The sequence below is a fragment of the Bradysia coprophila genome, unplaced genomic scaffold, assembly GCF_014529535.1.
Source record: "Bradysia coprophila strain Holo2 unplaced genomic scaffold, BU_Bcop_v1 contig_232, whole genome shotgun sequence".
Classification (NCBI taxonomy): Eukaryota; Metazoa; Arthropoda; class Insecta; order Diptera; family Sciaridae; genus Bradysia; species Bradysia coprophila.
This window is the reverse complement of record NW_023503493.1, coordinates 11,164,771-11,449,855: the sequence shown is the minus strand read 5'-3', so window position 1 is coordinate 11,449,855 and position 285,085 is coordinate 11,164,771. Positions and strand designations below refer to the sequence as shown.

General features: G+C 36.6%; 20 protein-coding genes, 2 long non-coding RNA genes and 1 other non-coding gene across 39 annotated transcripts; 11 read left to right on the top strand and 12 right to left on the bottom strand.

Annotated features, from left to right (window-relative positions):
- The first annotated feature begins 13,641 nt into the window (after positions 1-13,641).
- On the top strand, positions 13,642-39,133 carry LOC119076620 (GATA-binding factor A). Its single transcript, XM_037183484.1, has 4 exons — positions 13,642-14,544; positions 36,209-36,698; positions 37,425-37,665; positions 37,750-39,133. Exons 2-4 carry the CDS (start codon positions 36,222-36,224, stop codon positions 38,259-38,261), a joined length of 1,230 nt encoding a protein of 409 aa, XP_037039379.1. The 5' UTR covers positions 13,642-14,544; positions 36,209-36,221; the 3' UTR covers positions 38,262-39,133.
- On the bottom strand, positions 20,327-21,911 carry LOC119076622 (probable uridine nucleosidase 2). Its single transcript, XM_037183487.1, has 4 exons — positions 21,652-21,911; positions 21,376-21,577; positions 20,734-21,174; positions 20,327-20,676 (listed from the first exon to the last, which is right to left on the bottom strand). Exons 1-4 carry the CDS (start codon positions 21,717-21,719, stop codon positions 20,365-20,367), a joined length of 1,023 nt encoding a protein of 340 aa, XP_037039382.1. The 5' UTR covers positions 21,720-21,911; the 3' UTR covers positions 20,327-20,364.
- A 1,889-nt stretch (positions 39,134-41,022) lies between the features above and the next one.
- LOC119077210 (nuclear receptor subfamily 2 group E member 1) lies at positions 41,023-42,490 on the top strand. Its single transcript, XM_037184392.1, has 6 exons — positions 41,023-41,080; positions 41,143-41,217; positions 41,275-41,370; positions 41,560-41,872; positions 41,949-42,052; positions 42,122-42,490. Exons 1-6 carry the CDS (start codon positions 41,023-41,025, stop codon positions 42,331-42,333), a joined length of 858 nt encoding a protein of 285 aa, XP_037040287.1. The 3' UTR covers positions 42,334-42,490.
- A 6,702-nt stretch (positions 42,491-49,192) lies between these two features.
- On the bottom strand, positions 49,193-70,750 carry LOC119076613. Its single transcript, XM_037183472.1, has 4 exons — positions 70,211-70,750; positions 59,600-62,402; positions 51,303-57,339; positions 49,193-51,241 (listed from the first exon to the last, which is right to left on the bottom strand). The coding sequence occupies exons 2-4, from the start codon at positions 62,394-62,396 to the stop codon at positions 49,372-49,374; spliced, it is 10,704 nt and encodes a 3,567-aa protein (XP_037039367.1). The 5' UTR covers positions 62,397-62,402; positions 70,211-70,750; the 3' UTR covers positions 49,193-49,371.
- Positions 70,751-72,773: 2,023 nt separating this feature from the next.
- LOC119076612 (facilitated trehalose transporter Tret1-like) lies at positions 72,774-81,353 on the top strand. 6 transcript variants are annotated; one of them, XR_005087663.1, is made up of 8 exons: positions 72,774-72,913; positions 72,974-73,206; positions 73,265-73,392; positions 73,450-73,642; positions 74,505-74,649; positions 74,715-75,048; positions 75,105-75,193; positions 75,397-75,449. XR_005087663.1 is itself a non-coding variant. In XM_037183469.1 (8 exons), exons 1-8 carry the CDS (start codon positions 72,847-72,849, stop codon positions 81,338-81,340), a joined length of 1,383 nt encoding a protein of 460 aa, XP_037039364.1. In that variant the 5' UTR covers positions 72,774-72,846; the 3' UTR covers positions 81,341-81,353. The 6 variants fall into 6 exon arrangements, 4 of the variants coding, with proteins under 4 accessions (XP_037039364.1, XP_037039363.1, XP_037039362.1 ...); XM_037183469.1 differs by lacking the exon at positions 75,397-75,449 and adding an exon at positions 81,140-81,353 and having other exon boundaries at positions 75,112-75,193; XM_037183468.1 differs by having other exon boundaries at positions 75,112-75,193; positions 75,397-75,636.
- A 4,501-nt stretch (positions 81,354-85,854) lies between these two features.
- LOC119076610 lies at positions 85,855-176,995 on the bottom strand. Its single transcript, XM_037183466.1, has 7 exons — positions 176,589-176,995; positions 101,622-102,120; positions 90,646-90,794; positions 90,352-90,590; positions 90,045-90,260; positions 89,346-89,982; positions 85,855-87,361 (listed from the first exon to the last, which is right to left on the bottom strand). The coding sequence occupies exons 2-7, from the start codon at positions 102,047-102,049 to the stop codon at positions 87,204-87,206; spliced, it is 1,827 nt and encodes a 608-aa protein (XP_037039361.1). The 5' UTR covers positions 102,050-102,120; positions 176,589-176,995; the 3' UTR covers positions 85,855-87,203.
- Positions 176,996-179,862: 2,867 nt separating this feature from the next.
- Positions 179,863-182,224, top strand: LOC119076609 (probable inactive purple acid phosphatase 16). Its single transcript, XM_037183465.1, has 7 exons — positions 179,863-180,093; positions 180,208-180,408; positions 180,465-180,812; positions 181,116-181,177; positions 181,239-181,334; positions 181,396-181,458; positions 181,895-182,224. The coding sequence occupies exons 1-7, from the start codon at positions 179,927-179,929 to the stop codon at positions 182,140-182,142; spliced, it is 1,185 nt and encodes a 394-aa protein (XP_037039360.1). The 5' UTR covers positions 179,863-179,926; the 3' UTR covers positions 182,143-182,224.
- A 5,595-nt stretch (positions 182,225-187,819) lies between these two features.
- Positions 187,820-188,897, bottom strand: LOC119076608 (adipokinetic hormone). The gene is made up of 3 exons (XM_037183464.1): positions 188,739-188,897; positions 188,543-188,671; positions 187,820-188,048 (listed from the first exon to the last, which is right to left on the bottom strand). The coding sequence occupies exons 1-3, from the start codon at positions 188,808-188,810 to the stop codon at positions 188,010-188,012; spliced, it is 240 nt and encodes a 79-aa protein (XP_037039359.1). The 5' UTR covers positions 188,811-188,897; the 3' UTR covers positions 187,820-188,009.
- Positions 188,898-189,611: 714 nt separating this feature from the next.
- On the bottom strand, positions 189,612-193,696 carry LOC119076606 (mucin-2-like). Its single transcript, XM_037183462.1, has 9 exons — positions 192,345-193,696; positions 191,867-192,030; positions 191,247-191,469; positions 191,060-191,186; positions 190,826-190,989; positions 190,502-190,762; positions 190,426-190,439; positions 189,794-189,872; positions 189,612-189,731 (listed from the first exon to the last, which is right to left on the bottom strand). The coding sequence occupies exons 1-9, from the start codon at positions 193,564-193,566 to the stop codon at positions 189,655-189,657; spliced, it is 2,331 nt and encodes a 776-aa protein (XP_037039357.1). The 5' UTR covers positions 193,567-193,696; the 3' UTR covers positions 189,612-189,654.
- A 4,507-nt stretch (positions 193,697-198,203) lies between these two features.
- Positions 198,204-205,598, top strand: LOC119076607. Its single transcript, XM_037183463.1, has 4 exons — positions 198,204-198,335; positions 204,915-204,987; positions 205,067-205,228; positions 205,297-205,598. The coding sequence occupies exons 1-4, from the start codon at positions 198,330-198,332 to the stop codon at positions 205,542-205,544; spliced, it is 489 nt and encodes a 162-aa protein (XP_037039358.1). The 5' UTR covers positions 198,204-198,329; the 3' UTR covers positions 205,545-205,598.
- Positions 205,599-207,026: 1,428 nt separating this feature from the next.
- LOC119076605 (mycosubtilin synthase subunit C-like) lies at positions 207,027-210,846 on the bottom strand. Of its 2 annotated transcripts, none has more exons than XM_037183460.1 (7): positions 209,955-210,846; positions 209,742-209,891; positions 209,164-209,679; positions 208,677-209,090; positions 208,289-208,625; positions 207,968-208,231; positions 207,027-207,400 (listed from the first exon to the last, which is right to left on the bottom strand). In XM_037183460.1, exons 1-7 carry the CDS (start codon positions 210,535-210,537, stop codon positions 207,064-207,066), a joined length of 2,601 nt encoding a protein of 866 aa, XP_037039355.1. In that variant the 5' UTR covers positions 210,538-210,846; the 3' UTR covers positions 207,027-207,063. The 2 variants fall into 2 exon arrangements, with proteins under 2 accessions (XP_037039355.1, XP_037039356.1); XM_037183461.1 differs by having other exon boundaries at positions 208,289-208,487.
- Positions 210,847-212,550: 1,704 nt separating this feature from the next.
- On the bottom strand, positions 212,551-214,449 carry LOC119076599. Of its 2 annotated transcripts, XM_037183455.1 has the most exons (3): positions 214,230-214,449; positions 213,219-213,864; positions 212,551-213,146 (listed from the first exon to the last, which is right to left on the bottom strand). In XM_037183455.1, the coding sequence occupies exons 1-3, from the start codon at positions 214,338-214,340 to the stop codon at positions 212,674-212,676; spliced, it is 1,230 nt and encodes a 409-aa protein (XP_037039350.1). In that variant the 5' UTR covers positions 214,341-214,449; the 3' UTR covers positions 212,551-212,673. The 2 variants fall into 2 exon arrangements, with proteins under 2 accessions (XP_037039350.1, XP_037039349.1); XM_037183454.1 differs by having other exon boundaries at positions 212,551-213,864.
- Positions 214,450-218,968: 4,519 nt separating this feature from the next.
- On the bottom strand, positions 218,969-224,531 carry LOC119076603 (ras-like protein 2). Its single transcript, XM_037183458.1, has 4 exons — positions 224,305-224,531; positions 220,794-220,881; positions 220,517-220,728; positions 218,969-220,456 (listed from the first exon to the last, which is right to left on the bottom strand). Exons 1-4 carry the CDS (start codon positions 224,380-224,382, stop codon positions 220,259-220,261), a joined length of 576 nt encoding a protein of 191 aa, XP_037039353.1. The 5' UTR covers positions 224,383-224,531; the 3' UTR covers positions 218,969-220,258.
- A 1,521-nt stretch (positions 224,532-226,052) lies between these two features.
- Positions 226,053-244,999, top strand: LOC119076597 (ankyrin repeat domain-containing protein 11). 3 transcript variants are annotated; one of them, XM_037183452.1, is made up of 6 exons: positions 226,053-226,189; positions 226,461-226,605; positions 226,672-226,833; positions 226,921-227,181; positions 242,160-243,934; positions 244,586-244,999. In XM_037183452.1, the coding sequence occupies exons 2-6, from the start codon at positions 226,473-226,475 to the stop codon at positions 244,763-244,765; spliced, it is 2,511 nt and encodes an 836-aa protein (XP_037039347.1). In that variant the 5' UTR covers positions 226,053-226,189; positions 226,461-226,472; the 3' UTR covers positions 244,766-244,999. The 3 variants fall into 3 exon arrangements, with proteins under 3 accessions (XP_037039347.1, XP_037039346.1, XP_037039345.1); XM_037183451.1 differs by lacking the exon at positions 226,053-226,189 and having other exon boundaries at positions 226,301-226,605; positions 226,675-226,833; XM_037183450.1 differs by lacking the exon at positions 226,053-226,189 and having other exon boundaries at positions 226,301-226,605.
- LOC119076601 (probable malonyl-CoA-acyl carrier protein transacylase, mitochondrial) lies at positions 244,931-251,093 on the bottom strand. The gene is made up of 4 exons (XM_037183456.1): positions 251,077-251,093; positions 245,958-246,369; positions 245,239-245,899; positions 244,931-245,170 (listed from the first exon to the last, which is right to left on the bottom strand). The coding sequence occupies exons 2-4, from the start codon at positions 246,293-246,295 to the stop codon at positions 245,003-245,005; spliced, it is 1,167 nt and encodes a 388-aa protein (XP_037039351.1). The 5' UTR covers positions 246,296-246,369; positions 251,077-251,093; the 3' UTR covers positions 244,931-245,002.
- Positions 246,361-247,122, top strand: LOC119076604. Its single transcript, XR_005087661.1, has 3 exons — positions 246,361-246,873; positions 246,944-247,003; positions 247,066-247,122. It is a non-coding gene; the product is annotated as an uncharacterized LOC119076604 (long non-coding RNA).
- LOC119076602 lies at positions 247,217-248,634 on the top strand. The gene is made up of 3 exons (XM_037183457.1): positions 247,217-247,295; positions 247,353-247,484; positions 247,738-248,634. Exons 1-3 carry the CDS (start codon positions 247,230-247,232, stop codon positions 248,404-248,406), a joined length of 867 nt encoding a protein of 288 aa, XP_037039352.1. The 5' UTR covers positions 247,217-247,229; the 3' UTR covers positions 248,407-248,634.
- On the top strand, positions 248,651-250,289 carry LOC119076598. The gene is made up of 2 exons (XM_037183453.1): positions 248,651-249,209; positions 249,350-250,289. Exons 1-2 carry the CDS (start codon positions 248,734-248,736, stop codon positions 250,236-250,238), a joined length of 1,365 nt encoding a protein of 454 aa, XP_037039348.1. The 5' UTR covers positions 248,651-248,733; the 3' UTR covers positions 250,239-250,289.
- A 4,706-nt stretch (positions 251,094-255,799) lies between the features above and the next one.
- On the top strand, positions 255,800-273,583 carry LOC119076594 (zinc finger protein 12-like). Of its 3 annotated transcripts, XM_037183446.1 has the most exons (9): positions 255,800-256,013; positions 256,079-256,528; positions 256,595-256,685; positions 256,743-256,983; positions 257,038-257,196; positions 257,272-257,357; positions 257,421-257,504; positions 257,569-257,593; positions 273,435-273,583. In XM_037183446.1, the coding sequence occupies exons 1-9, from the start codon at positions 255,876-255,878 to the stop codon at positions 273,541-273,543; spliced, it is 1,383 nt and encodes a 460-aa protein (XP_037039341.1). In that variant the 5' UTR covers positions 255,800-255,875; the 3' UTR covers positions 273,544-273,583. The 3 variants fall into 3 exon arrangements, with proteins under 3 accessions (XP_037039341.1, XP_037039340.1, XP_037039342.1); XM_037183445.1 differs by lacking the exon at positions 273,435-273,583 and having other exon boundaries at positions 255,801-256,013; positions 257,569-257,765; XM_037183447.1 differs by lacking the exon at positions 273,435-273,583 and having other exon boundaries at positions 255,802-256,013; positions 256,598-256,685; positions 257,569-257,765.
- LOC119076596 lies at positions 261,323-261,661 on the top strand. Its single transcript, XR_005087660.1, has 2 exons — positions 261,323-261,400; positions 261,465-261,661. It is a non-coding gene; the product is annotated as an uncharacterized LOC119076596 (long non-coding RNA).
- On the bottom strand, positions 270,623-272,380 carry LOC119076595. The gene is made up of 3 exons (XM_037183449.1): positions 272,328-272,380; positions 271,104-271,229; positions 270,623-271,046 (listed from the first exon to the last, which is right to left on the bottom strand). Exons 1-3 carry the CDS (start codon positions 272,337-272,339, stop codon positions 270,708-270,710), a joined length of 477 nt encoding a protein of 158 aa, XP_037039344.1. The 5' UTR covers positions 272,340-272,380; the 3' UTR covers positions 270,623-270,707.
- A 698-nt stretch (positions 273,584-274,281) lies between the features above and the next one.
- Trnad-guc lies at positions 274,282-274,353 on the bottom strand. Its single transcript has one exon. It is a non-coding gene; the product is annotated as a tRNA-Asp (tRNA).
- Positions 274,354-276,587: 2,234 nt separating this feature from the next.
- On the bottom strand, positions 276,588-283,047 carry LOC119076593 (casein kinase II subunit beta). Of its 6 annotated transcripts, none has more exons than XM_037183440.1 (6): positions 282,924-283,047; positions 282,497-282,572; positions 282,098-282,392; positions 281,846-282,035; positions 279,861-279,981; positions 276,588-277,510 (listed from the first exon to the last, which is right to left on the bottom strand). In XM_037183440.1, exons 1-6 carry the CDS (start codon positions 283,028-283,030, stop codon positions 277,508-277,510), a joined length of 792 nt encoding a protein of 263 aa, XP_037039335.1. In that variant the 5' UTR covers positions 283,031-283,047; the 3' UTR covers positions 276,588-277,507. The 6 variants fall into 6 exon arrangements, with proteins under 6 accessions (XP_037039335.1, XP_037039336.1, XP_037039338.1 ...); XM_037183441.1 differs by having other exon boundaries at positions 279,900-279,981; XM_037183443.1 differs by having other exon boundaries at positions 282,794-282,973.
- Positions 283,048-285,085: the final 2,038 nt, after the last annotated feature.

Genomic DNA, 285,085 nt, shown 5'->3' with positions numbered 1-285,085 from the left:
TGCAATAAAATTTTATTTAACACATGACCAGCCTATTAATTTCAATATTAAAATTGTCTGCAACATTTTATTTACTTTATACTAACAATAATAATAATGTGTGTGCTTTGGTGTGCTTCATCCGAATATATATACATGGAGCCGATATACTCACAGAGATATACCTTCAGATCATAAAAATTATTTTATTGGTCGCTAATCGCATCAATTCAATAAGATTTAAAGCCAAAACTCTGTATACATATAAATGTAACGTCCATAATGTAAAAATAAAATTTATTTTTTTTCTCTTCATATAATTGCGGTTATAATCTTATGGTTTAAATGAAACACCAATATATCAATGCGAAGGAAAACACTCGATCATTTGTCATTATTTGAAAAAGAGAAGAAGAAGGAGACAGAAGAAAAGAAAACAAAAAAAAAACGAAAAAGATTTAATGAAGCACTTAAGATCATCTTATATTTAGATGCATAATATAGTGAAATGAATACATAAAAAAAATCTATAACGAAGGGAACACCACTAAAGCTGGGCTCTTCTGGTTTCTCTTCTCTCTTTAAATTCCCGCAAACAAATTGAACGTTAAGGTCAAAAGTTAAGTGGTTCTCTTAATGCATATATTATGAATGTATGTCTATATAAAAATGTGGTTCTGGCACATTTTGTAATGTTTAAACCCATTTTTATTATATTTTTCTTTCATTTTGCAAAATTATTGAGTTCACTTTTTGGTCTTAGATAAAATTTAACCGATTTATTTCGGTGGGGTTTTTGATTAATTCTTATTAGAATTTATATAGGATTAGAAATCGCTTCGCTCGAGATTATTACAATTTTAAAAAATCTTTAAATATGGCGCATTCGCTCGAAAGTTGGAGTGCGAATATTATTGCGCCATAAGGAATACATGGCACGACGCAAACGGACAAAAAAATCACGTAACAAGTTGGAATGCCAAGTTTTAATTCTGTAGGACCTTCCGTCTGCTAGACGTATAGCGATACAAACAAAAAACCATTGAACTTATAATAGATTGTCTTTAAGAATGAATTTGCCAAGGTATCGAACAACCGAGATTCAAACCACTTCCGATCCGAATTATTGATGGCTCTATAGAATCGTTAGGTTCCACTGACAATTTTGTTGAACAAATTTTTTCGAGTCTCTACCCACTCGTTAGGGGGGTCCAAAAAATAAAAGTGTCGAGGAAGTTGGCGGACCCCTGGGAAAATAAACCTTTATGGCCTCCTGATAAAAATTGTATATGGGGCCGATGCGATCCGAGTTGGTTTATGGGTCGCTCAAGGACGAAATGTGTGAAAAAACACTGAAATTTTCCATACATTTTTTCCATTACTTTGTATGAGAAATTTTTTTTAACGACAATATCAAACTTTTTTGGTCCAGACAACTTAGATTAGATGCAAAAGCAACAAAAATGCGTTGGTTCCACTTTTTGGAATTTTTATATCGTCTGGGCACACCTAACAATATCGATATAGACAAAAATCGACATATAATTTCCAAGTAATACAAAAGTCAGGCGAGGTCACTATTTAAATTAAGTGTTAGGTGTCGTTGTAAAGGTAATGACAGTGGCTTTCTAACGAGCCCACACACAATAAGTTTCAAGTTGGTGTCTTGACGTAACAGTCATTTGAAAATTGCCTGAGTTCACGACCCTGACATTTTTGCACCAAAATCGATTTCTATATAGCTTCAAAAAATTGTTTTCGAAAAAATTTCTTTTTGCAATGAAAGCTTATGCCATAAGCTCTCGTTAGACATGAATATATCCTATGCACATCCCATAAATGTTTTGGAAGAACCCAAAGACTGAGTGAACAGATTACGAATCTATGACTGACTTGGGAGCTGCGAATGCACTTACAAATCATAAAATCGGTCTCTTTGGATTATTCTGAAGTGAAATAATCCAACTCACCTTAAGAAGTGACCTCAGCATCTGTTAGTTACGTTCAATTTTTCATTAACCCTCATTTTCGTGGTTTTTCACATATTTCGTCCTTGAGCGACCCATAAATCAACTCGGATCACATCGGCCCCATATATATTTTTTATCAGTGGGTCATATAGGTTCGTTTTCCCCGGGGTCCGCCAACTTTCTCGAAACTTTTATTTTCCCATACGATTCTGGACCCCCCTACCACTCGTGTTTGTTATCATTGGAAAGTAGAGACCCGTAGTAACGAGGTCTGATAGGTTTTTCGTTTTTTAGTGGCTTTGTGGTGGCAGGGGAGCCCTTAAAAGTTCTCCGACGTAGTCAAATTTTCTAAATTTCTTGTTGCAACCTTGGAAAGCAACGATAAACGGTTTCCGTAGTGTTGTTGAACTCCTGGTAGACTACTCTTCACCATCCATTGACAAACGTTTTTGGTTATTTCTGTCCAAGAGTTTCTGAAGCCGAAAAGCATATGCTGATTTTCGATGTCTAGCGCTTCCATACAAGGGCCTTTCGACCTTTTTTGAGTATTTATCGCCGCTTAGCACTACAAATCTGCACACTTTTCAATAAATTGTCTGTCGCTTTTACAACTCTACTGCCAAAAATAAAAAGACAACAAGAAAAAAGTTTTTCCACAAAATTGTAAGGGAGACTAACAATTCTATAAAGCCTTCGATGTGGATCGGATGTAGCTTGAATTCATATAAGCTGGGTGAAGTTTTCGCAAATTCAACATTAATTCATTCACCGCCGAAAAATTAGCTCCATACACTAAGTATTCCTCAAACCCTCAAATTCGTTGAAAATCCTCAAAAAATACCTTTAAGAAAATCTTTTGCAAATCATAGAACATTCTGAAAAATCATTTTCACAGCCTGTGAGTCAAAGGATATTTTCGGTTTTTGATCACTTCCCTCTCACTAGCCACTAAAGATTCAAAGAATTTGTTTAAAAGTGGTTTTGGCTTCTAGGGTCGAATAGCCTTCTGGGCGCACATGAAAAATTCCACTGGAAAAGTCGTCCGATTTCGGAAGGCTGTTTTCCAGAAGAATCACTCTAAGCAAAGGCTGAATTTTTAAAGCCCTTTCCTGACAAAAAAATCTTCAAAATCAAAGAACATCCTTGAAAATAAACAGAAAATTTTTTGTGGATTTTCTTTTAGAATAGCTTTTTGCACTCAAAATACATGATTATCTGTCCCTCGATACTTAACAGCCATAAAAGATACGAACAAAAATGGAAATCAATCAAACCACTCGCCCAACAAGCCCCATATCACAACTTTTCAGAAACACTGCTAACGAAAGAGATCAAGTGGTCTCATTCAGTGAAATGTGTGTCTAAACAAAAGATTTTACTTGCACTGTGAAAGGGAAAATACCTGTTACGGACGACAATCATCTGTTATCGATAAGGAATCCACAAATAAACGAAAAGCTCTGACTATTGCTGTCTCATATAGCAAAACGGTTGCTAAAAAATTAAGTACAAATCAATATCTTAATCAATACTTGGAGTAATAGATTCGATATAGTAAAACTGCTGATATATGTACTTAATGACGCGTCGGTGACAGATTAACAATAAACCAGAATACATTGGATGTTGCTACGAATTGAATCCTGAGAGTTTTCAACAAAAAGCGATACTTTGAACAAAAGAAGTACCGGATGTGTTCGTCATACGTAGACTTTTTCTACTGTTTCTAAAAGGTTAACAGTTCCTCACAATAAATCCATATGCATCTCGTTTCGATGTAAGCATCGTCCATCCCTTTGTTAAGTAAATCGTATGCCTTATGCCTTAATGCGTTTGTGACGTTTCTACGAGCTGATAATTTTTCGACTTCAATTACTTCGTAAGACAGATGGTGATTCGTGTCTCCAAATGCATAAAAAAGAAAGAGACGAAATGCAGGATCAAGCGATCCAAAATTAATGATTTAGATGAATGTTTTGTTAGATGTAGCTTAGGTTTAAAAATAAAATTGGAAGTTAGGCGAGACTAAGTATATTTACATCTCAACATAAAAAGTGAGAAAATATGTGCGTATTCTTAGGCTGATTTGTTATTGGACCTATGGACCTGTTAATCGGTCTTTAAAAGGATATAAACAAACAAATATCTTTCGAACAATCATCTGTTATTGGCAACGGTCACAAAATTAAGCCATCAACTACAGCTGGATTAGTCTTAACAAAAATATGTGTTAAAATAAATGAGGTAAAAGATTTTCTAGCATCAAAAATATTCAAAAATATTTAGATCAAAAGAAGTAGTAGACTCGGCACTGGCGATATACATACGTCTGTCAAAGGTCAAAGGCCGATATACAATAACCAAAACTTTGATAATACAAAATATTTGATTTTCATTCATATTTACTAAGAGTCTGATAATCTTTCGGTTGATGTAACTTTTTCAAGACAGTTTTCTCGAAAGATGTCGTGTTGTGGTTAGATTGATGAAATAAAAGTTGCTAATTGAGAGATTGCGATTATCGCGAGCATGGTTTAAAAGTGATAAAAGTGAACTCACCTACGTTATTCATTAAAATTGTGTAAGAAATACCACGATATTATGATACTTTCGAGGAAAAAACAACGTTTTATCGGTCATCAACCTCCTATCGAAAGATGAAAGGAAACTAATTATTGAATTGAGATGTAATTTCGAATCAAGTAACTGAGTCTATCGGCGCCAATATCGCATCATACGGCTTGATCGGAACAGAACCATTTCCTTTACTTCGAATATCAAATTTGAATAATCTCATTAAGATAGAAATTCAACCGAATAATCTTTCCGAAAAAGTGATTTCGTCTTTGCATATCGCTAGAGATATTAATGTTAAACAGGCGCCACTTAAAGCGACCACCTTGCCCATAACAAATATTATACGATCATCAACAGCATGTTCACTGATACTTAGAATAATGTAAGTTTTCTGTTATAGAAATGTGACGAAGAGAGTGCAGCGTAGAATCGTTCGTCGTTTTTTATGTGGTTTACATGAATAAATACTTAAACATTCCAAAATGTTATATATGCGGTCTCTCATGTATGTAATTTCGATTCTAAAAGGTCGGTGTATTGTCGCGACATCAGATTTTAACAGAAAAAAAGTTTTTTTTCTTCAAATTCTTTTCCGATTTTATTTATTACGTAACGATTTTTGATTCATCATTATTTTGGAGACAGTCGCCCATTTTTTTCTCGAATTCCGAACGAAGACGCATTATTGAAGACTTTGGGAGTTAGATCTGGATTATCTACGTCGTCCTTAGTGCTCACAAGATTCGCTTTTATTAAAATCTTTCTAGTAATATAGTTTTGGTCGTACCGTAATTGCTATTTCAGAAAGGAATTTTCACGAGGAGTCTGCTCTCAGACAACCGTGGACCTTTAATTTTTTTTAATAGGACACAGTTTTCTCGAAAAGAGTTGTTCACTGAACAATGTTCAGTCTCATCTAGCTACCAGATTTCAAATATTGCAGCAGTAAAATTGGGACCATTTCCATGAGTCGTCTCCCTAATAACTTTATTTTGACTCACCGAATTACAAACTGTGGACCTGCCTGAAGTAGTTGCAAAAGAAGTTGCAAAATTCGTAAAGGGAAAATGTTTCTTGCGACAACTTTTGCAACTACTTCAAAAGACTGGGAGCAACGTGAAGTAGTTGCAAAAGAAGTTGCAAAATTTGTAAAAAGGAAATAGTTTTTGCAACAAGCTTTGCAACTACTTCAAAAGGCTCTTCACAAGTTTGAACACAGACGTTGTTCTATAAACGGAAAACCAGCCAATGCTTACCGCTTATTATCGCATCAACGTCAGTAACAAATGACAAATCTTCAATGTGTTTGTCTTCACTTTCATGGGAGCTGTAAAGATGAACTTCGAGGTTTTTGAAACTAGTGGGACGAAACGAAGTCTTTAGGTACTTTAAGGATAACATATGATTTGGACAAATTATGTTTTTGTTGCTGTTTTAACTTGACTTGACCATGACAAAAGAATTGGCTTGGTTTGATCTAAACAGGATCCTCAATCAAGTGTCAATCAAGTATCAAATAGGAATCTTGCAACAGAAGATGACAAATGCTCGGTGAACTTCAGTGAATTTCTCTCAACAGGATTTTCTTGTTTTCATCGTAACGCTGGCTGAGTATTACCGGCATTAAAAATGTGTCTAACGTTTAAAATGCTGGGAATGCATCATTATCTGTGGAATGATCTTTGCAAGTAAAACCAGTTCCCAGACGGAGACTGAGTAGCTACAAGATCTTTATGTAAAAATAAGTATCTTGCCCTCACGACACGGTCGACACAATCTTGTTGCAACTTCGATATTATGTTGCTTTGATTCATCTTTACAGATGACGAATAAAACAAGTGCAAATAACGGCAAATTTCTCTCCCGTAAGGCAAAAACTATCGTCTGATTGGCTCCAATTCTCTCCTGTAAGGCAAATGGCTTTGTTGGATTGGATTGCTTGCATTCTCTTTTGCATTCTATACTTACCATACTTGCGAGTATTTTACCTATATCTACGACAAGTCTACTTCGGTACCGCCTGTCTCTACTATCTACTAGAAAAAATGCCAAGGTTGCAAAATAGATACAATGTACATGTCATTTGTACCTTTACGATAAAATCTAGATTTCCCCTTTATGCTTAGTGTATATTAGCTTGAGAGGCTTAATCAAAAACTCAAGCTGTGAAAATATTTTGATTTTTTCCATTGAGTTTGTCAGAAAAGTTACATAAGATATTCAGGACTTGCTTACCCTTCAGGTTAATAGTCATCATGCCAAATGATGTACCACAAAATTACAATGAAACATTTACTGACATCCACCTTACCCGTCGTCAAATCCACTGTTAATGTTTGATTTCGAAATTATAAATGAAAATCGATTAGGGCGGTACCTACGTATCATTCGATAAAACCAGTAAGCCTATCAGATCGCTGATACCCGTACCACGTCGTTTATCGCGTGTTTCGCTGGCATTTATTCATTCACCTTTATTTTGAATGAACTATACAGGCAGCACTTATATATAGAGTCTGACGGTATAATATAGTAGTTAATGTATCGGTATAAAAATGCTGAAAATGAATGGAAGGGCGTAACCGAATAAGCGAACAAGTTTATTTTTATTATGACGATGAGAATCGGAAATTGATTTTGTGTTTTATGTTTACCTTCCGTCAGCATTAGTGGTTAATTGAGAGCAGTCACAATTCGTTAATTTGCCTTTTTGCTGGTCAATCTTATATCACACGGAATTTGGTAAAAAAAATCCGTAAAAATCTGACCGAAAGTGGAGATGAAAATTATCAAAGTTTTTTTTGCAGCCACAACATTCTTGTTGTAGTGAAGGAAGGAAAACTTACTCGCTGCACATCACTACCGAGTTTTCCCTCCTAATACTAGGTACCACCATATGGATGGGTCAGATCCTTTGACTGATAAACATATCAAAAGACGTTGAAACATTCCTTTATTTTAATTTGAAAACTTCATTCTCTCCTCTCTTACTATAGTTATCGGCCATTATAAAAACTCTTTCAGGAATAGACTCCCAGAACCTTAGATCGATTTTACCAGTCCTCATAAATTCGATGCTTCAATGAAGGAAAATTTTGAAAATTCGTTTCGTCTAACGAATTGCCAAAAATTCTTTTAGGAATAACTCATCCGATCATTAGTCCGATATTGTCCAGCTACGAAGTTGACCTCAGGAATTTCATTCCTCGTCGATTAAAACCAAAAGTTCCAAAATTGGTTGTGGATTTCTCAAGGGCGTGGAGTAATCTGGCGCACGGTGGTAAAACAAAACAGCGTATCTTTCGACTAGGTAAATGTAAAATGTGAACTTACACACGATTGTTCGATACCAACATTTTGTAAAAGGAGTCATTAAGTATTTACGTTGTTCAATAGTGCGTTTTTTTGCGCCATGTGCCAGATTCCCCGATGTCTTCTCAAGTTATCGTGTCATCAAAAAACCAGAAAAAAATTCTTTTGGTAATCACTTCCAGATCATGAATTTTATTCCTCGACGATTGAAACCATATTTTTGAAAATCAGCTCAGAATTATCGAGTTATCGATTATGGCACTTCTCTTAACTTAAGTAGTTCCATCAGATACAAAATCTTGTACTTCTGTTTTAGTAAGAACTTTGACTATATAATCAGGCATTAGTTAGAGTTCAAACTTTCATTTTGTCGTTGAAGTAGTTATCAGATGAAATGTGAATAGGCATGTTGAAGAGCTTTCGGAACGTATTGTTCGTCGAACAAATAATTTAAATTTTTAGGTCCAGAGAGAGAACTGAGAACTTTTCTTAATTTTCATGAATTTCCCAGTTTTTTTTTAATTTTCCGGATATTTTTGATTTTTCTTGAATCTTCTTAATTTTTTGAAAATGAAGAAAATCCTTTCGATTTCCCTATGTATGTCTGCATCCTCTGCTCAGCTCATATTTTCAATTTCCTTTCATTCGACTTTAGAGTTCTCAATACTCACGATTAATGAATAATTACCAAGAAATTTGTTTAAATCGAAACGCATAAATTCTAGCATAAAACCACTCACTCGTTTACTGGTCACTATTAGCATGAAATTATTCACTTTTCTATTAATTCAAAATATTATACAAAGAATCAAACAGCTTCCCATATTTTCAATAATCATTCACTACCGCATAACGACTGTAAGTTCGTTTCGTGATAATCCGATTGGTTTAACTAAAACATGTAAGTCATTAATCATCTCCTTGGTCTTTCATTTATATTTATACTATAGCCGAAGTCGCATAAAGTAATACACATAGCTATTAAATACATCAAATTGTAATATAAGCTATAAGCACAGTGCGCACCATAAACGGTTTTTTGATATCCCATACAGAGAGACAAAAACCTAACAAAATGATATTATGAATGAGGCCTTAAAAGCGCATTCCGTATATCTATACATAAAAACGGTTGTACATACGGAGACTATGTATGTGGATTGGATACGGCTTTTAGCTTTTATATCACTCATAAATTTATTTAATTATATCAAACGAACAAATTTATACTCTCCGCAGACAGGCTATTATATCGAAGTTCTGCTATCATCTATCTTTCACATAAATTGCACATAAATAAGCTAAATTAAACGTTCGCTTAAGTATTTTGGATTTGGATTTTGTTGCGAAAAAAAGAACATGTTTTAAAGAGCAACATTCTCTATAAACGAAGAATTAATTGGTGAATTTCACTATAACCTTTTCTAACTGCTGCTGGTGCGATGGAATGATAATTACTGTTAGTGAGATTTGTACGGTACACTCTTTACAATGACATGTTGATTTGATATATTATGTTCCTCGGAAGTGTTTACTTGCGCATACGTTGTATCGTTTTTAATTGATTTCTTCCCTGTAAAAAACCACTTGGTAAGGAGATTGTTTGAGTATTTGTATTTGGTGAAGGTGTTCTGATCGAACGTTACATTTTTTGAAGAATAGGTCTAAAGGAGGTCTAAAGGTTTCCTTTGTATTCCGTAAATACCATCGGCTTCTATCGGTGTGGTCACATGGGCCTTGGCTATTTTTGTTTAATTCCCAAAATCGACCTGAAACAACTAATTAACCATCTTTGTTATAGCCTGAATTCATGGTCTTAGTTTTGTAGTTTTGTTACGAAGTACTAGGACGAATCTTGTGATGGATCCCATTTTCTTAATGCCAGGTTAAAAGACTCTACATTAAACACTTCTGCGGAAAAATTACGACAAAAAATGAAGTTACTAACCAAAAACACGGCTGTCCTCAACGAAGATAAAGTTTTATGAAAATGTACCCACAAAATGACTTCAGATATGAGTTCTAGGACCTAAGAAGTGATCAAAATCACTTTACTTAGTCTTCACCTAGATCCTTCCCCATAGTCGAATTCGAAGAAAACGATTTTCTCCATACATTTTCCAGGTTAGTCTGAAAGTGACCAAAAAAAATTGTTGCTGAACGACGTTTTTATGTTTTTTATCGATAAGACCATTATTCTGAGCAAAAAATTGTTCTACGGTATGTCTGTAAAAATTTTCGTTTTTTTTATAAAGTTAGCTTAGGGTCCTATTTCAGTACAATTTGGTACATAATAGTTACTTCATAAAAAAACGAAAATTTTTACAGACATACCGTAGAACAATTTTTTGCTCAGAATAATGGTCTCTATCGATAAAAAATATAAAAACGTCATTCAGCAACAATTTTTTTTGGTCACTTTCAGACTAACCTGGAAAATGTATGGAGAAAATCGTTTTCTTCGAATTCGACTATGGGGAAGGATCTAGGTGAAGACTAAGTAAAGTGATTTTGATCATTTCTTAGGTCCTAGAACTCAGATCTGAAGTCATTTTGTGGGTACATTTTCATAAAACTTTATCTTCGTTGAGGACAGCCGTGATAAAAATGCATATGGAAAACTATTGAAGTAAAAGATTCTGTGCCAATCTGTCGACAATATTTGCATTAAAAGAAGTCACACCCTACTCAAAGTTGTCAGTCTGATGTTAACCAACCTGAGCAAGTGAACGGACGTTGTGCCGAAACTATAATATGCAATGATTGTTGCTGTTTATTGTATGAACTTTGTATTCAAAGCCTTCGAGATATGGAGCATTCAGATTACAGTAATTCATTGCAAAAACTACGACTGAGAGTGTGGCTGTCCTCCAATTTCGTATAACTGAAAATAAAGGAATATTGCTTTGTAACGTTTGTTGAAAGGTTTTTTTAATCGAATTAAAGAGCCGGAGGCTAGTGGTGGAATCGAATTCGCTCAACATAAGTTACGGACAATGTTTTTCTACTTCATTTGTTTTAGCTCATTTTTATAAACGTTGTCGATAACATATGACTTTGAAAGGTGAATTGGGTTAGTTCACGATACGTTAGATTCGGTATATCGGTAAAAAAAAATTTTTTGAAGCTATCACGGATAGCTACGATGAATCATCTTTCATTTCCATAAAAGTAAAATTTTGGTTGCTCGATTTTTGATCAAAATTGAAATTTTAAACCGACCCGCCGCGGAAGGTAGATTCCATACAATAGGATGATCTCATAGGCAAGGAATTTAAAATATTTTTTTTTTTTTATAAATTAAACCCATACGACGGGTCATGTGCTGCCTATCTAATAACTACTACTCACATTCTAAATTGTGATTTATTTCCCCAGTGTGTTCTCAGAAAAAACTGAAAATTTCTTTGAATCGCTTTTAGTCCATTAGCCACATTATATAAATAGAAGTAGAAATAAGACGTTATCTAATCATTGAAAGGTATCTGTCGCCTGGTCGTTTTTTATTATTTTTATTTTTATTTCATTCATACCCGGGGACAGGTAGGTTGTTCATTTACACTAAAATATTTGATCATCTAATTAAACCGGAACATTGAAAAAAAAAGAACAGAAAACATTCTTAGCTAATGCACTTTTGGAGACCAGTGAAAGTGATTTATTGATCGGCTTTGTGTATCGAAGATTGGCTCAATTTAATATGTTTCGGCGTTCGGTGATACGGACGAGAATTATAGCCATTTGATCAAGCATTTGATTGGATTGGCTCAATGGAATATACCATTTATTTTGTATGAGTCACATAATTAGTCACCCAGAAAACTTCAGCAGGATGATGATGATGATTGGATTAAGAAATGAGTTTTGAGTAGTCATTGCAGTTTTCTGAAAATAGAATTTTTGTTTTAACGAATCTTTACGCAATTTATGTGAGATTTCTTGTCGGACGAGCAGTAGGGTACTGTATTCTTAAAAAAAAAAGAAATCCTTAAATTGTCGAAATGAACAAGAACAACGACAAATTCTCCTTGTTTAACCAGCAATGCAAATTTTTTTGTCTTACAATTCCTACCGTGCTTGATTAACAATTTATCCTACACTAACTGTAATGTGCTATCTTTGATAAGGAGTAAATGCATGGAGATGTAGTCAATTCTAAAAGGTCGTATGGTTTCTTTTATTTGTTTAAAAAAAATCGATATTTACAGAAAAACGAACCCTGATGGATGTAATCATTAAATCTATTACTCCATTTGATGAAAATATTGCTTGATATTTCATACAAAATTGTTTACTTCATTCATTTGAAACATGGCGATTAGATAAATAAAGCCACGTTAGCCTCGGTGACAGTTTTACTAGATGTGGATAGGTTTGTTCCATCGAACGAGAGTTACAGATTCATAACCTCAACGCTTATGCGAACCATTTGTCAACAATCATTTTATGGTTATGACTCTATGGCTGAGGCTTTGATGGCTCAAATAACCTTGGAACAGACCTATAACAGATGATTAGCTTTACAAGGCTAAGTTAAATCTTACTGAAGCACTTACGACGCTTAGTTCTCTATTTATGTTCTAACAATTGTAAAAAAAACTGTCAAGTGAACAAAGGGCAAAACGACGTGAAGACCCATACTTCCTAAAAAAATGTTGACATTTTTCATAGTAACTCGCGTCACAACCATAAGGTTCGAAATTCGAAATTTTTCGTAGTGTGGCCCCTTACTACGCAACGTGGGACCAAGATATCAGAGTTTCAAAATGATTCTCTGCATGAGTAATGGTTTTCATTGAAATCTTTCAACCCTAACAAAAGGAACGACGCATTTTCTAGCCCTCAGCATTAAGTTGTAATTTGAGTAAAAGGTTGCATAATATCGGTTGTTCTCAACTCCAGTAACGAAAAGTAAAACTTTCGTTGGCTTCATTGAGAAAAACTTTGTAGTTTATCAATGGACAACTAGTAGGGTGTTCAACTACTGATACATTTGCGCATACTCTTTGCAACTATGTGGTGAACGCTTTTTAGGCAAATGTGTATTGTCACCCGAGGCAGCACATATATCTAGTACCTAAAAACGCATATATGACTCGGTGGCATAATAGTTATTTATGCAACAAGTTGCGAAAATAGGTTGTTATATCGTCACTAGATTTGATGTTACCAAACGAGCTAAGCGACTCAATTTTCCATACTCGCTCCGCTCGTATCAACATTACAACACTTTAAACACATACCATTTCAGTACTATTTCTGAACCATATTTTTGGTATCTCAGTAAATCTGCCGTGTGACGATTATAAATCAGTATCCCCCAACCGATTTGATAAATCAGTATTTTTCATTGTGAATATCAACTCCACACGCATACATCATCATCGTGATTTAAACTGCGATGCGAACCATTAATTCATCCACACTCGTAAATCAATAAAGTATCATTTTTGATCCACACCAAACCATAAATAATAATAAACATAAAACGAAACTCTTTTTTTATAACAACAATAATAAACCTCCGATCAACACACTCTGCTGGAACAATATTCTCGATATTTTCGTATTCTTTCTTCTCAATAAGTTTAAGTTATACATAAATGGAGGCGTGCACGAAATATCCACATTCATGTTAATAATGTGCATGCTCAGAACGTATAATATAACCACCGCCCATTGCATTCAATCGTTTTGCTTTTATTTCACATATATTCCGGTTATGTGGTAAAGAATGTGAATACAACACAGGCAAGTTATATTTAAAAAAAAAAAATAAAAAAAAATCGAAAACGAACTGATCAGGCTTTGGAACAATACGCAAAGAAAACTGGTCGAACAGTCGCATTTGTGATTTCGTAAAGAACGGATGAGATAAAGTTTTATCGTAGTGCGTTTTGGATTTGAAGAATTTTTTTTTTGTTCAATCGAAAATCAAGAACAATTTTTGAGAAGGATTTTAAACTGTACAACGATTGTTATCGGGTTGAATACTTGTACCGGTTTCCGTTTTGGTACGATTAGCAAAGAAATAATTACGTGTCAATTGTTAACGAACTCTGTTGCTAAGCCATAAGTGCATCGGAAAGGATATAAAACATTTTGCTGTGTCCATATACATTTTGATAAAAGAAAAACATTAAATTCTATCGCGCCAGCACTCACTTGCGGTTGAGTTTGTTGCTGGAAAATTTATGGCCTAACTTAATAGTGAAATACCTTTTTACATATGTAGGTGTTCGAATGGCATAGGTATACCTATAAATATATCCACACAACAATTTTTTTTTGTCCAGCCAGCCAGCCAGCCATCCATTATTTATATCCGCATACAATGAAAGTGCATTAGTGTAGATCAAATGTGAATTATTGCGGAGCAATTTTATAGCATGTGGTTGATTCTATAAGAATATTATGCAGTGATTGTTGTCGTTTCTCTTCGAGTGTGTATTAAAATAAACTGATAAAAAAGTATCATTTGCAGTTTATGTAATATACACCGATTGGAATAGAAGAAGGATTTATGTGTAGTGCTGGAAAATCTGAATAGAGAGAGAAAAGATCCGACAACCACCTATAAAAGCAGAAGAAAAATCTGATAAACGCAACAGAGAAAATAAAAGTCTTCGAGAATCTTGTGCTGCTTCTTCTTCATAGAAAAGAATTATTTATGGCTAAATTGGCATCAGTTCCTTAAAACAAACAGGTAAATTTTTTATCGTAATTGCTTTTTAATGAGACATTTATGACCACATTTTTATGACTTTGTTTATTTTTGTTTGAAAAAAAAAAACGTCTTCAATCTACGCTAAGTGCCTATATAGCATAATGTGTCGCAAACTTCTTTTTTTTTATTACTATCGGAAATTCATTTTTCACTTTGTAAACAATTCACATATTAGTTACCTGAGGGTAGAGGAAGTACACTACATACCTTTTACCCCAATTTTACCGTTTTCATGTATTGTAGAGCACAGGTATCTCTCTCATAAGGGGAAAATCACGACAGTGGAAACTTTCTATTGACTTTTGTTATCCAATTGACTTTTATTTATAATCCGAATGATAAAGAAATGGTTTCACTTTGTATGACTGTTAATACCTGTCAGTGATAGGTCAGTTAAAATTTCGATGTGTAAGAAGTTTATAGTATCAGTATGTTTGTTGAAATCAATTTTTTACATTTTCAGGCCGCAAGCAAACTAAATACTGTACTCTCTTGGTGGGACATTTTTTGTTTCGACGGAATACAAACTTCCCACACGCCTCAACAAAAAATGTCCCAGCAAGACAGTAAAGTCTATTTTTGCAATGTAATGCAACAATTTGCGGCAAGTCACCACACTCTACCATAGGCAATGTATTTAAAGCTAATTTCTATGATTAATAATTAGCGATTAGATTTATCTTTTGTCCAAAGTTCAGCCACGTAGTTCATACGAAATCTATTACTTCATTAGTTCCAGCATATATTTCGCTATTTAAGACCACGTTAACCGAAGTTTCTCGCTTCTTTTTGTCAGTAATGTTGATAACATATGATTAGACGTTCCTGGAACATATATTTCCATAAAAACTACTTTTCCTTCAAAACAAGATGTTTGACAGTCATTTTCTGAACTATCTGAACTGTCGCAACTATCTGTCCATCTATAGTGGTAGTGGACTGATTCCAGAGAAATGTTGTTCAGACCCCCCAATTCCATCACAATTTCAACGATCAAACAATAAAGGTTCATCCGAGTGGATTTATTCGATCCATAATAATAATGTAACTCGATCGACTCTTTACATTATTATGCAGTTCAAAAACACCATTTTCTCATCAGGCTATGGCAGCAAATCTAACGAATCATAAACGTTACGAAAATCAATTTTCATATCGTTTCATCACCAAATATGATAACTCATACGGTTGAGTAATCAAGGACGATCAACACGAAGCGAGGCCGCCCGCTAGTTTTCTTTGTAACTCCGGAATTCCAGAATATTGCTTTTCCATTCGGAAAAGAAACGCCAAAGTTGTTTAGAAAACCCTCTACTTCACCGTTAGCCTCTCAAGTTAGAGGCTGAAACAGCATATCTTGTCGTTCATACGTGACGGGAGAATCTCCTCATTAACCGTTTCTTCGTTGACTCTACTTTAATGACAGTCAGTATTTATTGAAAAGAGAAGATTTAATTTTCCCTCAATTACGTTTTCGTTGTCATATCATCGTCAATTTAAATGTCCGATTCGGAGCGGTTTTGCCGTGGGTTTTGTAGACGTTATGAAACTGTCATTCATTCTTAAGAAGTAAAATTTTCTCCGCCATTTCATTCCGTAAATTGTAGAGCTATGTAATCTAATTAGAGTTTAAATTAAAAGGAAAAAAAACTTAAAACTCATAACATAACTTCGTATTATTCGTTGCTAAAGCATCCGTGTTCGCAATTATGTAGATTTCTCATTATAGGCAATATATCTATCTATCTGGCAATACACATTAGACTCTCTTAGACGGCAAGCATTTCAGCAGTTTTGCTATCTGATCTATTACTTCATTTCACCTAAATAATTCCAAGCGATTGCTTTACAATCTTTTACTTCGTTGTGTTAAGTATCCTTTTGGCTATATAAGACCGAATTAGTCATAGAACGTCGCTTATACCTGAATTCTTTATCGATAACAGATGATTGCACCAGCAACAAGTTTTGAACTTCGGAAGGATTATCTAAACTTCCGACAGCTGACAAATGTTTGCTTTCAGAATTCATTTGAAAACTGGATCACATTCTAAAAACATTGAATTGTGAATAATTTTTAGGGAATGGGTTTACAAAAAGCGTGCAACAGTGTGCTAGAGAGTTGTTTGAGGTTGTTGTTCTAAAGTTAGCAGCCAAATATTAGTCCTGACTTCTCTGGTCCTGACTGTTATGTTTAGAATTTACTTCTATTGCCATAAATAGTTACGTAAAGGAAGGACAATGTGTTGGCAAATCTACCCACTACAATAAAATACTTAACTTAGGAATGCTGTCCCCTGAACTTCTGGTTCAATATTATCATTTATTTCTCTATAAGACTTGATCTGTCTTAGCAAAACCATTCATACAATTCTCGACACAATGTAGAGTCACCATTTCATACATTAATTTCAACCTTTGTGTCTAAGTTTGCTTCAGTCGTTTTACCAACTCATCCATTCATACAAACACACTCTCTACAAGTTTTTACACGAGTTTCATAGACAAAGTAACATGAACTCGCTTGATAGTAGTAAAACCGTATAAGAACACATGAGACGTGTGATTGTATGAGTGGATCAGCTGCTAAACAGCTGAGGCAAACTTAGAAACAATTTCGGTTGACATTTAACTATACTTAGAATTAATGAAGTTTTTTGTAATAAACGATGTTCGTCCTCGCACGCATATAACAATTGAGGCTCATGCTCGCCTAATAGAAGATGGCACATTACACAGGCGTGGTTGGTTGCGCAACTTACGGACAATTTAAGTTTGAAATTCATAAATTGTTTGGATGTAAACCAGTGTCAACCCTGCGCTCTATTTTCGTTTAATTAACGCAATAAAATTAGCTAATTTCCACCGACTCAATTAAAGTACAACGTAGATTATATCGTCGTTGGTGATTAATGTTACAGTTGTGTTGTAGTCACCACGTAGACAAAAAAAATAAAAAAAATTGAATTTATCAAACCATTAGATTCGCATGTCTAACCAATCAAGAGGCTCACATAAATAAATATTCAAATTAACAGAAAACACAAGGCAAATTTTTAAATTCACTTGAACGCTATTTATAATTTCTATTGTTTCGTTTGTTAATTATCTGAAAAACATTTATTGTTATCGCCACATAGTCGGGGAATTAATGTGTACATGTCTTTGTTATTTAAATCGACCATCGAGTTGGGTACAAGAAATTCATATGGCACTTTATCAAGCGTCAACTTCCGCAATATCATATAGTTCAGTGTGTAACTATGGCTCATAAATATCATTTTGATTGGAATATATTATAACCCTCATAATCAACTATCAGTGGAACGAATATGGCTGTAACATGGGTTCTAGTTTTTTGCATAAAATTTCTGTTTTGTTTTCGTTATCATCATCGAAAAAAGAACAAAAAAAACTTTTAAACTTTTTCGAAAAGTTAACAGCGATAAGCCTAAAAAAAACACTAGTTCGTAGACTCTAATATGTTACCCGCATGCTTAACCCGATACAAAAAGTTGTTCGCCACCGATGCGTGGTGGACATTTTATTTATTAAGTCTTCAAATGTATGCTCAGCAATAATTTTTGGTTGAAACGGTGAAAATTATGTAAAATGATCACCTATCTGTTTCTGTGAAAGTGTGGTTTTTGTGTGCTCGCATCGATGATCACACAAGCTGAACGTTAGTTAGTTGTTATTGATATTGTGTGTACACTTTCTAACGGAAATATTTTGTGATCAATTTAATATCAAAAATTATCATTCCAATGAGCCTTTGCAACTGCAACCCTCTACATCCATTATTATTTGCTCCACATGAACTATTTTTTCATTATCTCCATGTTCGGCTCTTTTCGAATGTAACAATGGATTCATTTCTAAGCTGTTACGATATTACGTAACACGATTTTTTACGATTGTCTTCAGCTGATGAATGATGAAATGAATTTTGAAGACAGTTCTCTTCATCCAGGGACAAATTCAGGGATTATGAAATTTATTCCTGGGCGGCTAAGTAATTTTAAGCGATCACAGTGCGGTTGAGTGATCCCCTGAACAAGGTTCTGCAAAAAAGTTTAAATTTTCAACTGGACCATCAGGGTGCACGAGGAGTAAGAACACCTACGTCACGGATGAGTGCTGGAGAACATATTTTGAGGTTGTGATCGGTAATGGTAATGTTAGTCCCATAGGTGTAAGGGAAGCTGACTCATCCAAGTTTAAAAAAGACGATTTTCAGAAGGTTCACGGGTGGTAGATTTGGTAATAATTTGTCATACTGACCTTATTTAGAAGAAAGAGAAATTTGATTGACAAACCGCCGACGGTGGAGACCGATAGATGGAACTCATGGAAATTTTGAAACCGATACAAATCGGTAGCTACTTTATGGAAATTGAAAGGGGTATTGGTTTGTCTATTTGTACAGAGTTGCCATGGCATAAATTGTTTCCTTGATAACAATAAAGCAGAATTGTCTTGCTTAGAGTTAGTATCTTCAGGTCGCAATAGCGACTGTATGAAAAGGTTCTATTTTCAAAATTGACTCAACATGATATAGAATAGGAAATGCGAATAGGGGAATAAGATGCTCTGTTCAGAATTAATTTACAAAAACATCATGCTTCTCCGTTTCTCGAGAATATTTCCTAGTTTAAAGTTCCGAGAATAATCTTTTTCGACTAAATAAGGAAAGGTTTCCCTTGAGTGCACCCACAAAAATTTCACCTATTTAATGAGTCAATCATTCAATGCCGTGTTCCAGGACCACACTATTTATGGGCACCGCTCAAAATGAATGGTTTCTAAACACGCTCTGAAAGAAACATTTATTGTCGTTGAAAGAAAATCCAAAACAATTTCGGTCATCAATTCTCGCTTCGAATGAAAAAATAAATAAATTAAAGTGAAGTGTAAAAGAAATCAAACGCCACATTATGAAGCCGTTTAAGATTAATTACTATCAAGATTTTTCGATGCGATAAGACCCAAGATGCCGCAATAGAATGCCGCATTCAAATTTGTCGGTTAAATAAATTAAAAACCGAAGACAAAACATTAGAATGGTGTTAAGGCTAGAAAACTCAATTTAAAAACAATAAAAATACACGAAATGATACACACAGAACTATTTTTTGTCGTCCGTCCGTCCATCCAACGATTGATTTTATAGCCTATGAGAGGTTGGCTCGATATAACATATTATGAGTCTAAGAAAATAAAACGAAGAAGAGGAAAAAAAACCGGAAACTAGTCGCCAAAAAACCCATAAAAAACCATCGAAAAATGTCAACGTTAGACAGACGACGAAAACAAAACGACCAACAAATTAAGTTGAGAAACAAGTAAATTACCTGTGCGTAGGGGAGGTGCGCATCTAATTGCATAAACATTGTCCCTAGACGCTTAAACGGTTTCAGTTTATTAAACAATAAAACTGCAGGGATTCTTATGTGTTCCTTCAGGCCCCTGATGTATCTTTTCATGGGATCTCAATAATTGCAACCGGATTCCGACTTTATTGTTTTGTTACGCAACTTTCGAACATAAATCTAAGATAGGTCCTTTATGCTCCATTTTTCTTATTGTTCAGTTAGTTATACCTTTTAATGATGAATTGATGAGTCATCCAAGCGGTGTAAATATTTTAGTTCGAATCTTTTACACGATCAGTTACAGCAGCCTCTTGTGAAAAATGTTAGGGAAGTGCGATAACGTTTCGACGAATCAGAATTGCGTCAGTTTTTCTAAACAACGCAAATTATTCATCGTTCCCCCTTTATTGCTGCAACAATTATTCTACGAAAAATGCCACAAAAGTTTTCTCTGAAATTCTTTGGTATCGAATCGCTGAACAATTTCAGCGTTCTTCGGTTTGCCAGACTTATTACTGTAATCTACCAGCACTGCACCTCTAGCCGCACCATCTATGACTGGTGTCACATTCGTTATAACACTTTGTGTTGACAATTTTGGCCAAATCATGGTCGCTGTTGCCAGAAGATCGGCTGGTGTCCAATACCGAGATGGTGATTTTAAAATCGTTGACTCGGCATTGTTCAGAAAATGCATAGTTTTCGAATTTATTAAACCCAATTTCAGTCGCCAGCTCTGCACGAAATAGCCTTAGTAAAGCTCTGAAAGAGTTCAAAGGCATTCAATTCTTACCATCGGAATTTCTGCATTGAGAACCGTTTCCCATGGAAACAGCAAACTCGGTTTCCGTTTCGTATAGTCTCGGGTATAGTTTAAGACCAACAAGTTACTCTCTGGATCGCCAGCAAAATTGAATTCAACTCCTGGCGAGCGATTTCCAATGCCCGACACTGATCCACCCATAATGTAGAACCTCTTTACATTTTCCATAAAACTGGGTTCTAGAGCTGCTGCTATTGCTATGTTTGTTAAAGGTCCCAAGCACAGAACATTAAGCTGGCCCGGATATAATTTAGCCAGTTCGATTAAAGCGATGGCAGCGTTCTTTGACTTGTCTACTTCGGCTACGATTTTCTCTTGAAAAAGAAAATCGCCAAGGCCGTCATTACCGAAGTAGTAGTCAGTGAAGGAATTTTCAAGTAATGGTTTTTTCGCTCCTCCGTAGATGGGGATCTAGTTAAAGAAGAAAAACGAGCACTTAATTTGAATTTAAACTGAATCTCGGTCATCCTTAACCTGAACTGAATTATCAACTGACTCAAAATTTACTTCAGGTAAATTCACGTAGAATATGATCTGATAGAACCAGAATCAGATTTGTTTCTATGTTCAAGTTCAGGTTAAGAGAAGTGCTGGTGAAACATTGAAAATTACATTTGACACATTCGCTACAGTAAGGGTTTTTAGGATATTGCGTTCCACATTTGCCTCGTCTGTATTTCCATTTACGCACGTTAAAGCAACAACTTCGAATTCTGAGTCTTTGTTGGCCCACGCTGATAATGCCAATAAAATAGATGCTGCATCATCCGCACCAGCATCCGAATCTATGACAAGCTTTTCTGAGCACGAGGTACTAAAATGTTGGCTCATTGAATACAAAATTGGTTTTGTGTGTGCAATGTTCTGAAGAGTTAAACTTCAACTCACCATACTATACCCTGAATGATTAGAAGTAGAATAAACATCGGTTGAGGTTTTATTGTCGACAGTTTCATTGCAAAATTTGATATCTTGAATGTTAGCGACAATTCAATCCAATTCGTTAAAATCCACTACGCTTCGAGTTCCGATTATAACTGGTAATAAATAAAATGAAACCGCTGTGCCTTTATGTTACATTGCAACATTGTAATCCAATTAACTCATGGTACGCGTGTTCTACTTCTAATTCGAGGTGCTTTGTACAAACATGCTCAGTAACTTAAAACACATGTATGCAAATCAGGTTACATAAACAGAAACCAATTTTTCAAAGGTATTTACCCAGACTCAGCATTAAGACCAAGGTGAAAATGAAAGTCTCAACTGACTACACCTTTAGAGATTTTTCGCTAGGGAAATTATTCAATTCCTATTCTACTCATTTAACGACGATTTTGCGTTCAAGAATGAATTAATGTCTGGTGCCCTGTTTCCCTGCCCCTCGGTAAGATTGACGTCATTTTTTTAATTTCTCGTAAAATCTTTGACGATACAAGTTATTGAAACATTGTTTACATTTTTGACATTGAACAAAATATTTGTATTTTGCCGTCGGTCTGGTGAACTTTTGTCATCACTTAAAACGTTGCCTTGTCTTGAATTTCGACAAGGTAGTCATATAGAACGTTCCAAGAAAACTTGTAAAATGGCTCGATTGAACCTTATAGCCTTTGATTCGAGTTTGACAAGGAACACTTCATCTGTTATCGATAACGAATTCACGGCAAGATCTGACTAATTCGATTTGATATAGCCAAACGAATGTTTAAATTAAATGAAGTAAAAGATTGGAATTAAATCTCTTCAAAATACTTAGATCAAATGAAGTACTAGATTCAATAATAAAACTGTTGATATGCTTGCCGTCCCAAGTAGCATTTCATAACCGCGGTTACAAAAATGACTTATTCGTTGCAAACTTTTTCGTTGTCTAACGGTTTTGTAACGAATAAGTTATATTCAGATTTACTTATTCGTTATATAACCGTTTCACAACTAATTCGTTGTCATTCAATTTTTAACAAATTAGTTGTACAACCATTATTAAACGAATAAGTAAATCGATCATTTTTGCCGAAAACTTATTCGTCAAACCACCGTCATACAACCAATAAGTTGGAGTAATCCCATTCACGAATTCGTCGTAAAATGGTTATGCAACTAATAAGTACATTTTCAGTCTTAGCGTCAGTTGGAATCAAGATGTCATGCTATAAAGTGTTTCAGTTTTAATACGAGGTCACTATGTGAAACAATAAAATTTGAAGTGTTTTTGTGGTGAGAATTGTATTTTTCTAGCTTATTGCCAATTTGTAAATCAACATTTTATTGATCAATTTCACTAGTTTTGTTTGCCGCTGTTGTCGAAGTTAGGTCTCTTATGTCTTGTTAGGTCTCTTGATAGGAGTTAGGGTCGACAACAGGATCTTACAATAAAAGTGAAATTGATGGATAAAACTTTGTTGAATCGACAATAAGAAAATACAGTGCTCATTATCAAAAATGTGTGACTAACTGAATTGTTGTCCAAAATCGAACCGTGAATGAAATAAGAACAAGTCACCGTGCCTCTTACTTTATTTACGCATTGCTTTGCATAATATTTTCAGTGCGTAAATAATGTAAATTGATTTACTAATATTGCTCATACAATTTTCCAGATAAAACGTGTTCTTGAAAGTGTTAGAATCTGAAAATCATGATAACCGAAAAAGTTGTGAAACAACAACTAATAAGTGAGACGATATCGAATTTTCAAATGTGACTTATAAGTCCTACGTCGGTTATACAACCGTTTCACAACTTTAACCAATTCGTCGTATAACCGTTTTACAACCAATTAGTTACTAGAATTTTACAACTTTTGCAACTGGGCAAAAACCGTTGTACAACCGTTATTGCAACGTTGTAGCAACGTTGTGACAACTAATTAGTTATTTTGGGTTATCTTCAAATAATTTATAACCGCGGTGTGATAACAGTTGTACAACCGAATTTTAACCGTTGAATGCTACTTGGGGTCTGTGAAAAACTTCACGTAATTTTGATGAGATCGTCTATAAAGCTCGCAATATTCATTTTCAATAATAACTCGACTTAACTGCATTTTCGATAGCTGAAATAGATTGAAGTTAACATCAAGTACTCTTATGGAGCCTAATCATGGAGAAGGATTTTTTTTTAAAGAATTAGTCAGACACTTTTTCGGCATGCACTGGTTTCCAGCAGACTATGCTACTCAATCTATTCTTTCTTACGTGGGGAAGATTTTTCCGTCCCTGTGTGACGATATAGACATTATGTAAGTAAAGCAAGTAACCATTCAATGACTATCATCCCATTTCTACAGCCGTTTCTAATAGGTTAAGGAAGTCTAGATTATTTGTAAATAGGAGCAGATACACTCCCAGAGCCCGTCAGTGAATTTTACAAGCTACAGATTACAATTAGACAAGTTCTGCAATTTTAAACAGAACCGTTTTGTTATTGTGAGTTCCTTGTAGCTGAACAACGTATCGGTAAATGGCGAACGAAGTAATTTTTATACAAAAAATAATTTCAACAAAATGGTTCTGTAGAGAGCAAGCATACACGTTCGTAGAACAGAGTATAATCCAAATTAATACAAATCATTTTCAAAATATGGCATGTCTAAATGCAATAAATTAATTTCATTTAATCTTCAGCACACAAGCACACAACCAAATGAAAACCATTCATTGGACGACGATCCCTTAATCAATATTTATAGCAAGAAAAGCATAAATAAATGCGGATCATAAATAAGTTTGACATTTTATAGACGAATAGGGCAACCGAAAATAAAATAGTTATTGGGGTGAACGTTTCAGGATATTATGCTCAATGTTTATACGCATGGCATGAGAACAAAATGGCGCTTCATTTTCTTACATAATTACTATATTACTGAACGAACTATAAAACTAAAAATAATTGACTGCTCTTTGAGTAGGGGATATATATAGAGAGAAGGGTACATTATTGAGACTAATTGATTTTTATTAGTATAACCAAATACTTATTACACTTATACCATACCATGATGCCAAGTCGAGCTACGTTCTTTTCCCATTCCGACTGAGTATATAAATTTAGTTTAACAGACACCAATTAACAATTAACCAATGATGGGAAAATGAGTAACAGTCAAACAATTTTGTTTTTCGTATTATAGAAGGTTGTTCAAATGGGTATTCCGACAATCTGCTCTTATACAACATCAGTTCAGCTTTAAAATGAACTGCATTTTCTCTGTAAAAGAAAATGTGTTCACTTACACAAACACAAAAAAAATGTTCTTGTGCTCGCATCAATTTCAAGTATTATTTTTTTCCACAACGGCTCGGGTTCTACAAATTTTTTAATAATTGCTTGTCGTAAAAAGCAGCGGTAATAAATATACAAATTGCTTTATGGTGCAGGGATCCAATAAACAAAATACATAAAAAGTACTTGAGATGTCGGCGTAATTAAAAAAAAGAGAAAGAAATTTCGGTTACACAGCCAATAGACAAAAATTAGAATTATGCATGGGAATCAACGTTCAACATTATGGTAAGACATCATAGTGCAGCTAATATTTTCGTTTTTTTTTTTAATGAAAGAGAACCTGTAACGTACCACTTCAACCACTTATTGTAAAAGGGTTGAATGACCTTACAAAATTGATATTTTCTGTTTCTTTCTCAAGATTCTTTAACAAAATATTTCAAGTCTAAGGGTAGACTTATCAGACGCTTTATCTTGATGAAACAATATATAGGAACTAACTGTAACATGAACAATTTGCCACTTTCGGCACTGTCGGTGTTTCGTTTCCTCTTCCCTATCTCTTGAAGTGACACACATTTATCAAAGTTTCTAGGATTTCTTGCAGTGAACTGGATTTTTGTTAAGTAATGTAATATTTACATGGAATTACCGATCCATTATTTTAATAACTGTTCTGTTCAGGGGTAGGATAAGTGTTGTCTCCGTTTAAAGCGCTAGATTCTCAATCTTAACTGAATTGAGGCTATTGTACCATCTTATACATTACTCCAGTATTCTCATTTTTAGATTCTTTTACATGTACGTAATTATAGCCAGACCGGTTGTGTGCTCTGCTTATATTGAACGGCTCTTTTACAGAAGGGAAATCATGTTTTTTTTTTAATTTAAGAACAGTAAAATCTGGAAATTTGAGGTCCTATGTCTTTACTTTTTCGGCTTTACAGTCGTCGACGTCCAACTAAGGTTCACCTCCGCTGCTAAATGTTTTTCTTTGAAGTTGAGAATTTTTACTACCTCTACTACACGCGAAGTTTGGGAAAGATCTAAACTGTCGACCGGCTAAACTAAACTTCAACGTGTTAATAAGCAAGATTTGATATAATTGATTTTACGCTAACTTTCATATAAATTTTTGAGTTGCTTGTCTTTATATTATTGTCATAAATTTCACCTCGCACGAACTATCATAATATAAGGCAATCAGTAACGGCAATTCGATAACTTTTGTAAAGCGATCACTTGAAGACAGTAATTCATATTTGAATGTTTAAATACAAAAATTGGATGAGTCACATTAGCGAATTATAACAAAAACTAAATTTCCCGTTTCTGCATTTAACAATTCATTTACAATTCATAAAAGTCTGTTAAATGCTTCTCTATTGTAAATACCTCTTATGATTTGATTATTTTTATTGAATCTACCGGCGCGACAGCCAATAATGTACTATCACTTGAACGATTGTCTTAGTTTATAGTTCCGTGCCGATCTAAACAAATGGAATAAATACCATGAAACGTTCATTAAAATTTAATTTTTACTACATATCGTTATGTATAGTCACGGATCAAATTGAAACGTTCAGTTCATGAAGGTAACCATTAATATTGATCAGAAATCAGGGATTATTATTGGGAATTTTAATTCCGAAAATTCGGAATCTGAATAATCTCACTTTTTCAGAATTAATCGGAATTTCACAAAATTTTCAGAATTAAAATTCTCAATAATAAGTTCTGCTAGAAGGCATCCGGTATTGATAACAGGGCAATTTATTTTTATCGAGTTTTAAGTTTCAGCTCTAAATAACATCCCATATATCAACAGACCCCTTTCCAACAAGTAAAATAGAAACATTTTCTTTGCCAAACACCTTTAAACTGAACAAATTGCACTACTGAGAAGTTCGTATAATGATGATCTCTTCCTACAACGTTTTACATGATTAATTAATCAACTCACTTAAAATTCGTTTATGTTAATTTTATGGATTAGACGACCATTTTATATTAGAGTGATCAAAGCTATGTTGGATTCAGAAACCGTTCAATTGCAACGAAGCCAAAAATTAAAATTAATTGCAGAATTTAGTTATGTTGATGGTAAAATTAGACATCAGTCTTTTGTATTTACCTGCATAAACTTGTTGTAGAAGAAGAAGAATGACTGGAGAGACCCGGAACGGCTCAGATTCAGGTCACGTAAAATTAATTCCACCGCCTTACAGAGGCGTTCGTAGTAGATCGAATTTAGGAAGATTTATAGCCAAGAAGTCCGTGCGTGATACAACAGTAAATTAATTCAAGTATCAACCTGAAGTGAACCTGTTCAGGTTCAGAGGCTTAAGATAGAGCAGCGAAATGATTTAGTCACAGAAATAGTGAAGACCTATGAACCTGACTCGATGTGAATTGTTAAATTCGAAAGCTCAGTTAATGAATAGATTTCTCTGCCATCATTATCGTAAGCTTTCTAAAGTGTAAAACATCTTATTCAAAGATAATCAGGTCTGAGCCTGAGTTTCATAAGCTCAATTGAAGTTGTTCTTTATTTGTTAAGACATTTGTCAGGGGTTGGTAATTTATTCTATCTGATCAGGTATAGGATGACCTGCTCTCTGATCAGGTATAGGATGACCTGATTATGATTTAGCTCTCAGATTGGAATGAAGCTGAGGATAACCTGTAATTTTACTCTAAATCTGATCTGAACGTGACCCTAATTCAATCAAAGCTTCTGATTTCAGTGGTTGATGTTACGAGCTGTATTATGAAAAATGGTCTCGAGTCTTTAACTTCTCTACTGTAAGTCATCTTGGATGAAAACAGATACACCTCTTTAGTTTGTGGTTTAGAAGTGGTGAAGAGCATACGAGACGATGCTGGCAACGCTTCTTATGAAAATGAGAGGACAGATTTAACATGTTTTTGCAGAGTAGCGACCGAAAAGAGCCGCGCAGGTCATTCGACCACTGCACTCTTTCGATCGCGAGAAAATTAAATTAGTTTTAGATGTTTTGCATTATGCAGATACCGTTTCTCATCAGGCCATGGCGACAGTGTTACTAAGTAGAATGCTCTAAGAACACTATATCAATTTTCTCACGAGAAAAGAAAGTCTAGAAAGGCATAGTTAAAATGAAAGTTCAACTCATCACCAAACATGCCAACTAGTGGCCAGTATATGGTAAAGATAATACAGACATAGCGAACAAGGGAAGTATTTGCACTGTATGAAGCCTTCATATGTCCAAACATACCCATGCATCTTGAGTGAAGGGGGGAAGAGGTGCCAGAAAGAACAAAGAAACTGCTGACGTTTCTTTTGTGCAGGAGGGAGGGGAGTATGAAAATTCAAGAAAACTGCTGACGTGATTTGTGGATGTCCCCTGATACGAAGTGAAGTTAGTTGTGTGATATTGCCACGGGACAAAATCTCAGAATTTTTATCATAATTTTGTCCTTTTCCGTGTAAAGTTGCATACGTTTCACGAGTTATAGCCTGAACGTTGTGAGTGTACAAGTATTTCGGTTAACAAATGAGAAACTAGATTTCACCCTCGCGAAATCAATTTTTTCATTCAAGCGAAATATCAACGCACTGCAAGCATTAGTGGTCGTAGTGACAGCTGCCAAATAGAGTACTATTTTGTTTGAATTTTTTTTACACGAAGTGCTCTGGAAGTATACTTAATGCCAAAATAAATGTGATTGTAGAAGAAATGTTCGCGTTCAGGTCAATTTTTCTTGTTCCTATAACAGGATACCCTTACTTCCTTTGTGGATAGGTAAAATAGGTAAAATTCAATTTCAAACAATTTAATTAAAACATTCGTCGTCGTTTTTTGCTAGGATTACGAATCAAAGTAAACAAAAATACCTCAGAGAACACACACACACAAAAAAAAAACGGAGCAATGTTGCCCTCTATTTTCCATTTTATGTTGATTAATTATGTCGAAAAAAATCAACCGCACACACAAAAAAAATCGTTAATAAAAATGCCCATATTATTAATGTCCATTTTATATTATTTGCCATGTTGAGCTGTTTCATTTAAATTGATTTTAGCGGGATTTGTGTTTGTTTCAAAAAGAAGGTCGAAGCGCTTTTCGATGTAGTTACATTAAAATATTCACAAAATCAATAAATTATTCGTTAAGCATTCCCGTCGGCGAATTTCTTTTCAAAAGCCTCGGCTTGTGATGTGTTATGTCGTTTTTATGGAGAGAAGGCCTTTTGGATATAACTTTTTTTTGGTCGTCGTAACAAGTTTATTGAAAAAATTTGTCATTCAAAGTGAGTTTGTTACCTATACCACGAATATATTTGTGTATTATAAATATTGGACAAGCTTGATAGGTTCGTAAAATAGTTTTTTTTTGGGAAGACAAATGAAATTAATAAAAAAAAGTCTTAAAGTGGAAGAGTTGTATGATAATTCTTTTAAATATATAGGATGGATGGGTGTATTGAGTTGTGTGTTTTTGAGGTTCAAATCGTAAAGAATTAACATAAAACTGGTTCGAGCTTGGACCGTACTTCAAATGTTTATTTTCAGCTTCATTTGCGGTATTTTCTTTAGATGACCGAGGTGTTTTGATGAGTGGTTTTCTAAAATATTGGAAATTTATTGAAATATTCGTTTTTTCAATTCGAAATCAAAAGTTAATTAAGTTTGGGTTCAACGATAATAATGTGTCACCAGTCCACCAATGGAGTACATTAGTACAAGTATTGGAATAATTTCGATCTGGGTTTTGCAAATTTGTAAAAAAAAAAAAAATTCAAACTGACGTCACCTCATTTGACGAATAATATTATGAATCGGTTGTTACGGTAGCTTTAGGTCAGTAGCACCTTCTCAACATTATTGTAAAGTCAAGACATCTCGTTTGGAAAATAAAATCCTTGGGGTGGATTAGAATAGTCCAAAATAGTTGGGTCCTGAGTTGTATGGAAATAGAAAATGAAAGTTTTAAATGTGTCCCATGTCCCATATTAGTGAAATTACCAGTAGTCATCTGCACCATACTCTTGTTTCATCTGAGATATTTTATCTGCATTATCTGTTGGCTAGCAAAATTTCTTACCTACCTTTTCATCGTCGCATCGTGCTCTAATAGGTCATGTGGTATTTGACGAGTTAATATGGATACTTAACTTTAGTTCCTTCATCGCACTGTTTGGATATGAGATCGAAAATCCTTCGAAATGTTGTCAAATTCATAGAAATTCACCCGGAAAATCGTTAAAAAGGCTTAAGAAAATCAAAAATAGAAAATTCTTGAAAATTGAAAAAAAAAATTCTTTGAAAACCCATTGGTGAAATATCCGTGGAAAACGATAGAAAAATCCATGAAAATCCTCAGAGGATTGTCGTTTCGCAAATCATTTGTCAATGAAATTTGCATTTATACCTGCCCCTCGTATTAGATTGTCAAAACAAACCGTTGAATAAACGTTTGCTGCCTTTATTGTGAAAAGTATTGTAAATTGATGATAAAAAAAATATTGTGCGACACGTTGGAGTAAACCTAAATGTTCGTAAATTCTTAAATGATAACTGAACTTGTGTTCCACAAAAAATCGACTCTGTCACGGCAGAGTAAAATAAACCAGACAGGAGCTCTTTACTTGACTAGGGACCTGAACTATCTAGTTGCCTTATGTTTTGCGAATGAAATTTATTCAATTAATGTCAGTGCTCATTTTCATCCAGTGTATTAGGTCCCTTATTTGACGTTTTAAAAATGAACCGCTACTGCCTGGTTTCTTTTACTCTGCCGTGACTCTGTGTAACACGGTACACAAAATACTATTTTGTAATTTACAACTGAAATACACAATCTAGATTTTAAAACTACAGAAAACTGTTCAGAAAAATCGTACTTATCCACATTGCTATCAATAATCGAAATTTGCCGTATTGTATTGTAGCTGTCAATCACAGAATGTTGAAACCCCCGTGAACAGCATTCGAAAGACACTGACTCAAGCTTTCTAAAAGGCGCTCATTAAATGAAATCGGTTTCGGATTGAAGGTGTGATGTGAACTCAAAGTTTAGGAATTGTCCGGGTCACTTTTTGGGAAATCACTTTTTCGTCACCATTTTGTTTCGCATGTAAAAAGTTGTTCCACGAAATGACTTTCAAGGAGAAAAAGAATTTTCGTAAAAAAAGTTTTAACGTTTTCATATAAACCGCTTTTCCGACTGGAAAAGCAATTTTTACATTTTCCAGAAAAAATTTAGTTCCACACTTCATCATGCTCAATCACATGAGATAAAGAAAGAAAATCAACTTAAAGCGAGCTGTAGTCTAATTTTAGGATTATTGCTCAAAAATCAACTTTACAAATTTGTTGCACAAGATTCTATTGTCACACGGGCGCATAAAAATCCATTCGAAATACTTGTTACAATCTGCACTGGTGTGATGGTCAACTGCAAAATATTGTTTTCTCTTGTGATGTTCCATTTCCTTATTTTGTTTCAACTACTATCTACGAAGGGTGCTCATTCATGATGAACACCTTACAGACGATACTATCAGTTAGGGTCATAATATTCAACAGTACCAATATCGTTTAGAAGAAATTAGTCGTCCGTTTTTTACATACCAAAAATGAAAAAAAAAGAACTCGAGAATTGAATTACACACGACAACAACACAAAAAAAAGTTTGAAACAAAAATCAAATCACTAAACAACTTCTTGTGTTACACAAAAATTTGAAAAACATTTTTTTTTTCATTCTCTGCGTTCTGATTATCGCATTCCACACAAAATGATTAATGACAAAAACATGTCACAAATCCGTTCAGAACTCACTTACTGTATTGGGTTGACACATTATTATTATTAACGATATGGCATCATATTCTCGTCATCACATTTTTATTTTCGTTGAGTGTAAAAGGTGGCATTATAAGCAATTAGTACGTTATATAGCCACCACACCAGGTCAAATATTTTCAAATGTGTTAAGAACGATACAGAATTATAAAAAAAAGTTTAGATGAAGAAAAACGCGAAGGAAAAAACCTGGTGATGGTGAACATGAAACTTTACTTTAATGGATTTAATGTTCGTTTGAATTTTAATGGGGATTCATTATAACAAAAGACGTGTTGAACTCTTTTTGAAGAGCACACACCATTTTCGTGTGCCTGGGTAGCCAGCAAGAACCATGACAACTATGACTCAAGTGAGCTTAAAGGAGATTAGAGTAAAATTTAGCTGTTACCAGGTACCTACTGTGTATACCGTGAAGTTTTAATCGAATAGTCTTTGTAATGAATTGGAACATTTCGGGGCGAATCATCAGTGGATGCCATCATTTATATCAAAAGTCCTAAAATTAGTCTAAGAGTGTCCATGACATGGATTTTCGAAATAATTGAACTTGAACTTATAATGGCCTCTCGATCAATTTGCACAATGCTGCCGGGTTATGCCAAAATAACATCTAACATTGTCCAAGTGCTTTTGATAGCTTTCAGAAGCTTTGAACTTCTTCTCGATTCCATTGAAAATTGGAATATTTCCGTGAAATAAAAATTGATAATACTTTGTTTTAACGTAGCATGGCAAAAGGGCTCTATGTCCAAACTCTAAAAATGTTAGCATAAAAGATCTCAAGTCGTTTAAAGCTTCACGTGTGGATTCGAAGTGTGCATAAAAATTGATTTTCTTTTTACTAAATATTGCAGAAAGTTTCACTGTGTAGCAAGTTCAATTGATGCTGCGAAATATGGTTCATGAAGGGAGAGAAGGGGTTTTTACATCGGAAAATATTCCTTGAGTTTCAGGCTCAATCTGATATAGCCGACTAAGAAACATTTCTTTACAGTCCCGTTGCTCCCAGTAAAAAGACGATTGAATTTATTTAACAAATAGACTTGTTTCAAGCCTGTTCCGAGCCTTTATGAATATTTAATCTAAAGACTTCCAAATCTGAGACTATACTGCAACGAAAGACAAAAGTGGATACTCGAGATTGTTACGTCTAAATAATTTCACGAGAGCCATATGAGATTTGGAAAAACATTTTTCATAAATTTGCACATAATTTCCGACATTTGCCATCCCTATGTTTTGTTAAAAAAGGAAAATCTGAGAAAACGTGGGAAAATTCAAGAAAATATGGGAAAATGTTGTTCCAAAAGTAGTTCCTGCTCTTCCTGCTCCAACGTCTATAAAAGCCATACAGTAAAGTTGCTCCTTTGTTTATAAGTTACAGAGAGTAATAGAAACATAGTCAATTGGATACTTAAAAAAACGAATAGTTTTACGGTTCGCTTACGGTCCACATAGACAGACATGCAAACTACGAAAAAGTAATAATTAATGAACGAAATTCCAGAGAGCGAGAGAGTGACTCAGAATCACTATAACCAAAAACCAACAAAACATAAAAAAAATCCAACCATCAAAACCAAATTGCAATCAAATGTAAAAACACGAGTTTTCGATTAATAAAAAAAAATCTCTCCGGTCGACGATACACACCAACATCGCCCAAACCACATAACCATAGATATACTTCTACAATATAAATCCATATTCATTAATTTGAATATATACGAACGTGAATAAAAAAAAAACCAATTCGAAAAATCTCAATCCATTAACCCATCACATCTAATCGGCATTGCTGACACGAATCCTTTGATCCTTTTCTTTTAATGACAAATATATCGGTCATTTGTATGTGATCTTCATATAAATGTATGTTTTATTAACCCGCCAGAGAACACGCCAGAGGTTTCTGATTGTGATTCTATTATAGTTTCTTTGAAAAAAAAAAGTTTTCGTTTTTCTTTCGTTCATTTCCATAAGTTAAGTATATGTACGTACCACATTCATGATCCGTATACAATACGATCACCCGAAAATCACAACAACAAATTGAGGAACAACAGCAGAGAATTTACGATTTAAAAAAAAAAACGAAGAAAAATGAATTAAAATAAAACTACAACTAAATTGAATCAAGGCAATGTGAACATCATATAGATGGAGTGAATGGAGTGATATAACGATACCTATGTATATATACATACAGAAAAAAGATGGGGGAAGATTATAATGGAATAATGCGCTCTTGATCAATTTCGGAATATAAAAGTGTTTTGGCTTTGGCGCCGGTCAAACATATTTTACATTATCCCCGGAGAATGTAATACTCGCGATCACTTGTGATTCCGAGTCTCTAATGCCGCGCATTGCATACTCTTTTTTTGAGTGTGGTACGGCTGGAAAGTATGTGCATTCACGTTATTCTCCGCTGGCGCTGACCGATTAGAATTCATTTCATGTTTTTGTATTGTACTTCAAGAGAAAAAAAAAACAATTTTTCGAAATGGACGATCGATTGTGTGGTGGATAAATATACATGCATTGACGTTAGTGAGTTTAGTTTCTTTCGTATTGTAATGTAAATGAAAGTTATTTCTGGATTTTGATAAATGTTTCGATATTAATTTGTATATTTGTACGTTTCGTGTGTGCAAAGGTCAGAGAGAGAGAATATTGTGGCGCCATATTTTATTCTTTTATCGTTTCGTAGAAGACTTTTTGTCATTTAAATAATTTCTTTCTGTTGAAATTGTTGGATTCCCAGTTCGACAACAGTTCAGGGTGGTAGGGGTGGTGCTATGAGATGAACTTTAAAATCGAAAAGTATGCAACAACTATACCAGAACATATTTTTGGAAAATGGTTTTCCCTATATTTGCAGATATTTCCGAAGAAGCAACGGCATGAGCGATACTTAAAATCTTCAAAATTACCCAATACCCAAAAATTCTTACAAAAATACAGAATAAATCCCAGAGAGGAAATCTTGCCCAGCCTACCATTAGTATCAATTTCGAATTGGAGTGCTTTCTTTAGGAATCTTTAATTGGTATATTGGTATTATTGGAAATAGCATAGGACGTTAGGGAGATAGAACTGATTAAATGAAAATAGCACGTCAATTGAAGGAAATAACATGATTTCCATCTATTGGCATTCATTCTATTTTTCGAGCTATTTTTACAAATGTCAAAAATACTACTTTCCTAGCTGAGGCTCTGAACAGGTCAATTTCAAGTCATGCAAAATTAACTCAATTTATAGAGACGTATACGATAGGCCATAAAACGGTTCACTACAAATCAGACCCAATTTGGTATATTATTGCCTGTGGCTTCTGTAACGCGATTAAGTTAACTTTGCCTGACCTGAATCGAACCTGTTCTCAGTCTTACCAGCATTAACTATAAATGCAGTTTCAATCAATTGAAATGTCTGGTAAGTTCTCTAAATCTCCTTATCTAATTGTTCATCATGTTTGTGCCGGGGATTTTTGTTACCATTCTATAATAATTCACTTAACGTGACGATGAGCGAGGGTAAGGTAAGAGCAACGATTAACTCTGTTAGTTTTGGAAATATGACTTTCGTTGCAATAATTTAGTGTTTTCGTTAGACATTTCAGGTCAGAGATGTAACGAAGTGACGCTCTACATTTTAGTGGTAGTTTTTGACTTTGATGGTCCCATTGGATATGCATAATGTGTTGCGAAAACGCAAAGTTAAAAAATTCGTCTCCCTCAATGTATAGAACTTCGCAGATATACTTGTTACACAAAACCATGGCAAAACATTTGTCTTTTGCAATTTTTGTTTGAACCTCATATTATTAAGCAATTATTATTGATAAGTGAACTCTTGATTAGATTTTAGGATACAGACCTGTAACATTACAAAAGATTTTATGTCCCTCGCGAAAGTTGACAATTACTTAGCAGTTTTCCCCCTGCGAATATGATCTCTTACATGAAGAGTATTTTCGGTTAATTTCACGCGAATTCCTTTGTGATAATCGACTTTCGTATTCGACGAGCAGTAAACCATAATAATAATTCAATAATTCGGAAACAACCTTGTGATACTCACAAACTGACGAGTGTGTTTTTGGCTTTTATCACAAAATTCTTACCTCAAGCAATGAATTACTTCCGCAGCTTCCAATGTAATCTAATATTCTCGATTCCACATAGAACATATATGTATGTCTAATAGCAAACGAATGACGATGTCATTTTCTAAATCTTTTACTTCTTTTGTCCATTGTATGTATTCGCTTAGTGTTTCATTCAAATACAAAAAATATCTTACAATTGACAACCTGGCTAAAATTCCTCATTTATTTCCAGATTTCAGATAAATATGTTTCATTCCTCAACAACATATCCAGAAATGACAGGAAGTATCGCAAATACCGGTTCATATCATCAATCTCCAGTCGCAGCTAATTCACCAGTGTACGTCCCATCGAGCAGAGCTCTTCCACACGGCCAGTACGGTCACGGCACATTTCCCGGCAGTTCTGTGCCACAAAATGGCTGGACAGCTGACAGCTTTACGGCGTCCCATTCGCAATTACCGCCACAATTCTATGCCCAAAATGTGATGATGGGCTCGTGGAGAGCCGCTTATGATCCGCGCAGTTTTCAAAGCACATCACCGTATGACAGTGCAATGGACTTTCAATTCGGCGAGGGGAGAGAATGCGTCAATTGCGGTGCAATATCGACACCGTTGTGGAGGCGAGATGGAACTGGTCATTATTTGTGCAATGCTTGCGGTTTATATCACAAAATGAATGGAATGAATCGTCCGCTGATTAAGCCGAGTAAAAGACTTGTAAGTTTGCTATTTCTTTTTTAGCTTTTAACTTTGTAACGGCTTAGGTGTTACTTTAATTAAGAAAATGAAATTTTTCCACAACTGATCGGATGGTAGTGGTCGTACACTTAATAGTTGTCTTGGTTATTTTCAATCAAGATAGAATTCATGAACCCATGAAGTTCAGTTAGCAAGCATCCATTGAAGACAGAGCATACGGTTCTGCAGTAAACACCACATCCTCGAATAATTATTTTTAAGCCGTCGGTACTCCTAAGATACATTCCATTGAGTTCCTTTTCATTAATCTCGGCAGCAGACTTTGACACATAGTCACTGACTGATTACACGACAAATATGTAAGGCTTCCGATCTGCAGTGCACTTTTCCCTTTAAGCCACAAGACTTTGATAAAACACTTAACTGATCATTGACAATAAAATCAATTCTTGGTTGTGGTTCTGTGGGGAATTACGAGTGTAATTCGTACACTAAACTGATTCCAAGAGCACCAACAACTTATCTTTTACCAAGGAATCCGATTAAGATTCACTTTAACTCTCCTTACAATCAAAATCAATGGAAACAACCTCAAAATTTTCTTAACTCTATTATGTACGCTATACACAACACATACTCATTACACCACACGAATACCATAAGTAGCATTCCAAACGCATTCCGCTTTTCATATCGAAACGAATTCACCTCTCAACAATTTTACCATTTGTTTTCTAACCGTAGACTGCAACCAGACGATTGGGTCTCTGCTGTACGAACTGTGGTACAAGAACAACAACACTGTGGCGCAGAAATAACGAGGGTGAACCGGTATGCAATGCATGCGGTTTGTACTTTAAATTGCACGGTGTAAATCGACCGTTGGCCATGCGAAAGGATGGAATACAAACGAGAAAACGGAAACCGAAAAAGGGTGGCAGCGGCAGTGACATATCATCGAATGGAAAGAAGGACGATGGTGAAGGTATGTAGTCCTCCGCTGGTTCGGAAGAAATTTTCTTTTCTTCTGGTGAAACTTTTCCTTAACATTTTTCTTTTCATTTTCCAGACATTAAACCAAGTCTTTCGAATTCGTCAACGCCGATACAGTCCCAGAATCTATTGCCGTCCGATCGAAATGGTAACACTAAGATGATGACATCTCCAGGCTCCAAAATGCATCTACCATCACCAGTGTCCCGATCTCATCCCATTCAGTCGTACATTCATCCGTCGTCAAGTGCCAGCATTTCGTCGCACAGTCATCCAAATAATTCGCCGTTAAGCTATACGGCCGGCCTCAATTCAACATCAAAATACGATCTGTCGCATAATTCGCCGCACATACACAGTACAGCCAATAGCTATCTGCATCCAAACAACTTATCGCAGTCCGGTTACGGGAACAGTGTCAAGTCGGAAACGAATTCCAACTACGATTACATGAATAATTGTATCCAGAGCGGATATTTTGGTAGTTCATTCACGCCGACGTCATCGGTGCATAGTCCATCGGATTTGGCCGGATATCATCATCAGCATAATGTTATTCAGGCAGCTAAATTGATGGCATCGTCGTGAAGACATTGAACAGAAAAATTGTACGAAATTCCACCGACTGATTACGTTGAATGTAATAAAGTGAGCGAGAGAGAGAGAGAACGATAAGGGCGAGAGGATGGAAATTATGTATTTTTTCAAGATTGTTTTTCCGTTTTATTATCTTACGGACGGTATGGCTCATCAGTTATTGATGGCTACTTATAAAAATAAGCATTGAGCTCTCTTTGAATAATAGAAGTAATTGATTCGGTAATGATAATGCTTGCCGTCTGTAAGAGGTTAATCTTTAGCTGCTGCAGAGATGATTAGTTTTTTCAGTCCCGCAATGCCGTATTGGAATGAAATTAAAAGCTCACGTTCCGTTGCACGGACTAGCTTTGTCATTAGAGTTGATTCATCTACCAGAATCAACAATTCGGACCAATTGAGATTGTGATAAAATAAAAGAGAAATCTGATCATCTGGTGATCCTTTCGATGATCCTGTAGTATTTACTTTAGTGGAAGCCATGTTCCTGTGACTTTATCTTTGTAAAAATTAGTTTCGTTTTATTTAACCACACGATAAGACTAAGCATATAAGTTCTAATAGACAGTGTTGTTCAAAAATAGCCGATGATATTGCAATCTCTATGCAGTAAAATTTTTGAAAATTATGACAAAGTGGACGCACAACAACTGATTTTACTATTGAGTTGCAATGCCGACGGCAATTTTTTTTTCTTTTACTTTTGTGCAAATTAAATCAATAAAAAAATCGAAAGTATTATTAGAAGGTAAACTATAATCCGTACTAAACGCAAATTTTGCACACAAATAATTATGCGCATAAGTTTAAGTTCTTTTTTTTTTCGTGTAAGTCCTATGTACCAATTATGACAAAGAATAAAAGAAAAATTTATTTAATTTGAATTGAGAAACTTTTTCATTCAAGTAAAAGTGAGATGAGACTAGTTAACCACAGCAGGAGCAGACGATCAACGGAAGATTGAATATTAAAAAAATGTGTTCCTTCCGACGCTCCTGAAAGAATATCTTGCTGGAAAGAAAGTCAATTTTTCTGAAAGTTATTTTTGAATTTAAATGGTCAAATCGCTATTTCTTCGTATTGTCAATTATGAAAGGGCAATGCTTGACTTACAAACAATGAATCAATATACTGTCCGGACTCCGGAAAGTAATTAGGAACGGGATGCAACGGAACCGTGAGGTTCACGGGAACAACGAGATGCACGGGAACCACGAGATGCACGGGAACCAAGAGATGCACGAAATCCACGATACGTACGGGAGATGACTTGATCTTATCAAAGTGTATTAAAGATTAAAGAATGTAATCGCACGGAGTGATTGAAATTAATTTTAGTGGAAAGTGGTTGTACCCAAAATGTTGTTGCTATTTATGGTAGAGGCTCTGATCATTTTCCAACAAAAATTAAAATCGATTGTGCGTTTTTTTAAAGACCCATTTCATGCATTTTTGGACCCCAGTGAAGCAGTTCCACTAACAAAACATAGATTTTTCGCAGCGTTTGAGTCTTAGCCTTTCTAATGATACAGCATATATGGTAGTGAAATTGCTTCATGGGGATCCAAAAAAAGCATACGAAAATGGGTTATCTCAAAAACATGCCGCACAATCGATTTTTATTTTTATTGGAAAATGAATAGGGCCTAACCCTCTACTATAAACAACAATAACAATTTGGGTACAACCACTTTCCACTAAAATTTATTTCCAGCTCACCGTGAATCTTCTACTTTCATTTGTTTTGGCATAAATTTTGCTAGATAAGAGGATGTTAGCTGGAGCACAACGTTTATGTTTGTCGTTGTGGTCGATAACAGATGATATTCGAGAAAATTCCATTGAATTCCCATAAAATTTTGAACTGGTCTTCTAATCAATACTAATGTAATTTCAGTCAAAATAATTAAGAAAAATTTAGGAAATTCCCAGTCCAATCACCCTTTCACAACCAATTTTCTTTTCTTTCTTTTTGTTTAAATCAATTCTCACACATCAGCCGGACACAAGGTTTAACACTTGAGCTGGAGTGTGAGTTAAGCAAATCAAAATAATAAAAAACAAACAGCTAACATAAGGGCGGTCAAACGCCAAACGGTGGTTAAACATTGTTCAAAATGACACCCTTTGTTGTAATATACCAACTTGTAATGTTGAATTATATACAATTCCAATAATACACTCGACGTAAAAATACCGAAAGTGATTGTGCATATAGAAAAATGACGGCGTTAGTTGCTGTTGTTATACGGTTCTTCGAGCATACTTTCTTATTTCCATTTTAACCGTATGTCATTTTCGTAGTCAGTTCGAAAATGGAACACAATGACGAATGACTGGGCAAGTATGTTTGTCCACACACTCCAATAAAATGATATGTTTCGGACGTTTTAACATCGGTCAGAATAGATAGGAATTATAAGACAGAGACAATGGTGTGTGGGTACGAAGGGTGGTGTAGTGAGAATAAAAATTGTATCGACTGGTATAATTGACGTTGTGGCGGATAAACGATAGAATATTTCCTCCAAACACTTCAATTAAAATTTTGTTTTATTCTCGTAGTCAATTTGATTTGTTTGCAATCGAAGGTGTATAAAAAGGTGTGGTGGGAAAGTTATACGACTCAGTCTACATTGAAACTCCGTCCGGATAATAACGTTAACAAAATCCGTTTTTGGTGATAAAGAGAGTTTTCCTAACAATAATTTCCCGAATGAATAATTCAAGTCCGATAGTTAATTCAAAGACTATGGTCGTCTCGACACCTTGTCGTGTTTGCGGAGATCGAAGTTCTGGGAAACATTATGGTATTGCTGATTGAAATGATACCGAATTTGTTGTCTGAACTGAACGCAATTTATATCCTTAGGAGCAATATGTTGTGATGGTTGTTCGTGCTTTTTTAAACGGAGTGTTAGAAAGGGTGCATTTTACACGTGCATAGGTAGGATATTTGCATCTTAAAATGTGTTTCTTATTCTGTGAATGGCACCCTTTACAGCTGGAAAAGGGAATTGTGTCATTGACAAGGCCAGAAGAAATTGGTGTCCTTATTGCAGGCTGCAAAGGTGTTTTGCTTCTAGAATGAATGTGGCAGGTAATGTAACGGGAAAAGTGATTTTTATAGAATTTTTAGATCATCTTAACGCCCTCACTTCGAAGGGCTGATATTTAGGGTTTAGCAAAATGTCAGGATTCGGCACATTTCAAGTGAATGTTAGATTTTCATGAATCTTACGGATTCGAATATCTTTACGTCAGCATTCAATTTCAAAACTAATTCCAGCTGTGCAGGAAGAACGCGGTCCAAGGAAACAAAAAAAGTTGAGAGAATCAAAGTTCGATTCATCGATACTTCAGTGTGATGTGCTAGCATCATCACCATCAGAATACACACAGGTCGCACAGCCCATTGAAGGCTTACAGCATCAAATCTTAGCGCAAATTCTCATCACTTGCATAAAACAGGCTAGAAACAACGAACACTTTCGACATTTTGCCAGATCGCAACAGAACATCATATTGAAGAATGTTTGGTCCGAATGTTTCGTTCTCAGAGCGTCTCACTGGTCTATTGATATTGGATCGATAGTGGACAAGTAAGGTGTACATCAAGCGAAATTTCAGTGTTTAATGCTCAGTTCCTCTTTCCGAATTGATTTCTTCTAAATGTAGGTGCGAAGATTCGAACTTTAAGTACGTTATGAACAATACGAAGTGCCTGAAGGCAGATTTGATCGAGGTGTCGCTGTTAGAAACTCTTGTCCTTTCAAGAAAGGGTAATGAGAAGATATCTTACGATTTGTTTCTTAAAATTGCTAACCTGTTGCACTTTTTAATTGACACAGAGTATGCGCTATCTTTTGATGAAGCCAAACAATTGGAAGCAATTTCTGACAGCGCTCTCTTAGCACTTGGACACTACACAATTCAGCAATTGCATTGGAGCCGTTATGGAAAACTTTTGCTAGCACTACGTGGCCTGTCGCTTCACTACTTCGACAGTGTTTTGCAGCACATTTTTAAGAATATCATACAGAGTGCGTTAGATGACTTTTAGTGAGTGCCTGAGTTCTAAAGTGAATGTGATTTTGTGACGATAACAGCCAGAATGAAAACGCTCCTGAAAATCTACTTTGCCAGATTTTAAGACGATTTCTCAAAGCATTTCCAGAAGCATAGTTTTACCAACTCAGTGTCTTAAGTTATACGAAATGAATAAAGGATTTATTGAATTGTGGATCATCTGTGTCTGTGTTTTTCTAAGAAAATGATATAAACTGGCGAGAAAATTGGTTTTGATTAAATAGAAGGCCAGTGAGATTTCTCTGCCTACAAAATTTCAGTTTCACTTTTCAAAAATATCATTGGGCAGCTTATCGTTCACTTAATTCGCGTACTGATTTACGGCAATGCATTGATCATTATCAATTTTATTATTCAGGAAGAAAAGGTTACAAATCGTGATAGCAAAAACGAATTCAATAGTGAAGAAGTATGGAAGAGAGTGTTGTGTCTAAACAGTGGTACATGCATGGACTTGAAGCTACCACGAACATTTTAGAAACAATTAATGAAATCCAATCCAATGAAATCTAAATCGTCTGAGAAAATGAAATGTTTTTTCAATGGATTCTCGTTGAAAATAATTCATTTGTCGGCAATGCCAAAGTATGGTGTATTTGCAAAAATATAACGCTGAAAACATGCACGAGAAGTGTTGCAATGCTGAGATGGACAATCAGATTTATTTTTGGGAAAATATTTCCACCAATTTTCCAAAAATATTTCAAGAAAATATAGGAAAAGGTTTTCTTAAAAATAGTCCCTGTGAACAAAGAACTGATAAGAAACCTTACTTGACTTGTAGAGGCACAAGAATGTTTTGTTCAGTACTTCGTTCTTTGCGATCTGTTTTCTTGTGAAATAACTTCACTCAGATAAATATCGTAGCTGTGTAGTTCGCTCTAGTTTTCAAACAAGAAGGATATCGAACAAAAATTCGAGATCAGAACCTCGAGATATATCTGATATTGGCGAGTTGAATCGGTACACTATTCATGCATGTTTGGTGTCATTCGAAAGCTAAACCCAGTAGCAATTAGGGAAGCAGTATTTTGTTGTTTTTGCTACTTTTCGGATGCATAGGAACCTTCGCTGAAATAATCAAACTTTTACCCATACTTTCAACTGCTCGTAAAAAACGTGGGTGCATTTTTTCCTCATATAAGAATATTTGCCCTGAAAGTGCACATGCAATTACCTTTCTAATGAACACACACTATTTTGTACGTTTCGTGTAGCCAGAGAAATGTCCATAAGAAAAGTGAAAGGTTTTACATCATACTTCAATAGCGACGAATTAAAAGAAAGAAAAAAAATGGATTTTAGGCACATATAAAAATTCCACTGGAAAATGCGTCTGAATGTGGCAGGTAGTTTTTTAATCCCTCCTTATGATATCCCTTATTTTAAATATCCTTAATTTAACATTCATTTGGTTGCTTTCTTCGTTGAAAACTCATGTTCACCTGATGAAGTGTGTTCTTGTTAAAGTTTACCGACGCTGATTTCAACTCTTCGATATAGTGACAAAGAACTAGCCAGAGGCTGCAATAAGTGATAGATAAGAGTTACAAAAGAGTGTAATCTATCACATCCTATAAACGTTGTCAGGAATACATCTAGCGAAATCATGAGTATTTACAAAGAAAGGAAGTGACTACAATTGTTAAAAGTTTTCTATGTGCAGAATGAGCACCAGCTGAATATCACCAGGTGGATCTACTAACACACACTTGAACAATCATAACACATTTTTAACAATGTGTTTACTGTTGGAAGTTACAATTGAATAACTCTATAAAGTGAATGAACGTAGTAGTCAGTCTAAATAAGAAGAATATAGTAAGCCTAGATAAGTTTGTAAAACATATAAATACGCCGTATTTGTTCTAAATAAAATCAGTCTATTCTGAGACGGCAAACTGGTCGTTTCATTGTAGATTCCGGAGTGGAATGAAACCGTAATTCCAACAGGTTATGGGCCCAGACACATTGAACTGTGGCAATTAATCTGCAGCGCCAGTTTGCACTGGAAGGGGTGTCAATAACACTCGCTGTATGATTAAATTGTGGTTGTTGTGTGTTCTGCGGAAAGTTTCGACGCTGGTTCGCGCTATGGCAGTGGTGGCGGTAACTCCAAGTATGGCGGTTGGTATGGCATCGTTTCGTCTGAGGAGGTAGTCACAAAGTGGTGGCGGTAAACTTCAAGTATGGCGGTTGGTATGGCATCGTTTCGTCTGAGGAGGTAGTCACATGGCAGATGGTCGCGTCGATGATGGTCGATGGTCAAGTCAATGGCAGACGACAAAATTGGTCGAGTCATGGCAGATGACAAATGGTCACGTCGATGACGGTCGGTAGGCGTAATACTGGGTGAGAAGTGCAATCTCACAAACGGTTCAGCATCAATCAAGATGGCAACAGTGGTCAAGATGACAATGGTGGTCAAGATGGCAACAGTGGTCAAGATGACAACGGTGGTCAAGATAGCAACAGTGGTCAAGATGACAACGGTGGTCAAGATGGCAACAGTGGTCAAGATGGCAACAGTGGTCAAGATGACAACGGTGATCAAGATGGCAACAGTGGTCAAGATGACACACGATGGTCAAGATGACACACGATGGTCAAGATGACACACGATGGTCAAGATGACACACGATGGTCAAGATGACACACAATGGTCAAGATGACACACAATGGTCAAGATGACGCACGATGGTCAAGATGACACACGATGGGTGTGATGACTACGGATTTTAGTCATGGAAATAGCTAAATGCTATTCGTGGCAACTACGGATTAGTTGCAATTGGACATAAAGGAAAGTCGCTGCATCACAATTGATGAATGTTCAAGTAAAGGGCAGACGACAAGGTCGATTGTGAAAGTTGAACGGCAGTATCGAAGGTAAACGACAAGGTCGATTGGCAAGGACGAATGGCAAGTTCGGAAGTACCGAAAGTCAATGGCAAGGACGAATGGCATGGTCGAATAATTTGTACGAGGTCAAATCGAATTTGCACGAATAATTTAATTGAGTGGGTCATGATTGAACGAATGGTCGAATGTACACAAGGTCGATGGTCGAATGGCTCAGTTGAATTATCGAATCAGGAGGTCTATGGAAATGGTCCGTAATACGATTTAAGTGGGAGTCGAAGTACACTTATAGAATTATCCAATTGAGTGGGAGTGTTGGAAGTTACAATTGAATAACTCTATAAAGTGAATGAACGTAGTAGTCAGTCTAAATAAGAAGAATATAGTAAGCCTAGATAAGTTTGTAAAACATATAAATACGCCGTATTTGTTCTAAATAAAATCAGTCTATTCTGAGACGGCAAACTGGTCGTTTCATTGTAGATTCCGGAGTGGAATGAAACCGTAATTCCAACATTTACTTCATTCTTACGTTTTATGTGCGCGCATAGATGATTTTAACGTAGAAATGCACTGTGTGTAAGTTGTCTTTGAATTTTTTTGTTTGTACACCAGCTGGTGATATTCAGCTGGTGCTCATTCTGCACATAGGAAACTTTTAGCGATTGTAATTGATTAAATAATACGAAGGCTGGGGGAATTGGAATTTTTCTTGATTAAAATTAGAAAAATTGGTTTGTTTTATACAAAATTTGATATTTATTTCGGATTAATTAATTTCTTTAATTACAATTAGTTTTACTCCTTGAATCCATTTACTGATTTAAAGTTTTTTCATTCTTAAGTTTCAATCACTAATAAATCTCATTTTTTTATAATTTTATCAGATTTTTCTTCTTTTATTTAAATTACAATTGGTTTTTACACAAATCCATGCTTTTTGTTGTTATACTTTTTCTTTCTTTCATTCTTTTTTTGTTTTTCAAATATATTTTTCGCTAAACTTTTTTTTTGTTTACTTCAACCACAATATCTTAAAATTATTTTTAGCTTTTATTGCGAAACATATAAATCATTTAGAGTTTTTTTTGTTTTTATTTTTTATTTATTTGTTTTAACACATTTAAGGGTTTTTTTTGATCAGTTGTTTCAGTAATTATGACTTTTGGTTTTTTTTATAAATTTATTTTTGTTTCAATTTTTTTTATTAAATTTATTAGACGAATTTAATTTTAATTTTCTTGTAAATACATTTATGTTTTTTAGAGTTTTTTTTTATTTTAAATAAATTTTTCTTTTTCTTTTTTGATATTTTATACAGTTGGTTTCTTTACGATTTCTTTTTTATACAGAATTTATATTTATAATATATCGATAAATTTATAAAGGATTTTCCATTTAAATTTCTTATAAAATTGTCTTTACCAAATCTCTTACACTTTATTATTCTCTCATTAGACTACCACAGAATATTTTGCGACAATTTTACCAATTTCTAACTTCCATTTTTGTTATTAATCGAGCCTGTCGAGCATCTATTAGCAAAACTTGATAAACATTCGACTCTATTCAGCGCAAAAGTTGATTTAACCAGCCTTTCCTTACCATCGGATCAGGCTAACCTATCAGGTCAAGTGTGATCAGGTTGTGACATGAATGACACAAAACCAAGCACAAAACCTAAATTCTGCCTGAAATTGTCACTTCAGATTGACCTGGGACTGACCTGCTGAGTACATTTTTCCACTATTGAACATGATTCAGTTCTGTATCTTGGGTCATTAGAGAAATGTTGATTATCATAATTAGTTCTGTGTGTACGTCATTATAGTCCTTATTAAAATAAATTGAAATGAATCGTTTTTTTAGTGAACTAAGATGAGAGTCTTACTCTGTCCTGACATATCAGGGCCTATTTTAGAGAATTTTAGTTCCGTAAAAAATCTGAAGAATAGGCCCCATCACATAGCGAAAAAAGGCTTTTATCCTACCCTCCAAAAAGATTGATTTTGCGATAAGATTCAAGTAGCTCTCGTAGACATTTTGATGTTCTAACCGAGCCCACATCAATTTGATGATATAAAACGAAAATTGATTTGCTTAAATCACAATTTTTGTAAAACATTTAGCCAATTTTAGTTATTTTTAAGCCAAGAAAATGTAGCAAATCAATTTTCCAAAAAAAGCATTGTGTAATACCCTCCCTAGCAAACAAACTACGTTCTGACGCTGTCAAATTACCACTTTATTCCTTTGTTTGTAGAATCATGCACTGTTGACTAATTCCTAATTTGTAAAACGTGTAAAATGCAAAGGCTAAGTTGGATTTTTACCACATATAATAAATGTAGTTAGGTGCTAGAGAGTGTATTGCACTGGCTGAATCTGAAATCATACTCCGTCCAAACTCATGCCAAATTCGGAGAAGGATGATGAATAAAAACAACGTCCAACGAAAATTTGAAAATAAATTCTTTTTTTTTTAACTTTGGCGCTGACCTGATCACGAGTATAACCTGCTTCAAAAGTCAATTAGAAAGTTTAAAAATTTGTAAAATTGTTGCTCTGAGGTTTGTTTTATAATGAATTTGTTTTTGAACAAAAATTGATAAATGTATCGTCGCTCAATGAAGCTATTTCTATAAGTTTTTGTTTTTGAGATCAATTGCATCATATAGCGTCAAAGAATATGGCGAACCAAAAGTTTGTTTTTTTTGCTTGAAAAAATTCGTTTTGGATTTTTGTCAGATTTACGAAAAGGTTAATGGAACGAGGCCGCTTAACGTAAATGTATATTTTGTCTTTTAACATCAAACCTGTTGGCTGACAAACCTGATATTCCTAATTTTTGATAAAAAAAATCAAATAATTCGATTCACACTGCAACAAAATCGATTTTATTTTTATATTTTAATGGAAATTAATTGAACGATAATTCCAACCAAAATTGCTCTTCACCAAAAATTGTTTTACTTGATTCAAGGGGTGTTCCATTCATATAAAAAAAATTACAAACTGTGATCACATAAAAATGCTTTTCTTATCTAAAAAAACTGTTTAATTTTTTCTTTTATATTAAAAAAATGAAATTTCACTATGGCAGTTCATTTCCGAAAAACACATCAAAATTTAAAACTTAGAATAAAATCACTTTGCTCTAAAATTTGTTTTTTTCTTTAACATTAAATCGAATTTAGCCTAAACCAATTAAAACTAAACGTAGGGGTATGTGGTTGGACAGTTCGTCTCATATTTTCTCTATCTTTTTAAACTTATGAACAGAAATGGTAATTTTGTTATAACAAAAAAAAAAGATAATTAAACTCTAAAAGAAATTGACTAAACAATGGTTCTGAAAACCGTGCCCGAAATAGAAGAGTTTTCCCACCAAAAATTACGCTACATTTTTACTACAGCTCGATACCATTACTGATCCATTAAGTTGCTTTATATTTTGCAAAAAAAAAGTGTTCAAAAAATCCACACACAAAATAATGATGAAATGGTCGTGGGGTGCATGTCTATTAACTTGGTATATCGCATTTCACCTAGCGAATGTCTATGTTGACTATTGGCAGTAATTTGTAGAGATTTGTCGAACGATTAGGGGTTTGTTGTACAACTGATATTAGTACCCACAAAATTGACGTGGAATGGCTGATCGATTTCGTGGATTCGATAACACAGTGAGTTTGAGGAGGTCATATTTAGCCGAGAATATTGTTTAAAAAATTTGATTTTTCACTCAAATTCATCGAATCAGAACTTGTGCGGTCACATGAAAATTTCTCTTCATTCGTTGCGTACCTCACCGTACAATATTAAACCGAGATCTGTGTCGATGATTGAAAGGTTTTGATATGAGTAACTATTGGTGGAGAAATCACCCGTTAAATTTGCAGGTAACTTTCCACACAGAAACAAATTACTAAGCTGCCTTAGGAGCCAGTCCTCCAATTGTCTGTTTTTTGTTTTGTTTTGTTAAAAAGGTTTTACCTTTGGAAGCCGTCGTTTTATTTGTTCCAAACACATTCAAAAACCGATACTAATGTCGAACATCCCAAATATAAAACTAAAAAATTCAATTTTTGAAAAACTGGTTGCGCCTCTCGGCCGCTTTATGTGAACACTATTACTTGAGTCTTAAATTCTACGACTTTTTCTTGTGAATGGCTTTTTTTACAGCACAGTCCTCGATTTTCTTACCTTTAGCGTGTGCCAATAACGTCACCAATTTCTTGTGCGAATCGCCAACAATCCAGCCATGTTGCTCCAGATTGTCATCGTCGAAATTGTCGTCGCGTGGTTTTATTCGGCCAAAATCCTCGTCACTGGACGATGACCAGTAGTACAGCATTTCGGATGCTTTGCGCTTTCGACGAGCCATCGGTTTGGTTTTCGTTCTTCCATCGGATTTGATGTCGCGTTGATCGGCGGATCGATGCGGTTTGACTCGGGCCCCATTGGAAATTCCTTTGACGGGTGTTTTGTGCGAATCCGGGCGTGACGATATCGTTTGGCGTCGGCTTTTGATTTTTTGTCCCTTTGTGGCCGTGGAAACTTTCCTCGAATGGAATTGGTCGTCAGTGTCGTCCGATTCTGTAGCAACGAAACTTTTTGATCTTTTCACCTTGGCCGGTTTTTTGACCGAAGTCTTCGAATCTGTTGACTTGGAATGGGATCGTCTCGTTGGTTCCGATACCTTGCTGTTTATATCCTCTGCCTTATCATCTGCGGACTCATCATTTTTGTCATCTGTCGCTGCTTTGTTCTCTTTATCTTTTGCATCAGCACCAGTCTTCGATTTCATGTTACTCACAGCGTCATCGGTTGGCTCCATCTTATCATTTTGCTGTTGACGTTCACGTTTGGCATTGCTGCGAGCCGTTCGACTTCTAGCACGTCCCGCTTTCATTTCAGCTTCACGAATCAAAGCGAAAATGTCTTTGGTTGCGTGAAAATCTTCATATTCGTCCGAACTCCAGTTCTCGGCAAACGTTTTCTGTTTGTTAGCTGCGCACCGTCTTTGAGTTTTGCGTTGACCCACGCCAATTAATTCGGCAATTTGATTCATCGACATGCCCCATTCCTCTTCCAAATTGGCAATTTCACGCGATTTTTTCGACTGTCGATCCCGCGAACGTTCGTTTCTGACTTTTCCTTCGATCTGTTTGCTTGCATCGATGCCGGTGCCCTTTTCAGTCACTTTCTTTTCGTCGACCTTTGCATTTTTGTCACTTTGTCTCAAACCATCGAACAATTTGTCCAGTTCCTGTTTCGGGATGGGTTTCTTTGGCTCCATTTTTTCCTTCTCTTTGGAGTCGGGTTTTTTAACGCTCTTAAAGATCCGCTCGATCAGACATTTCTTCTGCAAATTGTCCACCGACGTATCGCTTTCGCTCATCGACTCGTAGTTGAAATCCAAGCGATCCGAGTAACTCGATGTTTCACTGTCCTCCTCGTCAATATTTAGCGGTGGTACCGGCTTTGATCGAACCTGTGACAGTGTCAATATCGGCGCATCGGTTGAATCGTCGAAATCTTCAAAGTCGTACACATCCTTCGGCTGGCTTTTTGGAGTCGCTTTTGGTGATGTCCTGACGTTCGTTTTAACGGGCTTTTTCGGCGTCTTCGGTGACACCACTTTCTTCTTACGATTACTCGCACCGAATTTGTTCGCCTTCTTCGTGACAGTTTGCTTCTGGCAGATGACCTCTGGAACAGGTTCTTCAGAAGGATGTTCCACCGGTGTGTGTGATGGTTCAATGTCCACGTCAGAATGAGAACGAATCAAGGCAACAACACTCGGTACATCATTACCGAGTGCGATGTCAGCAAGGGCAGCTAACTTGCAACCACTTGCATTCGGGCTACGAGTCAGCGCTTGTTGAAGGTCTATGCCAGTCGTTGGAATCGAAATCTTGAAGTTGTCATAACCTTTCATGGCCGCTTTTGTACGCGGCTTCGACAAAGTGGAAGATTGTGACGATGTTGAATGAAGTGGTGATTCGACTGGCGAACTGAAATTCGACGGGAAAATTGATAGAAAACCGGCCGGCTACGACAATAGAAAATAGTTACCTGTTCGACAGTCCTTTGGTTTCGTTACTATCCATTGCAATGGTGAAGACATTCCGTCGATTTTTGTTATCATCACAGCTTTTTCCATAAGCAGTGCTGCTGCTGTCGTGATATCCACCACGAATTAGGCCATCCGAATTGCTGGATCGTTCCAATATTGTCTGCGTGTACTGTTCGCTTTCACTCACATCTTGTGACGATGGAAAACTGTCGCCCATATCCGAATAAGTTTCGTGGTAGTCAGCGTCTAGGATCGTTGTTCTCTCGCTGAACGTTCGGCCGTCTTTTTTCATCGCATCGAAGTTTCTCTCCGGTGAACGATAGTCGCGTTTTTCGGCGATCCTTTTCGATTCCATCGGAAAGATGTTCTGCGTTTCTGAGCTGCTAGGATTTTGCGGACAGGAGAAGGCTGGATTTGAGTCCGACGAGATATCACTGAATTGATTCAAATCAATTTTCGGTATTCCTTTGGAATGTTTGGAGCCCTCCGGCACAACGTACGAGTACTGTTCATTGGATCGCGGTGTTACCGGTTTGGTGATGACATCGGTGCGTTCGGGCAGAGTATAGTATTTGCTTGGCGAATCACTCGGATTGACATTAGATCGATCGGAACCTTTCAGCATCGAACAACATTCGTAGAAGAAACGCTGTTCTTGACTCAATGCAATGCGCGAAGTGTCGTGGCTTGGTACGCTGCTTCGTGGTCGTGAATTGGTATTGTAGCGATCGTAGTTGAAATCGTGTTGTTCTGGCGACGAAATTGGCTCGATGTTGTTCAAATACGTCAAGGATTGATTACGAACGGGACTGGTGATGGATACGTGACGCTGATTCGACAATGGTGATTGATTGCACGGGATCTGCGGCTGTGAAGATGATTCAATTATCGGGGACGTAGTAACGTCTGGCTTTGTGGTGGCGTCTTCCTCAGCAACGGGTTTCGGTTCCGGACTACTTTCCTTCGGGGTTTCCATTTTCTGTTTAAATTCCTGTTCAGACAGTTTCGATATATGGGTCAATGTTGTACGGTGTGTCGCCAGGCCACCTTGCGTTCTAAACGTTTTCGAGCACAAGTCGCAGAAGAACGACTCACCCGGCGTTAGAAAACTGCCATCACCTCGTTTGGTCTTCCGGCTGGACTTCATCAAAATCGATCTTCCGTGACGTCGTTTACGCTTCTTTGGACTTCCACCGCTAGTCGTTACTGTTGAACTTGTGTAAATGCTGGCTGTGTCCTCGAGATCCATGTCGATCAGATCAGTGTTCGTGTCATTTATACATTCACCGTCTTCGGCGTCCTCATCACAATCAGCTACACTTTCTGCCTTTTCATCATGCTTTGATTCCAACTGATCATTTATCACAGCCACCAATGTACTGAAGTCACTCTTACCGTCAAATGACTCCGTGAGTTCGACTGGCTCTGCATCTCCGACATTACTAAATTCGTTACCGGTTTTGTTGTTCAGATTTTTTGCAATTTCGGCTAAACTCAAATCTTCATCGGACTCGGTTACGTGGTCGTCATTCGTGTCACGTACTTTGCTCACAGTTTCCGATATCGTGTCCTGCGATGATTCATCAAATGTCTTTGCGGCATTCCTTTTACCGATGGGTTTCACAGCTTTCGATTCCATCGAAGACTTTGTTTTACTGGCAAGTGGTTTCTTTGGATCCTTCGATGCATTGTTGACCGACATATGAGGTCTTCGTTTGGTTGAACCCATCTTGCGACGTTGAATGGCGCTACCGGCCATAGCTTTATCAACATTGTCTTTTTTGGGGGCATTTTTCGGCTCGTTCTCTGGATCCGTGCTTTGTGCTTTCTTTTTGGCATTCTGTTTGGACAAGCGATTATTGTCGACCGCTTGAACAGTTAGCTTACGATCGTTTTTCCCACTTTTACTCTTCGAAACGTTCTCGTCGAACTTCTTCTCCGTTTTCCAGTCATCCTTTTCGAAATTCGATTTTAGGTTGTTGATCACAGTGTCGCTTTTCTTGCTAAAATTTTCGGCCACAATTTCGGTACTCTCAACTTTATCGTCTGTCGTCGAATTGGCTTTGTCGTTCCGGAATATTTTCGAATTTGCATCGTTTTCGAAATTGGAAATCTTCCCCAAGAAGAGACTGTTCGTCTCCAATGTTTTCAGGCAATTTTCCGTGTCAACGGCATCCACTTTGGCTGTGTGATTGCTGACCGATAAAATGCTTGGCCTCAACAATGGTCGTTTCGTAGCTGAAACCGTTACCGTCGACTTCTTATTGTTCAAAGTGCCGTCATGCTTCCGCGACTTCTTTCTCGAAATTTTTCCCAAAAGTTTTTTCGTTTTTTCCTTCACACTCTGGTACAGACTCTTATCGCCAGACAGTTGCTCATCCTTGTTGTTCAGCGTCCATAACTTGTGCAGCGCTGGATCTTTGATCGGTTTGGTCGTACCATTCCATTCATCAGATGGGTCCCATCGCGGTGACATGAATGGCGGACGAAACGGTTGATTTGCGTCCGATGCTGAGCTGTCGGTGTTTCGAAGCTGTTCCACCGTTTTGTCTTTGAGCGGCTGCGATAACGTGGCGAATGTGATCTCCTTGGACACATCACTTTTGAAACCGTTGGCCAGAGTTTCGCCGTTCAAAATGTTCTTCTTGTTGTTAAGAACACTGGACAGTTTGGCGGCTGTGTTGTTGAGCCGAGGCTTTGCCAGATCACCGAACAAAATTGGAGACGTTGTCGGTGAATTGAGTGTGGATGTGGTAAAATCATTGATTATCTGAGTGACTAGGTCGTTAACGTTGGCCTTCGATTTTCCATTATCTTCGCACTTGTCAGAATTCAACGGAACTTTCTCAACGGCAATCGGTTCATCGTCATTTGGTGGATTTTTCGTCAAATCGTTACTTAACCGATGCAACAAGCTGCGCTTATTTCTCCGTTTCACGAGTTTCGATTGCGGTCTGATTTTGGCATCTTTCGGTGCGGTTTTCGTGGAAATTTCGCCGGAATTTTTACGTTTCTTAAATGAGTCGAATAGAGAAATGGACACCTCGGTCTCCTTACTGTTTCTACTCATCCGTTTGGGTGATTCATCGCAAATGGTCAAACGACGTCGCATGATAACGGGCTTCTTTGGCTGACTAATTTCAGTATCGGATAAATATCCCGAACTGGGAACGTCGGATACCTTCTTCCGGTTGTCTTTCTTGTTGGTTTTCAGGGTGACATTTTTCCTTTTCTTTCCGACTTTCGCACTCGGCGGAGGCTTTTTACTGTCGTTCGCTTTTTTCCGTTTCAAAGCACCTTTGTCAACATTCTCGCTGCTATTGACTTCTTCTACGTTTGAATTTGACTCGGCTACGACATCGTTACGAATATTCGAAGCGGTTCTTCGCTTCGGCGGTGGTGTGCGAGACATTGTTGTTGACAGCAAAAGATCATCGTTGCTTTCAATCGATAAGTCGTGCAACAACTTCAGTTCTTCGATACGAGACTTGTCAACTTCCTTGAAACTCTCCAACAGTTGGTCGGCAATAATTTTGGCCAATTCATTTTTCCGACGCTTCTTTTTCGTTGTCGACGGCGGAATGATTTCGTTGATTGGATCACTACTCGATGAAGATGCGTCGCGAAGTTTTTCGTTGACATCGGGAACTAGAGCTGGTGGTGTAGCAGCAGGTTCCGGATTGTTGGCCGTGATGAATCCTATTTCGGGATCCCATGGATGCATTTCGTCTTCACTTGAATCGGAATCCTTGGTCTTTGCGGTTAGTTTACTTGGAGTTTCAACTTCTGGAAGTTTTGTTTCCAAGACGACAGAGCCTTTCTTGGACTTTCTGCCCTTCTTCACGTCTTTTTCGTCGTTGATTGGTTTGTCGATGTTTTCCTGGGTGACTGAACTTTTCAGTGGCTCAATGTCATGAGGTGAACTCGAAACACTTGGACTCTTTTTCGTGTTATTTTTAACTGCTTTTGCTCTGGCTGGTTTTTGTTTGTTTGTTACTGCTACCGTATTCTCCGGAATAAGCTCCGCTTTGTCGACAGAGTCAGAAACTGTTGTTGCTGCAGATTTGTCATCTTTTACTGAAACGATTGACTTTGGAGATGCATTTTTCGTCTGACGTTTCTTCGAAACACGGTCGACACTTGCATCTTCCAGAACTGGTGGTTCTTCAACATCAGCGGTGATGGTAGCCTCTTGCAAATTTTTGTTTTCTACTTCTTGCAATTCTACGTCATTTGTTGGTTCAGTGGCTGTATTATCCGTCGCAACAATGTCTGACAAAGAAGAATCGAGTTTAATTGTCTCAGGCTCTTCCACCGTCTTTGTGGCCTTACTTTTCTCTTGCCGCTTAGTGACTCGAGGTGTTTCGTCCAATTTCTTCGATGAGCTATCGTCAACAATGTCTACTTTGGAAGCACTTCGTTTTGGTGTTCGCTTTATTTGGGTGAGTTCTGGCTCCGAGATCGTTGGCAAGATTATGGGTGTGGTAACGTTTGCTTCTTCCTTCGAAACACTCACAGTATCCTCTGGAGTAGCAGTCGATGTTTCAGCGACAGTTGGCTCATTTTCAGTAACAGAGGAAACAACTACAGGTGCATCCACCAAACTAACGACAATCGGAATACATGTTGGTTTAATGTCAATAGCGTCAATAGCAGGTGCCACAACATTAGATTTCTGTTCTGTCGTCTTTGGCGATCGACTTCCCCGTTTTGTTGGCGTGCTGTGACTGGAACTTGGTTCTGCGGAAGATTTTTGCACACTTTTCTCATCACCATCCTGCTTCTGATGTTCTACTTTCTCAATCTCCGCAACTCCAACCGAATCACTTTTGCTCGGACTGAGTAAAATATTCGTTTCGTTGTTGATGAATGGAACGCCTAACTTTTCTTGCAGCTTACCAGTCAGCATGGCTATACAATCGTTCAGTTTCCGTGTGCGTCGTTTCATTGGTGGGGTTTTGACTGGTTCCTGTACAACGGGAACTGACAATTTGGTTTTCGATTGACTCAAATCGATAGGTTCGTCGGTGGGCATATCTGGTGCGACGGTTTCGTGTTTGTGCTCAATCAGTTCAACAACTTTCACTTCTTCAGTCAATGGTTTTGTTTCCGTAACACTATCATTGGGAATGACTTCAACGACAGTAGGTTCGATGGATTTTTGCTTTTTGACCGTGTTTCGTTTGGATTTCCTACTTGACTCAGAACGACTACTACTTTGGGAAGTTTCGTCGATTTGACTTGGAATCTCTTTTGGTTCATCGAGCTGCTTAATTTCGTCTTCTTCAATCTTCACCTCTGGTAATGGTGTTGCTTCAACTGTAGCTTCAACTTCGACGTTCTCGATGGTCTTTCTGCTTCTAGCACGCTTTCCCCGAATACTTTTGATCAGTCGTTTGATGTTTGGTTTTTTAACCATTTTCTCTGGACATTCGACCGCCTGCGGCTCGTCTTCGGTTTTCTTCCCATCCAGTGTGACTAAATCGACAATGTTCTCGTCCAATTTCTTTATAGTGACCTGCACTCGTTTCGACTTCCTTATTCGATCCATAATCGAATTGGAATTGGTTTCTGTCTTCGTACCAGCCGCATTTCGAAGATTACGTTTCTGTAATGGCCGGCGAAACGTATTCGCTAATTTCGGAAACAATCTCTGCGCACGTCGGGTTATGTTCTTCACAACACCTTCACTTTCCGTCGGTTCTTCCGTCGCCTCCTCACCGTTTTGCTGCTTTGCTGCTCGTGCGGATCTGGTGCTTCGTACCATCTCGTTGGCATTGTTAGCTGCGAAAAATCGCAGTCTTCTCGAGATATTCTTGCGAATTGCATTCGCAGTCGTTTGTGTTGTTGCGATAAATTTGAAATTTCGACTAGTTTTCGTGTTGGTGGGCTTCAGATGCTGATGCTGACGATTTCGTGTCATTGAATTGGTTGGCATAAATTTGCGAGCACGCTTTTTGGCTTGTAGATTCGGAAAGATTTGTCGGCACACCCGTTTGGCTGGCAGATTAGCTAACATGCGTTGAATGGATTCAGCTGAAACAATTGGAAGAATTGATTAACAATGGGGAATTACATATTGTCTATGGGAATGAAAACGTGTCTGGTTTCATTCGATGGCACCCGACTGCATTTATTTCCTAATTTGTTCGATTTTAAGTCTGTTATAAAATGATTACTTCCTGTGCCGAATCTAAGTTCGCCCGTGAGGAATTCTGATCACTAACCTCTGTAATACGTTCATTCGACGGTACTGAGAAGCTACCACGACATATGCTAGAAGATTATTTTAGTTTGAATAAGGGGTTGATGGCAAAACGATGAATTCCGTCACAAATTTTTTTTCAAATAATGTCTGGGTCTCGATAAACTATTTTTGGAACTTAGGTCGGTTGACTAAGTTTGATTTCACTCAAATTGTGTTTTAAATACTTCGCTCCGTCTCTCCCGTAAAGGAAAGACAAGTTAGAAATTACGTTCGGTCATAGGTCACAGAAGAAGAAAATGTTTCGGTATAAATTTCAGAGCATCATCCCATCGATTCCACTAATAACTCAAATAATAAAAATCAATTCGACTTTACTGCTCTCTCATTGAGTTCTACAAACATTAGAGCATGACGAGTTGGCATGGAATTGAATATTTTTGATGTATGTTACATTTCTCGATGGACATCGACGAATCAGGCACTCATGGGACTTCAATTAATTCCACTTAAGAGACGAACAAATCGATTTCTTAGAGAATAAATGGTATTGAAGATGTAGAAGTCGCGCAAAATTTCTGTATAAAATATCATATTTTATGGGCTATTCAAATAGTGTGCCTGCTTAGAAATTGGACTTTTAGACCATTCTCTGAACGCCTATTTCCACACATTAAGGCGTATGACAAGTCTTCATAAGGCAATAGTTTGAAACCTACTGTTACATCAATCGAAACGAAAAACATTTGTTCTGCCACTTATTTACCGTTTATTTATCGAGGTTACATCACTAAAGGGCATATCTCCGGTGCATCTGAAACTCGCAAACTTTACCAAATACGAGGGAAAAACTTTGTGCTACTGTCGGCCTCTACGTAGACGGTCTCCAAAATTAATTTTTCATACCTAGGACCCGAAAAGTCCTAGTCTCATATGAAAAATATTATTCGTACCACGAACTAAAAGTCTTATTTAGCGTATTCGATTCCAGACCTCGCCTTCGGCTCTGTCTGGAAACCTCTCACACGCTAGTCCTACGTACGAAATATACTATTTTGGTCATTGGTAGAGGAAATGTTGCTCTACTGCTAGAACTATTTATTAGTTTCATCCCTCAAGTATGACTGTTTGAAAATCATGTTTTTTAAACTTTAGCGTGTCTCTGCCGGCTTCCCTTGCACTTATGATACCGAATTATTGTACAATTGTTATTAGAATTTCAGGCACTACCGATCGCAACCACAACCTGTTTTGCTCTACTCTTACAGTAGACAGGATGGGCTATGCACCACTGTCGCCGATGGTACGGATGAAAATTAAAAATTTTTGTGGAACCTTGTTCAGGACACCGAGCTGACTATTAATATCCAAAAGTATCAAAAGTGCATCGAAATACTCAGTTGAAATTCATTTAGCCGCACCGTGTCCGATATCTCAGAAACTATTGAACCGATTTTAAATTCCGATAAAAACCGATAAACTTTTTTTTCACAAATGAATTTTTGATCCCGACACGAAGTCAATGGGCCAAATGGTTGGTACTGAAATTTCTGTTGGGCTCAAAATTCCGTAGTCTCTGAGATATCGGTGATATGCGCTTTAGTGATGTTGCCCTCGAAATATACATTCTTGCGCAAAAAAATAAGTGGCAGAACAAATATTTTTCGTGTCGGTTGGTGTAACAGTGGGTATCAAATGAGTGCCTTGTGAAGACTTATATGCACACGAATCTTCTACAAATTTGATAAATTACACAAAATTTTTATGTGTTTAGGTGCTGGTTTAGGCGAGAGGGGACTCTGCCCACTCAGAGAACTTCAAAAAAAAAATTTTTCATGCGATCAGATCAGAACTAGAAATAACTACGACCTAATCATTGCGTGAAAAATCGATAAAACAATTTCGGATTATCCAAATATTTCATCAAACTTCTCTCGTCTTCTCTCGCTTGAATGATCAGTTAAAAACTATAACAAAAACTTAACCGAAAAGGTAGACAAACAGATCGATTTTTGAAACGCAGAACTTTGTCTGCTCTGTGTCCCCAGCCCCACATTAAAGCAATTGAAATTAATGCAAATAGATACTCACCATCACTAGGCCTTGGTTTCGGCGTTTGAGTATCACGAATTCTTGGTGTATCGCTCTCTTCCTTCTTCGGCCGAATGGGTCGTCGATTACCGAAATTCGTACGATTAATCTTTCTGCGTCTCGATCCGAAATATCTGTACTTGATGTTGTGCCGTTTCTTTGCCAAAAACCAATCGTAATCGCCCGAACAATCCAACATATGGCGATACAAATCGGACATTGTGTTGTAGGAACGTTCACACTTTGTACACCGTTTTCTTTGCTCATTCGACACATCATTCACTGCCGATTCGTCAACATTTCCCACCGACGTACCATGTGATATTGCACTAACTTTTGAATTTCGTGAATTGGAATCCAAATCAAAAGAGTCACTTTTCGAACAGCTGATGGAAAACGAAGCCACACTGTCCATGGAATCTTCCACTTCGACATTACCTTTCCGCTCCAGCAATCGCTCACTGTGTCCACGCAGAGCGTTCGACGGTATGTAAAAATTGCGAAACAAATCACCTTCGATGAGTTCTTTGCCGACTATTTCGTAGTGGGTCGAATAGACATGCGGATGGAAATTGTTCTTATGATCTTCGAGCCGTCGAATGTTTTCGAATTTTTCGCCACATCCGTAGCAAATGTAGCAACGAGGCCGAGCCCATTCTCCACTTAATACTCTTTCTTCATCACTAGTCGTTGACGGTTTCTTTGCGATCTGCAGTATGGTAAGAACATCATCATTCGGTAGGTCGTGGTCTGGCTTCATCTCAATGTGATCGGTTTCAGCATTGTCCTCAACTTCCAATTTGACTACTCGCTGATCATTTTGCTCCAAATTGATTTGAGGTAATATTCGAGTGTCCAAAATTTTATTGAGCTGCGTGATCAGCTTCCGTTTGTCTTCTCTAGCAACTTCTCCAACAGGCAAACACGTTTCCTCTCCGGACACTTCTAATTCATGTTTTCGCACCGTTTCATGTTTCGTTCGCATCGTCAACTGTGTCCACATGTCCAATTTCGATAGATCGCGAAATCCGGCCACCGGTTGCTTCACCTTTTTAACGACCTTACCGCCTTCGTTCACGTATTTATACTTCTTCACACAGTCCCATTTCCATTTCCACGAGTTTTTGGTGATCGGTTTTTTGATTTTTCCAACTGGCATTGGCTCGGCGCCGTATTGCGATGCTGTCAGTAGTGTTGGAAATGCGGTCAACGCTGATATTGCCGTGGCTTCGTGTATTTCACTATCTGAAACTAGAGGACTTTTCACTAGAGTCGATCGAACGGCTGGTACTGGACCGACGGGACTTATTGGACTAGGTGACATTGGACCACTTTGTATTTTACCATCCAAATGACAACTTAAATTCTGACGAACATTACTGCTGACTGATTCGTAAAAGTTTTCATCGAATGTACTGCTGAGTGACTCAACCTTTGTGACTGCCGACGAACGGGTTGTCATTTCAATTCCCTCGATCATGACACCAGAGCTGTTGTTAGTCGATCGGGTATTTTTGTTGCGAGTCGGTCGTATGACTGGAGTCTCTGCTCGCATTGCTTCCGCACGAGTCTTCAGACCTCGTCTGGTTCGCGGGGAACGATTTTGTGTGATACCGAGACGTGACAAAATTGTTTCCTCATTCCGAAGCATTCTCGTTTTGCGTGGATTTGTGGCTTTTGTTGTATCCGCACGATTGACAAGCTGCCGTCGGCTACTTCGTAAAATCGGTTCATCCGACGAGCTCTTGTCGTCGTCCTTTTTATCGTCGTAACTGTCGGCGAGATCAACTTGAATGGAAAGTGGTTGACTAAGATTTGCTGGGACATTGTCCGGAATACGTCGTTCGATTCGCTTCTTTCGTTTGTCTGGTGAAAGTTTGAGTGAAGTGCCTCTGTGCATTTGTTCTAAATGTGTCTCAAGTGCCTCCTTAGTGGGAAATCTAACTGTACATGGTTTGCAGGCGAAATATTTGTCGAAGTGTATGTCGATTAAGTGGTGAAACAATGCTGGCAGTTCCTCGTTCAGTAGAGACGTCGTCTTTCCATTGTGACAATGAGAACATCCTGGATACAGTAACGATGAGGAATTCGTTTTTCTTGCGCTAAGACGTCGGCCTTCCGGAGCTTGGTGTACCCGTTCCGAGTGCTTTGCATAGAGCGTTTGACTTGAAAATGTTCTATCACAGTAGAGACAAAGAATTTTTAGTTTATCGACCGTTTGGCTGTTTTTAATTGCCAGCAGCCAGTCAACGGTTTTCATGGGCAACCTCTCCAACGGTACACTAATTTGTAGCCTGTTCAAAGTTGTATCCTCCTGTTCTGGATCCGGTTCCAAACCTTCGCTCATCCATGATGAAACCTTTGCCGCACTGTCCCCATGCCATTCATTACTTGGTGGTATTGATATTTTTGACGTCGTTGTACATGGCACTGCAATCCTATCACTTTTATGCTTTTGAACACATTCATTTCGTTGGGTTTTCAGTGATTTCAGATCATCATACAATACACTCTTAGTCAAATCACTCGCGCTGCGACAAATACTATTCCGTCGTTTGGTTGTACACAATGCAGTTACATCTTTTTTCAGTCTTAGTCTCTCGATATCAATGCTCAGCCGGCGAACAGAGCGCCGTGCCTGCTTTCCCGGATCGAAATCCGTTGTTGCTGGTGGAAGTGGTGGCGGTAATGTCAGATTCGTGAATGATGATGATTTGTGATTTACGGTGGGTATTGGTAGAACATTGTTGATATCATTGGAGTTTAGATGCGTGCTGGAGTTGCTGCGATACACCATTTTACACTGCGGAAAAGAAAAGAAGAGGGAATTTAGAATCGTTAGAGTCCAAAGTCAAAAATGTAATTTAGGATTTGAAGTCTTAAAAGCACTTAACTGAAGCTCTTCTCTAGATGCTTCTGTGGATCATCAATACTGAAGTTTCGCTGATTTTCGCTTTAAAAAAAAGAGAGAAGCAATAACCTTAGAGAAATGACTGGTCATCTGCTATCGGCATCGACAACAAGAATAAGCGATATAGCTCCGGCTAGCAAAAAGTGTAATAAAAAGATTGAAGTAATAGATTTTGGCATCAAAGTTACAAGAACGAAGTACCAGATTTACTGATTTTGTTGAAACATGCTTGGTCTTATTCTGGGACACACATTTCACATAGTAGCTGCTATCTGCTAGAAGCCCACGACTTTTAAAACTACCAAATACGAATATCTGCTGTAATACGAGCCATCTACTGCCACAAAAAATGAGTCATCACTTCATTGACATGTGGGTAAAAAGCCACTTCCGGTTAAGTAAGTAATAGTACATTATGTCCTCATTTGGAACTAACTATGTATTTTCTCTACTATGGGCTTCTGTGTCCGAGAATTACTGGAAAACGTACATACATACAAACTCATAGTATGAATATTGACATCAAAACACAGGAACCATTTCCTGCCCGAGTTTCTTCTAAAAATAGTTATTTCTTCACTGTGATGAGTAAACGGGAAAATTTAACAAAGGCGAAGATTGCGGCCAGAGACAAGGTAGATCTCCTTGAGTTTTCCTATTTTTTCCCGAGGATTTCATGATCGTGTTACTGCCAGCACTGTAACGTGCAACGAAATGTCAGTGAATCAGGAGCAACGTCGCTCTAATGAGTTTTGTCAAAGTTGTCTTTCCGCCAAGTCATCGAAAACGAAACCGACAACTTCTTCCCATCTTTATGAAAGGAATCGAATAAGAATAAACCGCACTGTTGCGGTAATGTTTTAAGCAATAGAATAGTCATGCAAACGAGTTTACGTTTTTGAGTTGTCCAGAGTTTAGTCGAACACAAACGTAAGTTGTGTAAATCACTTGATAGATAATTTAACCTAACTTTGTACGATCATAGAAATTTGTAGCTTTTCGAGCATCGTGAAATAAAAAACGTCAACCTCAACCTGTTCGAATGCTCACTTATTTATGTCGACTAAGAAACGGATCATCCGAGAATAGTAACATCCCGCCAGTAACAGTTGGCGTCAAGTAAAAAATCGTTTTTGTCCACGAAATAAAAGGAAATTTAAATATGAACAAATCAACGATGATTTTAGGCATTTGAGAGACATTGACAATAAGGTCTGTTCAAAGTTCAACATCGAAATGTTGAACGTTATCCACAATGTTAACTGTAACCAAAAAAATTATGCCAAAATTTATGGAAATCGTTATGGTTCTGTGGATGACGTTTGACAGTAAACTGCACTTTCCACCTGCACTTGGAACAGATGAATTCAGGTGAGAAAATGTTTATTTGCTCCATGTATCGAAATTCGAACTTTTCATGTTGACGCTTTCAAAAACCTATTACATTATAAAAATGAAAAGTCTCGTTTTCGTGAGTGTGTTGACCTCGGCTTCGCCTTGGAACAAGAAAATTCACAAGTAACATCTCCAGTGGTTTTTCTTTAGTTCTGAATATATTTGAGATTTTTGATTGTTTTAAAAGTCATCGATGTTCCCAGGCAATTGACTGTTTCCAGGTTATAATATTTTGGCGTAGCATTTGAAAATGCCTTAGCGAATTCAAATTTTACACCAAAATATCATATACTGGGAAATACTATTACCAAGCACATCTTTTGAGTCTCGTTGCAGGTAAAAACGACTCAATAACGCAGTGTGTAAGTCGAGACCTCACATTGAATCATTGAATTGCCAGGTGTGGGTTCCAAATTTAACACGTGTCATTCAATTCATCAGATTGTTGATAACAACATTTGATTGAATCTGTTATTTAATTTGCGTCTCGAATGTCAAACAGTCAGCCTGTTGTCTTTTTAAAAATCCATTTCAGAGCTCGGTTAAAAAAAAGTGAAAAGAATCAAGAAACTTACTGACATATTTCTGGCTAAGTAGGGGATAATGCTTGAGCAGGTATTTTAGGCACACCGGAAAGTGCTAAGGGAGTCGAGGAATACCTCCAAATAAATTTCTAAAAATCAAAAATCAAAATTTTGATTTTTAGAAATTTACTTGGAGGTATTCTTCGACTCCCTTAGCACTTTCCGGTGTGACTAAAGTTGACAAGTCGCAATAACCGGCAACGTGTTAAATTGATTTTTCACCATGAAGCCATTGATGGTTTATTTTTGGCCAAATGGAGTAAAATATAGATCTGTTTGTGGTCTACATTTTTCCCCATTTGACCAAAAATGAGCCATCATGGCTTCATGGTGAAAAATCGAATTAAAGAATGTCTTGGCCAGAAATATGTCAGTAAGTTTTACGATTCTATTAAATATTGACCTCGGCTTCGCCTCGAACGAAATTCACATCTTATCGCTCTCTTTTTGCACGGGTGAGAAAATAAACATTTTCTCACCTGAATTGTAAATTTTCATATTTGGAGGAAAACGCCATCTTCTCACCGAATTTGAGTGGACAAAATAAAAAATTTCCCGCCTCACGCATGAAATAGTATTCGTTGCAATATTTAGTGCTTTGCTCCTTGTGCATCAGAACATTATGTTCACAAATTTGAACAAATTCAATTTAACGAATTTAACAGCAGGCTTTCACTGCTTCCATGTGCTTTGTCTTTGCTAAGGAATTGACCAACTGCGCAAATTGTTTTTAATGATCGATTTTTTCATGAAATTTGTAAGTAAACGTAGAACTATCAGTTTCAACAAGTTTCATTTCCAATTTCTAATTTCATATTCTCTTCCAAAAATCATTAGTCGTTTTTGGTGTTCATTGTCAAAGTGAAATTTGAACCAAATGTGTAGTATACGAAAGTCAATACCTTTGTGAACACAGTTTATAAACGTGAAATACGAACGTATGAGATAAATCCTTAATTTTTGTAAACGATATTACCGTATGCTTGTTTATCAATAAAGATTTTCTTTGTTTAACTCTTTCACCATATGAGGTATGAGCCGAACAAATGCAAAATGAAGGAATAGTTTATCCATCCCAAACTATTCATCTATACAGGGTGCCCAAAGAGGTGCCGGATGATTCACCATAACAGAAATCCGGCACAACAACAATACCCCCCACATCCACACATAGAAATCTATTCATTTTCAAACAAACAAAAACTATTTAGCAAATAATTTTATGTCGATAACAATTGTATACAACTTCATACCGAATTTCTGTCATGAAGTGCACCGACCACAATTCATAAATCACGACTTTTGTGCCATTCATAATATACATTATTTTTGCCTCCGAAATGCACACACGAATACACACACTCAGCCGCGTAGAGCAACCTTGCTAGATGCATTATTGTGTAAGCGCGCATACGTACAGTTTTTTGTAGAAAATTATGTTATAGTGTCGACGGCGTATAAAATATCCACTTGCTTACCTACTTATTACGTCTTGCACACATAAAATATTGATGTGAAATGGTGTCATGCGAGCTGATTCAAGTCTGATTGAATGTAATGATGAACTTTATCTAACACGGGGCTGGTGTGTCTTAACGTCATTTTTACACCGGTAATAAATCAGTTGTCGCGTGAACGGTGTGCAGGGAACCGAATAATGGTAGTTTGGTAGAAGACGTATCGCGATGGATGAAACATATTATCGGAAAAGCTTTGTCCCAGTGAGGTCTTCAATACGTAATTTTGACTGGGGCCTGAGAACTGAGATATCTAAAAGTGTTTCGAAATCAGCAATAAAAGTCAGAACAACAAATAGAACCAGTTCGAAATTGTAATTTGGATTGAATATGTATTGAATTTATCGAAAATTTCACTTTCATTTGTTTATATAACAAAGATAAAGCTGTGTACCATCCGTCTGCGTGAATTTGAATTGATAAAATTTTGAGTCATACCATCCATTTCTTATCGAAGCAATGTATCAATTGAAAGAAGAAATTATTGTAATGGTAGATACTGGCGTTAACATGAATTTCTTTGCGAGTTTCCCATTTCTTTGTAATCAGAATTGGTAAACAAGTTTATGAACCTTCGAGTGTCGCGGTTCCTCTTGAGTTTTGAATTAGAATTCAAGAGCAGCCATAATCTTGAGGATTATTGCTTACGGAAAACTAGTGAATCGTAACTGCCAAGATCTGAATTTCCTACAGAAAAATCATATCCAGCAGTGGTGAGAACGGTTCCTATAGTTTCAATTTTTATATTTTTGTGCATTGTGTCAGTAATACAACGAGACCATTAAATAGGTAAAGGTGACCCTGGCAACCGTAGACGGACATCATTGCCAGCACTATTTTTTAAATCGTTTATTACTTGTCTCAGCTATTCCACTAAAAGACCAAATTGACCTATTAGTTCAGTTGCCCTGTAAAACTGATCTATATTCAATGTTCGTCTGTGCCATTGATGTTTTTTTTTGAGTTTCGAGACTGCGTTGATAGCTCAGACTATCTTTTATTGTGAGCTCTTTCCTCGAAATATTATCTGCCCAGAAAGTGTAAATAATAGTACATTACTATACCAGTCGGGCTGAAGCCCTCGGATACTTTTACTCATCTGGATACGAGATATGAAATTATTTCACGTGTAAAGTATGGCGTTTTACTTTACGAGCGAGGGAAAGGGTCTTCACTAGTGAGGGAAAGGCCACATTACCTCACTAGTAAAGTAAAATCATTTTATTAGTCTCAATATTTCGGTCATCCCCTGAATTTGAAATTGAGGAAGGGGAAACCTTTTGTACGAGGTGTAAAATCAGCGAAAGAAAAAAAAAATCGGCAGCCCAATCAACCCAGTAAACAACCGATTTTTACAATTTTATTTTTCATTTGACAATCTCAATAGGAAGACTAAGTTCCAAGGTGAGCAAAATCTATTGAAGGGCAAGAGATAAGATCGAAAAAGTGATATTTCGGGTGGCACTTCGGTCGAAAATTACTGACCACATCAATCAATGGGAAAAAGTGTCAAAATCGGTTCTCAAGGTACATCGAAGGTAGTGTTTTTTGCTTATGTCTGGATTTGAACCTATTTTCATGAAATTAATTTATATGAAAGGTAATGGATTTGAACATAGCGAGCGGCGATACTAATTTCCGATATTCTAACAAAATGGCCGACAGCCGCCATGTTGTATTCTATGGTATATGACTCAATGTGGTTTTAGGTAGTCAGTTTGTTTGTTGTGCCTCTAACTTCGGACAAGAAGAGTTTTCGATTTCAATGTAAGATTGCTTTAAACAATTTTAGTGAGCGATTTGGCAAATGCAGTTTATCATCTACATTAGGAAACCAAAAACGGAATGACTCAAAACGCATCCTACGGAAACAAAATTTTGACATCCAACCGCTTGAGACCCAAAACACTGGTTTTGGGATGGGGATTAACACGCACGAGAACGTTATTTTTTCGTTAGGTAGGAACACAGAAAAACTTATCGAAAACAAACGAAATTATCGACGACAATTTAAATACCCCAGCGCGATTCAAATGAGCATCCGACTGAGCCAAATCGGTTGACTGGGCATTTCATATTTTCGGGTTCAACTCTACTTTGAATAAAATGCTCGAAAAAATCTTTAAAGATCACCATCAAATGCTGTGTGCATCATACTGTCCTGCCTAGAGGTGTGCACCGCCGATTCTACGCCGGCGCGCCGCCGATTTTTGGCTCACGCCGACAAACGCCGCCGCCGAGAAAAATCGACCAACGCCGCCGCCGCCGCCGATTCCTTTTTCGACGCGCCGAAATATTACATATTAATCAATTTTTTACAAAAATATTCCTTTTATATGCTCCGTACAAACGACACTAGGCAATGTCTTGAAGACATAAAATTCCTCTTTCTGTTTAAAGATTTGTCGATTAGTTGTCCTTTCAAAAATTTAAGATTTCAGATAGGTTTTCAGGCCATGTCAGAAACTCTATTTGGTTATTAAACAATGAAATTTCTAGGTTCTAGTTCAAATCTGAAGCTTCAAAATAACGTGATAAAATAACAACTAGATCAATGATTTAATAATTTTATGTCATTGAACTAGATATAATCTCTACCAAACATTTTGTAAATTCCACTAAATAATTTTGAATTTTGAGTTGTACCACCATTATTTATATACCCCTCGATAAATACGTTTCGAAGGTATACACATTGGAGAAAAACACAAACGTTTTTAATGAAATTATCTGGCACTAGATATCAACCACTCTCACTCGAAGGAATTTTTAGAAATGTTGATACAGCGCAATAATCGATTAACACTAAAAATTGAATTGAATTTTCGTAAGACTTAGTGACATATTTCTGGCCAATCCATTCTTCAAATCGATTTTTCACCGTGGAGAATAGAGAAAAATGTAGATCTTGACGTCTAGCATATTTTTCTGTTTCTGTACAAAAATGTCCTATTATGGCCTCACAATGAAAACCCGATTTAAAGAATGTTTTGCAAGCCTTTGTGGTACAAATCTTTCATTAGTCGGTATCGAGACTTTGACCCTTCCAGGTCTTAGGCGCCTTTTAAGAAAGTCAATTAAAAATCCTGTAAACGTTTCGAGTTTCCATTGTACGTCAAACATTAGTTAATTAACTAAAAAGTATTTCCAGTTTCCCCGACATTTTTAATGAATTGATATTAGATTAGAAAAAACTAAAATTTAAATGTTAAGAATAAATATTAAAGATTTCGGCGCGCCGAAAACGCCGCCGCCGCCGACTCTAATTTCCTTTCGGCGCACCGCCGCCGACTTCTCAACACTCGGCGCACCGCCGCCGACGTTTTCAAAGCCGGCGCACACCTCTAGTCCTGCCCACACTCAATGATCTGAAAAATGTATAAACCAGACCCGAATCTTCTAAAAATCGACCACTTCCAGCATTTTCTTCAACTAAACCAATTCTAGCAAGTTCCCATAGCCGTGAATTCCACAGCTGCTGTACAGCTCAGTGAAACGTTCTCGATAGTCTGCTGCAGAACTAGTTACATGCAACTAAAGTGATAAACATATTGCAGGGAAGAAAACAATGTTTACGGACATGACCGAGTGAAAAAATAGAGTTTGCACAGATTTTGAGCCCGAACGACAATTTCCAAACAAACAAATTCAATGAACGAACGGTCCACAGCAAGTGTTTACATTTCAAGGAAAAATGAACAAATTTCACGGGTGCAATTATAAAATGGCGATTCAATTTCCCATAGCAACCCTCTTTTTAATAAACCCACCCTTGCTGTGGATCCATATAATAATAGCGAGCATACGACAGTGAAAATTGTAAGAAAGACACCCCAAACAGATGAATTGTGTTTCGGTCTTTTTTTTGTGATAAAAGAGGAAAAATATTTTATTTTTTGTGTCAGTTTCCCCCGTATTATTGTCACTTTACTCGTAATGTCCAATTCAATGTTATTTTGAAATTTATTTAACAAAAAAAAATATTTTCGTTTTTAATGGGAAACCCTTGAACATTTCGAATGTATTATACGTATACGAACATGTACTGTACACACAAAACATCCAAAACAATTTTGTTTCTATTCTAGCGGTCCTACACTGACATTTAAAAATAATATTCAATTCGAAATGAGCCCGAATCAAAACAAGAAGCAAAAGAAAATAACGCAAAAAACCAACCAAAATAATCAAATGAAATAAATACCTCAAAATTATCCACATCCACACACTATCTCGGTAAAATGTAATATGGCGCTGTCACCATTTACGAACTCCAAAAGGCGTAGTCTTTGTTGCTTAAATGGGTACCCATTTGTTTGTTGCACGAGAAATGTAAAATCCCAGCTGATGATATGTCCAAATCGACACAATTAAGCACACGATCCTTTCAAATTTGCAATCGATTCAATTAATTTATCTCACAACCCGACACAAAATTTGATAAATTTTTTTTTTGTTGAAGAAAAACATGCACTGCGTGTGTCGGAAACGGCCCCGATTTCGTTTGCTGAACGAAAAAATATTGGGAGAGTTCAATTCGGAAATTTTAAATTTGTGTTTTACACCATCTTATACCGATGTAAACTTATTAATTTTGGCATTAAAATGTAGCCCGCACATTGTCATTACGATTGTAACTTGTTTTAATTGCACGTGAATGGTAAAACAATAACAAAATAATGATTTTTCATGGAATTAATTGATCCGAGAATACTCAATATTTTATCACAAAAGAACCATTGCTGTGGACATATGAAGAGTCTTTCGAAGTGGGTGAGTAAAAAAAGACAGAGAGAGAGTAAGCGATTTTCATTCAGAGGAGAATGCAATATGGGCGACGAGGGTTTACAGTTAGAGGTTCATCTTTTTTGTTTGTACTGTCGGCTTATTGAGTTCAGTACAGTATGAGTTTTTCAATGACAATAGATGACTCTAATTTAATGGTATAGCTAAATGCAACCGATGACAATATCAAGGTTTTGTAAATTCACTCATTTTCATTGTGATTTTGACATAAATTTTGAGTACCGGCATATCACTGCTCTGCACGAACACATATTTTTCCAACGTCCAATTGCATGTGTTCTGTGTTTCTATTCCAAGAAGTTATGACTCCTGGTTTTATGAAGGAAATTCAAGACTCATTTGAAATGTCTAAGCCTCCAAATATTTCTCATATTCATGCTAGAAGCAGGAGAGTGGTACCGGATATAACACACTTCACTCCTTAGGAGTTTTGTCTCAAATCTGATGGTATCAGAACTGTTTTAATAAGCAACACAAGTCAATCGATTTTCGCCTTATTTGTGTAAAGTAAAAAACCTCTGTACAAACAACACACGGATCCGTTTGTATTGAGGCTAAGTGTGAAGACTTTAAATTGCTTCAAAGGAAAATAAGCTAAAAGCTGAACACACAGTTTTAATGAGTTATCTTTCAGAATTCTATCAAAGGTGAAAGATAGATACTCATGCTCGATTGTCATATACTAAAAGCTAGTACACAAAATGCTAGCAAAATATTGCAAAATGATGACAGAAAATGCATGAATTAGTTAAAAATTATTTTGCAAGGTCGTTGTAAACCTGACGCAAAATATTCGACATTTGGTTCATGCAGTTTCTGTCGATGTTATACTTCATTCTATACTCGGATTCTCCACAGTGATTGTTGTAGCAAAATTTAAGAAAAATAAAACATCGCATTGTAATATCACGAGGAATATTATGCGAGCGTGTATGGTTTCCATTTTGACATTCACTCTTCTCACATAACTACAGACTTATTTTGCGTATGTGTTAGTGTACCAATCTTAACTTCACATAAAATGTTTACACTCTGAGGTCTGTACTCAGGTGCTGACCGTGCTGACGAGCCATTACAATTATACTAAATCATGGTCACAGGTCGCAGACATAAATTAGAAACTTATACATAAATTGCACCCATATTTCATTGAAAATACGAATAAATTCTCTTGAATTTTATGAACGAAAAGGCGAAACATATTTTACTAACAAGAAGCGGTTAAAATCGGTATTCTCGCATGAAAGAGCGTAGCGAAGCTGTGAAACAGAGAGAATGATAAGAATGAAAAATGTATGTGAATGGGTACTGTACAATGCTTGAGTAAATATATTGTAGGAGAAAGCCGATTCATAATGAAACGTTCCTTATTCTCATTGTATAGCTCAAAAATATTTTTTGAAAGCAGAAGTATGGGTTTGGGTATATGGAATTGTACATTCGAAAAGTTAGATGGCGCTGACACTGTAGACTACTATTTTTTCTATTTTCTATTTCTATTTTCCACACATTTTACGTGAACTGTATACTCATCTAAACACATAAGGATAGGGTAAGTGATATATATTGAACGATTCTTTTAAAGTATCGCCAAAAAACATATCGACAAATAATATTTACTTTCCTCCAACAAAGTGAGATGTTCCTTACTTGAAATACGATGGAAAGTGCGTGCCATGCGTCTATTCATGATAGACTTTTCGGCCAGAAAATCTATCGATCAACAAATTTTTGGAGTTTTTTTTTTAGATTCACAACTGTGTCGATAGCAGATGTTCTTAATTATGCAACATCATCTTATCAGCATAATACAGCAGACCAACGGTCCACATTGAGTTTCTTTTATTTCTTTTCGTTTCTTTCTTTTGTCACAACGGATTCGGTAAGTAGAAAGATAAGAACAGGTGACAAAGCCTTTATTGTTAATTATTCGTTATCGTAAAAGATAATTTCGACTGTAATTGCGAGACAAACAATTAGATTACATTATTTATTGTAGCACTCATCGTGTCGGTCGTGTGTCTCTCCCCAATAATGGAAACTACTAAAATTAGAGTCAAATTTTCACAAGTGAAGTACCAGTACATAACCGTTCTTGGAGGTGGCATTTTTCTTCCCGTAGTTGTTTTTGTAGTAAAATCGCGAACGCTTTTTTTTTAAGTGAACTTAATCAGTCTCTGTCATGGATTCGCTGTGGGATGGCTATCAGCGGCCGTACCCATATTGAAAGCAGAAGACACACCACTGCAGAGTGGACCATTAACAGTGCAACAAACAATGTGGCTGGGTGGAGTGTATCCCTTAGGTGGAGTGGTTGGAAATGGTGTGTTTGGAATATTGGTCAATTATTTTGGACGGCCAATGTCGATGTCTCTGCTGGCGTTACCAAACTTTGTTAGTAACAGGAGCATTCATTGTTATTGCATATGTTATCCGTCTACTTTCTTTACAGATATTTTGGCTTACCGTCCTCTTTGCAAATAATTTCAATCAGCTTGTTGTTGGACGATTCATTGGGGGTTTTACTGCCGGTCTGTTTGTGTGTGTTCCTTCATTTGTTGCTGAAATTGCCAACAAGGAGTGAGTATAAAGTTTTGAATGGAACACAAGCCAGAAAATGTGGGTGTCTTTTTCCAGTATCCGAGGATTCCTAGGGTTAATGGGACCGCTAATCGTGACAGTTGGAATTCTCTTGTCATATATTTGTGGTGCATTCATTCAATACAGATCGGTTCCCTATTGTTTCATAGGATTTCCGGTTTTATTTTTTGTTGCAATGTTTTTTACGCCGGAAACGCCACACAAGTTAATTGGGAAAGACCGAATTCAGGTAAGTACATGGCTTTGTTATTTGATATAATCTTAGGTTTGAAATGACACATGAGTCAGTTGTTATTTTGAACGGTTAATCTATGAACCGGTTGATCCATGAAACCGTTCATTCATGGAACGGTTGATTCATGGAACAGCTGATTCTTGAAACGGACTGTTGGATACGTACACACACTTGCGAATCTCGTATCAAATGAATGTAACAATGCATCGGCATTGCATCGTATATCAAATGAATTTAGTCAAAAATTATCTGTCGATAGAGAAACATGTTACTCAAATTGTGTAATCATACACCGAGTCATTAAATGTATTTTTATGTTGGAAAGTAATTGAATTTCATTACTCTACGTACACGTACACCATCTTCTATACGAGCAATCAGCTAACGGCTTTCGCTGACGATGCTGACCTGATGGGAAGAGGGACACTAGTAGTCAAGGAACCCTTCATAGAAATGAAAAGAGTAATAGAACGTAGAGTAATAAAATTCAATTACTTTCCAACATAGAAATAAATTTGATGACTCGGTCAACGCACTTCGAGCAAAAGTGCTTCGATTGACACCTGACAAATAGAGTACTTTTTGTATGAAATTTTATCCCCACTCTTTTTACAGTGTAAAATTTTGTATGGAGCACTATCAAGATTTAGTACCCTATTAAGAGTACCACTTTGAATGGGGGTTTTGGTTCTCCTTGCTTTTCCGGTCAACAATTTGATACGAGATACACAAGTGTGTGTACGTATCCAACACGGATGAAACGGTGAATTCACGAAACGGTTGATTCATGCAACGATTAACTGGATCTTAGTACATAATAAAGAATTTTAGTTGTTCATCTCAATCGCTTTTGCAGAAGGCTGAGCGATCGATGATATTTTACAACAATGGAAATTGTGGTGACGGCAACGGATATGACGTTAGGGTCGAGTTGGACAAACTCAAAGTGGTTGTTAAACAGCAAGAAGAAGACAGGAAGAAAAACAGTTTCAAATTAATCCGTAAGAGAAATCTGAGTGGGACTAAACTTGAACTTTGTTGAATACCGGCCCTCATTCATTTTTAGTCAGGAAAGACTCCCTTAAAGGACTTTCGATTGGGATAGCATTGGCTGCCGTTAGCATATTTAGTGGAATCATTGTAATGACAATGTATGCGGCACAGCTCTTCATAGATTCAGGAGCGAATTTCGACGCAAATCTGTCGGCAATTATTCTTGGCATTTTGCAAGTATGCGGAACGTATGCATCGTCAATGTTGGTCGATAGAATTGGACGACGAATCTTATTGGGAATATCTTCGTTGGGTGCAGCGGTTGCACTATTCGTTTTTGGGACTTTTTCCTATTTGGTGAAACAGGGATTCGATCTAACGTCCGTTGATTGGATACCAGTTGCGAGGTTCGATTTAAACTTTTCTTTAGTTAAACAGAACCGATTTTCTTCTAATGTTACAGGGATTAGTGCATCATTTTACATATTTGTTAATTGCGTGGGCGTCAAGCCCATGCCATATCTGTATGTGGCTGAAATTTTGCCAGGAAATGTGAGTTTTATCCATGGAAATTTGAAAATTATATGAATCGACCAACAAACATCATTTCTGTAAGAGAGGTGCTGGTATAGCCTCACAACCGGAAATGTTGTTAGAGTGATTTCGGCTAAATTCAGATAGAAATATTCTCACCGTTACCCCGTACACTCAAAACACAGATCCTGTGGTATGATCGATCACTTGTATCTTTATAGACACGGAATGTTGGCCTATCGATCTGTATGATGTCGCTAACACTGTTTTCCACAACAACAGTCTTCACGTTACCATTACTCATCGAATTATTTGACTTGCATGCTGTTATGTGGACATATGGTTGCATTTGTTTACTCGGTATACTTTTCAGTGTTTTTGTGATGAGCGAGACGAAAGGAAAAAATTTAAATAAAATTTGAAGTGGATGTCAGGTTCTGCTATTATTTTGGTAATAATGCAGGACCTTTTATCTCATCACAATTGATGGGTTAAATTTTATGTGCTTAAATACCTCAGAGTTCCGATTTTATAGAATATTTAGTATGGAACAATCATCGTTTAGGGTTTGCTTAAGCATTACGTAAAGCTATCAGTAGGTAAGTGGTTTAGAAGACATGAAATGTTTAATGATTTGATAAATCGATCCCTCGTTACTGGTGGTGTTCCGGCTACTCGCGAACCGGTAGGATGCAACCGATCTGATGGCAAACAACCGGACGGGCTAACTGATACCTTGGCATAAAGGTAAGCCTTTAGTCTGGGATTTTACGATATTTCCATTTCGTTCCGATCGGGATCCGAGAATTTGGCACACGGGAAGGGGGTGCCAAATTCCGTACATGAAGTGGAATCTAGCACATGTGCCAGATTACCTTTTTTTCCTAGGTTTTTGAGAATTTGGCACACGCAACGAAGCTTGTGTGCCAGTTTTGTGCTAACTCATTTTAATCTGGAAGTTATGATTGAGTCTGTGAGTCAATAAATTTGTCATTTTACGAGTTTTCGCAGTCAAAACTAATAAATTTGTCTTTTCTTCCTGAAGTACCAAAACCGTCACATTCACTCACCAAATTTAGTACCGAAAGAGCTACATTCTCCGACACTTTTTTCTCTCAATTTTCATTCCCGCTTATGTCATTTTCGATCCTATCTTTATTCTTTCCCAAATGTGTCATGTGATATAATGAAGTCAATTTAAACTCAAATCCAGCAATTTATTGTGTGAACTGCAATAACATACACTAATTTATGTTCAATATTCATTCTGTATTAATATTAAGCGTTGCTTCACTACATTTCGAATTTCGAAGAGTATTAAATATGATTTTCTTGTTATAAAGAATGCACTAAATGATAATGCTACGCGCGTATGCATTAATTGGTATTGCTACGCGCTGAACGAAAAATGCTGTACGGTCAACAAATGTAAACAACGACATTAAATTTTTGTATGTTGTTTTGTTCGGAATGTGACTTTGGTACTCCAGGAAGAAAAATAGTATACATACCACGGATCAAAAAGGTGTGTTTTAGACCACGGTGGTGAAAACGTCCAGGGATGGAGCGACGCGAAGCTAAAACACACCTTTTTGATCCTTGGTATGTAACATACTATTTTACAAAATGACGCAAAAAAGCTATGGCTTTGAAGGCATCGAGATAAATTCAATAATTTGTCTCCAAACTAGAAAATTCGTCCTTTTACGAAATCTTGCATAAAAGTTGCGATGTCTTGGAGGAATTGTCGTTTTCCGACCCTATTGAGCAATCTTCGTCGAGCAGCTAAACGTTGATCCTCGAATCGAAACATCACAATTCCCTAATTTTTGCCAAGCCTTCCCTTTATAGGTAAATAATGTTGACTAATAGTGACAGACGGCTAACTATGAGCACACCATTCACTTTTATTTATTTTTCTATTATGGCTACCGTGTGCCAATTTCCAAAGTTGCATGGCGCCAAATTACTCATCAGATGGTGAATCTGGCACTGTGCTAAATTCACATTACAGTGGAAACTGGCACGCATCAAACTTGCATGGTGCCAATTTACCCTACCCCTTCCGATCACCGTCGAAACTTTGGGAAGCTGGTCAGAAGAAGGTCGAAATTTAGTAAATAAAATTGGCAAAATTTTAATCGTCACATTAATATGCAATAATCCTACCAGAAAGGTATAGAAGCGGCCAAAGTTTACCGAGGGTAGCCTAAAAGTACAATTTCAGAAATTGTAACAGATAACTTCGATTCAAAAATATTTGTTTTGTTATTCGAAAGGTTCTTCAAAATTAGCCTGGGATGCTTCCTCAGTTACTTCGTATGGGAGATATCAGTCTTTCAACATGCTGAAATTTTGACTTTCAGCTGCTCTATGAAGAACATGTCGAGAGCAATAATTTTTGTCCTCAGTGTTTCACAAGCTCTGGCTGACTCTGATGCTGGTTCTCAGAAACAGCTCAGGGGATTTGGCTAAAACTTGTTTACTTGAATAGCACTTCCCTCCCCCAACTCACTTATGAAAAAACCCGGGGATGTTAACTTACACTTTTATTTAAAGTCTCCCCACCGTGATACCATGACTTTGTGACTTTGAATGAAACTGATAGTCAATCTAAGTCAATGACTTTGGCTTTACAGAGTCTCCAACGATGATAATTGAAACAGTTGAATGATTTATTGCTGAACAATAAACTGAACGTTTATTGAACGATGTAAATGTAATGACGATTCGTACAAGAATGATTGATCATAGAATCAATACAAAGTTTATTGATGCCGCATAAACGCATTTCTTCAACATTCAGTTCATGTTTTATAAGTATGATGATGGTGATAAATACCAAAATCCAACACACAAAACTCTTTATTAAGATGCCTTGAGTGTATTTCAGTCAATGAAAGTGTAAAACAGGTATGGTCTATTGTCCGCCCGGAGGACATAAAAATTTGATTTTCATACTTAAACGCACTCATTTTCATATTATTTTGACACAAAATGTGAGTGCGTTTAAGACGAATTCGCCGATCGACTATACCTGTTCTAGACTTTCATTGATTTCAGTCGGAGAAAGTTAAAAGTAGTTGGTAAATTTTTGAGATAAGCTTAGTTCAAGCTTATATTGAGCCCTTACGAAGCCTATTTTGGAAATTTTGATGGAATTTCATGGGAAAGACACTGTTCTAGAGGCACTTTGAAAAAAAAATCCTTCAAAATTCGGAACTATGTAGGCATGTTCGATAATTCATTCGATTGATAAAATGTCGATTATTTCCCTGGAATCGATTATCGATATTTTCAGAAAATCAATATCAATCGAATGTTTTATCGATAATCGATAAATATCGACTGAAAATCGATAAATATCGACTGATAATCGGCAAATATAGACTGATAATTCGATTTTCAGTGGATATTTGTTGATTATCAGTCGATATTTATCGATTATCGATAAAACATTCGATTGATATAGTATCGATTATTTGGAAATTTTATCATCGATTGATGATATTTTTCAGTGAACATGCCTAAAACTATGTATTGACTCAGGTGACTTTCTATTCACGATTTTAGACTCATTAGGTGTGTCTAACGAGTTTTTTTTAACGTTGTGCTCTTGCAATGGACAATTATTTGAACTTTTGAGTGATATGGATGTGCTATGTTGAAATCAAGCTTTAAGATGTTTTTAGTATTTTGGATACTGTTCTAGTGGACATGTAACTTAAAATAAAAAATTTGCGATTGCACCCGTGACTCGAACCCTGAATCTCATAAACTGTATCTAACCTCGACTTAATCAATCTCAGAAACAATTTTCGCCATTAATTTCGTTCGAATGATGCATCCAATGCACTTATACACTACACTACGCTAGTCGCTCCGGAATTGGTGTGCGCTAGGTCCGTATGATTTACAATTTACGATGATTATTATTACCCGAGATTACGATTCACTATAATTTCTCTCAAGTTAAGTAATGTTTTATTGTTTTAATTAAAAGAAAAAAAATGGATGTGCCACATTAACGACCTTAGTTCTTTTCAAATATTGTTATCGTGAAAGATATTGTCGCCATCGAGACACACGATTAAATCACATTTCGTATTGACAATCATCGTGTTGGTCGTGTGTTTCTCCTCAATAATGGAAACTAAAATTAAAGTCAAATTTTCACAAGTGAAATACCAGTACATTACCATCCTAGGAGGTGAAAATGATATTTTCCGAAGATATTTTTTTTTAGTAATTTCGAAAGATTTTTTCGTAGTTAGTATAATCAGTCTCTGTCACGGATTCGCTGTCGGCTGGCTCTCTTCGGCCGTACCCATATTGAAATCCGAAGACACACCATTACAGAGTGGTCCTTTAACTGTACAACAAACAATGTGGCTGGGTGGTGTATACTCCTTAGGTGGAGCGATTGGTAGTGGTGTGTTTGGAATATTGGTCAATTATTTCGGACGAACAACGTCGATGTCGCTACTGGCGATACCGAACTTTGTTAGCAACAAGAGCATTCATTTTTATTGATTATTATGTCAACATTCATGTACTTAACAGACATTTTGGTTTACCGTCCTCTTTGCTAACAATTTCAATCAGCTTGTTGTTGGGCGTTTCTTTGCTGGCATTAGTGGCGGCCTTTGTGTGTGTGTTCCTTTATTTGTTGCTGAAATTGCGAACAAGGAGTGAGTACCAGTATCAGGTGAGAAGATATCGAAATAACGAAAAATGTGGGTACATTTTATCAGGATTCGAGGATTCCTCGGTTTAATGGGACCTCTAATCAGTGCAGTTGGAATGCTGTTTTCGTATATTTGTGGCGCATTCGTTGAATACAGATCGGTGCCATATTGTATGATGGGATTTCCGGTTTTATTTTTTGTTGCAATGCTTTTCACACCAGAAACGCCACATAAGCTAATTGTGAAAGGCAACCTTCAGGAAAGTTCATAGAAATTTGACATTTTTGCTTTGTGATTTGAAATAATTTTGGGTTTGAAATGTCGCAAGAACCAAATGTTGATTCATGAAACGGTTGATTCGTGAAACGATTAATTCGTGAAACGGTTGATTCATGAAACGGTTGATTCGTGAAACGATTAATTCATGAAACTATTCGGCTTCACTCATGAAGCGGTTGACTGTTGTATAAATCATTTTTGCAGAAGGCTGAACGCTCGATGATATTTTACAACAATGGAAATTGTATTGACAGCAACGGATACGACGTTAAAGCCGAATTGGACAAACTCAAAGAAGTAGTCGAACAGCAAAAAGAAGACAGGAAGAAAAGCAGTTTCAAATTAATCTGTAAGAGCAGTAAAGAGAAATCTGAGTGGGACTAAACTTGACCTTTGTTGAATACCGGCCCTCATTCATTTTTAGTTAGGAAAGACTCTTTCAGAGGACTTTTGATTGGGATATCATTGGTTGCTGTTAGTGTATTCAGTGGAATCAGTGTGATGACAGCGTATGCCGCACAGCTCTTCATAGATTCAGGAGCGAATTTCGACGCAAATCTGTCGGCAATTATTATTGGCATTTTGCAAGTGTGCGGAATTTATGCATCTTCAATGTTGGTCGATAGAATTGGACGACGAATCCTATTAGGAATATCTTCTTTGAGCGCAGCGATTGCAATATTCGTTTTTGGGACTTTTTCTTATTTGGCGAAACAGGGATTTGATCTTACCTCTGTTGATTGGATACCAGTTGCGAGGTTCGATTTAAACTTTTCTTTAGTTAAACAGAACCGATTTCCTTCTAATGTTACAGGGATTAGTGCATCATTTTACACGTTTGTTATTTGTGTGGGCGTCAAACCCATGCCATACCTATATGTGGCTGAAATTTTGCCAGGAAATGTGAGAAATTTGAGAAAGATCAATGAACAAATATGATTTCATTGACTGAGGTGCTGGTGACGTTACAACCTTGAATTCCCTTGAATTTTTTTAGACACGACATATTGGCCTATCAATCTGTATGGTGTCGCTGACTCTGTTTTCTACCACGGCAGTCTTTACGTTACCAATACTCGTCGACTTATTTGAATTGCATGCTGTTATGTGGACATATGGATGCACCTGCTTACTCGGTACTCTTTTTAGTGTTTTTGTGATGAGCGAAACAAAAGGAAAAAATTTAAATAAAATTTGAAGTGGACACCAGGTCTACAATTTTTTGTGAGCATTCAGCACTGCCCATTGTGGTTGTAGAACCACAACCTACTTCATATGTCTCTCCACTGTAAAGTCTATACGGTAGAGCAAGGGATGTACAATATTCTATTACATTTTTTTCATGATTCCTTTGTTATCATCCCTTAACTGACGTGTGTGGGATATGAACTTGTTTGGGATTACATACTTCGGAGACCGTACTTTTCATGTTTCGATGCCTACAATATGTAAAAACTTGTGTTTCTTAACTTAGGCTACGCCACTGATCAACAAAATTCACACTAAAACTCTACTTTTCTCTACAAAACTAGGGGCAAAGAGTGGAGAAGTACAGTTTGTATGTGTTTATTGTACTCAGCTTCGACTACAATCAGCAGTTGAAGAAATTACTGTTGTGAACCAAATATTTCTTGAACTGAAGTTTGTTGAATTTGTATACAGACCAAGTACTTCAAGCATGACTGGTATTCTAAATAGGGTACATAAATATACAAAATAGTGCTCTGTTTGACAGCTGTCAACTATGATCTCTTTTGCTTGAAGTGCGTCGATTCAGACGGTTTCGTGCTCACCCTACAGGGAATACTTTTCGGATTTGTCTAGACTTGTTTGTAGCAATTGTAAGAAAATCCATGATATTTTTTATAATTTTCATTTATTCGACAACATTAACTTCATACCATGTTATACAACTATAATGAACTTGCTTGAACAGTTATTACAAACCTAATGCATGCTGTTTTATATAATAATGTTTATACAATACAAAATGTTTAATAATTTTATCCAGGGCCTGTTATTTGGAAATCGATTTATCCAATTATTTACTGAATTTATCACGATTTACCCCTGAATTTTTCAGTAAATTTTCCTTGTATTTCGGTTAATCGATCCCAATAATAGACCATGATTTTATCTTAGCTAAAGATTAAAATTTAATCGAAATACAGTCAATGTCAACCAAATTTGTGTCTAACTTGGCTTCAGCTGTTTTACCAACTGACCAAACTCATACAATCACACTGTTCTATCACAGTGCATCGTGCGAATTTCGTCTTTGATAAGCAGTGTGAGTGGAGATGCTATACATACTATCTGAAACAAAATTAGACACAAAATTGGTTGACATTAACTGTAAATTGAGAGATTCTTATGAAACGGCCTAGATGAAATCGGATCGACCCACAGGCCGGTGTAAATTAGCGCCTTTTAGGTGTTGACGACAGTAGAACATAATATTAAAGTTATGTTTAGTTCTCCTTTTCATTGAACCGCGTTAGGTCACCCATATCTCTCCCGTCGAATGTCGTTATAATTCGTACAAAAAGTCTAGATTTTTGGCTTTCGAATTCTTTTGGCATCTGGTGAAAATCGATCCGTTTTCGTCGATACCGTTTCGTATCCTCATTGTGAAACGAAATTTAAAATTTTGATCTTTCTATAAGGACGAGCGGCTTTTATACACACCTAAATTCAATTTTAATATACCCAATGACAGCGCCATCTAGCGCCTTTCATTGTCTACCCATTGAGAAGGTCGTAGGTATTCAACTTTTCTTTTTTATTTATTCTAATGCCGCATCGTCACGTCGATGTGTCAAAATGTGTTAAAAGTGTCAAAATTGAAATCTTAAAATGTTCTAAAACATTAAATAATAAATAATTACATCAATTTGTTCTTGTATATCTGTAAATCTGCTTCCAGACGTTGGCGCTATAGACAGACTTTAATTTTTTGGAAGTTCCGGATAACTTCTTTGCCATCTCTCGCATGGAACCCTATAGTTAAACTTGATAAACTTAAATCACCTTCCTTAAACCAAGTCTATCGCAGCGCAGCGCCAACGAACCCAATCCATTTTTTCTTCTTATTTTTCATTTTCAAAAGACCACCACAAAAATGTATGAAAAATACTCTCATGTCTTTATCAATGTTCGTTTTTGTTTAACACTTACTTCCTTAATAACATTTTAATTGTATATAATATGTATATTATGCTTAATACAACAGTCACACTCAACATTACTGCAACAATTACTATTTTCATAAATTTTTGTAAAAATTACTTAGCTTTCATTACATTCTATTGTGTCCATTTCATAGTTCCAGTTTATTTCCTCAGCATCTCCATTCTTAAAATGGAAAATAGTTTTTTTTTGTGCATGCCGTTAGAAAAATCGTGTCTTTTGTCCCTAGATTGTGGTGAGAAAACCCCCATATTCTTTCTTTCCCCATATATTCTTTCTTAAAAGGAAAAAAAGTGGAAAATTTAAAATGCTAAAAAACATCCGATGTTCTAACTTGCATGAAAAGTTTGTCATTAACCGCAGGGTTAAAATAGAAAAATTCCAACTCGAGTGCACTTCAACTGTTCATGGAATTTTTAATTTTGACCGCTCAGTTAACAAATAATAATTATTTCCGCTTCCTTCCTCTTCCTCTCCCGTTTTATTTATTATAGTTGGAGCGAAACACTTTTTTTTGTTTTAATTAATTTTGTGGTGGAGTATATAAAATATAAATTTCAGTTTTTATTGTTTCTTATGTTTAACTCTTAAAAATTCAATTATGAATGACCAGTTGTTTGTCCTGTTTTTTTTTATTTTTTTATTTTTATACGAGGAATGATGAATAACGTTCATTGTTGTTGGAAATAGGGTCATACATTTCGCAACTGTTCAACCTTCTAATGTGTTGAAAATGGTGCGAGAAAAACCAATTTTTTTTATTTTTTACAGAATTTATGCAGAAACGGTTCCAAATTGTTCTTAGTATTGTTGGCGTGAACAATGCAGCAATCCTAGGGAAAAATGAGCGATGTAAGGAGAAATTTGACAAAAAAATGTCATTTTGATGATTTTTCGATCATAAAGTTACGACAGTTAAAATTGGCCCAAAAGTCGGCTATTTCTCCCCAGAATTGCTGCATTGTTCACGCCAGCAATACCAAGAACGATTTGGAACCGTTTTTGCATAAATTCTGTGGAAATTTAAAAAAAAATGCTTTTGCTCATGGTACAACACATTAGAAGGTCAATGAATCTGCAACCCGGTTAAACTTTACGTCGAGTCTATATTCGTTTGAAAGCTCTTGAAATTCCCTTTAAAATGAGCTACGACACGACTATTTTGCTTCCAAGTCACAGATTTTAGAAAGCATTAACTCCAAAAAATTTCTGGAAAAGTCATGGTCGGGAACACTTTTCGTAATTTTTCATCGATGAGTCGATTTTTTTTTATTTTAAAGTATGCCAAATTGAAGCCACAGTCTCTACGAGTGGTTATCATATACACCTAACAAATTTGTTTCAACACAGGCGGCAGAACTGCTCTCAACGGCTCTGCGACCAAAAAGTCGGTTTTCGGAGGTGCGAAAAAAATAAAAAAAAGACTGCAAAACGCTACACCCTAGTAGTTAATGAAGCTAGCATTGACAAAATAATTAAAATGTAACCGTTAGTGTTTCGTATTATGTTTTGACATAATCACCATCTTCTACAAACATTTTCTAGATTGATAATCACTCTCTTCTTCAAATACTTTGTAAAAGATAGCATGATCCTCTTCTAAAAACACTTTGTGAAATAAACCATCACAATCCTCTACAAACACTTTGTGAAAGGAAGTATCAGTCTCCAATACAAACACTTTGTAAAAAGAAGAAATCACTCTTCCCTACAAACGCTTTTTAAAAAGAAGTAATCACTCTCTTCTACAAACACTTTGTAAAAGGAAGCAACACTCTCTTCTACAAACACTTTGTAAGAGGAAGCAACATTCTCTTCTACAAACACTTTGTAAAAGGAAGCAGCACTTTCTTCTACAAAAACTTTGTAAAAGATAGCAGCACTACAAACTTTTAGTAAAATGAAGCAACAGTCTCTTCTACAAACACTTTGTAAAAGGAAGGAATCACTCTACTCTAATCGAGGTACGTTTGACCACTGTCTCGATCTGTGAGAAACTTAAATATGTCTTTCGACATGTTGCATTAATATGCAGTTCAAAAATACCATTTCTCATCAGGAAATGGCGACAGTGACAAAGAAATGACCAAACTACGAGAGGTAGTCATAACTTTATACACGCTATTTTTCAGGTAATCATAAGCTAAATGAAGAAATAAAATTCTTCAAAACGCCTCATCACTAAAAAACTTACACTAACTTTTGTAAAAGGAAGTATTACTGTCTTCTTCACAGTGCTTCCGTTTACAAAATATTTGTAGAAGATGACGATGCTACCTTTTACAATATGTCAAAACGTAATACGAAACATGAACAGTTAAATTTTCATATTTTAAGTCAATGCTGGCTTCATAAATCACATAATAAAAAAATTTTCAGTCAAATGAAAAAGTTCGAATAGTCAAAAAAAAGACTAATCACACTCTATGCGAATAGTGAAATAAAGACTAATGACATTTTGTGCGAATAGTCAATTAAAGACTATTCGCACATAGTGCCATTAGTCTTTATTTGACTATTCGCCTTTTCGGAAAAAAAATCTGCAAAAATTGAGGGAAGAATAAAAAAATGAAAAACTTTGGTTCCATCACGAAACTTTCGTGTATAAGTTCTGATTCGAGGCAATAATCACACGAAATCGTAATCTTTCATTTCATCCCGATCCATGGACTGTAAATGAGTTTGCCACTTACATGTTCAATACTTTATTGATTACCCCATGCGAAAGTTGACTATTACATGAAGAATAGGTTCGGTTAAATTTACGCGAATTCATTCCCTTGTGATAATCAACTTTCGCACGTAGCGGTTTTAATATTACGAAACGCACTCGTGTGTATATGAAGTGTAAAGTTCACGGTCATAATATCATTTCACCCTCCAAAACACCCTCGACATTGAAAAAAAACATCAAACTCATAAAACTGTAAAAATTGATAAAACTGAAAAATACTTCCAATTAAAAAACTATTTCAATTATCTCACTTTTTCATCCATGCAAAAATTTCATCGCTTGATTGTGAGTTACAGAATCAGTTACAGCAGTATCGTCAATATAATGAGCTCGGAACGATATTACGACATTGAAATTAATTGGTACATCACATGCAGCAAGGTGTTCACTGACCGAAAACAATTTTATTCTCGTTTATTATGTATTTGGTGTTCGAATTATAAATCAACGAGAATTGATGGTGGTAAATTTTAAAAATCAAATTAAAACGAATTTTCCTTTCGGCATAATGCACACACAATAACATTCCCAATTGTATCGAATAATGAGTGTGGTGGTGAATGCCTGGTTATACCGAGATGGTACACAATTTTTCAACGCCATCGAAAGTATTAGTCACTTGAAAATGAACACAAAATAACAGTCGGATATAGCTTATACGCTATGTGTAGTCCCAAAGCTCAGACATAATAAAATAAAAAGTTTTTTGTAGTACCTACCTCACTGATGGTATGAGGGATATACAGTTTTTCCTCGCATAATTCATGTAAAACCAGCACACAGCATACGTTACGATTATTTGGAAAAGAGTGCTCGCATTCCACAAAATTATACATTAATTCGTTTAAATACATTCACGTGTACGCCTCAATCTCGTAAACATAATAATGGTTTTATGGGCCGCTTATTACGTTACAGTGAAGAGAAGAAGAAAGAAAGAAAAACCAAAACTTTTTTCCACTTTTTCTTTGCTCATATTAAGCCCACTCACATATTACCATTTTCTACAACAATGTACTGTACGACGTACAGTGTGTACGTATTCATCATAAAACCGAAACAAAAAAAAAACTTTTTTTTTTCATCCTCCTCAAACAAAAAGTAGCAAAACCATTTTTTTCCTCTATTCAATTTTGCCTTAATCCGTCGACAATAATGATGAATAAACTCGTTTCGGTCCAGCTGTGTCACTAAAATGAGCCGAACTGAATAGGACCAATCCCAGTATAACAATTGGTGTACCGAGCAACGAACATATCAGCTCACCGGTTATCTCTGGCGACCAAATTATCGAAGCTGGAAATGACGGAAAATTGTTTTCAGCGAAATTATATGATGCGTTATTATCTTCACTATAGGGATTTATCACGGGTGTACCACTTTACCATAAAAATTGTCGTAAAATACCATCGATTTTAGGCAATTGCCGAAGACAATTAAAAGTTACTATAACAGAAAATCGTTGTTGCCGAAAACTATAACATTAACGAACTATATGAAAAAGGCAGCAGATTTTGGTTTTGATTTTGTCAAGTTGAATTTCAGTGTAGAACCTGGCTGTAAATTACCATTTGATCGATTACCAGCTGGTCCACGGAATAATTACTCGTTTGGGCATCTATTTCTTTAATTAAATTAATAAAAATTTGATATTATTTTTTAAAAAAACCTCGGAACGAACCGAACAATTCGTATGATCTGGAATTTCCAATTGTATCACAGAAATCGGTTAAATTTGCATTTAAAATGTTTGTCGATTTATTTGACTGGATCTGCGTTGGGTAATCAAAATTCCAGATCATAAGAATTGTTCGGCTCGTTCCAAGTTTTTTTTTACAATAAGAATCAGATTTTAATTAAATTAATTGGAGAACTAGACGCAAATGCGACTTTAATTCGCCACCCACCGGTTCAAAAAATATTTCGGTACATGTTGTGGTATTGTCGGTAATGAGCTGACATTCAGAAAATTAAAAAACGATTCGATGTTTTTGAACGACATTCAACAGGGTTGGTACAAAAATCAAAAATGTTCTAAGCAGCGACAATAAAAATTGTTCTAAGTTACACCCCTGTGGGATTTATACGCCATATATGCGATGTATGGTGAAATTTTCATCGTTCATTTGTTCTCGATTATGGAAAATATGGCAAAAGCAATGGAAATCGAAAATGCAATTTCATCGTAGTCGTTTATCGTCAGCTACAAAATTTGTTAGAGATAATAGGGCATCAAGGAATTTTTTTTAACATAATTTAGATAATACAATAGTTTCCCCGATCGGAAAATTCTCATATTTGGCGAAAGTTCCGACAAATGGTTCTTTTATATTGATCGGGAAAATAACTCAATTTTGTCGGAATTTTCGACAGATTTGAAACTTTTCCGATTGGGAAACAGTTGTATTATCGAAATTATGTGAAAATATCTTGCCGAATTCATGTGTGTCTACAGTAGGGCATTTTGCAGCCGACGTTGGGTAATCTGGCACACGGCGTGAATATAAACACATTGATCATATCGGACACGCTTTTTGATATCACATTTTGTAAAAGGAGACATTAAGTAGAGAACCATGCAAAAAGGTATTTGTTACATCGAAAATGCACGTGCTACTCGGCGAAAAATCGATTTCGAAATTTGCCTATTTTCACGCCGTGTGCCAATTTCTCCGACACCATATATAAATATGAGCTTTACAGTTTACATGCTAACAGCAAGTAGTAATACGGATACGGTCATTGTCTCACTCTCACATTCGTTTAATTGAGATTTAGGTGAACAAAATGGTGAATTGCGGAAAATACTTTAACCGATGGAAACTCATGAAAATTCACCAAAAAATTGTAAAGAAAATCCTCAGAAAATACTAAGAGGATTTTCTTTTTGAAGATCTTTCACAAACGTCAAATATTCGCCCATTGATTTGAATTCATTTGACTGTAGCACTTCAAGCAAAAGTGGTACTCTAAATAGGGTACTAAAACTTGACAGACAATACCAAATTTTACACTGTAAAACGAGTGGGGATAAAAAGTACCCTATTTGTCAGGTGTCAATCGAAGCACTTTTGCTTGAAGTGCGTTGATTGTAGACAATAAAAATCAAATCAACGATAAAATTTGTAAATTTAGTATGAGAAGCATTTTTCTTACGAAGCTTATTAAAGGAATTTCTCGAAATTTTGGGGAAATTGGAACATTTGAACATAAAAAAAAACATTTGAATTTTTCAAAGTTTAGTAGAAGTAGAAGTATTGAAGGACTTAATATGACTTACCCACAAAATCGTTTGTGGTCAGTTCGAATAGCGACCAAAAAATCCCACTGACCGGCAGCGATGAAGACACAACAGCGACTGTAAAAACGGCCGATTCAGTCATAAACAAAAACTGAACCAAACAAACACCAAACACGACATAGACGCCAACAAATAGGAACGAGTAGACCATCAAATGTTTGCAGTCCATCACAATGTTGGAATCGTTCAAAATCAATTGGCTCACTTTGAGCGGCGTCTGATTTTCGTTGAATGCACTCTTGTGCTTGGCTTTCATGTGATTTTTGTACTTTCGCAAATACTTTTCCACGTTGTGCTGCTTATTTGTTTGATTAGCTGCCGATGCAACAACATCCGGCTCGGAACTGTTCGAATGCAAATGCACCGTTTCGTTGATTTGATCGTTGAACGTATGGCTGTTGATTCGTTTGTGAAAGTATTTTTTGTGGCTGGTGTGACGTCGACTTCGTCGAAGCTTTTGGACGGTTTCATTGTATATGGAACTGCCAGGCGTTAAGTTGGATAGAAAATCTAACGTCGCCTGATGATTCATCGTAGCAGGTACTTCATATTGTATATTGAAATGGCACAAGAACGTCTGGCCGGTCTTGTGCCAAAATTGAGGAACGGGGGTAATCTGGAACGATAAACAACGATAGTGTAAACGTCAAAGTGGAACTGCCGAACATAATGACTTACGGGACCAGATTCGGGTAGCAAATCAATCCATCCTAAAACTACCGTGACAAATAACGAGATAACTTGTATCCACATAGTTACATGCAGTGCTTTCGGTTTTGTTTTGGGTGGCTTCGGCTTTGGTTGCTCTGGTCTATAAGTCGACGAAGTCTCTGTATTTGAAACAATGCGGGACACAGTTGTCAAGAGATTAGTCGGAGGCACGGTGTTAAATTTCTGTAATAATTCCAATTTTCGAAGGTTTACTTGTCCAGTTACACTAAGATATGGACCAGCCAGCAAATCAAAGACAGACTGAACTACTTACATCATTAAATTGGACAATTTCTCCTTCTAATAGGGACAAATGCAATGTCCATAACGCTAAGCCAGCTATATACAAAATGGTCCAAACAGCGTGTCCCTGCCAGCCGGTTGTTGGCTGTACAGCAGCTGAGCCTAGGTCTACACCTCGGCATCTAAATTCGTCACATAATCCGTAGTCTACTGAAATGAATAATCCTACGACAGCCGTTGTAGCTGAGAATATTTTCTGAAGTCCCATCACTGAAAGATTAGGCCGTTTAAAAATCGTCTAACGTCAAGTCGGTTGAGTTCTTACTTTTTTTGCAAAAGAAAAAGTAAAATAAAATGGCAAATGCTAATGTAAATCCTTTCAGTGGATCTTGCAGGTGACATGGAACACGTTGAAAGGAGCTTATTGTACATATGGTGCCAGCCACGCCACATAATGATGATATTGTAATTAATCTGGAAAATAAGGGAGATTTTTCTGTAGAAAATTGGTAACATTTGTCTTTGCGTGTCGATATAGCCCGACCGACATGGACTCCGTTACGTACGATTTTGAATCATGAAATATGAACCCTTAGATCTCTTACTATACGCAACTATTCAAACCTAAAAAAAGACTTTCGAATATTTTGTTTACCACACCTTTCCGTCCTGCACATATTACCAAACCCAAAGGCCCTACATTTCAAAAACGGTGGAAAACATCTGTTGTCGACAGCAACGATAAAAATGAACGACAATATCCGCGTAATGTGGTTTTGTACAGCAAAGTGAATGTTAAAATAAGTGAAGTAAAAGATTTTTTCTTGTTAGTTAGTGTTGTCTGTTTCAACGAAAGAAGTAGCAGATGAAATAATTATGTTGCAATACGGTCACTGCTTACGAAATAACATACTTTTATGTCTTTCTGCTATTGTTTTTGGACAAATCATGCACACTACTAGGTAGAAATTCCGAACTATTTGGAAAAGTGGAAGATATGGAATAGTGCCGAGCGGAACAGTATTTTCTACTTAACAATTTAAACTAAATGGAATTAAGACATGTGATTAAGGTTGACGACATCTTGCTCTTGAAGCATTATCTGATTGGTTTCCTGCATCATTATTGTACCATGTTTAGGCACTTTTTTATGTCTTTTTGCTTCAATTGTCCAAGACACGTTTTACCTTAAATTTCGAAAGACTCCGTCTTGGACAATTGAAGCAAAAAGACATAAAAAAAGTGAAATTCATGATTGCGTGTGGACCATAACGGCTCATGCACATCAATCTGAAAACGGTTCCGTGCGAGACGAAACGGAGTCTTTCGAAATTTAAAGGGAAAACGTGTCTTGGACAATTTAAGCAAAAAGTGCTTACACATGGTACACTAATGATGCAGGAAACCAATCAGATAATGCTTCAAGAGCGAGATGTCGTCAACCTTAAGCACATATCTTATTTCCATTTCGAAACTCAACTGCAGCAGAATAAAGAAATTGGTTGTCAGACGTGTAAACAAATACAAAGCTGGTTGAATCGGTTCTAGTCAGGTGTAGTTGTGTGTGTAGAGGTGTCGCACGTCTTATCGGTCAAGAAATTGTGAGGAGTGGCCGGTATTCTACTACTACTGCGGGTACTGCGGTTTAGTGGGTTTAGAACTGCTATAGGTACTAAGGCGCAATAATTGAAAATTCTTCAGAGTGTAAAATACTTTGAAGGCGTGGTTCTGAATACACGTTAAGCATGTAGTCCCCAATGCTAGGTCAAACAATACTAGGGATGCAAAAAAAAATCCCAAAAGTCAGTCCGAATTTCGCTACGTCCACAAATAATCTATTTATACCTGCATACGAAATCACTTCATTTTTATTATGCAAAATCGTGAAATTTCATCACTTTCCTTCTCTTCGCGAATTTAATAGATTTCGAACTCAAACATCTACCTCAAACACTAGCAAATTGATATTCGAAATTACCATTGTGTAAATCTGCTGTGTCAGCACGATTGAAATGTGTTTGCTAAATAAACGTGAATACGGGAATATTCACATAAAAAATGGTTGTATGCATAAAGTGTAATTAAATATCCAGTAAAAGTTCGTGTTATAAGATAGTGTGGCGAGTTTACTAACTTTTTTTCTCTTCTCATTTCTTTCAGCAACACTTCCCATAGACAGCTAAATGAATTAGCTTCTGCTTAAACTTTCAATTGAACAATTTATTTGTGGAAACCATTCAGAACAATAGTGTATACGAATGGATAATGGATACATCCTACATCACTGTATATATAGTATAGAACCCATATAACTGAATGAGTTAAATGAATTGTATGTATAACTAAACCAATATTGCCTCAATATTTTTCAAAGGCAAACTTTGTGGATGAAGTTTTTTGTTCGGTAACAAAACTTGCAAACGAAAAAGCGAAAATAATATTTTGGTTAAAGGAATTTTAGTTTTAACACTGCGGCAATGATGGTAGAAATTTGTAAAGCAAATTCATGGCATCAAGTGAAGTAAGTGTTACACGGGAATAAGTTTTACGACTCCCGAAATTAATACTTCCAGCCATTACAGGCCAACCATAAATTTACCGTTTAATCTAGCCACCACATACTATACTGAAAGGATTAAATATATATGTGGCTTGCATTAGTTGGTTGGATGGAGAAAAAAAAATTAGTAGAAGGTGTAGGTATATCGAATATTAGCCGGTTGTGAAGAGAATGTGAATATTCTTTTCAGATATTTTGTTTTGAATGCACCCCCCGAAGAACATGAAAACAAATACATACTCCCCAACCACCCGACAACTGGAAATCGCTCAAAAAACACTTTAGACAATGTGAATTTATAAACAAAATGCAATAAATAAATCAACCTTCTCACTTCCAAGCCACAAAATTATTCATGGATCGTGTTGATGAATACTGTACGGATGGTTGTTAAGGGCTTTGTGAACAGCTTGAAATGTGAATGTCCTTCAACCCCTTACATATTATAATAATACAACTCGCCATTTTAGCCATCTATCAGTTGAAAACTCCGCTCTCAATGTGAGCGACGGATCTAGTCGGGGCCTATTTCACATGATTTTTTTCATTCGTTATTTTGCGGCATAGACGATAAAAATAAGCCACGAGCTGAGTAATGGGTTCTTTGGTTGTATTATATCAAACAGCATTGGTCACTGTCCAAAGAATGTTGAGTAATTTGTAGGGATCACATTCAACACAAAATTCGTTTGTAGTAAAGGCAGGTACAAACTTTCCCTACGGGCATTCGGGTGAGGCCCAAAGACTATTTGATTATTTGTATGAAAGAAAGGCCAGAGGAGCAACTAATTATATAAAATCCTTTGTCAATCAAAAGAAAATCCTTTCAAAATTTTGCGAAAGAAAATCCTTTAAAAAATCCATAAAATCATAGAAAGTCCTTTAAAGCACCAGAAAATTAAAAAATCCTTTAAAAACGATATGAAAATCCTCAGAGTTTTTTGGCTTTCAGCTGCCCAGTCCGGCCTTGAATAAAAGTAATCGATCAATCAATCTATTATAACAACTGTTTCATCCGTAATGTTTCAGGGATTACGTTAGTGGCTGCCTACCGCAGCAAATATAAAATAACTGAAGAAGACCTTCGGTTCTTTTAAGAATTTTCCTTTTACACCTCGTCAAATTGACAAATAATAGGCCCTGGCCTCGTGACCCTTCATGTTTTCGGTGTACTCTATATCGCATAAAGTTTTCCAATTTCAACAAAATACTCTAAGGATTCGCCATACGGCACGTTGGGTTAAATCAAAGGTTAAGCTGAATGTAAACCGATGAATGATCCTGATGCATTGACATATTTATAAGGCAAGCCATTGAAAATTAATCTGTCGAAACAGCAACGTTGAGCGTAGTAAATTTTGATGGAACGAAAATCTATAAGACCCATCCGACCATCATAGTCGGAAATTTACCTTCCAAGGTTTATCGCCGCATAATTCGGATAATGTTTTGTATGTTTATTTAGGGGATCACTTTGTGTGCGAAATGTTGCGAAATGCTTCACAAATAGGAACACAAAATTCCCATAAAGGCACATTACATTGTGCATGAGAACGAACTGGTGTACAAGGCCATACGGTTTTCTATTCGGAATGATAAACTTTTAATTTCTTTGTCTCCGGATGATGCGAGCATGAATAACTCAGTTGTATGCGAGTTAATCTTGAGTGTAATAGCAGACGGAAAGTTTTGCTATGTAAGTTTCGTGTGTGTGGTGTATAAAGCCACAACAATTCGGATGGGTTTATTTGCTTTTCTGCACATCGCACACGTTGTCTGTTGTATAAGTAAGTGAATTAGGTTTCGCTAACTTTATTTCCGAGAGCTATGAAATGCTTCGTAGTATACATGCGCTAACAATGCGATGAAAGCTGATTAGATTCAATCAACAAGCAGATATTTTAATGAAATTAAATTTACAAACTAAATACCAGCACCAATTGCACAATGTTCCAACGTAAATATTCTCTTTCACTTAACATCTACCTCAAAAATTCATCAAACTTTATTGGATGGGATATCACTTCAATTATCTTCAACTTTTTTTTTTACTTCTTTTATTTTTGCACCATATAAAATATACCCTCAACGCCACTTAGTGAATAAGAGCCCTACATACATTACGCTGTCAGCTTGGCGTTAACAATAATTTTGCCATTATGGCTTTTCATTCATGAAAAGAAATGATAGCAATACACCAACTCAATCGAGTGGAAATTACGGAGATATGAAAATATACGGCAAACGTTTCTTAGGGAGCGTTGGGATTGATAGGGAAATGAATGAACAGAGAATAAAAGAATGTTTCGTACGTATTGCATGCTAACAATATGTTTTCAGCTTTATTTCCGCTGTTCGTAATTAGACTCGCGCACAATACGGTGTAAATCGACAGTGTCTATCGGGAGGGAAACGATATTGAAATATGCGAAAACAGCCTGTAAGGAATTCTCTTCAGAATAGAAATTTCAAACAACAATGAATTAGAGAGAGCTATTCTGTTGTTTCTGCGTTTTTCTGTGTTATGTTACGTTTTAGCTAAAGCTAGAGAATATCAACGGAAACACATCCTTCAGCATCTAATGTGTATAACGTTGCAGGGCTGATATTTTTCCGTAGAAAGCTCTTAGGCAGCTTTGTATAAAAAAGGGGTTTCACCAAATTAGAGCCAGAATCGCCTCGTGTACTTTCCAGATTGACACCTGGCTGCTTCTTTAATTCTAAAATTTTGTGGACCTAAAGTATTGCAAAACATGAAACTTTAATTTGACACAAGTCTTCCTTGCAAAGTCTTAGGAACTCAAGGAAGTAGGCGGAATGTGTTGCTATTTGGTACTAGCACTTCTACCTACATGTTGGCATAATTAAATCTTTGACCCGAGGATGCGTCAGAATCTCCGCTTCGAAAAGCCAAGGAATCAGGGTGCTTCCAAGCTGGAAAATGCATTGAGTAAAAGCGTTAGGTAAAAGCGACATACATTCCCGACCCGAAATGCACACATTCAGCTCAGAAGTTTTATAATGATTCTGCAACTGGATCCTATTATTTTCAATCAATGTAGTGCGTGTAGTGTGTACCTATATTAGTTAAATTAAAAAATTGTGACAAAAACAGTGATCCCTCACCTTACAGTTCACTAAAAGGTGTTCAGTGCTCTACAGGATTGTTTTTTCTTGCAAATTTTTGTTTTATTTTTTCAATCCACTTGAGATTGAATTTGGTCCATATTCTTTTGGACCTTCAAGCATCTAACCTCCATTGTTCATCGTCCAAGTGCAATATTCAACAGATGTCAACACATCAACAAAACATATTCGACACACTCCGTAGCGTTATAAAACACTTTCTGCAATGCCATAAGTAAATTAAGTCTCAGCAACGAATGTAAACGGTGCTATCTACTTGAATCCCAAAACGATTATTCATCAATCAAACCCCTAATTGTCCTCAATGTTTACGTTCAGACGACACAAATCTACTCCGGTATATTCGCACAAAATGATTATCGATGCGACATAACAGTATTATCCGTAATTCGGTGAGTAATTAAATTGTCTGTTAAATAAAATACCAAACATCAAAAACCACCACACCACAACACACAGAGCCGCGCCAACAACATTGACGCGAAACGAAAATCTCATTAGGGCCTATATCGTATTTCTTGCTCATTAATTACTGCGCACCAAGAGCTTGCAACTAATGACTCTATACACAGTCTAGCTGCAGAACATATATTATTGTCAGCAACAACTGTTTGCGATGTCCGCACATTAAAATGACGAAAATGAGCACACAAAAAAGAAATTAAAATTAGAAAAATGACAAGTCAACATTTTTGTACAAAAGAAGTGAAAAGAAATAAAAAGCGTGAGGACATTCCGAAATCACTTCAGAGATGCGGGAAAAGAGATGACAAGATTATTTTTGAACCGAAGACCAAATCTCGATTTCTGAAGTTGTTTAAAAAAACTACAACTTTGCTCTGGTGGTCCTTATTCGCTTTTTCTGTCTTTTCCCGCATCTTCACCAGTTTTCTTTTTGTCCATTTCTCACGCCTTAGGGTATTTGTAACGAAAAATTGATGAGTCCATTCACGTTCCCGTGTCATGTTTTCGTCTTATTGTGCTTTCATGTTTTACATATAAAATCACTCAACTGGAACTACTAAGTATAATGCCTGGAAATGGTATACATGGCAATATAATAAACAGAAAAGCACTCCACGCAAAAAGTGACCATCCCAGAACATCCATTCCATTCGGAATATTTAATTAGATTATGAATTTCGTCCTCTAATTTGTCATCAACATTTCCATTAAAATTCAAAATTACAGAATCATACACATTTCTGTAAATTCATCTCGTTAACAGAATGTGTAACTCGATAATAAACACACACGTACTGTCTGCGCCAATTGTATTCATCCCATCCTCTTTTGTCCAACGGTTGGGACGCATATTCATATATTATCGTGTCATGTAACATCATATTTATAACCTACGGTTCTTAACTTTACAATTTGAATGTGAACTGGGTAAATATAGAGTGGACGAGTGAGTATATGAAGTACGTCAACATCAATACGGAACGAATATGATATATTTAGGTTATTTACAAAACATGTTTATTTCCTTGCAATGTAAACAGTTTTGCAAATAGAAAAAATAAACATCGAAAATGGTTTATCCTTGTTTGCAATGTTATTTGATAATTCAGAGGATAGCTCCGGTAACAATCTATTTTTGCTGATTAATTCGATGTAAATTACAATTTGCTTGTTTACTCGATGGCTAAAAGCGATAATTATTTCTTTTTTTCGGTTGATTATTCGTGTACGGTATTACCGTGTAATGCAATATACATTCTACATTTGTTTTTGAACTTTTCCTCCATATACCGAACAGCACTACTAGGTTATAATAGGTCAGGACCTAATATTTAAAACGTTTTTTGGTTAACATGGTAAAATTTCGTGAAATGTCATTGAAATTAGGCAGATCAGTGAAAATAGCTAAATTAGAGTAATTCTTGAAACTTGCGGAATTAAATGAAATTAGTGAAATGTAGCTAAACTTATCGTAATTGGTAAAATTAACGAAATCAGCAAAATTAGTGAAATTTAGCCACATTTAGAGAAATAACTGAAATTAGTAAGATCTAGCGAAACTTGCGAAATTTTGTGAAATTTATCAGTAACTTTAGTATCAATTTAAACAAGTATATTCAAGTGATTTAAGCGACATTTTTACAGTCGCCGACTTTGAATTAAATGACGTAATTTGGTTTGGTTTATACGGATGAAACAGTTAGTGGTAAAATTGTTTGAAGACGTAAAAACCTTTCTGATTGTATGAGTGGATGACGTGAAATATAGCGGAAACGAATTTCGTGCCTTATTTCAAAGTTGCCGAATGTAATGTAAAAAATGCAACGATAACTATGACCATCACGATAACAAACACGCTATTGGAAAGTCATGTGCACGAGCGGTATTCTCTTACAGGATCTACTAGATCTTATCTAAACTAGACATCAAGACTAAACATATTTCTGCTGACATTAGGATCGGCATACCTCAGCCTTTCACGCATGCAGCATACCTCAGCCGGAAGACGGCAAGGCTATCAGAAGTATTACTATCGGATCTATTACTTCATTTGATTTAAGTATTTCGAAGAGATCGACTTCAAATCTTTGCTTTAAAAATTTTTTTCTTGACATGCCTTTGGAAAAAAGAGCCTGACTAGTCACAATTTGACGTTTATTCCTAAACTCGTTATCGATAACAGATGATAATCGTTAAACCATCTATTTAGGACTCAAAAATGGGTTGAGTTTGATTTTTTGTGAAACAATTGTGATGACAGAACGTCTTTACGTTTTATGTGATTTTTCCATCTAGTAAAATTTTTGGTTTTTTAGGAAAATTTGGCGAAAATAGTGAAATTATGAATTCTTTCTCAAATATTTGGCCCTGAATTATATTGAAAATAATCGCAAACGTTTCACTAGCAAATAAATACGATTCGACAAAGAAAATCGAATCCTGTGAATAATCCCAAGACAGCTATTCTCAATAAAAAATGCAATACGTAGACGACAAACATATTTTCAACTGCAAAAGGATTTATTTTTTTGCTAAATGCAAGCACAAAGGCATCTGATCGAATATCGGAATGTTACCCCGTTCTTTAACAAATTCCAATTCATTGTGTTTCAACGTGAATGTACGATTTTCTGGTTGGAATAGCCACGTTGTTTTTCAAGACCCAGATAAATCCTCCAAATTTCTATGCTCTTAATTAGTTCTGGTATACTAACTAAGGAAAAATAATTCAATTAATTAGTTAGTTAATCAGACTCGAAATACATACGAGCCATTGAAAACATATCTTTGTTCTAATACCACTTTACAGGATTGAAACAGATTTTCAATTGATCGAGTGTATGTATTCAGAATTACTCCAATTAATTTTGATATTTGCTGTATAAGGTAAATGCCCGCAATTTGCGGTATTTGCGAAAAATTTTCAATTTAAAACTCACTCGATAGGTACCATGAAACAATATACCCAACTTTATTGTAAAGATTGAACAATTGGTTATTTGGTAATTTACACAAAGCTGATTTGCAGCCTAAGTTTTTGTACATGTATATTTACGTAAGCAAGGAAAGCCTTCCGCGTTAGAAAATCACGATCAATTGCCCTATTCTTTTTATACAATTTTTGTACATCTCACACTTGACTATACCAAATTCAGTAGCAATCAATCTCCTCCTCTTAATTGATGCTCTGAATTTCCATTTTGGAAAACGTCTAAAAATGACAAATTTCAACTTAAGTCTTGCAGTTCATTCGAGCTTCTTCGAAAAGAAATATTAAATGACACTCAATCCGACATTAATGACGTTATTATTTTCGTACCGAGAGGAGGAATACAAAAAAAAACATGCCGAGAATTTAAAATCAATATACGACGACCATGCACAGTGCACAAACACATATATAAGTTCGAGTGCAGAGAATATGAACAAACTATTCCGATGCACCATAGTGAAGCTGCGGTTATTCACACAGAAAATATTATTCTTCAGTCGACACTAAGAGCTTTTATTTACCGATTTATCAAAAACTGAAATGTAATCAGAAAAATAAAAATTGCATTTCCGTTCGTTCGACTGTGGAAGTAGTATATATCGTGAGCGAAATGTTCAGTTTTCAATAAATATTTTTTGAAGTCTGAATAATTCGAACGAGTATTAAAGTGTTGCGATTCGAAACGATAGGATATTTACTTCAGCGTTCCATACCAGTTGGTTTGATCAATTTTACGATTTATAGAAAATGTGCAATTGTGCAATTGATGGTATACTGTGCAGAATACGGAAAACTGATGTGCATACAAATCCTCAATTTCATATCAATGTTTGTACAAACTTATCCTCTGCACGATGCATAGTATATAAATAAGATTTAAGTCTAATGTTGTCCAAAAAGGTTCTCTGGAGGGAGTTGTCTATCGGTGAAGTTCTTAACAGTAAATCCTCTTCCACATTCTTCATATTTAATCAAAACAACATTGTCTGTTACGATACAAAAAGTGCACGTATGTATACAATTCGAATGAACTGAACCGCAACAAATGTATGGACACGGACAGCTTCATTAGAAAGATTACTGTCAGTGCATTTTACTCGTTCCATTAAGAAATTGAATTGTTTTTAGTTTGAGATATAGGATGATGAATTTTCCAACTAAATGTGGTGTAACTGTGAATTTCATATTCTCAACCAATGTATTTAAGACGTCAATGGAAGGAAAAATTTAGTTCAGTTGTCGCTGCGCTGACCAACAATACGTTTATAACAACATAGCTCAATCGGTAAAGTGGTGGACTCCCGTGTCAGGGTTTTTCCTAATCGCAAATAACTCGTCTCTGCTGTCAGTTAACACTTGTCAGCTTCATCGACCAGAAGAAACAACCAAGATTCTGAAAACATTTCTCATACGTCACATATATCACAGTCGAGGGGGAAACTATGCGAGCAAATACTGGGGCAGGTGCTATTTATATTGGCGACCAATAGAAGGAAATAGTATGCCAATGGAAGTAGATGGGATAGCGTTTGCTCCTGTTGTTTGTAATATCATCTCCCTAAAATATGGTTATGCACAAAGGGCCCATTTCTGGCTTGGGTGCTTGGAATCGGAAAGCATCAGCTTTTTCTGTTGAAAATTTCTTTCTGCTAAAAATATCGAATGCATGAAGAGGAGTGATTAACCTTAGTGGAAATTTTATTTTCGATACGAACAACTGCACTGAATGTAACGTTAATCGGTAGGCTTAGGGTAGTCAGAAAATATTTACTCAAACTGTAAACTTTTATACATTTTCGTCGGAGGTAAACTTTCACTGACGTCAAGTATGTCGCCAATTATTCATAAAGTACGCAAAAGTATAAGACAAAAGATCGGATCTATTACTTCATTTGATCTAATTATTTTCAAGAAATTGACATCCAATCTTTTACTTCATTCTGTTTCGAAGCGTTTTTGGCTTTATTAAGACCGCATTGAATCAAAGTTTGTCGTTTATTCATTAAGTCGTTATCGATAACAGATGATGGCCTGCCGTAATAGTTTCACAATTTCGCCCAGTGACACACTTATGCATTTTTCGTTCACTTAAATTCAATTAAAAGCTTTGTATAACACTATAAAACTATAAGCTTACCTTTTCCAAGGCAACGGCAATTTGTACAATGCAACGTTCCACTTTAAAATCCACCATCCGACGAATGCAGATAATATAAGCAAGAGTGTAATTAATGTTGATACGAAAAGTAATGCCCCATAAGCACTCTTCTTTTCTCCAACATTTAATTGTTGCAGATACAGCGGAAAGCAAATTAACAGCGCGAATGCCGATAGAAACAGTGCAACAACCATGCCAAAAAATATGAGTTTAGATTGGATGGAGTGTTTCTGGGTGCCATTCGGTGTGCCATTGGAGTCCAATGAATTTTCATCGATAATATTTGTCTTGCAGAAAGTGAATTGCATCTCTTCGGTGTCTGAGTAGTCATCGTCGATGTCGGTCTCTCCAACCAGCTCCTCTTGGTCCGAGGCCGATTGCGATTCATCGCCATAGTGGTCGCCCATTTTGATGAGACGTATTCGTTTACTGACTACATTACCCTTGTAGGCGGGTGCAAGTTGATTGAGGTTAATATCTGAAAGAAATAAGTAGAACAAAAATTGGTTTTTGTTTCAACAGAAGGAGCAGAATTGATTATTCCAATTCATCGGAAGCTTCGTGAAACAAAAAAAAAAACACGACGTCTTCTCGCATCGATTTATTATCAAAAATTATTCGAAAAGCCTAGTGAAATTTATCCAACATGTAATTCACCCGCAACTTTGACCTTTTTCGACTCCGAAATTAAACAAAGAAAATAAATTCAAAACTCCTAAAATGGATTGCAGATGATTTATGATCATGTACCAAAGAACACTCATTATTATTGATTATATCTCCGACATTTCACTAACGAAAATCTTTGATTAAACACCTGACCTTTCGAAAGATAACAAGATAAGGTCTTATTGAAGATTTTGCTATTATTCAAAAATGTTATACCTCGGAGATATCGACACAGTACGTAAACCAGTAAACCACGGAAATGTAGGTTGTGGGTTGCTGAAAATAATTATCTGTTACTGGTTTAACATCAGTATTGCCCTGGTAACAAGAGTTTTCGCGGATTCTACTTTTTTGACTTGACTAGTAAGACAACCACACGTCTTAGTACATAGGAAACCATTCACCATCCACAGTATTATATTAGTCGCGAAATAGTAGATCACATTGGATGGTGTGAATGTAATAACAACATGAGGTAACAATTTTTGTGATAAAAGTGATAAAAGCAAACTCAGAAAAGAGTTTTTTTTTCATCAACAAGCTTCGGTAACTAATTTCGCTTGTTGAGAAGAAATTACTAAGTAGCAATATTCAATGCATTCCAATGAAAGTAAACCGAAAATATTTTTCCTGTAATGGATCATTTTCACAGGCAAACTACTGTGTAATGGTCAACTTTCGCATGAGGCAGACAATTAAAAATTTTGTCACGCCGTGAGCATTTTATTCGACCTCCCGTGGACAAGAAATGTTTTTAGTGGCTTTTGTAGAGTGCAGCACCACACCACGAGTAGGAATAACATAACAAGAAAATATTTCGATGGGAAAATTTGTAATTAGATTTTGCTTCCTTTTTTACGGACCTGTTGGAATCTTAGAAGACTGTTCGGATCCTAGTGGTGACAAGGCTGTATACTTCGAAGAGGTCACACAGATCGCCATTTTATTAGATACGCGGGAACACACCTTTTCCATACAAACAAATTCTCCAAAATTGAATTTGTATGGCGTGGTGAATTTTTTTGTATGAAACGTGGTGTGTTACCCGCGTATCTGCATCTGTGTCACCTCTCCAAAGTATACAGGCTTGATTGGCGACTCGTTTGATCACAAAAAATTGCTATTGAGCCTGAGGTACAGCGATGACAATCATGATATTCATGACTGAAGGTATATGTTGGGAGAAAATAGAACTTGAACTGTCACTCTGTTTATGTTTACAAAAATGGTATAGGTTTGTTCCAAATAACTGTAAACCCGAACTTTGACAGCACGAACGACGATTTCATTAACAGAGATGAACATAACCTAAACGTCAAGAAATTTCTTTGTAAATTTTTAGTTAAAGTTTTCGTAAACTTGAAAGTTGAGGTTAAGTTGCCTTCTGTGGATTAAATTTGACATTTCCAAATGACATTGAAACAAGCCTATGGTGAAATGTTGTTCTTTGTTTCGTGTAGAAAACGTTAAATCACGTCACGATAACTTTGATAACTTTGGTCAACGGAAGATTTTTCGTTACACTGTTCAGAACGAGTTATACATAGTAAAAATCTAGTGATAAAATAGAGATAAAAAACTACTTCACATACAAATATGCAATAAAATGAGGTCCGAAAATAGGAAAGGACTATTTTGAATCATTTTCTATGACAATATAGTTTATGAAAATGTACTTCATCCAATATTTTTCTGTGTGCATTCTGATCCCACATATTTCTTGTTGTTTACCATTCACTCTTCACTCATGAAAATATAAAAAAAAATGGCAAAAAGGTGTAGGAAGGTCCACACGATAATATGGTGATAAGAGTAGCTGAGTATACATGCATACGGTGGAGTGGAAATGTAAAGAGAAAATTTTTTAGTCCTCAAAGAAAGAGAAAAAAATGTAAAAAAAGCATTAGCCCGTGATGATATGAGTTATTTGTCATTTCCTTTCGGGAATATTTTGTACATAAAGAGAAAATTAAGTAGCTCAAATCATTGATGTGAAATTGATGAAAGACTCGATTTTTTTCTTCTTGATTATTTTGATTATTTCCCAGAGTTCGGTTGAACAATGAGGGAAGATTTTTTTTTATTATAAGTAAGTCTACACATAAAGTCTGTTGCTGACACAAAATACGATCGATCAAAATAATCGCTATGGGAACAATTCAGGGATTGAATAAAATATCTTCAAATATGGAATATATTACACATTTCGATGTTTTTGTGTATAACAAGATTAGTGCGAATTTCTCATTCTCAATACGTGAAAGGAAACAACATGGTATGGTACGTGTACACAAGACAACATATAGGTACACAATTACAGTCAATTTCATCATCAAAAATCTGTAACGTTTCAAGTTCTACATCATGTAAATTTCCATATTTATGTGTACACATTATAGGATATAAGTGCTTCGCTATTGAATATAGATGATGATATTTGCGTACTTTTTAGACCGCTCACAATTTCCTTTCTTGGAATTTTAATTTATCGGTTTTATAACCCAGTAACGGAATTTCTTACGGACAGATTTTTATCAATCCCTACCGCTACACTGAGCTCTCAAGTCTTTTTCGGTTTTCAATAAATAGTCATTAAAGCGCTCTTCATCGAAACGAAATGGATCCTAATATTGCGGAGTTTTTGAGGTCCACTACACTAGCGTGTATCAATGTCATTACTTCAAACAAAAGTGATCAGAGTCGACAGATGCCAAATATTTGCATGAAATGCTTTCTTAAAGTATTTGTAAGTTGTACGACACACTGCTAAGTTTCATTACCCTATTGAGAGTACCACTCATATTCGAAGTGCGTTGCTTGTACGCAATGGATACATGCTCTACGTTGTTCAAACTAGACTGAACCTGATTAGGTTAAAATAATCGGAGCTGGCGCTTAATTACACCAGCAGTATTTTACATATGGAGACAGTACATTGTCTATAACAGGATCGTAGATTGACTACACCGGAACCGTTCAATCGACATATTTAACCATGTACTGCATCATTTTCACACGCCTGACACACCTTATGAACAATCTCTAGGCTTAACTCTCACCGTAGATTGGTACTGCCAGTTTGGACATGCATAATGTATTGCACAAACCGTTTTAAGTACGTGCAAAAGAATGGTCTATTATAGAAAACATCGGTTGGCCCGTAGAGGCGCCACCATTTCTTTCAGTACTTTATTCTTTGCGATCTATTTTCTTGTGATATAACTTCACTCTGGTTATAAACATCGATATAATATAATACAGGTAAGATAAGCAAACGCAAAACGAGCCATCAGAACAGTCGGAGCGTTTGCTGCGACTGAGCCCCGTACAAACCCGTATATCTATTGCGTACGTGACCCTAGTGCGTCTGTCACCCTACTTTGACCGTAAGCCTATGCGCCGGTTAAAGTAGTTAAAGTAAAATTATTATGTAATGTGTACATCTTAGAAATTGCGCATAGCGCAATTACGAAGCCCCGTACGACGTTCCTTTCAAATAAAACAAAACTTTCAAATAGCCCTAAAATTTTAATTTATTGAGTATAAATACACATAGGCCTAGTATCGGCCTCAGTCCGAGGATCCAATTTTTTTTTTCAACTACATTCTATTCGGCCTTTGATTACCTTCCAAATGAAACAAAAATTACGAAAAACGGATGAAATTTGCTCGAGTTATATGTAAAATACACATAGGGCCCTAGTAACGGCCTTAGTCCAAGGACCCAAATTTATTTTTTTTTTCAACAACATTCTATTCGGTGTTCGATTATCTTTCAAATGAAACAAAAATTACGAAAAACGGATGAAATTTACTCGAGTTGTATGTAAAATACACATAGGGCCCTAGTAGCGGCCTTAGTCCGAGGACCCAAATTTAATTTTTTTTCAACAACATTCTATTCGGCCTTTGATTACCTTCCAAATGACACAAAAATTACGAAAAACGAATGAAATTTACTCGAGTTCAATGTAAAATACACATAGGGCCCTAATAGTGGCCTTAGTCCAAGGACCCAAATTTAATTTTTTTTCAACAACTTTCTATTCGGCGTTCGATTACCTTCCAAATGACACAAAAATTACGAAAAACGAATGAAATTTACTCGAGTTCTATGTAAAATACACATAGGGCCCTAGTAGTGGCCTTAGTCCAAGGACCCAAATTTAATTTTTTTTTCAACAACTTTCTATTCGGCGTTCGATTACCTTCCAAATGACACAAAAATTACGAAAAACGAATGAAATTTACTCGAGTTGTATGTAAAATACACATAGGGCCCTAGTAGCGGCCTTAGTCCGAGGACCCAAATTTAATTTTTTTTTTCAACAACATTCTATTCGGCCTTTGATTACCTTCCAAATGAAACAAAAATTACGAAAAACGGATGAAATTTGCTCGAGTTATATGTAAAATACACATAGGGCCCTAGTAGCGGCCTTAGTCCGAGGACCCAAATTTAATTTTTTTTTTCAACAACATTCTATTCGGTGTTCGATTATCTTTCAAATGAAACAAAAATTACGAAAAACATATGAAATTTACTCGAGTTATATGTAAAATACACATAGGGCCCTAGTAGCTTTTCACTTCTAAGGCCCTAACTCACGGTCCACTCACCCGATTTTAAAAAACTTTTTTTTCCTGGATTGGTATTGACAATACCTATCATTTGCCGTGTCATTTACATTTCCATCGTTTATTTTGCCATAAATATCACCAAAAGACCTTAAATCACTCAGGTGGCCCTAACTCACGAAGGGCCGACCCGAATATGCCCATCTTCGAACTTAGCCTCACTATTTTGACTATCTTTCAGGGAAAAAAAAAATTTTTGAAATCGGATTTGATTTACTCAAGATATCGACGTGACGGACAGACGGACAGACGGACAGACGGACAGACGGACAGACGGACAGACGGACAGACGGACAGACGGACAGATGGACAGACGGACAGACGGACAGACGGCCCAAATTTTTATTGCGGATTCGTCATCTATGAACATAGGCAAACACTTTGTCCTTACCGTCTGCTTCGAATTCCATCAATTACACACGGCATCGTAATCCTATAAGCCCCTTCGTACTTCGTACGGGGCTAAAAACTTTTGTGCGGAAAGAATGTATTAATGGATATGTGTAACGCAACGTACGTTCTAAGAAAGCATACGGAATAAAGCCATACAAAATCCTAATGTCCCTTTCCTTTTTGAATGTACTTTTTAATGTCCCTTCGCTTTATTTTGTGTTGTGATTAAAATTTTGTGTCGTTTTGAGTGTGATATATTTCCGAATTTTTGTTCTTCGTGTGTGGTGTGTGCCAATCTAACCTATATTATATCGATGGTTATAAACAAACAAATAGAGCGCTGACATCAGTAATTCTACGACGAAATGTACAAGGAGTGTAACAGAATTCTACAAATATATACAATTCTACAATATATACATTTGAACGTTAGTTGGAAGAGTGCAAGAATCAGGTTGTAACGGAGCAGAAAATTTTCTAAAATTTCTAGATCTTTCTACAATTCTTAAAAGATTTCTATGTGCAGAATAAGCACCAGCTGATATACAAACAAAGACAACCTACAAACAGTGCATTTCTACATTATTGTCATCTATGTGCGCACATAACACGTATGATTGAAGTAAACACATTATTAAGAATGTGTTCTGATTGTTTATCATACAAGAAGTGTGGGTTAGTAGATCAGCTGGTATGATATTCAGCTGGTGCTTATTTGGCACAACGAAATCTTTTAGGAATTGTAGAATTTGTACAAATTTTGAACTTTGTAGATTGTAGAAGTTGTAGAATTTGTAGACATTTTATAGAAAAAGTTCTTGAAAATTCAATTTTCCTACAAGTTCTAAAATTTTCCAAAACTTATATAGAAAACTATAAAATAGGACATGGCTTACCACCAAAAATGTAATTTTTTATTTAACGAAACTGTCAAATCTAGGCCATGGACTGTTCAAAGAATTATGGCTTCCAGACATGTAATGAAGTACATATCCCTCCATGCAGGATTTAAAAAAATTATTTTCTGAATTAGATAATTGAATTAACTTAATTCAATTAAGTATCACTAGGGGTATGTTCCGCATATAGACGAATAAATGAGTCGGTTCATATAAGTTGAAAAATATAATTCCTGTCTCCACAATTTGACTTGTATGGAAAGCTGACTTCTAATTTTTCAATTTATAAATAGGAACTTATAATGTGGTCCAATTTACGACAAAAATGAACCATGTTCTTTCGCTTCGCCACTTTAAGTTTTTTTTACAAATATACGAACACACCGCAAAATTATTCGCATAAGTAAATATATAAATGTTATATGTGTGAGGCACGAGACATGAGTGCCTGTTATAAAATAAAAGTTATAAAGTACCATTTCAACTCGTAAGGCTGAAGTTTCTTTTTTTATATATATAATAAGCTCATTATAATTCGTGTCCTCCTAGACGGAATCGTAAAGTGTAATGCGATGTAAGTGCATTTAGTCATGCTGGTTGTAGGAAAATTCAAAAGTCTGCATCACTGCCATGTATACATTTTTAGTGTAGACAAATTAAAGGCTATACAAAATTGTACGATAGTATTCATTGTGGTGTATGTGGTGTATGAAGCAATGTGAATCACCAGCACTACAAATGAGGTATCAACGGAAAGCTTAGACAATGTATGTTACAACTAGCATGTTAGGTTCACATTAAGCGTCATCAGTACCAGCCCAGACCTGTCTAAAGTTCACACAGATTTTGAAAATTTTTCTTGCAGATTTCTGCAAACATATATCAATGAATTAAATTAAACTAGGCATGACCCGAAACTACTTGAACTCAGCTTTCCAACGAGCCCACTCTCGCCCGGGACGATCGTTTATGACGGCCAAAAAATTCGGATAAAAATCACCATTTTACCAACTTCGGAGATGTTCAACCAGCAACCAGGTGTGGCTAGAGACCGTGTGAGGCCTGTTTTGAGGTCTACTGGCAAAGACCTTTCAAACCATGTATATATCAATCCCAGGCGAAATGGGTCCGATTTTGGTAGGCGGCTTTTCAAAAGAATCCCTCCCTCATTTCATTATCTGTTGCATAAATACCTATTATTCCTCGATGACATGAGTGAGAACTCTTTTAACCTTAAAGGACATGTACATCAACGCTTCGAAATACAACTTTAGCTTTTTGCTGCTCCACAAATGTGCGTAATCTGCCTGATTGAATGACACCTTGACGAGTTTCTTATGCAATGAATAAATTGATTTCAGATTTTTTTTTGCGTTACCACCTGCCGGTAATTGGTCTTGTGAGATTTTGAGAAGTGAGTGACAAATTCGCCAATTTTTTTTTCATTTTTTTGACACATATTTGGTGACATAGTGAAGACGGAAGAGTTGACAGAAAATAATTCAACAAAAAATTACTCTTCATGTGACAAGACTTCTACAACGTCGCACGTTAGTATGCGAGAGTGACGCAGGTCCACTACTATTGAAAAAAGAACTTTCAAAAATTTACAGTTACTTGGTCCCAAGAACTTCCAAACTTTTGACGCATTTTTCTGTAAAAATTTTCTTTGATAAAGATTTCGAGTTCAGACGCAGAATATGTCACCGATGGTGACATCAGGATATTTTGTAATTTAAGACATAAGGACTTGCGTCACCCTTACCCTTTAAGGTTCTTTTTTGACTGATTATATCGAACAACAAAAAGGAAAAAAACAGAAAATCGCAGCCCTCTGTGCTATGACAACTGTACCATGGCAAATGACTGTATTATGTAAAAACTGACGGCACATCATCACTTATCATTTTATTATCCTTTTACTGTCCTATAATACACCAAATGTATGAAAGCATATCCCGAGTTGTTTACACAAGCGTGTCTACGTGTCACGAAAGAAACAGACTAATCTTTTTCTCCAGTGAGCACTCCAGACACACGAATGAAAAAATGCCAAAGAAATTCATTAGTCAAATTTAACGAGACATGGAGGCCGCAGTGAATGATACGTGAACATATGCTTATGCTGCCAGCCGAGACAAATAAACAATTTTTTATTTAATACTTTTTCGTATAACCGCCCACACGTGGTGAGCGGTCTTCGGTCTTCGGTTTGAAGTAATTGTATATGCGACTTTTCAAGGTCATGTGTCCATGTGTGACGATTTTTCGTCGGACGGTTGGAGAAGAACGGATTATAGCTTAACATGAGTTCATTAAACATTCATTTTTACTTAGCAAAAGCGGAAGATGTTAGGTATCGAATTCACCATGAGCAGGTAATAAATCTGAAAATATGTTCAAAGCTAAGAGCTTTAATGCTTTAATAACTAAGAAACAGCTCTTACGAAATTCAGTCTTTACTGAGATTATAATAATGATGAACTCGCAATTGGCCCTCAGGTGGTTCTCTTTTATGTTTGTTTCTTCTTTTTACGAAAAAAAAATACTTATGAAAATTGAGACTCACCATCCAGCGAACATTATTAAAATTGCTTTTATGTCTCCATGCTCCTTATCATGTTTAACGCTTTTCAACAAAACATCAAAATAAAGCAATGAAAGCGTCAAAAAATTCTCTTGAAATTGTTTACCACTGAAGTACTCATAAAACGTACTACGTTTAACGTGTAGGTATATGAAATCAGCAAAGAATATTTTACGTGACAATTTGCACCTGAGCAACGTTCATGAGCGTCTGTATAAAATTGTGTGTATACTTGACTGACGTCACATATACTTGTGTCATGCTTGCTTTTTATTTTAAATAAAATATATTTTTGTCGTGAACATCATTTTCATTTCTGTTAATGCGATTCAATCTCATCTTTTGGATTAATTTTTTTCTGGCTGGAAATGAGTGTTGTGGTTTGGAAGTGGAGTGCTTATGAAAAGAAATTTTATTTCTCGTGTGGTTTATGAATGTTCTTTTTTAGATGGCAGTAAAATATTTGATAAATTCAAGTAAAAAAAACCGTTAAGTAGAAAATGGTAATAACGTAATTCTAATTGCGAAACTTTTATTTGGTCCATGCAACGAGTGTCACGAACCAATTTTATTTTTCCATTGTTTTTATCGTCGAAATAATTTTCGTATTTTGTGGTATAATGAAGCTTTTAACGGAGGGTCAGTGAATAAAAACAAATATTTAAAAGATTTAATGCCAGTGTGACATCTTGTCAGTGCATTTGTCTTTTATACTTTATTCGTTCTACGCGACATAAGTACCACAAATTGAAATAAATATCTGTGGGTATTTCGATATCCGAGCTAGCTGAGCTTTTATATTATACGAGTGGACATTAATTTATTCCAAAGCCACAAGCAACAAAATGGTCGCATGTTGTGCTTCAATGTAAACCTTTAAATTTGAGTAAGTAAAATATAAAAAAAATCAATGTATCACTGGTATGATACAGGAGAGGGTTTCTTCCAAGGTCGTTCAAAATGTCAATCGTCATTCACATAGAAGCCGACACAACCTCACTTTGAAGTTTTAACGAAGTTTTAGTTGCGGTTATGTTTGCTCTGTGGATGACGGTCGGTTGTTTTCGGCCTGTCAAAATTCGTTTCTACCGTACGATGGAAGAAACCAGTAGATCCGATCAACATCTCTTTTTCAGATGCAATCTTTTCAGTTGTCTTCAAAAAATTTATAAATTTGCATGTCGGAGCCACACAGTTCCAAATATAACAATTACCGCAATATCTGATTTTTGCAAAAATCGTCTTTTTACAGATTACGTCAGTTTCATGGGAGCACTGCAAACTGAGCAGTCTTTTTCCCTTATCATAAAATAAAATGCAGATTTTATGTTTATCTTGTGTTGCAGAAGGTTAAATTTTTTAAGCCACGAAAAAATACAATTGGAATTTCAAAATAAACCGTCCAAGAATTAATCTGTCAAACAACTGCCAAAAATAAATGGAATGTATGTTTAGTGGGTGGAAGGTGGGATAATTTAAAATTCCTAATATTGGCTGGTATTTAACTGTTACTAACTGTATGCCATACAGTTTACGGTGAATGTGAAGTGTGTATATTTTCAAGTAAATTGGTGTGTTATGTGTAATTCAGTTGTTGGATCCGATGCTCAAAACGTTGTTCGTACCTCGACAGGAAATGACGATTTTTTCAGCACACGTCCTAATTTTCCTTACTCGCTTTGCTCGTAAAACTGAGAACTGGTGCTGAAAAAATTGTCATTTCCTGTCTTGGTATGAACAATACTATTTTTTGTTCCGATTATAACAAATAAGAGAACGTAATCAGAATTATCTGCAATTTATGTTTTTTCGCTATTTTTCTAGAGAAGAATTTTTTGAGTATCGAAGTTGAAAGATGAATCACAAGAGGGATGTGACACTCTTTTCTCTTTAGAAGTTTTTGTTATGATATTCACTCGTTTTAGAAGAAATGCCGGAGAAATCTCATTGAATCTTCAAATTTAGGAACCACCATGAGAGCAGGTTACTCATGCCGGAACTAACCCACGAAAATTATTTTAATCGAAATTTATGTTGTGTCGTGTCGTGGAATTGCCGTTGAGAGTTGAAAAGTTCTAAAGAAATAAAATCGAATCCTAAAATCTAGGAGCAGGTTAGTCATGTCGGAACTAAATCGCCAACATCAAAAACCTCATGGAAGTTAAGAGAAATTTCCTTGAATCCTTCAATCTAGGAACCACCATGGTAGCAGGTAACTTATATCGGAACTAACCTGATTACATCAAAAAACCCGATGGAAGTTGAAAAATACTAGAGAAATCACCTGGAATCCCAAAACACAATCTACCACATCTCCCGTATTTTCTGACACTATTCACTGACATTATTACAGTCTGTCTAAACAAAATTATCAGGAAAACTACAAACAGAGGGGAAACGTTCGTTTCACAGCTCAAAAGTTTCGTAGGAAATCATTATCGATTTCAATCTTATTTGTAATTATTCTGAAAAAAAACGTAACTAGCACTAAACGGTAATCAGATTACCAGCAACTGCAACATCCGTAGAGCCAAAACATCTAGATGAATTAGGAGCAAAAACCTAAAGTGGAATCTAACTCATTATATTGCAAACTGTTGATAAATATTCGACAAACTGGCATTGAACGACTTTCGTGTCGTCACACTAGCTGATCGTAAGATCCCTGACCATGATTTGCGGACGAAAAACCTGACTATGATTTGCTTGTGTAAATTTACATGTAAAACAAATTATACCGCAAATACCGATTCTCTTAGATTTTGATTTGCGGTATAATTTGTATGACGTTTTAGAATACCTCCAAATAACGGTCTCTATAGAATTTCATATGAAATACCGCAAATCACGGTATATCAAGAAAATGACAAACAAAGTTAAAAATTGTCGCAATACAACAATTCATGGTCAGGGACACTATAAAACTGATTATATCAGAAAAACAGCTATTTAGGATTATTCATGTCAAACACAATTTAGCCGAGTTAGAAATACAAGTTCTCAGTGTACCAGATAAAGCGAAGTGCGTAACAACATTTTTTCGGTTGAAACTAACGATGTATCCCTGTAAAATTCAACTAACAACGATTCAAATAGCAGGGCTATTCTTTATACTGACATGCCACCTGGACCTATTCGCTTCGCTCAGACCTGAAACTGTAAATCACAAAGCTACACTCGAGAGGTAGCATGGTGGCGCTGTCATTTTTAAACATATCAGAGTGCCCATGTAATTCGTCGATTAGCATCAGCGCCACCAGGTCACCTCTAGAGTATTAGTAGTTATTTTTGTACCTGTTTTCGACGATTGATTTTAGGCAATTTCGCAAATTTTGGGCCGAGCGAAGTGAGGCTTACAAGCGAAAGTGCTTTACATCAACCATCACAAACAGGTACGGTACACATGTAAGTTTTCATGCAGAGTGCCGAAAATCCGAGAAGAATTAAAAAATTGCCCTCATTTTCGGCCCGAAGCATGAAAAACACTATGTCGTAAATCGAACCGATATATTTTAATGACGATTAATCTTGGCCTTCCAGAAAAACCGAATGCATTTGCATCGATTGGAATGTACCATATTAAGTTCAGATGTGATCGAGTCTGTGCATTGCAATGTCAAACACATCAGTATGAATCATTTAAAACTGATATTGAAGTCTATGCCAAGCGTCCACTTCGAAGTATATGGCTGCATGTCGTATTCTACTATAAGTACAACGGCATCGTATACAACAACGTGTGTGGAAATTCACGCTATCCGCGGTATCCTGCATACCGGGAAGTTTTCAGAAAAATTCTTTAGATACCGGGAAATCGAAAAAATCGGGAAAAATATGTGGCGAAAAATCAAATTTATGATTTTAGATACCGGGAAATTTTCTTCGGATACCGGGAAGAAAACAAAATTTCCACACGCGTACAACAAATTCCCCATCGATATTTGGGAAAATGCATGCGAATATTTTGATGGGAAAAGGGAGAAAATGTTTGTGTTGAACTGGTTGGTCTCGCGTATCATGCCATTAACCAATTTGAATCATTCGTGTCCGTACTCAAATCTTATCATCAAGGCGGACAATGTTTCGTTGGACAGTTTTTCATTTACTCAGTCAATTGTTCCATCTGGTCGCTATCGTATTCATGTAAATTTTACGGAAAATGATCGTGTTCCATTTCTTGAATTAATAATTCCCTTGACTGAAAGTCATGGGTCTTACGGATGATAAACACTCTAAAATGTTTGTCACACAATGTTCACTATGATTGAAAATACATGAATGTATGACCAAAAACCTTAAATACAGAAAATGATTGTCACACTTTGTTCATTTCTTGATAACACGATAACTTGAGTAATTCTCAACAGATTTCCAAAAACTTTTTTTTATTCGACGGGGAATAAAATTCCTGAGGTTAAGTTCGAGGATGGGCTATAACGGACGAGTGATCTCTGAGATATTCCCAAAAGAATTTTTGTCTCGTCGTTTGATAACACGATAGCTCGAGCAATTCTCAACGGATTTCCAAAAAAAAAATGGCATGTAATTAAAGTGATAGCTATTTAATAAGAAATGATCACAAGAAAATAGGAAATGATCACTAGAAAAAGAGAAATGATCACAATTTTTTTATGATAGCAATAAAAATAGAATTTGATCACCAAAAAATAAGAATTTGATCACTAAATATATGCAATTTTACCACTAACATATGATCGTCTCGAAATAAGAAATGATCTACAATTATACGAATTTGATTACAAAAAATAAAGAAATGATCGTGCAAAATAAAAAATTTGATTGCAAGAAATAAGGATATGCTATCTATTATTCTGTTTGATTATTAGACGATGCAAGAGAAAAAAAAATTAACACCTAAGTTACCAACACCGTTCCGGCGCCCGGCTCGCATTGCGGCCCTCCGCTTCGCTACGGGGCAATGGGCCGGATCGCTCGGCGTGTTAAAACGCTTTTTATGTGCAATGAATTACACAGACTAATTATTAGACGATGCGAGAGAGAAAAAATTAACTCCTAAGTTACCAACACCGTTCCGGCGCCCGGCTCGCATTGCGGCCCTTCGCTTCGCTCCGGGGCAATGGGCCGGATCGCTCGGCGTGTTAAAACGCTTTTTATGTGTGTTCGTTCGGACTTTTAGTGATCAAATTCTTTACTTTTAGTGATCAAATTCTTTATTTTTAGTGATCAAATTCTTTATTTTTAGTGATCACATTTGATTTAGCGGGTGGTAGGTACTACTTGTGATCACTTCTTATTTTAGGTTGATAGAATCTTATTTCGTAGTGTTATATTTGAAAAACTGGTTGTGATCACATTCTTATTTTCCTGCAATCATTTTAATTTTCAAGTGATCAATTCTTATTTTAGATTTATCGCTTTTATTTCTTCCCAAAAAAAATTATTCGACGGGGAATTAAATTCCTGAGGTCACTCTCGAAGATGGGCTATGAAAGACCAGTGATCTCTGAGATATTCTTAAAAGAATTTTTGTCTTGTCGCTTGATAACATGATAACTTGAGCAATCTTCAAGGATCCCCAAAAACTTTCTTTCATTCGACGGGGAATTAAATTCTTGAGGTTAAGTTCGAAGATGGGCTATAACGGGCGGGGAATCTCTGAGATATTCCCAAAAGAATTTTTGTCTCGTCGCTTGATAACACGATAACTCGAGCAATTCTCAACGGATTTCCAAAAACTTTTTTTTATTCGACGAAGATATAAATTGCTGAGGTTAAGTTCCACGGGCTGGACACTTTACGAATAGCAGCATTTAAAAAAATGAAGAATAGCGTGAATAGTGTCAGGCCCGTGTTAAGTTCGAAGATGGGCTATTACGAACGAGTGATGTTAAAAACCTTAAATACAGAAAATGTTTGTCACACTTTGTTCATTTCTTGATAACACGATAACTTGAGTAATTCTCAACGGATTTCCAAAAACTTTTTTTTATTCGACGGGGAATTAAATTCCTGAGGTTAAGTTCGAGGATGGGCTATAACTATTAACCACACGCTACCACATCGCACGTATTTTGTGCACTGACATTATTACTGTCTGTTTCAACAAAAATTATCAGGAAAACTACAAACCAAGGGTAAACGTTCGTTTTACAGCTCAAAAGCTTCGTAGGAAATCATTTGTAATGATTCTGATAAAAAACGTAACTAGCACTAAACGGAAATCAGATTACAAGTCAACAGCATAATCCATAGATTAAAAATATTTAGATGAATTAGGGGCAAAAACCTAAAGTGGAATCTGACTCATCAAATTGCAAACTGTTGATAAAGATCCGACTAACTAGCATTTAACGGCTTTCGTGTCATCGGCTGATCGTACTATAATTGATCAGAAAAAACAGCTATCAAGAATTATTGATGTGAAGCACCATTTAGCCCAGTTAGAAATACAAGTTCCAGTCTACCAGATAAAGTGAAAAGTGTAACAACATTTTTTCTGTTGAAATTAACGATGTATCTCTGTAGAATTCAACTCACAACGATACAAATAGCAGGGCTATTCTTTTTACTGACGTGCCACCTAGACCTATTCGCTTCGCTCAGACCCGAAACTGTAAATCATAAAGCTACACTCGAGAGGTAGTATGGTGGGTGGTGGATGCTGTCATTTTTTAACACGTCTGGATGCAATTTGTCGATTAGCATCAGCGCCACCATGTCACCTCTCGAGTATACTATTATGTCGATAAATTCTAATGGTGATTCACTTGCACTTCCAGAAAAACCGAATGCATTTGGATCGATTCATATGTACCATATTTAGTTCAGATGTGGTCGAGTCTGTGCATTGCAATGTCAGACACATCAGCATGTCTCGTGTGAGAGTGATTTTTGAAGTATATGCCAAGCGTCCACTTCGAAGTATATGGCTGCATGTCGTATTCTACTATAAGTACAATGGCATCGTATACAACAAATTCCCCATCGACGTTTGGGAAAATGCTTGCGAATATTTTGATGGGAATAGGGAGAAAATGTTTATGTTGAACTGGTTGATCTCGCGTGTCATGCCATTAACCAATTTCAATCATTCGTGTCCGTACTCAAATCTTATTATCAAGGCGGACAATGTTTCGTTGGACAGTTTTTCATTTACTCAGTCGATTCTTCCATCTGGCCGTTATCGTATTCATGTAAACTTAACGGAAGAAGATCGTGTCCCATTTTTTCAATTTAAAATGTTTGGTGGAATTTCTGAACATCACCTCGACAAAATTTAGACACTTAAGTCGTTCAGGGGTTTAACCTACATTGTACACCCTTTCCACAAGAGAAACTATTTGTAAAATTCTGAATTACAATTTGTCATGAAAATAAAATAAATTTACGGGAAAGGAAAAGTTAATTTTATTGTGATAGCAAGTCAGTAGATAATCCTGAAAAAGGCAAATGTGCGAAACGAAGAAAACTTAAGTCAAATTTTTCTTTCGTTCTTCTGTCAAGTTTGACAATACTGTCAATATAACGAAAGAAAAATTTGTGTTATGTCCCTGTCACGTTGCAATAATGTGTAGTTAGTAGTTACAGTTAGAATTGTGTTAAAATGAAAGCAAAATAAAATGATCGAGTCTGGATTTTAACAATTGAATTTCCATTGTCAAACACCAGACTCGATCATTTTATTTTGCTTCCACCTTATTACCATTTTCTACCTGACGACTTTTTCCTCGTTGGAAAATGTCTTGGAACACACTACGCAGACTTTAGTTTTTTGGGTCGTGTGACGGCCCGGCCGATTTGTTTATTGTCGAAAAATTGGAACGAAAAATGAGACTGACCTTCGATAAACATTTTCTTTGGTAAAATTTATGCGTTCGAGCCAGGGCCATTCCTGTGATACATATTTTGAATTAGCAAAGTGGTTAAACAAAAAATGGCTACACTTTTGATCTATTCATTTGTGCTTGTTAACTGATCGAGTGCCGGTGGTAGAATGACTCTACTTCTCATTACATTATATGACGACGCTCGAAACAATACATGTGTGAGCCTCGTTTGCGGATTGACTGCACATCCGAAATAGACACAAATTAGCCATATCCAGTGGATATTATCCACGTATAGCGAACTTCATACCAATATTTTCTACGATCAATGGCGAATAACAGTCAAGTGGAATCATCAAAATTTAAACCACACTTTGAACTGAATCGAGCTTTATCTTGACAAAATAGGTTTGATGTCCAAAAAGTTTCATTGGTTTCGAATGAGCGTTAAGTTCACCAAAGCGCAAATAGCCAAAGTACGACAGAGAGACTATTTGCACAGTGTGCGGCGAGCCATTTTTCAATAGATTTTTTCTCCTTTAGAAAAATGTGGATGTATTAATTGCAGATGATTCTGACGATCAGGTTCTCAAATAACTGTTTGTGTTCCGATAATAACGAATAATAGAACGAGATCAGAATTATCTGCAATTTGTGTGCCGCTATTTTTCTAAAGGAGAATTTTTATGGGAAGAGAATTTTTGGAGTAATCGAAGCTGAAAGCGTCACCTCGAGCGATATCATTTATTTTAAGATTTGAATCATAAAAAGGATGTGCTATTCTTTTCTCTTTAGAGGTTTTGTCGGGATATCACTCGTTTTAGAAGTAATGCCGGAGAAATCTTCTTGAATCCCGAAATCTATGAACCACCATGTGAGCAGGTTATTCATGCCGGAACTAGCCCGAAAATATAAAAAAACCGTTGAGAGTAGCTAAAGAAATCAAATCGAATCTTAAAATCTAGGATCAGGTTAGTCATGTCGGTACTAACCTGAAAACATAAAAAAACATAGCTAACGCCGACCCGTACGAAACACCTATTCGTATCAAAAGCCCTTACTGTGAAACTCTTCATTTCTTTTACTTCATTCTCTACTGAAAAGCTATTCGCCCTTTAAAATCACTTACATTATCTTTCTTTGCCTTGTTAGCATATACAAATAAATTGCCGGAGGCAATATAGACAGCCCCATACGAAGTCAACTTTCATAAATTCCTATTTAAACAGCTATATACCGCTATATTTACCTATATTTTCCTATAAATAAACATTTCACAGATGAATATGCTATTATATAGCTCTATATGCCTGTATATAGCTCAATATAGGTGAATATAGATATATATAGATGCCTGAAACACCCCACACACATAACAAATTATTTCCATGTTAACAGAAACACTCTAAGTACCATTTTTCCCAATATATATCACTTTTATTAAAATCCAATATGGCCACCGGCAGCCATTTTGTTAGGAGACCGGAAATTTTACCGACGCTTTACATTCGTTAATACCTTTCAAACAAAAAAAAATTCATGAAATTCAGTCAAAATTTACTCGAGATATTGACAAAATACTCCACGTTCACTGTACGGCCGAGTAGCCAGATAAGAGCTCACTCCAAGAGACCTAGCTCACGCTCCGGAGAACATAATTTCAAAAACTTTTTTTTTCCCTGATTGGTACGGTCAATACCTATCTAATAAAGCTAAAACAGACGAAATATGTTGAAATGTGGCCGACCTACAAGCAAAAACTGCTTGCCGCCCTGTGCCTGTTTCACACCAAGGGGTCTAACTCACGAGTCGGTCATCCGATTTCCATAAACTTTTTTTTTGTCGATCGGTATTGTAAATACCTTTTATTTGACGTATCAGTTACAAGTGTAACGTTTGAATGTCCGGAGATCTTCGAAAAACCGTAAATCACTTATTGGGCCACAGCTCGGGAAGGGTCAATCCAAAATCACTCATCTTCGAACTTAGCCTGTCTTTTGACATTACCAAATGGGGAAAAAAAGAATTTTCAAAATCGGATGCGTTTTACTCAAGTTATCGTGCAGACGGACAGACGGACATTTTTTTTTACTGATTTGGCATCTCTAGACAACCACAATAGGTTTCCCCTTACTCAGGGAGTCCAATTCGACGTGTTAAGGATGTATGCGTCATTATTACTGTCTGTCTAAACAAAATTATCACTAGAACTACAAACAAAGGGGAAACATTCGTTTTAGAGCTCAAAAGTTTCGTAGGAAATCATTATCGTAAACATTGGTTGATTTCAATCTTATTTATAATGACTATGAAAAAAAAAACCTAGCCAGCACTAAACGGTAATCAGATTACCAGCAACTGCAACATCCATAACGTCAAAATATCTACATGAATTAGGGACAAAAACCTAAAGTAGAATCTAACTCATCATATTGCAGACTGTTGATAAAGATCCGTCTAATTAGCATTAAACTGCTTTTGTGTCATCGGGATGGCTGATCGTATTGTACTATAATTGATTACATCAGTAAAAACAGCTATTAAGGATTATTCATGTGAAAAATAATTTCGTCGAGTTAGAAATACAAGTTCCAGTGTAACAGATAGAGCGAAGAGCGTGACAACCTTTTTTCTGTTGAAATTAATGATGTATCCGTGTAAAATTCAACTTACAACGATTCAAATAGCAGGGCTATTCTTTTTACTGACCTGCCACCTGGACCTATTCGCTTCGCTCAGACCCGAAACTGTAAATCATAATGCTACACTCAAGAGGTAGCATGAAGATGCTGTCATTTAAAAAAAAATGTCTGGGTGCCTTCATTCGCTTTCTTTACAACACTTCCTTATAGATATTCTAATAGGCCGTTGCCAATTCGCAACGTTAAAAATATCGAATGTCCTATTAGCATCAGCGCCACCATGTCACCTCTCGAGTATAACACTATGTTGTAAATAGAATCGATAAATTTTAATCTTAGACTTCCAGAAAAACCGAATGCATTTGGATCGATTCATATGTACCATATTTAGTTCAGATGTGGTCGAGTCTGTGCATTGCAATGTCAGACACATCAGCATGTCTCGTGTGAGAGTTAATTTTGAAGTATACGCCAAGCGTCCACTTCGAAGTATATGGCTGCATGTGGTATTCTACTATAAGTACAATGGCATCATATACAACAAATTCCCCATCGACGTTTGGGAAAATGCTTGCGAATATTTTGATGGTAAAAGAGAGAAAACGTTTGCGATGAACTGGTTGATCACGCGTGTTTTACCGTTAACCAATTTCAATCATTCGTGTCCGTACTCAAATCTTATTATCAAGGCGGACAATGTTTCGTTGGACAGTTTTTCATTTACTCAGTCGATTTTTCCATCTGGCCGTTATCGTATTCATGTAAACTTAACGGAAGAAGATCGTGTCCCATTTTTTCAATTTAAAATGTTTGGTGGAATTTCTGAACATCACCTCGACAAAATTTAGATACTAATATGTCGTGTTTTGTTGGGTGTAGCCGGTGTAGGGGATTCTACCTACATTGTACGCCCTTTCCACAAGGGAAACTATATGTAAAATTCTGAGTTACAATTTGTCATGAAAATGGAATAAACTTACGGTAAAGGAAAAGTTAGTTTTATTGTGATAGCAATAGAAAACGCGAAGGAAACTTAGGTCAAAATTTTCTTTTGTTATTCTGTCGAGTTTGACAGTATAACAAAAGAAAGATTTGTGTTACACGCACGGAATTTTGAAAACCGACACATTTTCTGTTTCTGTGTTTTACTTGAGTTTTGATTTCTCCATGCAAAAATACATACAAAATTGACAAAGAACCAGTTAACCGAAAAATAGAAAATGTTTCGGTTTTCAAAGTTCCGTGTGTGTACAGGTACTCAAATATATTAGTACTATGGGATTGTAGGATTCATTCCTTTTACATCCTACACACTTCCCACATTCAACTGAACCAACGAATTCAATTTCATTTTTGATTTTGTCGATTGGCACCATTGACATACAAGTGGTTAGTTCTCATTATCTGCTTGTGGTGGCACCATATACTTTGCGTGCCCAAGCAGTTAAAGAAGTACTAGGTAGCGTCAATCAAAATTCTGAAAGAACAGATCAGATCAAATCTGATTTGATCGCAAAGGCAGTAAGCAATTTAGAAGGTTTTTTTGTGCACTATATGTATTTTACATGCTACATGCGTCGAAAACGGTACTTTTCATGTTTCACGCACTAATTTCGACTTCCAAAGCATGCAAAAACCACTCGGTATAAAAAGATGAAATGTTTCGTTTTCGCGTGTTTATTGTCCTCTGCTACGCCTCGGATCAACAAAATTCACACGAAAACCATACTTTTCATCTTTTTATACCAAGTCATGTAAAATACTAATGCTTTCCTGATCTTTCAAACGTGAGAAGCAAGTTCGTGTGAAATGGGAGAAATGTAAAACGCTAATGAAATACATGTATAGAATGAATGGAATGAATTGGATGAAAAAAACCAACAAAAGCGGTAAAAACGTATGTTGATTGTTGAGTTTAAATTGGACAAAATAGCAAAATTCTAATCATAAGATGTTGTGCAACAAAATGACGATCGGCTGTACCTCCACCGTTTTTGATATCCGCCTTCTTGGTAAATAACATATGCAAGATTCTTTTCATAACATTTTCATTGTTCATTTGTCAACAGATTGCGAAGTGACATTTCAGTTATTTTTAAGCTTTTCGTGATATCGCAAAAACTGCAGGTTATTTCATTATCTTTGGGAACACGGGTTCCCCAATTGAAATGAGTGATAGGTCGTCGGATTCGTCTTTGAATTCTAGAGAAGTCACATCTTTAATTTTTTCGATTAATTTTGTTTGTTTTCGGTGCAAAGTGTTCAAAAGTGAAGGCTTGTCAGAGGTCTCGTGAACAGTTTTTCAGCAATAACTCAAGAAATAATTATTTAAAATCATTGTTATGCTGTACTAATGTCGGTCTTGGAAAGACGTACTACAGGTGGAGTGTATGCACTGGCTGGTGCAAGTATACCTCTTTAACTGCTTGGACACGCAAAGTATATGGTGCCACCACAAGCAGATAATGAGAACTAACCACTTGTCTGTCAATGGTGCCAATCGACAAAATCAAAAATGAAATTGAATTCGTTGGTTCAATTGAATGTGGGAAGTGTGTAGGATGTAAAAGGAATGAATCCCACAACCGTAGTCATAATATAATTGGGTAACTGTATTTCCCTGTCTTGTTGCTACATGTGTAGTTCGTAGTTAAAGTTAGAATTGTGTTACATTGGCGGACTTTCAATTTTGTGCACTATTTTGATTTGTAGAGTATAGTCTTATTAAAATAATTTAGATGCTGAGAATGTTGCATAGAAAAATCTACGAGTAGGTGAATTCCAAAATTCAAAAACTTTCTGTTTCAATTCCTAAATCTGTGTTATGAAACATATGGCCTCCAAAACTTTTGACCACCACGAGTTGTTTAATTATCGGAATTCAAAGGGAAAGTAAGAACCAATGAGAAGTTCGATAACATGAATGCCATGGACATAAAGAGACTAGAAGGTAAAATTGGATACATCGAATAAACAGTTATGGACATTCCAGAAAAACCGAATCCTTTTGCATTGCCAGCCAGCAGGTTGCATTGAAAAATTAATTTCCGAAATGAATTCCGATCAGGTAAACTTTGTGGTTATATACTGTAACTTTGGTCAATGTCGTCAAATATTATTTCAATACCATTAATATCTGATACGAGATTCAAATCTTATCTGATTCAAATAAGGTCAGGTTCAAATTGAAGTAAAAATAACCTCAACCCGAAATTTTGAATTCAGGTCTAGTATCCGAAATTTTTGATGCAAAGTTTCAGGTTGACCTGACCTGAACCTAATGTAAGAAAACTTGATCCAAAACAGGTAAAGAGCACGTTAAGGTCAATCCGAAATAAATCATACTGCTTTTGTACCATTAATGACCAACATTACTGCTCTATTTTATTCTAGAGTCATGCTGGGTGCTTCTGGGTTGCTGAACCGATTCAAAGCAAAGGTCCCTTTTTTATTCACGCGCAATAAATGAGACTTTTCTATTTCCTATTTGTCCAGATTTTCGAATGTTTGAATAATTCTACAAAATTACAATCTTTTTAAATTTCAGTCTTGATTGTTAAAATAATTATTTAAAAAAAGCTCAATTCATGACCATAAACAGACTGACAGCCATCGATTAAAAATACCTAGATATAAATGAGGAGCAATGAATATTTGTAAATGTATTTCATATTAGTCTAGTCGATAACGCAAAACGTTTACAAGAGTCTTCTGCTTAAATCTCATCCAAAGAAACTCCCAAATGTGTCCTAGTAAGAAGAGAAATTTGTATTTTTGCTATAGCTTCCTGTCTCTTCTTGTTAGAATAATTTTAGAAGTATTTTTGGGTGAAATCTAAGCAGAAAACTCTTGTAAACGTTTGTACTGAAAATTGCGTTATCGACTACACTATATGCAGAATTAGCAACAGCCAGGTTATCCACTTGAACAGTTTAATTACGCGTGAGAACTGATAATATGAATAGATTGTGACTTTGTTCAAGTAGATCGCCACAACGGTTTAAGGTTTTTTTTTGTTATAAATTGGCAGGAAGAGCAGATTGCTCGGTGGAACGAGCTTTACCTAGCACAAATTAAATACCTTGAAACCCACCGAAACCCCGTGCTTCCACCTACATAAAAAAACATTACGAATTAGCAACACACTGCAGGCATCGAGTGACAGCTTCTACTTAAAATACCACTCATGCTTGAAGGGCGTTGGTTCGAGACAAATTTCTAAATTAGACCGAATATTTTGATGAAAAAGGTGCTTTCAGCAATTTATATGTCAAATGAACTGAGACTACCTACTGAACATTAATGCGCAAATTTAATTCTTTATTTTCGAAATCAGCAAACAGGAAAAATAGTTATTTACATTAAAAGTTAAAAAGTATAGTTTTCGTATGACAAAAAGGAGATATGGCGCAGTAGCGAATTACAAGAAAAATGAAATTCGTTTTTTGACGGCCTTTTCTTTTCGATTGATCATCGAAAATTTTTTCTACGTACAGTGTACGTCGTACACCGTGCATCTCTTCATGAATTAGTAAAAAATTTAATTTCATTTTTCCTACAATTTGCTAATTTGACGTGTTCCCTTTCTGGTGTTCAACTATTCATATGATTTGAATAATTTGTTTGACAAAATTAAAATATCGAAGCTATGCACAGGTTGAACTGACTTCTGTCTTCAGTGTTTATGCGTAAACAAACCACTCACTCATGCGGCTGGTGACACACCAGGTGTGTCTAAAAGCAGAATTTAGTTACTGAATGTGGACATATTGATACAGAACAAAAGAATATCAGGTTGAAGTATTTAACATCTATAGCGTAACTCATCGGACTGGTTAATCGCACCAAAATTGATTGTATCAGGAAAAACCGCTATTATTTAAGCATTTTATTAATGTGAAACGCAATTGCGCTGGGTTAGAAATACAAGTTTCATTGTGCCAGAAAGAGCGAAGAACGTAGCAGCAACACTAGTATTTTTATAATCAACGATGTATCCGTGCAAAGTTCAACTTACATCGATTCAAGTAGCAGGACTATTCTTTTTACTAACCTGTCACCTGGACCTTTTTGCATCGCTCAGACCCGAAACTGTAAATCGAATCGACAAATTTAAATGGTGATTAAACTTTGGACTTGACTATTTCCAGAAAAACCGGATGCATTTGGATCGATTCGTATGTAACATATTCAGTTCAGATGTGGTCAAGTCTGTGCATTGCAATGTCAAACACATCAGTATGAGTCATTTGAAAGTTAATTTTGAAGTACATACCAAGCTTCCACTGCGAAGTCTATGGCTGCAAGCCGTATTCTACCACAAATATAATGGCATCGTATACAACAAGTTTCCCATCGATATTTGGGAAAATGCTTGCGAATATTTTGATGGTAAAAGAGAGAAAACGTTTACGATGAACTGGTTGATCACGCGTGTTTTACCGTTAACCAATTTCAATCATTCGTGTCCGTATTCAAATTTTATCGTTAAGGCGGATAATGTTTCGTTGGATAGTTTTTCATTTACTCAGTCGATTCTTCCATCTGGTCGCTATCGTATTCATGTAAACGCAACAGAAGACGATCGCGTTCCAGTTTTTCAAATTATAATGTTTGGCAGCATTTCTGAACATCAATTCGACAAAATTTAGACATTTAATGTAGTGTTTTAGAGGGTGTAGCAGATTTTACCCGGAATGATTTTTTCGGTCACCACAATTTGTTATGAAAATGAAATAAACGTATGGTAAAGGAAAAGTGAGTATTATTGTTTTTGTAAGTCAGTCAATAACCCTGGAAAAAGGCAAATGTGACGGAAGTATTCGAACATAATTTCATTACAACATCTGATATCGTTTTAGTTGACACACTCTGCGTCCGAGCGCATATATTTTACCAAAGAAAATGTTACCAAAACGTGCTTGTCGGAGGTCAATCTGTGCCAATGGTCCTATTTATCGATAAGAAACAAATCTGCAAGGCCATCATTCGACCCGAAAGTCCTAAAGTGTACCATTGTGAGTTGAGTTCTAACAAATTTTGCTACACCAATACCCTCTCTAGCAACCAAAATACATTTATGAAGGTGGTCAAACAATCAAGTAGCCTTTGGAATTTACATGTACATTACAGCGTAGTAAGTCAAAATGTAGAATAGTGTTTGTAGAATGCAAAGAAATAAGGTGTGAATTTGATACATAGTGCTGAGAGTTTGTTTGCTAGAGAGTGTATTGGCTACATAAAAAAAGGTCTACGTTTCAATCGCCCCAAAAACACGACAAGACCAATGGTTTACTTATCCGTACACTATGTACATTTAAAACGTACAGTAAGTGTCAGACAGGCAATGACGTTTAAATGTTTATTTAAGAACAAATGCAACTTAATTGATGATTCGTAATGATACAATCATATCGATATCACATCATCTGGCAGATGACATCTGCTTTTATGGTTTTTGACGAGAAGACAAGCAAAAATAAAAAAAAGAAGCTTGCACTGGATTTGAACCCGACACCTCTTACTTGCCAGGCTCAGACGTACTAGTTGAACTAACGGGCTGCTGAGGGAGGATGGTTGTGTTTTTTAAGTTTCAGTTTCTAATTATGAAAATGTTTGTCGATTTTTAGACCCGTACGAAGTACTTAGGGTCTTATGGGTTTACGCATACGTTTGTAACACGTCGAATTGGACTCCCTGAGTAAGGGGAAACCTATTGTGGTTGTCTAGAGATGCCAAATCCGCGAAAAAAAAAATGTCCGTCTGTCCGTCTGTCCGTCTGTCTGCAGGATAACTTGAGTAAAACGCATCCGATTTTGAAAATTCTTTTTTTCCCGTTTGGTAATGTCAAAAGACAGGCTAAGTTCGAAGATGAGTGATTTTGGATCGACCCCTCCCGAGCTGTGGCCCAATAAGTGCTTTACGGTTTTTCGACGATATCTCCGGACATTTAAACGTTAAACTTGTAAGTGATACGTCAAATAAAAGGTATTTACAATACCGATCGACAAAAAAAAAGTTTATGGAAATCGGATGACCGACTCGTGAGTTAGACCCCTTGGTGTGGAACAGGCACAGGGCGGCAAGCAGTTTTTGCTTGTAGGTCGGCCACATTTGAACATATTTCGTCTGTTTTAGCTTTATTAGATAGGTATTGACCGTACCAATCAGGGAAAAATTTTTTTATGAAATTATGTTCTCCGGAGCGTGAGCTAGGTCTCTTGGAGTGAGCTCTTATCTGGCTACTCGGAAGTACAGTGAACGTGGTGCATTTTGACAATATCTCGAGTAAATTTTGACCGAATTTCATGAATTTTTTTTTGTTTGAAAGGTATTAACGAATGTAAAGCGTCGGTACTATTTCCGGTCTCCTAACAAAATGGCTGCCGGCGGCCATATTGGATTTTATTAAAAGTGATATATCTTGGGAAAAATGGTACTTAGAGAGTTTCTGTTAACATGGAAATAATGTGTTAAGTGTGAGGGGTTTCAGGGATTCCATATATGGACATCTATATATACCTATATACAGCTATATTGAGCTATATACAGGCATATAGAGCTATATAATAGCATATATTCCTCTGTGAAATGTTTATTTATAGTGAAATATAGGTAAATATAGCGGTATATAGCTGTTTAAATAGGAATTTATGAAATTTGTCTTCGTACGGGGCTGTCTATATTGCCTCCGGCAATTTAGTTGTATATGATAACAAGGCAAAGAGTGGATAATGTAAGTGATTTTAAAGGGAGAATAGTTTTTCAGCAGAGGAGAAAATGAAGTAAGAGAAATGAAGAGTTTCACATTAAAGGCTTTTGATACGAATAGGTGTTTCGTACGGGTCGGCGTTAGCTATGTTTTTAAATTTTTTTAAAGTTTTATTCTGCAATTGAATTTTTCATATAATTACCGATCGAGGTCGGCCAAATCTATAAAAAGGAACGTTTATATTGATAACTGACACAACACTATGAATCGTTTTAACAGTCTTCTTCAACAGTCATTTAAATGTACTTTCTACGAGTTACTCGTTAAAATTGGGCGATTTCAATGTACATCCAAAATCTAATTGTTTTAAGTGTACGAGGAGGATGCTGTTTGAGGAAAAACACGTCAGGTAGACGTCGATTCTCCCATCTAGTTGCTGTACAATTGTTTTAATAATGACAAACGATCGTGTCACTTTAATGGAATTATAACTAGAGATTGTATTCACCGACTTCTATATATTTTCGGTATATAGCACCTGCAGGTCGGTACTTCGCACGCGACGTCAAAAATAACCATTATGTCATTCATATGTATACCGATTTACGAATATTATTATGATGTGATTGATTTGTAAAAAAAATTACAGCGGCAAAAGCTTCACGCGAAAATGGTACACGTTCTCGAATCGCATGTACACATCCAAATCTGATAGTTTGTCAATTTTTTTGGCAAGGAATTTAATTTAATCACAAAGGGAACAAAAACCTCCTCGAAGTACTCAAAAAAACGGCAATAAAGGATAAGGCCACCTCATCCAGAAATCAGTTACATTGAAAATGAAATAAAAATGGCGGCTGTGGGGTGCCATAAAGTTAACGGTCTCTGCCCCAAAATTGGAAAGCCGACACCTTCGCTATTTCATTTTTTTTTTTTAACTTTTTTCGGATTGTATTTCTAAGAACATCAATTTTCGGACAGATTTGGCTAAACAAAATGTGTAATTCAGTATAATGAAGGTTAGTTTATTATAAAAAAGTTGGGTCTTTTAATGACTTTCTAAAAATAAAAATTTTCAGGCCATACCATTCAAATGCCATTCGTGGATACGTTTATTTTCTATTTTGTATTGTTGTTCTCTCTACACATATGCCCAAAATATCCTCAAAGCCGTAGAATTAATGTATTTTTAAGAAGCTGAACTGTGTGTCGAATAAAAAATCCTCAACCTCAAAAATAAACATTTCCCTTCTTTTCATACATAGAACGAAGGGAATCGTAAATATTTGAGAAACCAAACCTAATTGCACATTAAATGTGTTGAAAATGTCACCACCACTACTTATGCCAATAAATTTTACATGAACGAAAGAACGCAAAGGGATAATATCCATTTCACAGTCAGAAACCACCCGATGCGAAGTGACAACCTCGGCATGAACGGGAAAAAAGAAACCCTTTTTTTATTATGTTAAACGTAAACATAAATTCAATCTCGTCGAAAATAACCTAAGGATAAATGTAAAAAGCTCAAAAACAACATTTACGAAATGTTAAGTCTCTCTCTCTGTCTCTCTGTTGCCAATAAAAAAAAATTGTTCTGAGCTTTCTTTACGATTCCATTCACAAAAATATAAAACTATGAGGGAGTACGGTCTCCGACTGATATACGAGCAGTTTTCATAAATTCTTTATTTTTCTTTCCTTTTTTGTTAGAAATCTTTTTCGAGTTACACTGTTATACACACACACAGTTCCCCATTCTACCCTAATTCGAATAAATTATGACTAGGTGGTGTGAAAAAAAACATCCTACTCGTATAGTTCAAATAGGATACGTAACTGAACGAACTTTCCATCCACCACCACAAAGCGGTGAAAGAGGTATAGTTTTGGTATATATGTGGTTTCGTTACCATTGGCATCTTTTCACATCACAGGCTCTGTTTATCTGCATTATATATCCTCTTTTCACACACTTTTGTTGTACTGGATGGATTGAAGCTGTAGCAAGAATGCCGTGTATATAACAACAATTCTATATAAGCATCACTCATAAAAACCGCTTTTTATGGGTTTAGTTGTCATATACTGTTTGTCTCATTTTATATAGTATGATACGAACAGCTATCAAGAGAATCCTTATTTTTGTACATCCATTATGACCAGATTAGCTTTTCTCTGTTCGTCGTTGACTCTCTTTGTTTAGAACATTTGAAGTGAATAAACGCGTTGAGTGGAAAACCTTCATTCGCGCGCAACATAGAATTTTCTTTATGCGAAATAGAACTGACAGATCTTCGTGTTGGATGATAGCATCGACACAAAAATTGAATCATAATGGGGAAACCACAATTCTGTGAATAATATGTCGTCGTCCTTCGGTGCTGATTTGAGGAAATCGGACCGAACAAAAGAAAATGTGAAATAGTTCTGTCTTTTCTTATCAAACAAAAAAGTTATGTAGAAGTTGAATAGCATGAGTTTCGCCGGTTTTTCGTACATATATGTGGAGATAACTTATTTGGCAAGATAAGTTTTATGAGATAGGCAGTTCTATACTATGTTAATGTATAGTTAACATGGACAACCGTGAAATATGCAAAATTTTATGTTTCAAATTCGGTCCACTGAATAATTTAACAATTTTTAAGTTCTGTTTCCGAGAACGTAATCTTGGCAAAATTTGCACAGCACATGGCTTTCACGTTTCATGTTCATCACTAGTGGAACTTTCATTCGGAAATAAATGTTTTTGTCGGCAGACGATTTATGTAGTGCCTAAAAGAGCATTTATCACCAATACTGATAATCGTGTACGAGTACGTTCTAAAGAGGAAATTAAATCAAGGTCTCTTAAAAACTCTGAAATTTATTTATTTAACAATTTTAGGATTTTAAGAATTTTCAATAGCTAATTCGCCAAAATTAAAGAATTTTAAAAATTTGAAAAACTTAAAAATGCCTATGGTTTCTAAGAGTTCCAAAAATTCAATGACAGAAATAGCCTTATTTTCAGCCGATTCACTCAAGGAAACCAAAAATGGCTATGCATGCTTATACGGTTCTACCACTATCACGTACACGTTATACGAACTGTTAAATCCGTAGAAGGGTAACTCCACATAATTTGTAAATTTTCGAAATATTTTCACCAAATGAAAACTGATTTCAATAAACTTGTTTTTCGTGAAAGCTGTTGACCACACGCGTCGTTTAAGCCACATATTAGGTCGGTGGCCGAAAATCTCGGGGAGATACCACTATAAAAATTTATGCTTGTTTTTAGCAAATTTTTGAAAATTCTAGTTTATTTCACGAAACCTGAACCGATTTCACCAAACTTTGTTTTGATGAAAGCTACTGACAAGACGCGTAGTTTGACAACAATCTGAGGTCATTGGCATAACGTCTCCGGGAGATATGAATAAAAAGTGTTTGTTGTGTAGTCGACTTTCCAAGATATTCTCAATAAATCTCAAATGATTTCTGTAAACTTGTTTTCCTGTAGATACGAACGCTATAATTCCACAATTGCACCAAATGACACGAAATTAAATTTTCGAAGCAGTAAGGTGAAATTACCTCGACCCAAACGTTGCCAAACTTTGGCTCGATCAGGTTAGTTGGGTGAGTGAAGTAGGTGAAATCAGCTTCCCAGTGAAAATTTTTTTCTGACGAATGTAATTCAACTGTGATATTTGTGTAGTACTTTGTAATGACGCATACGATAAATAAATAAATTTGACTTTTCGAGGTTATCTCGAAAAATTTTGAGCCAAAGCAACATTTTCTGTGGAGCAACAACCATCAATTTCGAATAAAAAATATTTCTGGCTATTAATGACCTTGACCACCGAAAAATATCACTTTTATAGACACATCTTCCACAAATTTTGGGCTAAAAATTCAATTCCAATTCTTGATGCATGAAAGCACTGGGTCTGCTGAGTATTAGAAAATTGATAGACTGATTTGTTACCGCAAAACATAGACAACACAGCTCACTTTATGCCTCAGAAACGACGAAATTTGTAACGCAACTAACCCTGGAGCTACCCATAAGCACTCATAGCCAGTTTTGTTTGTATGATTGAACCAGCTGGAATCAACTTAAGCAAACTTAGGCTGAAATATGATTGGCCTTTACTGCAAGAAGCTATGTCTATAATATGAACAGAGGTACTTTTGATAATCTTCAAGCAATTCTTGACAAAACGGAAAAGTCAAGTTTATATGTGCTTCTCGGCCTGACCTTGGCTTCGCCTTGTGAGAGAACCCATAAATCTATAATCTTCATTCACCTTTATAGATGATCTGGTCGTAAAAGCCTCGATCCGCCCGAACCCAACCTTATTTTCAGATTTCAAAAATGTATCACACATTTCTGGTCAGGGCTTATTATTGGGAATTTCAGTTCTCAAAATTCTAAAAATTCTTAATAATTCTAAAATTTCTTAAAATTCTTAAAAATTCTTAAAAAATTCTTAAAATTCATAAAAATTCATAAAAATTCTTAAAAATTCTTAAAAATTCTTAAAAATTCTTAAAAAATTCCTAAAAAATTCTTTAAAAAAATTCAAAAATATTTTGCATTTAATGTGAAAGTCAGGGTTTTATGACAGAAAATAACCTTAATGTGTAGCGTCACACACATTCAAATATTTGTGCGCTACCAACAATCAAACATCAATCAGACAACATCACCAACAGGTGGCATCAACACACAAGTCAATGTCAAAGTCGAACTTGGAGGAGAACAGAAAGAAGGGGAAATGCAGCGGCCATATTGAAATCAAGCGTATATAATCAGGACAACGTTGCATGGAAACTCATTCAATGTTCAGCCTTTGCGTGCTCGCCTTAATATTAGACAGTACCTAAGTATATGAATAAAAGAATATTGTATTTTTGGAGGAAAGTTGTTTATGTATGACGTCGATGCTATTCTTTGAAAAGGAACACGCCTTATTTTAGACTGTTCTAATCAAATTGATTAGCACCTGGCCAACTAAAAAGTACCCCATAGCAGCAAACCTCTACATTGGCGCCCAACTAGTGGATTAACCATCGACCAAGTGACGTCAACAATACGTGACGTCATCAAACATTTACATCATATCCGACTACGGACTACCCGCAAAATCAAATTTGCGGCTACGGTATACCCACACGACAAGAATTTGAATTTTGGCTTCTGTATATACGTACAATGAAATAACGTTTCGGCTACTGGGTCAACTACAGACTACCCGCACGATTCAATTTCAAATTTCGGCTACGGTATACCCACACGACAAGAATTTGGATTCTGGCTATACGAAAATCACCTTTCGGCTACTGGTTCGAACTACGGATTACCCGCACGACATCAATCTGGATTCGGAATACCTACACGATCTAAGTTTGGTGACAGAATATCCAGACTCGGCAGAAGATTACCAAATCGACACAACCACATCTCAAGGTTTACCGGATCATCAGCAACAAGTGATGGCCATACAAATGACACAAGAGCAATTTGCTCACATGATACAAGCAATCGCACAGGCTCGTACTGAAGGCAGTTTGGCAGATTGTTCTCTGAAGTATGATGGAACTCGAGATTGGACCATCGTAGAAAACTTCATTAACAGTGTGACTACGTACATCAATTCAAAACATATCCAAGAGCAAAATGCCATACGAGACTTTGGACTACTGCTATCTGGCAACGCCTTGAACTGGTGGAACGGAATAAAAACTTCAATTCGATCTTTCGATAATATCACGACAACGCTTCGTGATGCATTTCAGCCACCTCAACCAAATTGGTTTCTGATCAATGACATTGGTAATGATAGACAAGCTGACAAGGAAACGACCGACACTTATGTGACTAGGCAAATGGCCCGGATAAATCGTTTAACCAATTTTCCTCTGAATGACAATCAGAAAATTGATCTACTCTACGGACATTTACGCTTGAAAATCAAGAAAACTGTCGATCGAAACTCAGTCTCAACCATTACAGCTTTACTAGAGAAAGCGCGCGTTACGGAACAACATGAACAAGAAACGGAAGCGTCAAAACCAGCAAAGAAAACTTGTTCATTCTGTCACAATTATAATCATACGGAATCCGAATGCAGAAAGAAGTTACGTGCTCAAACCAAACCGGCGGGTGAAAAACCACAAAACAACGGAAATTCACAATTGAAACCAGCAACTCCTCAAGGAAATTCATTTTCCTGTTATGGCTGTGGAGCACCAAATACGGTAAGGAGCAAATGTACTACTTGCAAGAAGGTCGCGAAACCACTTCCTGAAAATAAGGAATTTTGTTCGCTATACCAAGAAGTCGGCACCGATCTGCCTAACGTGACTTGCAATATCAGCAATAGGTTGACAACAACATATCTGGACACTTGTGCTAGAGCTAGCATAGCAAGTCGTGAACTATACTTGCATTTACTGAATACTGACCATCCGTTCGAAGAAGTAATGATAAATATGAAATTGGCGGACGGATCACAGACTTACAAATTAGTCATGCGGACATCAACTACCATCGTAATTGGTTTGAGAAAATTCCCGATACAATTCATTGCCATTCCGGATGCAACTGCAAATAAAACATTAATTGGAGCTGATTTCATCAAATCCACAGGACTTATAATCAACCTAAGTCAAGACGCCTGGTGTTTTTCAGACGATTTAACAAAATGGCATCTGTTCGACTATACTCAGTCACTCCCGAATGAGCTAACTCACACGTTAGACGAAGAAATCGACCCGATTCATTCTATGCCACCTCCAGCTGAAACAACAGTCAAATTATCACGACGTCAACGAAAACGTGCCAGGAAAACGAAGAATTACAACATTGCCCCATTGGTTGATTATTCACAAGACATGTCGAGTGCACCACTGGATTCAGCAATAAAACCATTGCCAGCAACTCCTTACATTCCATGCTCTCCAGTCTCATTATCAACCCGTCCACCGCAAGAAATACTTGAAGAAACGGAAATACCAACGATTTCAGATCAAATTATGGAAGAAATCAATTTAATGGGACAACAATTATCAATCAACGAGATTTTGAAGAAATTCACCAGCCCAAGCTACTTGCCAGCGATGATTTCTCCAATAAATTCAACTCCGGAAGCTGCTAGAAAAATGGAGGAAACTCAACACGAAATTCAGTATTACGAGCCACCGACTAGAAATACTTCAGTACAAGATATACCTCTGTTAATGATAGATTTAAATTTACGAGCTGAAGAAGCCCCAAATTTAAAAAATCAGCAAAAACACAGCCTGAATGACCTCATCAACCAACACAAGGACATTTTTAATGAAGCTGGACCAGCCACAACGAAAATCGAACACCGAATCGATACACTAAATCACTTACCTGTAGCATCAGCCCCATATCGATTACCTGCAGCAAAAAGAGAAGCACTCAAAGTGGAAATTCAGAAAATGCTCGACGATGACATCATCGAGGAAAGTGATTCTCCATGGGCATCAAATGTCGTAATGAAACTTAAGCCAAATGGTAAATGGCGAATATGCACAGACTATAAACGCCTGAATGAAGTTACAATCTCAGATAAATATCCTCTACCAGTCATCGACGATTTATTACAAGATGCTCGGGGTACACTATTTATGTCAACAATTGACCTTCATTCAGGATTTTGGCAAATCGCAATAAGGGAAGAAGATCGGGAGAAAACAGCCTTTGTTACCCCTTTCGGAATGTACCAGTTTAAAAGGATGGCGTTTGGACTGAAAAATGCTTCAGCCACGTTCCAGCGTCTAGCAAACAGTTTCAGAAACAGCTTACCAAATATGAAAATCCTTACCTATTTGGACGATATAATTCTGATCTCAACGACTTTCAACAATCATTTACAAGAGCTTGATAAACTCTTCAAACAGCTTCGACAATTTGGTCTAAGAGCAAACAGAGAAAAATGCCACTTTGCTTGTTCCGAAGTTAAGTATCTTGGTCACATCATAACACAGCAAGGAATAAAAGCAAACCCTGGGAAAATTGAAGCCATCCGATGCAGGAAACCACCTCAAGATCTAAAGCAATTACTTTCATTTATCCAAACGTGTTCTTGGTATCGCCGTTTTATCAAAAACTTCGCCGAAATCATCAGACCTTTAACCAAGCTAACAAAAAAGAATGTTAAATGGGAATGGACACAAATGGAACAAAATGCATTCGACCAACTGAAACTAGCACTATGTTCTGCACCAGTACTTCAACAGATCGATCCAGATAAACCTTTTATCATTAAAACGGATGCTAGTGCCTACGCAATCGGTGCAGTACTCGTACAAGGCGAAACCGAAGATGAACATCCTATTGAGTATGCAAGCCGGTTACTTACAAATGCCGAACGAAACTATTCTACGATTGAACGGGAAGCTCTAGCAGTTGTCTGGGCCATGGAAAAGTTCAGAGGGTACATTGAAGGAGGAGTGACCTTAATCTCAGATCATCAACCGCTGAAATGGCTTATGTCTATAAAATCACCATCAGGCCGATTAGCCAGATGGGCCTTGAGACTGCAAGCATATGACTTCAAAATACTGTACCAACCTGGAAGAACGAATGTAGTTGCCGATTGTTTATCGCGACCTCCGTGCCCGGATGAATCAGAAAGACACAACGAAGCACAAGACTGTACTATCTGTATGCTGCAAATCGACATACCATCGAGAGGCGCAAACGATATCAGAGAACAACAGCTTAAAGATGAGGAATTAGCCAAGATCATCAACATCTTCGAAAATGATTCGAAACATGAAGAATTCACAAGATATACAACAAGAGGATACTTCATGAATCAAGGAGTTCTATATCGCTACAATCAATCAGCCGACGAAGACTCGGAAGACGCACTTCTAGTGGTACCATTACATGAGGTCCAACGCATCTTGACAGAGTATCACGATGCACCGACAGCTGGACATTATGGAGTGCAAAGAACCTTAGCTAGAATTTCAGCCAGATATACGTGGACTGGCATGAGAAAACAAATAGCAACGTACGTCGACAAATGTAAGGAATGTCAGAAATACAAGGCACAAAACCTCAAACCAGCAGGATTAATTCAGAGCACAGCTTCACATCAACGATTTGAAACCTTGGCAATGGATTTATTTGGACCACTTCCCACATCAACCGACGGATTCAAACACATCCTGGTAGTCGAAGACTTGGCAACAAGATGGGTCGAACTATTCAAACTCAAAGAAGCGACAGCAGAGGCATGTGCTGAAATCGTACTAAACGAAATCTTCATGCGATTTGGGCTGCCCAGACGAATCGTAAGTGACAATGCAAGTCAATTCGTATCATCGGTAATGCAGAAATTAACTTTCTGTCTCGACATTGAACATATCTTGCTGCCTGTCTACCACCCACAAGCAAACCCAGTTGAAAGAAAAAACAGAGACCTGAAACATCAATTGGCCATACAAGTTGGAACGAATCAATCAAATTGGTCAACACAATTAGCCGCGATTAGATTTGCAATGAATACAGCTCGAAACGCCAGCACAGGCTATACACCGGCCTACTTGACATTTGGTCGAAATCTTCGAACGAAAGAAGATTTACGCAACGACATACGACAGATAGTAATCAGCGAAAATTTTGTACCTGAAATAACACCACGATTGCTTCAACTTACAGAGACGTTTCGGCAAGTAAAAGAAAATGTGGAGAAAATGCAAAATCAAAATCAAACACAGAGCGACATACATCGACGACCGGATCCAGGTTATCAACCAGGAGATAGAGTACTAATTAAAACGCATTTACAAAGCAACAAGGACAAGAATTTTTCTGCAAAATTAGCACCTAAGCGAGATGGCCCATATGTGATATTACAAAAAATTGGAGCAGCAACATACGAAATTGCATCCACTCAAGATCCAGACAAACCAATTGGAACATATCATACATCGGACATCACACTGTTCAAGGAAGAAGAAGGCAAGCAATCAGCAACTGAAGAGCCTAGCTATCCATTGAGAAAGAGAGGAAGACCAAGAAAACAACAATAAGCTGCACCATACACTAAGTTCAGCAGCCTCGGAACCCTCACCTTCTAAACTTGGGGGGGTATGTAGCGTCACACACATTCAAATATTTGTGCGCTACCAACAATCAAACATCAATCAGACAACATCACCAACAGGTGGCATCAACACACAAGTCAATGTCAAAGTCGAACTTGGAGGAGAACAGAAAGAAGGGGAAATGCAGCGGCCATATTGAAATCAAGCGTATATAATCAGGACAACGTTGCATGGAAACTCATTCAATGTTCAGCCTTTGCGTGCTCGCCTTAATATTAGACAGTACCTAAGTATATGAATAAAAGAATATTGTATTTTTGGAGGAAAGTTGTTTATGTATGACGTCGATGCTATTCTTTGAAAAGGAACACGCCTTATTTTAGACTGTTCTAATCAAATTGATTAGCACCTGGCCAACTAAAAAGTACCCCATAGCAGCAAACCTCTACAAATGTACATAACGCTAAGTTCAATATGATGAAATGATTGAAAATGTGCTACATTGGCGTAAAACGTTAAATACAGAAAACGTGCGTACACTTGCTGCCGCGATAACTTAAGTAATTCTTTATAGGGATTCTTTGAAAAAACAGCCTACCGAAATCGGTCGCATTTTTTATATGTGGAATTTTTTATATGTGCCTAGAACGGACTTCAACCCTAGAAGCCAAAAGCACTTTCAAAAAAATTCTTCGAAGCTTGTGTGGCTGGTGAAAGGTGATCAAAAACTAAAAACTTGCACTTTCTCACAAAAGTTTCTCCAGTTACACGAGCCGTGTGGCGCGTCATTAGAAAGGTAATCACATGTACTGTTTATAGAGATATGGATTTAGGTAGTCTGTGGTTTGGAGGTACATGGGTCTTAGTTCATTCGGTGAGTTTTGAAAGTAAGTTTAAGCATGGATGTACATGACATTAATTATTTTCTGGTGGTTCCGACCAGTGGGTAGTTAAGTTTGAAGATTGGATTTTTATTGGACTATTGGATATTCTTAAAAGAATTTTTCCCATGCTTAAAAAGCTTATGAAAGGGAATATTTGAACGAGCGTAAATATTGCGACCAGAGCGAAGCGAGGGCAGTAATTCACACGATTTAGGTAAGAAATATGCCATCTTTCTAGCGCTTTTTAGTAGACTCATTTTTATTGGGTGTAAAACATCGCTCGCTGAACCTTCAACTCAGAGCTCTCTTTGTTTCTTCAGAAATTAAATTAATTTTGAGTTTTCTAAACGGCCAGTGAAAATAAAAGAGATACACAATCAATGATGTAGCAAATAGACCATTATTGTATCGCTTTTTCATCTGACTATAATTTTGAGGTCTTAAAAACACCAGCTTATTCAAAAATAGTTAGAAAACTGGGACTGCAATTATTGGAAAAGTTAGTGAGTCAAGGGAGATGGGGCCTAGTTTCAAACTCAAAACTGTCTTTACATTAATTAATGGTTTTTTGTCGCTTTGACAATGCTTTCATTTGAGCATTATGTCCAGCTCGTTTAAGATATGTCGCCTGTCCTAGAAGGAGAATACTGTAGAAATTAGAATTGACTTTACGGGTAGCGTAAGGGGAACGTACCTGTGTTGCCTGTCCTAGAAGGAGAATTATATGGAAACTAGAATTGACAAGACGGTGCGTTCTGGGTAAAGGTGAAAAATGTGGAACTGAAGTGTGATTTTGCGGTAATTAGTGTAAAAGGAGTAGCCCTATAGAACCTGCTAAAGGAAGGCCGATATGAGACCGTACAGTAAATGAAGATTTTCCTGGGCGCGGACATGTGAAGTTTTCCCCGCTAGATTTTAATGCTCAACGTTGTTTATATGCTTACCAATATCGTCCATGGCATCAGACTGTTTATAATCTTATGGCTCAACAATGTTCCAGACTCTAGCATGGCTTAGCAATGTCCTACATTAGGAATTTTCAAACAAGTGTCCTGATGCGAGTTCCGAATTTAAAATCCATCGACAATCTTAGGAGGACAGTGCCCGCAAAATCGACAAAATGAATGAAAGTAGAGGTATAAAGCTGGTTAAACAGAGGTAATGCGACGAGTGTGCCCGTCTGCACATCAACGGGTGTGTACACAGGTTCAATGGTTTTATGACCTTATGTGTCTTCTCTCTATGACTGATGTCGCTGCGTTACGCTTTGTAAAAGGAGGAATTCCCTGGTGTCGAGCGAGACGCCTTTGTTTTGTGTAGCCTTTAGTGAGGGAAGAAGAGCGCTAGGGCCGAACGGGAACGCCTTCGAGTTACATTTCGTGAGAGGAGAAATTCTGTGGGACCGAAAAACTCCTTTGAGTTACCTTTCGTAACTTTGGTTGAATTCTTTCATTCTGAATGGTTTTATAAGACAACCGGTATAACTCGCAAAGGAGTGCTTTATGAACAGTAATAAAAGAATTGTCACCTTATTGCGGGACCGCATTTGGACCGAATTCCGGGATATCTGACCAAAGAACCTGAGAAACCAGATTAGCGGTTGAATTTCTCAATTTTCTCTCTCACTATATTTCCCTCTTTCTCTATTTTATATGTAACATATTGATGAGCCAATGGATGTTTCCGCACTGAGGATACAAATAGCTGAATTGAAACGTACACAGTACACACGATAAATGACGAAGTCACTGCCATGAATGAATGTGATTTTGAAACTCACGCCAAAGAACCTTGCATACGAGAGACTGCAAAAACTATCACACCCATCCTACGTTTATTCCCGGTTCGAAGAAGAGAGTGTACAATTGAAGGATGAAGTTTCGCGAATAATCTAGGAAAAGATTGCAAGTAGGAGGATGATAGAAGTCAAATATGTTGAAATATTGCAGAGTACTGAAAAAGCTCAGGCGGTTGGTTCATCTCCCCACTGCCGACAATTGTTATAACAATGGTAATTACGGGTCTACGCTAATTTCGTGCATGTAGATCCGTATCTGGCCAAATCACTTAAGCTTGAAAGTGCTGGCAAGCATGAATGAAATGTGCGGAAAATGAAGAAAAGCCTGTAAGTAGTGTGGTATCAGGTAAAATGTAAACGGCTTGTTATCAGGTAATTGTTTTTCTCCTTGTGGCATTATATTATTCCACATTGTATTGTAACTTTGCACATTCACAAATTTAGTAGCTAGTCCGACCACATAGATCGAGCGACGGTGGTTGAGTTAGTTACCACAGAAAGTACTCTGTGGTATATAAGAAAATAGTAAACCAGAGTGGTGTGCCCTACACTGATAGCATTCAGAACACACATTAAGTTCGAAAGGTGAAAGTTGAACGGGGAGAGTGGAGACATACTAATGTGTGCTTTGAATGTAATCAAGGAGAACGAAAAGGGGGGATTAGGGTCTGACTCACAATCAAACCAAAATCCTCACGTCCAATGTTCTCATGGGATCGCTCACAGGAGCACGTTTTGGTTACTCAAGTCAAGTCAAGTCAAGTCAAGTTTGACAAAATAACGATTTTAATGTAAACAAATACGAGACAAACATCGTAGTATTTCAAGATGGCCATCTCTGCTTATTTTTGCTTTTAAATACAAAAGGAAGCTTTTACGTTCCATCGAAATGGTTTTTAATGGAACGACGCCAAGCCAGTCAAACTGGCGTCACTATGTCGAGTCAGAATTATATATTTTTGAACAAAGAAAAATATAGAAAAACGAACAACTTTTTGCAAAGTGTTTGCACTTTATATTAGCATTTTATTGAGACCTTGAGATTGTTTTTATGGAAGATGAAAACAGAAAAATGTTCAAAGCGAATTGAGAGACAATATTCTTCGACTATTGACTTTTTCGTTCAATTGAATCGAATTGGAAACGATGATCGACTTTTATAGCTGCTGACTTTATGTTAATTTAGTTTTCAAAACAGGACACAGGACCCCTCAAAACATCTAAACTCTTCGATGTTCAACAGCACAACGCAATTGAAAATCCGAAATCAATTTCCATAAATAATGAGCGGGAACATTAAAGTGAATTACCTGCGAATCGACATCATTTATAGACTAGATATAGCAAAATACAGCACAATAATGCCTAATACGAATGATGTGTACGGAATATTTGCCAGTAAGATGCAGGAAAGGAGAAGAAAAACTTGTTTGATAGACCAAAATTACCGTTTTAGAGACACACCAAGCGTATTGCAACATAAATGCTTGTACACAGTCCGTGAAACCGTGCAAAACGCATGAAAAATGTCTGGAAAATAAGCGTTTACATCAAGGATGAAATATATATTATTACACACTTGTCACGAAGAAGTCGAGGCTTGCCGAGACTGATAGTGACAAAAGTGTACTCTTTTTTATTACATAAAGTATAGTTTCCACTTAAAAAATTGAAATAAATTCAATTTCCACTCCATTTGCGTGACAGTTCTTTTGTTCTATTTTACAACTGTCATGTAAGAGCCTAAACGGAGTGCTCTTTTTAAGTGGAAACTATACTTAAGCGAAAATGAGACAACAACATAGACCTGAAGTGTAATTTTTGAATTATTCTTCTAGTTAAGTAATTTTGACATCCGAACACCGGATGCACGACAGAGTAAAGTTAACCAGGCAGGAGCGCTGATTCGACTAGAGACCTGAATAATCTAGTAGCCCTATATTTTTTGCGAACAGTGTATTAGTGTCTACTTTTCATGCAATTTTCACGAAATGTGTACTCATTCTTGATTTCACCACACGTTTTGTGTGAGCCCTACAGACCATCATTATTTACTGACACGACGACGTCAACAACAGATAAGGCTATTAAAAAGTTTTAATTCAAGTCTTTGTGGAAGCATTAGGGATTGCCACTTAGATTGAGAGTATTAGATGGCAGGATAAGTAAACTTGAAAGTAGGTAGATGATCGAAAGACTTGACAGTGCAGTGATGTAATATTCGCGTATTTTAGTCAGCTGTAACAACATTCAATTGTTAGTACAGTTTAAAGATTCAAATTGCTTCTGAAGAGACACTCAATTGCTTCATTTAACTGTTATTCGCATTAGATCTGTGAATATCGCGCAATGGCTAAGTTTCCCCACATGCTGTGCTTCGGTCTATCAAACCAATTTTCTTTTGTTTTCCCGCAACTTCGTGAGAAACACTGCCACCATTAAACAGTACCACCATTCCTAAAATGTTGTCATCGAAACAATGGCAACGTTTTTGATGTTTTTCTGTATTAATCTTAATAAAGGTTGTCCCTTATATTAAAGTTTACGCACCATACCACCGCCACACTAACAATGATCGTTACATTGTGTGTCTCGTCCAGTGTGTTGTATATATATTCTTCGCTGTACTTATAGATTAACAAACTTTAGGCTTTATACGTTTGGATATTAATTTTAAATGAATTTCGTCGAAGATGTTCTAAGCACGGGTAAATATTTACACTTACTGTACGGGGGTTTAATAACATAATCATTACGATCAAAGACATACGGTGCGCCAGTTATGGTTTATGTAATGTTATTTGTTCATAAGTAGTAACATTCCATCTTTTAATGCCGTCTGCCTGGGACATTATAATATTCAACCTTCTTATGGCTCTAGAAAAATTACCGTACCTTTCTACAACTTAAGCATGAATTCAGTCAAAATTGTATTTTCAGTCGTATAGCTCCACCCTCGCATATAATATACATGAAGTCTTATCATCCATCACAGAGAACCCATATATGGATTTTAACTTTTTGATCCCCTGAGCTCTTATTGTGGGTATGGGGCAAAGCTTATATATGCTCATGGCATTCTATTAAGTTATTGTGTACAGAACATTCATTACTGTTGAACTGTTGAAATTATCATAGGATTTTATACATACAATGTAACGTTCAACAGCAAAAGTCTTGAAAGCAATATGCGGATGCCGCCATGCCCAAATAAGATTAATTTCTGCAAAAAGAATAAATCCTTTCAGAAATTGTGCTCCATTTGAGCATGGATCCGCTGCTAATGAACTGTCTTCGAAGCTCAACGTTAAGTATTTTAACGAATTTCAATTAATTTTTAATATTGTCAAGGAAAAACAACTTTATCTTGAAATTACGTCGTTGTATAACAAGCACACACCACTCAATTTGCTATTGGCTTTTTGTTAAAAAGTTGTTTTTCAATTTAATTTTTTATTTTCCGATGAAAAGAGGGTTCTCACGAGCACACTCTCATTATGTTTAATACAAAAAGGAAAAAACTAATTCATCGAAAAATTGAAAAGTTCCGATATTTTGTAGCAATTATACCAGCTACATTGTATGTGAATTTGAAGAGCTTTCAATCTCAACATCCAATTCATTTATTCATATTGCAATCGTACAATGTTTCAGATTTAATTTTTTTGTCAGTTATCATTTCGAATTCATGTTTTGCTGATAGAGTGGTTCCGGCTTTTGAACGTATTGAGTTACCCACTGATGCATTGTGCCATGTTAAGCACATGGTGTAGAAATCAAACTATTTTGAATTTTGTTTTTTGATCAGAAAATTGGTTTGGAGAATAACACTGCTCCTAGCAGTAACATGGAAACCACGGCAGAGTAAAATAAACCAGGCAGGAGCGGTTCATTTTCGAAACGTCAAATAAGGGACCTTATACACTGTATGAAAATGAACTCAAATGAACACTGACACAAGTAAGGCCACCAACGTGGCCTACCCGTTACTCCATATTTTTAGTTGTTTAAAAAAATTCTCGAGAGTAATTGAGCTAAAATCAAGATATACTACAGATATTTTAGACAAATTCTGGAAAATATTCCAGCGCAACACTAATTGCTACGGTGCCTCGATTTTTGAAAAATATCAAGCGGCACTTCTGGACATTTATCAATTCTAAAAGAGTCTTTTTTAAAGATGTTCCTGCAAAATGCGTATAAATTAGTCGCACAATATCTGATTCTAAAATTTAGGGAAACTTAGAACTAAAAAGACTATGAGAAAAGTTTTATATGGGTCCGAGTTATTGCCTTAAGACGAGCTAAAAATTAGCTATTTTCGATCTAGAAACCTAGAATTTAATAATACCTAACGTCTCTACTCTTTTTTGTTTGTAAATGTCAAATGAACACTGATATAAATTGAAAAATTTTATTCGCAAAAAATATAGTACTAGATTATTCAACACAACACAACTGAATCAGCGTGATAGAAACTATAGGTTTCTTCCATCGTACGGTAAAAACGAATTTTGACAGGCCGAAAACAGCCGACCGTCATCCACAGAAGCAAACATAACCACAACTTAAACAAATTTGTTCGTTAAAACTTCAATGTGAGGTTGTGTTGGCTTCTCTGTGGATGACGATTGACAATTTGAACGGCCTTGGAAGAAACCTATTCGGGGTCTAATGAAGTGACAGTAGGCTATATGTATACTTTGTAAAGATTGATGACTTGTTGTTATTGCATCGGTTAAACAAACAATCTTGCTCTTTTCACTAAAGCCTCCAAATTATTCACATGTCATGTTATGTCGAGGGGTGAACCACTCTGAAATTATCACCAAATAATCACCAAATAATCCTAAATAATTCAATTAATCAGAATCCAAATAATCAAAATAATCAACTTGTCATTTAGCAAATACCATCCAAAATGTCCAGTTTCTAGGCCACTTCCATAACATGACGAACAAATGAATAATGACAAGTTTTTATGCGTGCAGTAGCCTCAAGAGTGACTCAAACATCCTCAAAAAAAATCTCAAATAATCACTAAATAATCATCAAATAATCACGAAATATATATTTTCTTTTTTGCTCCGAGTTTTTCCTCAAAGTCCAAATTAACGTATTACACCCCCTTCGGGTAAAACGATAAATTAGAATCGACTTCTGTTCACAAAATATTAACAAACTGTGAAAAATTCACAGTTTGTGCTCAAAATAGTTCACATCTGTACTCGATCTGTGTATCATTTGTTCACATGTTCTTGGTTTCTGTGCACATTTTGAGTTGTGTACACAGAATGTGAACACTCTGTACGCCTGACTTTTTCCGTGTACAGAATGTGAACACTCTGTACACCTGAATTTCTTTTGTAAACAGAATGTGAACACTCTGTGCTCTGGAATTTTAGTGGACAGAATCTTCATTTTTTGGCCAGGTGGACCCCTCTAGAGTAACCAAAGAAGTTATTTGGAACTTACAGCGTGTAAGATACGTCAAAATATTGAAAAATCAAGTTTCGTGTCATTATTGACCTGAGCTTCGCCTCTTATCAACAAACTTTACACGAAAACAGGACTTTTAGACTTTCACTTTTTATGTAAATTTTGAAATATTATTTTGAGATTATTTGGTGATTCTTTGGGTACCAAATAATCACGAAATAATCCAGATAATCACCAAATAATCCCAAATAATCCAAATAATCAACAAATAATCCAAATAATCACCAAATAATCCTTCAAAAAAAAAAAACAAGTGGTTCACCCCTCGTGTTATGTTAACTTTTTTTTTGTTAAGGCCCGTCATTGGGAAATGACAGGACAGTTTACCGAAAATGTATTGAAAATTTTATTACAAAAATTCACCGAAAAAATTCAAAGAAACTCACCTCTTATGCTTTCCATTGTATTCGGGCATAGTCTCTTTACATCGCCAAGGCATATTTGAACACTAAACACTTTTTACTCGATGCAAAAACAAAAAGTTTTTTTTTGTCGCGACAAAAACCCAGAAAATATTTCGACGTGTCAGGAAGTGTCTGTTAGGCCTAAGCAAGTTGCAGGAAGGTTAATGGAGCGAATCGGACACTCAGCGGAGATCTGCCAAAGCTAAGTGGAGTCTTATTAAATCATAGCAACAATTATTAGGCATCCGCTGATGCTTATTGAGTGTTCGCTTAGCTTCATTGCCTTACTACAACGTGCTAAGGTCTGACGGGTTCCTTGGACAGATCGTATGGCTTTGTTATAACAATTGCTGGAGTATTGTCTTCAATCAACGCACTTCAAGCAAAAGTGACCATAGTCGACAGCTGCCAAATAGAGTAAATTGTGGGACACACTGTCAAGCTCCAGTCTCCAGTACACTGTTTAGAGTACCAATCATGCTTCAAGTGCGTTGCTTCAATCACTCAATCGATGTCATGTCTAATTATTATTTTCCTTGCTGCAAGATTTACTCGGATAGGTTCCATCCTATCCTATTTTTCATTGGCGCAGTCATTGAGTTGTAGTCGGTCAGTGATTGATTCGTTCTCACACACACATGGTATGAACTCAGTAAATATAGTTTATATGCAGAATATTTGTGGTTATTATGTTCAAATTCCCATTTAATTTATGTTTCTGCGCAGGTGGATGATTATTGCTAATTCTGCACATAAATTACATTTCCTGAGTGTGTTCAAAAGTGATCGGGGAATATAGAACAGAAAATCGCAGAAAAATTTCTTCTACTTTGTCAATTGCTCTCTGTCGCTTCTAAACTATATAATCCCATCCGATTGGCCCATTGAAACTAAAATTTCGTTTTTTTTTTTTTTTTTTTTTTTTTTTTTTTACATGCAAGCACAAACACAAGGGATATATCCCTTTGATGTTGATGGTTCACATCAACACGGTCTAGCCTAAATAATTGGGGGAAATGCTCGGTAATGGGAATTAATATTATTCTTGAAAAGTTGAGGATTACATACGGGGGGGAAGACATGAGCCGGAAGACTATTCCACAAACGAATCGCAACTGAGAAGAAAGTTCCCTTGAACTTTGCCGTGCGGCAAAATCCAGAAGCGACAACATGGGGATGTGCTCGTGCTGATTGCCTAGTGACAAGAGTCGAATTGTGGATAGGCGGGATCAGCGTCGATATCTCCGATGAACATTCACCGTAATAGTATCTGTAGAACAACGAAATAGCACCAACGATGCGCCGATTCTTTTTACATAAAGATTAAGAGATTGTCACTTCCGTTAACACCATCTAAGATAAAATATGAAATACAACCAAAAGTTGTTGTGTGAAAATAAAATTTTCTTATTTCAAATTTATGTTTGAAGAGAGATATATTAGACTCATTACTTTACTTTACCATTACCATCAGCTAAATACGACAAATGTATAAACGAAATTACGAAAGAGGAAAAGTTTTCGAATTGTTCACTGTTCAGCATACCTAGCCCAGAGAATCAGTTTCGTCTATCGAACGTGTAGAGGTACACAAACATATTTTATTATTATTCCTTTTTTATGAAACGCACCAGTCCTGGCTGAAGTGCCTATTGAAAGTTTTGGATTAAAAAACTTTTTCGTATCAATTACATACTTTGAAAAGAAAAAAAAGTTTTTTTGAACAATGAACATCACAAAAAAAAATCCTTTTTACAGAAATTGTTCAAGATTTGGCAGCCCACTTTTCTTCGTTGAATATAATATTCCAATTACATTAAGCGAAGGATTAGTTTCAGAATGTCAGGAATGTGTTGTAATTCGGAAAATGATTGTGCAAAGTTTCTGTTACCTGATGCATTCCAGGCATAGCGAGGCTACACGCGCACAAAAAATGGTTTTTCTTTTTTTTTGGAAAAACTTTTCTCATTTTGCATTCAAAACAAAGGTGTTCAATCCATACAGGCTAGACAATTTCTTGAAAGTTTTTTTTTTCTGCACAAAAAGGTAAAACAATGTTTAAATAACCGCAGAGAAAATGTAGGCATTAAAGTAGCTTTAATGTGGTCGCCATGCAGTTCAGCAGAAGGAGATTCTGCAACTATGAACGAAAATGGCAGTTCAGTGAAATTACCCCTATTTAAAAAGTCTTTAGGGACACATTTGTCATTACTTCACCGTCGACAATTGTTATTTCCTCTTCTTCAGTTTGAACTTATCCGAATATCGAAATATTTGTTATTATAATTATTCACATAACTGGGCTTGACTTGACTTGACTTGAGTTTAAACGTTTCGAAAGTATGTTATACGGATACGCGCGTTGATTGTTTGTGAAATGGAGGTGTAATTTATACTAGAGAGCTTGGATTTACCAATCTGTTTGACGACAGAATATTCCATGGCATCAGACTGTTTATAATCTTATGGCTCAACAATGTTCCAGACTCTAGCATGGCTTAGCAATGTCCTACATTAGGAATTTTCAAACAAGTGTCCTGATGCGAGTTCCGAATTTAAAATCCATCGACAATCTTAGGAGGACAGTGCCCGCAAAATCGACAAAATGAATGAAAGTAGAGGTATAAAGCTGGTTAAACAGAGGTAATGCGACGAGTGTGCCCGTCTGCACATCAACGGGTGTGTACACAGGTTCAATGGTTTTATGACCTTATGTGTCTTCTCTCTATGACTGATGTCGCTGCGTTACGCTTTGTAAAAGGAGGAATTCCCTGGTGTCGAGCGAGACGCCTTTGTTTTGTGTAGCCTTTAGTGAGGGAAGAAGAGCGCTAGGGCCGAACGGGAACGCCTTCGAGTTACATTTCGTGAGAGGAGAAATTCTGTGGGACCGAAAAACTCCTTTGAGTTACCTTTCGTAACTTTGGTTGAATTCTTTCATTCTGAATGGTTTTATAAGACAACCGGTATAACTCGCAAAGGAGTGCTTTATGAACAGTAATAAAAGAATTGTCACCTTATTGCGGGACCGCATTTGGACCGAATTCCGGGATATCTGACCAAAGAACCTGAGAAACCAGATTAGCGGTTGAATTTCTCAATTTTCTCTCTCACTATATTTCCCTCTTTCTCTATTTTATATGTAACATATTGATGAGCCAATGGATGTTTCCGCACTGAGGATACAAATAGCTGAATTGAAACGTACACAGTACACACGATAAATGACGAAGTCACTGCCATGAATGAATGTGATTTTGAAACTCACGCCAAAGAACCTTGCATACGAGAGACTGCAAAAACTATCACACCCATCCTACGTTTATTCCCGGTTCGAAGAAGAGAGTGTACAATTGAACGATGAAGTTTCGCGAATAATCTAGGAAAAGATTGCAAGTAGGAGGATGATAGAAGTCAAATATGTTGAAATATTGCAGAGTACTGAAAAAGATCAGGCGGTTGGTTCATCTCCCCACTGCCGACAATTGTTATAACAATGGTAATTACGGGTCTACGCTAATTTCGTGCATGTAGATCCGTATCTGGCCAAATCACTTAAGCTTGAAAGTGCTGGCAAGCATGAATGAAATGTGCGGAAAATGAAGAAAAGCCTGTAAGTAGTGTGGTATCAGGTAAAATGTAAACGGCTTGTTATCAGGTAATTGTTTTTCTCCTTGTGGCATTATATTATTCCACATTGTATTGTAACTTTGCACATTCACAAATTTAGTAGCTAGTCCGACCACATAGATCGAGCGACGGTGGTTGAGTTAGTTACCACAGAAAGTACTCTGTGGTATATAAGAAAATAGTAAACCAGAGTGGTGTGCCCTACACTGATAGCATTCAGAACACACATTAAGTTCGAAAGGTGAAAGTTGAACGGGGAGAGTGGAGACATACTAATGTGTGCTTTGAATGTAATCAAGGAGAACGAAAAGGGGGGATTAGGGTCTGACTCACAATCAAACCAAAATCCTCACGTCCAATGTTCTCATGGGATCGCTCACAGGAGCACGTTTTGGTTACTCAAGTCAAGTCAAGTCAAGTCAAGATGCCATGGAATATTCTGTCGTCAAACAGATTGGTAAATCCAAGCTCTCTAGTATAAATTACACCTCCATTTCACAAACAATCAACGCGCGTATCCGTATAACATACTTTCGAAACGTTTAAACTCGTTTATTAAAGGAAATTCAATTATTCGTAAAAAATTTAAAATCGTTATTTTGTCAAAGAAGAAAAAAGAATGTCATAAGCTCATCTCGACATCGTATATTTCATTTCGTGAGTCATTAGTCAAACTTTTAGGAAAGTTCCTTAGCAATCTTGGTCGCTAGTTATGTTTATATTTTAAAATGAAATGATTTTGACGATGGGAATTATTCTTTTTTTTCCATCTGGAAGGCAAAGTTCACGGTTCAGTGCCGGCCTCGGTGCCGCCACTACCATCTGGACGTTTTGTATTTGATTGTGCGAAATTTCATGTTTTAAGCACATCTTTCGAGGCCCTCAGCATGTAAAATCCATTACATAACTCGGGATAAAAATGAAGGAAGTCTCGTTTTCTTGTGTTTATTGACCTCGGCTTCGCCTCAGATCAACAAAATTCAAACAAAAACTCTATTTTTCATCTTTTCATCCCTTGTCATGTAATAGTATTTTAAATGACTCGAGGCGACAAACGGTTTTTAAAAATTCGAGGTGTATGTGTGAGCTGAGAGGGTATTGTAACATGAGAATGAGAATGCGTGTTTGTGAACCGAGGTTCAACTCGACTACGACTACGACTACGACTCGGATCAACAAAGTTTGTCGAAAACCATATGTTCATATTTATGATCATGTTTCAAGCACTACTTTCGACGCCCTCAGCATGTAACATCAATTACATAACTTAGGATAAAAATGAAAAGTCTCATTTTCGTGCGTTTATTGACCTCGGCTTCGATTCTGATCAACACAATACAAAGTCTCAAACATTATAATGCCTAGTGCTCCGAAAACCTAGTGGCAACAGCCTGAGAAAATTTGCATGCCGTTTATGGGCCTCCAGCGTTCGGCACGGACCGACAAACACCACACAAGAAGCATCATCTCCATCATTTGTCCCATAGTGTAATGTAATTTTACGTGCTTAATAAGTTTGTTCCAAGGTTTGCACCAAGGTAAGAATTGTCAAATTACTGTCAAATTTCATACATAAAGACATAACCTCATCAACATTTGTGTGCAGGCCTCACACGCTTGAAAAATCCTCCTATTTTAGGAGTTTTAGGAGGTTTTTAAACTTACACATATTAGGAGATTTTTAGGAGCTTTCGTTTGTTACATTTCAACGATGTATATTTTGAATATTTTTATAAAAATTGTAGTCACCCACAGTTACGTAAAAGTTCTAAGTTCGTATTGGTCGCGTCAAAAAGAAAATTTTCGTCCGTGTCGCGTGAGAGAGAAAAGTTTTGCCCATTTTCCCAGAGCCCAGATCGCCCAGAGTCTTTAAAGTCCTTTTGGGATATTTGGTTAATCGATAATGCAAACATTTCCCATGCATTCAAATTTAATTTATTTTCTGAAAGATCTTCGTGCTGTAAAGTATAGTTTCCACTCAAAAAGAGCACTCCGTTTAGCCTCCGTCTACATGACAGTTGTAAAATAGAACAAAAGAACTGTCACGCAAACGGAGTGGAAATTGAATTTATTTCAATTTACTCCGTTTACGTGACAGTTCCTTTGTCACACAATATTTTTGGTATGAAAATAACTCTTCTTCAAAATTGATCAACTCTGCGATCAGAAATACTGTAATATGTTTTGGCCACCAAGAGAACTTTACCTTGGAAACCCGCAGTCAAATTCACCTCGCCACGAAATCTACCCGATGGCCAAATCATACCAACATTCAATTTCTCTGACTGTATCTCTTTTGTTTTATAGTAGTACATACCCGGTGTCAACGGACACCGAAACGCATTCGTATACTTCCGGAACATTGACATAACCATTTTTGTAAGAATATTTTTATCTGCTCCTTTTGCTGCCCTACAATAGTCCTCCCACACGTCAACCAAATACTTTCGATATTCGTTCGAACTGAATTGGCGATACAGGACACCGTGCACAAACAGATTGGTATATGTTCGATTTAATGCCATCAACACATCAACACTTAGATGAGTACGATTATATTTTTTACGTACATCCTTTAGTACTGTGAATCCACTACTCGGCATCGCTTTTAACACAGATCGTTCATAGGTAAATTTGTTAAACTGAAGTTTTGAAGAAATGATTTTTTTACTGAGAATACTTTCTTAACAGCTTAATACAATACCTGTGTGATCGTAGAAACAGAATAAAATAAAGCTAGCGATGTGAATAGAAAGGAGATACACTTGATTGACTTCATTGATACACTGGTTGCACGAAAATATCCTTTTATAGCTAAGAGAACCATCTAATCCAAAAGCAGCAAGTGAATGACATCGGTGTAGAGTTTCGCTTTTAGTTATATACAACACAATTCGGAAAAGAATCATTTATATCAATTTACATAATAACCAAAATTATGCAGCATATGCTTTCCTCTAAAATTGTTTTTCTGGCGATTGACTCAATAGTATTGAGTTGCGGGTAAAACATAATTCTACTGAGCAAAAAATTGATCTACGGTATAAGTGTAAACACGAATTTTGACGGCTGAACGAACACGATTTCATCCACAGAGATCGGTTTTCATATAAATATTGATGAGGTTATGTCTCTATAGATGAAATTTGACAGTAATTTGACAGTTCGCATGGCCTTGTCGATAACAGTGAATCGCCGTATATGACAGGTGTGAGTATACTTTTTTAGAAATTGTTGCTGAAAAGGTTCTTGCACTTTTTTCGCCTTGTCAGGCATTTACTGTGGCACTTCCCGCAACTCATTTCTCAGTTAATTAGTTTTGAAATATGAATTGAGCTGACGCACCAATTTTTTCCTAATGATAATAATTTTGTATAATTCCGACATTAAAAATTCAATTCGATAAAAATGAATTATTGGACATTTAAAAAAAGACATAATTTAGCATGAGATAAAAAAGATTAGATTGGAAATAATCAGAGTAATATTTGTACGCTACTTAAGTTTTGAAATGTTAGCAGAGGGCTTGTGGCTGTCCTTACAATTTACTTCGGTTCCGAGACAACAACTAATCCTAAAAAATATGAAACTTTCCTGACCAAAAATAAGTACGTGGATTGAAAAATGATTGTTGTGCTCCCATATTGAAACTTAAGTAGACAATCGTCGTAATAGGTCTGTTCCAAGGACATACGAATTGTCAAATTTCATCAATAGATAACAAAACCTCATCAATATGAAACCCAACCTCTATAGTAAAAGTGTAGCCATTTACTTTTGTACGAATGTGTCATTCACATTATTAGCCGACCCTTAAACAGTAAGAGAACACGAAAATCGTGTCTAGTAATGGTTTCCCAGAATCATGTCGTGATTAAGTGCCTTGTGCACTTCCATTGGATTTATATACGAATGTTGGATCTAGATCTATTGATCATATAGACCTCGTTTACAACAAACTTTGTGTCAACCTCGCCTCAAAGACATGCATACTCATGTTAAATTACCCTATCAGCTCACACACACACACCTCAAATTTAAAAAAATCATTTTTCGTAATTAAAATAACTATTGTCTTACGAGCGGGTGTAAAGACTTTAGACCCTAGGGAGGAAACGGCGCCTTTACAACCCTAGTAAAGTCAAATATGTCACTTAGAAATTGTTGATTTGATGATAGACGGACTACGAAACAACTTTTTCTAACTTAATTAGAAATGCAATAAGGATTCTCAGCCAGACGCCTTGGTAAGGCCGAACATTGGAAAGAGAATTTTCTGGCAAAAGTATTTATAATTTTCTTACAGTGAACAACATCTCAAATGTCTCACTGTCATTTTTTTCAGAGAATGTCATTGTGAATTTGCAATGACACAATAAAATTCTCAGAAAAATTTGACAGTGAGACATTTGAGATGTCGTTCACTGTAGTAAAATTAATTCGTGTCTAAATTTAGGTCGTGACTAACTCAGTGCTTTTTGTGCCATAAAATAGAAACACTCGTGTAACAAACAAAATTGAGGAAAAAAAACGAAAATTAATTAATCAATGTTGAAGGCAGCAAAAATATTGATTTATAGAAAACGTGTTTCTCTTATACACAATAATATAAATCATCTGTATGAAACTCCTTGCCGCAACTTGTAAAAATAGAATACATGCAAGCTTCTGGAAATCTTCTAAGAAAACAAAATCTTGACATATTGTGCAAACTTTAAGCTATCATTAATTATAAAAGTATTCTAGAAACTAAAAAAAATCTTTCTTGTTGTCACATATATTTTGCTTTACAAGTCGTTGTTAGCTATAGCTCATCGTTTATTCGATGTCAGGTCGATAACAGATGATGACATTAAAATTACATTCAACAAATACAAAGCTGTTGATCTATCGGGAGATCAAATTTTGTTTTGCTTTTTATTTTTCTTGTTGACAAAATTTCTTCTTTAGAGCGGGGAATGACTCGAAAAAGTTCCTCGGGCTCATTTGTAAAAAGCCCAAAAATGATAAATTTTTATTTAAAAATCGTAAACGCCCTTCTGGAATCGGTTGAACTCAGGCCCACAGTATGGCCAGTGCGGGCCTGATCTTTTTTGATAATTCCTTTTGGCGAAAACCACGTATTCTTTAAAAAGAACACCAGACAGAAAGCAGCAAAGGCTCCCGAAGTTTCAGGTGAGGTGAGAAAATGACTATTTTCTTGCTTGTGTTCTAATTTTTTTTTATCATAACCAAGTTGAGTGCGAAAAAAGGCATACAGTGTGATAAAATACCTTCATACGATTCTTGTTTCATAAATAACTATTTCATCACACGATGTGTTGTGAACCTCGGCTTCGCCTCCTCATCCTAATTTTTACAAACTTCCCTTTTCGCGCTAGTGCACTCATATCATTTACGCGCTACTGTATATAACATGATAATATTCTAACTGAAAAGAATGGATTTCTCAATATTTCTAAGAATTACAGATTTACTGTTCATAATCAATTGCAATTTAAAGTTTTCCTTCCACTCTGAGTAATTAATTTTCTTTAAAAAAGATTGCCCCAATCATCGAACAGTTAATTACATTTCATTTGTATAGATGAAAATAGGAAAATCGGTATTTCGTTTTCTATACGTATATAATTTCGCATTTAAACGTTCTACTTGTTCCGAAGCAGCATAAACTGTAGACACGCAAAGTTTTATATCGAGTCTCAACTTCAACTCTCAAAATCTTTTGTGTTATGTGCAATTAAAAATAATAAACAAAAATTTCCGTTTATCCACTTCTTCAAGTTTTGTTTTCACATTCGCATAAATGTGGTGTTTGCAATACGGAGAACCATTTACGCTGAAGTAATTAAAATGTAACCGATGGCATTTTAAAAGTAGTTTAAATTTTCAACAACAAAAGAAAGTCTGGAAATTGTGAGGACATGAACAGTGATTATTCTAGAATTTGTTCAGTTTAATTGTTAAGGTTGTGAATTTGAGTCATGTTCATCATTTGCTTCATATTTTACACAATCGACCGGCAATTCATAACATACAATAGACTGAATGAATATTTTGGCTTATCAATTTATTGAGAGGCATGAATGCTTAGTTGAAATTGGAGCCTACGGCTGTACATATAGTTGACCATATCTGAGAAAATTCAACAGCTTATGTAAACAAAGGTATACTGTTGATCTTTCCTTGAATTGGTCAAACAAGCACAAAGAAATTTTTTTTATTGAAAGCTAACACATTCGTAGTGGTTATTGTCGACTTACATTTTTCATAAATGATTCTGGTGAAACGATATCATTGAAAATAAAATATGAAACGCACAGCCGTAGGCTACAATTTCGGCTAAACATCCATGCTTCTTAAACAATCTTATCTGTTTTCAGTCGATTCATGCTAGGATCAGTGCTATGATTCATCCATTCGAATTCCGTCTTACTATAATTCAAATTTCCAAACACAATAACCAAGCCAGATTTTAACGGTTAGTATCGCATCTGCGTCTGTGTTGTAACTCAGCAAAATGTTGTGACCAGGCGTTCTTTTAGTGAAAGTTCCCAATGGAAACAAGAATTTTACATTAAAGAATCTTTCCAATCAATTAAAATTACATTCATCAGCGAGCAGACACAGATGGGTAAATAAGTCTACTTTATTTCAGTCAATTTATATCGAAAACGAAAATATTAATTTACTGGAAAGTTTCGTCTTTTGTAATTTAAATTTATGACCGAGAAAGCAGATTTACACTCAGCAAAAGTTGAGGAAGTTTTTTTTTAACAATACAACAGATAAATTGAATATTGTTTCGACATTTCAGGATTTTATTACCAAACGTGAGAAAAATCCCTTAAAGTTGAACAATAAAAACAAATTTGATGTTACTTTTCTACCGTGAGAGTTTTACCGACGGCTTCATCAACTGTTTTCAACAACGATGATGAAGCTAATAATGAGTTCGAGTACAAATGAAGTAAAAGATCGTAATCATTGCAATGAAGTCAATATTTCACTGCAGGGCCTACTTTTTAGAAACTTTTAGAGAAAATCGAGAAATTCAAGAAACTTTGAGAAATTCAAGAAACTTCGAGAAATTCAAGAAATTTCGAGAAATATTTCTTGAATTTCTCAAAGTTTCTTGAATTTCTCGAATTCGAGAAATTTTAAGAAATTCCAGAAAATTCAAGAAATTCGGGAAACTTCGAGAAATTCAAGAAATTTCAAGAAACTAATTTCTCGAGAATTCGAGAAATTTTAAGAAATTCGAGAAAATTCGAGAAATTTCAAGAAATTCAAGAAATTAGTTTCCAAAAAGGCCCTGTTTCACTGACATGTGATACATGTGCTTTAAAACTCATTCCAGGGGGGTCTAGTGTCCACAACCCTTACACTTGTAAGAAATTAAAAGTCCTTAACAATTATTTCACTTACTTACAAAGCAAGTAATAGATTCAACTTATCATGATGGTATGCTTGCCGTGAAATGTTCCTTACAACTTTAAATTATTTACAGTCTCATCCTCCATACTATGTTTTTCTTTAAGTTCCTAAAAGTGATTTAATAAGATATTTTACGTTTAATACAGTCTTATATAGCAACATGTATGTTTAAAGAATCAAAGTAAAAGATTTGAAATCAATAGATCACAAATATTTAGATCGAATGAAGTAATAGATTTGATAAGAAATATTGCTTGTGGTCACAAAACGTAGTAAAATTTATTATTTATTTACCACCAATGGGTAAAACCTTACTGGCGTCAATTTCAATTTCAATTTATTTGTAATCAAAGAACAAAAAGGATCACTCCTTATACAAATGTTCCGACGTTAACAAAGAACGTTTTTTAAAAATAAACAAAACAAGAAAGAAATGAGTGAAAGTAGTACAATTTAACTTGAGCCTCAATCAAAATAGAAAAAAAAACTGAAGATAACAAAAAATAAAAATAAAACTAAAAGACAATGAAGAAGAGTCATAGCGGACTGTACGCATCAACAACATAATCAAAAATCAATGACAACATATAAGTTCATAACGATAAGATATACCAACAATGCCTGTGTGCTATTACTGAAACGGTAAAGGTCGTAAGGTATGGTATGGTATGGTATGGTCGAAGCCAGTGGACGGTTCATTAACATAATACAGAATAATTTGAACAATTTAAAGATCAAAATTCCAATTTAAATCGAAGCCAGGCGCAGCTTGGGAGATCACAAATCAAAAACAGCAGACAAAGAAGAGAACTAAAGTTTACACAACATGAGAGCAAATAAGAAGACGCTCGATCGTTTAACAATTAATCGATTTACATCCCGTCTTTTTCATAAAATTTTCCTACGCTTCGTCTCGGCTTACCGACAACGTACATGCGTACGTATGCGTATGCGTATGCGTACATTACTAGGCCATGTATTTGTATCCATTATTGACGCATACATGTCATCTGGAACGGTCACTTTAAACTGTAGAAATATCATATCGTTCACAGTTCTACCGGCCGGCAATAATAGCACGGAGACACGGATCTTATTTCTATCGATTTTCTGTTCCAGGTAATCAGTTGAGATGCCTTTACCGATATTTGAAATGACCACACTTTTCGTACGATTATGCATAGAAGTAGCATCGGGCGTACCGAAATTTGAACCGTTGAGACTTTTTTCGTTAGTTCTAAGATCGGTTTCGTTTACGATGTTCTATATCTTGCTCATGCACATCAGTAGCGTTAGACAAATTTTGAGCAATGTTTACGGTACCGATGGTTTCGAAAAGTTAGTCCACCAGGATCCTGAAGCCATCCAAGAATTGGAGCAAGTTACTTGACAGCGAGATCGATAGACATTCAATTGATTCATTTATGCCATTTACCACAGCAGAAATGTTTCTATTGCCATCATTACAGTGATGGTAATACCAATGGATGTTCGGGGAGTTCGTCACAGAAGTCAATATGGATTTCGTGACAGAAACACACTTTATGTGAAAATGTTCGCCGAAAACACTGGCACAAGTTATGAAATCACAATTCGATATAGTGTTGTTACAGCTCTTACATTTAGACGCTATCCTTACAGTATTGTTCAATTTGTCACGTTCAGTACAATACCGTTTCGTAATGTCAATGCAGACAATGACTTCGATGACTTCTTTCAAATTACAATTTCACGTAAATTCGATGAACTACGACAAATCGCCACGATAATCGGCAGCAAATCGACTCTTTAGTAACAAAACAAATGATTCGAATTATTAAAAACGAAAACAATTGACAAAAGTATTAGATTTTCAAGAGAACAACAGCACACGTTCGGTCCGTACAAATGTCAAAAATTGTGGTGATGTGTATTGACACCAACTCGTTTGAACAGCTATGATCTTACTTCATTTTTGGAAAAGTAATTTGCAAAATTCAGTTGGTATAAGTATCGATTGAGCCTAGAGTCAGGGAGTACATGTTTCAGTGATGTTTCTTCAAGTTACACTAAGTATTTCACATAAATTTCGAAACACACGAGAAGCTGTATATTTTAACAGACACAGGCAAAGTTAAGATTCTATTCGGTTCTTGACGACACATAAAATCTACGTGCCACTTAAGTGCTGTAGCGATATTTCTCCACTTATAATGCTGTCACACATTTCTGAAATCCATTTACAATTTAAAGCCTTTCACAAATTTCCTAAAACAAATTACTTTCATTCCTTCACATCACGATTTACACTCAATTTTACCTCATTAGAGGTTAAATTCATTATAACGTTCATTTCGTACAACTCGGCAATTATTTTACCAGACGACACATACTCGTGAAACACGAAAGACTTTCACTTCTTCATTACCCAACACAGTTAACACACCACACATCCTACATATATATTTGTATAAGAAGAACCACGTGTAAAACCGAATTCCTTCGTCGTATCTTATAGTTAAAATGCTGCTCGTGTAAAACACATAAGTTCCGGCAGAAAGCTTTTGCGAATTTCTCACTTTTCTTTTATGCGTATGTGATGCTTTTCTCAAAAAAGAAAAAATCTGAGACATTGCACGGTGAACAGAAATAAACAAATAAACTGATTAAATTACAAAATCACGAACGATAACCATTCGAGCTTATAACGTTATATATAGGCTTACCGTACTCTTTGCGGTAGATTAAGATCTAAAGGAATGCCATTTTACCTGCTATGTCTCGGGAACATATATAGCAAATATAATAAAGGCACAACGTGACAAGAAATGAAAATCTAAAAAAAAAATCTTTTTTTGTTTTTCTTGTAATAAGCCAGAGGGCTGCTACGCGTCTTTGTTGTGCCAAGACGGATTTGGGGACTCGTACGAAACGGTCTCAGAATTATATGCTCTGCACAGAAAGTAAGGAAATGTCTGACTGTATCGAATTTCAACGTAGATTATGGCCCTTCTTCTTGTATTGCCTTGAGTTATAAAGATAAGAGGTGGTTGTAGGAACAGACGCACTAAGTTCTGATGCATTTGATACAGTTTGAACTTCAGAAGGGCGACTAGTTAATGAAAAGGGCGACAAAAATAAGCAATGATCTTGGCTATTGTTCTCTTAAAAATGCAGCGAAACATATACTCAAACTATTGAAGTAACAGATTGATAGATGAAGCACTTGGAATAAATAAAGAAACACAGATAGTGTATACGCTTGTCAATGACATAATAGTGGGATAGACAGGCCTTTTATGTAAATATTTTGTTCAATGCTTGTTGACTCGACGTTTGTGAAAGACCTTCTAATGTCTACATTGAATTGAGTATTCATGAATCTGCTACTTCAGTTAATACAAGTTGTTTCAAGACATTGATTTCATAGTATTTTACATGACTAGTGATAAAAAGACGAAAACTAGAGTTTTAGTGAAACACACGAAAACGAGACATTTAATTTTTATCCCAAGTTATTGATTTTACAAGCTGATGGTGTCGAAAGTAATGCTTGAATTTCATGTTCGACGTATATACTATATATATACTATATAGCATGTAAAATCTTTTACTTCATTTCTTTGAACATTTTTCTGTTGTATAAGACAGTATTAGTCACTGCTTTTGTCGTTTATTCCTGATGTCGTTAATAACGACTCGTTATCGATAACAGATGTTGGCTACCTCTGTAATTAATTGGTTCTTTGCGGAGCTTTTGTTGCTGAGTAATGTCGTAACACTGTTCCCAGCAGTTTAGTCCGTCACAGAACTATAAAATAACCTAGTTTGGCTTTTGACACTCCAGTCAGGAAATTTAATGTAAAAAAATCGAATCTAAAGACTAACAATGCCTTTAGCTGTTTTTATATAGTCAGCCAGTGATTCTTAAAAGCTGGATATACTGTCGGTCACTTCGCTTCTTGTTAAAAAACCTTTCACAACCATAAACATGAATTAAATTAATTTTATGAAATTTACTTCACAAAGTTTGCTTGTGCTTGTGGCAAATGTGGTTACAAGCTTGTACGAAGAAAATAGCTTCATATCCAATACTTTTCCCTTTTCCACACTTTTTATACATCCACATTTTAGATATTGTATAACTAAGGGAAACCCGAACATTATATGTTTTAGTATTCATTCGACTACGTTCCTATAATAACAACATCTCTAACATGTTTTATTTATGTCGACGATCTGTGTGTTCGACTTTATTGAAATAAAACGAAAACCACAATGTTGTAGAAGATTACTTTATAGCAGACCGACATGTATGTCGATGATTGGCTCCAATATTTAATTCATGTTCAACGTGTTGGAATTGTTTGACACGGTGTCCAATATTAGGGTTTCCAGACGTCGCTATTTGAAAGAACATGTCTTTTATGCCACGATGTACGGTGTTGACTCTGTGATGTTTTCATAGAGATGATTTGGCGATCACAGCTAATTTGAATACTGAATAAGGTGAAAAATGAGGACAAAAATGGATGCAGCAAACACGATGGAATGTAATGAATTACGTTCGCAGCATCCAATGTAACCTACTTCTACTCATTGCAGCATCGGAAAATGAGTCATTACTTCATTGATACGTGCGGTTAAACTCATTTTTAAGGGGCTTAGTGAGCAAAATAGCTTCCGTAATTGTCTAGAACTTTATGTTTCGACTTTCGTCAAACAAACTCTCGTAAAAATTCGAATTAAGGTGTAATACAGGCTGTGATACAATTCACATATGTTTTTTGTCGAAGTCTAAGGGGGTGTAATATCATTTGAGAAGCTCTGCTTCTTCATAAGGTTTTAAGTGAACAGACTGATGAATCGTAAACAAATAGCCACCTTAATAAATCTACTTCAGATTTTGATGTCTAATATGTAAAATAAAAATTAAAGTTTGTTGGTTTTACCAGAGTTCACAGGAACTCATAATTCTCGTATTAATAAATGTAGTTTGTTTGCTAGAGAGAGTATTCCTTTCGCGCTTACAGTTATTGTCTTCAGCTACAATCCTCAGACTTGGTTAGACGCCTGACAGGCTCATCGGCACTGATCAGACATTTTCTAGAAGAAAAAATCATCCGTTAACCATAGTGACACCAGGAAAAGTAATTTTCCAGCTGTAAGACGAATTATTACAGTCAGGGAGTGAACAAAATTCACTCAGTTTTTTAACGTTGCAGATTGGCAACGGACCATTTTAGTATAATATGACATGTAGCTTCAGACAAACGTCACAAACAAGAACTTCCGCTGGAGCCTATACATGGGACTCCGTTAAGGAGAAGGTGATCTTGATGAAATCAAGTTCTAAGCGGAGATAACCTGTTTCGTCATTTAGGAGCTCTAAGAACTGTTACTCATCAGTCGGCGGCAAACAGTCCATAGAGGTCTTCTAAATGTGCCATCGATATAGAAGACTTGTACAATTGAACAACAGGATATTTGGACGTATAGGTCCGAAATGACATCAAAATAAAACTCTTCTGATCGAATAATTGATCATCTCATTCTCACAAGCAAAGCATCAAATTGCACATTTCCGACACATACGTGATAAAACCTCCGTCCGACACTCTTTGCCTGACACAGACACACTAAAACCACACATGCAATACAACTAAAAACGGAAAAAGGAAAATTCTCACCTCAGTCGTACTTATAACGGAAACTGAAGAGCCAGACAGATTAATGATCACGAACACAGGGAAGCAAACACCAAAAAATTCTCTCTTTTTCAATCGGTCAACTAGTTAGGGAGTAGCACCGTTATCCTTTCTCAGTGGCTGCAAACAGTCCAATCTCCAAACCTCACCAATTCCTATAGTTAAGACCTAATCAAAAGACGTCGACATCTCAACGAATTCAAAATACGTACGGAGAAAACAGCAAGTTCCAAAGCTAACGCAACACGTACTCTGGCGACCGCAAAAACAAAACCAACAGCCAACTTGAAGAAGATTATTTGGAGAAAATTCCTTCCAGAACAAATTCCTTCTAGAACAAATTCCTTTTAGATCAAGCTCTTTTCAGACACGAACAACAAAAGTAAATGGCTACTAGCGACCAGACTTCATTTTCAATTACATTATATTTCCAACGGTTGCTTTCATTCTCAATTACATTTTCAACGGTTGCAGAGTTCCCACTCCTCCTAAAATTCATAAAATTCCTAAAATGGACCGAATCCTCCTAAAATCTCCTAAAATCTCCTAAAATCTTCTAAAAATCCTAAAATTCCTAAAAATAGCCCACACTATCAAAGAATTTTTTTAATAAAACTGAAAAACAAGTTATTTTTTTAATTACGCTGCAATGAATTTGAAAACAGTCCTTTCTTTGAGTCATGCAAACAGCGATACGGAACGTGGATTTAGCGAAAACAAATATATTCTCGAGGATCTCATCTTGTTAGTAGATGCGACTATCGTCGCACTTCGACCAAAATTATGGTGAATCTTGTTAACTTGGAAGAAGGGTCCAGTCGACAAGAAACAACTGATAAATACCAAGTTGCTGGTCTTAACTGGCGTCAAAAAAGTGTAAACCATAAAAGTTTCAATTATTGAACTACATAAGGAAAACGATGCTTTGATAAAAAAAAAACTTTTTGTCAATTAGGGGTGTACGATGCAGAAAGGATCGAGACTGGCGTAAATTTTAAAAATTCATTTGCAACTTGAGACAAATCATAGAAGCTAAATTTTTTAGTTTTCGGTCTTCCACCTACTTCGACTTCTACCAAAAACATTCTTTGAGATCTTTGTTAGCTGCATTAGTCTTATTCTACTAATTGGAGTCCAGTGCTACAAGAAAAAATTAAATCCAGGCGAAGTTTGTCGAGAAGGTATTTTTGGTGAGTCGTCAAAGTTTGCCGACTATGAAAAATTGAGTGGATTTTAAACTTGAAAATTCGGAAATTATATCAAGAAAATAATTCGATCTTTGCTCAAGTGGGCTTAAATTCTTGCGAATGTTGTAGGCTATCCAGAACAAAAAAGTTTTTGAAAATCATGTGAGAAATGTTTGTTTCGTGAGTGTTTGTTTGGTCTAAAATTGAGGCAAAATGGCTCAATTGAGAAAATCGAGTTTTTGACATCTAGGGATGATAACAATTTTTAGTGGACTATGCCTGTCTCGATCCTATATCCATCGCACACCCCTAATTGAACATATTAATTTTCTGAAACACTTTTATTATTTTACGAAGTGTATGAGAAACAGAAAGATCTTGAGGCTGCAAAAATTCCTCCGGAAATTACTTATAAAACCTTTATCAAATCTCCTAAAATACTCCTAAAATTACTTGCAAAATCTCCTAAAATTCTCCTAAAATTACCGTTAAAATTTCCTAAAATTCCTAATTTTAGGAACCTTCCTAAGTCGTGGGAACTCTGCGGGTTGCTTTCACTACACAAAGACAACGAAAATTAAAATTAAAATTAAAACAACGGAAATCAAATTAAAGAAAACTAAATTCAGCAGCCCACAAGTAGAATTTCCTTATTAACGAGAATGACGGAAACCAAAAACCAAATTCTGCAACTTACAACAAAGCTACAATCCTCAGACTTGGTTAGATATAATTCGTCTAAGCTCTAGCTAATGTTGGCTTATATAGCAAAATACATGTTAAAAATAATGAAGTAGTAGACTTTGTATCAATACTGCCACTGTTTACTGATATGTTTTTTCAGTCTGTGAAAAGGTAAATAATGAAAAATCATTATTCGGAAATTGGTAAACTCCACGATATTACTTTGTCGACAAAACCGAAATTTCATTGAAAAACACATTCACTTATTTAATAAAAATCGATCCAATCTCCCAACAAACCGACGAAAATCAAAATTGAAATGTTTATTTATATTTTATTGTAGATACATTGGTAACGGAATGGTGGTATAGCGATTCGGGTATATTTTATGAGAAAATAAAAACGAAATATCATCAAATGAACGGGTGTATCATGCCACAACCATACATAGATATCATCAGTGATGATTTTTCACTGAGGTCAAATTATCATATAAATTTTTTTCTCCCTCGACAAATGGAAATTCTACCGAGCTAAATAATCAGATTCATTGGTTTATATTGGAATGTGTATCAAAATCCCACATAACAACACAAGACGACATCAATCGAATTTAAGAAATTCATGAGTTGCAACATCGGAATTTAATAAAATCATTTCCATTTTATTACATGGCAATCTTCTCCGTAACTCCGTTGTATGTTACAGCAAATGGGTCTTGCTTTTTTCCAATGGGTTTTTATATAATCACATCTTGACGATAAATAATTTGACGGAAAACGGAATAGGAAAAAAAATCAAATTGCACTTTTTTCTCCGTCATATACTAACTCAATCCAATATCGTTCAGGAAAATGTGAATATTCCGAAGGAAAGGAATAATCAATTTAAATCGAATAACATTACCGTCATAGCCGTGGAAAATATTATCACTGCAACCCAATATAACAGTCGACGTCGACGGCACAACTGCTCTTGTTTTCAGCGATATAAATAGCGATTCATTATTATGATGGGTTAACGAGTTGATTGGCGAAATGGCGATTGCAAAATGAAATTAACAGATTTTCCTTTATTGCCTTGCAGATGCTCACAATTGAGGCTTAAACACATCGAGAGAAAATCATGTTCGATGAAAATGTGACTGCCATCGAATTTTACAGTCCCACCGGGGCTTAAGATTTGCATTTAGTGTACCAACATAACAGTTGCACTCGTTTTGTTGGAGCTTAATCGCAGCAGCTAAATAACCTTTTAGAAACAGCAGATTTATCGCAATGAAATTATTATAATCTGTTACTTCTTTTGTTGTTGTTTAATGTTTCATACAAAATCTTTTACTTCATTCGTTTTAACATTCATTTTGCTACGTAAGGACAAAACAACCAGAGGTTATCATTTTATCGTTGTTGTCGATAACAGATGATCAACCGTTTAGATGCAGATCACAGATTGTTGTAAAGTATTTTTTCGGCAGTCTCAACACCGAGTAATTGGAAATTACCAGCTATCTGTCTACAATAACTTTAATCTTTCGAATGCGTTCAGATCACACAATCGCAAGTTTCATAATAGGTTACATTGGATGAAAAGTATTCATTACATGAGGTTACAATTTTGTGGTAAAGGCAAAATCGCAGAGACTTGATAATAGTTAAGACCCGTAGGAATTCAAGGAAAATGAAAAGATGTCATGTGTAATGGATCATTTTCGCAGTGGGTAAATTGCTTAGTAGATCGCATAGCGCGAAAGAGAATATTTGTATTCCTAAAAATGTTTTCAATATTCTTATGATTAAAATGACTAACTAAAGTAACGAATCCTTTTCGCTTTTCCTGGATCCGTTGAAAATTTTGAAAAACACCTCCCGAGAGAACATTGGTATATATTACCCGTCATGTCGTCTTTCAGAAGTGTAATTTAACTTACTCACACGCGCGTTTGAACAGTTTAATCATCTTGAGCTAAATATTCAATCATTTCCAGATGAGTGAGAGTAGGAGTTATCTGCGGTAAAAATATTCAAAACAATTACCTTCTGGCAAACAAATTAAATTGAAAAGAAACATCTTAATTTTCACCTTTCAACCGTTAAGCCTCGAGGCAAAAATAAAATCAAAACCCATTCAAATTAAATATTGTTCCAGCGAAAAACTTTTCATGTAGGTTCATGACGGGTTGTATATAGTATTTCCGGAAAGCACTACCACGAGGAACACTACTAAGAGATTTATGACAAATGGCTTTACGCCAGCCCTTAATAAAACTATCCTGTCTTACTTAGGGTCATCGGATTTTTAGACGGTCGGTATTTAAAAAATTAGTTGCATATGCGGGTCGCAAATAGTACTTTTCATCGAATTTCGTAAACTTTCGGTGGCCCTAATATGCCAAATTTAAAACTAAACTCGGGATATGAGTGAAAAGTCATGTTTTCGTCGGTTTGTTGATCCGTGGCGAAGACGAGAACTCTTCAACTTGTTATGCAAGTTACTATTATGCACAGTAGCTCGATATCGCCCAAAACCACTTACAGTGGAGATGTGACGCAGGTCATGCTATCCACTTACAAAAGAACTGATATCGGTGTAGGTGACGCTTACAGATTCGACACGCAAAAAGATATGCGTCACAAATGGCAGCTGATGAGGAAAGTAGGCGAAAGTTTTATCAACAAAAATCTTACCAGAAAAATTTTAGGAAGAAATTTATAACAAAAAAATTTTGCGTCACAAGTGACAGATGATTCGGCTTTCTTTCGTTTGAATTCCATTCTTTAAAAGAATATATATCACAATATGAAAATTTTCCTTCCTCAACATCTGCTACTTGTGACGCAATTTTTTTTTGTTATAAATTTCTTCCTAAAATTTTTCTGGTAAGATTTTTGTTGATAAAAATTCAAAAATTTGACGAAAATGAAAAATTTGATCAAAATCGAAAATTGGACAAAATTTAAAAATTTGACGAAAATTGAAAATTTGACGAAAATTGAAAATTTGCCAAAAAACGCTCATAGCTCCCAAATAAGCTACTTTTTAGGGAAACCACGAAACACGCATCGACTAGAATCTAAAACTTTGATTTTTACACGAGGTTTCCATCTGCCGTATTTTCTGAGTTATGGCTGACATAGCTCGCACTTAAAACGCTCGTAGCTTCCAAATAGACGACTTTTTAAGAAAACCATGAAATATGTGTCGACTAGAATCTAAAACTCTATAACTTTGTCTTTTACACGAACTTTCTATCTGCCGTATTTTCCGAGTTATGGCTGACATAGCTCGTACTTAAAACGTTCGTAGCTCCAAAATAGACGACTTTTTAGGAAAACCATGAAACACGTGTCGACGGAAATCTAAAACTCTATAAATTTGTCTTTTAAACGAACTTTCTATCTGCCACATTTTCTGAGTTATGGGTCCTATAGCTCAATAGCTTAACACGCTCATAGCTCCGAAATTATAAGCTTTTATAAAATTTCCTTCAAATTAGTTTCTTAGAATTACGTCCTTAACATACCCTGAAAATTTCAGCCAAATCCGCCGGTAAATTCAAAAGTTTCAGTTAACAGAGTAACAAAGTGACAAAGTAACAAAGGTTGGTAAAATTCATCAATTTCAAAATGTATGAAAATCCATTTCTTCATACAAATTTCTACAAATTTCCAAGTTTTGAAATTTAATATCTCGGCCAAATCTGAACCTTATAAGGCGTGTGATAGCTCGTTGAACTCGTATGGACGCCCAGATTACGAATAAAATACTTTGGGGTAGTAGGAGCAAAGGGGGAAAAGTCAAAAAGGTCGTGTATATATGTTCCTCAGTCCTGCGGAAAAGAATTTTTGTCAAATTTTTCAGTGTGAACGGACTTGCGTCAGCGTTGCGTTTACGCACTAGTGTCCTAATGTTTATATACAATATATAACAATTAGAATTTATGAGAATTCTTTGATTAAACGTAACTTCAACAGAAAGTCAATACCTCTGTCCATAAGGTACATCCCATAAATCCCTATATGGTAATTTTACGCTAAATATGAATATTGTCAACCATGGACGACGTTATTAACAAGATTTAGTGCATGAAAGCAAATTTACAATTTCACCAAACGAGCCGCCTCGAGCAACAACTACATATATTCACAATAAACATTTCACAATCTACCACAATAACATTTCAAATATAATTTCTCAAAATCAAGCGTAATAGGATCAAACCAACCAATAATTTCGAATAAGCAATCAAACAAATCGAGTTATTTCGTTCGACGGATGGTTTTATTGGAAATTCCGACAATTTATCAGAAAACAACGTCAGAAAAGGAATTTAGTTTGTGTAACGAATAAAAGGTAGATTATTCGATGTAGAATCCTTGTATCAAATAAACGATATAGTTGTTCGCATTCCAACTTCCAACCGAAAATTAATTGCCAAGATACTTCAATAATTTCATTATGAAGACGTGTGTAAGTGGACTTTGTTTCCGGAATTATTTCTGCATTTCAGAATATAAAGATTCAATCGATGGGATCGAGGTAATTTGCGAGAGGTTTTCGATACACGTGCTTGTGAATTGTAGATAGTAGATACATGTTTGTGGAGTGGAAGTTTCAACTTAATGAATATTTAGTGTTATGCAAAAAGAAAATGTTCTGGCAAGTGATATATCATTAGATGCTCATTCTCCATAGAGTTTCATGGTTAAAATATCTATCAAACGGCCACTTCGGAAACAACATCACAAGGTTTCGTTTTTATAAAACTGGCTTTCCTGACACATCACAAACACCTTTAACATTCTCAAAAGGTTGGCTTTACCATCTGTTCTGGACAAAGACCGCTAAAATATAAATAACAAGCTAGAAGTCGTCGCTTTATAGCAAAATAAACGTTTCAAAAAATGAAGTAAAAGATTTTTTTACAAATCTAGAGAAAATACGTTCATCAAATCAAGTAATAGATTTGATACATGGCATTGATATGTTTAACTTCTAGAGCACGGAGTTAGGAGATGATTTGAATTCTTAAGTTAGGTAGTTATCTGTTCATATGCCAACGAACATTGTGGTTACTGTTTACAGAAAACTATCCCGATGTTTCCTTTCAAAATATCATCTTCAGTAAAGTTATCTGAATCACTACGTGTTTTATTATCCCTAAATCATACAAAACTCATCACGTTTAGATTATCAAAATGTTTTGATGAACATAAACTTGCATATAAGAATTTAAGCATATTACTCCCATAGACACTACCGCCCACACTTATACACACTTATCAAAATTAAATTTCCATCGTCAGACATCCTTTGCCATTTCTAAGTTTTCATTGAATTATCCGTAAGTTGTCGGAGCGAATAAAATTGTTTTGCATTGGGTGTATTCTCGGCGTATTACTCGTTGGCACTTAAAGTTTCAAGTAGTTAACTTTAATTACGAACATTATTCCAAATGGGAAGACTACTATGTTGCCGTATGATAGAGTTATAGGATTCGGTTTTATTCGTTAGTGAAAGATGGTGTGAGATGAAATATATAAAGTTCGGAATGCCAACTTTATGTTGACAAAACAGTTGTTGATGAAATGGTAAAGTTATTGGCCGATTTGGTTGATGCGCGTGGAATGAGACATTTGTTCTCATACAGGCAAAACCGTGGATTTAATGCATCGTCTTCACCTGTCAACAGCCAGTTCTATCGCTAAATGCTTGTTTATGGTGAGAGTTTATCATTCCCATTATCATTTTTAAAAAAAACTTTTAGAATTTGAGAAAATCTGTGTCTCCGGTTCTTTGTATTGAAAGGGATGTCTTACCTGACCGGTCAATTTTTTTAAATTTCTACTTGTTAGGCTCAAAAATCTTTCCACTGAAACTTTATTTTTGAGTTTCATGTTTCATTCGTTGTTTGAGGTCAATACATTGTGACAATGATTTGGTTTTTCTATTATTTGTGACGACCTACCCTTGTTTGGGCCCTTCTGGGGCTTTAAATTTTTTTAAAAATCGTATCTGACAGTTCTATCATGTGTAAAGTGCCGTTGGCGCCGGCTTATTACGATCTAAAAATTTCTCGACTGATGGCTTAGCTAGTTATAATTTATATAAATCTAGTACTTCAAAACCAATTCTGTTGGCTTTGTAGACAATGTGAAATCAGACAATATTCTATAAAATCAAGTACGTCATTTAATTCGTTAAGATTACGCGCTCCATTCACTGTAAAATCAATTAGCAAAAATCTACGACCGAAGTCTAATTATCAAATTTAATTTTTTGATTAATGCCATCCAATTAGAACCCATCATCACGCGTCATTACCAATTATTAAGTGCTGGCATATTATCGTTACGCAAGCATTTCGTGTGAAAGCATGAGACAACAAATTAGATGTATATAATTCAAAATCAATAAGATGAGCCCCATATAATGTAAAAACAACGACTACGAGAGAAAAATATTTGCGCAATAAATAGCAACATTCTGGACATAAATTTCCGAAGTGACAAAAGAAAAAAAAGTCCATAAATTACGACAACAAACATTAGTTTTACTTGTACATAGAGCATAGAGCATACATCACACAGCTCAACATAGTAGCAAAATGTATTTACATCTCAATGGTAGATGATGCAGCATCATCTATCATTGATGCTAGTGTTTTGCTATCTCTAAAAGAAGAACCAACTTCACAAGAAATAAACAAATTTTTCTTGTTGGCTTATATGTTATACTGCGTTCACCGTGTGTACATTGGTATATACAAATAAAAAATAAATTTTATGCATCAAGTAAAACTCGACCTATACAACCCCCGTAACCATTCCAAAGCTTCGCAATTTTCTGTTTTTATCGATAGCATACTTTATCGTTCACAATCCTTCTTTAGCGTACGACCAGACAGGGAATAATAAAAATATTCAAAACATTTGACCGAATAAAATGGAAAATACTTATGTAACGCACGACAACGACGACGGTTGCTTGAAGAGGTATCAACCGAAAATTCCCTTTTTTATTACTTTTAATGTTTAAGGGTTTTCGAACCGTTTGATTTTATTTATATTTGGCTGTACACCGCATTGCTTGTAAGACGCAATAACCGAATCCAGAGATATAACACAAGAATTTGTTAATTTCGTTTCTCTGAATTAATTTGAGACATTATAGTGTTGTAACACCTTTCATCATTCCAAATCAACGCGTAAGAAATTAGATTCCAACAACTTTAGATACACATTCTACGAAAGTAACGGTATGGATGGGTTGGGGACACAATTTTGCCTAAAGAATTTTTTGCAGCAGTATAATGGTGTATCGCATTGCAGCTTGAAATAACTTGATGCCACTATTAAACAGCTGTATACCTATACATCGATATAGCACTTTTCATTGCCAAAAGTGTTCACTGGGTGTAACATAATTCTCAATTCTTACCAAGGAGGGGACAATACTGTTGGCCAAATGAACTAAATTGATTAAAAAGAAATTAGGTTTGACGAGCTTTTCTGAGCTTTAAGCTTTTTCAATTTAAAAAAATGGAAATTATGCTTTTGTTGGTTTATAGAATTCGATTAAAAACCTCCGTTGGTCTGTGGGAACACCGCATTTTTAGTACTTCATTCTTTGTGCACTGTTTGCTTGTGAAAGAACTTCACTTTGGTAGTGATAATATCACTGTGAAATGAAGCGCTGGCATGACGAAATGTAATAGATTTATACGAAAATCTATTACATTCGAGCGTTAGTCTCCAAACAGCAGTTCTTTATTAGAATCAAAAGCATTTCAATTGTTATATCGTTTCTTTCTGTTTTTTCCACTGTTTTTTGAACTCACTTTGTTAAGTGAAATAAAACAAAAGAAATGTATTCTATCTCACAAAGCTCTGTACATATTTCGATTGCTAAAACATCACAATCATCCTCAGCAGAACATCTGAGACTAAAATATTGCAACAAATACATCCGAATCAAGAGCAAAGTTAACAAAATCACGTACAGCAAAGCTTTATATCACATCCACATAGGGTAGAATGAGATAGACACATCAACACCATTACAAATCTCTCTTCAACAAGCAATGCTAACGATACCAATAAACGAACAATTGATAATAGAAATTTATAAAGACAAAGTAATAACCGGAATCACTGAATACACTCAGTGAACGGAAATATTAAATTAAATTGAACAGTGGAGAGTGTATCGGACTGGGATTGATATTCATTAGCATTGGGTATTTTTCTTGGCTTTTCTTCACTACTAGACATGCATCCAACTTATACGAATCGTTAACCGGTTTTATTAACTTCAAGCAGCTTATGTCCTTTGGGTCGAAACGCTAATGTAACTTTTCTAAAGCATGAAAAGCAACTGCTGACTTCTCCGGATGGTTATTTCCAACATGAGCGCAGTGCTCGCGATAACGAGTTAGCAGCTGGCGCCTCGTTTGGCAAAATACTTCATATTACAACACTTTGCAAGTTATCTCGTAAATTCCTGACTTTTCGTTGTTAGAAATTTTATCTTTCGTAGTGCCTAACAATTGTTTCAGCTTCGGTCCACTTGAAAATGCGATGTTTAAATTGTGTTGTCGGAAAACTTGGTCGATCTTGATGGTCGTATGCGCATATTGAAACTTCATTCTTGGTTTGTTTTCTCTTGATTTTTGGTAAAACGTGGACAATGACTCCAGTCTTAATTTCCTTGAATGTTTGTGGACGATCTCATCGATACTCGAAGTCCCGAAACCGTTGATCACAGCGACTTCTTTTATGTGTTTCAGTTCATTCATGAAATTTGTTATTGACAGCGGAAGTCTACACAATCGCGAAACCATACTATGAAACGCAGCCATTTAGTGAGAAGACGGACAGTATGATTCTCTCGTTATGAATCGGGAATTTCAATTGTTGTCAGATTATTCATTCACGGACGGGACAATCGTTAGGAGGATAGTTATCGAATCTATTCAACGCACTTCAAGCATGAGTGATACTCTAAATAGAGTACTGAAACGGGATAGTGTATCAAACAAATGTTGGCACTGTAAAAAAAAATCTGCAAATGTTTTTCATAGTACATCCTCTATTTGGCAACTGTTACTCGAAGAACGTTTGCCTGAAGTGCATTGATCTATTACTTGATTTGATCGAAGTATTTTCTTGAAACGAAATCTTTCACTTTATTTGTTGAAACTGACAATTTTCTATATAAGACGAGGTTAGATAGAGGTCAAGAGATCGAAACAGTCTTACTGTATCGAGTATCGAGACTCCTGACACCGAAATGGAGAAATAAAAAACAGGGTTCTAAGAGAAAAGATTCTGGCACCTCTCAATGGTGATCATGAAGGCTCGAAGGCTGTGACATCAAAATTTCTGTTCGTCGTATTGCAATCTTGCTGAAAATAGTGTTCGTCGTGTTGTTTTCATTACATAATGTTATGGAATAGCAACATGTATACGTTATTCAGATCTTACAATGCAATGCACGTTTTCTGCTATCATGCATGCATCCAGTATGTTTTTTCAATTTTTTATTGAGTCGGTTTTCCGTAGTCATATTATAGTTGGAAAAATGTTTATTTCACATCTACTGCGCCAAACGACATCAGCATAACTAACGAATTCGTTACCTATATGTAGGTCTTAAATCACGAGGGTTTTAAATAACTGCCATAAAGTACCCATTTATGACAACTTAGGCTTTAAACAACAGTCATAAATACCACTATATGACACAATTTAAGTTGCCGTTTCGAATCTAGATATAGTCAACCAATACGTTCCGTTCCCACTATACAAATTTAGTGTCAGAGAGACATTTTTCGTTCGAAAAAAAAAACATTTCGTAATTTAACCATTTTGCTAAATGTTTTGTTCAGCCATATCATTTTTTTTTGTGCATAACCGGAGGTGGATCCGAATTTCTTATCGTCCATAAAACGTGAATGGGGTCTGGTTTATTCGTAAATAGATGAAAATTGAGAAATAAAATATTTTAATGGAAATCTCCGAGAAAGAAACCCTTTTTTCGGGTGAATTGAAGAAAAAAGCTTCCCTTTTATCTTCCGATTCAAATTTATATTTGAATCTTACCGAAAAAAAATCATTTTGTTGGATCGAATTGCCAATTACTTTATGTATGGAATGGATACGCACGAATTGTATTGTAATATCAACCAAGTTAAGTGTTAAATATTACCAGACACTAATCCAAGTGATTGTAACATTGATTCGCGAAGTTTTCTCACAACATGTTCAGTAAAAGAAAAATCCGTTGTTCCTTATTCACTTACCTTCAAACCTGCCTGTGATTTCCTCCAAATTTCCCCTCTTTTCCTCTATTATGATTGAGTCAAACAATTCACCTTTCCACAATAAATTATTTATCTTTTTTTATGTTCTTTTCTTTTTATCGGAGTACACTTCTCTCGTTTCAACACTCAATTTACATGCAAAAGTATTGTTTACGAGAACGAAATTAATTCAGATTCAATTTTGACTGCAGTAATAATGAATGTACTCCGTCTAATTATGTTGAACCGGATCATCAATTTTTAATTTATGCTCAGAATTGTAAAGTTCACTGATTTTTTACCATCAAAAAGAACAATATTTTCATTGTAATTTGGAAAAGCACAACACAGCAAAAATTTCAACACTGACACAGCATACACATTTCCTGTGCACAACCGCCCGTTTCGATGGCTGCTGAGAGACTGTACCAAATGCTCCAAGCGAATGCTTTTAATGCTTCGGGATGAAAGATGAGTAAATTTCATATGGCATAATGTACCACAATATGCATGTATATATACGTACAGTCCGTACAGCTTAAACGGTAAATGGGGGGTTGAAGATGTGAATGTAGTTGTAAATTGGTTTCGCTCTCGGTTGTGTGTTTGTTTACGGCTGGAATTTTTCCAGCTAAAGATAAGAAAAATTGGAAAGGTTGCGCAGATACATAGACCGTGGAACGTTTTGTCGTGTTACATTCTGTGCATAATAAATTTCTTGCACAGTCATCGCCGTATACCGACTGTATATTTAGTTTGGCGGCAATATCGCCTAATCCACAGGCATACAATCGTTCGAAAAGTATGTTATCAAGTCTATCAAGTCTCGGAAAGTAATGGAAAATGCAATAGCAGATTACGCAGTTACTTGGAAGTTGTTATACTAATGTGTGTGCAGTCGTATGATGAACTCTGTATCCCTATAAACAAATCATACCAGTATTAATGGACGCAACTAATTGATATGAACTGTCGCTTCAGAGATCGCCCAATCGGCTGTGAGATAGCGCTAGGTTTAAGCTGTAATCGCACTTACGCCGTTTCGCTCTGCGGTAACATTTTAACAATGGAAATTGTGAGAAGCTTCCATTGTTTTATCGTAAGCGGAGAGCTAAATGGCGTAAGTGCGTGGATACACTTAGAGCTCGTACAAGGATTGTATTTCATTCATTCACATTAACTTCTGTCACTCAGTTAATACTGTCAAAGTTAACTGTGAGGTTAGATTCTCCACAGCCGATTTTGTCAGTGAAGAATTAACTTGTCAATGAAACTTGACATTTCTGATGTAAAAAAGTTTTCGATTTTCGTCTCAGCTCCCTGTGTCAAATTCACACCTTATTCCTTTGTTTTCTACAAACACTATTCTACATTTTGACTGACTACGCTGTAATGTGCATGTAAATTCCAAAGGCTACTTGATTCTTTCACCACCTGAATAATCACCATGTTCCCAGCTCTAGAAAGTAAGTATTCTGGATGATTTCTGAGGTTTTATCGGGTTCCTTTCTGGAGTTTTGAGATTATTGAGGTGAAATTATGTTAGTTCCTAAAATTCCATCACTTTTCATGATATACCATGCTATCAGTTCCAGAACTCGAGGAATTTGAAGGATTTGCCAAGTTTTTCTGGGTTTCCTTCTGGACTTTTGGAATCATTGAGATGGTAGTATGCTGGTTCTCTCTCGACAAGTCGAATATTCGTGGGACAAAAAAAAACCTCTGTTGGTAGCACTGATTTTGAGCTAGTGTTGTATGAAGACAATCTAGCGTCATCTAGCGTAGCATCATTTAACTATGAAATTTAACAAGGAATACTAGCTGAAAATCAGTGTGACCAACTATATATCTCTCATTCATATATGGTATTAGGCTTAATTCATCTAAAAATGCGACATGTGACCTTTCGTATTAAGTGGGTCGAATGTATCGTCCTATTTTACGTTAACATTAGAACGCCTGATGTGCCAATTTCGGAAGGAATGAATGGTTTAAAACCATATTGACTGCAGTTTTGGGTCTCCACATTCTGTGTTTTGCCAATATTGATTCAAACGTTATATATGCCGATCCAAAACCATCTTGAAAACCATTTACCGTTTGATGTGTAGAGTTACACTAACGATAAGGTTGTGAACTGGATGAACCATTAATATATTTGATTTATGGTAATTGAAGGGGTTTTGTAACGTTGCATATTGGGTAATTTGCATACGGTTGATTATTGCGCTGGTAATATAGTTACTGTGTACTGATGAATCAGTAATGACTATGAAAGCCACAAGTATTTACTGGATAGAGGTGTCCGATGAATGTTGCCTATTTCATATGAGCGGCACACACATGAACGATACAAATGTTATATGATGCGCTGACGAGTAGAGATTAATTTCATTGTTACAAATGGAACTCTAATTTACATCTACTCTGCACTCTTTAGTAAATCGATGTATAGATTGTTATACAATTATTGTGTACATTTGCTGCAATATTCAATTATCATTTGCAACATGCTGCAGAGCATAAACATATCAACAATATACACATTTCATATCCGCAACAGGCCACAGTTCGTTCATATATTTTTACAAAAACAGAACGACTCTTCATGTACAAATGTAGTCTACATTAAGTTTTGACCGTTTTGACAGTAAAATTGAACTACCTGACGGCTGGGAATATCGTGAGATCTTTGAAGCCAATTGTGGACTCACTAAGTATAAGATCAACGTAGTGTTGCCAGAAGCAAGTTATGTAGAGGAATTTCCGACGATATCTCAGCTCAAATCAATCCTTAACCTGTTCAATATAAAAGAAGCGTATATATGTAGCGTCGATCCGGAACGAAACTGGTAGAGACCTCATCAGTTCTTCTCTCATCTTTCCTGCTGTCTTTATATAGAGATCGTGGTACCGCGTTAAAGTTGCATGTAGTGTTTGGACAATGACCTCTCCTCATTCTACGATACCTCCTAACTGATCCACCGCGGTTTTTTTTAGACATACTTACACTCCTCTATAGATTGTTATGAACAGAGCGAGAGAACCGAAGACTAGTTAATTATAACTTGCCTTAGGGTACTTGTCAAAATATTTCTTTCTCTTTCATCATAACTCTCTATCGCAACACAAAACGCATGCGGTTACAACGAGATGAACCGAAAAATTATCACATTATCACTGTAAATGATTTACAACACAATCATATTGATTCAGCTCTGTACAATGATATGAAAATGTGCGATAAAAGTAAGTGCGAGACCGAGAGTAAACAGAAAATTCAATTCATTATTCGTATTCGCTGAGAAGGGTCAACTTCCGCCTTTAAGTGGTAGACAATGCAGTGTTTGAAAGTTACGGGAAATATTGTCTATATTTTGACGGTGCTAATAGTGCAGCTTACGGGTTTTGCTACTAGCTATTCTATCAGTAGAGTGCAGAGTGATAAGCCAGTAATTAGATTTAACGCTGATGGCACTTTAAAAATTGTTAACTTTTCCGATTTGTAAGTAAAGTGATGATTGAGCGTTTGAATTAACAGAGTCTGCGTGTATGATGACATCTGTTGCGAGTTTTTTTTTCTTTAGTGCTAGTTGTGTGAGTCATTCTTTTATTAAAGGCACTATGGTGAAGCACCACACACAGACTGGGGCCCAGCTGCAGATGTTAAATCTGCAAATGTTACCAAGAATATACTCGAAATGGAACATCCCGATTTTGTCATCTTTACTGGTGATCTTTTAACTGCCGAGGAAATGTTCCCCAACGCTACAGATTATATGGCAAAGTTGGTGGCACCGTTAGTCGACAAAAATTATCGGTAAATTGAAACCCATCAATAGTTCAGCATATCGAACAGACTAATCATTATTACAGATGGGCTTCTACGTATGGTAATCATGATATCGGCGAAAACATGACCCGATTAGAGCTCCTTGCAGCCGAACAAAAGTTCGAGCAAAGTTACACATATCAAATGAATGCATCATTACCGGGAGTAACCAATTACTATCTACCTATTTATCCGGCAAACACAGACGAGCCGGTAATGATATGGTGGTTTTTCGACAGCCAAGGTGGTCGTACTGACGACGGAACGACAGGAAAGGGACAACAGCCTGAACACATTGATCCAGCAGTTGTAGCTTGGTTTAAAGATGAACAGACAACATTAAAGAAGCAATGGGGACAATTACCTTCGCTGGTTTTCTTTCACATACCACCGTACGTTGAAGTGAAAGATAGTTTAGTTTTCTGCAAGGTTCTGAAAGAACAGGTTCATCACTAAGGCGGCTGGCATCCAGGATTGTCTACCAAAAAGTGTTTCGGACTCGTAGAACAAAGACGCACTGTAAAAGGCGCCGCCAATATAGAAATTTGATGAAAAGTTGTGATGGTGCATCCGGTGTCTATGGCTGTTCCGTTTAAATTTTGATGCCGCCGCCTTCGTGAGTGGAGTAAGCTGTTCTGTCAGAACTTTCGGTTTCTGTACGATTGAAAATAAATTCGTTTTACCGATTCCTCCAGAGTCGAGTTTGTCAGCATTCAGGAACATATTGAAAACAATCCTCTATGTGCCGGGCTTATGGGTAAGTCTAACTATTGTAGAGTGAAACCAACCATTTATAACTGATCCAATGTTGAGTTTAGATGACGATGTTACACCACAAGATAATAACACGGGCATTATGCAGGCACTGTGGGAGGCAGGAGGTGTACAAGCGATATTTGTCGGACATAACCATGGTATATGGATTTTATTGTTCGTTTGAACGGTTATGAGTAAATTGGACGGAAATCTTTCCAGGAAATTCATGGTGTTGCTTTTATGAACAAATTCAAGTCTGCTACAATCGTCACACTGGATATGGTAAGCTAAGCAAAGTATTGCTTTTTGTTTCAATAAATCGGGACAGGTCAAGTTCGTAGAATCTTTCGTAGTTAAATTTACGCTAAAATGAAGTAAAAGATTCTGCTGAAAATACAAGGAAGAAGAACAACTTTTGAATTGCTTCTTGCTTTCTATAAAAAATATTCGTATCTTTCACATCTATAGCTTAATCGGCAAATATGTCTAGAGCAACAATACAGTCCTTACATTGGCTTTCTTTTCTTCATCTATATAACTAAATCTCTGGGTTCACCAACTGGAAGTTTGAATTTGCAAATGTTTTTACCGTTTAACTACATTAAACATATTGGTAAACCCAACAAAAACAACGTTGGAGTATTGCCATCCTTTTCTAACACTCAATTACTTCCTAACTAGTTTGCTCACAATTGTTACGATTCTGATGAATTTCCAGGTGGATACGGCTCGTGGACAAGAGGTGGTCGTGTCGTCCCCTTACAAATCGACAGTTTGACAGAAATAAGCAGCTACATAAGACAGGAAGATGGACAAATTGTCGACAAATTTCCTAAAACGAGTCCAAGCAACTCACCAAAAATGTACCAGCGCAACCAGTTTATCAAAAATGCTACGGCAATAATGCTGGTTTCAATGATTGGCGAACGGTTATTCAATTATTCGAGATTTAGTTATATGAACTGAATGTGAGATTTGTGGTGAAATATCATGGCGTTGTGGCGCTAGTCTCAAATTAAAAATTTTAAGAAAATGTTTGTTTTTGTCGGCTTCTCCCTTTCGTGGATATTACACAAAACACGAGTGAAACGAGTGTGTCTGTGTAATACCCAAGAGTATATTACGCGTTCACTATTCTCTAGTATCATATTGCCTGCGAAAACGATGAAACCCTGCACACAATCGACACTTGCGATAATTTTCTTTTTCGCAGGGCTTCGCAAGTAAAATACTTTACGTAATTGTTTGTAGATTGTTATTTGGCCACGATGGATTATAAACATACCTTTCTTTAAAATGAAAATCTCCAAACAAGGACGTAATGTACAATTATTGCCTTCCCCATGCGAAAATTGACTATTACACGGCCGTTTACCCCCTGCGAAAATGATCCATCACACTATATATAGGTTTATTTGACGTTGACAGTTCTTTCAAGTAAATTTTGCCTTGTTTTTGATGAATGCATTGAGCAAGCAATCTGATTACAACAAACTTTTAGAATTTGCAACACACAGAACTGAAAATGTCGGTCATATTCATTGTAACAATAATTTTAATGTTTTGAAGGAACACGACATAACACATTCCGCTGTATTTTTCACTTACTACACTAAATGCTGTTGCTTAAAGGTCTGTTTTCCAAGTGCAACATCGAAATGTCAAACGTACAAACACTCCCACTTTCTTGCAAATTTTTCGAAAAAAAATAGAAAGGACTAACAAAATAATTGCACCAACAAACGCAATAGTACTTACTTTTGCCACAATACTAATCTGACATGAGTGCTGTTTTAGACATCAATACGTTTGTTTCAAATAACTGTAAACACGAATTTTCACTGAGGAAGATGCGGGAAAATAGGAAAAGTAGGAAAATATACAGTTTTTCTTGATTTCTCGCCAGTAGCTACTGTTGTGTGTACAAACTCGAATTTTTAAAATTAAATATTTTGTCTCGTCTAGTCAATACCTTTCATTTGACATATCTCATACCATTTTTGAATCTAAACATCCAGAAATGTGCTTAAAAAACTACTGCAAAACAAGCAAAACACATTATTTTGCTTGCATTCTCGCCAACAGCTACTGATCGACAATTCCGATTTTCATAGCGGATCTAAAAACTGAAAACAGTTTCGTACTACACCCTCAACCAGAATATGAAAATAAAATCAGAGGTGGTGTCGCGACCTTATTTAAGTTTGGTTCAATCCCACTGTGGTCGACTATGATCTCTTTTGCATGAAATGCGTTGACAATTTTCATCTCTTTTTTTGTGCTTCTACTGCTTCTATATGATAACAAATTTAAAAAAAAATTAATCCGGACCATTCTTCAAATAATTTCGTTTGCGATAAGAAATTAGCACGAGCAGTCAGATCATCTAATTTTAGTTTTGCTGATCATTAGCCTCGTCCGAAGTGCGGAGAGCTATTACGATTGATATATCGCTTGTAACTGATGGAATTCGAGGCAGACGGTAAGGCCAAACCTTCTGCCTATTCAAATGGATGAAAATGGATGCAGAAAATGAGAATACCTATGACATACCGGTCCTGATAACGATACCAATCCAAACCTTTTTTGTGTAAACAAAATGGAATTTTATGTGCCTCAGGCCACGCTGGGATCGTAAGTGCTTTTTCCTTCCATCCAAGTCAAGTGTGTTATTCACGGTGAGCTTGAAATTTTTTATTCGACCTCACGTGGACAAGAAATGTTTTTAGTGGTTTTTGTAGAGTAAGAATAACACGAGTAAGAGTAAGAATAACATAGCAACAAAGCTTCCCGCAGCTCCCAAAAAAACGAAAAATCGACCTAATTAAAAAAAATCCTGTCGAAAGGTCCAATTTTTTTTTCTAGCTCACTGTGTATTTGAAAGGTACTTCCAGTATGGACTTGCGTAACTAGGCAATGAGTACGTGGACACTCTTTATGTACGAACTTTGGTTACGAAAGTACTGGAACTATGGGACCACAAGGGTTCGAATGGGGCTTATCACAGCAATTTTCTTCAATCTCCTCGAATTATCTTTTATTTAGGCCCGTGTGCTGTCAGATTGTTAGCAGTTCAAATTGGTTCAGAATTTTTTTAGAGTCCAGTACATTCGATACCAAAGCTAAAACCCTTTTTTTCACCATGAGGACATTTTAAAATATTTCGCAGGTTTTCGTCCCTTTGCATGTAACGTTGTTATACAGCGTAAAAGAGAGAAAAATGACCAGTTGCTTAACTGGTTTCGATGGATGATACGTCAAAATTTGTATGTAAAAGTCCAGTTAACTAGAAACAAACCAGTTAATTTAACTGAGCTCGATGGGGTAACACTCTTTTTGACATTGTCGGAGAGAAATTTCGCAAATTTATTTGATCTTTGCCAACGCGAAGGAATGAGACACACGTATATTATTTTTGCCAATACCCTCTCTAGCAACCAAACTACTTTTATTAAGGTGGTGAAAGAATCAAGCAGCATTTGGAATCTGCATATAGATTACAGCGAAGTCAGTCAAAATGTAGAATAGTGTTTGTAGAGAGAAACATTTATTTAACATAAAAGGTGCTGCTTACATAACATAAGTTGCTTAATTACACAGCATATTGATCAATCCGGTGGACATCGTCATTACAAACTAAAAGTCGAATTCAGTTAATATCTTCACAAAGCTCAAAGGTGGCTACGTCATGAGCCATAAATATGATTACTAATTATATGGATAGTCTTTGTTAAAACACTTTCGGACAACTGCTTGAGGAACGAATTGTCTAATTTCACTTCACGGAAAAATTCAATAACGCTATCACCGAACGTTCCACGACTTCCGAACCACAGACCGCGAACACACCAGTCTCTCTCGCCGAATGATTGCACGTATTTTTCAGTGTAAAATGGAATGCATTTGCGGTAGATTTTTTCTTTTTCGTCCTTGACAGTTTGATCCTGGTTGATGTCGTTCGTTTCATATCGAATCGTTGGATCAATGATGTAGGCTTTCTTAGAGTTCGGGTGGAAGGCAATAATGTCACTGAAACGACTTCTTCCGTCTGTACAAAGAAATAATGTGTGAATTTGACACAGAGAGCTGAGAGTTTGTTTGCCAGAGACAGTATTGTTTTTACCGTACATCGGCAAACATGCATGCATCTTTACGAAAATATTTTTCCCTGCATCAGTCTATTACATTTAACTGTCCTCGAGGGCAACGTAAAACATGTATGAATGATTTAAGAAATGTGCATATGTATCTTCTCTCATTTTGACATTCCCCTCGAGGTCGAAGTCTGTTACCGAAATCTCTCTCTGTTCAAATCGGTCTAGTCGATTTAGGATGTGCGGTATTTTGATAACTAATTTATCAACCCGAATTTGAATTTGAAGATTTTTCACAACTTATCCTTATTCACTTTAGACGGTTTTCCGCGAACAACGGAAAACGGAGCGTCGACAAATTTTTTAGACAGATTTGCACAATCTATTAATATTTTTCTTCTTATTCTTTCGCTTGCGACGAAATTCGGCTGTCTAGTCTTATCAGAAAAACCAAAGTTTGACCAACGAAAGGTGAAGAGCACGTAAAATGCTTACATTCACGATTTTTTATACGACATAAAAAAGTGTTACGGAGATAATACGTAACATAGAATTGCTATATAAAGTCTGTACTCTGATGATGTTTCTTCAGAATGTAAACCAAGTGCGCAGTTTAATTTCAATTTCTACCTACTTAAAATGGGAGTGCAAAAACTTATTGTAGTGATTGAAGATAGTCCAGTAGAAATCGATTTCGATGTGACGAGCACGCTTAGCGTTCTGCGACAAACTTTAATCGACCAGAAGTACATTTCAACGGACGGTGAAACACAGTCCTGGCGGTTTGTGAGAGCCAAGAATGATGCAACTGACACAATTAATGAGACGTCATCGGAACGTTACATTGTAGTCAGCGTATTCGTCAACGACAACAAAGTACGCATGACAAACGTCCAGCTCAGAAAACCGGTTAATCTTCAATTATTCGCTGGCACAATTCCGCAGGATATCAAGTTCGATGTTAGTCGCAAACTTTGTGATTTGAGAAATTTTTTGATCGAAAAACAATACATTTCTGACGACAATGATGAGTACGCCTGGCGATTCTTGTCCCCAAATGCAAAAGATTTGAACGGAGATGTGAGTGAAGCAATAATTGGAATGGATGGAAGTGAAAAGCTGATTCAAGTAAACGAATTTCTCTACGGTAGCAACAAAATACGTATGGTCAATATAATTGGCGATAAAAATCCCGATCTAATTGGTGTTGAAACGGATTATCTCTTTAATGGAGATATTGAAGTAACAGTCTATCGGAACGATGATGTTACGCCGGACAAATTTCAACCGGTAATGCTGAAAGATGTAAAAACAGCCAACAAACATTTAATGACGAATTTTAGTAATGTAGTTGTGTGTGAAAAGGGAACGGCATTACATTTCAGACTGCATAGTCGAAACCATGCAGGAATGGCATATAGTATTGTGCCGGACGAAGGACGTGCAATTTGTGAATGGATAACTGCTCCAAGTCCAGACTGTGGCATATCTTGGTACGATGGCACGGATGATCAATCTATTATAGTCGATTCAACTAAGAATCTGGACATTCCAACCAGAGAATTAATTGGACATCGTCGCATAACCGTTAAGGCTTGGAGATACATTTCATACACACGCGGCGGAAAGACGTATATCGTTGACGGTCCTTCGAAACTCCAAGTTATGAGCGATGAAGTTGGCGTTGTTCCTGGTAAGAGTATAGAGTCAGGTAGTACTAAACCAGGCGACAAATTCAATCCGGAGCATACAGGTACCGGCGGAGGTAGTAGTAATACTGATCCAAATGACATTCTGGGCCATGTTGAGATCGATTTCTTTGTATTTAGAACAAGAAAAGATGCAGAAAGTATGATTGAGTCAAGGATTAGTCCAATCTATGACTAAAACAAACATCTCTTGTCTCATACAATCAATTTCGAAAATTAAACGAAGCTTGTCAAAATTCATAAACGAAAGTTATCAAGAAATAAATAGAAAATTGAGAAGTTGCCGTTTACTATTTTGTTCCCTCCAATTCACGTTCTCGCTTGATGCTCAACAATAAACGCTGTGGGTGAGTTATGCTAATCCGATATTCACCACAGGCGCAACAATCGAAAACGATCAAATCAACACAAATATTGCTCATGTGTTTATGGCTTTAGCCAACGCACTTCAAGTAAAAGTGCTCTTAGTGATAGCTGCCAAATAGAGTACTATTTTGTATGAAATTTTATCCCCAGTGTAAAATTTTGTATGTAGCACTGTCAAGTTTCAGTACTCTATTTAGAGGACCACTTTTGCTTGAAGTGCGTTACTTTAGCGAATTTTTGTAAGTAAAAGAAAGACGTGAGGACTTGAGTCAATCAATCACCTTTAGGATTTTTCGTACTTAGAAGGAGTGAATGAAGAAACCAACTTTATAATAATATTTTTTAACAAGCGAAGAGGAGTTACTTCATCGATACTGACAAATCGTCAGTCTTTCGAAAGATGCAAATGGAACTCCATTTTTTTCGAAACTGTCTGACAAAATCTATTGCTAGGGTAGAGTATTGCAGCTCTTCTTAAAGTAAAAGTTTCCTTTATTTGTGTCCATAACTTATGCCAGTACATATTTTTGTTTTAAATGAAATTATTTCTACAGTAAAATATCATCAACACTATCTATCCGGTTAATTTTTTCCATAATACAATGTCCATTACACACGTTATTGAGAGCACCAGTTCTGCGGCGTGACAGTTCCACAAAATGGTTTATTTTTGATTGCATTCCAAATACTTTTGTGCCTCGGCCTGTGTTTGAATTTTATTTTATAATTTCAGTAAAGCTGAAGAATGTACTTTTTCTCAAACCAGTGACGAAAAGTGACTTTTGTACGAAACTCGATAATAAATGCTTTTAAAGGCACACGACGTGTATTGTCACATCCAGCCTCGAGTGATAATCTACACATCTATTGTCTATAAAAGTATTCACTCGGTGTCATAAATAGCTATACTTCTCAACTCAATGACAAAAAGTAAAACTTTCGTTGCCTGCGGCCCCGAGTGACAATCCACAAAGCCAGTGCTTATCACTCGGTTGCATAAGTAACTATATTTCCTAACTTGTGCGTAAACTGGAATTTTGCGCATACGATGTTTTGTCAACTTGGGCTTCGCTTCTGGTTGATAATTTTCACGTCTATTGCGCAAAACTTCCATTTGGACACATGTTATGAACATAGCTGTTTTTGTCACTCGGTGGCATAAATAACTCTTTCGTTTAACTCAGAACTAAAACTTACCTGAATCAGTTTGTAAATGAACATCACTGAATCCATCGATGTTTTGCACATATCGGATTGATTAGAGAAATCAGAATTCAAGGACGAACTGCCGGATGATCGTTTTCCCCATTGTGGTGTAAAGGTTAACTAAATTTTCAATAAAATCTCTGTATCTTTCGACGAATGTATCTAAATTTTCTTTCAACGATCAAACCTGTCCGAAGCTACTCGATACAATGAATGTGAAGAGAAAAACAGCCATAACAATAACACTTCGTTGGTCCATGGTTAATATGTATTTATTTAATGGAAGGAATCTCGTGTATTGTGGTTGAACTAACAAAACAAATCTGAATGGAGACGAATGGGTGCCCCATTGTCTTTATATAATGAATTTGTTGGCACATTAAGGGTTTCTTTTTATTAATTAGAAGACAAAAGATTTTCAACGACACCTACACCATTTGATATTTTATCAGTGCAAGAAATCCGTATAAGGTCGAATGACAATGTTTTCGAAACAGTTTTTGATGATTAATTAAATCTCATCAAAGCACTGAACCGAAATAGTACACGCAACTCTCATGGACACTGTTCGTATCGTGGGATAGGTGGGATTTTTACTGGTGTTCGCAGTTACAAATTGGTGCACTTTATTTTGTGACCGAACGCAATTTTATATGTACAAACCGATAATGTTTTTTGTTTGTTATCACTAAGTTACTCTGACCGATAGTAGCAATTGATGTACATAGAAAAGTGACTCTTATTGGCTGAAGAGCTTGACCATGACATTGAAACCTTTAATTCCATCGATATTTATTTGTTGTCGATAACGACGACAAAAACCAATTACCAGTTCTGACTAATGTGATCTTGTTTTTATAGCAAAATGTATGTTAAAAGAAATGAAGTAAAAGATTTTGTGTGAAATTTGTTTGAACAAAAGAAGTAAAAGAATCGATAATAATACTGCTTGATGTCTTTGTCGTTTGTGAACGGTTAATAGTACTTCACATCATTTAATTGTTAAGAAAATCCGTTTTGGTATTTTGATTTTGAGTGCAAATTTAAAAATGTATTTTCTGTCCTAATAGCATTTATTGATTTACTTGTCGTTTGAAAGACTTTCACAAATTAAGCTTACTTTCTATCCATGGAATAAAAGTAGACACTCTCGTGTACACGCCCGGAAAACCATCGGTAGCTGAAATTCCCATTAAGCGATTTAGGTGAGTTATAACTGAAATTAAATTTGTCCACACATACCACATTCGTAGCCATAAGAGACAAGTCCGATAAGCACAAAGTAATAGCTTGAACTGCCAGTCGAGATAATTTGTGGTAACTAAAGTAAAATATATTGAAAAATGCTAAGAAAACGAATGTACATTCTGGTGGGGACAATAAAAGTTTGGACAGGCTGTAAGTATGGAAACTCAACGTAGCAGATAGTCAGATAATGTATCGCTTAGACAAGTGTTTTTAAGACTGACCAACCCTTTCTCCCGAACCACTGTGGAATTTTTGGGAACGATCAATTGAGTTTTTGGAAGTTAGTGGAATTTGTGGAATTAAATGTAAATATTAGAATTTTGAGTGAAATTTTGTGGAAATATTGGAATTTCGAGTGGAAGTTAAATTTAATATTTAGGACTGTTGCGTTGCTGACGAATATCTGGCTGACCTTGACCACGGAATATTTAGAATTGAATAGAATTTTTGGAATTGAATGGAATTTAGTGAAGTTAATTAGTGGTTAAAGAATTTTTGCTAGCGGCTGCCGCCTCTCTTTTTTCATATCTTTAGACCTGCACGAAGTACTAGGGTCTTTAAGCCTACAGTTCTAACACGCCGAGTTCGAGTCGAAAATACGAACACTTAAATTTTCATTATCTTACCATAAGTGGACCACCTGAAATTGGAACGCAAAAAGTTAAATAAAAATTCAATAAAAAATCCTTCGCCTCAATTCACCTGAATCACCCTGACATGAATCCCTGCCCCCGAAGCCCGCACATATAACTCGATTGTCGAAAATTTGATTCGGAAAATAGATCCGATAATTCCGTTCACAATCTGAATTCGAGACTACGGGTATTTGAGCCTCTTGCAGTATTGAAGACACTGGTCCCTGATACGATGTCGCTCCCCATCCAGCGATAAACGGTTGATAACCCGTCAAGTCTCGAGATCGTAATGGCTCATTTAGCGGTAAACATATCGGACGGATTTGGTCTGGAACATTTGCGGTACAAAAATCTCTCCTTTCTTAAACGAAATTTTCGATTAAGGAATTACCGGTAATGGGAGCATAGTCTCGTAACTTCAGCATTGCAATATCGCTGTAAATTATCTTCGGCACATATTGTTCATGGACGAACGTTTGATCAATCACCATGTCAACTGGAAAAGCTCCATCATTCGTTGAACTCAAATCATATTCGCCTAATCTAGCGAGGTATCTAAAGGATAATGCATACCAGTGACGTAGTTAACAATTTTTTAACCTAACATTATAATCAAAGAACTTACAAATTGTTGTTTACACAATGTGCAGTCGTCAGTACATGTTTCTGAGTGATCAATGATCCAGCACAATTAAATACAATTGCTCCCGATGAACTTGTGTAACCCAATGCAGCAATCCAAGGATATTGACCTTGAGTAAATGAAACTAATCAGTTTCGTCACCGATAAAAACCAATATTTTGTTTCAAACCGAGTTTTGCCGGTCCACCGCCAACAACTCTTGTTTGTGTAAAATTAGAAATTCCACATGTTTGCGATGTGGACGTTGTCGGAGCAGATGTTGGAGATGATGTTGGCGGAAAAGTATTACCTGTTACTGTTGTTCCACTTGTAAGCGAACTGAACGTAAATGGTGTATTGATTTGTGGTATACTTTGGGTTACGCCTTGAGAAATTTGGTTCGGACAGCAAACCTATATGTTAGAGTCGGGTGGTTGTTGTCGTTCTTTTTTGATACATCAAAAATAACCTTTCAGGAACGGCTACTCATCTTTTCTTGACAAAAATAATCGATGAGTTCTGACAAATGTTCTCTTATGCAGCAAAATTTATGTTTGTTCAAACTAATGAAGTAGTAGATTTTGCTTCACACTCAGAACAATGCTTAAACAGAAAAAAAAATTCTGATTTTCGCCCTTTCAGAAAGGTTAAGAATTGCTGCTTCGCTCTTTATGTGTCTAATCTAGGAAAACCACCATTCAAAACATTTTGTCTTTCCTGACTGATTCGTCTATTAACTCGATTTCACTTGCACGTTAAATTTCTTGAATAGATTCTTTTTCTGATGAATAAATAATATTTCGCACTCACCAGCAAGTCTACGCCATCATATCCACACAGAGATTTCTTTATGTAAGCCCCAAGTGAACCTAACGATCCCGTTTCTCCAGTTTGCAGAAGACGGTAGAAAAACGCACAGTTTTGAATGTTAATACAAACTCCAGGTAAATTGTCTGGAGAGTAGCAATTTTGTGCTGAAACACAATTTTAGAAAATAATTTGAGATGTGCTCACATTGCATTGCATTAGGTAATAACAGCACATTCCACTACAAAACAAAGAATTTATAAAAATCGAAAAAAAGAATTAAAATTTCTACCTAAATGCATCGTCATAAATTTTGAGATTTTGCGTCGTGATTATTTTATCCAATTAAAATGTTTGTTTACAATGTTATGGCCAATTGATTTTTCAAAGCAAGAAATTTATCACACGAACACACATATTATGCATACATGGCATGTGCGTGTTGTCAACGATGAATTTTAATAGCGCGTAGTTTCAGTACCTAATTGGTATGCCTGTAACAATATTCCGATTGCCGATTGTCTTGCGTCAATGCATGGACAACCATTCGGTAATACTCCCTGCCTGAGACCCAAGCCACTGTTGTTCGTTTGCCGCGGGTCGATCTGACCTGGGCCGACTGGAACCGGACAAAGTACAACGCCGTCTGGACAGTTTAATGGTGTTATCGTTCCTGGATTTAAAGTTGGAAACGTTGGAATAGTAGCAGTAACACTTGGAATTGTTGGGATGGTGGGAAGAGTAGCAGTGACACTGGGAATGGTTGGAAAAGTGGGAAGTGTGGCAGTCACGCTAGGAATGGTCGGAAAAGTAGGATTTGTGGCAGTTACACTAGGTATGGTTGGAAAAGTGGGAAGTGTGGCAGTCACGCTAGGAATGGTCGGAAAAGTAGGAAGTGTGGCAGTTACACTAGGTATGGTCGGAAAAGTAGGAAGTGTGGCAGTTACACTAGGAATGGTCGGAAAAGTAGGAACTGTGGCAGTTACACTAGGTATGGTCGGAAAAGTAGGAAGTGTTGCAGTTACACTAGGAATGGTTGGAAAAGTAGGAAGTGTGGCAGTTACACTAGGTATGGTCGGAAAAGTAGGAAGTGTGGCAGTTACACTAGGAATGGTTGGAAAAGTAGGAAGTGTGGCAGTTACACTAGGTATGGTCGGAAAAGTAGGAACTGTGGCAGTTACACTAGGAATGGTCGGGAAACTGGGTAAAGTGACTGTAGGTGGAAGTGTTATAGTTGGAGTAAGTGTTGGAAACGTTGGAAGTGGTGTTGCTGTTGGTACGTTTGTCGGAACGGTGGGAACCAAAGTTGGAAACGTCGGCAATGTCTGCTGAGTTGGAACAGTTGGAATCGTTGGTAGGGTCGGAAAAGTCGGCAAGGTTTGCTGTGTTGGAATAGTTGGAATCGTTGGTGTTAGAGTCGGAAAAGTCGGCAAGGTTTGCTGAGTTGGAACAGTTGGAATCGTTGGTGGTAGAGTCGGAAAAGTTGGTAATGATGAACCTGCTGTTGGTCCCGTTGGTAATGTTGGAAATGTGGGTAACGTGGATCCCGTTGCTGTTGTCGCTGCGGGAAATGTCGCACCCGGTGGAAGTGTGATATATGGAAACGGGGTTACTCTGTTATCGTTACAAATTCCTTTAAATTTAACAATATCAGCTAGTATAGGCCACAAATACAATTTCCAGCAAAAATCTGCCAAATGCATTTCAAATCTGATTGACCAAACAATTCACAATTATCGCCGTTTCATCAACATTAGAAATGATATTTTGTTTAACAAATACGGCGCGTGGGTAAAAGATAACAAATTCGAATTAACTATTCTGCACGGTTTCAGTCACGCTACACAACTGAATATGATGAGCATTCGGATGCGTTTTACATCGCATAATTTCGCTCAATTAAATGTTTCATCAAATTCGGGGAAAAAAACATTTTGTACAGCACGAAAAAAGGTGTTAACTGCATTCAATATATTCTTCTGCACATCATACCAAAGCATTGGTTGATGTAGCACATTGTACAAATACTGTTGACCTTCGCTTTTTGCGTGCGATATATTTGAAACGCATTACGATTGTACTAGATACCTTACATTTAATCGAATTACTGGACCGTTTTCTGACTCACCGTGTGGTTCAATCGGATATATTATTGCGATTTAGATTTGGTAATTTTCGGTTAATCTGAAAAAGTAATTCAATTGTTGTAGGTACCTCCATAAAACTTCCAGTCCGAACATTCAACATACAAATTTGAATTGAAGCAAACAAAAAGTCTTGCTTAAGTACTGTCCACTTAAAATAATTTTTGGAAGATCGTTACAAAATAGGGTTGTGGTTCAAAAGAGCCGAGGGGGAAACTATGCGATCAAACTCTATCCCACCTACTTTTATTGGCGTGTATTGAGTGGACTGTTTCCTTCTATTGGTCACTAATAGCAAATAGCACCTGTCACAATTTTTTCTCACATAGTTTCCCTTGTCACATCGAGGAGTAACATTATTTATCCATTTGATTACCAATTTCCTCTCGCATTTACTACATACCAGAGTCGTCCATTTTCCTCTGGTAGCCTGAGAGAGTTGACTCGCCAGGAGACGATCAAAGCGGCGCATCAGTGATCGTTTGAGACAAAAACTATAAATTGGTAAGACGGAAAACCCACGAGCAATTTTGCGTTGATGTGATCGACAATTATGCTGCGTTTTCCATTGTAACCAAAGGCTTAACAATGTAAAGGCAGCATAATTGTCGATCACATCAACACAAAATTGCTCGTGTGCTTTCGGCTTAAGCTGGAAAGCACCCGACCTATTTTGCATTGATAGGATCGACAATTATGCTGTGTCCGCCATTGTAATTCGACATTCAGCACAGGCTAAAACAATGGATAACGCAGCTTAATGGTCGATCCCATCAACGCAAAAGTGCTTTCGGAATAGCATTTATGGAACTTAGGGCTTTTAAAAGTTTTGAGTGCGGACATACTCTTTGAGATAGTGGGATATAAGGAAATTAGCAGTCCGTTGAGAACTGGAGTTGAGTAGGGACTGGGACATGTTCCGAACAGTTCGTATATTGTTCCTTTTATGTACCTTATAACAATAATTGAATGCACAAAAATAAGTTGCCAGATGGCCACTTGGACTTACATTCACTGCGCCACGCCAAGCCAAATAAAATACCAATGAACAGTAGAAAATTTACACGATCCCTTCTTTTTAACATTCTGTTATTTTAACATTGAAACTTAACACATCACTATAACGCGCATGGTTTCTAGTGGACAGTTCTAACTTCTAACCGATCCGACTAAATTTCGCAATACACTGATCTGTGTCAATAATCGTCGGCATTGAAATATGTACATTTCTATGGATATTAAATTGTTCATGGGTCACAGATCACATCTATTTTTGGAAGTATTGTTGGAAGACCGCAACAAAAAACAACACTTTACTCAAATGACAGGTTAATTACGAATTTTGCGTCAAAATTCGATCATTTGCTTAATGTGGCTTTTGTTAGTCATACATTTCCAGTGAATTTGATAATAGGCACTGTGATTTGATCACGATAAAATAACAGACGATAACATGGAACAGTGCACAGGCGAGTTTATTTTAAAACATCAGTTCCTTTCAATTAGGTATACTAATCTATCCAATATCGAAAACATTACAAAGCATTTCAAAGTACTAGGTTGAAGACGAGATTTGTTTGAACCTAACTACATGAAAATATGAAAACCCGACTTTTTACCTCTTTTCCACTTTTTGTAAAATTTGTATTATTTGATTTCTCACCGCTCGGAAGAATTTGGAAATAAAACCGATTTCTTGCGGACAGCGACAATAAAAACATTTTGAATTTACGCTTAAAAAAGTCGGACAGGACCAAACCTTTCAAACTCAACTCAGAATGGAAACCCAACGATTACTCGGAAAAATAGTTTTTACTTGACTTGTTCTACTCGTTTACTTCTGTCGTTACTATCTCTAACAGAAGCGATTGTCGTTCTATACGAAGCAGATCGTTATTTCATTAGATACCCGGGAACCAACCTTTTCCATACAAAGAAATTCATCGAAAACGAATTTGTATGGCGTGAAGAATTTGTGGTATGGAAAGTAGTTGTGTCACCCTCACCCTCGTATCATAATCCGACTAAAATCCCAAAAGTTTACTGTGTTGGTCCGTAAAAGGTACAGCATTCAGTCTTACTCAAACTATACTGTAACTATACCCTTCTAAAATGTTCTTTTTTCGCCCGCTTATAAGTTATATCTCTACGTTTCTTGGAAAAACCAATCGAAACCATATATGCGTTTTAGAATGTTTATGAGAGGGTATTAGATACCATCATTTATGTTGCATTATACACAAGTAAATTGGAAAGTGTTCAAGGGTTGTGCCGGCCGTAAAAGGTTGATTTAGATTTTTTAGTAAAAGAAAAATAAAAATGTCGAAAGTCGAAAGAGAAGTGGAAAATTTTAAAATTCACATTTTCTTCAATTTGAAAACATCACGCTGCAACATTGTCATCAGAAAGTAAGCGAAGATGAAAAGCCTGATGTGTTTACATCACCACTGAAACCCTTCAATTTGTTATTTTTTTTTTTTAATTAACTTAAACTTTGAAGTACCCTAATGACAATGACACACTTACAAATCATGAATGACATGAGGATGCGGGAATCCGTCAAAAATCGTAACTTTTCTATGTTTAATTTAAATTTCCTCAGTTATATTAATATTTAAAAGATATTTTCATCAGTGCGATGTGATTTTCCTTATTTTCTCCCGTACATTTGATATTTTACGTTTTGGCTGAGTGTAAATAGTTCGTGGTTTGCTTATAGACATTACAATGGAAAATTGGTTCACAGGTGGGACCCAAACCCACAGCCTTAGGCCATGAGAAAATTGCGTTTTGTTGGTCGAATGACATTTCTAGTGAGAAAAGTTCACTCCAGTGGGGAGAAAGAAGAGCTTTTGTCACATGAACTGTCATTTTATCTATGTTTTCAACAATCGTATTGTAAATTGATGTTATTTTGTCTCGTGACAATATAGGGTAGGTCAAAGTCACGCTCACACTTCGCATGTATGAAAAACATTTTACTTTTACTTTTTAATCGCGATGCGAGAACCTGAGAAATTAAGTCAAAATTGAGTGCAATTATTGTGATATTTACGTAAGTTTTAAAGAAGAAAGAAAAATTCCACGGAGTTATTGTTTTAGTGAAACCATATTTATTGTAATTTCATTGTATAGCCATGAATATGACCGGGAGTTGCGGGAAATTTAATCGTAATTTACATGTCGAATAATTTTTCTCCGTTCATAATTGAAACCTGAACAACGTTTACAACCGCGTGAAACACAAGTGGGTGCTTCTTCAACGAGCTCCTGAATCTTACACTCAAAATACTGAATTCTTTCAAACGACCATTGAGTGTCTCATGCCTCGCTAAAATCCGTTTTTCGCGACGATTGGATGGTTGTTTGAATTTTCCAGTGAGGCGATATCCTTTATCGGCCAGCGTAATCTCGTTCTTGGCAAAATGTAAATAGGCTTCTTTTGCTATTTTAAGGTCTGGCCATTCACCACATGGTAGAACTGTCGAATGCACGGCACAATAAATTACGTGTGGTAAAAAAGAGTTGCATTCGGTCTGGATACAAGCAATACAATCAACAAGAAGTTGAATCATTCATGACCAGCAACACAAAACACAAGTAAAATGAAAAACATTGTGCTCACCTCTGGGATAAATAGGAAATTGTCGCCCCTCGGAGAACAAATAACTATTATACTCATACTCACTGCATCTGCGGAAAGTGGGTCATTTCTTTAGTGATATCAGTGTTAACTCTCACACTTGGAAAAATAAAATGTTCCAAACAAGGAACTATTGCTATACAAAGAGGCAACGCAGCATGTATTCTTGGAACCTTAGGAAGGAATAGAGGAGATGATTTTTATTTATTGTAATATTTGTTGATTGAAAAGTTCGTTTCTTTTCCGCGTGCGAGCAGTTTTTCTTTCGCTTTGATAATAAATAAAAGAAAGATTTTGCAGAAAAATTTCCATGAAATATTTGTGAATCTTCTTTTGAATAGAGATATCATGGAATTTTGTTTACTAAATATATCTTCAACATGCATGGCTGAAGAAAGCAAAGGAAAATTTATTGTAAAAAAATTGATTTTTTTGGTCGAATTACCGCATCATATGCACGTTTTTCCGAAGACATATTTCACTCGAAATTAAGTGGCGATTCCAACGGCATGCGTAAAGAAGAAAAAAAATTCGTCACATCATATCCTAAAATAGAACATCGTAAAATGTTTTCGCTCTCAAAAGTCTTCGAATTGTAGGCAAACTATTTTTTTTGCTTCAGTTTTCGGTGGATCGCGTGCCATACATCATAAATTATTGGTGGCCTTTGGTAAGCGTTATGATGGTATGTCGTGCATTCATTCACAAAAATTGAAGACGGTTGTTAATAACTCATCGTTTCAACTTCAAATTTACAAACATTTAGTACGGAATTGAGTGTGTGAAAACTGAAAATGAAAGATGCGATTGCTCTAATCTCCATTAATTTGTTATGAGCATCAATGAAAATTAGTTTTAGTTTCAGTGTAGTAATATTACGTCGTACATTTCTGTTAAATGATGATTCAAGAGAGAACGGTTCGAAGTTACTTACAAAAATAAAGCATAATACGTCAGCAAACAGCTGATTTTATACTTTTTGATTTTTATTTTACAAAATTAGCCTGCTGTAGAGTAAATGAAAGGTTATCCTGATTATAATAACAAAGACAAGCTTTAACAAACACAAAATTGATAATAGTTCAAATGTTCAATGTGATCCAGGTGGAGTTTATTTTTAAGTCCAATCATTCATACCGCCTGTCCCCAATTCTGATCATTTCTCATCAGTTTTTATTTTTTCACTTTGATAGGGGTAAACCATTATGGTTCGTAAAGTTCGTGAGTATGGCAATTTCGTGATCTCTTGACATTTCTCCCATACATTCAAACTCTACTCTACACCATACTCACAATCTTTACGAACCATATAGATTGTGGTTTTGAGCACTATTTCACAGGACTCAATGATTGACGCTGTCGGCAAGTCGGTCACTTCTGTCACTTCACCAAACAATATTTTCATGGAAAATGTGATCGAAGATTAATTTCCTAACAAATGATTTTGATTTTTAAATTTCGTATCTTAAAAGACCGACTCGAAGGCAGTGCCATAGCTGATTTTTGCGGTAGTGACGATAACAATTTCCACAATCTATTGGTTTACCCCTAATTTGTACAATAATACCCAACCAAATCTGTGACGCAATTTGCTTCAGCTGGTTGACTCATGCAACTTCACTGTCTTACACGCGTATGACTCTTATCAATATATCATTATAATACAGTGAGGTTGTATACGTGAACCAGCTGAATTTTATTGCGTTACAAATATTGGTTCGGCCTAACGTGAAGGCTTGTACGGCTTGTACATAAATAGAGAAAAAATTCCAGATTTTTTTACAGTGGCAAAAGTTGTTCGATGCACTGTCCCGTTTCACTACTCTATTTAGAGTACCACCAGCGCACTCCAAGCAAAAGTGCTATTAATGACAGCTGTCAAATAGAGCACGGTGCGGTTGAACAACTTTTTTTCGAAAAGTTCGTAAACATGGGGTTTTCTTGTTAAAAATAATTGGGGTGATCCTAACGATTATTTTTCTCCTAAATTTAAAATGTTTTGCACGGGCCTTTTCGAGAAAAGTTGATTTATCTTAAAACGAGCCATCAGAACAGTCAGAGCGTTTGCTGCGACTGAGCCCCGTACAAACCCGTATATCTATTGCGTACGTGACCCTAGTGCGTCTGTCACCCTACTTTGACCGTAAGCCTATGCGCCGGTTAAAGTAGTTAAAGTAAAATTATTATGTAATGTGTACATCTTAGAAATTGCGCATAGCGCAATTACGAAGCCCCGTACGACGTTCCTTTCAAATAAAACAAAACTTTCAAATAGCCCTAAAATTTTAATTTATTGAGTATAAATACACATAGGCCTAGTATCGGCCTCAGTCCGAGGATCCAAATTTATTTTTTTTTTCAACTACATTCTATTCGGCCTTTGATTACCTTCCAAATGAAACAAAAATTACGAAAAACGGATGAAATTTGCTCGAGTTATATGTAAAATACACATAGGGCCCTAGTAACGGCCTTAGTCCAAGGACCCAATTTTTTTTTTTTTTCAACAACATTCTATTCGGTGTTCGATTATCTTTCAAATGAAACAAAAATTACGAAAAACGGATGAAATTTACTCGAGTTGTATGTAAAATACACATAGGGCCCTAGTAGCGGCCTTAGTCCGAGGACCCAAATTTAATTTTTTTTCAACAACATTCTATTCGGCATTCGATTACCTTCCAAATGAAACAAAAATTACGAAAAACGAATGAAATTTACTCGAGTTATATGTGAAATACACATAGGGCCCTAGTAGTGGCCTTAGTCCAAGGACCCAAATTTAATTTTTTTTCAACAACTTTCTATTCGGCGTTCGATTACTTCCAAATGACACAAAAATTACGAAAAACGAATGAAATTTACTCGAGTTCTATGTAAAATACACATAGGGCCCTAGTAGTGGCCTTAGTCCAAGGACCCAAATTTAATTTTTTTTTCAACAACTTTCTATTCGGCGTTCGATTACCTTCCAAATGACACAAAAATTACGAAAAACGAATGAAATTTACTCGAGTTGTATGTAAAATACACATAGGGCCCTAGTAGCGGCCTTAGTCCGAGGACCCAAATTTAATTTTTTTTTCAACAACATTCTATTCGGCCTTTGATTACCTTCCAAATGAAACAAAAATTACGAAAAACGGATGAAATTTGCTCGAGTTATATGTAAAATACACATAGGGCCCTAGTAGCGGCCTTAGTCCAAGGACCGAATTTTTTTTTTTCAACAACATTCTATTCGGTGTTCGATTATCTTTCAAATGAAACAAAAATTACGAAAAACATATGAAATTTACTCGAGTTATATGTAAAATACACATAGGGCCCTAGTAGCTTTTCACTTCTAAGGCCCTAACTCACGGTCCACTCACCCGATTTAAAAAAACTTTTTTTTCCTGGATTGGTATTGACAATACCTATCATTTGCCGTGTCATTTACATTTCCATCGTTTATTTTGCCATAAATATCACCAAAAGACCTTAAATCACTTAGGTGGCCCTAACTCACGAAGGGCCGACCCGAATATGCCCATCTTCGAACTTAGCCTCACTATTTTGACTATCTTTCAGGGAAAAAAAAATTTTTGAAATCGGATTTGATTTACTCAAGATATCGACGTGACGGACAGACGGACAGACGGACAGACGGACAGACGGACAGACGGACAGACGGACAGACGGACAGACGGACAGACGGACAGACGGACAGACGGCCCAAATTTTTATTGCGGATTCGTCATCTATGAACATAGGCAAACACTTTGCCCTTACCGTCTGCTTCGAATTCCATCAATTACACACGGCATCGTAATCCTATAAGCCCCTTCGTACTTCGTACGGGGCTAAAAATGAGTCAAAAACGGCCCTTTGTGAAATGTTTTCTACTAGGAAAGCTCGTTAATGTATTTTTTTGGTTTTATAAGCACAATTTTAAGAAGTAGAGACTCAAACCTTTACAACGGTACCTTACACACCATATTCGAACCTTTGGAATTCCCGTTTTCGACGAACTTTAAGGAAATTTCGATGGTTATGTGGGTTTTCCCGGTATTTTTTTCGATTGATACCAAACAAGTCAACTGACGAATTTTATAAAATTTTTGAAATATTATAAATTAGAATTGTATATCAATAAAAAAAAATTTTGAATAATAAAAAAGACATATAAGGACTCGACTAAGGGAGCCGGAACTGATTTCCTCTCGAGAAATAATGATTTTTTATGAAATAATGGAACTCGGTAAAATGTTTTACAGCAGGAAATCTCATTAATTCAATTTTTTAGGTTTCTTATTACTTTTGCAAGAGAAAGAGACTCTAACCTTCACAACAGTACCCTACACACGCTGTTTAAACTTTTGGATCAGGGGTAGGATCACTTTCTTCGAGCAGTTTTAAGGGAGTTACAAACATTTTGCAACAAAAAAAGTTGGTTTTATACAAAAATTTACTTTGAAATTCACTTTGAATTTAAATCGTTTTGGGAAAAATACAAGGTGGATCCATCTCACGGCAATTATTCTAAGCGACTTTTTTCAGGCTGTTTCTGAAATCAATTCCTTTCATATATAAAACAAGGAGAAGAGATTTATATTTTCGCTTATTTAAATATATTGAGAATGGACAATAAATACTAAATTTTTGTATAAAACCAACTTTTTTTTGTTGCAAAATGTTTGTAACTCCCTTAAAACTGCTCGAAGAAAGTGATCCTACTCCTGATCCAAAAGTTTAAACAGCGTGTGTAGGGTACTGTTGTGAAGGTTAGAGTCTCTTTCTCTTGCGAAAGTAATAAGAAACCTAAAAAAATGAATTAATGAGATTTCCTGCTGTAAAACACCTTACCGAGTTCCATTATTTCATAAAAAATCATTATTTCTCGAGAGGAAATCAGTTCCGGCTCCCTTAGTCGAGTCTTTATATGTCTTGTTTGGTATCAATCGAAAGGTATGGATGTCATCTTTATGAAACAATTAAAAGAAATAGCTCGGACCTATTAGCTAAAAAAAAAATACCGGGAAAACCCACATAACCATCTAAATTTCCTTACAGTTCGTCGAAAACGGGATTCCAATCATATATCAAAGGTTCGAATATGGTGTGTAAGGTACCGTTGTAAAGGTTTTAGTCTTCACTTCTTAAAATTGTGCTTATAAAACCAAAAAAATACATTAACGAGCTTTCCTAGTAGAAAACATTTCACAAAGGGCCATTTTTGACTCATTTTTTTAAGATAAATCAACTTTTCTCGAGAAGGCCCGGGCAAAACATTTTAAATTTAGGAGAAAAATAATCGTTAGGATCACCCCAATCATTTTTAACAAGAAAACCCCATGTTTACGAACTTTTCGAAAAAAAGTTGTTCAACCGCACCGTGAGAGTACACGGAAAACTCATATATGCACCCCAGACGAAGAAATCGGGAACAGCTTCACGATTATAGAACATTAGTTGTGTGCTGCATATTGATCTGAGGATCATACAATGCCCGCCTAATGAATATTGTTGTTGTGTGCTGGATATTATTTTTCAGCGTGCAGGTCTTAGCTGTATGCCTGTTTTATAATATGAAATGACGCCATTTTTTTCAATTCAATAAACAACCTAATTTATCGTTTAATAGAAGAAATTCAATTAATTAACTTTATCAATTTTTTTTGCGTTAGCAAAAAAAAACAAAAAAACTTTTTCAAAATTTTTTTTTTATTTTCAATTTTATTTTATTTTATTATTATTATTTGTTATTATCCGTAGATTTATATTTAAATTCATCATATTAAATTGCTAACAGAATTTTTTTTTGCTTACGTTTTTTCCGGTCACCCACCCAAGTACGAACCGCGACCATCGATGCTTAACCTCAGTTTCTGACTGCCAACGACTTTACCACTGCTGCTATACTGCTTGCATATAGTGGCAGTCTTATTTCGAACCGCTGTTACTTTGCTTTATGCAGCACACAGGCATATTTATACCTGCATGCTGAATATTGACTAAATGAATAAAGTCGTCCGTATTTAGAATGGGTTATGCAACAACATTTAATTGAATTTATTTTCTATGAAATGTAGTACTTCTCCCCACTAAGCAATGTCATCGGATATTATTATTTTAATTCTGAGCCTGGTTCTGAATTAGAGGTTTTTTCAATCGTTCTACAAAGAAACTGTTCACATTAATAGTGAGCATCTATTACGCGAATTAATAAATTAAGATTGGCTCACCTAGTTTATGTATATTACGTAGGTGGAAGCACGGGGTTTCAGGGGGTTTCGAACATTTAGTTTTTTCATGTTGCAGATATTGCAGTGTCAAATTCTGTCCAAGATGTGACATATTTGCAAGGTATTGGCCTTTTTCAAAAAGTATAATCAGCGTAACCTTCGTAAAAAGAATCTTGAATCTGACAAGAGCACGTGTGCCAACGTGTAAAAAACAAATGTTCAAAACCCCCTGCTGAACCGTGGCGATCCTCTTGTCAAACGGACAGTACATAAACAAATTCCATCACTTATTGCTGAATACCACCAACTATTTCTGTTAACATTTCAAAAACCTTTAACACCGAAAATGGATTTAAAAGTTCGTTCGTCAAAATTTCTATTGAAATACATAAATGTAACATTATCATTGCATATTAATTCGGTAAAAATAGAAATAACTTTAAATGAAGGAATAAAATTAGATTTGATAATCATCTTTATGCGTATGTTCTTGAGATCTTCCTTTTATTTCATTAAAACAATAAATTTATTGTTGCATAGTCCATTCTAAATACAGACGACTTTATTCATTTAGTCAATATTCAGCATGCAGGTATAGTTCGATAGTACCATTTAGTCAATATTCGGCATGCAGGTAAAGTTAAGTAATACATCCCACAACTAATTTGAAGATATAATTCAGCACACAGCAAATATATACCTGGGAACCTCACAATATTCCTACGAGCTGAATAATATTGTTGCCGGAACTATATTTTGAAAATATTCATATTACATGTTTATTGTAATACAACACACGGGAACATTATTCAGTCTGCAGCAAATATATGCAGCACACAACAAATGTAGAATTTGCCGAATTTTCCGTGACTACTTTGTATGAAAAAATTGCCCGAATTTTTTTACAGTGCCAAAATTTGTAAAAGTCATTTCATACAAAATAGTACTCTATTTAGTAGCTGTCGACTATGATCACTTTTGCTTGAAGTGCGTTGTCGCAACACTTAAATGGAAATCAATTTTTTTCCTGCTTTCAGAGTTTTGCCATGTCAAATTCAACGTTTGTAAATGTTTTAATTGTCGCAGTTTTATCCTGTCTAATCCGGTCGGGTACGTATCATTTTTCTCACATGCTCATCGATTATACCGACGCAATTAGTAATTAAATCTTTATGTTAATGCACACAAGTGGTCACATTGAAGTGTTACCAATGCGAAACATCAACGAATAAGAATTGCACCTATTTTTTTGACCTGTACCTTTCTGTAAAGCCACAAGAATGTGTAGACAATGGATCCTTATCGCTTAACGGCTTTTCACTCAGCTGTTTGAAAATTCTGACTACCAATTGTAAGAATTCAATATTCCAATTAAGATATCCTGATATGACCTATTGACCATGTAATTTCAACGTTTAGATTACGGCAAAATCGTTAATCATCAAGTTGTTCGTAAGTGCATATGGAAGCACGAAAATCAGAACCCATGTGCCATACCGACAACATTACGGCCATATTCAGGCCCCCGTACAGCCCATCAAACTTGTACCGTTTGCAGTGACAAAGATGGCTGCAACGGTGGCAGTTCATTGACAAACTTTACAGAATTGGTCGTTTTGGGAGCAGTGGGAGCACTGATGAGTACCGTCGCTTTGTATGTTCAATGAAGTTTATTTTAATTTTACGCCTTTGCTATGTACAAATTTTACGAGAAGATGAAAGGCATTATAATGATGTCCATTACAGAGTTTTCGTTTAGTGTGGCTGTCAAGAATACCAGAATAAAGGTAAGGCTTGTACAGTTAACGTTTGCTTACAAATTTGTAAAGAAAGTGGCGAGAGAAATCATTGACTAATTATGAATTACGCTGCAGCTGTGGTGGACTATTGCAGACTACCTGATGACAAGGCTACAGGTGTTTATTTTCAACTCCTTTTTATCAGTGAATTCGTTTACACTTCGGCCTGAATGACTCAGATCTTTGACTGTCCACGATAAAAGAATAGTTAAATGAAGGAACTCCACACGTCACTTTAGCGAATTATAGGGAAAATAATAATCCCAAATGTCACAATTCGTACTCACATTTACAGCGATACGCCAATCCGAATAGAATACCAACTAACAGTAAAAAATGTCCGCAGCTCCCTTTTTTCATCATTCTGTTATTTTAACACTGAAACTCAATTTGTCACCACAATACTCATGGTTTGCGGAACAAAACCTTTCCAACGAAATTTCGCAACACACTGATTGGTGTAAAATACCTGTACGATCGTCGACATTGAAATGCTTACGTTGTTTCAATAGAAAATTTCATGGATCACAGAGATCGCTTTACTTTTGTGCGAGCTCATCACATCGGAAGAAAAAAAAGAGTCAAACTCAAAGAGTGATGATCGATCATTTAGTTAATGGGCTTTTTGCGGGTGGGTTTTTCACTCAATTATACGTTTCCAGTGAATTTATTAATGATGGACAATGTGATAATTTGATCAAATTACGATAACATGAAGATTATAATAACATATGTTACAGTTTAAATGCGCCATTCAGTAGCTGAGTTGTAAAGTTTAAGGTTGCGGGAAGGCAGTCATTTTTATTTGGAACGTAGGCCTTTGGGAAAATTGTAGATTTTTACAAGATCAACATTAAGGAGATCACGAGTGAGATCATGAAGTACCTAGATTTTGAGGCGAATTAATAAGTCTGTTCTGATACGTGCAAGCAAACCAAATATATTTTCCCAGGTGGCAATGGAAGAAGTAAGATTGAAAATTAGACGTAAGATGTAGTGAAGTGAAGAAGTCAGTTAGGAAAAGCTCAAAAGAGCAATGTTTTAATACGAATTCTACTCCGAAGATAGTTATTCATGTACCTGTTCCAGACGATTGATATGAACCATTTTCGCGAAAGTGTCTCAAATCAACGGTCCCAAACAGGTTCATACGTAACTCTGCTTGAATGGTCCGAAAATCCGATAAATTAAAAATACACTAAATTCCGGCCGCGTCGCATGTAAAGGATCAATAATATCGGGCGATGTTAGAACCTATCATTTAGTCCCAAGTTTTCTCTTACTTGTCTGGACTTGTCGTAAGTAGCACAGCGCAGCAATAACTTTCTGATTGAAACGGTCGATTTTTGAGCTTACCAAGATACAAATTTATTTCCCCGCATCACATTTATAAATTCGACTCCGAAATACTTTTCCATTGCACCATAACACGTTGTGTGTCAGGAGCTTTCTGGAAAGGTTTTGTCCCGTCCCGATGCACGTACGTATTGACCTGATAATCGACCAACGTTTCATAACCGTACACATTGGATGCAAGTTGTTGCGTCAACAGATCTGTGTTTGTAATCAAAATGCCAATGAACCCTTTACGTCGGGCAATGTCCAAATTCACTTCTTCCATTTTTTGAATGGCTTCAACTTTTTCCGGTGGAGTTAGCTTTGCGGATGTGGCCCTGACATAGTTATGGAAAATTTTCTTTTTTTCGTTTGGAAGTCGTTTCTCGCTAAGAAATATATGTTAGAAATTTACAAATGATAGTTGTTGGTGGTCGGATTGGGAACAGGTCAAAATAAACTCAATCGCCTTACAGAGCCGAAGAAAATATTTCGAAGTGAGTGTGATTTTTAGTTGATTCACCGTTGACGTTGCCGTGTTAAGCCAAAACACCGTATTGTTAATGCGCTTTGGAGAGCTTCCGAAAACTTTGAGCTACTTTTGATTCCCATTGAAAAAGTTGAATATTTCGTAGAAATACCGAATAAGCTTAAAGCTCTCGAAAAATCTATAAAAGCGAAGATACAAATGCGATACGGTGTTTCGGCCTGACACGGCATTTCTGTTCTACATATGCTACTGCAGTAACAAAAGCTTCATATTCGAACGGGCCAATTACAGGTGGAACCTGAAGTTGCCTGGTTAGAGGTTTATTTTTGAACATGTTCACTATGCAGCAACAATATGTGCAATGGTAAGCTATTGCAATTGACTGCAATTCCTACTAAATTCGAGCTACGTCTTCTGAATCTGACCTGTTCCGAGCCTTTGTTAGTTGCGATGAGGGTGAACTTACAGCACAGGCTTTTCAAGTGAATCCAGAAACTGTAAAATAATGCCAAGAGAGTGCAGTATCTTGATCTTGGGCAAGTCCTGGCCATCTTTATTGATACTGACACCAACGATGTTGCCATCACTATCCATAACAGCGAAACTCAAATCTTTTTCGATTAAAAAATCCCACGTCTGTTCCACAAAGTCTTTATGATCAATGGCATCGGAGCGTTCCATTATGTATGTACCCAAATCGCATCCATCATGGAAAGTTGTCGTTATTATCCTGTAAATGAACAGCGCCTTATATTCAAGTACGTCATCCAGAGTCACAAGGTCTTACGAAATCACGTGATGCTTATGGTGCATTGCAAGGGGAATTGTTTTGAATTTCGTTGAAGTTTCTTTCGCACTTCCTTCGTCGAAAATTTTGTCTAAAACATCGCCCAAACGCTTGGTCTTTGCGAAATCTGATGGTCGAATGGAGTAACCCATATCGCATAGTTGAGCGACGGCAATGATCGATTTCAGTGAATCCCCACCTAGTTCGTAGAAATTACTTTGAGCTGAAATTGTTCCGTTACTTGACGTTCCGATCACATTGCGAATTATATCAAAAACTTCTTGTGCTCGATTCACTCGATCGTTGGCTATTCCAGTTAGATCGTATTCAGTGTTACCTACACAAAGTGAAAGTATTTTACGTTGACGACCGGCTAACTCAAACTTACTTTTCCCAGTCATATTTTCATAGGCTCGTATCAATGCTTGCCGATCAATTTTTCCATTTAATAGTAACGGGATCGATTCAATGACGACAACACGCAGATTCTCAATATCACCGAACTTGGACCGCAATACACTCTCAATTTCGTCGGCTTTTTGGCTCTTATCACTTGGTAATCCATTAAAATTGCTTTTGAGGACTGCAAATACCAGTACGGTCTGATCTTCGTTATCAGAATGATGAAGTACAACAACTCCCCCGTCAACTTGATCAATAGATTGTAAGCCCGTTTCAATGACCGATAACCTCATCAAATTTCCACGGACGTTAATTTGAGAGTCCATTCGACCTTCGTATTGAATGCAACCGTCTCTGATTAGTTTTCCAAAATCTCCGGTTCGATGAAGACGGTCGAATTCTTCAGGAGAGTAAAATACGTGTTAAATGTAGCAATGCAGAACAAAAGAGCACGATACATGTCGTACACTCACTTGGATTATCCATGAAACGGTTGGGGATGAATTTCGATTTTTCCTTGTCCGCCACATACCCTCTCGCTAAACTCGAACCGGCAACACAAATTTCTCCAATTTCTCCCGGTTTGACTGGACTCAGGTCCTTGTTCATTATGAAAATGGATGTGTTATCAAGCGGATACCCAATCGGAACGTTAGATACGCCTTCTAGCTCTTTGATATCCTCGCACACAAAGTAGGAAGCAGTGCCCATTGTCTCCGTACTTCCGTAGAAGTTACACAGTCGATGCATGCCATCGCGGAAGTATCTGAAAAACTTTTTGGCTGACAATGTCGTCAACGTTTCGCCACCACACATCCAAGTCTTCAGGTTGCTCAACCGACACTCCTTCCGCAACGAGATATAATTTACAACTGACATCAATAGCGTGGGCGTGACAACAAGTCGCTCTATTTTGTTGGCTTCTAGAAAATCTACGAGCTTCGATGGATCTTTGATCACGTCTGAGGGTACAATTAACACGGCGACTCCTGAAGATATCACGAATGGTTTTAAAACAATTCTAATCGGTGACGACTAGACTGATACTTTCCATTCAATAACGGATTCCAGATTTCAGCAACAGAATCGACCGAACTCAGCTCAGAAATCAAGACACCAACCTTTTCTGACGTTGAGAATGGGAACCTTGATTCCAACCACTGAAGTTTATTTCGTACAGCAGAATGGGGAATACGCACACCTGCCCAATTACAAAATGATTTCTGTTCGTAAATGCGGAGAAAACGAAAGGAATTGAATTTACCTTTCATTGCGCCAGCAGTACCCGACGTATACAAAATAATTGCAATATCATCGTCACTACATCTGACGGAATTTTGACTGTGAATATTGTCATCCTCACAGAGTACGGATTTTGCAAGGAGTTCTTCATACGATATGCAACATACATTTTCAAAAGCACTGCGATCCGCATAGTGATCGCATATAATCATTGTTGGTGCAGCGTCTTTCACCAAAAACCGAATCTGGTTAACAGGAAGATTACGCTCAATTGCTAGATATGCCGCTCCAATCTTCCATGTAGCCAGCAGCATAGTAATCGAGTAATCGTTTTTCGACATACAAACAGCTATGACGTAATCACCATCCTGATTACGCATCGCATCGTTATCCCGGAGCATTTCCAATATGCAAGCAGCTAAACGATTGGCCGTTCTATTCAAATCATTGAAACTGGTTGATCGAACAGACTCTGCGGCATCGTGGTAAAGTAAAGCCGGTCGGTTAATAACATTCTCACTTAACCGTTCCTCGAATATTTTATGCACAAATTTCAATTTTTCATCAGAATTTGCGCCCTCGACAACTGACTGTTTTGCTCCCATTTCTCAGGGCGTCGTATAAACGGGATTTCTTTCAAATTTCTTTTTATTTCTAAATTTTCGACCAAAATTTCTTACTCCAAATTTTACTTTTTTGATATTAAGAATTTACCGGCGACTTTGTGAAATTTATTTAATAAAAATTAAGTGGAGTGACAACGCGTTGGGTGTGACCACCTCACGTACTAATAGGAAACGTAGCCAACAAATTATAAAGTTCTACAATTTAGCTCCAAGAGCTCCAAGAGGTACAAAAAACAATTGATTAACCTGTCACATACGGTTATTCATCGGTTATCGATAACGACGACAAAAATAATGACAGTCTCTGTGTAATATGGTCCTTTACATAGTAAAATCAATACCCTCTCTAGTAACCAAACTTCGTTTTGACGCAGTCAAAATACCACCTTATTTTGACAAATTTGACACTGACTTTTTTTGTAATGGAGTTGCCGTGCCGCGCTTTTTTTTTAAAGCAATATCACACACCAAACTGACGGAGCAACACACAAAAAAGCAAGGCTGTATACTTGGGGAGGTCACGCAGATACAGATACGCGGGTTACACACCACAGTTGCTGATAAAATGGCCGATTTCATACAAAAATTCACCTACTCTGATGATTCTCGTCGTCTTGATGATGTGGTGAATTTTTTGTATATGTAAAGTCATCAGAAGTGGTGTGTTCCCGCGTATCTAATAAAATGGCGGTCTGCGTGACCTCCCCAAGTATACAGCCTTGCAAAAAAGACATCACAATCACAAATTATTGACTTTCGAACACCAAAACGGTGACAGTAGACGTAATATTTTCAACACAAAAAAGATCATCGCTGCTCATACTTCATATAATTTATTTTTAAAAGTGTAAAATTTTCTGTGACAGCGCACACTGTCAATGTTTACCACCTTATTTTTTATAGTTTGGTTGCTAGAGAGGGTATACCCTCTCCAATATATTGGTAAAATGCATGTTAAAAAAATTGAAGTACAAGATTTGAAATCAACAGATTAAAAATACTTTACGTGTTACGGCATGTTTCATTTTCATTTACATTGCCTAATCATGTAAAGCATTGTACTTACGAGGTTCCAAGTTGTTATTTGACGTGGAGAAGTAAGAGAAATAAGAAATTCAGAAAACGTCGGTCAATTAGAGAGTTTACCACTGTAAAAGCATAACGCTTGTTAAAAAAATGAAGTAAAAGATTGGCCATCTTGTTAAATACTTTCAAAAGTGAAGTAATATTTCGGATTTGAACTCACACGCAAGGGCCCTCTCAATAGAACAAACTGACAAATTAAAATGAAAAATCATATATTTGAATGTGTGTGTGACAGCTCCGTGTACAGACAGTACACGGGACTCTTAATATCAAAAATAAAGGGACTCATAATGTCAAAAGCAAAGCAAAGTTGACGTTTTCGTGTTAGTGGTGTGTGTGATATAAATTTTCAATGAATTTCGGTCTAGGTAGTCTACCTCTATGCTCACACGTACCAAATTTACTTATCTTGCCTCTAATTTCGTTGTGGAGTGTAAGGGCCCGTTCATAAATTACGGCACACTAAAATCTTATTTTTATTCACGAACTCCCCCTCCACCCTGTCACGCAAAACGTTTGATAATTTTATTTTAAAAATGAATGTATTATCAAGCCTCAAACACAATCCTTTTCTTGCGTTACTTAAGTCAGAATTCACAGTCATCCGTTTTCATTTCGTTTTACCGTTTTACCTCCGTCTACATGACAGTTGGCATTTGACACAATAGAGCATATTGTTTGAAACGACAACTGTCACGTACACGGAGGCAAAACGGAATAAAAACGGATGACTGTGAGGCCACCTTAACATTGTTGGTGCGTCGAAATCGCGTTGTGCTGTTATCATGCAAGCAGGCAAATTGCAAAAGCTAACAATTACCTAGACTCGTCTTGTGTACAAGACTGCAAACATTAATTTTATCATCTTACCTCGTACCATCATTAAAAGTGATTTCAAATCTCATTAATTTCATTTATTGTATCGCACATAACAACAAAAAGTTTGATTCAGTGTTAATGGTATGAGTTAATGCTATGACTGAATTTAATTGCTGTTCGAATTTTCTCGCTTAGTTTTCCCTTTCATACTTATATTGGCGAAACGCATCTGTGATTTCTGAAGTGGGGCTCTGTTAGAAATGTCAACCGACATTTCCTGCACTTGATTTTTTTCTCATCTAAATAATGATGGAACAGATGAGCTCTGATATGTCTCTCAGTTTTGAACCACCTACAGCAGACGTCACATTTTAACGGTTTCATACCGTAACCGTAATGATACACCTTACTAAAAATTTCCGGCGATGCCGTCTCTGATCGTTTCAGTTTCAAGTACTCCAATAGTTCGTCTTGTTGTCCATTTTCATTGTCAATATTGTTCGGCTGATTCGTTTGCTCGGTACAGCATGAATTTGGATTTTCTAAGCTAAGCGTCTCATCATCGCGGTTGGAAATAACATCATCGGGAAGAATATTCGAATCTCCATCCTCATTATTCATGTCCTGCTGATAGATACAAGAATGCGATGACTCACCATCTGTTTCTTGGTTATTGTACACATCTGGTAGAAGATTCGACTGTTCATCCTCATTGTTAATGTCGTGGGGATTGATAATATAGGGTAATAGATTACCATTTCTTTCGTGGCTATTAAACATATCGTATGGAAGAAGCGCCTCTTGAGTCTGATTGTGGATGTCTTGGTGATGCACTTCACATTGAAATAGACCATCATCGTCTTGGTTATTTACCACATCTGGTAGGAGATTTGACTCTTGATACACGCTACTGATGTCCTGCGATCCTTGAACTGCTTCAGGTCCTTCCAAAGCTTCATGCACCGATCCGTTGTCCGAATGTTTTTGACTCAAATTCGCGTAATTTTCATTCCAAATATTAGAGTAGCCTGCCAGACCATGACATCTATCCTTTTTGTCATCATCAGAATTCAACCGCTCTGCATCATTGGGTGGTCGGTCACCCAATGATATTAATTTTGTCAAGACTTGACCATCATTGTCCTCATCAGTAGTCAAATCGTACTCCGTCAGGTAGCTTAATCGCATTGTCTCAGTCTCAAGTTGAAAATCTCTTTGATAATACATTTTGCTGGTCCTGCTACTCTCACAAGTTATCATTGCATCCGATTCCTCATTATACGATGTCTGGCGAACAAATCTGACAATAGAATCCTCATACTTTCTCTTAAAGGAGTACGCAGCGTCTAAGTGTGCAGCGCATGTCTCACAAATGTATTTTGGTAGTTGCTTTTCAGCGTTCTGTTTGGAAAGAAATTAAAAACAGAATTTCAGTGATGGATTGGATTCTATTGACCTAAAAAAAAGCTTGAGTAAAATCTTAGGGACAAATCAACCGATCGTGCGATATTTCTACTAAGTACCACCCAATTCGTCATATGAGACAAAGTTACTCAGATGAATTAAATTGCATTTTCTGCTGTTGATGAGTTATTTGACCAGAAATGTGAAATTTAGTCCCATTATACAACACAAAATAACTCAGAAATATTTACATGTCCCGTAATCTCTTATAGCAAACTATACCCGCAATTGCCGAAGTATGCAACACTTGCGTAAAGTCATGTTAGTAAAAGGACTAACCGAGCACTTGTTAGCATACTCACAATAATCGTGAATCCGTTCAGCATGTACACTAAGGGTCTTGCATCGGCGTTATCCGATATCAATGGAATCAACGTATCATTGTTGTCCAAACAGACGCGACAAATGATCATCGTATGGCTTCTATTTTATCAATATGATGTTTTAAAATATTTGAAATTTTCACTCTTTTGTCAGTAAACTATCACTAAGTCTCGACATGTATCCATGTGTTTCGCATTCGACGAGTGTTTCTTAGTAACTGCACCATAATCACTTTTCTTAGTTCGTTTTGAATGGTGTATTCATATTTCTTTCTATGGTTGGTGAATGTTAGTCAGGAGTAGTGCGAAGAAAAATTCGTTACTAATTTGATGCTGAACAGATATGCGGACCATTGTTCCATATAGGTCACATAATGTGGTAAATCATCAAAATTGTTACAGATACCAGTAAAGAGCAATACAACGTGTGTCATTAAGTGCGTTTTCTAATAAATATCATGACAAAGAACTACATCTAGCGCTGGACTAGAGAACCTTTAGATGTACGAAAACATATACAACGCAAAACACTGTCTTATGATGTAACCGATTTTATGATTTACAAAAGGTTTTTTTTGTGTGTGAGAGATTATTTATTGCATCCCTCAGTATACCATATGTATTAAACTGACCAGAATTGTGGTCCTTGCGATACTACAAAGCGCTAAGGTTTTCTTAAATACAATGCGTGAGAATTAATTTTTTCACGCAATTTGTTAGACATGTGTATTGATTGATAATGTAGATATTAAAGAAATTGTGACCTTCGTTCAGGTACATTGGATGTAAAAAGATTAACACCGAAACAGAGACATAAGAAGCAAAAGGAATGGGAATAAAATCTGCATGACTTAATGGTAAGATTCGGAAAATATCACTTGAAACTGAAGCACGGCAGTGCCGTGAACTGAAGTAAACTGTATTGCATATGAAATGAATGATATTAATCACGAAGGAATCAATTTGATTCAGAAACAATTTAATAAGGTTGAGATGATTTAAATGATGTTGAGAATATTTTTATATGGAGAAATGACACCGAGCCCTCCATATGAAGCTGTACCAACATTTTCTAACTTTTTTTTTTTAAATTAAAATAAATTTTATAAAAATTCAGGAATGTTTTGTAAAACCAAATCAAACGAAAATCATCGTTTCTAGCGATTTTCAGTGTATCGTGATTTAGAAACAAGTATAACTTGCACAGCGAACATTTGAACTGTTCTTATTGTTAATAACTATCAGGTTAAGGGTCTTACGCCGTCTTTTGCAGTTCATTATGATCGGTTTAACGAAATCATTTCGTCGAAATGTATTCTGCTGACAAAAAACGGAACATAAGACAATGCCTGAACCAATTTTCAAGGGTTTTGACGGGTTCTTTGATGACACAATAAATCTGAACCAATTTTTGGAAACTTTGAATCGACGAGGAATCAAATTCTTCAGATCAAGAGATGGGAAAAATCTACCTGGAACTGGCAAACTGGCGAAAAGAATTTTTGTCTGGTTTTAGATGGCACAATTAGTCCGGAAACAATTTTTTTTCTATTTTTATTCGATGCTACTTATCATTCGGAGCAAGAAATTGTTCTACGGCATGTCTTGAAAATTTATTGTTATTTTTAGAGGATGATGTAAAGGTCCAATATCTTCAAATTTATTTTTAATAAAAAAATCGTTAAGTTTTCGAGAACTGCTGTAGAACAATTTCTACAGATTAAAAATTATATTTCAGGAAAATGTCAAAAAATGCAGCGGGGAGCCACTTTATGAGCATTATAAACAAAACTATGCATTTTTGAGACATGTCGTAGAACAATTCTTCGTTTAGAATTATTAAAGTCGAAGCATTATAATTTGATCGATTCTATTCATTTTTAAATAATTGTAGTTTTTCAAGAAATCATTTCGAAAACATTACAGTATAAAAGCTTACACATGCGCATTAGAGCTGTTTACTCGCGGTATACCTGCGGGTCTAAGCTTTTATACTGTAATGTTTTCGAAATGATTTCTTCGAAAACTACAATTATTTAAAAATGAATTGAGTAGAATCGATCAAATTATAATGCTCCGACTTTAGCTGCATCGATTAAAAAATACAAATTTTTTTGCTGTTTCTTGACCAATCAATCAACCAATCTTGATCAACTTGAAAATCCTGCGCAAAATTTCGAAATTTTGGTCTTGTTGCAACTTTTTTGTTTGCGATGGAAAGTTATCACATGTTGCTTATAAAATGTTCAGGATAGTCCAAAGATGTTTTTAAGCCGCTTTACTCAAACATTTGGAGATACGGACTTTCGATATGGCGGTACAAAGTCAGAACTTTCTTTCGCTGAGGTCGATTTTTCCATGAAATTTTGACTTTAAAAATTGATTTCTCGCGTGTAGAAAAATATGTTTTCTGTTTTTAACTTGTTTTAGGTACTTTGGGGTATATAGAATGAGGTAAAAATAAATTTTCACGGAAATTTTTTAAAACTCAGGTTTTGGTGGAACAACGAAAAAATGCTTGCACTTAACCTCAATTTTTTCACATTCTCGGAAAATTGAAATAGAATTTTTTGGACTTTTGGTGGTAGATTCAGACCACTAAGGGATACCGATTTAAATGTACACATTTCTGAAATAGAATTTTGCAAGATTTGTCTAGCTTTTTAGCTAGTTTTCCCTAACTATCTTTTCGGTCTCCTAACAAAATGGCTGCTAACGGCCATATTGGATTCTAGTAAAAATGAAATAAAGTGGGAAAAATTGTTCTTAGAGAGTTTCTGTTAACATAGAAGTAATTGGTTATGTGTGTGTGGGGTGTTTCAGGCATTCCATATGTGGACCTGGACATCTATAAATATATAATTATATACAGCAATATTGAGCTATATACAGTCATATAATGGCATATTCATCAGTGAAATGTTTATTTCTAGGAAAATATAGGTAAATATAGCGGTATATAGTTGTTTAAATAGGAACTTATGATTGACTTCGTACAGGACTGTCGATATTACCTCCGGTAATTTGTTTGTATATGATAACAAGTTAAAGAGTGAACAATTTAAGTGATTTTAAAGGGCGAAGAGAATGAATTAAGAAAAATAAAGAGTTGATGGCACGATCAAACAGTAGACACGATGCAAATTACAGGAGGTGTAAAAATACTGATTATTTTTGGCCATTTGCTCATCTCTTAGCCTTTGATTGTATTGTTTCTTTTTACAGCCGTTTTTGACTAATTGTATTGCGTTTGGGCTGATGCATTTTATGGCTTTGATTTAGAGAACGGAGTTTTGAACTTAAAATGAAAAAATTTCTTTTGATAACTTTTAACAAGGGACGTGATCCATCCGCCCAGTTAAAAACATTTTCGTTTTCCTCGGATCGCTGAATGATTTTTTCGGTGGGTATTTTGTTTAGATTTAGGTCAAAAACACATTTTTTCAAAGATCCACCCAGTGCCGGACTGGCTCAAGAAAGCCCTTCGGGCGTTGTATGGCGAAATTTCTCAAAAAGCCCTTCGTCGTCATTTATCCATACAAAAATCAAAAGGCCCTTCGGGAAACGCCCGAACGCCCATAGAGCTAGTCCGGCACTGGATCCACCAGTCTCAACAAAAGGACGAAGAAGAAGAAAAAAGAACGACAACAATTCGATTACAATGATTTTGATGTATAAACATTTTATTCGAAATAAAAACGTAAATGTTTGTTAAAAAGGACAAAAAACGTTAATTATAATAAAATGTTTTTCTCTCTATGTTTTTATAATTTAAAAAATACAAAAAAATTATTTGGTTTAGGGATATAAATCTGATATTTTTGTTTGTTGTGCTGTTGGTTTTTTTAAAACACAAACCGTTAAAATTGTAAAAAATATTTTTGTTTTCATTTTATTTTATTATTTTTTTATGTCTACAGACTGGTTATAAAATAAAATATTTTTAGTTAAAATTTCTGACGAATTTCTTTCGTTATTTTTTTATATTAAGAAGACGTTCAATTTTAAAGCACAAAAAGTTTTCGTTTGACACTTAAAGCGTAATTTAACAATAAAATATTTTTTTGATTTATTTATGTACCACATTGAACTAGTTATAACACTATAAACTAAGGGAACAAATCCTTTTCTTCTCTCTGTTAATTTAATAAAAAATGAACATTTTCGATGAGATTGAATGTAAAAAAAAAAAACAAATTAGAAAGTAAAAATCTCTCTCCTACACAAATAAGGCACATTATGGAATTTCATTGTTTTTCTTTGTGACTCGTGAACATCTGAGAACGACTATTAAAATAAAGCTGCCATGTTAAACCAAATTAACGTATCGCATTTGTGTCTTTACGCTGATCTCTGCTTTAAAATAGCTTTCGAGAGCTTTAAGTTTCTTTTGCTGATATACTGATATACTTCAAATTTCCAGTGAATATCCAAAAGAAGTTCAACGCTTTCGGAAGCTATCCAAAGCACTAATACCATGTGATACACTGACGAAAAAGTTTCGAAAAACTCAGCTGTTGCAATTAACTTTGTCTCCAGATAATCTACATTAGCTGCCACAGCTCTAGCGCCCATACAAAAAATACAGCTGCGGCAGATAATATAGATTACCTGGAGACAAAGTTACATGCGACAGGTGAGTTTTTCGAAACTTTTTTTGTCAGTGTACGTTATTTTGGCTTAACACGGCAGATAAGAACATTGTTGGCGTTTTGTTAGCGGTTTTATGATTGTAATTCAAATTTAAAAACAAAAATTGTGCTAAGCAACATTAGGACCCGTAAAAATAAAAAAAAAAATTTTTTTTAAGAAAATGCAAAACTTTGTCACTCTCTAACTGGTCTAGTCCAACTAGATATTATAAAGTATCGATGACAAAATTATCAAAACTAAAGTGGTGATGACAATAACGATACAATTAAATCTCCTCATAGCTTTGTTGTAGTCAGTATTTCAGTAACTGATCGTGTTTCCAGAGGAACACAGCTGGAGGCTGATAAAAATGAAGTTTACTCCAACTACAGTTAGAAGTAGTGGTATTTTAGTGTGAATTTGCTTCAGCTGGTCCACTCATACGTGTCTCCTTTGTACGTGTGGACCAGCTGAAAAAGCTGAAGTAAATTCACCCTGAGATATCATTGCCTCTGGGCCAGAGGCTCTGGCTGTAACTTGAATGTAGGTCGCAATGGGCTCACTAAAATCTAAAACCTGAACGTACTTGTGCTACTGGAACATTGTTCGTCGGACCGAACTCTCGGCTCTTCAGTCCTTTAACATTTGTGCGTTTGTGACTGCGATTTATTTTATAGATCGACGGTAGAGCCTTAAAAATTATAAGTCCAATTTCCAAAGAGTTTGTATGGATTCCCGAAGAGCCTTTTGGATTTTTGTATGAAATTTTTTTAAATTTTGGACATTTTACAAATGAGTTGCATACATCTCGCGAAGGGTTCTTTCGAGCCATGCCGACACTTCATTGAAGGTACTATATCTATATAAGAGTTATCTAACAGCTAGTTGAATTTCGAACTGGACTAAGCCGCTTTGTAAGGAATGAAAGGCATTGTTCCGAATGCAACGCTTACTGGAAATGAATGACAAACTGTTCTTTCCGTCAGACATTTATAGATCCCACAACAAAACACCACTGGAAGACTGTGTTTAACTTTCACTTGGATATTCTACAAAAACTGTGCGCACGATTTTAATGTTTAACTGACCACCTACACTGATCACAAGCGGCTCACCCGATGTCTATGACACTCAATTTAATATTTTTCTCATCGGATCAGCGTATTTAATTCATTTAAAATAAACAAAATTGGAAAATGCAAAATTCGTAGGAAATATTGTTAAAATCTCCAGATGACTCACAAAATATTGTGTCAACCGTTCGTCAGTTATGTTTAGAAACAGAAAAGTAGAAATTAGACGAAAAATTAAATTATTTCAAAATTACAAAAAAACGGAAAAAAAATTGAATGTTGCAAAATGTACCGACGCGGTCCCTACAGGATACAGCAACGTTTCTTATTTTTTCGCTTATAACTTTCTTCTATGTACGGTCTTTCAGCCAATTGGAATTTGCGCACAATTCTCACCAATTCATGAAACGCCTGATCGACATTTATGCGAAGCTTAGCACTACATTCAATGTATGGCATACCAACGGAACAACTAAATTGTTGAGCCTCTTCCAACGAAACCTGAAATCAAATCGAAATTCATATCCGATATCAAATCGAAACGGTTGTCGAAACACTTACGTGTCTTTGATGTTCCAAATCAGATTTATTTCCCACTAAAAGCATCGGAAACTCATCGCGATCCTTAACACGAAGGATTTGTTTCTGAAATTTCGTTATTTCGGCAAAGCTCGCATGATCGGTCAACGAGAAAACGAGAAGAAAACCTTCACCCGATCGCATGTACTGCTCTCTCATCGCACTGAATTCCTCTTGGCCAGCGGTGTCTAAAACTGTTTTGAATCGGAAGGTGGTTAGTACATATTCGGGCGAATGATAAACGGAATTTCATTCTTACTGTCTAATTTGGCTGGTATGTCGTCGATAACACATTGTTTTGTGTAGGAATCTTCGATGGTTGGATCATAGTCTATGACGAAGTAGCTCTGTAATTGAATGGTAAAATTGTGTGATCAGTCAATCGAGGTAACAGAGAAAGAGAGATTTTTTAAGGTTTTTCGTCGAAGAAGAACTTAATTCTAATCGAAAAGCTCAAGCAGACTAAGATGCGAGGGTGATACACATCTCAGTGAAGTATCCACCAACTTTAAACCTACCAACTTTTTTATAGTCCGGTTGTCGTGACGAAGATTTTTGCGAGTTTTCCAAAGACGGTGGATTTGAACCTCCGACAAAAAGTTGGTAGGTTTAAACCTACCAACTTTTTTGCAAACCTACCAACTATTTGTCAAATCTACCAATTTTTTTGCCCAACTTACCAAGTTTTCAGTTGGTAGGTTTTGTTGGTAGGTTTAAGCCTACCAACTTTTTAGTCTCGCTCGATGAGAAGATAGATTTGACAGAAAGTTGGTAGGTTTGACAAAAAGTTGGTAGGTTTGAACCTACCAAAAAAAACCTACCAACTTTCTGATCGAGCGAGACTAAAAAGATGATAGCTTTGGCAAAAAAGTTGGTAGGTCTAAACCTACCAAAAAAACCTACCAACTTTCTGATCGGATCGCAATAAACGGAAGTTACAATATCTCCAGAGCCCATTTTTGATCTTTTTATGGCAAACCAAACACTTTCCTAATACAATTTATTGAAAGGTAAATTCAGTTGCCGTCTATAATTTGGTTCTGTAAATTTAAGTTTTATAAATATAACAAAAATTACACAGACTAATTATTAGACGATGCGAGAAAAAAAAATTAACTCCCAAGCTACCAACACCGTTCCGGCGCCCGGCTCGCATTGCAGCCCTCCGCTTCGCTCCGGGGCAATGGGCCGGATCGCTCGGCGTGTTAAAACGCTTTTTATGTGCAATGAATGACACAGACTAATTATTAAACGATGCGAGAGAAAAAAATTAACTCCTAAGTTACCAACACTGTTCCGGCGCCCGGCTCGCATTGCGGCCCTCCGCTTCGCTCCGGGGCAATAAGCCGGATCGCTCGGCGTGTTAAAACGCTTTTTATGTGCAATGAATGACACAGACTAATTATTAGACGATGCGAGAGAAAAAAATTAACTCCTAAGTTACCAACACTGTTCCGGCGCCCGGCTCGCATTACGGCCCTCCGCTTCGCTCCGGATCGCTCGGCGTGTTAAAATGTTTTTTATGTGCAATGAAAATTGGTATTACTAAACTTCTTTACGTTACATTTCGTAAAGGGATGAGTTCCCTAGGAACCAACAGAACGCCTTTACGGCGTGAAGAAAGTTAGGAATTGAGTTGAGATTGAACCTACCAACTTTTTATAGCGCTCGATGACAAAGTTGGTATATTTCTTTGATAGGCTTAAACCTACCAACTTTTAAGTCGAGCTCGATCATAAAGTTAGTAGCTTTGGTAAAAAGTTGGTATGTTTAAACCTACCAAAAAAAGATACCAACTTTCTTATCGAGCGCGACTAAAAAGTTGGTAGGTTTAAACCTACCAATTTTTTTGTCAAACATCCTAACTTTTTGCCAAAATTGTCGTCACAACGACCGGACTATAATCAGAAGTTGGTAGGTTTAAATTGGTCGATACTTCAGAGAGATGTGATACACCACTTCCCATACTAAAAATTCTGAGACGTACACCACTTCCTGGACCAATTGGGACTCAATCATATGGGAAACTTCAATTTAGTCCGTTTAATCCCATACGATTTGATCCAAGAAATGCGTGCCGCTTCGAAAAATTCACCACTCCATAGATCATCTTCAAGATTCAGTACTTGAACGTAACCTCACTTAAGTTTCGTTAAATGTTTCGTTCATTAATTCATTTGTATGAGATTTTCTTTACGTGGATAGCATTTCTTGACGCGGATGGCAATTCAAACGGCCTTGAATACAAAAGCGATTTTGGTGAATTTCTTTGTATATCAAAAAGGTATGCTTCCTCGTATCTAATCATTACACGGTCAACGTAACCCGACCTTAGGTTTCGTTAAGTTAACCTCAATAAATTGACATAAATTGGGTGAAAATACCTCGTTCAATTCATTCGACATGTCTGACAGCTGGGATCGTGTCTGACGTTTACAAGGTCATGAAAATGATCTATAGATCATTTTCAAGATACTGTACTTTCAGACGTAATTTCACATAAGTTTCGTTAAATGTTTCGTTCATTTATTCATTTGATGAGTTTTTTTTGGCATTTCCTGACATAGATGGCATTTCAAACGACTTGCATCATTTTCATGACCTTGTAAACGTCAGACACGATCCCAGCTGTCAGACATGCCGAAAAATATCGAATGAATTGAACGAACGATTTTCATGTAATAACAAGTAAATTGAACGCAGTTAATGTCAATTAATTGAGATTAAGGACTGCTTAACGAAAAATTAAGTGGGGTTACGTTGACGCGTACCGTATAATGAAAATGATCTATAAGTCTACTCGTAGTGCAGTTTTTTTTAGACAATTGCAACAGGGTCTAGTATTGCGAAATCACTAAATTTGGTCGAATTCTCAGTGAAATTTGGTGAAATTTAGAAAAACAGTTCTCATTATTAGACTCTTTCCACTTCAAAGAAGACACGAAATTTAGACGATCTCACATGACAATTATGTAAGTTTTTCAGCTGTTAAATTACTGAGAAGACTCAATAGAAAACTGCATTCCGTATACATTCCGTAAATAATGGAAATTGGAAAAAAAAAATTCGACGAATTGTGATGACTGGTTCACCCAGATTCAAAGTCTTTCATTCATATGAGTGCATCATCACATCATCTCATACATGACACTCATCGTTCCATATACACTCCAATATATTTTGCAAATTATATGTGATGTCAACGCACTTCAAGCAAAAGTGCTATTAATGACAACTGCCAAATAGAGTACTATTTTGAATGAAATTTTATCCCCACTCTTTTTACAGTGTAAAATTTTGTATTTAGAGTACCACTTTTGCTTGAAGTGCGTTGGTGATGTACATACACCACCGATCATTACAATATATTGAGCACAACATCTGTGATTCAGTTGTAATTGGGATCCGAAAAAAATTAATTTGAGTAAAAAAAAGCGTTGGTTTACCGAGACGATAATACAAATTAAATACACACATGACGTCACTATTCTATATTTATACCTAAAAGTAATATGAACGGCGCGACGCGCCCAATCATAAAAAAAATAATCTAAATCCAACCTAAAGTTCACTTTGCATATAGTCAGATGGTGGATTCAATTGATAAGCAAATTTGCATTCATCTGCATTGTTTCACGAATGATTTATGAATCTAATTAGAAACCATACTGCTACACCATGATGTAGGCGGACGAGCGAACGGATTTTTTACCTCTATTTATGGACGTATAACACGGAAACATTAAAAACATTTTTGTTCAGTATTTTACCTGAATGAATTGGATTGTTACAGCACTCTTTCCCACACCACCCCCACCGACAACCACCAATTTGTAGGTTTTGTACATTTTACGGATATAAATAAGGCTACAATCAGGTTCCACACAGATCGGATAATAAATAAATATAAGGCACAGAGGCACACACTTTTATTATACTCTTGGAAACACACAAAAAATAAAAATAATGAAATGCACTTATGTTACGTTAAACGGTGACTGACAGCTCTTGAGTACACACATTTCCCAGCAGATAAATTTCTGATTTCTCTTCCGATCCGATCTAGAAGGAAAAATTTCACTTGGGTCGCCAAGCAAGTGGATGCACCAGTCGGTGCAAAAAAATGTTTGAGAATTTCATTTCACCGACTGGCTGTATACTTGACCATATAATCGTAGAATATTTTAGGGCGAGCTCAGCTCGATTCTTTACCATTATAGACTGTTATGATCAGAGCGAGAAAACCGAAGACTAGTTATTATAACTTGCCTTGGGGTACTTGTCAAAGTATTTGCTTCTCTTTCAACGTGGTACGTTGAGAACGAGAGGACAGAAGACCAGTTTATTTTAACTTGCCTTGGGGTTGTTGTCAAAATATCTTCTTCTTTTTCATTATAACACTCTATATCTTTTCAAAGCTTCGGTTATAAAAAGAGGTCCATGTCAAAAAAAGCAACTGACCCATGCGATTTTCTTTAGCAGGCTATTGTCGTCGTAAAACCGCTGAAAGTTCAAAATAAAAAGTGAGAAGAGTCTAAGGATGAAAACAAACGAGGCGGCGTGGGGTAATTTGGCACACGGTGCTAAAACAACGCCTTTTTCAACTAGGTAAAAGGTGAACTCGCACACGATTTTCGATACCATAATTTTGTTAAGACGATGACATGGCTAAAAATCATTTCCAACAATAAACTTGCGTGTGCGAGTTCACCTTTTACGTAGTTTCAAACTGCGTTCTTTTGGCACCGTGTGCATTACCTTCAGTGTTTACATACTCTGCCATTATCAGTGAGCCATTATCACATAAAGCAATGATGAAATATATATTTCGGTTCGTCAGCTAACCCAATGCTGCAAACTTTGTAGAGTTCACAGGCATGTCTTTTCGGGCTCCTATCACTCGGGTAACACCAATTCTCTAAACTTTGGGGCTCTCCATATTATTAGATACACGAACACATACCTTTCCGTACACGCAAAATTGTGTCAGGATCTTTACAAAGAAGTCTGTCTTGGGTGACTTCACCACTTCACTTCCACTGCCTAAGGTTCTCAGCCCTGACTGTGGACTATGTGTAAATTGTATTTGAACTAATTAGCTCAAATTATCACATTTTAAAAGTGATGACTATCCGTGTGTGTATCGAATTTTTTTGTTCTATTTCAAATATGACATTTAAAACACATCGCTGTGTGTAAGGCCACAAAAATCGAGAACTCACCCCGAATTTGCAGAGGAACTATTTTACACCTGTTCTTTTTCCACCATACTCTTTTTTGTAACAAATGACAACGTTCGACACGAAAACAAGCAAAATCCGTACGGTATGTGCTCCGGCCAGAACAAATTTTGTCATTTGGCCATAACCAGTATTTAATATTAATTGGTTTCCCGTATATAGAAGTCCGTTTTTAAATTACCGTGATCTACTTCATTGTTTTTTAAATTTAAATTATTTTGAGCGTGTTTTCATTAAAGTCCCAGGCACTAAAGTCTTTAAAAAAAATTGGGAGCAACGCCATCTACATGTGGATGAAATTAGTAATCAGAATTTCTCGTGGTGTGTAAAAATCGCAGTGGAAGTCTTCTGTTATTAAACTATTATTAATTAATAAAATATTAACAATTCCACTCAATTAACATTAAACCGATCGGTAAGTTTAAGTCATGGATTCGACGTAAATGGAAATAACACCACGAAGCGTCCGAAATTGAACATAATAGAAACGTTTGACATTTTGTTTACTTCGGTTGAAATGTCACTCTTGTATGGAAAAATAAGCGAGCGAAATCGTATTTGTGTTATTCTGCACTTTTTATTGGGTTAGAACATAAGTTTCTGCCGAATTTCAACAAATTGCTTGTTTGCTCAGTGTCGTAACGTCGATTGCATTGAATGCATTTCATTTTATGTCGTTCAAACAGAATGTAAAGGCAATGCCGTCTCATCCGAGGCCTAGAGGCTTTTCTAGTGGATCAAGTAGCTCAGGTCGATCAGCTGCCCAAAACACACCAATGTCCGAACGACAACAAATGGCATTGCTCATGCAAATGACATCGTCCAATCAAGGTGAGAATTCTGGTCTTAATTGCGAAAAAGCGGAACGAAAATAACCTATTGTTGATGTTGTTGTTGTAGAACTCAGCCCAGGTGGTCAAAGTTATCTACCTGCTCGATCGCGGGATCGCAATGAGCGCGGAGAGACCGCATTACATGTGGCAGCTATTAAGGGCGATCATGAAGGTGTCAAGAAATTACTGGATCAAGGCATGAGTCCGAATGTTGCAGACTTTGCCGGTAAGTGTAGTCAGTAAAATGCTACCGACATAAACGAACAGTTAAAAGCTCCCGACTGACTCATTTTGTTATTTTGATTCATTTCAGGCTGGACCCCATTGCATGAAGCTTGCAATCATGGCCACACTAACGTTGCCATGATGCTGGTGAAGGCTGGTGCGAATGTGAATGCAAAAGGACTGGACGACGATACCCCATTACATGATGCAGCGGTTATGGGTCAATTGAAATTGGTCAAATTGCTGGTGGAGCGCGGTGCTGATCCGTACTTGAAGAATAAGAAAGGCAAAACGCCTTGTGACGTTGCATCTGCACCCACAGTCTACAATTATTTAATTTCGGCGAAAGGTGAGTCGAAATTTCGTTTTCTTTTGTTTGCACGTTTTGCGGATCAGTTTTCCCCAATATTTAACTCTTGATTCGTGTACAAGAAATCCAACAGCGGGAATGAACCGAATTCGATACCATCTTTGTTTATCGTATCGTAACAGTTGCATCATTCAATTGTTTTGGTTTTATCAAGCCATATGTTTGGGTATCTGTTGTATCAATGTCAATGAATCAGTTCAGATCCATCGACACTTTGTGCATGTTTTGATACGAGAATACAAGCGGTGATGAAGTGTTTGCATTTCTTTGTTCACGCTAGAATCAACTTTCGACGCTCGCTAATTCATTGGAATTATTTCATAACATTGCACGTTGCGGTGTACAACATCGACATTTAATTATGAAGAGATGTAAATGAAATCGTTGCAAAAAAAAGGGCGATTTGTGGTGGATTTTGCGCAGTTTTCAAATCGTATACAATTTTGGTTACAAAGTTTCTGCTTTAATTACTATGGCGCTCGTGAGGGCATATGTGTGTGTGTTTGGATGTATTTGTGTATGTAGATGGGTCTGTGTGTGGATCGGATATTTTCTGCGTTCAAGTGTTGGTAAATATGATGAGAGATGACAAGAGACTGTTCGATTCTTTTGGTTCAATAACTTCATTGCGAATGTTCAATGAACAGTGCTCGTTGAACACTAGTCGCACATTGTAAAACAGGCAAGAGGGACAACGATACAATCTACTACACTTAATGCGCTGGCAGAAGATTTTTTTTCCCATTTTTTGACCTATAACCAGTGAGTATAGTAGGGTGTTCCTAGCAATATCGGTCAAAATGTTTTTGGTTGTGTTCGTGTTCCGTTCGATCGGATGCACGTTTTTCGGTCGAGAGCTAGCAGTGGAGCTTTCGAACAAAAGTGACGTCGAAGCTGACAGAACCGGTGTACCAGTGCCTATATTCGCGAAAATATCTTCACAAATTTTCTCAAATTTTCGCGATTTTCTAAAATTTTCACAAAAAACTTTTTGCGAAAATTCACGAAAATTTGAGAAAATCGTGAAAATTTGAGAAAATTCATGAAAATATTTTCGCGAATATAGGCACTGCGGTGTACATATCCGTAGTGATTGTCCTCTTTACATTGGCCTCAGTTTTTGCACCTTCGGGTACTGTGAACTCCACGATGAGGACTTACCATCCCTGGATAGAAGACGCCCTGACGACTTTTTTCTGAAAGAAGGAGTAAGGGTCGGGGGTAGAAAACAAGGAAACTTTGGTCTGCGTTTCTGCTTTCACATACTGGCAACTGACAAATTCTAATCTCTCTAAGCCGATAGAAGAAACTCTTTTACTTCTTAAGTAACGATTTTCGAACTCTAAACAATTTTGTTGGCGATTTTAATGCTCGACAAATGTTCCAAACTGAATTCTAAACCGTCAACTTCAATCTGACTTTATAACGGCAGCATATAGCGTGCAAAGACAACCGTTCAGAATCAAAATGCTAATGTGCACTAAGTAGGATAAGGTATGTAAGTTTAGATAGCGCAGGTGGCAAGGAACGTGTTCATAATTAACGATTTAGCTTGACTGCATTCAATATCACATTTAACACGTAAAACATTGACGGGACAGAAACATGCGAAACGTAAAATTGATAAGACCATTTTGACCGTATCGCCTTCAATTACAATTAACGCTGTTCAGGGTATAGTTTGTTCAACTTGCCCGAATACAAGCCACCCGACTACACATATAAAAACTTTGACGTTACCTTACACACACACACCCACCAATATGACAAATGGTCGGGTCACATAAACAAATCGGTTTCACACTGTAAAAATGTACCAACATTATCGCACGTTGAGTCAACCCGTCGTCTCGTTCTAGCTCATTCCATTCGGGTCCACTTTGACTCTTTCTTTTCTGGATATGGTATACAAATACGTCTGCCCCACCTGTCACAATATTAGCCTTTCCGTTAGCATAAGCACACACACAGTCACACACAGAGTGGAAAAAGAAGAAAAATTCACCACCGCATCGGCGATCTCTTTTCACAGTCATTTTAAACACTCGACAGCGGTACAGATCACTTGTCTGTAACGTTGACTTATTATAATTTTTTTCGTATATTTCTGAATGTTGTACTTCAAGAAAAGAAAAGTAAAGGGAACAGAAATGTGTTGCATTTTTTGAACATTCTGGTGCTTATCCGTCAGCCCGGACCAAACCCATATAGCCGATGATTCAGTGATTGTTTATTGATTTTATTCGGTGTATTTAGTAAAAAGGCGAAGAAAAAAAATGAATTAACAACCAGCGACAGTTTACCGTTTTCGTTGTTTACACCTAAAACGAAATATATTATTTGTTCAGCCAATTTTCAGTTTCAGTTTTTTTTTTCTTCGTTCGCTGTTACAGTTCTCGTTTTTTTTTGTGTTTGTTCTTCCTTTCGATCGACTGAAATATATACATATAATTCCACTTGTAATTAAAATACATGTGAATTGATTCGTGTGTGCCCCTCGTATAATGTCAATTAATAGTCATTGACTCGAGATATAAAAAAAAGTTTTTTTTTTTAAATAATTTTCTTTAAATGTGTATGATTGATGCGGTGTTTGTTAAGTATATGCGGTGTTTTATTGTAATATAGACATAAAGTGGTAAAGGTGAAAATAAAAAAACAGAACCATGGAACGAGAGAAAAAGACTTTTCCATAAAAATTAAAAAGTTTTTTTTTGCGTTGGATAACTGTCCTAGTTGACTCTTTTCGAATTTTTTTTTTGAAAGTGTTAACCACAATTACGAAACGATTTAGAATAATGGAAACGAGATTGATTGAAATTTCAAAATAAAAACTGTTTTCTGAAATGAAATGTGAACTTGTTGTGTTCAGTGTTTGTTAAATTCTATACTCTTTACTCGTACAAAAAAAAACGAATTTTTCACATAAAATTTTTTATTTTATCTATACGAACGATATATACACACAAGTAAAGAGCTCACACATATCTCTGCCACTGTATGTGCTCTATCTCTTTTTCCTTCCATACGTGAATAATGAAAAAAATTTGCATACAAGATATTTTATGTTAATTTAAACGAAGAAATAACACGACGAAGAACAAAAAAAAACTCTCAAAGTTTGTAATATTGGATACGGCCCTCACAAGAATAATAATAACCAGAGATAAATCAGACAATTGTTGTTGTTGTTCTTCCTTTGCTCTCTGTACGAGAGGTGTATGGAACACACTCCGGTAGTACACTATTGTGTGTTTAAAAGTGATATAGTTACACTGTTTTTTTGTTCCATTGTAACAATAATTCGATAAAAACACCAGATATTGTCGGCGACGACCGACGACGACGTCTTCTACTTGTGTCATCAATACTCCGGTGTGTGAGCTAGTCCGTCCAGTTCAATTTCGTTTTGTTGTATACAGAATTTGTAGGCCAAATTTTGAAATGGAAATTTGAAACGATGAACCATTTTTCGATTGCGCTATTCGACTGAGATTAAGTGATTGGAATTGTGTTTGCGACAGTTTTTGTTATTTTATTTTGATTTTATTTCTGGATCCCGTACAGTGGCAAGACAATCAATACGAAAAGAATGAACATTAGTCAAACGAAAAAGTAATTAGAACAATTTTGGATATAAATAGAAAATAAAATAACCAGAAACGGTAAATCGACCAGCCGAGTAAATAGAATAAAATATTTTGCTATGCAACGCCGCACACCATCAGGTCAACAGAATAAAGGTAAATCATCAGATGATCATTATCCACCAAAACGTAAATATTTTTTCGCCATTTAACTCAATTGCGGATTATTTTCGATACATTTTGTAATACGATGTGGTCCGATGTAATTACAGTTTTTGTTTTGATAACATCGATATTGCAAAGCGGAACAAATTAATTTTTTTACCGAAAATTGTTTTGCTTTTTCTTTTCACTTTGACCGAACAAGTTCTCACGGTCTGTAGATGCTATAAAAATTGTGCTAATTTTCATCAATTTCTCTTATCTTTGTCAAACATCGTCTGACTCGAAACAATCACATGACAAATGGAATTCGTAGACAAAGAAATCGTATTTGACCCGTTCGAAGTCAGTGAAATAGTTATTTGATCGTTCGTCCTCCGCTTCATTTTTGCGACGAATATTTCAGCGAAGCTACTTTCTGAATTTTCATTGCTTGTTTCGAAACATTGACTAAGTTACAGTGGCAGAATGTATACTGCAATGAAAGGCAAACTTATTATTTGAAACGTTCTGGTCAGACTCATTTTTTTACGTTTGTGAGATCCGTTCAAAGTATATCGGGGGCTACTGTCTGTGACACATGAAATTCAAAAGATGAAGAAACTGTAAAGCTCCGCTCAGAGTGTGAATGGTAAACATAGATTTGCGTTGCACACAGGGCATACATACCAAATTTTACTGTATCCTGTTGCAGAATGTGTAGTACGCTTCTTGCTAGCATTTGTATTGAATGATTAGTGATATAGCAGGTCCTGGCCTCGGTCCAGTCACAACTCCGTACCAGTGAGAATAATGATTTGCATTTTAGTCCTTGGGATCATGATAGTGACAATGAAGCTAGTCAAAAAAGTGCAAAAGCCTCATCGGATATTTTTTGATCTGCTATTAATTTAGTCTTTGTACAGGATTAAAAATGTCACCAGTAGCCTTGGCCTATTTTTGGAAATTTTTTATCGCCAACTGCAAATTGCAACAACTCCGGTGCACCGGTGGGAACGAGATTTAATGAAATGAAAATCTTGTTATAGTTTTGTTAAATTACTTGTCACAAAAAATAACTTTAAGTCTGACGATCTGAACAGGTAAAGACTCGGATGAAAGACTCGAATGTGTCTAAACCGGATCTTTTCCAAAAATTCCGGCGAAATTAAAAATTGTTCAATAACAAGGTAAAACAGAGAGATTGACCATAAAGCCGATTTTTTAACTTGTCTTGTTCGTGATTTTTTGTAATCTTGTTGATTGGTATATTAGCGATCTTTCTACATTTGTTATCAAACATTCTCATTTTTGGTAACACTTTGTTTTCAAAGGTTATCGTATCCACGTCCGGGTATTTTGTACAATGTTCAATGTTCACACCGTTGTCACAACTCCAGTCGCCTCTAAAAACCGAATGTCTTTTACAACCAAGATTTTGTACCAATGATTCCAAAAATTTATAATTTCTCTTCGGATGAATGGTACGCTTATCTATAATGCGCACCAATTTCTCGACAATCATTAGATTTATGGACTTGAGGATACAAATAAATTTAAAAAAAAACTCAATTAGTTTCTTCCCATACAAATATCTCTATGTAATAATCATCGCTATTGAATTGCTTGTTACTTATCACTACATATATATCGAGAACCGATAAGAATTGGACGCTTTAACGATGACTAGTCGCCTAAAAAGCAATTAAAATTCATTTCTCATGTTTAGTAAGTAGCTGCTATATCCAAGCAAGTAATCGCAAGACTTAAGGTTCACCAAATGAATGAAAAAGCAAATCCAAACCGAAACAGTTCGCTCTTTGTTTCATTATTTTTATTACTATGACCACTTCATGTTACTGCTCATAAATAACACCAATTCTAATTTAAACAAAAATGTCTTTCAAACGGGGATACATCAACCATTCGTAATGCTAAATGAGTGTAGTGATTAATTATAAAAACCAAGAAATTAATACTGTTTCTCGCTCCGTCTACTTAACCCCGGTGTATGTCTCAATCAACACGTTATATTTATGTACATAAATGTGCACGAGCCGGGGCCTGAGCAATAACATTTTAAAAAAAACGAAAGAAAAACATTATCAATATTCACCAGTATAATTGATAATGAAACTCAGATTAAATTTCATACTGTGGCTGGTGCGTGCGTAGTTTTATTCAGCTATACACACATTGTATGTCCATATACTGTACAGATAGGGTGGTTTAAATTTGTATGAAAATTTTTTTGGACCGACTTTCTTGGGTAACCATAGAAATTCGGAAAGGTCATGGCAACCCCATTACACTTCGACATAAAATATATGTGAATAGCGTGAATAGTGTCACATTCGTAGGTCATTGTAGGAAACTTAGATTTACACAAAAAAAAATATGAAAAATCGATCGCTTTTTGGGTTAGCGCAAAATCAAAATGTGAAAAAGGTGCCAAATCGGAGTTAAATTGACATTTAATTGATTTTTTTTTTAATTCTTACATGGTCGTAATTCATTCACGTCCAAAGTCCAAAGTATGCAATAAAAATCAAAAACACACTTGTTGACAACAGACCCTCGAGTGACAGTGCCCCAAAAAAAAAACTTCACCGAAAATTTAATGGGTCGAAGCAAAGCACTGAACTGGAAAATCTCTTCTACTGCTTGCTTGGAGATGCTTTGGTACTCTTACCAAGGGTAAGTGTTGGTACTAGAATCGATAGAGGATGTCCATAGATACCAACTTAAGAGCGCTCACCCCTCGGCAATTTTCTAACCTACATTTGCGCGCAAAAATATTCGTTTTTTGATGATTTCTCTGAACCAAAATCTTTTTTTGAAAAAGTAAAACCATTGAAACATGCAAAAATGTGTCACTTTTAAGGGAAAAATTGGTTTGTGGATGATAAGTTATCCCACTTGGAGAAAACTTTGCAAAATGTGTAAATTACTTATCATCCACAAACCAATTTTATTAGTTTATTAGTTTGCTTTGTTTAATTTATTTTTTTGTATTTTTTATATAAGCTGCTGATTTTGAATTATCTCTGAACATTTGTATAAGGAGTGATCCTTTTTGTTCTGAATTAATAAACCAAATTGAAATTGAAATTGAAATTTTTCCCTTAAAAGTGACACATTTTTGCATGTTTCAATGGTTTTACTTTTTCAAAAAAAGATTTTGGTTCGGAGAAATCATCAAAAAACGAATATTTTTGCGCACAAATGTAGGCTAGAAAATTGCCAAGGGGTGAGCGCTCTTAAGCCATTGTACGATTTTTTCCGGCAAAAATTTTTTTAAAAAAAATTTGATTTTCAACACTTGTTTGTCAATAGTCAAAATTTTTGAACTGTGACTACACCTTGGGTCCGTTTCGCATGCATTACATCAACATCGGATGCTGCAAGTCAAGACCTTTCAGAAACTACCACACTTACCATATCGGCTACCGCTGGAGGGTCGTAATGTATTTATTTTTACACTCGAAAAATTTTCTGGCACTTCGAAGCAAAAACTAAAAGTTTCGCTATTCGTTAATAGTGCAACGTCATTTTGAATGCTTTAGCTATGGACGCGCTAGCCCAAAAAGCGGTCGATTTTTAACTTTTTTTTGTGTCAATCTTAGTTTCTGGTCATAGCCTTTGAGAATTCCTATGGTTACCCAAAAAAAAGTCGAACAAAGTGCTTTTTGAACCACCCTACTGTACAAATGGCATAAAATATAAATGAAAAATTGTAATAATATCTTGTATAACTATGGCCGAAAAAGCCCAGTAAATGACCTCTCTCTCTCCGTGTCGGTGCTCCTCTGTGTTTCGCGTTTATAAGAATTATATTTGTGAATTGAAACACATAATTGTTTGTAACTCGAGGAAAAGATTGTGTTTGACTGTAGTGATGTGAATTATATTTTACTTGGTGAGATGTTTGTACACATATTTCTATGTTGTGTATGGATGTGGAAGGTTTATCCATTAACATTTTGTTGAATATAAGTATTCGGAGTATTATACGGTTTGATGGATGTTTGGTTGTGTAAGTGACGTTCGTTTTGTTTGTTTGTTTGTTCATGTGTTTCAGATGGATACAAATATACTTAAAATTCTGCATTAATTGGTTGAAACGGAACGGATATATGAGTCGGAGTTGTCGGTGGAAGTTGACGAAAATATATAAAATGCGATTGGCAATTTTTAATAGTTAAACTATAACTTCGACCAAAATATATGTGTATAACTCGCATGAATGACAGTAGACATGACAAATATTTTTAAATAACATTCGATTAAGAAATGTGTCGACACTCAATATAGATAGATATATACCAACCTACAGAATATATAAATACGAACACGTATCAGATAGGTTTCCACCACATCTTATGTGTACCGTCGAAACGAATGTAACGATACACCGTGTGGCATAATTAAAACATTGAACGAGATTTATTATTTTAGATTTTATTGGGCCTGACATTGTAAGAATTCTTAGACGGAAAGCAGCGACAGCCCCCAGAACGTATACCAATTGCGATTTGAATTGAATGGCATTCCATTTTGGAGGCTACAATTTGTTGGAGTTTTTGTGACTCATACGATTTATGATTGTTTATGGATAAATGTGTCAGTAGTTTGATTTACTTATCATTGTTCGAACGCTAATTAATGGTTTTAAGATATGTTTTGTTGCTACACTTGATCTTTCAAAGAAACTGTGTATGATGGCGGAAGTAATTGTCTGATTTTAATGTCGTCTTAACTAGCACCGACTCGACGTTCATGGAATTTAATGTCGTCATCTTAATTGTTCTACTCGCTGCACCTCCAGAAACTTCAACTTCACGAACACTAGCGTAAGCACTCGTTTCCGGGGGCCTATACGAGTAAAATATATTGCGAAACGGCATTGAGATTTTTATCTTGACTTGTGTGGTTGCATTCCTCACCTTCGGCTCGTGCTGCAAACACGTCACACTTTTCAAAAATCGCCAAGCCAATATGGTAATGTACTATTCCAGACCAGACCTAGCACAGGTTCATTTTGAAAACTATGGCCCGAGTGTTATAGCTTGACCCGAGTGCTAAGATATGATCCGAGTGCCATAGCATGAAATCATGCCTTCAGAGGTGAAATAGCGTGTGATCAATGACTTAGTTCTGACGAAATTTCCAAACCATTTGTCATTTGATTCCATTGAATCCATTTTAGCTATCAGCAGCTGTCAAATTAAATAAACGTGACGAGCGAAAATATGAGAAGGAAACTGAGTCGGATATCGGCGATATTGACAGTTGATATCATATGTAGCAATCCATGACCTACATGGATATCTAACTCAATTTCTTCATCATATTTTCGGTCTATTCAGATTATTAAACTCGACCGCAGCTGATAGCTGAAACGCATTCGATGGAGTCAGACCCTTAAAACAACTTGGACTCTTCTCAATTCTGTTCAATCACTGAATGCAGGTTTATCGGCTATGATCAACATAGATTTGGACGACAGTATTCTGTCTTATCCTGTTATTTGAAAACCGCAAAATGGTTGGAACTAGCTTATGACTCTGACTTAGATTGTGACAGGTCTTCAAATCTTAGAATAGGTTTCCAAATATTCAGGTGGTGGCGATGGTAGCAGGGCATGTTATTGGTAAATTTCTTTACTAAAACCGAGTATTTACTGAAATATAAATTCGGTTATGAGCAATGATCCAGTCAATGGTCCGAACTTTGCCTATAAATCGATTAAATTTACTGCTGACCTAATTCTATCATCAAAATTGCAGCGTTTCTCCTTGCATGTTTCTCCTACAAATCGGTTCAGCAGAGTGAATTTGATTTTTTTCTTGTCCTTAATTTTGTATCATTAAACTTTAACTGTCCCGAGCGTATTATTGCTTACAGCAATTTCAGAATCGTGATATTTTCTTAGAATTGTATATTAAATAGCACCAATTATCAGCCGACAGACGAATGAACACACAGTGAATCAAAATATTTTAATTCGGAAAACAATCTTTAAGTGCAACTGCGCGTATTTATAGTCTAATCATTCAATGGCATAGTGCTCTGCACGAGTTTTTCAACAGAACAAATTTTTTTTCTTTCGTATATTGACGACTGCTATATAATTTGTTTCCGATTCGCGTAAATACCAAGTCACCAAGTGTGCTCAATGCTCATATACACATCACAGAAAATAATGGAGGCAACTTGGGCAACTTGTTATAACAAAATTCTTTTATCTTATATTGTTCACCTTGAATATTGCTGTTAATTTGTATCTCTTTATACTACTTAACACCAACTATAATGTATGTACTACATGGTACTCATTTTCAAACGGCTCTACAACTGAATAAATATGGTTGCACATTGTTCTGCGTATTTATCGCGATTAAAAATAGAAACTGACACGTTTCAGTGCTACATTTTATTGTTGGAAGTTGGCTAATTCAATCAATTAATATTTTCGATCAAATTTTCGGGGAACTTTGAGTATTCCCTTTGCCCTTTGTAAGGTCACGTTTAATTTAAATATTTGTTAATGAAGTAGACCGGAAACGAGCAAAAAAATTGATAACAGGAAGAACGTGACGGCAACGGACAGTGAAATACTTATCGACCATTTTGTTTCAACGAAACACTGGACTGGTAGCCCGGAATCAGTGTATGGGTTACCTGAATCTATCTTGAAAATACCTGAAAGGGTTCACCTGAACCTGAGATATTTGTATCGAAACTTGAGTTAACCTGAAGCCTGATTTGACAGGTAAGTCGATAATATCAGGTTCAGGACAGGTTTGGTTCCTTGTCCCTAACTTTCAGTGCTGAAAAAGCACGAGCTTTTTGCGTTTTTCCGACGTTCTTTGGACATTGTTCCTCAGACATTGTAAGATCTTGCCGTCGAACTTAATTCAAACATGTCCGATTTACACGCGTCAGGAACACTCCTACTTCCACGGGTAAGACGTGGGATGAAGGGTAAAGCTCAACGGTTGTTCAGTTCGTCTTTTTTTTCAAGAACCACCCACATTTTCTCTACTTTTGGAAAATTTGCAGTCTTGTGGGGAATTGATAAGGAAACAATTTTTTGCGTAGCGATGCTATCCTTATCCATTGTGGAATGATGACTTATCTTATCTCAGTGTCTTTGTCATCATTGATGATGTGCTTGAAAATGTGCGGTCAAAAACCTTGAGGTGGAGTTCAAGGTTGTTGACTGTTATCCGCTTTTCGCAAAATAGACCAATGTCTGTATACCAAAACTGTGAGTATTCTACCTCCCTCCGTATGTAGGCACTAAGTTATACACGAGTTAAATTCTACAAATTTCAATCTTATCTCTTAAACGAAATATTTCAGTTGACCGAAAATATAAGTCACCACACTTCATTACCGCTGTAACCCATTTTTTTTAATGTTTCGACGACACAACACCCAAACACTTCAAATTTGACCTCAATAAGCATTTAGTCAAGTCTTAACCATATTATAACCAAATTCCAGAGTGTCTGTTTTTGTGCGATACGCGTGTACAATAGTGTGCATACATTTCGCACATGTAAGCGTAACGTACATTATATCATTCGTATATATACGATATGAGTGAGTGCATAAAGCAAGCAATAATAATTTAATTAAGATACTAAAAAAAACCTAAATGTCTGTTTTTGAAATCACTCACAGTCGTAAATTCTTTGCTTTGTATGCGAATTTATAGGAAAATGAGAAAGTAAATTTATGCCAAAATAAAATGTCATATACATAGGAGCGTTCGTACATAACGTAATCTTTGAATATTATTTACTTTAGACTGCTTAAAAAAACGTTTTCTGCTCGGAATTCCGTACGACACAACGATTCAAGCAAATTTTTCTCCGCCAATTTTGGGAATTTTATTTACTTAATCTTCATAGACGGTTGATAAGCTGTGGCTGTGGTTAGATTTAGATTCTGTAAGAAACACTACGAGACACTTTAAACAAATTAAGTAGCAGATTCAATGATTATGTTGCAATACACCTGTCGTTTCTAAAGGGATTAAAGATGGAGCTGGAAAGGAAAAGTGGCAAAAGGCCCTTTATTTCCTGAATTACTCATATTAGGGTGAATCAATTTTTGCCATTTTGAAAATCAGCGCTCAATCCACCCGTCCTGCAGACACGAATTTTTATGGCTTTTTAGGTTTTATTTCCGACTATGATTCAACGTTGGAACGATTTTTTTAGTGAACTGTGAACTTTGGGGATGAATACTGTTCCAATAAACCATTTGAAGCTCATGAAAACTACTCGTATCTGTACTTGATGTACTTGAAAGCTGTAACTTCTCGAAATAACGCATTTTGACCTGCATTTTCAACAAGCACAACAAAGCAGTTTTCATGATCTTTAGATGATTTGTTGGAGCAGCAGTACCCCAAAATATCGTGCTTACAGCCGTGGGATATTCAAAAGTAGTTGGGAAAATGGGAAAATATCTGAAAATTCAGAAAAGCTCGTTCCGGCAAGCTGCAATGGAAAATCGACCCAAAACACAATTTGAAAGTTTCATAAATTTGATTTTCAGTAACTCCCACTGTCTAAAAATTGTGAATTTTGCAGAGAAGATGTTTGGGAAAACATTTTACAAAATTGTCATAAATTTTCCACATTTTTCCAGAAATATTTTTTCGTCACCTGGATATTTATGAAATAAATAAAATAAATGAACTTTTGTTGCCGCGCTGATCATTTACAATTTTGTTTTTCTCTTAAAGTGTTTGTAACAGTTTTCTCGATCCGTCCGTTTTGTAACAAATTATCACACCAAAACTATGTCGAATCATTATACACATTTTGCTATGGTCGTTTCTATCACCAAGCAGTCGTTTCCGTTCGTATATTCTAACGTAAATATCCATCCGGATAACTCCCAACATTTATTTATTTTCTCTGTGATGAAAATGAAAATTGAAATGTTGTGGCGTCCGAAATGATGATAAAAAAAAATGTGTGTCTGTGTTATGAAGTTATGAGATTAAAAAAAATACAAATTTCACCACAAAATTTAATGAAAATTTATGAATGAAAAATATTTTTGGCTCAATGAATCGAATGCAATTGCGATGCATCTACAATTCTTCATAATGTTGGAAATGAATCATTTTTGTTTATTTTATTTCGGTGAGCAGGAAAAAATATGGTTGTCCATAGACAGTGGCAGAGCTCCCTCACTCCAAAAATGTTTTTAACTGTCACAATCAATTTTCCTGGCACCGATTTGCAACAACTCGATTTACTTAAACCATTGATCCATCGACAGTCGAAACTTCAACAATTCATTCTCGACGTCATTGAATCAATGTCTCCCATTCAGTTGCTTAAATTTGATTTTTTTTGCCTTTGTGCCTTTGGGTCCATACGAACAGGTTGAAGTTTATTTCAAAGTTTTCGAGAATTTTTGTTAAAAAATAACTTAGTAACCCCTCAGGGAGAACGCGGGGGCGTATTATTGGGAATTTTCTTCTGACTGTGCTTTTACACAAAGATGTATGCGATGTTTTCCAGCATTGCGATGCGATATTTCGTAATGTTTCGACGTAAACTCTACGTTACAACACAAAATTTACAATACGTCGATAAATGTTGGCATCACTTTCTTGTTGTGCTGAATTGGTTTATTGGAAAGTCACTGGAAAGACACGTTGACAAAATTGAAAAATTTAAATTTTGCCGATGCGAAACTGACAGATCATCTGATTTTGCCATTTAAAAAAAATTTGGCATTTGGTGTTGTCGTTACGAATATTTTCGCGTACGTCGTTGTGTGTATGGTCAGTAGAAAAATTGCCGAAATTTACCTAAATTTGCCGAAAAATTACCGAGAATCTTATACAGTAAATGGAAATTCAGCAAATAAATGTCAATTCTCAATGATATGCCCTGTTACGCAAGATCTCAATGCAGATTTCCAATTCTACCATAACATATTAGAGTTTACCGTGCAGGGTGCATAATATCATCACTTTTCGAATAAATCTCACTTAAAAACACAAAGAATTGATTCCCGAAAATAGGAGAATTTTTGCTAAAAGTATGGCAGTGGGAGCTCTGCAGTCTGTAATGCTATACATTCTCGACGAAAGATAAACTTAATAACAGCTTTATCTCTTCCTGAACCTATGAAAAATTCCGATCGAGTTTTGAATTCAAAGAAAATAAAACAAACAATAACAAAGTTCTACAAGTGGCTACTGTTATGGTCTTTTATCGTCAAGTGAGCCGTTAAACTAATTGATAAACGGATAAATTATCATCAAGAACTGATACATTTCTCAGTTCGCTATTGGCTTTTCGATGATACAACGCTTTGTATACAAAAACGATATGACAAGTCTATATGGCAACGATGTTACTCTAGATCCTCTAATTTGTTAATCAAATGGATGTTGAATGTTAATATCGCTAATCCGCCATTAGTTTTGAATTGCGTCTTATGGAAATTCAATGGAATAGTTTGCTTTCACTTTTTTTTTTTAATTAGGCTCGCATGGGTTTCACATGTTACTCGAACTTAATACTTAATACTTGATAAGATAATGATGATTGCGACTCACTTTCGGAGTAACAATTGTCCATCTGAAATGTGACAAATAATACTGATTGCTTGATTGACTCAAATCCCAAATCGTGCCTCATCTCGGGTCTATGAAGCTCAAGTAGTGTATTAGGTGTACCAGATTTCCATTTGTATAAATAATGAAATTCTCAACCCATTGAAATTCAATGAATCACACCTCTAGTAGTACAGTGATTTCGTTCCTAAATTTACAAAGAAAAAAAGACTCGTATGGCGATCACGCGGCTTACGAGCACGTTTCCCGTAACACTGACACACATTCCAAATCTGTAACAAGACGAATGTCCACACTTTAAATAATACAAAAAAATGAGGAGAAAAAATGTTTTAAAACGTGCGACAGTACACCCGTGTATCGGAGCTATAAAAAATTTGATAAAAATTGGTAGAGTGCGTCCAGCAGACGTAAAATGACACGTTTCAATCATAGCTATGAAAAATTGGAAACTTTATTTTTACAATCGAACGTAAAATGTCTTCAACGTTCGTATACGGAGACCATAAAATACTTACTTTATGACATTGTCGTTAACTAATACCTGAACACACCTTACACGTATACCAACGCCCCGCATTAATTAAAATGTCTTTTTTTATTTTCAGACACCGCTGGTGGTGGTCGCTCAAGTCAACAGAACAAAAAGCCGTCAGATGCAAAAAAGGTTCAAGATGACGCAGATGATTCATCCAGTCTGGCCGGCATCACCGCTTCCACCAATTCCACACCGAATACAACCGCTTCAAACGTGACGAAAGACGAGGACGATGTGTACGAATTCAAATCGACACCGAAAGATTCATCAAGCTCCTCTGGCGATGACAAATCGGATGCTGGTAAGGGTTCGGACAAGTCATCGGATGAAAAGAGTGACGATCAGACCGTTAACCAATTGAAGCGCACTTACTCCGATGTGGAAACGAATGAAGATGGAAACAGTGCAGACGATGAAACGAAGAGAAAGAAGCGAAAGGATTCGGAGCAGACTGTCAAAGATGCGGGTAAAGGATCTGTGAGCAGTAGAAACACACCTCAACGACAAGAAAAGGGTGCGAAAGCTTCTGGTGGACCGGCAAAGAGTGTTTGTTTGAATAAAGTCTCGACTGCGTTGGAAAGAAAGAGTCCTTGTCCTAGTCCAAAGCCTCCGAACAATAAAACAACGGACAGTGATGCTGAAGCGGATGATAAGAACGGCGACAATTTTGGTAGTTCGGGTCCAAAAGTTCCTCCACTAAAAATTGTAATACCGCAGCAAGGTATGAGTGGTGATCAAGAAACTGGTTCTAGGAATGGGAAAAACGCTTCAACCAGAAATCACGCCGCGTTGCCATATGTTGTAGCTTCATCGTCGAATAGTAATGATTCGGCTGATAAAGAAAGCGTTTCGTCTCGTTGTACAAGTCCTTCGGATTCTGCAAAGAGTGTAGATGAAAAGAAAATGTCCAACGAGGAACAACGTCAGCAACGAGTGTTACGTAGTTCACACCGCGGTGGACAATCTGTCGATAGAGGTTCAAATAATTCATCTCCGCAGTTACAAAGCAGTTCTCCATCACCTGCACCAGCTAGTACTTGTGATCCATCGACGAACGAGGCCACACCGAAACAAGCTTCAACATCAACACCAAATAATAATCCCAGCCCTGCCAATGCACCTTCGACTTCCGACACCGACAACAACACTAACGTTCCGAGTCCGTCTTCAACATCATCGACTAAAGAATCTACGCAGAACACAGTCGATTTACATCCGAGAAAGCGAAAAATTCGTGCCAGCAAAGAAGAGAACAAACAATCAGTCAGCGCTCCATCATCATCTACATCCAGTACGGATAACAATGACAACGTGCCATCAAACGAAATCCATCCACACGATCAACCAATCACTAATTGTTACCAATCGTTCCACTTGATTCGTCAGCAAATAGAACGACGACATCGAAATTTGTTTCCCGTTCAGCCAAAAGCACCGCAAGGATTCCAGGACTATCTGATGAATCGACGAACGTACGTTTTGGACGGTAAGACGCCAAACGATGTGACAACAAACACACCAGCCACCGTTGCCGTACAGATGAAGGATCTGTACACGATGCAAGAAAAAGAGCGACACAAACTGAAAATGCAGCATGTGGTGGAGAAGGAGAAATTGGTGCTGGCTGTCGAACAAGAAATATTGAGAGTTCATTCACGGGCAGCACGGGCGCTGGCCAATCAGTCATTGCCCTTCTCAGCGTGTACCATACTTCGGGACGAAGAAGTATACAATATGATTACACCCGAACAAGAAGAAAAAGATCGGAACGCCCGGTCGAGATACAATGGACGTTTATTCATTAGTTGGTTGCAGGACGTGGACGATAAATGGGAAAAGATTAAGGTGAGTCAAATGCGCGTCCTCGCAAGATTGACAAAACAATACTTTTGATTTGTTGTTTCACCAATGTAGTACAATCAAATCCCGTGGTCCATTCAAAGCCGAACAGATTTTTTTTTGTGTTTGGTGGAAGGCATTGATCTCAATTGACGATTGAAATTTGTATTTTTATTGAAAAGCCAGACAATTCGAAAATTTTACTTGTTTAACATTTGTCACTTCGACATCAATTAGGATTTTCTGCACTAGGTCTCGCTATCGGGATCTCTAATAATGTACTAGTTATCACTTGCTAACTATGCCACCATCCAAAAGTGTTAAGTTAGTGTTATACTCAAGACTCGTAGAACCTATGGATTCGAAAATCAAATGAATTGAGACAGCCATCTAGCCAATTCAATTTCTTTTGGAGACAAGTAGTTTTCACTGATACGACTCAATAATGCCGGAGGAACCCTCCTACAACAAAATCCATTTTTCCGAAATCTGGCTAACGTCAAGAATGATGTGAGGAGAATTCACACCATTTTCCTATTCCACTTCCATTGAATAATTAAAGAAACTTGTCCGCCCTTACAGCTCAACACATCCTAACGTTTTTTTTAACTTGAAAATGCAACTAATTTCCCCCCTTCTTCTCTTTCCTTTTTCCAGGAGGCAATGGTTCTACGACATCACAACGAAGCGGAAAGTTTGAATGCCGTGCAAAAAATGGACTGGGAATGGAAGATGAAGGAGCTGACATTATGCGAATACAAAGCTCAACCGGTGATCGAAGAAACACATGTGCCAATGGTTCACGTCAGCGAAGATTTCGATTTGCTGCCTGCGTAGTGTAGCCGGAATAGTGTTAAACAGAATATGCCATCTGTTTCATGCGCTTCGAAGCGTTAAGCGGCACCGACTGTGTTAATGTTTTAAGTACTAATTTACGAGAAACGCCTATGACTTACAGATCCAACCGTGTACACATCGGTCGGACTAGATTAAAAGATTTTCTTTTGTAAGAGTCAATGTAATTTAACGGTAAAAATTAATGAAATAAATCTAAGACAAATTTCAAATGCACCACTATGTGTCTATGTTGAAAGCGCTGTCCCAAGCTTTGGCGTTCACTTGCTTCAATATGGTTGTCAGACCGCGACCGGGACCACATTCGAATGTGCGAGGAAACCGATCGTCGACATTTCGCTGGTAAAGTACGTGCAACATTTGCTCCCATTTAACTGGCCTTACAATCTGCAACAACAAAAAATTCGAATTTTTTACATCCACTCAGCCTCATCACATCGTCGTATCAGTCTTACCTGTGTCGGCAGCTGTTTCAGTATGTGACCAACGTTTTTGTATTTCAGTCCGTCCACACACGAGTGCACATTAATAACTGGTTCGGAAATGTAGATCTTTTTCAAGGCTTTCGTAAACGGTTCCACTGCTGGTGCCATCAATTCGGTGTGAAATGCTCCACTAACCGGAATCCGTTTGATACGTCGCAGTTTTAAGTGTTTTGCATTCACTTCCAGATATTGCAAAGCTTCGATATTACCCGCTATCACTTTGCAATGCGGATACAAGTAGTTGGCCACGCGACATTCCGGATTTTCGATTCCCTTACTAACACACCAGTCCACGGCTTTTGCGCAGGCACCCTTTAGGTCTGTATCGGGACCGAATAGGACCGTTGCCATTCCACTGGCCACTTGTTCGGCTGCTAATTGCATAGCCTCGGCTCGAACTTGTACGAGTCGCAGACCTTTATCGAATGGTATGGCACCGGCGAATATTAGGGCGGTTATTTCGCCTAAACTAAATCCAGCTGTGGCAACACAATTGTCTATAGCATTGGGGCGTTCTTCTTTGAGACGTTCTAGTGCGGCCAGTGAACTGACTACTATAGCCGGTTGACAATACTCCGTCCTGTCCAATTTATCTTTGGGTCCTTCTAGGCAGAGTTTTAGTAAATCGTATCTGAAATGCGAAGCGTATAGCTCAATGGGGTTTGGTCAAATGTAATCGTAAATCTCACTTCAACACATCATTGGCCAACGCAAAAATGTCCCTCGCACCCGGAAATTTCATCAAATTTTTGCACATTCCAACATGATGTGCACCTTGTCCCGGAAATAATATGATTGACACATCTCGCGGGTCCTGTTTCGGCCGTTCGGATTTGATGTACTTCTCGTTCCCAGCAATGACTGAGCCTTCTGGATAAGGTAGTGTTGACCAGTCATTTTCCGGCGAATCGTTTTTCAAATCATCGAATGTGGCTGAATTGTCGAGCAGATTTTTTATCACACTCGAGTCGGATCGAGTTCGTAAGCATCGCGCGGAATGTAATCGTCGGACAAAGGTTTGTAACATTGTGTAACTACTGTGCGAATTTGATCGTTGTTGCGGTCAGAGTTATCAGGGATCAAATTGAGAAAACCAAAACAAGACCAAGACGGTGTGATGCACGGGGGATACAGTCCATTGTTGTGGTTTCGTTCATTTAGTTTTAAATTTCTAAGCAGTATGAAGTAAGCTGCGTTTTTCGAACTGTCATTTATCTGCGCTCGTTTTGTTTTGAAAATACATAATTTTGAATGGCAACCGTGTTTTATAATAGTTTGCCTACTTGCATGATTTAACTTTTTAATTCACAAAAATATACTCAAAATATGGTGTTTCAGTGCTGTGTACGTGGATGTAAAACTGTTTCAAAGAATGGTTTACATAGCTTTCCATCCAACAAATCTATGGCAGAGAAATGGATTACAGCCATAAAAAGTGATAATTTAAAGGATTTGTTGAATGAAAATAAACTGGCCCGTTCTTATCATAAAGTCTGTAAAAAACATTTCGATGAAAGCGATTTTGCACCGAATGGGAAGGATAAAAGCGTGCTTGTGCCCAACTCAGTACCGAGTCGTTTTTTACCGTTACCAGATGAAACTGTTGTAAGTTGACAAACATCAGTAAATTGATTTGAGCCAAATTTAATTTTTTTTTAAATCTTTCAATTTTAAGCATTGTGCAAACGCCGAATCATCGAATCAACCAGCAACACCTTTGCCCAAAAGAACAGTTGTTAGTAAACAAATTGCAGTGAAAAGTTTCGTGTCTAACTTTTTAAAAACTTTTAATTTAAGAACTCGGCCGAAACATTAAAACCATCTAAACCAAAACAACCAGCCAAGCGTTTGACCGATGGAGTAAGTAAACAAATTGGAGTTAAATGCTTCGTGTCTAACTTTTAAAAAACTTTTAATTTAAGAACACTGCGAATTCCGATTCACTAAAATCATCCAGTCCAATGCCACCAGTGAAACATCATCAACAACGACATCGCCAAATAACTGATTCGATATCTTTACCAAACGTAAACATTTCTTTAACACCGTTTTGAAAACGTTCTCATTTTTAACACACATTTTAGTCAAAGATCGACAAGGAGGAATGTGAAGATGAATGGATTAATGTGGATTCCATGAACGACCGTGAAGTGTCGAGTACCAATGAGCTATGGCGGGACTATGGCGAAAGGTCCTATCAGCAGTGGAGAATCACGGTTTGTCTATTTGTTGGCTGCTGCAGCATCAACTGTGTCGTCATGTCTTGTGCTGTCTTTTTTAAATACATGTTTTTGTTCTTTATGTTTGCGTTGTGCGTCTAAATTAATTGCATGAATTCTACAAAATTCAAAATAAGTAAAGCTCAAAGATCTACAATGGGTGCATTCTGTTCGTTGTCTTAATAACATGAGTTCTGTGTTTCGCTTTTTTTATTGGGAGCTGATGTACATGGTAGGATTTTTATTACAGGAGAGCAGACTGCTTCGTCAGATCAAAGAATTGAAGAAGAGAGTGTCGTCCTTGCAGTTCAAGCTCAAGGAAAACAAAGTCAACGATAAGAAAGTCATCGGCTACTTAAGCACCGCCTTGAACGAAATGCAGTTGGAATTCATCAAAATGCAAATAACCAACCGGGGTAGACCGAAGCACGGCAGGCGATATACTGCAAAACAAAAAAGCATGTGCCTCGCCATATATAAACAAGGACCGAAACTCTACAGATTTTTGGGATCCGGGTTCGTCTTACCAACTAAAAAAACTTTGGGACGGCACAGTGCAAATATGATATTCACAACCGGAGTCGATTTCAAAGTGCTCAAAGCTGTGAAAAATGTGGTAGATGAATGGCCAGAAGCAGACAAGTACTGTACGATAATGTGGGATGAAGTGTCTTTACAGGAGCACTTAGACTACTGCTCTACTCAAGACATCATCGAGGGTTTTGTTCAACTGACCAATTCAAGAATACCTAAATTTGCAACACACGCTCTGACTTTCATGGTCAGAGGCATCAAAATACAATTTAAACAGTCGGTGGGTTACTTCTACACAAACGGTCTGTTTGCGTTTGAATTAGTTGAACTAATTAAACTCATGATCGGGGCCACGATTAACATAGGTAAGAGCATTGTCGTGTGAAAGTGATAAGACAACTAAAGTCCTTCTTTTAATTATAAAGGTCTGAACCCATTACTGTCTGTGTGCGATCAAGTCGGCACGAACGCGAACGCAGTTAATTTGTTGTCCAATCCTAACCGTCCACCAAGAAATGATGGGCGGTTATTGGTGTATACGGTAAACGGTCGTCGAATAATTCACTGCTACGATCCGTCTCACTTGATAAAAACAATGAGAAACAACCTCGAGACTAAGGATCTGGTTCATTATGTAGAACAGCGCTGGTGCAAGAACGATACAGAATCTGTCGGCTCTAAACAGATTGCTTCGTGGGATCATATTTATAAAATGTATCGAAAGGATTCGGAGACCCAAACCAGCATGCGGAAACTAGTGAAATTGACTGACGAGCACTTAGCACCAGTGAAATTAAAAATGAAAGTGTCGTTAGCAACGCAAATTTTCAGCAACGCGTGCGGCTCCGTTATGCTCGATTTTATTGAAGAAAATAAGTTGCCACAGGATTTTGCTGGTACAGCACAGCTGTTGTTTCTTATGAATGACATATTCGACAGCATGAATGGTTCCGAAAAGCAAGAGATAGAGAGTGATACGTTGAAAAGTGCTGTGAAAATGAATTCCATACATTTTTCATTCTGGAATCATGCACTAACAGTCTTGCCAAAAATGTATTTTATTGACAAGACGGATGGAAAAGTCAATAACAGATCATCGGTTTTGAAGAAACTCGAATCCACTCTCAGAGGCTATGTGGAATTTTCAACATCCTGCTTACAATTGGATGTTCCTCAAGTTTCAATAAGGTATTTTTGTATTTGATCTTATCGTAATTTGGTATTTTATTGACGGTTGATTTGAGTTTTTTTTACCCTAAATTACAATTAAATCGCCGATCTATTGTGCATAAATCCGAGGCAAGCTAAAGGAAATAAAATCTTTGCAGAGATACGAGCCAGGACGGACTTGAAAATTTTTTCGGATGTGTGAAGACATGTAATCAGGCGAACAAACCTACACCGCGAGAATATCGCACAAACTACGCAACCATGGTTATTAACAACATCACCGGTACGAATTCATTACATTCGAATTGTGAGCAAGACCAATCCGTTTCGATACTGCAACATATTCATGACTTCGTTGTCAGCTGCAACAAAGAACCGTCAGCTGTTGCAAGCAATGTCGACGAAATTATTGCGTTTGACCCAATCGAGAATTATTCATCTGATCATGAAAATTGCGACAATGACATGGAGGAAATGATTGTTTTTGAGCCGCGACATAACGATAACATAACTTTGGTTGAAAGCAAAGTTGCATCACACATGGCGAACTTTGACGATCTGATAGTGTTCGATCCTCAGCCCGAAAATGAGCTCGAAAGTTACTTCGAGATCGGATCCTTATCTCGAATTTCTGGTTCGATTTACCGAAAACTGATAAAGCCCATTCACTGCCAGAATTGTAAAAATGTCTTGCCAATGATAGAGACCAGTTTCATTGAGAATTGCACCAAAGTGTTTCGTCGCTTAAACTGTGCAATTCCGCATATCTGCTTCGAGACATCACTAAAAAAGAAACTGATCACAAACGTTGAGTCAATCGCAACAGATACTATGGGTTGTCCAGACCACGATTTGGAAATGACGCTAAAAATGAAGGAGTTATGTGTGTACGAGGCTATTACATCGTTTTGCTATGACATTAACCGGTATTTGTCAGGTAAGATCAATGTTTTGCCGATGGGTCATAATCACATCCAGGAACTCGCAATAATTCACAAACGAAAGACAAAAAAAATTGGGAAATATTCAGATATTTTTAACTCGTGATTGTAAACAGATTATTTAAATTCCATAATCGGATACAAACTTTTGAAATGGAATAAAATCGAATTTTTTAACAAAAAGTGTATGTTGTTTCTGAAGTCTACCTCGAGATTCCAGCCTAACCCTTGCAAAAAAAGCTACAGAAAGTGCCACTCTATTTGTTGTCCTCATCTCTCTTACTTTAATCTTTTGGGTCAATCATTACAGATACTATGAATTGACCAGACTTTACTAGTAAAAAAAAACAATAATAAAAAATATCGGCTCAACAATGATTTCTAGATATTTTTAATTCGCAATTGTAAACAGATTTATAAATTCCCCAGTTCACATTTGCTTGAAAAACTGTAAATGACGATTCGAATGACATCTGGTTTTTATAACAAGTTAAAGTTGCATTGAACGTGAACTACTAGACTCCACAGATTTTCGAAATTCTATGTTTCGTCTGATTCAATAGCACGATTCTATTTGCTCTCATTATTAAAAGAAAAACGTTTGAACAAATTTCAACATCGTAGTTCTACATTTTCAAACAATTTATCGCTGCAGAAACACAGGTTGAAAGAGTTTCTCATTAAAAGTAAGATCGATCTTTACTTCGCTATTTCAGTATATAATTAATCCGATGCTACCAATAATGCACATATTTATTTCATATGATTAACACTGAATCTCCGAAAAACATAAATATTATTCTGAGCATCATCACAACAACATTCAAAATTTTCAACAAAAAAAATTATTTTGGTGACATAATGTCAGTAGAATAATATAGGCAATCAGCTAACTTCATTGTGAATAGAATGGTATGAATAGCGTTCGGTTTTTCAACAAAGGACTGTCATGTGGGTGGTGTGATGACATATAATGACAGGCACATGTCATCTGCTTTTTCTCTTGAGGGTATAAATGTCAGGTACAACGGTTGCATCCATATAGGCAGCAAAAACAACCGAGCAGAAAATTTTATTTTTACGAGCTTACAGTGAAGCGCGTATGGGTGTATGTCAACATCTCAGGAATTCTCTTTGAACTGAAACTACAAAATGTCTTCTAAAAAGCTCAACTTCCCGATTTAATCAATGAAAGTACAAACCAGGTCCATATAAACCGGAGGAAATAGCGATTTCATATTAAAAAAAATCACCTTTCGACGATTTTCATTGAAAGGTGAGTTTGACATCGCTTTGCATCCACAGAGCAGAAACGTTAAAAATTTGACAGAAATTTTTACTTCAATGGGCGTGTTCAACCTCTTGAGAGTTTTTGAGTTCTCTAGAGCTGAAACTGTAAATTATCTTCTAGAAAGTTTTACCTCCCGGTTTGCCTGTTCAACTCTACCGCTCTAAAAAAATTTTTAATCTCTCCAAGGAATTAACCAAAGTTTTAGGTGTCTTGCTCAACTAGTTGTGAAGGATTCTTCTGAAGAACAGAAGACCGAAATCGGACGCATTTTCTATTGGAATTTTTTATATGTGCCCAATAAGGTATTCGGACCCCAGAAGCCAAAACCACTTTCAAAAAAATTCTTCAAAAACCGAAAACTTGCACTTTTCTTACAAAAATTTCTCCAGTTACACGAGCCGTACAGGGTCATTAGAAAGGTAATTGCATGTACTTCCGGGGCAAATAGGGTCTTGATGGGTTTAAAATTCATCCACATTGAGATATGTACAGTTGAAATTTTCAACCGAAAAAAGACTGAAAACTTACACTTTTCTTACAGAAATTTCTCGAGGTACACCAAACGTGCGTGGTCGTGTGGAATGTCATTAAAAAGGTAATTGCATGTACTTTCAGGGCAAATAGGGTCTTATTAGGGTTTGAAAGCATCTACGTTTCAATAGAAGCGCTTAAACATTTCAACTTGTCTTAATTCATCGTAGATGCTTCCAAACCCTAATAAGACCCGAATACTGGGCACATATAAAAAACTCCAATCCAAAATGCGTCCGTTTTCGGTCTTCCGTTTTTCAGAAGAATCCCTCTGTAGCATGTAAGATTAACGTAAGTTGTTCGTAAGTGAAGGCTCTTTGTAAAAGGTCACACGAATGAAAAATATGGAACTTAAATGCTAATGACAAAGATACCATGACCTCAGAACAAAAGACTATTTTTGGAAAACATAAAAAAAAAAATTAAATTTGAAAATCACAGTCGACGTCAGGCCAGAGATATTTATACATGAATTTACTTCAGCTGTTTTTCAGCTGGTCCACTAATAAACAAAACTGCTTACGTCTTTACACAACAGAAATAATTACGTGCACGCCCGTCTTAGCGGTAAAACTGCACGAAGAGAACTTTTGTTTGTAAGTGTGAAAAAAAAGCTGTAGCAAATTCATGTCTAAATTTCACTGACGTTCCTGTAATGTGGGACAATTTAAGAAAATGTTTTCCCAAAAAATTTTCTGGGTAGAACTTTTTTTCATAAAAAAGTTGAATTAGATTCCAAAGTGGAAATAGACTGATTCCTTTTATATCAGAACAGGGAACTCAGATTCATTATTGAGGTCCAAAGATCTGATCATTACGATGGTCATTATAATGTGGAAACAGAATGACTACGTCGAAAATATGAAAGTTTTTAACTTGACACCAGACTGCTCCAGTGCTCCATCTATAGAAAAATTGTTTCCGATTTTAGAATCCAAGAAGGCAGCTTCGTATTAATTTTCATGAAATTCGGATTTGATTTAATGTGCTCCTGTCTTATGGTTCAACGCTTAGATAAAGTGTTGAAGCTTAGTTCTTGAACAGCTGTAGCACATCTCACTGGAAAAGGAATAAAAACTAACAAAACTGTCTGAGTCAAAACACTTAATTTATTGAATTAATCCAACTCGGAAAAGTGTGTACTGTGTACATGTCAGTCAAAACTTTAAATTACAATAGTTGTAGCACAAGAAATTACGAAGAATCGCAGGAACGTTACTTAATGAATACAACACCGACAAACCCTTGTAGTGACTGTGACTCCGGAAGACATATTTTCGTATGGACATTCGGACCAAATTTTTCAGCGAAACCACTTGAGGCGAATTCGATCCCGATTTGACAAATGCCTTGAAATCGTTTAGAATATCTCCAGTTTCGTTGAAATTGTAGTAGCTAGAGGTTTTAATGGGTAACTGCTTAGGGTTCCCTCGCCGTAAGATCTGGACCAAACTTATCGTCACATTCGTGAAATTCGACAATGGTACGAACACATTGATGCCAATTCTATCGGCTGCTTCCGCAGGCAAATGGCACACGCAAAGCCACAGCAATTCGACAAAATCGATCTCGTAGCGTATCAAGTGTTTCATGAATCTGAATATGGGCGGAATATCTTGATGTTTTGCCAATTCGGCACAGAATGCCGACGCCTGACTTGAAACACAGAATGTCCATCCGCTGGACATGACTTCCGCCAAGTACTCTTCGAAAAACGATTCGTCAGCTAGGAAAAGTGTAAACAATTCGCAGAGAAAGTTCGATCTCAAGCCGACGAAAGTTGTGTCAGCTAACAAATCAGTCGAATCGAACATCGTAGCAATGAGACAATAGTCGCTGGATAGATTCGCTTCTAGTAGTCTCTCGACGAAATATCGGCGGTGATGAGACGGCGTTATAAACACATCCACAATTTCCATAAACAATTTACGAATCGGTATATCAGAGAACTGGTAGCAATAGTCTAGCATGTCAAAGATTTCAATTCGCTCCGTTTCCACCGATTGTTGTGTATCGTAGGTAAACCACAATAGTTCGATGAAACAGGAAATTTCTTCAGCGGTAAAATATTCATCTGAGCCACAGTTACTCGCCCTGTTCAGTAAACTTATAAAGTACATGAAAGCGGGTGTTTTTCCGTATTTGTTCGTTGCAGCCGAATCGTAATGCTCGTAGAGAAGTTCACGAATCAATTCCACGCGATGGCTTCTAACTGCACTGAGTAAGCTCGTCTCATTCGTTGGTCCACTCATTTCACAAGTTCTCGGTGATAAAGAAGCGATAGAAATCACTGCGGATTTTAACTCCGTAACGTGCTTATATCTAAATAAATATGCAACTGGTTCATCATGATCAAAGGATTAGGTGTATGGGTGAGGATGACATATAGAAAACAATGAACTGTACTTATTAGGTAGTGCCAGAAGCGAACTGGATAATTAAACGAAAACTCACAGCCGCTAAAGCCCACGTATGAAACATAAAAAAGCTGAAGAAATATTCAAAGCAAAAGCAATACCAGGACAATACGAGGAATTTTATAAGACAAGCTTACACAACACCAAGTAGTCTAGGAAGCAATGTATACCGTCTACGTACGACTTTGCATGACATTTTAGTGTTTTTTGGTAGGTCGGCTACTTAAACTACAAATGTATCGTTAGATAGTGCACTTTTCATCGGTTGGCGAAAGATCGAACAGATCATGGGTAACATCAACGCACTTCAAGCATGAGTGGTACATACACTCTAAACAGAGTACTGAAACGGGACAGTGTATCAAGCAATTTGACAGTTGTCACTCGAATCACTTCTGCTTGAATTGCGTTAGTAACATCAATACCCTATCTAGAAACCTAACTACATTTATCTAAAAAAATTAAAATTATCAGCAAAATTAGAAATTAGGCAACAGTGCATGATCCTACAAACAAAGGAATAAGGTGGAATTTTGAAAGCGTCAACACGAAGTTTGTTAGCTAGGGAAGACATTGGTAACATACCGAAATGTTTCGGGAAAAGAGTCTTTAAGCACAACAAGCCTAACTATTATCGAGTTGTATGGATCCTTTGGTTGGCTGTGGCTTGTTAACAGTTAACCTAAACTTCGAGCTTTCTTTCTGTCTCTGAAATGAAGAAGGTTAGACAATAATGGTTATGTGCATTCCATATTATGGACATGGACTCAATAATATGGTGTGAGTGAGAGGCAGATAAACGTACATATCGATTGCAGAAGGATTGTCCGTTGGTTTTTAAAGGACTTTCTTAAAATTTAAAGGATATTTCTGAGGACTTACTGCAAACTTGATGACTTCCTTTTGAGCGTGATGCTCGGCGAGATGTTTATTTTACCTACTCGTTATAAGTTGCGCCAGCGTTGGTTGCACCACGACACCACGTTGCTTTGAACCACGACACAGTAAAATCAGCGAGAGTCGACTTGACGGGCGAGCTCAATTCATAAGTACCTTCTTTGAATGCATTAACTGCATTTTCATGCCTTGGGCATAAATTTTGGAATTTGTCTCGTAATTTTGACCCTCAACCCTTAGCATGAAAAGATGTATATCCATCTGTTGTAGGCAGTTTATTTTAGGGTCTTTCAGTCCACAACAGATACGTAAATAACGATTGTTTATAATGTCGTATTTTAACGGGGGGAAATTTTCAAAATTTGTCCCAGACGCCGCTTTAATCGTAGTGGTGCATCATGAAAATGTTCTGCAGATTCTACACATTCTACACTTTTCCGATTTCAGTCCCAGCAGTAAAATGACAAAGAAATTGAAATTTTGATGTGTAGAAACACATTTTCTTTTGAGAGGCTTCTAAAAGTGACGTTGGCTACGTATCGTATGACAGCTGAGTAGACTGATGCATAAAATTATAACTTTTTTTTTGTAAACAACAATCAAAATCATGTCCGACTCAATAGACATAGAGTCGTACTGTCGCGTATGCCTACAGCAAAATGAAACAAATTTATCCATTTACGATGAGGTTCAGGAGTTCAGCATGAGCATCTGTGATTTGTTAATATTTTACGGTGAAATGACGGTAATTCTCCCGAGAACAAACTCAAGACCAGAGCATATTAACCCTTTCACACCATCGATTTGCAGATAAACGACAAGGACGTTTATCCGAAAATAATTTGCGATGAATGCTTAAGGGAGCTGCTGGTTGTTACCAAATTCAAAGAAAAAGTCAAACTCGCCGAGCACACATTAGGCCAGTTGATCACAGCGGACGACAGGACCAGCAATTGTGACGAGGTGATTATAGAAGAGACGGAAGACAGCGAGATCGATGGATACGTCACGATCAAAAGAGAGAGCGAAGCCTATGTACCAGAGGAAGAAGTAGTAAACACCGGGTCATACGAAGAGGTGGAATTTCTGGATTTGAATGGACCGACGGAAACGCTAAACACTGTGCAATATGTAACCGTTGGTAAATGCGACGATGAATTCATCGATGAAATTATCGAGGAATGCAGTGTAGACGATAGTGACATTGTGGAAACGATTGTCAGTGATACAACAGATACTATCAATAGAAGTGCCGTGAAGGTAAGTAGCGAAAAATGTTTGCACTCATCCATGGTTCATCAGATCGTTTTCTCTCTCTTTCATTAGCAGAAATCGCCATCGAAACAAACGCCACAGCATCTGAGTCCGAGTGATTCGAAAGTAATCATCAACTTCAATTGTGCCTTCTGCGGAGCAGGTATACGCAACTCGCAGTCCTCTTTGTTCTTGATAAAACTTTCGATTTCCTTTCAAGGTTTTATGCATTCGAGTAATCTAAAGAAACACATGCTGACGCACCGCTCGGAGACATTCGATCTGCATGCAACCGATCTGAATGACCAAATGAAAGTCGAAGAACCAGCCGAACCACAGATCGTGACGGGGAAAATTTCAAAGAAAAACATCGTCAAGCCGCATAAATGCGAGCTATGTGACCGGGCGTTCGTTTCTAGATCGTTGCTCTCTTCACACAACAGGACTCATACTGGCGAGAGGTAGAATCTAAAATCATTCGTCAAATTTGTGCGTTGAAACTTTACCGCCCTTAGACCTTTTGCCTGCAACCAATGCGAAAAGAATTTTGCTACACAAGGCGGACTGGATTTGCATACGAGGCGGCATTTGGGACTGAAAAATTACGTGTGCAACATCTGTGATCGTCGATTCGTAGAAAGTTCCAATTTGAAAGTTCACATGCGAACACATACGTAAGTTGTTCACGACTTGTCGGTCTAAAAAAAAACACGAATTCGACTAATAAATGAAAAATGAATTTGTTTCAGAGGGGAACGACCTCATCGCTGTAATCGTTGTAATCGTAGCTTTTCTCGAGTATTTCTCCTGCAAATTCACCAAAGAACGCATACGGGTTCGTCGAACTAGCACAGACATTTTGCTGATCATTGTGTTAATCGAATGTCAATCTTTACAGGTGAACGACCGCATCAGTGCCCGATTTGTTTTAAAGGATTTGCCCAACAAGGCGATCTATCCGCCCATAGACGCATACATTCAGGTAAGCTATAGAATAACCGGATGAGCCTTTTTTCTGTATCAAAAACATTTTCTGTTTGTAACAGGAGAACGACCGCATCAGTGTGGGATTTGTTTCAAAGGGTTCATCAAGAGCAGTGCATTAACATCACACATGAAGCGGCACACGGATAAAACAGTCTACGATTCCAGCAATACGAGTATGACAATCGTCAAATAAATTGAAATGGAGTTTTGTTTGAATCGTGTCTTTGCTACGGGAAAATAAATTATTTTACACACCACATGCGTCCAAAACCGTACTTTTCGTGTTTTAAGCACTACTTTCGACGCCCTCAACAGGTAAAAACCATTACATAACTCGGGATAAAAATTAAGAGTGTCGGCTACGCAATTGACACAAAAACTCTACTTTTCATCTTTTTGTCCTAGTCATACTGTTGCAAATACCGAACGAAATCGTAATTGATCAGAGATTGAACAGAAAAATGTGGTACGATTGGGTACTTCCCGCTAAATCGTTTCAGTTAGTCAGAGAAAATCGGAAAAATCACTTAAAAACTTTTGTCAAGGAAATGGTCAAAAAACAGCTTCCCAGCCTCAATTCCATTTTTATGGTGTAGCTGGCCTCACGATCTATTGAAATTTAGTGGTGGCATGTCCGGGAAGTTCCCGTTAAATCGTTTCAGTTAGTCAGAGAAAATCGGAAAAATCACTTAAAAACTTTTGTCAAGGAAATGGTCAAAAAACAGCTTCCCAGCCTCAATTCCATTTTTATGGTGTAGCTGGCCTCACGATCTATTGAAATTTAGTGGTGGCATGTCCGGGAAGTTCCCGTTAAATCGTTTCAGTTAGTCAGAGAAAATCGGAAAAATCACTTAAAAACTTTTGTCAAGGAAATGGTCAAAAAACAGCTTCCCAGCCTCAATTCCATTTTTATGGTGTAGCTGGCCTCACGATCTATTGAAATTTAGTGGTGGCATGTCCGGGAAGTTCCCGCTAAATCGTTTCAGTTAGTCAGAGAAAATCGGAAAAATCACTTAAAAACTTTTACTTTACTAGTGAGGTAATGTGGCCTTTCCCTCACTAGTGAAGACCCTTTCCCTCGCTCGTAAAGTCAAACGCCATACTTTACACGTGAAATAATTTGATATCTCGTATCACGATGAGTAAAAGTACCTCGGGCTGAAGCCCTCGGATACTTTTACTCATCTGGATACGAGATATGAAATTACTTCACTGGTACAGTAATGTACTATTGTCAAGGAAATGTTCAAAAAACAGCTTCCCAGCCTCAATTCCATTTTTATGGTGTTGCTGGCCTCACAATCTATTGAAATTTAGTGGTGGCATGTCCGGGAAGTTCCCGCTAAATCGTTTCAGTTAGTCAGAGAAAATCGGAACGTTATCTTCTCGAAATAAACCTCTAAACTTGATTTTAAGTAACACAATTTAATTTAAAGAAATAGAAGAATAGACAACAAAAGGATTATTGAAAGGCAGGAAAATATGATTATGTAGCTGGCTTTAGATTCCGCCATAAAAACATGCCGGAACTGTTATAGGTCGTGCACAAACATCAGCAGTAGTGATCGGATAGTGCATGGTTGGCGTTTCGTCAAGGTTTACGTCACCTTCAATTAACTGTCCGACGAAATCCAAAGCACGATGGAAACAATCGGAAGTTTTATTCTGCTTTCCAAAAACAACTCGCAGCGCTCGATCATCTCGCAACGTCATGGCTTCTTTAACGAAGTTTACTGTTGATGTGACCGGCAAATATTCGGTTTCGTTTTCCGACGGCATCAATGGGTCAAACACGACAACTAGAAGAAGAAAAATAATAAGTTATTGCATGCTCAAATGTTCACTTACCCTTTACTTACAAATTTTCTTCGCATCTGTTTCTTTGCGTACAACAAGCACGTTTGTGTGCGCTAGAACTCTGTGGCGATCAGTCGACTTCACCCGTCCCACTATTAGGAAAATTGCAAGTTTCGTTGTCTGGAGCACTTTGTCCGCTGTCTTTCGAAATTGTGTTGGAGATCTTTGAACTCCTTTGATTTGCGCCTTGCTGTTGCTCCGCGTACCCCAAATCGACGGGTCAACGTGAATCGTAGCAATTTTTGGCAACGAATTGCGGCATTTCTCCCACATTTCCAATTCTAACTCCACAACCGATTTATCGAGATTTCTATAAAAGTTTAACAAAAATTAAGAACATTTCTCTTCATTATTTTCTTGTTATTAATTGCCTGGCGAATCCATCGTCAGTGTACAGGCCATCCCGTCTAGCGATCATAGATAGGGAAAGAATGCCCTTGTGTATGAACCCAGAGCCCCGCATTGACGTCAACGTACTACGTCCTACCGATGGTGGCTCTCCTACAGGTACTTTTCTGGTTCCTCGACTACTTTTCGGGTGACAAGGCATATCAACTTCGATATCAACTTTACGATTTCTGATCTTCATGATAACTTTTGCGTTTAACAGCTGCAAGCGTAGCTGGCTCATCTAGTGAAGAACGCTTTTGTGCTTGGCACTTTTTGTCGCCAACTCTTTTTCGAAGACGAACTTCATTTTCCGACAGTTGGGCCATGGCACCATTGGAAAAATTTCGGACAACTGGTTCGTTCAATTTATTGGCCAATGGCTCATTGTCCGAGTCTGACCATTCCGAAACTGCGGTGTTGGTGACGCACATTTCAGATGATGGCTTATCCGGCGTTGTTGGACTCTCCAGCCAGTCTTCATTTCTTCGCAGCAGCGAGTACGCAGACAGGCCACTCAGATTGCTCGTGCTAATTGAGGAATTGTTGTTGGGTCCGCCAGACGAACAATCAGTTGCTGAGTCCGATGAGTCAATGAACTTTGGTGAAACATATTCTGCTTCGTCGTCTGAAAAGTCTTCATCTTAATCGCGCTCATCCACGTATACTTTACGAACACTGTTTCGTTGGGTCGTGCTGGAAAGCTTACTGACGGTTCAACATCGGTTTCTTTCGAAGGATTGCTGCCTGTTTCCAATCCGCACTCTGGTGAGCCGACTCTGGAAACATCCCCAGCACCTCTACTCGATGTCGATACCCGACGTTGGCTTCCAGTTATTTGCTGTCGTTGACTTTCAATTGTAAATACGATTGGATGCAGTGTAAATAGTTGCGTCGGTCGCGATTGTGAAAGAAAGAATTTCACGAAACTTTCAGCTTTTCCAAAAAACATTATCGCTGCTCTTCCTTGATTCGGTTCATCAATTGGATTGACAATTTTTCCTTGATGGTTTCGGCCATGCGAATCGAAGTACACAAAATTCCAAGCATTCGATTCGTAGTTTCTGAACTTGAATAATCAATACGATTTAGAAGCATAGGTTAAGATGGCTGTGTTGATCGGATGGTTTTGGTAAGTTACCATTGCGAAATCGAGATCTTCTTTATTTGTCCGTCCGTCGGAACATGGAATTCTTCGGGTTCAACCGAGAAAGTAACGCCACCGATTTCGAGGGGAACATTCAAATTTCGTGGGTCTATCAATCCACCAGCACCAGTCGTAAGATTTTTGTCGATGCTCTCCATACATTTCAAATAATAAAGATTACCTTCGATCACTATGTCATCGATGTTCTCATCTGTCCAGTTGTTGACGTTCCGTATCAATCTTTTTAAGAGAGGAGAAAATTCTTTCCAATAGAAAAATGTGAAAGAGGTTGCATTCGATGGAAATCTCAAAATAATCAGAGGAAAAGTTTGAGCTTTCAATTCTTGAATTTCTTCACGCATTTTAGGCCTAGGATGCATAGGAAACAAACAATGAAAGGGTAAAAGGTAAAAGTTGAAGTAGATATTACGATGGAAAGTCTTGTTTTAAAGGATTTGCCCAACAAGGCGATCTATCCGCCCATAGACGCATACATTCAGGTAAGCTATAGAATAACCGGATGAGCCTTTTTTCTGTATCAGAAACATTTTCTGTTTGTAACAGGAGAACGACCGCATCAGTGTGGGATTTGTTTCAAAGGGTTCATCAAGAGCAGTGCATTAACATCACACATGAAGCGGCACACGGATAAAACAGTCTACGATTCCAGCAATACGAGTATGACAATCGTCAAATAAATTGAAATGGAGTTTTGTTTGAATCGTGTCTTTGCTACGGGAAAATAAATTATTTTACACACCACATGCGTCCAAAACCGTACTTTTCTTGTTTTAAGCACTACTTTCGACGCCCTCAACAGGTAAAAACCATTACATAACTCGGGATAAAAATTAAGAGTGTCGGCTACGCAATTGACACAAAAACTCTACTTTTCATCTTTTTGTCCTAGTCATACTGTTGCAAATACCGAACGAAATCGTAATTGATCAGAGATTGAACAGAAAAATGTGGTACGATTGGGTACTTCCCGCTAAATCGTTTCAGTTAGTCAGAGAAAATCGGAAAAATCACTTAAAAACTTTTGTCAAGGAAATGGTCAAAAAACAGCTTCCCAGCCTCAATTCCATTTTTATGGTGTAGCTGGCCTCACGATCTATTGAAATTTAGTGGTGGCATGTCCGGGAAGTTCCCGTTAAATCGTTTCAGTTAGTCAGAGAAAATCGGAAAAATCACTTAAAAACTTTTGTCAAGGAAATGGTCAAAAAACAGCTTCCCAGCCTCAATTCCATTTTTATGGTGTAGCTGGCCTCACGATCTATTGAAATTTAGTGGTGGCATGTCCGGGAAGTTCCCGTTAAATCGTTTCAGTTAGTCAGAGAAAATCGGAAAAATCACTTAAAAACTTTTGTCAAGGAAATGGTCAAAAAACAGCTTCCCAGCCTCAATTCCATTTTTATAGTGTGGCTGGCCTCACGATCTATTGAAATTTAGTGGTGGCATGTCCGGGAAGTTCCCGCTAAATCGTTTCAGTTAGTCAGAGAAAATCGGAAAAATCACTTAAAAACTTTTGTCAAGGAAATGGTCAAAAAACAGCTTCCCAGCCTCAATTCCATTTTTATGGTGTAGCTGGCCTCACGATCTATTGAAATTTAGTGGTGGCATGTCCGGGAAGTTCCCGCTAAATCGTTTCAGTTAGTCAGAGAAAATCGGAAAAATCACTTAAAAACTTTTACTTTACTAGTGAGGTAATGTGGCCTTTCCCTCACTAGTGAAGACCCTTTCCCTCGCTCGTAAAGTCAAACGCCATACTTTACACGTGAAATAATTTGATATCTCGTATCACGATGAGTAAAAGTACCTCGGGCTGAAGCCCTCGGATACTTTTACTCATCTGGATACGAGATATGAAATTACTTCACTGGTACAGTAATGTACTATTGTCAAGGAAATGTTCAAAAAACAGCTTCCCAGCCTCAATTCCATTTTTATGGTGTTGCTGGCCTCACAATCTATTGAAATTTAGTGGTGGCATGTCCGGGAAGTTCCCGCTAAATCGTTTCAGTTAGTCAGAGAAAATCGGAACGTTATCTTCTCGAAATAAACCTCTAAACTTGATTTTAAGTAACACAATTTAATTTAAAGAAATAGAAGAATAGACAACAAAAGGATTATTGAAAGGCAGGAAAATATGATTATGTAGCTGGCTTTAGATTCCGCCATAAAAACATGCCGGAACTGTTATAGGTCGTGCACAAACATCAGCAGTAGTGATCGGATAGTGCATGGTTGGCGTTTCGTCAAGGTTTACGTCACCTTCAATTAACTGTCCGACGAAATCCAAAGCACGATGGAAACAATCGGAAGTTTTATTCTGCTTTCCAAAAACAACTCGCAGCGCTCGATCATCTCGCAACGTCATGGCTTCTTTAACGAAGTTTACTGTTGATGTGACCGGCAAATATTCGGTTTCGTTTTCCGACGGCATCAATGGGTCAAACACGACAACTAGAAGAAGAAAAATAATAAGTTATTGCATGCTCAAATGTTCACTTACCCTTTACTTACAAATTTTCTTCGCATCTGTTTCTTTGCGTACAACAAGCACGTTTGTGTGCGCTAGAACTCTGTGGCGATCAGTCGACTTCACCCGTCCCACTATTAGGAAAATTGCAAGTTTCGTTGTCTGGAGCACTTTGTCCGCTGTCTTTCGAAATTGTGTTGAGATCTTTGAACTCCTTTGATTTGCGCCTTGCTGTGACAAGGTACATCACAGGTACATCTTCATGATAACTTTTGCGTTTAACAGCTGCAAGCGTAGCTGGCTCATCTAGTGAAGAACGCTTTTGTGCTTGGCGATTTTTGTCGCCAACTCTTTTTCGAAGACGAACTTCATTTTCCGACAGTTGGGCCATGGCACCATTGGAAAAATTTCGGACAACTGGTTCGTTCAATTTATTGGCCAATGGCTCATTGTCCGAGTCTGACCATTCCGAAACTGCGGTGTTGGTGACGCACATTTCAGATGATGGCTTATCCGGCGTTGTTGGACTCTCCAGCCAGTCTTCATTTCTTCGCAGCAGCGAGTACGCAGACAGGCCACTCAGATTGCTCGTGCTAATTGAGGAATTGTTGTTGGGTCCGCCAGACGAACAATCAGTTGCTGAGTCCGATGAGTCAATGAACTTTGGTGAAACATATTCTGCTTCGTCGTCTGAAAAGTCTTCATCTTAATCGCGCTCATCCACGTATACTTTACGAACACTGTTTCGTTGGGTCGTGCTGGAAAGCTTACTGACGGTTCAATATCGGTTTCTTTCGAAGGATTGCTGCCTGTTTCCAATCCGCACTCTGGTGAGCCGACTCCGGAAACATCCCCAGCACCTCTACTCGATGTCGATACCCGACGTTGGCTTCCAGTTATTTGCTGTCGTTGACCTTCAATTGTAAATACGATTGGATGCAGTGTAAATAGTTGCGTCGGTCGCGATTGTGAAAGAAAGAATTTCACGAAACTTTCAGCGTTCCCAGAAAACATTATCGCTGCTCTTCCTTGATTCGGTTCATCAATTGGATTGACAATTTTTCCTTGATGGTTTCGGCCATGCGAATCGAAATACACAAAATTCCAAGCATTCGATTCGTAGTTTCTGAACTTGAATAATCAATACGATTTAGAAGCATAGGTTAAGATGGCTGTGTTGATCGGATGGTTTTGGTAAGTTATCATTGCGAAATCGAGATCTTCTTTATTTGTCCGTCCGTCGGAACATGGAAATTCTTCGGGTTCAACCGAGAAAGTAACGCCACCGATTTCGAGGGGAACATTCAAATTTCGTGGGTCTATCAATCCACCAGTCGTAAGATTTTTGTCGATGCTCTCCATACATTTCAAATAATAAAGATTACCTTCGATCATTATGTCATCGATGTTCTCATCTGTCCAGTTGTTGACGTTCCGTATGTGCGTGTATGCCAGAGCAGTGGCAGCCATCCCTACACACTGATGTTGGATATCCAATGGAAAATCGAATTGGCAGTTGCTACCGAGAACGATTTTTACAAAAGAAGGCATTTGCACAACAGGAGCTGGAGGCGGTGTAGTCGGAATGTCCTTTTTTCCAATGGCAATTGCAGCCTCGAACTGTTGAATGCAAACCTTTAGTTTCGTAACAATTGATTGGATTGTTGAACGCAATGCTAATCGGTCAGCGTGAGTTGCTGGCTTCCAATTTGTTACTTTGATCATTTCTTGCGTTTCAGCCAACTTTTGAGCAGTGTCATCGGCAGCATTCATCTGTTTGATTGTATTGGCCAGAGATTCTGCTTTGCGGTAAAAAAATGCCATGGCCTTTCGACCTTCGTATAAGGCTTGAGTCCATACATCTGCAGCACTTGCTGTTGCCATCGAAACGTTTGCTGTTGGCGTTGAAATGGTAAGTTACCATTGCGAAATCGAGATCTTCTTTATTTGTCTGTCCGTCGGAACATGGAAATTCTTCGGGTTCAACCGAGAAAGTAACGCCACCGATTTCGAGGGGAACATTCAAATTTCGTGGGTCTATCAATCCACCAGTCGTAAGATTTTTGTCGATGCTCTCCATACATTTCAAATAATAAAGATTACCTTCGATCATTATGTCATCGATGTTCTCATCTGTCCAGTTGTTGACGTTCCGTATGTGCGTGTACGCCAGAGCAGTGGCAGCCATCCCTACGCACTGATGTTGGATATCCAATGGAAAATCGAATTGGCAGTTGCTACCGAGAACGATTTTTACAAAAGAAGGCATTTGCACAACAGGAGCTGGAGGCGGTGTAGTCGGAATGTCCTTTTTTCCAATGGCAATTGCAGCCTCGAACTGTTGAATGCAAACCTTTAGTTTCGTAACAATTGATTGGATTGTTGAACGCAATTTTACATTCTTCTAAATTCGTCGGTCGGCCGCTGCATCGATGGTTCTACTATACTATTTGTACAGGAGGGATATTCTCCCCAACACGCATGTGCCAGTACATCTACTTGAGAAAAACTCGTTACTTAGGGCATGTTGCCCGTTCAGTAGTTGTGTTTATTCTGAATCTTTTTCATATAAATTCGCCGTATTTATAGGCCTTTTCGATGTCTACTTGATCTTATTCAATTGAAAAGGACACTTTCATTTGTGATTTTAGTAAAGTGAAAACACTTGCCAGTGACTGCTAATAATATTTTCGACACTCCCACCAGTTTCCGTAGGTCTCGAGGAAACTCCAAAACGAAAATATGTTAATTCGTCTGTTGTCTTTTGCCAATGCGAATGTTACCAATGCTTCCGTTTGAACCAATGCTTACTAATGACTGATGTTATGCGAATTTTACCAATGCTTTGACTCTCCCACCTATGGTATCCGAAATGTTGAGGAAACCATAACATGCTTTCCTCTTTCTTTGCTGTTAACGTTTCTTGATTGTTACGACCATCATTCGACCACCGAATGATTCGACCAACCAGACTGCTATTTATCTTCGTGCTGCTATGCCCATAGATTTCTGCCAATTGAAATTGAAGTTCTCTCTTCAGACTGTGCTATCTTTCTTCGTGCCAATTGACCATCTCTGCTGGGCGTTACGACGACCATCAATCTCCAAATTGTCTCGACCAACCAGCCTTGCTAATGTCTTCCTTCTATGACGTTCTTCTTCTTCCTGCTGCCAATGACGAATGCTAATTGACCTTCTTCGCTGGACATTACGACGACCATCAATCTCCAAATTGACTCGACCAACCAGCCTTGCTAATTCTTCTGCCGACTCTGGTCTTTTTTCCGCTGCCAATGACGCGTGCCAATTGACCTGCTCTGCTGGGCGTTACGACGACCATCAATCTCCAAATTGATTCGACCAACCAGCCATGCTCATTTCTCCCTTCTATAACTTTCTTCTTTTTGCTGCTAATGACGCCTGACAATGAATTTTTGACGTTACGACGACCATCAATTTGATTTTGACCATCAAATGACTCGATCAACCAGTCTTCCTATTGTACTGACCATCCTCTACTTGCTGCTGCTGTTAACGACTTCTTTTGCTGGGCGTTACGACGACCATCAATTCGATTCTTCCACCAAATTGACTCGACCAACCAGCCTTGCTAATTTCTTCTCTTCTGTGACCTTTTCTTCTTGCTGCTGCCAATTGACGTCCTTTGCTGGGTATTACGACGACCATCAATATCCAAGTTGACTCGATCAACCAGCCTTGTAACACCACGACCAATGTTACGCTTGTTACTGTTGGACTTACGTCTTGCGACTGCCGCTTTGTTACTGTTGGACTTACGTCTTGCGACTGCCGTCTCGTTGTCAATGACGCCTGCCAATTGACCTATGTTGCTGGGCGTTACGACGACCACCAATCTGATTCGATTGACTCGACCAACCAGCGTGTAACACCACGACCAATGTTACGCCTTGAGTAGCTCTTGCTGCTGCTGCTGCTACGGGACCACCAATGTCACGAACCTTCCACACACGTTGGGCGCCATGTCAAGAATTTTACATTCTTCTAAATTCGTCGGTCGGCCGCTGCATCGATGGTTCTACTATACTATTTGTACAGGAGGGATATTCTCCCCAACACGCATGTGCCAGTACATCTACTTGAGAAAAACTCGTTACTTAGGGCATGTTGCCCGTTCAGTAGTTGTGTTTATTCTGAATCTTTTTCATATAAATTCGCCGTATTTATAGGCCTTTTCGATGTCTACTTGATCTTATTCAATTGAAAAGGACACTTTGATTTGTGATTTTAGTAAAGTGAAAACACTTGCCAGTGACTGCTAATAATATTTTCGACAATGCTAATCGGTCAGCGTGAGTTGCTGGCTTCCAATTTGTTACTTTGATCATTTCTTGCGTTTCAGCCAACTTTTGAGCAGTGTCATCGGCAGCATTCATCTGTTTGATTGTATTGGCCAGAGATTCTGCTTTGCGGTAAAAAAAATGCCATGGCCTTTCGACCTTCGTATAAGACTTGAGTCCATACATCTGCAGCACTTGCTGTTGCCATCGAAACGATTGCTGTTGGCGTTGAAATGGGAATTCACGCCGTCAGTCCGCTCAATATTTGAAATTTTGCAACGGATCGGGGGCGATTTAACGTTCAGGAAAATTTCATGACTGCCAATGTGAAAAAAAGTAAATTCCAAATTCTTTCGTTGACGTGATCCATTGTTTACATTCAATTTGGAATGTATTGATCAAATGATATTGGGAATAATGGACTCATTAATATCCCTTTCATCGATAATATTGTATTTTAACAATAATCACAATCTTTTTAAGAGAGGAGAAAATTCTTTCAAATCGAAAAATGTGAAAGAGGTTGCATTCGATGGAAATCTCAAAATAATCAGAGGAAAAGTTTGAGCTTTCAATTCTTGAATTTCTTCACGCATTTTAGGCCTAGGATGCATAGGAATATAAACAATGAAAAGGTAAAAGTTGAAGTCGATATTACGATGGAAAGTCTTCAGTTTCTTGCATGCTCTGATTATGGTCAGAGGGTCCCAGATCTAGTTCGAAATAAACAATATCGCTTTGCTCAATGGGAATCAAGAAGTCATTGTTTTTCATTAATGGTTCCAGCAAATCTAGTTCGTCCGGTCCAAAGTCATACCAGCCAGATTGAGACTGATCGAGATTGCTTTCTAATTCATTGTTTTGCACCTCGGGCCCGAAGTCGTACCATTCAGACTGATTAAGTACAAATTCTGAATATTCAAGTTTCACTCGCTTTTTTTCTGGTTCCGAATGATCTCGGCTTGGTTCTAGCTCTTTCTTTTCATAGTAGGGAATCGGATTGCTACTCATCCAGCAGAATTATATTTTATGATTTTTGAAAATTGGAAAAATCAACAAACAAATGAGTGACATTTCAGTTTTTTTTTGTTGGTATCGTTGGAATTGAGATTTTAAAGTCTGCGTTATGGATTTATTTCTGCGTTTATATGATTATGTTTGAATTTAAGGCGCACTTACGGCGTGAATTTCTTCTGTGCAGGGTATAGCTCGCGTTGCACAAATTTCGAATTGTTCTTGGATGTTGGGTTCCCAATCCGATTCCTCCTCTTGTAATTGCTTTTGCATTTCCTCTTTTAGTTGATTGTCCATGTTTGCGATTTGGCAGTAAGTTTAATCTGTAGAATTTAAATTTAAGTTTTTAATTTTTTTTTTTTAATTTTGGGGAAAAATTTGCTACGACAGGGCATGTGAAACAAAGCTTACACGGGCAAAGTTAGACTGCGCAAGCACATCAGTAATGTTCACGGCGAAAAGAAATATCGGTGCACATTGTGTGAAAAACCGTTCCCTTTCAGCCCTTTCGCTTTGAAGGTACATACCTGCTTGTTCGGCAATTTTACTCCACAATTTTACTAATCTCCAATGTTAACAGGAATACGTTGCAACTCACACCGGCGAAGATTCGTACAAGTGCCAACACACCAAAATGAAAAATGTCGACACATGGTGAACAATAGGCAGTGAGAGCAACAATCATAATCACATCTCACGATCTACGTCTAGTCTGCATCCTGAATCTACTACAAATCGTAATTGTCAGTTTACTACTGCATAGCTGCATAATGTTGGAAGCCTGTCAAAAAGTCCATTGTGCATTTTCTCTCAAGCCAAACTGTTTTTGTTTACATTAGGAAGAAATTTCTTGTTGATGCACTGATGGGGTCGTTCACCTGGAAAGATTGGCATTCGATTAAAACAATGAACAGCAAAATGACGGTGTGACTAGTTTGACGAACCCGTATGCGTTCTTTGGTGAATTTGCAGGGGGAATACTCGGGAAAAGCTTCGATTGCAACGATTACAGCGATGGGGTCGTTCCCCTCTGAAATTCATTTTTAATTTAGTCTAATTCGTGTTTTTTTTTTCGACCGATAAGTCGTCAACAACTCACGTATGTGTTCGCATGTGAACTTTAAGATTGGAACTTTCTACGAATCGACGATAACATATGTTGCACACGTAATTTTTCAGTCCCAAATGCCGCCTCGTATGCAAATCCAGTCCGCCTTGTGTAGCAAAATTCTTTTCGCATTGGTTGCAGGCAAAAGGTCTGAAAGGTCGGTAAACTTCCAACGCACGACAAATGATTTGTAGATTTTAGACCTTTCGCCAGTGTGAGTCCTAATGTGGGAAGAGAGCAAAGATCTGGAAACGAACGCCCGATCACAATGTTCGCATTTATGCGGCTTGACGATGTTTTTCTTGGAAACTTTCCCCTTCAGGATTTGTGGTTCGGCTGGTTCTTCGATTTTTACTTGATCATTCAGATCGGTTGCCCGCAGATCGAATGTCTCCGAGCGGTGCGTCAGCATGTGTTTATTTAGATTACTCGAATGCATAAAGCCTTAAAGGAAATGGAGAGTTTTAGTGCAGCTTTCATCTGACCTGAAATCTTAAATTCGGGATCAGCTTCAGGTCAAGGTCAGGTTCAAAATGAACTAAATTAGGTTGACCTGAACGTGATCGGAATCTTAAAGAGAACTGTGAGTCTGAGTAATATGTATACCTGCTCCGCAGAAGGAACAATTGAAGTTAATGATTACTTTCGAATCACTCGGACTCAGATGCTGTCGTATTTGTTTCGGTGGCGATTTCTGTGAATGAACGAGAGAGAGAAAAAACGATCTGATGAACCATGGATGAGTGCAAACATTTTTCGCTACTTACCTTCACGGCACTTCGATTGATAGTATCTGTTGTATCACTGACAATGGTTTCCACAATGTCACTATCGTCCACACTACATTCCTCGATAATTTCATCGATGAATTCATCGTCACATCGTCAATAGACAACAGTTACGTATTGCACAGTGTTCAGCGTTTGTGTCTGTCCATTTAAATCTAAAAATTCCACCTCTTCGTATGACCCGGTGTTTACTACTTCTTCTTCTGGTACGTAGGCTTCGTTCTCTTTTTTGATCGTGACGTATCCTTCGATCTCAGTGTCGTCCGACTCTTCTATAATCACCTCGTCACAATTGCTGGTCCTGTCGTCCGCTGTGATCAACTGGCCTAATGTGTGCTCGGCGAGTTTGACTTTCTCTTTGAATTTGGCAACAACCAGCAGCTCCCTTAAGCATTCATCGCAAATTATTTTCGGATAAACGTCCTTGTCGTTTATCTGAAAATCAATGGTGTGAAAGGTCTCTGGTCTTGAGTTTGTTTTCAGGAGAATTACCGTCATTTCACCGTAAAATATTAACAAATCACAGATGCTCATGCTGAACTCTTGAACCTCATCGTAAATGGATAAATTTGTTTCATTTTGCTGTAGGCACAGGCGACAGTATGACTCTATATCTATACAGTGTTTTCAGAGAGAGATTTTGGACCAGTTTAATATAACTTACCTTAAGGTATATTGAGCGGTAAAAATTTGAATTTTTGGTGTGTTGAATTTTCCTGTAAAAATAATTTTGATTTTTGATTATCATTGAAACGAGAGGAGAAAACGTAAACAAATATGTATGGCGAGCATGCGAGGATTTTCATTGTGGTGTTATTCGACTTATTTTTGTCGTTTTTACGTCTTATTTTTGGGATTTTTTAAGTTTACTTTGTACTCTATAAAGGTAAAAATATCTTAATATTCATTATTTGAGTGGTGTGAAATATTGTTCGCAGCAGTGTTGATACTGTAAAAGGATGGACATCGAAATATTGACAAGATACAATGAGAAAGTAAAGATGCATTATGGCGGCGTAGATCCGTACATGTTGGTTGATACCAAAGATACATTACCCGATAACATTCAATTCTATGATATACAGAATTATTGTATCGGGAGACAGCTCATTCACGAAGGAATTGTTTAGAACCTATAAAACTTTGGGGCATATAAACCACCCGAAATAAAATGCAAGTCGCACACCCTGGCGTATTGGAATTGGCTAGCAAAAAAAATCAGAACGATTTATCGCACGAATCCATGCCTTTTGCCTAGCTTGTGTCAACGCCAAGACTTCGCGTTACGATTATTTAACATTGGAAACGCAGAAAATTTCCTTCCTTCACTGTATCCTTTCAAGGTTCAACCAATAATTACCCAATTACACAACAGGCATCGTAAATTACTGAAAGAATAATTAAACAAACTCTTAACATTCACCGGTTGAGTTTAGATTGATCTCCTTTGTTTATATTTATGTTGCCATCGATATTTTGCACCATCAGGTTTAAATATTGAGAAAAACCTTTGAATAAATAATTAATTACCTTTTACTACTTGTATGAAGAAGAAAAAACAAATAACATGTGAAAAACAAAACTCAAACTTATTTTGAGTAAATATTTTTCCATGCAAATTCAAATATTCGGACCACTTTATTTTGACATCTATACCTCAAGGTAAGTTAAATTTAACTTGTCTTCTCTCATTTTTCCTCTCTGAAAACACTGTATTGAGACGGACATGATTTTGATTGTTGTTTACAAAAAAAAGTTATAATTTTATGCATCAGTCTACTCAGCTGTCACACGATACGTAGCCAACGTCACTTTTAGAAACCTCTCTCCGGTAAAAATATGTCTACACATCAAAATTTCGATTTCTTTGCCATTTCGCTGCTGGGACAAAGGTCGTAAAAGTGTAGAAAGTGTAAAATCTTGCGCAAAGATTAAAACGGAGCCTGGGACGAATTTTGAAAACTTTCCCCCTATAAATTACGACATTGTAAACGATTGCACTTGATGCATTCGAAGAAGGCTTAGTTTCCTATTACCAAAAAAGTACTCCGTGTGAGAGACAAAATTAAATTTTTTCAATTTTTGCATTGTTTATTTGACAGATCGCTCTCTCACGGCTCTCTCACGATGTACTTTTTGTTGAGTGGAATGGGCACTGAAAGGTTCGCATCTGCTGCATGCTTTTGTATTTGCAGACCGTTTACACCAAGAGCAAAAGATTGTACTCATTCAAATGCATTTTAGAGCAACGCTGGTGCAACTCACGAGTGTAGGTCATGCCAGTTTTCCACAAAAAAACTCAAATTGGCTGTTATAGAAGGAGGAAGTTGAACAGAAAATGCTAGATCTATAATCCACATCTCCTCGTGAGAAAATCATCAAGTTCGTTGAAAGTCCTAAGAAATTTCCTAAGTTTCGAGAAAACCTTTTACAGAAAATCTTTATGCAATCGAATTAAACGTTTATTTGCCCCTCGGTCATTCCATAACTCGGTCACTCCATAATATGGATGCCATATAATAATAGTGTCTATTCTTCATTTCAGAGACATTTTTAATTGAAGCCGAAAAGTAGCTTGATGTTTATTAAGGCCAGTCCATGGTCATATGCTTACGTATTTTACGTGTATAGATAGCAAGGTAACTTGAATTTAACGTAATTCAGATTACCCTGCCAGAGTGGAGAGCCGACTTATTTTCTTAAGTCGGCTCAAGCCTCGGCTTGGGGTATAGATGACGTTTTAAAGCTTTAGTGTCTTTGGCAAAAAATTAGTTATTAATTCAAAGTTATAGCTCGGCTAAGGCCATTTTTTAGCAAAAACGCTTGTTTCAAAGGTTTCATCAAGAGCAGTGCATTAACATCACACATGAAGCGGCACACGGATAAAAGAGTCTACGATTCCAGCAATACGAGTATGACAATCGTCAAATAAATTGAAATGGAGTTTTGTTTGAATCGTGTCTTTGCTACGGGAAAATAAATTATTTTACACACCACATGCGTCCAAAACCATACTTTTCGTGTTTCAAGCACTACTTTCGACGCCCTCAGCATGTAAAAACCATTACATAACTCGGGATAAAAATTAACAGTCTCGGCTACGCAATTGACACAAAAACTCTACTTTTCATCTTTTTGTCCTAGTCATACTGTTGCAAATACCGAACGAAATCGTAATATGATAAATGGGTCAGTTACGAGCAGTGAAAGAGAAAATCGAGTCAGACAAATGGGTCGTTGAAAAAGCTAAAACCAGGGGCTCGAATCTAACCATTTTACCCTAATTGCTTTGTTGATTAGAAAGAGGCTGAGAATTGATCAGAGATTGAGCAGAAAAGTGTGGTACGATTGGGTACTTATCAGATTTTTACATGGAAAATATTGTAACAACCCGAAGGATTATCTCAATGTAAGGCACTGGATACCAATGGACTCCGTAGGATAAATCTGACATACTTGGAGTTATTTTCAACTCATTCTTTGTGAGACTTACCCAATACCCCAATACTGAAAAAAATCCAGAAACTTTCACATCTTAAGGGAATAGAAAATAAAAAAAGGAAAGTTTGCTAACGAAGCAACATGTATTTGTTCCACCATCGTTCGAATAAAATAGGAATCGAAACCACTAAATTCGACCAAGTATTCCATAATTAAATAAAAAAAAATCCTCCCCGGCGGGGAATCGAACCCCGGTCTCCCGCGTGACAGGCGGGGATACTTACCACTATACTACCGAGGACTTGAATGTTGATGGCTATATGACGGTAATCTTGTGAAAACGAAAATTATTTAAATTGCATCGGTTGATCTAACACTGATGTTCGTCATTGCCATCAATGACACAAATAGGAATTTCGTTTGCATTTATTTACTACTTCGTATCACTATATGTGTGTGAGGAAATAGTAATTCGTAATTTTAATTCATTAGGTCAAATCAACCTCATGAACCATTTAGCTTGGTATGGGACGAAAAGAAATTATGAAAGTCGGTCGATTAATTCGATTTACTAGCAAAAAACACCAGCAAACAGTTTCGTATCCAGAGTCAACCAATTAAAACTTCCGATTGTTACTATCGTTAACTTACTCCACTGAATGCAAATGCAGTTCGCTTTATTTTACACGAAAAATATCAATGGAGGAAATGATGTCTTTTTGTAGTTCTTTTGTCAATCAAAATTTCGTCTTCTTTTCGCTGCACTCATCTAGATCTAGGTACCGTCCTACCGTCTTTTTCATATTTTTTCTATGGGGATAATAGCAGAAGTGTCTCCACAGTAGCTCTTGGAAACCATTACTGCTGTGTATCCAAATTATCCATTACAATCTAGACAATTTTGTTGACTTTTAATACTTATCGAATTGGAAGCATTTCATGATATTGGTGGAATGACCGATGACCCGATGTAGGGGATGTATCGAGTAGACAAAAGGACAACGTTTTTCAAAAAGCACTGGCTTGTTTGAGAAAAACGTTGCATGCAACTCTGTGATATTGTTGCCTTAATATTTGTTTGACACTTAAGACTTAATACGAATCAAAGGAGAGGTCAACAGCGGTAGTAATCCGAAGGGTAAAGTTAAAATCTCGACCGATCCTAATAAGTAAGTCGTAATCTGCAGATGGTATTCAAATCCGTCTGGCCAGGATTCAGTTGACCTAATATTTTCATGCAAATATTTCTGAAAATCTGTGAGGTCTGTCGGGTCAGGTCAGAAAATACTGGGACAGGTGTTATTTGCTCTTGGTTACCAATAGAAGGAAATAGTAAATATATGCGCCAATAGACGCCAACGTGTAAGGGAGAGACGTAAGTGTTTTATAATTCTAATAAAATGGTGTCCCGCATGTCATCACCAACAGTATACAGTCTTGATTCCACCAAAGAAAAGTACAACCGTCATTATTTCACTGGGGCAAAAATGTCAGTACCTCTAACTGCATTTGAATAGAATGTTATGTTGAAAGAGAAATAAATACTTTGACAAGTACCCCAAGACAACTTATAGTAGACTGGTCTTCGGTCATCTCGCTCTCAACGGAACATGTCGAAAGAGGAAGCAATATTTTGACAAGTACCCCAAGGCAAGTTATAATTAACAAGTCTTCGGTTGTCTCGCTCTGATCATAACAGTGAAATTGTACTTAAAATCTGTACGACAGTTCAGCGACAAAGACCGCAGTGCTCGGCTTAACTTTTGGTTCCAATTTTGGCAATTTTCTCTTTTTCTACGCACTTCTTGTTGTAATTTATCAAAGATTGGAACGAGTAAGGGTGGACATCCGTTTCCCATTTTCCTCTTTATGGTTGAACAGCGGATCTATTTACTCTACATCCGAATGAAAAAAAAGCTTGGCCAGATCTCATCATTTGATCATTCAACTAGTTGAGAAGAAGTCCGCGTTGTCGTATCCTTAACTTCCATGGAGGTCAGGCATACCTTGGTGCTAACCGAGAGGCCAACCATTCGACTTTTTTGCATGTTCCGCAACTCTTGTTTTACTTTGTAACTCCTCTGCAGCTGGCTTTTTTTCGCATTCAGCTCCTTGCAAACCTTTTGAGTAGTTTGCCCCTCGGTGCGAACTGACGATTTTTTGAACGATATTACAATCGGAAAATGAAACGACCCATCACATTTTGCGTGTTGTTTTCTTTTTATATAATTTTCCTATTTAATTTTAAATAATTACATTTTACAATCAGTGTTGCGGTTGTAAGGTATTATAAGTAAATATTATTGTTCGAATGAAATTATAATTGTAAAAAATTTTGTTTTTTTTTTCTCCATATTTTTGTTTTGTTTTTGAATTTTTTTGCCTGCTTTCTCAATTCGAAAACTAATATAGAACAAAAGGAAGAAATAATCATCGATAAAAATTATTTAAAAAAAAATCTGCTTAGGTTCTAGCCATCTAATTTATTTCTCATTTCATTTCTCGTCATTAATATTTGCATGAAAAAAAATCCTCTTTTTTTGTTATTATGTTCACAATGATATAACAACGAAAGATTAATTAATAAAAAGAAGAAAACAGAAGAACCAAAGGAAGAAAAGAAAGGGAAAAAGACAAACCCGTCCACCAATACCAACTCAACCGATTTTATTTTTGTATAAATATTGCCCTAATTTAACATCCTTTTCCCGTTGGGTGGTAATGTATAGTAATAGTAATGCAAAACACTATGTTGGTATTTGACGATGGTATTTCTTCTGCTTTCTTTCCTTTTGTTGTCATCAGAAGGATTTGTATAGGTAGGGGAAAGGAAATTTTTTAATTGAAATTATTGTTGGTTCACATTAGCAAAAAACCTCGGGATGAAGGGGGTCATTTGAATTTTCAATTGTTTGTTTGAATATTCAGCTCCTTTAACGTGTTCCTTTTTTGTTTGCTTGAATTTCATTTATTCAAAGAAAATTAATTTGAATAAAAATAATTATTTTTTTTTGTTTAATTTAAACTAGGGACACTCAACATAGTTAGTAACCCTTTTTCGCCATTTTCTTTTCTCTTTACTTTTAATTTTTTTTTTTAAATTATATTTGATAACAAGAACTGAATTTTTAAATCATTTTTATTTTCTCTTTATTCACACACTATGATGACTCACATCATTTTCAATTTTTATTCTTTTTAAATTTTCGTTTGCTTCTTTTTGTTTTGTTTGTTTGTTTAATTTAAACTTTTTAATTTATAATCATTTTGCGGTTGTCTGCTGCTTGATGTTGATGTTGTTGTTTTTGTATCTCTCGTGTTGATTTCTTGTGTTGCGCAGTCGTGTAGAAAATACAAATATCTCATGATTTCTTTTTACTATTTAAATGAAAAAAAAATTTAATTTTTTTTTGTTTTTCGGTGTCAGCTTGGTCCAATTCCAAAATTTATTAAATTCACTGCAAAGAGAGAATGGACGAAAAAGAAAATCCATTATTACAATTTACCATTTGCCCGTAACAAAATCAAATTGAAGATATAAACGAAACGAAAAGAAAAATTAGTAAAATAACAAAAACAAAAATAAATTTCGAAAAAAAAAGACTTTGGGGAATGCAACCGGTGGTGCCGTACGTTCTTTGGCTTGGACCGAAAACACACATTGTCCTTTGCTGAAATCATTAAATGAAGCGTTTTCCATTTTAATCCGATTTGCTGTGTAGCTTAAACGACGCAACATAATTGTCGATCTCAGAATCGCAAAATGGTTCGTGTGTTTTCGGCCTTGGAAATTGGTTGTTTTTAGGAGTGGAAAGTCTGTGCATCCCAAAGCCGAAGGTGAGAACTTATAGTCACCCTCTTCAAAATAACACATTTCCAAGCAAGACCAGAAGCAAATGCACATGCTAGCGAAATGAAAAAAATCACTTGAACGGCCGACTGGCCGAAAACAAACGAGCAACTTTGCGTTGATAGGATTGACATTTTTATGCTTTGGTGAATATCGGCGGGTTACAATCGAACACATCCGAAACATTGAACACATAAAAATGACGTGACAGTCACATGAAGATAGAGATTTTTCTATCCTAAAAACCACTGCAATGTGTTTTCCATGTCTCGTGTTTGTTCATCATAAAGCTGGAATCGCACTCACTCCGTTTAATAAAATATAGCACTGCGTTTTCACTCCGCTTGACAGCTGTCAAGTAAACAACGGGAAAATTGAGCATCTTGCATCTGCTCAGTTGGCAGTTCTCTCTCAAGAATTCGATTTTATTCACTTTAGTTTAACCGGCATGTGAACGGATGACCTATTTTCTAAACGGAGATTCAAGCTGTACAAGCGTCGCATCAAAAATCCTTTGAAAATCTTTAGAGAATCCGCCGAAAAATGGGAAAACTTTTGAAGAAAATCCTCAATTTCACTGAGAGAGGAAATTCTTAAAATTCGACGGATAAACTGTAAGATTTTCTTGAAAATCGTCTGAGGATTTTTTGTAAATAAAAAAAAACTTTTGCCTCTCGAGGACAGCAATGCCGACACATTTACATATCGTAAGCAATTATGCATCGCAAGCATTAACGTGTCGATGACTTATGTATCACAAGCATGTCGTCAATGGAGCTACCAATCGTATTATCGTGAATATATGTGACAATTTGTTATTATCTGACAGTATCAAATCTTCCATATACAGAGAGTATTGTGTGCTTATGGCTGCAGAGGTGTGCGCCGATTGACTTTTTTTTTTGTTAATTATGACGACATATTTAAACTATATTTAAACCGATCCGGAGACGAAAATTGCATCGGCGCAGACGTCCAGCCATGGCTGTAGCTTCAAGTTCAATGACAATTTCGAAGGTTAATTTGCTACAAAAATATATTTTCCTCAGCGACACAGTAACATTTATGTAACAGCGGTGCAATCGACGTAGTATGCAAATGGATTTTGATTCGAATATTTTGACGCACTAGTGTGTTAAAGTGACGCTCGTTAAAATGAGGATCTCACTGCCGTACATAATAATTATTTATGTATCAAGAATCGTATGGAGGTATATTATCGCACTAGAAGTCAGATTGCCATCCAGAGGCGAAGCCGAGGTTGGCAAGACATCGTGTGCGATAATATACCAGCATGCGATTCGTGTTGCATACAACGTTTTATACAAAGAAGAAAATCGAATAAATACCGATGATAATGTTAGTGTGACTTCAGTAGCATGTGATGTTTATCGCACTAGTGCGATAAGCCCCCTGGCAAATCCTTAATCGCACTAGTGCGATAAAATACGTTCGTACTGAATTGCATAAAATATTTTTGTTGTTAACCTCAAGCTGACAATTGACGTGCAAAATTTACGTTATTGTTAGGAAGACAGCTGTTTCTGTGCTGTGTTGTAAGATTGACACACATAATAAATGGCCAATATTTTACACATACGGAGATTGGCAGCTCCTGTTCCATGAAAGAATTTTACATTGGTTGCATTCCCTTTGTATAAATTTTTTTATTAAAAACAAAAGCAAAAAACGGAAAAAATAAATCATCAAACGAATAATTATGCCTCCCGATAAACAAAATACGAGTTAAAGCAGTCAATGACCAATCATTTTTCTTTTCTTTTAAGGAAATTAACGAAAATTTAACGAAACGTGAAAATTTCGTTTCAAAACAAAAGTCAAATGAAAAAAATTACAAAAAAAAACGAAGAAAAAAAAAATTGTTAAACAAAATGGAAATTTTTAGTTTTATGATTTTGCTTGGCTTTAAATTTGATACACTTTTAATTTAATTATACATTTTGTAAGAAGCTGCGATTTCCATTTTTAAAATTTACCCCTCGTAGTGGAATTTTAAAGTTGGCAGCTGCTTGTAACTGAATTTGATACGCTAGGGAATGAATCTTGAAGCCATATAATCTGAAAGAGAAAGACAAATTTAAATTCATTGCACTTCATGTCCAGAAGAAAAAATATTGACGGACTCTCAACATGCCTAGGTTCTGATAGAACAGGTTAAGACACATACGAAGGCAACTGGCACCAAAATTTGAATGGTTCAATGGATTTTCTTCATACAAAATTTTTAGAACACAGAACATTTTCGTCCATGCTCGTGGCATGGCGGCACCACTAGACAATTTTGATGCACCTGCCTTCGTGGATAACTCTAAGTTGTCTAAATCTTTTCTTTTAGAACCTTACAACACACAGACACATTACATGTCCACAACTTGACGATAAACAAAATCTTCGAAAATTCTCTCTTCCAGAGCTGAAAATTCATTGGATATTCATTGGTACTTCATTGGATTCTCAATCAAATGTTCTGAATCTACTAAAAACCAGAAACTATTTTCCCATGTTTTCCCATGTTTTTTAGAAAATTCACGAAAATATACGAAAATGATGGAAAATTCACGAAAATATGGTGAAATGTTTACCCAAAAATAGTCCCTGCTTGGAATCGTTGGAATATTTAATAAACATTACTCATTGTGGCGTTTCAGCTGAAACAATAAACAGGCTCAGCTCTAAAATTAATCGACAATTTCAGTGATTCGTCGTATCTCTTAAACATGTGATCATTGACGTATTCAACTAAAACTTTCGTACCATCTGGGTCATCTGCGTACATAAGACACACAAAGATTACGAGTATTTGTGTGTTTCAATTAGTTTTCAATTGACTACCACCATAGTTTCCCTCTCAGGGACAACCGCCGCCAACGCTACGAAGTTGTCCCACAAAGAAATGACTTACGGAGCAAATGGTTAAAAATTTATTTCGATTGTGTAAACATCAAAGGAGTTGAATGAACTCGACACAACCAAAATCCTCCATACATTTTGACAGAAAGTGATCTTTGCGTTACATACAATTTAGTGACAACAAAGCGACCTCTGCATAGCATCTCAAGTGCCAATACTTTAGACGTCAAAAACACCAAACTAAAGCTCTTATACGATACGGAGTAGTAGTGTTGTGACCACTTTGTAGACACTATTCACCGCTAAACCGAACGTAGTCAAAAATATGCTTGTAGCTCGTAAATTCCGAATTTCGATTTTAGGCAATTGCCGAAGACAATTAAAAGTTACTATAACAGAAAATCGTTGTTGCCGAAAACTATAACATTCCGAAAATTAAAAAACGATTCGATGTTTTTGAACGACATTCAACAGGGCAAAAATCAAAAATGTTCTAAGCAGCAACAACAAAAATTGTTCTAAGTTACACCCCTGCGATTCCGAACCAACTGATCGAATTTAGATTTTCGAGCTTAACTGTCTAATTCATTTGAAATTCATCTTGTTCGTTTTGATGGTACACCGATTTCATGTCGATACGACCAGACGATCGGTGAAACCAGTTTTTTAATCAGCAAATAACTACCAGAAAAAGGTGTAGAAATTCGCAGTCCAAGAATGTCTTTACTGAATCGCACTCATAGGCGGAAAATATTTAGCACCACATCAGTAATTGAATTCTAATGTGCCTTACTGACAATCCTACGAAATTCGAGCAAAATATTAACGCCAAAAAATTGAATGAAGTAGAGCGCTTACTAGAAATGAATGGCTTCAATTGTCAGAAAATTCGCTCAAGACATGAGCGATTTGGAAGTGATTTTTCAGAACAGAAAATTTCATTCGAATGTCGACCTGTTTTGACTATACTAACGATTGTCCAGTGGTCATGCATGGTCGTCAACATAAATGTAAATTGAAACACACTATAAGGAACCAGGAGAGAAAGAGGAAAAAAAAACGAAATTCTCACCTTGGAACGAATTGGTTCGTAGGGCGTTTCGGACGGTATTCTGGATGAACCATAAATAACATGTGTGGAAAACCCGTACCAAAGTACGCCCCATCAGTGTGATGATGTCGCGATGACTTAGGAGTATAAACGTCGATGCATTTCGGGCAGTATGATTTTACCATTGCCTCGCCGGGAATGTCCGACAAACCTATATTCGGAAGACACAATTGCAATTAGATCAACGCTGTACGGGTCGATCGAATAATTTACCTAAGGGAAGCATGGGCTGACTCTCGCAATAGACTCGTGGACAGTGTCCGAAATCGCCACTTTGGTATTTCTCTATCATTTGACCAATGCCACGATTTGTTAGGATGTATCTAGCATGAATGAGTCCGTACAGCATTTCAGCAGCCTGTTCGATGAGATCTGATTGGTTAGGATTTTCGTCTAATTCATCCTCTGGCTCTAGATCAAGCAGCATGTCCAATGCTTGTCTATAGTTCGGTACTTGTTCATTGAGTCCAGTTAAATTGAATTTGTCTTGGATGTAATCCTCGTCAACCTTCGAATGCAAGAAATAATTTGTTTGTTTTTCATTTAAAAAAAATCGATCGACATGACACACACTCTCTAGCTACCGTTCGCTAAATTTCAATGTAAACTAACCTCACAAAAGAATTCATTTCCGCGAAGACCACAAAACCAGGATATCCAAGAGATCTCCTCGGAGCTACTCATTTTCCTATGGAAAAAATTTGACGAAAAATAACCAAGTTAATTCAAACAAAACATCGTCCAGTTAAGTTAAGCAAGCAAATTTGGTTAAAAAAAAAATTTCCTTTGACAATATATCGAAAATTGTAATTCATTTTTTGCCACCCGATATTATATATATGTGTGCCGAAGTCTCCACTAATAAAAATGACGGTCATTTGAGAAAACATTTTTTCAGTCAAATCTTACACAAATTTGTTGCACTTCCAAGCACTTTCTTCACGTCTTACGATCCGACGAATATTGCACAATATTTACGCAATTAACGACTGCATTTATTGGGCGTGTTTGAATGATAAAATTACGGCAATTTAATTACCTTTTGTTGGTTCCCTGACTAGCCACGCTTAAAATTTCCTTCGATATGTTGAAGAAGGCAGGGATGTCAGTTGTAGATTTTTTACAAATAAAATTTTTGTGAGACATTTTCGATTTATGGTGTTGCCATATGAGCGCAGCGTCCCAGACGGAATATGTCAGTCGGAAATGTTGCGCAACGATTTGAATTGAGTTACAAACAATTTATTTTTTATTTTTTATCGATGGAGAACCTAATTGTAAGACACTTTGTCTCGTATCATATGCCAAAAAAAGTTAAAACTTTTTTTATAAATCATTTTGAAAGTCACTAAAAACACGAAAATTCGAATAGAAATACAGTATGTCATCAAAAATTTTTGTATTTCGATTCGAATTTTCGTGTTTTTAGTGACTTTCAAAATGATTTATAAAAAAAGTTTTAACTTTTCTTGGCATATGATACGAGACAAAGTGTCTTATAATTAGGTTCTTCATCGATAAAAAAAAAATTGTTTGTAACTCAATTATCGAAAAACGAAGAGCTTGTATAACTACTTGAAAATAATTGACGCTCTAGGTCTGTTGAAAATCAAAACTTTAACGTATCAACACCAAATCAAATACAGCTTCGTTTATGGTAATTTCACGACATTCTCGTAGAAGGAAGCGTTGACATTTATTTTTCAATTCATTAGTTTATCCACTGATTCATCCAAAATTCAAATTCTGAATCCCATTTACGGCGTCAATTGGTTCACGCGTCATGATACGAAAACACATGAAATCACGCACCGAAAGTAATGCTAAACCATTATTTTTAGGAGGAGATATATATACGATGTTGACAGTACTTGCGAAATAGTAATTCATGCAATAAGTTGAGAAATGTGGGTTGTTTTTTGTCACGTCATGTGAATAAAACAGCCAAAATGCAAAACATATAGTGTTATGCTTGATTTCCTCTTACTCCGTTTACGTTTTAAACAATAGCTAAATCAAGCAATAAAAGCGAGAAAAAAGAAAATTATTTAATTGGTTTCGATGGGTGATATGTCAGAATTTGGATGTTAATTTTACTGAGTTCGATGGGGAACACTCTTTTTGACATTTCTTTTTAAAATGCTCCATGCCACTGAGTGAACGTAAAATTGTATGAACGTTCAATTTGACTACTTTTGTGTACTCTTATATCTCATCTCAATAGCCGAATCACGGCAGATTAAAGTAAATCAGGCAGGAGCGCTGGATTTGTCTAGAGGATTGAATTATCTAGTAGCCCTATTTTTTGCGAATAAAATTATTCAATTGCTGTCATTATTCATTTGAGGTCATTTTCATACAGTGTGCCACGCCGTTAGTGTGCCTTAAATTTGAATTTCACGTACCAATGAAAAAGTGAACCGAAAAATACTTCAACGCTTATTCCTTTTATATGAAAATGACGCTGCATTAGTAAAAGACTTTTTCGCAATTCCGGGCCATAATCATCACCTTTCCATGCATCCATTTAATGTCGTTTTGAAGGTATTTATTTCACAGTGCGTTTTTGATTATTTTTTCGCACTTAGGCTTTTTCACATTTTTTTCGCACGCTACATAGCTTAGTACCTTTAAGAAAGACTAAATTTTATAAATAAAAACTTTGCACAGACCAGGATTTGAACATCCAACACCAAAATTCTTCCAAACACCAAGCAACGACCATAGCCATTCGGCTACAGAGTCACACAATTATACAGAACGTATTGTTGAAGCGTACATACAGCTATCACAAAAAAGATAAATTTACGCTGCAATTGCGCTACAGAGGAAAGTACCGTAAGAAAAATTTAAAACAAAAGATTTTCCGATTTTCCGCATCTGAGCTTTTCATACAAAGCCGATCGTCATTGAATTTATCTTTTTTGGGATATCTATACTAAGCATTGACTACTTGATTTTATTTAGCGCGTCTCTATACATCACTTTGCAATGTGTATATAGTGCAGGTTGCTTGATCGTTCAAATGAATTCATGTTTGCATGTGAATGTTTGGTAGAAATTTTGGTAATATTTTGCATTGGAAAGGTGATTATGGCCCGAAATTGCGAAAAACGTTGTATCTACCACGGTAGGTATGCCGGTATTTTTTCGCACACGACGTCTAGTGCGAAAAAATACCTTCATACCTACCTTGGTAGA

Coding starts and splice junctions, on each gene's coding strand:
- LOC119076612 (XM_037183469.1), top strand. CDS start 72,847: ATGGAAACTACTAAAATTAGAGTCAAATTTTCACAAGTGAAGTACCAG. Junction 73,207..73,264: donor TGCTGGCGTTACCAAACTTT/GTTAGTAACAGG, acceptor CTTTCTTTACAG/ATATTTTGGCTTACCGTCCT. Junction 74,650..74,714: donor AAACAGTTTCAAATTAATCC/GTAAGAGAAATC, acceptor ATTCATTTTTAG/TCAGGAAAGACTCCCTTAAA.
- LOC119076605 (XM_037183460.1), bottom strand. CDS start 210,537: ATGGGAGCAAAACAGTCAGTTGTCGAGGGCGCAAATTCTGATGAAAAA. Junction 209,091..209,163: donor CCGTTTCATGGATAATCCAA/GTGAGTGTACGA, acceptor ACTCTCCTGAAG/AATTCGACCGTCTTCATCGA. Junction 208,626..208,676: donor TGAAAATATGACTGGGAAAA/GTAAGTTTGAGT, acceptor CACTTTGTGTAG/GTAACACTGAATACGATCTA.
- LOC119076607 (XM_037183463.1), top strand. Junction 204,988..205,066: donor ATCCTGTCTAATCCGGTCGG/GTACGTATCATT, acceptor AATGCACACAAG/TGGTCACATTGAAGTGTTAC. Junction 205,229..205,296: donor GAAAATTCTGACTACCAATT/GTAAGAATTCAA, acceptor TTCAACGTTTAG/ATTACGGCAAAATCGTTAAT.
- LOC119076593 (XM_037183439.1), bottom strand. CDS start 283,030: ATGTCTCACAAAAATTTTATTTGTAAAAAATCTACAACTGACATCCCT. Junction 282,036..282,097: donor TCAGCCCATGCTTCCCTTAG/GTAAATTATTCG, acceptor TTCCGAATATAG/GTTTGTCGGACATTCCCGGC. Junction 279,982..281,845: donor ACGAACCAATTCGTTCCAAG/GTGAGAATTTCG, acceptor TTTCTCTTTCAG/ATTATATGGCTTCAAGATTC.
- LOC119076602 (XM_037183457.1), top strand. CDS start 247,230: ATGCCACCAGTGAAACATCATCAACAACGACATCGCCAAATAACTGAT. Junction 247,296..247,352: donor ATTCGATATCTTTACCAAAC/GTAAACATTTCT, acceptor CACACATTTTAG/TCAAAGATCGACAAGGAGGA. Junction 247,485..247,737: donor ATCAGCAGTGGAGAATCACG/GTTTGTCTATTT, acceptor TTTTTATTACAG/GAGAGCAGACTGCTTCGTCA.
- LOC119076608 (XM_037183464.1), bottom strand. CDS start 188,810: ATGGACCAACGAAGTGTTATTGTTATGGCTGTTTTTCTCTTCACATTC. Junction 188,672..188,738: donor TATCGAGTAGCTTCGGACAG/GTTTGATCGTTG, acceptor TTGAAAATTTAG/TTAACCTTTACACCACAATG. Junction 188,049..188,542: donor TCATTTACAAACTGATTCAG/GTAAGTTTTAGT, acceptor ATTCAAACACAG/GCCGAGGCACAAAAGTATTT.
- LOC119076603 (XM_037183458.1), bottom strand. CDS start 224,382: ATGTACAAAACCTACAAATTGGTGGTTGTCGGTGGGGGTGGTGTGGGA. Junction 220,882..224,304: donor TAACAATCCAATTCATTCAG/GTAAAATACTGA, acceptor ATTCAATTACAG/AGCTACTTCGTCATAGACTA. Junction 220,457..220,516: donor ATTTGGAACATCAAAGACAC/GTAAGTGTTTCG, acceptor ATTTGATTTCAG/GTTTCGTTGGAAGAGGCTCA.
- LOC119076620 (XM_037183484.1), top strand. CDS start 36,222: ATGTTTCATTCCTCAACAACATATCCAGAAATGACAGGAAGTATCGCA. Junction 36,699..37,424: donor TTAAGCCGAGTAAAAGACTT/GTAAGTTTGCTA, acceptor TTCTAACCGTAG/ACTGCAACCAGACGATTGGG. Junction 37,666..37,749: donor AAAGAAGGACGATGGTGAAG/GTATGTAGTCCT, acceptor TTCATTTTCCAG/ACATTAAACCAAGTCTTTCG.
- LOC119076606 (XM_037183462.1), bottom strand. CDS start 193,566: ATGCATTTGGCAGATTTTTGCTGGAAATTGTATTTGTGGCCTATACTA. Junction 190,990..191,059: donor CATTGTGTAAACAACAATTT/GTAAGTTCTTTG, acceptor ATTATCCTTTAG/ATACCTCGCTAGATTAGGCG. Junction 190,763..190,825: donor AGACTATGCTCCCATTACCG/GTAATTCCTTAA, acceptor CAAATGTTCCAG/ACCAAATCCGTCCGATATGT.
- LOC119076609 (XM_037183465.1), top strand. CDS start 179,927: ATGCAGTGTTTGAAAGTTACGGGAAATATTGTCTATATTTTGACGGTG. Junction 180,094..180,207: donor ATTGTTAACTTTTCCGATTT/GTAAGTAAAGTG, acceptor CTTTTATTAAAG/GCACTATGGTGAAGCACCAC. Junction 180,813..181,115: donor GTTTTCTTTCACATACCACC/GTACGTTGAAGT, acceptor CGATTCCTCCAG/AGTCGAGTTTGTCAGCATTC.
- LOC119076613 (XM_037183472.1), bottom strand. CDS start 62,396: ATGGTGTATCGCAGCAACTCCAGCACGCATCTAAACTCCAATGATATC. Junction 57,340..59,599: donor GAAACCAAGGCCTAGTGATG/GTGAGTATCTAT, acceptor CAATTGTTTCAG/CTGAATCCATTCAACGCATG. Junction 51,242..51,302: donor ACCAAAGGACTGTCGAACAG/GTAACTATTTTC, acceptor GTCGAATTTCAG/TTCGCCAGTCGAATCACCAC.
- LOC119077210 (XM_037184392.1), top strand. CDS start 41,023: ATGGTCGTCTCGACACCTTGTCGTGTTTGCGGAGATCGAAGTTCTGGG. Junction 41,873..41,948: donor ATTGGATCGATAGTGGACAA/GTAAGGTGTACA, acceptor TTCTAAATGTAG/GTGCGAAGATTCGAACTTTA. Junction 42,053..42,121: donor TCTTGTCCTTTCAAGAAAGG/GTAATGAGAAGA, acceptor TAATTGACACAG/AGTATGCGCTATCTTTTGAT.
- LOC119076599 (XM_037183454.1), bottom strand. CDS start 214,340: ATGATCATTTGTCGCGTCTGTTTGGACAACAATGATACGTTGATTCCA. Junction 213,865..214,229: donor TGAACGGATTCACGATTATT/GTGAGTATGCTA, acceptor CTTTCCAAACAG/AACGCTGAAAAGCAACTACC.
- LOC119076598 (XM_037183453.1), top strand. CDS start 248,734: ATGTATCGAAAGGATTCGGAGACCCAAACCAGCATGCGGAAACTAGTG. Junction 249,210..249,349: donor GTTCCTCAAGTTTCAATAAG/GTATTTTTGTAT, acceptor AAATCTTTGCAG/AGATACGAGCCAGGACGGAC.
- LOC119076622 (XM_037183487.1), bottom strand. CDS start 21,719: ATGAAACTGTCGACAATAAAACCTCAACCGATGTTTATTCTACTTCTA. Junction 21,175..21,375: donor CTGTAGCGAATGTGTCAAAT/GTAATTTTCAAT, acceptor TTCTTTAACTAG/ATCCCCATCTACGGAGGAGC. Junction 20,677..20,733: donor TCAATGCAGAAATTCCGATG/GTAAGAATTGAA, acceptor TATTTCGTGCAG/AGCTGGCGACTGAAATTGGG.
- LOC119076610 (XM_037183466.1), bottom strand. CDS start 102,049: ATGGGCGACCACTATGGCGATGAATCGCAATCGGCCTCGGACCAAGAG. Junction 90,795..101,621: donor TTGCCGTTGCCTTGGAAAAG/GTAAGCTTATAG, acceptor CTTATTTTCCAG/ATTAATTACAATATCATCAT. Junction 87,362..89,345: donor GACCACAAACGATTTTGTGG/GTAAGTCATATT, acceptor CGTCATTTCCAG/CTTCGATAATTTGGTCGCCA.
- LOC119076597 (XM_037183450.1), top strand. CDS start 226,446: ATGTCGTTCAAACAGAATGTAAAGGCAATGCCGTCTCATCCGAGGCCT. Junction 226,606..226,671: donor AATGACATCGTCCAATCAAG/GTGAGAATTCTG, acceptor ATGTTGTTGTTG/TAGAACTCAGCCCAGGTGGT. Junction 227,182..242,159: donor TTATTTAATTTCGGCGAAAG/GTGAGTCGAAAT, acceptor TTTTATTTTCAG/ACACCGCTGGTGGTGGTCGC.
- LOC119076594 (XM_037183446.1), top strand. CDS start 255,876: ATGTCCGACTCAATAGACATAGAGTCGTACTGTCGCGTATGCCTACAG. Junction 256,984..257,037: donor AGGACTCATACTGGCGAGAG/GTAGAATCTAAA, acceptor TACCGCCCTTAG/ACCTTTTGCCTGCAACCAAT. Junction 257,594..273,434: donor CGACCGCATCAGTGTGGGAT/TTGTTTCAAAGG, acceptor TAGCAAAAACGC/TTGTTTCAAAGGTTTCATCA.
- LOC119076595 (XM_037183449.1), bottom strand. Junction 271,047..271,103: donor TATTTTACGGTGAAATGACG/GTAATTCTCCTG, acceptor ATTGATTTTCAG/ATAAACGACAAGGACGTTTA.
- LOC119076601 (XM_037183456.1), bottom strand. CDS start 246,295: ATGTTACAAACCTTTGTCCGACGATTACATTCCGCGCGATGCTTACGA. Junction 245,900..245,957: donor TTGGCCAATGATGTGTTGAA/GTGAGATTTACG, acceptor TTCGCATTTCAG/ATACGATTTACTAAAACTCT. Junction 245,171..245,238: donor TGAAACAGCTGCCGACACAG/GTAAGACTGATA, acceptor TTGTTGTTGCAG/ATTGTAAGGCCAGTTAAATG.